Source organism: Schistocerca gregaria, chromosome 1, assembly GCF_023897955.1.
Source record: "Schistocerca gregaria isolate iqSchGreg1 chromosome 1, iqSchGreg1.2, whole genome shotgun sequence".
Taxonomy (NCBI): domain Eukaryota; kingdom Metazoa; phylum Arthropoda; class Insecta; order Orthoptera; family Acrididae; genus Schistocerca; species Schistocerca gregaria.
The window spans coordinates 1,076,914,446-1,077,164,812 of record NC_064920.1 but is presented as its reverse complement, the minus strand read 5'-3'; the positions used below and the strand labels follow the sequence as shown (position 1 = coordinate 1,077,164,812).

General features: G+C 43.6%; 2 protein-coding genes across 2 annotated transcripts; both read left to right on the top strand.

The window, feature by feature from the left end:
* Window positions 1-367: 367 nt before the first annotated feature.
* LOC126289098 (26S proteasome non-ATPase regulatory subunit 10-like) lies at window positions 368-76,696 on the top strand. The gene is made up of 5 exons (XM_049984900.1): window positions 368-480; window positions 588-658; window positions 28,446-28,491; window positions 59,491-59,670; window positions 73,615-76,696. Exons 1-5 carry the CDS (start codon window positions 368-370, stop codon window positions 74,198-74,200), a joined length of 996 nt encoding a protein of 331 aa, XP_049840857.1. The 3' UTR covers window positions 74,201-76,696.
* A 20,281-nt stretch (window positions 76,697-96,977) lies between these two features.
* Window positions 96,978-245,970, top strand: LOC126281786 (caspase-1-like; the record flags this gene model as incomplete). Its single annotated transcript, XM_049980996.1, has 4 exons — window positions 96,978-97,005; window positions 195,444-195,622; window positions 224,626-224,743; window positions 243,910-245,970. Coding segments are annotated over 4 exons (555 nt in total), but the record flags the coding sequence as incomplete, so codon positions are not given.
* Window positions 245,971-250,367: the final 4,397 nt, after the last annotated feature.

Here is a 250,367-nt window from a genome sequence, read left to right as displayed (position 1 = left end):
CGAAGAATCAAGCAGTATATTGCTCCCTCCTACGTATATCTCGCGAAGAGACCATGAGGATAAAATCAGAGAGACTAGAGCCACACAGAAGCATACCGACAATCCTTCTTTCCACGAACAATACGAGACTGGAATAGAAAGAAGAACCGATAGAGGCACTCAGGTTACCCTCCGCCAGACACCGTCCGGTGGCTTGCGGAGTATGGATGTACATGTAGATGTAATGTTGGTCGATTTTGCACACATTTAGTTTGGACCGTTCACCTGTTTCTATTTTTTTTCCACAGTTTGGTAAAGTATATTGTTTGATCTTTGTTCAGTTTTTGATCCGATGGGCCATCGTAGCAGTAAATCCGACGAGGGTGCGATGGGGGGTTTCCCTTGTCAGCTGAACACCTCGCGGTGGGCGAGAGGTAGGCCGGTGTGGCCGCTGTGGGGGCGGGTCGGCAGAGGCCGCGGGCTGAGAGAGGACGTAGCTGCGTGTGCGGAGAGAGGCGCAGCGCCGGAGGTCTGGGAACGCTGCGCACACGCGGAGAGGTTATCGTCGGACCTGCGGCGCCGCCGCCGGGGCGAGTGTCGGCATAAAGAGGAGGCGGCCGGCGCCGACCGCCACTGCCGGCGCAGCCGCCGCGGCGCGGGACCCGCTGCGACGCCTCCCGTAAGTCTGCGTGCATCAGCGAGCGCCGCGCGCTGCGCCAGTCGCTTTTCTCGGCTTGACAGCGTCCTGCTATGAGTGCTGCTCAGTTTTAAAAGTGGCGGTTACGATAACGAGCGAAACTAAAGAGAGGACAGAGCTTTCATTCTTCTCATTCTGTTAGTAATTCTCGACGACCTTAGCACAACTCTTCTGATGCGATTCTGTTACGAGGCCTACTTTATTGCACAGTCTAGTTGCAGAAATACACTACTCGCCATTAAAATAGCTACACCACGAAGACGATATAATTCAGACGCGAAATTTAACCGACAGGAATAAGATGCTGTGAAACGCAAATGATCAGCTTTTCAGAGCATTCACACAAGGTTTGTGCCGGTGGCGGCACCTACAACGTGCTGACATCAGGAAAGTTTCCAACCGATTTCTCATACACAAACAGCAATTCACCGGCGTTGCCTGGTGAAACGTTGTTGTCATGCCTCGTGTAAGGAGCAGAAATGTGCACCATCACGTTTCCGACTTTGATAAATATCGGATTGTAGCCTATCGCGATTGCGGTTTATCGTATCGCTACATTGCTGCTCGCGTTGATCGAGATCCAATGACTGTTTGCAGAATATGGAATGGGTGGGTTCTGGAGGGTAATGCGGAACGCCGTGCTGCGTCCCAACGGCCTCGTATCACTAGCAGTCGAGATAACAGACATCTTATCCGCATGGCTGTAACGGATCGTGCAGACACGTCTCGATCCCTGGGTCAACAGATGGGGATGTCTGCAAGACAACAACCATCTACAGGAACAGTTAGACGACGTTTGCAGCAGCATCGACTATCAGCTCGGAGACCATGGCTGCGGTTACCCTTGACGCTGCATAACAGACAGGAGCGCCTTCGACGGTGTACGCAACGGCGAACCTGAGTGCACGAATGGCAAAACGTCAGCTTTTCGGATGAATCCAGGTTCTGTTTAGAGCATCATGATTGTCGCATCCGTGTTTGGTGACATCGCGATGAATGCACATTGGCAGCGTGTATCCGTCATCGCTATAGTGGCGTATCACCCTATGTGATGGCATGGGGTGCCATTGGTGACACGCCTCTGTCACCTCTTGTTTGCATTGACGGCACTTTAAACAGTGGACGTTGCGTTTAAAATGTGTTACGACTCGTGGCTCTACCCCTCATTCGATCCTTGCGAAACCCTACATTTCAGCAGGATAATGCACGACCGCATGTGCAGGTCCTGTTCCTGCCTTTCTGGATACAGAAAATGTTAGACTGCTTCCCTGGCAGCACATTCTCCAGATCTCTTATCAACTGAAAACGTCTGGTCAATGGTGGCAGACCAACTGGCTCGTCACAATACGCCAGTCACTACTCTTGATGACCTGTGGTATCTGCACGGGCAGCTGTACCTGTACACGCCATCCAAGCTCTGTTTGACTCAATGCCCAGGCGTATCAAGGTCGTTATTACGGTCACAGATGGTTGTTCTGGGTACTGATTTCTCAGGATCTAAGCACCCAAATAGCGTGAAAATTTAATCACACGTCAGTTCTAGTATAATATATTTGTCCAATGAATCTCCGTTTATCATCTGAATTTCATCTTGATGTAGCAATTTTAATGGCCAGTAGTGTATTTTCTTCTAGCAGCTATTACACTACTCGTGATTTTCTTTGTACATACCACAATATAAACATCCTGCGGAGGTGTGTGACGTGCGATTGTCGAGCAACTGACCGTCCCGTTCGGCGAACGTTGCTGCGTGTGGGCTTCCGCAGCTGGTGTCCCGTTTGTGCACCGAGGCTGAGTGCGGCTCATCGGCGACAGAGGCTGGGATTTTCACGCCAATACCGTAACTGGACGTGACAGGTGGTCTTTCCTGGTGCTACAATCGTGGGAAGGGTGAAGGCGACAGGAGAGACCTCTACGGGTTGGAGAAACTTTCCGTGGCTTAACCTAGGGGATCTCGCCATTCTGGAAGGCACGAGGTTCAAAAATGGCTCCCAGCACTATGGGACTTAACATCTAAGTTCATCAGTCCCCTAGAACCTGTTCTTGTTGTGGCCTTCAGTCCTGAAACTGGTTTGATGCAGCTCTCCACGCTACTCTATCATGTGCAAGCTTCTTCATCTCCCAGTACCTACAGCAGGCTACATTCTTCTGAATCTGTTTAGTGTACTCATCCCTTGGTCTTCCTCTACGATTTTTACCCTCCACGCTGCCCACCAATACTAAACTGGTGATCCCATGATGCCTGAGAACATGTCCTACCAACCGGTCCCTTCTGCTTGTCAAGTTGTGCCACAAACTCCTCCCCAATTCTATTCAATACCTCCTCATTAGTTATGTGATCTACCCATCTAATCTTCAGCATTCTTCTGTAGCACCACATTTCGAAAGCTTCTATTCTCTTCTTGTCCAAACTAGTTATCGTCCATGTTTCACTTCCATACATGGCTACACTCCAAACAAATACTTTCAGAAACAACTTCCTGATACTTAAATCTATATTCGATGTTAACAAATTTCTCTTCTTCAGAAACGCTTTCCTTGCCATTGCCAGTCTACATTTTATATCCTCTCTACTTCGACCATCATAAGTTATTTTACTTCGTAAATAGCAAAACTCCTTTAGTACTTTAAGTGTCTCATTTCCTAATCTAATTCCCTCAGCATCACCCGATTTAATTTGACTACATTCCATTATCCTCGTTTCGCTTTTGTTGATGTTCATCTTATACCCTCCTTCCAAGACACTGTCCATTCTGTTCAACTGCTCTTCCAAGTCCTTTGCTGTCTCTGACAGAATTACGATGTCATCGGCGAACCTCAGAGTTTTTATTTCTTCTCCATGGATTTTAATACATACTCCGAACTTTTCTTTTGTTTCCTTTACTGCTTGCTCAATATACAGATTGAATAACATCGGGGAGAGGCTACAACCCTGTCTTACTCCCTTCCCAACCACTTCTTCCCTGTCATGCCCCTCGACTCTTATAACTGCCATCTGGTTTCTGTACAAATTGTAAATAGCCTTCCGCTCCCTGTATTTTACCCCTGCCACCTTAAGAATTGGAAAGAGAGTATTCCAGTCAACATTGTCAAAGGCTTTCTCTAAGTCTACAAATGCTAGAAATGTAGGTTTGCCATTCCTTAATCTTTCTTCTAAGATAGGTCGTAGGGTCAGTATTGCCTCACGTGTTCCAACATTTCTACGGAATCCAAACTGATCTTCCCCGAGGTCGGCATCTACCAGTTTTTCCATTCGTCTGTAAAGATTTCGCGTTGGTATTTTGCAGCTTAGAACTACTTAAACCTATCCAACCTGAGGACATCACACACATCCATGCCCGAGGCAGGATTCAAAGCTATGATAGTAGCGGTTCCAGACTGAAGCGCCTAGAACAGCTCGGCCACACAGACCGGCGAAGGCTGAAGGGATCAACACAAATACGTGTCTATCGCCGGGGAACCTATCCACCCCTGTCTGCAGTGTGTTTCTCCTCGGCACCGTGGCACCTACCAGCAGGACAATGCCACGTGTCACGCAGCTCGCAGTGTACGTGCGCGGCTGGAAGGGCGCTAGCACTAGTTAAGACACACTCCCCTACCCAGCAGACACCGCTGATTTAAGCCAATTCGAAAATTTGTGCGGCAGCCTCGATCGGGCTGTTTGCGGCACGGCTCGGCATCCTTCGAGAACCTCAGCGACTCTCTCCCTGGACATGTCCGCGCCGATAGTTGAGAGGTCAACGTGAAGGATTTCCGTCTCCCGGGTCGGAGTGCGGGTCCCGGCTGGGTCCGCGATTTTCTCCGCTTAGTGAGTGGGTGTTGATTTGTCTTCACCATCATTTCATCCCCATCCGGCGTGCAGTTCGCCCAATTTGGCGACGAATGTAAGAAGACCCGCCCCAAGGCGGTTGGACCCCCCCCCCCCCCCCCCCCCCCGTAAGGGGCCTCCAGGCCAATGACGCCAAACGCTCTCATTTCCATGTTCCCTGCTTGTATCGCAGTGATCCGCGCTGCAAAAGGTGGCGATTCTGGCTTTTTACGAGTCCTCACATTAATGTGACTGGACACAATATATTACACTACTAGCCATTTAAATTGCTACACCAAGAAGAAATGCAGATGATAAACGGAGATTCATTGGACAAATATATTATACTAGAACTGACGTGTGATTAAATTTTCACGCTATTTGGGTGCTTAGATCCTGAGAAATCAGTACCCAGAACAACCACCTGTGACCGTAATAACGACCTTGATACGCCTGGGCATTGAGTCAGACAGAGCTTGTATGGCGTGTACAGGTACAGCTGCCCATGCAGATACCACAGGTCATCAAGAGTAGTGACTGACGTATTGTGACGAGCCAGTTGGTCTGCCATCATTGACCAGACGTTTTCAGTTGATGAGAGATCTGGAGAATGTGCTGGCCAGGGCAGCAGCCGAACATTTTCTGTATCCAGAAAGGCCTGTACAGGACCCGCAACATGCGGTCATGCATTTTCCTGCTGAAATGTAGGGTTTCGCAGGAATCGAATGAAGGGTGGAGCCACGAGTCGTGACACATCTGAAGTGTAACGTCCACTGTTCAAAGTGCCGTCAATGCGAACAAGAGGTGACCGAGACGTGTAATCAATGGCACCCCATACCATCACGCTGGGTGATACGCCAGTATGGCGATGACGAATACACGCTTCCAATGTGCGTCGACCACGATGTCACCAAACACAGATGTGACCATCATGATGCTCTAATCAGAACCTGGATTCATCCGAAAAGCTGACGTTTTGCCATTCGTGCACCCAGGTTCGTCGTTGCGTACACCGTCGAAGGCGCTCCTGTCTGTTATGCAGCGTCAAGGGTAACCGCAGCCATGGTCTCCGAGCTGATAGTCGATGCAGCTGCAAACGTCGTCGAACTGTTCGTACAGATGGTTGTTGTCTTGCTAACGTCTCCATCTGTTGTCTCAGGGATCGAGACGTGTGTCCACGATCCGTTACAGCCATGCGGATAAGATGTATGTCATCTCGACTGCTAGTGATACGAGGCCGTTGTGATCCAACATGGCGTTCCGTATTACCCTCCTGAACCCACCTATTCTATATTCTGCTAACAGTCAATGTCGCGATACGATTAACAGCAATCGCGATAGGCTACAATCCGACCTTTATCAACGTAGGAAACGTGATGGTGCGCATTTCTGCTCCTTACACGAGGCATCACAACAACGTTTCACCAGGCAACGCCGGTCAACTGCTGTTGGTGTATGAGAAATCGGTTGGAAACTTTCCTCCTGTTAACAAGTTGTAGGTGTCGCCACCGGCGCCAACCTTGCGTAAATTCTCCGAAAAGCTAATCTTTTGTTTATCACAGCATCTTCTTCCAGTCGATTAAATATCGCGTCTTTAGCACGTCATCTTAATGGTGTAGTAATTTTAATGGCCGGTAGTGTACATTAAAACGTTATGCTTGATGATAAATAACGGCGAAAAAGCAGTAAGCGATATTATTTTCTTTCTTTTCTTTATGTTTTGGTGCGTGTCAGCGAGAAAAAAGTTATGTGTAAAGTTTGTAGGAACTCGCTTACATGTTCTCAGTGCCAAGTAGCGGGTAACTTTAATCGGGGTTATTTGCACATAGTGAACTACGCTGCCGCATGATATTTACTGTAATAGTTCTCTTAAAGTGTTAAACCTTTAACGTGTGATTATGCTTCCTAGTAGGAAGATTATGAGAGCATTTTCAGTTTTTAAATTCAGCTAATACACTCCTGGAAATTGATATAAGAACACCGTGAATTCATTGTCCCAGGATGGGGAAACTTTATTGACACATTCCTGGGGTCAGATACATCACATGATCACACTGACATAACCACAGGCACATAGACACAGGCAACAGAGCATGTACAATGTCGGCACTAGTACAGTGTATATCCACCTTTCGCAGCAATGCAGGCTGCTATTCTCCCATGGAGACGATCGTAGAGATGCTGGATGTAGTCCTGTGGAACGGCTTGCCATGCCATTTCCACCTCGCGCCTCAGTTGGACCAGCGTTCGTGCTGGACGTGCAGACCGCGCGAGACGACGCTTCATCCAGTCCCAAAAATGCTCAATGGGGGACAGATCCGGAGATCTTGCTGGCCATACCCTGGCTTACACCTGATTTACACCTTCTAGAGCACGTTGGGTGGCACGGGATACATGCGGACGTGCATTGTCCTGTTGGAACAGCAAGTTCCCTTGCCGGTCTAGGAATGGTAGAACGATGGGTTCGATGACGGTTTGGATGTACCGTGCACTATTCAGTGTCCCCTCGACGATCACCAGAGGTGTACGGCCAGTGTATGAGATCGCTCCCCACACCATGATGTCGGGTGTTGGCCCTGTGTGCCTCGGTCGTATGCAGTCCTGATTGTGGCGCTCACCTGCACGGCGCCAAACACGCATACGACCATCATTGGCACCAAGGCAGGAGGCGGGCTGCACCATGTTGGGGCGTGAGCGGAAGACGGCCTAACGGTGTGCGGGACCGTAGCCCAGCTTCATGGAGTCGGTTGCGAATGGTCCTCGCCGATACCCCAGGAGCAACAGTGTCCCTAATTTGCTGGGAAGTGGCGGTGCGGTCCCCTACGGCACTGCGTAGGATCCTATGGTCTTGGCGTGCATCCGTGCGTCGCTGCGGTCCGGTCCCAGGTCGACGGGCACGTGCACCTTCCGCCGACCACTGGCGACAACATCGATGTACTGTGGAGACCTCACGCCCCACGTGTTGAGCAATTCGGCGGTAAGTCCACCCGGCCTCCCACATGCCCACTATACGCCCTCGCTCAAAGTCCGTCAACTGCACATACGGTTCACGTCCACGCTGTCGCGGCATGCTACCAGTGTTAAAGACTGCGATGGAGCTCCGTATGCCACGGCAAACTGGCTGACACTGACGGCGGCGGTGCACAAATGCTGCGCAGCTAGCGCCATTCGACGGCCAACACCGCGGTTCCTGGTGTGTCCGCTGTGCCGTGCGTGTGATCATTGCTTGTACAGCCCTCTCGCAGTGTCCGGAGCAAGTATGGTGGGTCTGACACACCGGTGTCAATGTGTTCTTTTTTCCATTTCCAGGAGTGTAATTATAAGAAACACAGGAAATGAATTTTTTGCTACTCCTCCATAGGCAACTTGCATCTCGTATTGAAAGAAATTATACGATGAAACGGTTTAGTCGGTGTCAACGTAAGATAGATGTGTTGACTCCATTTTAATATGTAATTCGGTTCAACAACGAGGAATCTGACGTACTGTTTTTGACTTACGTTACAACCATTAACGCCCTCCCCTGTTGACAACACCTTGCTACTCATTGGTTTTCAGCACATTCCACATAATGATCTCGCAAAAGTTTGAGGTTTCTAGAGATATAATTTCCAGTCTTCATCTTCGGATTTGTACTGTGCAGGAGATCAGTAACATACCGCTATATGATACATATCGAGAATAGTTACCAAAATGGTATGATGTTTTGGCAAACCATATGAAAGTACATTAAATTCCGGAAATTGTCATATGCTACTCGATGATTTCGGCATAAAAGAGTCATAAATACGTCGTTTATTGGTGTGTAAAATCGGATATTGCAGCTAATATCGGTTTCGAGATCAGGAACTTAATTCACGATTGACGAAGCATTTGTCATCGACAGAGCTCAAATGTTCTTATAACCGCATAATCTGGAGATGATTGCAACACTTTGCAGAAACCACGGCACCAAGGCAGGCCCCCCGGACGCCTTTGTGTCGGGGCGAAATAGCCCAACCTTCGTACACCAGATGGAGAACGGGCGCTGTCCGTAGAGGGCGCATCAGGTCAGCGTGTGTGCGGTGAGGGGCAGCTGCCTCGTGACGGGTGGCCGCTGTGGATGACCGAAAGACCTCGATGGGAGTATCTACACTCCTGGAAATTGAAAAAAGAACACATTGACACCGGTATGTCAGACCTACCATACTTGCTCCGGACACTGCAATGATCACACGCACGGCACAGCGGACACACCAGGAACCGCGGTGTTGGCCGTCGAATGGCGCTAGATGCGCAGCATTTGTGCACCGCCGCCGTCAGTGTCAGCCAGTTTGCCGTGGCATACGGAGCTCCATCGCAGTCTTTAACACTGGTAGCATGCCGCGACAGCGTGGACGTGAACCGTATGTGCAGTTGACGGACTTTGAGCGAGGGCGTATAGTGGGCATGCGGGAGGCCGGGTGGACGTACCGCCGAATTGCTCAACACGTGGGGCGTGAGGTCTCCACAGTACATCGATGTTGTCGCCAGTGGTCGGCGGAAGGTGCACGTGCCCGTCGACCTGGGACCGGACCGAAGCGACGCACGGATGCACGCCAAGACCGTAGGATCCTACGCAGTGCCGTAGGAGACCGCACCGCCACTTCCCAGCAAATTAGGGACACTGTTGCTCCTGGGGTATCGGCGAGGACCATTCGCAACCGACTCCATGAAGCTGGGCTACGGTCTCGCACACCATTAGGCCGTCTTCCGCTCACGCCCCAACATGGTGCAGCCCGCCTCCAGTGGTGTCGCGACAGGCGTGAATGGAGGGACGAATGGAGACGTGTCGTCTTCAGCGATGAGAGTCGCTTCTGCCTTGGTGCGAATGATGGTCGTATGCGTGTTTGGCGCCGTGCAGGTGATCGCCGCAATCAGGACTCCATACGACCGAGGCACACAGGGCCAACACCCGGCATCATGGTGTGGGGAGCGATCTCCTACACTGGCCGTACACCTCTGGTGATCGTCGAGGGGACACTGAATAGTGCACGGTACATCCAAACCGTCATCGAACCCATCATTCCACCATTCCTAGACCGGCAAGGGAACTTGCTGTTCCAACAGGACAATGCACGTCCGCATGTATCCCGTGCCACCCAACGTGCTTTAGAAGGTGTAAGTCAACTACCCTGGCCAGCAAGATCTCCGGATCTGTCCCCCATTGAGCATGTTTGGGACTGGAAGAAGCGTCGTCTCACTTGGTCTGCACGTCCAGCACGAACGCTGGTCCAACTGAGGCGCCAGGTGGAAATGGCATGGCAAGCCGTTCCACAGGACTACATCCAGCATCTCTATGATCGTCTCCATGGGAGAATAGCAGCCTGCATTGCTGCGAAAGGTGGATATACACTGTACTAGTGCCGACATTGTGCATGCTCTGTTGCCTGTGTCTATGTGCCTGTGGTTCTGTCAGTGTGATCATGTGATGTGTCTGACCCCAGGACTGTGTCAATAAAGTTTCCCCTTCCTGGGACAATGAATTCACGGTGTTCTTATTTCAATTTCCAGGAGTGTATATACGGTGCATGTGGTCATGTTTTCTGGGCTCTGTCTCCCTTCGTGGTATGAGTGTCTGGTGGTCGACAACTAAACGCAGGATGCAGAAGCGATGATTTTCTATGCTGCAGGACACGAATTGTGTTTACTTCAATGATACGGCGTGGTGGTGCAAACGTTTGTGGTCGTATAGCCTGGTTGGAGATCGGTTTCACGCCGAAAAATTAGCGTTTCACTCGACAACAGCAGAGCACTGTAAAGCGTATTTGGCGATAGTTTCCGTATTTCATGATCGGTAGACAACTTTTGCAAGGTATAACTGTCAGTGCAATATGACTGGTGTATGTTCGATCTAAGAAAAATAGTTTGCCACTGAAATTCTCGTGATTTGTCCGTCTAAATAAAGTGTCGGACAGTGCTCCCACTCCAGCAGGAACAATTTGGCGGGTAAATTCAGTGGGAACCAATCAGAACGCTCCATTCACAGGAAGTTCCATGACGTCAGAGAGCCACAAGACATCCTTTGTGCGGGCTGCAGGAGCCTCTACAGACTGGTTCGAACAAGACCGGGGGTGGAGCAAGGTATCTACGGAAAGTTCTGTGACGTCAGAGACTCACTTGATATCTTCTTCGTTCGAGCATTCAGAGACAAGTTGCGGCAGACCAGCCTCCTCTGGTTCGGACAGGTGGGTTGCTGTCTTCCGCCCGCCACTGTGGCCTTAGAACGTCTCCAGACCAGCAGTTGTAGGACATCGAAAATTCAAGCCTTTTTTTTCGTCTGTAGGACAGCACTTTGAATTCTAGGAGAATCTTTTAGACATTCGATCTGCTGTCTGTCTGTGTTTCTTTCTTTTTACTCGCTCTGTTGTGGGTTTCGAAATATGTCTTGTACCTTTTGGCATGTAATTGTACTGATTTTCCCGTCTGTGCTTCGAAAACTGAGGAAATAACATCCCTGGATCCATCATTAAATATAAACTAAGCCCACTCAGCGTTTCAGAAAACTGAGGAACACTAGAGCAGCTGTAGGATTCAGAATATTTTCTCTCTGGCAGTGTCTTTAAACACAGCTGCTAAAACCCGAAAATTGGTGACCATCCTATTTAGCGTTACAGAGGTATTTATTTATCTATTTCTAGTTGTAGGTGAAAGGAGGCATTCTATCTACATCTACATTTATAATCCGCAAGCCACCCAACGGTGTGTGGCGGAGGGCACTTTACGTGCCACTGTCATTATCTCCCTTTCCTGTTCCAGTCGCGTATGGTTCGCGGGAAGAACGACTGCCGGAAAGCCTCCGTGCGAGCTCGAATCTCTGTAATTTTACATTCGTGATCTCCTCGGCATTCTATGTAGAGTGCGAGTCTGCCTGCTACTAGTTTCGAATGGTACTGTGAATTTTTTTAACCCCAGTTGTGTGGCATCGTCAATATGGAGCTGTATTGTGACTTTAAAAATAAATAAGTAAGCTGTGTGAAATTCATGCTTTCATACTGGTTAAATAAACAATATTCTGCACTGCCTTATATCTTACAAATTGTTTAAATAATATTTCAACGCCTTAAATTGTTTAACGCAATGGGATTGGCTGCATATTACCCTACGGTAGTGACATTCTCCCAGTCCAACACACAGCGACTTTACCCGCCATTTTTTCTCTCGGAAGGATGGGATGTCCTCTAGTGGTGGCAATCTTAATTGTTTCTAATAAGGTGAAATTGTTTCAATAAATTTTATATCGGTCGTCCTAGTCCAGCAGCTTAAACGCAGACTGAACTAGTTTCCCGCCCTTCCCGTGGATTGGTGGGGGGGGGGGGGGAGGGGAAGGGATAGGTGAAGGGTGGTGAGGGAAGAGACGCACATGCTGGCTGGGAGAAATCCATGGCGTCATCAGGGGTGGGTGGTAATTAAATGATCAATTAATTTGAATAATTGATTTCATCATCATCATTTCCTTTTGTCCCACTCCAACGCGGCGTCGGCCGTGTTACTATGGATCTGGAAAATGTTAGTGTCAGACGGTGGCCAGATACCCTTCCTGTCGCTGGGGACAGAATTAATGTAGCCCAGCTGTCTGCATCTAGTGTAAGTCATGAAATAGTGCCAACGGTTTTCAAATGCCTGCACGTCGTGTAACTGAGGCGGGACATGGGGACCAGCCCAGTATTCACCTAATGGGATGTGGAAAACGGCCTAAAAACCACATTCAAGCTGGCCCGCACACTTGCCCTTTCGTCCGCCTGGCGGATCGGATCTGGGGCTGGCATGTCAACCCGAGTCCAGGAAGCAGCGCATTAGCGCTCTCGGCTAAACTGGCACGTTGAATAATTAGTCTCATATCAACTGTATATCAAAAGTGCTCCATAACGTAGTCCATCCGCCTTCTACAGTGACCCATTACATCGGGTTACGATGTCTAAACGCATGCAATAATAAGGGGATAAGACTTTAAAAACAAATATCGTGTGCCGATATCTCAGACGACAAAAGACTACGCGTCATTTACTGAGCACTTTCTTACAAGTAACCAGACGTAAACGAAATTAGAATACGAGAAACGGTTTCGGAAATATTTGTGGTAAAGAGCTAGTATATTTCTCACAGAATGAAGTATACTCAGCCTTTAAACTGATGTAATACAAGATAGATTTATATATTAGTTTACAATAGTTAATTCGCAACATAGCATGTACAAAGGAAATTAATTTTTAACTACATTTATTCATAAAATTGCAGGTTGTTGACAGTGTGCAAATCTGAAGAAGATATTTTGAGGGAAAAGTTCTTCATTTGGCCTGACGCCTTTGTCCTTGCATTATGTTCAGGAGACGCGTCAGAGAGTTCACCTACATTTTCGTGGCAGTTGTCATGGCTACTGCCGACACTGACACACTTTCCACTACAGGTAAAAAACAATTTTTTTTCCAGTTGTTCCTAGACATATCATGGTTCAAAAAATTCACTTAGTGGTAACTTATCTCGCTGTGGTACTCTTATTTCGTGATTTAATAATTTCTTTGCGTTACAGTGTAATTATGTGATTATAAAGAATGAACTCTGTCCATCAATGAGTTTCAGTATATCATTGCTTTTGGTACAGTAGAGTATGCTAGTTGCAATAGCATTGATTTATATGTTGCATACTTATTCTGCAGATGCTTACGGCGACAATCGTAGCCTCATTTTGGAAAGTATCACTACCATTTTTTGCAAAGATTTACTTATACAGTGTAGATGAATATAAGAGAGTGGGTTCAAGCTTACGACACCATTGTTTCTGAGACCTCCTTTCACAACGGCAACAATTTGCAGCAAGAGTTTTTCTCAGCATGAACAGGGCACAATTCAACGACCTAGTTTTACAAACACAGTTCTGCTATAAATGCACTTGTAAACCCTTCCAGCCTGACAGTATAACACACACAACCGTATACAATGACTACATAATACGCTTCTTTTCATACACTACACTTGCTAACGTCATTTCGTACTCGAGTTTAGAGAGGTATGGACCGAGTAAACGCACCTATCAAAAAGGTTCTGCAGGGGTTGCGTTTAGGAAATGGCATTCCCGTTTCTTCCACATTTATGTTCAGTTGAGAGTGGGTTCAAGCTTACGTCATCATTGTTTCTGAGACCTCCTTTCACAACGACAACAATTTGCAGCAAGAGTTTTTCTTTTTTTTTGACATTATTTTGCAAATGATGCTAATCACATTTGTCTCGATAAAAGAGATTATTTGAGAAGGAAAAAAGTTCCCTTAAAAATTAGTCACACATCACACACTGGAATTATGCAGTTGAAATAGGCAGCTTCATGACTGTCTCCTCAGTAACGAAAGAAAACCAGTAATAAACCACAACCTGTGGACACTGAATTTATACTCATGTCCTGTGAGTAGACTGTTACTATAAAATGAAAACAAAAGGGGACACAAACGGAACCGAAAAAATATGCAGATGCTTAACCCGATGCCACAGACATTTGCTTTCACTTAGACAACGGTTTAGCTGGTTAACTGAAGAGCCACTGACGCTGGAGTGCCAACAGCTGAAAATAAGAGACTGTGATCAACACAAAGGATTTAGTAAAAACACTGACCAATACTTACTGTTTATTCATCTTGAGGATGAAGCTATTTTTTGCTCTTTGTTATAAATAAATTTGTTTTTTGTTTTTGGCGCCCTCGAGCGAACCACTGAAGAGTAGAATAATTTTTTTTCCAAGGCGTAATCCCGCCCAAAAACAAATTATGCACTCTAAATATAACGAGTGGAAAATTCTTCTGGAGCCTATTTATTTTCTACTAATAATTTCAAAACAGTCGACATACTTGCTTCTGGTTGTATGAGTTAATAATCATAATTATTTTGAAAAGATAGGAAGAAATTAGGTGAGTCTGTAACTGAACACATTTGTGACATCCAATTAGAGTTCCTCAGGGTTTTGTGTGGGGTGCCTCTTTTGGAAGCGGTCATGTAATGCCGTATGCTGGTGAGCTGGTGCATGAAAGACCTCTGATGCGACCTACCACGAATCCCTCTCTTGTGCCAACTTCTTTGTCTCAGAGTCCACGGCCTCAATTATTTGTTAGAAATATTCCGATGTCTGACTTGCCCCTGATTTGCGTGCTATACTACGTGGCTATGATAAATAAGTCCAGGGCACACAGACGCTTTGCACGTATTAGTGGACACAGCATCTCTGCAGTAGCCCGCTATGGGCACCTGTCCGTCGGGTTGCCTAACTGCAGGCGCCAGCTAATTCGATGCGGCAGTACAGAGCAGGAGATTTATCTCTACCACAAACGTCCTGACACACCTGCGAATCGAGACTTATACATATGCTCTGTCCAGCGTGTGTCGTTTTTCTCTGTGTCTTGTAGTGTTCACGCAATCGTCATCTGAAACTGCAGTGGTACTTATGAATAACACTGTATTTAGCCGCGCGGGATTAGCCGAGCGGTCTCAGGCGCTGCTATCGTGGACTGTGCGGCTGGTCCCGGCGGAGGTTCGAGCCCTCCCTCGGGCATGGGTGTGTGTGTTTGTCTTTAGGTTAATTTAGGTTAAGCAGTGTGTAAGCTTAGGGACTGATGACCTTAGCAGTTAAATACTATAAGATTTCACACACATTTGAACATTTTGAACACTGTATTTATTAACACACGATCTACAGTCTCAGAGGAGTTCAAATCCACATTCCCATGTATCATCATCTCAATATACCAGTTCTGTACATATTGAACCTTGCTAAATATTTTGTTAAACTTCAACTTAATCTTCACAATTACTAAAATGTGATCTGAGTCTACCTTCTCCTGGGTAAGCCTTACAGTCCAGTACCTGGTCTCGTAGAGATAATAATCCAGATGGTATTTCTCACACCTTTACAATACTCCTTGATTATAAGAGGTTCACCGCCACTGAAATATTGTGTTACCTGTTCAACATCTTCATATAGCTTGGGTATTAGCAACCGCTTCAGCTGTATTTAGCCCTTTATTATTGGATCACTATCGGTTCTGTGGCACTAAAAGCCACATCTTCATTTGTACATTTGTATAACAATAAATTCAGAAGGAATAACAACCTGAGGTATGCACTGGTATGGTAAATTATTAAGCTCTTAAATTAAAAAAAAAATTCAGATGGCTCGAAGCACTATGGGACTTAACATCTGAGGTCATCAGTACCCTAGACTTACAACTACTTAAACCTAACTAACCTATGACATCACACACCTCCATGCCCGGAGCAGGATTCTAACCTGCGACCGTAGCAGCAGCGCGACTGAAGCGCCTAGAACCGCCCGGCCACAGCGGTCAGCCATTTTTTTAATATTAAAAAACTTTACACGAGAATATCAAAATCTTAGTACTCTCATGACTAAGACACGAGAGCGCGGAAGCTCGGAACCATTCTACCTAACGTTCGTTGTCTGTCAGAACGAAAAACCGCTGAGACGCGATATGTCATAGAATAAAACAGCCGGATTCCCATATACTGGATGGGTCCTAAACAAAGCGTACCGTAGTGATCCATACCTAAGGATAAAATAGATGAAAACTATTGAGACGTAATTTTTGGATCAGAATGAAAAACCAAGAAGTGGTTGCCACAAAATAGAGAGATGTTCTACCTGGGCAGAATCGTCAAGTAAATAAGTATTGGCGGAAAAGTAGAACCTAAAATACCGCACTTACCTCTTCACCAATCTACAGGGTGAGTCACTAACTATTGCCACCAAGAATAACTCCAGAAGTATGATAGTAGCTGAAAAGTTTGTCGAAAAATGTTGCATGGGACAACGTGGGTCATAATATGACATTAGTTTTTCGTTGCTAGGTGGGGTCGCTCCAGAGATATGAAGGTCAACTTTGTTTCTTTAAATGGGATTCTATAGTTTGGTATTTATTTTCTGATAGCGGCTATCGATACGAATCCAATGATGTGTAACAGTAAGGTCTTCCAAGGTCAACGAAGGTCACAAAGGTGACATGGACTTCCATTTACAGAAGGTGTTCGAAGTGATGACAATTGGTATCAATGCAGTGCTGCAATATTCTTATCATGGACTGAGTGGTATTCCTTATCACGTCGGCACTTATTGAAGCACATGCTCTCTCGTATATCGAGCAAACAGTAAATATTCGCCGAATACGACGTATCCATCTAACGTATAATTGACATGTAAATTCCATTCGACTGTTTCGCGATACAACACTGATAGGAACTGTTAGACTAGTATCGTCGAATCAAGCGAATGTGAATGATGTATTCCTTCGAAGATCAAGTCGATATGCTTCTCATTTGGAGAGAATGCCAACGAAATTCAGTGAGAGCTAGAGACTTACGCGCCGAAAGATATCCTTGACATACTCACACCACACGTCGCACATTTAAATATGTGTAGGATAAACTGAGAACAACTGGATCTTTAACGCAGCGGAAGCAAGGGTAAGTTACGAACGAGGAAACAGAAATTGGTACTCTTGCCACCGTGGTTCAAGATCTTTGTGTTAGTTCGTGTCAAATCGCAGGGGAACCTGGCATGAGCCAGAGTAGTGTTGTTCGTGTCAGCATCTCCATAAATATCATCCGTACCATATCAGTCTCCAGCAAGAATTAACTGGAACGGATTGTACGCGTCGCATTGAATTCTGCCGATGGGCTCAACTTCAGATTCAGAGAGATGACACATTTATTAATTTGATTTTATTTGCTGACGAGGCTACATTCACAAACCATGGGAATGTTAATTTGCATGACGTGCATTATTGGGCAACTGAAAATCCATGTCGTCTGCCGCAAGTTGCACACCAAAAACCGTGGTCTGGGAATGTATGGTGTGGGATTCTGGAGGACAGTATTATAGGCTCCTATTTCATCGAAGGAAATCTTAATACCAGGAAGTACACAACATCCGCTCAAGAGCCATTAGGTCCGTTGTTGGAAGAAATACCTTTAGGAACAAGGAACAGAATTTGGTACCATCACGATGGTTGCCCGGCACAGAGTTGCAGAGACAATTCCCAAATCGTTGGATCGGGCGCGGAGGAGATGCGTCGTGGCCGGTTCGTTCGCTAGACTTGACACCTCTGCAGTTTTTATTGTGGGAATTCGTAAACGACATTATTTATGAAGACGTTCCAGTTATAACTGAAGATATGCGAAACAGAATTGTCAGAGCATGTGCTTCTATAAGTACTGATGTGATAAGCAGTAGCACTCAGTCCATGGTAAGAAGATTGGAGCACTGCATTGATACCAATGGTCACCACTTCGAACACGTTCTGTAAATGGACGTCCATGTCACCTTTGTGACCTTCGTTGACCCTCGAAAACCTCACTGTTAGCCATCATTGGATTCGTCTCGATAGCCTACATCAGAAAATAAGTACCGAAGTATAGCATCGCACTTGACCTCCATATCTCTGAAGCGATCCCACCTAGCAACAAAAAACCAACGTCATATTATGGAAACTTTTGTCCCACGAACTATTCATCTCCTATAATAGTTTAGGAGTTATTATTGGTGGCAATAGCTAGTGATCCACCCTGTATACGGAATCGCAACCAGCGCACGCGGCCGCGTGCTCTGTCATACTGACGGCAAGAAAGTTAACACCTTGAAACTTGAAACTTCCTGGCAGATAAAAACTGTGTGACGACCGAGACTCGAAGTAGGACTTTTGCCTTTCGCGGGCAAGTGCTCTACCATGTGAGCTACCGAAGCACGACTCACACCCGGTACTCACAGCTTTACTTCTGCCAGTATCTCGTCTCCCACCTTCCAAACTTTACAGAAGCTCTCCTGTGAACACCTTGCCTGTAGACGGCATGAGCATGCGCGGGTTCGACGGAATGATTGGTGGTCTTTCGGCGGGATATACGAGTGGTGAATTAGGAGAAGGAATATTGGGATAAAAAGTAGAAAAACTCTGTTGTAAATGGTCTGTAGAATAACAATATGATAGTGACAGTTGACATACGTTTCGTTAATAAAAGCCGTAAGCTATGCTAAAGATAGAGCGTAAAAGAGGAAGATCACATGTATATATTACGGCAACAAAACAGATCTGCCGGCAAAGTCCACTGAATAAATCTTAAAACCTTAAAAAACTGTAAGTACATTAAAATTCTAAAAATTGTTTCGTAAAAATGTTTCAAACAATTCTTCCCTTTGGGAGTTAAAAGAATCCAAGACTGTAGTGAATTTTGATGCTTATTAAGAGTAGAGAAAACTTGAGAAAATTTACGAGTATAAAGATTTTAAAACATGCTTGAAAGGAAGAAGTGGAAACCTAAGATAATAAGGCGAACGCATAGGAGGTGCAAAGGTGAAGTAAGGATGGAGAGGGGGGGGGGGGTGCAGGGGAGGGGATGTAAAGGCCTGGAGAGGGGGGGGGGGGTGCAGGGGAGGGGATGTAAAGGCCAAGAAGAAAAAAAGATGGACTATGTAAAGAAAGTACAGAGAATTTTTGTCAGCTAACTTAGACGGTCGAAATTTGCCAGTATGCTACGGTGTTTCAACTCCGTTTTTCCACTCAGGAGGAAAGGTGTGGCTGTTATTGCAACGAGACCGGTAGTGATTCAATAAGAAAGGCCTAAATACAGCTGAAGCGGTTATTAATACCCAAGAGGACTAAACATAGGTGTAGCTGCCCCACCTAAAAGGTTGTCTGCATCTTCATCTTCTGCCTACCACGTCGGCATTTATACCTGAAAAGTTGTTAGCGTCAGTTCGCCGTCGAATCTGATAATCGTATGTCCTTTCATCAACTGTTCGCAGTAACCCACTCTCTGCCCTACCATCCTACTCCTAACACATCCTACTACCATTATACCATATCACGCTGCTGCTGATATTCTTGTATATAATCTGGCCAGAAGTCCTTATCTTCCTTCCATTGCACTTGCTGGCCCCCACTGTACCTGGACTGAGCCTTTGAATGTTCCTTTTTAGATTTTATATCTTACCTACCACATCCAATTTCTGAAATTCTACACTGAGAGTTGTAGAATGTTGGAAACAGCACTCAATCTTCTTCTCTTTGTCAATTCCACTTCCGCAGTCCCCTCTCAAAAACAGAAATGGCAGTCCAGTCCGAATTATTTTTATAATGGACATATCATCATGATGTCTTCGTCAAATGACCTATGGAAACATATCATGTGAAACACATTATGCGAACTTAAGCTTGTCCTGGCGTCTAAAATGTTGAAATAACGTACGAAAATGTAGCCGGAGGGCGCCTACGACAACCGCCGGTATTTCGACAGCTGTCCTAGGTGACCACCTCTCATTTTCAATCCACAAAAGCTACGAGAGATCACTGTGGAGGAAAATTTAAAATCTTGGAATGCAGAGCACGTGTCAAGGGATACGTTCAGACCATAAACGATAGCTCCACCGCACAGCGAATGATGAGAAAGAAGTTACCGAGAGTGAATATTAATAATCAGTGGCTGAGGTATCATTAACTCCATCCCTCTGTTGTTTGACCAGGGAGAGAGCAAGACTCCGAACACAATTTGAGCAAAAGCCTTCATCGCTATGTATGAAGCAACTAGTCAATTTAATCTCAACTGCTTCCTTATAACTCTCTCCAGTACCTGAAACTGCTTGCCTGAATCTCCATGTTTTAGTGTTCCAACGGCATATTTGCTCAGCTGTTGTGGGCGTCTGTGACGCTTGTGATCTGTACAGAGGCGCTCAGAAGTCTCACCAGTGTATGCCATGACGCTACTGCAAGGGAAACGACAGACACCCGGCTTCGGCAAAAGGACCTAATCTTAAGTGGTGGTCGAAAACCAGACTTCAGTTCATTTTTACGCAGAATGCGATCAATCCTATTGGAAATGCGACCTGCGTAAGACAAAAAGGCCGTATTGTTTCGTGTCACTTCGCTATTATCATCACTCACCAAATTCACGGTTGGTCGATCGCATAGCGCTTCTATGATCCGTCTTCACTTTCACTCTACTGACAAACTGTCGGTGTCTGAGACGACGTGGGCCGTACGAACCAAAGTAAGAAACACCCCTTCGCGTTGAATCAGATGGTCACAAATTTCAGCCCGTAGATGCAAGTCAGTGTATGTTAGATTTCTAGAGGTGGCATGTCCCAACATACCACAAACGTCCGTTCTGACTCATCCAGGAAGGGAAGGAATCCATTGAGATCTTCTTAAATCCGTTTAATTCTCATCTCCATGAGGCCAACAACAGTGGTGTCATCTACATATCTTAAATGAAACTCGCAGGTTTCAGTGCTGGCGAATCCCGGGCACGTTCCTTGAAGTCTTCCACGAACGGATTGGCGATAACAGGTGGCAATGGGCTACCCGTCGCAACTCCGTTTGTCAGTTCACAGAATTGGCTGAAAAGTAAGTGGAAGACAACACATGTCGAAATAAGTTCGGTAACTGAACACCAAACCCCACTTCAGTTAACCATAATTACACAGAGGAATACGAGTCAAAGAGAGACCACATCAAGATGCACTGCAGATCACAGGCATTCAAACGCAACGCCTCTAATTCCCTGTCAGATTGAGAACAACAAGAAACACTGTCCAACCAATCAAAACAAAATATTAAATTTTCGAAGTTCTTAAAGGGGTGATAACATGCCGACCTAACAGTGGGCTCAATAGAGTAGATGGATGGTTTGCTACACAGTAGGGCCGCCAATAGTACCAACAGAAGGCACAAGAGGAATCCCTGCCGTTGTGGATGAACGCACGACGTGCTTCTGATCACCTCAGTAGCATAAACAGGTAGTTTAAAAGCAGCCTGTTCAACAGGATATATAAAATAAACAACAGATAAACGCTTAGGTGTCAGAGCAAAATAAAAACTTGCCACATTACGGGTAAAGCTGCTTCATCTAGATTTTTCTACATGAGATTGATCACAGAACGTCGAGACGTAGTATTCGACTCTGAGACTAAGAAATGTTCAAACATCACTGGGCAGTTACAAAATGAAATTTCCAGACAGACCGCAACCAGAAAGCGCGGTACAGCCAGTCACAAGAAAATGTCGACGTTTTCGAAACCATTATTAAATGAGGCCGAAATACTTTCTGGGAAGCAAAATCCAGTTGTGATAAATTTCAGCCTGTAGATACAAGTCAGTGTGTGTTAGATTCCTAGAGGTGGCATGTCCCAACATACCACAAACGTCCGCCCTGACCCATCCGGGAAAGGAAGACATCCATTCAGATGTTCTTAAGTCCGTTTAATTCTCAACTCCACGAGGCCAACAACAGAGGTATCATCTAAATATCTGAACTGAAACCCGCAGGTTTCAGTGCTGACGAATCCCGGACACGTTCATTGAAGTCTTCCACGATTAGCGCGACTTTAGGATTTCAGCTTCCACTACATTTGTATTAACGGTGCTCCTTATTCCGAGGGGCGTATGAATGATGAATTTGTGACATGCAACTCCCTGTTTATTTGACAGCCGGTTGTGTTTATTGTGACCTTACAGCCAATCTGACATTTCTTAATCTTTGTTTTCTAATTTCGCGATGGAGAACTAAACCAGCGCGTCGCTTGGCACGATTAGTGGCTCACCCTAGAAGCACCGAAATCCATTTGCACGCATCAATAATCCAAGCAATAAATGGTTCAAATGGCACTGAGCACTATGGGACTTAATATCTGAGGTCATCAGTCCCATAGAACTTAGAACTACTTAAACCTAACATCACACACATCCATGCCCGAGGCAGGATTCGAACCTGCGACCGTAGCGGTCGCGCGGTTCCAGACTGTAGCGCCTACAACCGCTCGGCCACTCCGGCCGGCCGATATTCCAACACCCATGGAAAATAAAATAAAATAAAGTCAGTAGCTATACACTGAGGAATGAAAGAGGAATGAAAGATATTAAACTTTGGAATTACAAGAAATAGTCACAGCGATGAACTTTGCGGAAATTGTTCTACATACATTTTGGTATTCGATTGGTGACCTACGCCACACGATTAGCGTGACTTAAGGATTTCAACTTCCACTGCGATTGTATTAACGGTGCTCCTTATTCCGAGAGCGTATGAACGATGAATTTGTGACATGCAACTCTCTGTTTGCTTGACAGGGGGTTGTGTTTATTAGGACCTTACAACCAATCTGAAATTTCTTAATCTTTGTCTTCTAATTTATCTTTCCTTAATCCTTCGGCTTCCTTCTTAATGTGGTCGGGTGTTAGTGTGACAACTTCTCCGTGTCACAAGACACGTTTAGGAGGAAAACTGACTGACCACGTGCTGGCCCCAGGTGGTTCACTCTTAAGAACCGTGATTGGTGGCAGCGAAGATTAGTTGTGGGAATCACTCTTTTAAGACTTCCAGGGTAGCGTCTGACAGGAATACATTCCCCCAGCATGCCGCTTCGAGCAATACAGGGTAAACATCAGTAAGTCTGAGAAACTACAGGGAGGGATACCTGGCTGGGAAAGGAGAAAAAAAAAGGTTCTATGAACAATTGTCCGGAAATGGACGGTGTGCGTGAAACGACAACAAATCTTGCCGGAGCACAGCACAGAGCCGCGTGGCATCCACGTCAGAACAAATGTTCAAAGTGACCTCCATGGGATGCACTGCATGTGTTCACACTTGCCGGCCGGGGTGGCCGACCGGTTCTAGGCGCTACAGTCTGGAGCCGCGCGACCGCTACGGTCGCAGGTTCGAATCCTGCCTCGAACATGGATGTGTGTGATGTCCTTAGGTTAGTTAGGTTTAAGTAGTTCTAAGTTCTAGGGGACCGATGACCTTAGAAGTTAAGTCCCTTAGTGTTCAGAGCCATTTGAACTATTTTGTTCACACTTAGCATCATGAATTGCCAACTCATATTTGTACATTGGCTTGCACCATGTTGACAGGTCATTTGTCTTGAGCTTCTGCTAGCGTTCGTCTCGATTTCCTGTAAAATCCGGTCCTTCAGATCTGGTGCTCGCCAGTCCGTCGATTACCTGCACGTTCATCTGTCTGAAAGGAGCCACAATCACACAAACGCCCAAAGAAGACTTGAAATGTTGTGTGATGTTGTCGGTTTCTACGAGGGTATTTGTTTTGGAATAGTCGTGCTGTCTCTGGACCGTTTTCATCTGCTTGGCCGTACACAAACACCTCGGCTTGTTCCTGACACGAATACCGGACCATTCTGCTGCTTACAGTACATGGCGTCAATCAGATAGCCTGCAGCACACAAGGAACACATAAGGCACATGGTCAGAGGAACTTTCATTTGACAGCGTCACCTACCATGGCAACGATGCTTTTCTGGACGCATGTTCATAGGACATTTTTTTCTCTCCATTTGCAGTCATGAATCCGTTCCTGCAGTTTGTCGGTTTTATTAATGTTCGCCCTATAGAGTGTAACACAGTTTTCCAAGTTCATTCATCTCTCTCTTGATGGTGTCCAAAGACGGGTAATAGGCTGAGATGAAAGCAGGCTTGATCCGGTGTTTCTCCAGTAATACAAAACTTATCGACGACAATGAAACTGTAGTCCGCTCTCTGAAAATATTTTGTCCATGTGACCGATCTCCTACAGAAAATGTTTGAAAAAGGCCGCTGCCACTGATCTTGCAGTGGCCTTGCTCACTGGACTAGATACTTAGGGGTCGGTTCGCTGATGACAAGAGCCAATCAGAAACCACATCACGTGTGGGGATGAGGCTCAGAAAGATGTACTGCTGCTAACTCTGTCTGAGTTTGTGGCATGCTTTACAAGCAGAGAGCACCTTCCTGATGCCGTTGTCGTTGTTATGAAAGTGGAAGGTGGAGCACACTTTGTAGAGACACTTGTCGTGACCGTGATGAGCATAGCCCAGATAAGTGTACCACGTTGATTTGTTCACCGGTGCTTCAGGAGGTCACAATAACTACAAGAATTCGCCGCAGTTAGGAAGCCAAAACAGACAACGGCCTTGCAGCTGCGGGTACACCGGTTCCCGTCAGATCACCGAAGTTAAGCGCTGTCGGACGTGGCAGGCACTTGGATGGGTGACCATCGGAGGGACATGCGTGTTGCCATTTTTTGGGGTGCACTCAGCCTCGTGTTGCCAATTGAGGAGCTACTCGACCGAATAGTAGCGGCTCCGGTAAAAAAAAAAAAAAAAAAAAAAAAAAAAAAAAAAAAAAAAAACCGTAACGACCGCGAAAGCGGTGTGCTGACCACACGCCCCTCCTATCCACATCCTCATTGAGGATGACAAAGCGGTCGGATGGTCCCGATGGGCCACTTATGGCCTGAAGACGGAATGCTTTTTTTTACAGATTTCGCGTGAAATATCACTGTCCAACAGCTGTTTGGGATATAGCCTTACATTTTGTTTTCATGTCAGTGAGGGTATTCTCCTTGTGTTGTCTTGAACAATTTGCTTTGATGAAGTGGACAAAAAATTCTCAATCGCTGTTTTCTTCGTGTAAAAGAAACTGAAATAGTATCGAGAGAAGGCGAAAACACCGAAGTTTAGTAGGCCCTGACTTTCATTTTCACTCATGTTTATAACTGCACTAGCGTTCGCCGTATATCATTGTCGATTTCCACACTTAAACCTTATCTGCTCAGCTGCGAACAAATATCGGAACCATCTGGTCGGTTATGTGAACTGTTAGAGCCCCATTCTGGCTCAGTACAGAGCTTAAGGCAGTTGGATTCAGACCCCTCCCAAAAGACCTGCTCCTCGTACTTTAGACCAGACACAGTGTCTACAGCCCCTTTTCTGCAGTTAATCGCCGCTTCTTTGGCGTATCGTTGCAGGACGTGCCTGATTGGCCTCTCTCCCATGTGAATTATTCAGCCTCACTGCAGAAATTGCAAGAAGCTATCGGAAATTCACCTCCTCGGCAAGAGTAGTTTCCACTGGGAATGAACTATTCGTGGTCCGAATGGTCTTCCTAATCTGAAGTCTGGCATCTGGTCTTTATCACTCGAATTCACTAACTGAGAGAGATCCGAGCACTCTTGTATCTATTACTCTGTCAACGTACAATATAAATGTAATCCACAAAAACACAAGACAGCGATAAAACCGAAAACAAAAAACAACACCAGAATACGTTTAACGATAGTATTGTAGTTCAGAAAGGCGAGAAGTGCATACAGTCATCAGAAACAAAATTCACACAACTTTTATAGCAGCAGGATATTCATCAGAAAAATGTGGACAAACCTTAAACGAAGAAATGAAAAATAATCCAGTGAACAAAACCATCATCATGAGCTCCCAACAGCTCCTATGAGACACATTTCATGCGTTTCCAACCAAGTTCCTAAACCAGTAAACCAAGTGTACACAATGAAGAATCATATGGGCCCAAAAAACCACAGATTTATTCCACAATACCGATGAATATTCTGAATTAGAAAGCTCTTTATAAATAGACAATGGGAAAACACTTGCTAGACAAATAAGCTCACGCTCTCACGCCAGTTGCCAGACAGGGTGTTCTCACATACTAATCATCTGAATTCAGTGATTCTTGATACACCCAGCAAACTAGAAAGTCACATCCAAAGGGGTGGGTGAATTTCAAGCAAAACCCTAAGACTTCTCCAATTCTTCGCCAAAACCACACCGTAGAGAAACGTGAAGAAACGGAAAAACAAAGTGGAATGAACATGTAACTACAATTTTGTTTCACTATAGGACGCAACCGATGTCAAAATCTGAATAGAAAAACAAATCAGATCGTAACCACAGCAGTGACGACAGGGACGGAGAAGCACCTTCAGGTGTACTGTATGAGACAGCGCGAAGACAACCTTCGTTTAACATCAATACAGATAACTGAAACGAAGTATGCACTGACGGTGCTGTGTGCAGCCTGTGGCTAGTTTGCGCTGTTGGAATATTTGCTATTGTAGTGGTGGGCAGTCGGATGTGAACAGCGCGTAGTGTTCCGCAGTTGGAGGTGAGCCGCCAGCAGTGGTGGATGTGGGGAGACAGAAGCCAGAGTTATGAGATGTTAATATGAGCGGACGATCTGGACGTGTGTCCGTCATAAAAAGGAAATTTGTAAAGATGGATGTGATGAATTGATATATATGATGCCTTTGGAGATTATTAAGGTAAATACATTGTTTGTTCGCTATCAAAACCTTTCATTTGCTAACTATGCCTATCAGTATTTAGTGTCTTCAGTAGTTAGAGTCTTTAATTTAGCTGGCAGTATTGGCGCTCGCTGTGTTGCAGTAGTTCGAGTAACGAAGATTTTTGTGGAGTAAGGGATTCATGAAAGGTATAGATTATTGTTAGTCAGGGCCATTATTTTGTGGGGATTATTGAAAGTCAGATTGCGCTGCGCCTAAAATTTTGTGTTTCAGTTTAGTATTGAGCAGAATAAGTAAAGAGAGAAATTGCTGAGTACGTTCAGTTCTGCTCAGTTGTTTGAAAATCAAATAACGTAAGAGGTTTACCAGGACTGTCATTTATAAAGTTTTTTTAAGGGGATGCTACAAAAGTAAGTCATACGGTTAGTACTGCACTGATGGTGGAGAACACACACTACCAACAACAGGGAACACGCGGATCAGTTACGGTGATATTATAGTCTGTTGCATTTCGTGATTACGCACACAGTTTGGAGATTTTACTACCAGTGTATTAGTGGAGGTGGAGAAGAACGCGAAACAAAATGTGTTGCACATATAGAAGTTACGAAAATCTTTACCCGTTGCACAGCACAACAAACTAACATACGGCCACGTGTCTCTACACGGAAACAAACTGGAATGGACTTCTAAAGTTAAACTGGTAATTTATAGAAAGACAATAAGCAAACGTATCCGCGACATTTTAAGCAGCGGGAGGAGAACTATGAAAACATTTAATCCTCTTATAGCACCACTGAACTGACTTACGCGCACATGTTCTAGTATACAAAGTGCAATGAAATCAGGCAATCGAACAGAGAAAATACAGAAAAAAATACAATGAGTTGCAATCGTGACCTTGCTTGACATCACGAAGTAATGTTTTGCGCAAAGGCACCCCAGACTCTAGTAGAATGCGGTTGGTGCTCTGTGACCAGTTACTGAGTGGCAATATGTAGTAATGGTAACACCACCAGCTGCGTTTTATGGTCTTGCCGGCCGCGTGGTTCTAGGCGGTTCAGTACGGAACTGCGCTGCTGCTATGGTCGCAGGTTCGAATCCTGCCTCGGGCATGGATGTGTGTGATGTCCTTAGGTTACTTAGGTTTAAGTAGTTCTAAGTGTAGGGGACTGATGACCTCAGATGTTAAGTCCCATAGTGCGCAGGGCCACATGAACCATTTTTATGGTCTTATTTATAAGCAACCCATTGCTGTGTTACAATACTCAGGTCTCTCGTCGACCCTGGCAGCTAGCCAGCTGACGCCATACGCATCACAGAGTTAAGAAGTTTTGTGGACGCCGTGGACCTCCTACAAAAGCTATGGTGATGATTCCCGATTTCATCGGGATCGAGTAGAGTCATAGCGGTGACCTGAAGATGGTTTATTGTAACACCAAAGCGAGGTGCTCATAAATAAAGGGAGTAAACGCAACTGATGGTGCCGCATTTATTGCATAAAAGCTATTACTTAGCTGCTGCATGGAGAATGCAGGACTATCAGTTCAGAGTACAGTAATACGGAATTCATCCACAAATATCATTGTTTGCTTATTTAACTGGAGAAATTACAAGGATTACTCGTTGAATACAGAACCACTAAAGTTACTTCTATCGTTATACTATTTTGGATAACTTCCTGAGGAATCGACTGTTAAAGGAAATTAAGGAAAGAACGTCTGATTCCCTTCTCAGGGTTTTTGAGCCAACAAATGGCAAATTCTTTAAGTGGTATTATTAAAGATTTGCTGCTGTTCATCTGTGATATCAGTTTGACACTGATGTAAACGTTCTGTGACGGACAAAACGCACCCTCTGTTGCAGCCGCAGCACGCAGCCGGCCGCTGCCTGATCAGCCAGAAGGAGACAGGTATGCACGAGGCGAGCTACCGTCGCCTGTTGCCCAGTTCTCCACGTCTGTGCCTGTTTCCAAGGCTGCAGTGTTTGCCTCTGCGTGCCTTTACGTGTGTCTGCGATTTAAAATAGCTATCATTCGTGGCCATTCTTTTGGAGTTATCACAAAGGGAGTCCCACGCGGTTCAAATTTGGGTCCTCTGCTGTTCCTTATTCATGTGAGTGACCTCTCACTTCACGTTCAGCAAGCAGAAGTAGTATTTTTTGCAGATGACACGAGTGTTATAATAAATCCCATTGCAGAAAAAAAAGCTGAATATATTGTTAAGGATGTCTTTCAAAGAATTATTAAGTGGTTCTCAGAAAATGGACTCTCACTTAATTTTGAAAAAACTCACTATATCCAAACTTCCTGGCAGATTAAAACTGTGTGCCTGACCGAGACTCGAACACGGGACCTTTGCCTTTCGCAGACAAGTGCTCTACCATCTGAGCTACCGAAGCACGACTCACGCCCGGTACTCACAGCTTTACTTCTGCCAGTATCTCGTCTCCTACTTTCCAAACTTTACAGAAGCTCTGTAAAGTTTGGAAAGTAGGAGACGAGATACTGGCAGAAGTAAAGCTGTGAGTACCGGGCGTGAGTCGTGCTTCGGTAGCTCAGATGGTAGAGCACTTGCCCGCGAAAGGCAAAGGTACCGTGTTCCAGTCTCGGTCGGGCACACAGTTTTAATCTGCCAGGAAGTTTTATATCAGCGCAAACTCAGCTGCAGAGTGAAAATCTCATTCTGGAATCACTATATCCAGTTCTATAAACCGAATAGGGTCATACCGACAAATGATGTAGCATATGAACAGGGCTCAGTTAACAGGGTAGATTTCTCCAAATTTTTAGGTGTTCACATTGATGACAACTTGAACTGGAAAAAGCATATCACTGAGCTTCTCAAACAATTAAGTTCAGTTTCTTTCGCTGTTCGTATAATCGCTAGTCTTGGTAAGAAACAGATGAGCCTCCTAACGTACTTTCCATATTTCCACTCAATAATGTCTTATGGAATAGCGTTCTGGGGTAACTCACCCCTGAGACAGAAACTGTTGATTGCACAAAGGAGAGCAGTGAGAATAATTAGTGGTGTTCACCCAAGGACGTCAAGTGGGCATCCATTCAAGGAGTTGGGTATTTTAACTGCCCCATCAGAGTACATATATTTGCTAATGAAATGGATTATAAATAATCCATCTCAATTCACAAAGAACAGTGATGTTCATGCGTACAACACTAGAGGGAAAAATGACCTTTCCTATACGTTGTTGAAGCTGTCAATTGCTCAAAAAGGAGTACACTATTCAGCAACAAAAATCTTTGAACATTTGCCTATCAACCTAAAGTGTATGGCACGTAACAGAAAAGTTTTAGATCTAGCTTAAAATCATATCTTTTAAACAACTGCTTCTGTTCCATGGACGATCTGCTGTTTCAGAACTGGTAAAAAAAGTTGTACCTCTAAACGTAGCTGCATGTGTAGAACTAAAAATTTCGGTGACATTAATATTAACACTTTTCATGACTGTATATACACTCCTGGAAATAGAAAAAAGAACACATTGAGACCGGTGTGTCAGACCCACCATACTTGCTCCGGACACTGCGAGAGGGCTGTACAAGCAATGATCACACGCACGGCACAGCGGACATACCAGGAACCTCCGTGTTGGCCGTCGAATGGCGCTAGCTGCGCAGCATTTGTGCACCGCCGCCGCCAGTGTCAGCCAGTTTGCCGTGGCATACGGAGCTCCATCGCAGTCTTTAACACTGGTAGCATGCCGCGACAGCGTGGACGTGAACCGTATGTGCAGTTGACGGACTTTGAGCGAGGGCGTATAGTGGGCATGCGGGAGGCCGGGTGGACGTACAGCCGAATTGCTCAACACGTGGGGCGTGAGGTCTCCACAGTACATCGATGTTGTCGCCAGTGGTCGGCGGAAGGTGCACGTGCCCGTCGACCTGGGACCGGACCGCAGCGACGCACAGATGCACGCCAAGACCGTAGGATCCTATGCAGTGCCGCAGGGGACCGCACCGCCACTTCCCAGCAAATTAGGGACACTGTTGCTCCTGGGGTATCGGCGAGGACCATTCGCAACCGTCTCCATGAAGCTGGGCTACGGTCCCGCACACCGTTAGGCCGTCTTCCGCTCACGCCCCAACATCGTGCAGCCCGCCTCCAGTGGTGTCGCGACAGGCGTGAATGGAGGGACGAATGGAGACGTGTCGTCTTCAGCGATGAGAGTCGCTTCTGCCTTGGTGCCAATGATGGTCGTATGCGTGTTTGGCGCCGTGCAGGTGAGCGTCACAATCAGGACTGCATACGACTGAGGCACACAGGGCCAACACCCGGCATCGTGGTGTGGGGAGCGATCTCCTACACTGGCCGTACACCTCTGGTGATCGTCGAGGGGACACTGAATAGTGCACGGTACATCCAAACCGTCATCGAACCCATCGTTCTACCATTCCTAGACCGGCAAGGGAACTTGCTGTTCCAACAGGACAATGCACGTCCGCATGTATCCCGTGCCACCCAACGTGCTCTAGAAGGTGTAAGTCAACTATCCTGGCCAGCAAGATCTCCAGATCTGTCCCTCATTGAGCATGTTTGGGACTGGATGAAGCGTCGTCTCACACGGTCTGCACGTCCAGCACGAACGCTGGTCCAACTGAGGCGCCAGGTGGAAATGGCATGGCAAGCCGTTCCACAGGACTGCATCCAGCATCTCTAAGATCGTCTCCATGGGAGAATAGCAGCCTGCATTGCTGCGAAAGGTGGATATACACTGTACTAGTGCCGACATTGTGCATGCTCTGTTGCCTGTGTCTATGTGCCTGTGGTTCTGTCAGTGTGATCATGTGATGTATCTGACCCCAGGAATGTGTCAATAAAGTTTCCCCTTCCTGGGACAATGAATTCACGGTGTTCTTATTTCAATTTCCAGGAGTGTATATATCTTGTAATCTGACTTGTTCCACATCATATCGGTAAAATAATTATGAAAATGATCCACGGAACATCACATAACTAAACTAAACTAAAAACATACCTTACAACAAGTTTGTTCACTTCTCATGAGGCTCAAGTAATCTCTAAATTGAATTGTGTTTATTAGCAAATCAGTTAGCTCTTAATAGTCATGGAAGAGCCAAGTTCTACGCAGTTTCATAAATTCTTTTGACTTTGCTTTCTCTAAGTCTACAAATGCTAGAAACGTAGGTTTGCCTTTCCTTAATCTTTCTTCTAAGATAAGTCGTAGGGTCAGTATTGCCTCACGTGCTCCAATATTTCTACGGATTCCAAACTGATCTTCCCCTAGGTCGGCTTCTACGAGTTTTTTCATTCGTCTGCAAAGAATTCGCGTTAGTATTTTGCAGCTGTGAATTATTAAAGTGATAGTTCGCTAATTTTCACGTCAACACCTGCTTTCTTTGGGATTAGAATTAATATATTCTTCTTGAAGTCTGAGGGTATTTCTCCGGTCTCATACATCTTGTTCACCAGATGGTAGAGTTTTGTCAGGGCTGCCTCTCCCAAGGCCTTGTTTCGACTCAGGTCTTTCAGTGCTCTGTCAAACTCTTCACACAGTATCATATCCCCCATTTCATCTTCGTTTACATCTTCTTTTATTTCCATAATATAGTCCTCAAGTACATCGCCCTTGTATAGACCCTCTATATACTCCTTCCACCTTTCTGCTTTCCTTCTTTGCTTAGAACTGGGTTTCCATCTGAGCTCTTGGTATTCATACAAGTGATTCTCTTTTGTCCAAAGGTCTCTTTAATTTTCCTGTAGGCGGTATCTGTCTTACCCATAGTGAGATAAGCCTCGTCATCCATACATTTGTCCTCTAGCCATCCCTGCTTAGCCATTTTGCACTTCATGTCGATCTCATTTTTGAGACGTTTGTATTTCTTTTTGCCTGCTTCATTTACTGCATTTTTATATTTTCTCCTTTCATCAATTAAATTCAATATCTCTTCTGTTACCCAAGGATTTCTACTAGCGCTCGTCTTTTTGCCTACTTGATCCTCTGCTGCCTTCACTACTTCATCGCTCAAAGCTACCCATTCTTCTTCTACTGTATTTCTTTCCCCCATTCCTGTCAATTGTTTGCTTATGCTGTCCCCGAAACTCTGTACAACCTCTGGTTTAGTCAATTTATCGAGGTTCCATCTCCTTAAATTGCCACCTTTTTTGCAGTTTCTTCAGTTTTAATCTACAGGTCATAACAATAGATTGTGGTCAGAGTCCACATCTGGCCCTGGAAATGTCTTACAATTTAAAACCTGGTTCCTAAATCTCTGTCTTACCATTATATAATCTATCTGATACCTTTTAGTATCTCCAGGGTTCTTCCATGTATACAACCTTCTTTTATGATTCTTAAACCAAGTGTTAGCTATGATTACGTTATGCTCTCTGCAAAATTCTACCAGGCGGCTTCGTATTACATTTCTTACTCCAATCCATATTCACCTACTACGTTTCCTTCTCTCCATTTTCCTACTATCGAAGTCCAGTCACCGACGACTATTAAATTTTCGTCTCCCTTCACTATCTGAATAATTTATTTTATCTCGTCATACATTTCATCAGTTTCTTAGTCATCTGCAGAGCTAGTTGGCATATAAACTTGTACTACTGTGGTAGGCGTGGGCTTCGTGTCTATCTTGACCTTAATAATGCGTTCACTATGTTGTTTGTAGTAGCTCCTGATAACGTCTGCAAAAGGATGTGCGACACAATATTGCGAGATATCCAACAACGTTTGTCACCTCAGTGGAAACCTGTTTGCTCAAACTAAGCTTTGTTTTTGTTGGCTGTTCTGCTACTACAGACAATGAGGTATCGGTAAACGAGGTCATGCAGCGTAAAGGGTGAATGGCGGTGAGCATCAATTCCGCAGTATACTGCAGCACAGTTAAAGGAGGCCGGCAAAGTATTTAAAATTTCCCACTTCTGATGCTGTCGTGCTGTAAATACTGGCACGTGGAAAGTTTAGACGGTCAGAGTAATTACTATTCCTACATCAATATAACACTTTGATGTGTTGCATATTTTTCTTTCATTTGTGAAATATGCCTACATTTTCCGTACCAAAATTCTCGTATGTTTATTCTCTCTAGGCTGTACAGTGTAATTATATATAACTTTTAAGAGGTGTACTAGGCTCCAAGAACAATGGGGTCTGTCTGTACTGGAGCATGTATGGAAGACACACATTGAAGAAGGAGACGTAAGCATGTATGCAGGAGTGTGCAGGTGCTCACTCCTCGAACATTCTGTGGTCACCTCTCAAGATGTAACCTGTCCTCACAACAACACAGTAGCTCTGGGCAGCTTTACACTTTGGTGGAACTTCCTTTCAAATTTTCTTTCCCTTCTTCTTCAGTTGTTCCGCAGGGTATGTGCCAGACTTTGGAACACTTCCTTCTAGACCACACTCAGGAAGAGGTTTATGGGTCAAAATACTGTACTAGGTTTCTGCAGGAACAGCCATCCAATTCCGGTCATTCTTGGCTCAGAGGTGACCAACGCATTATTGACACGCTCAATTTGTGAAGCTCTTTCCCTTCAATAAGTCACCCAGTTTGTAGGGTTTGTAATCATTTGTTTATCTGTGTATGTACTTCATAGCTACCAATTTCCGTCCCATTCGGATAACTCCTTCGTGGAGCATGGTGCCGGCCGGGGTGGCCGAGCGGTTCTAGGCGCTTCAGTCTGGAACCGCACGACCGCTACGGTCGCAGGTTCGAATCGTGCCTCGGGCATGGATGTGTGTGCTGTCCTTAGGTTAGTTAGGTTTAAGTAGTTCTAAGTTCTACGGGACTGATGACCTCAGATGTTAAGTCCCATAGTGCTCAGATCCATTGTTTTGAGCACGGTGGTTTTTGTTTTCTGTGTGTGTGTGTGTGTGTGTGTGTGTGTGTGTGTGTGTGTGTATTTATGCCGTACTTAACCATCTGGTTGACAAACCGTAATTCTTCTCTTGGAGACAATATTGCCTAGTCTGCATGACCTATTCCTTATTTAGTTGTCTCAAGGCAGAACAATTTTACATAATTACATATGATAATCAACTTTCATAACAAATAGCATATCACCATAGCTGTCTCTTTCAGAAATCCTCTTGCTGACGTGTTAACATTAAATATAATCCCATCTCCATTATTCAGAAGCTTCTGATCAGCTGTCAGGCACACATGTTGAGTTGTCTCTGCTTACTTTACTGATCTCACACACACGCACACACCCATACAGTTAGTAAATTTTGCAGTCAGATGATATTCAACATTCGTCACTTCAGTGAGGGCGCTTCTTGATCAGTGTGAAGTAAATACAGTGTATTTATGGCCAATGTTTCAGTTCCTTGATTTCTGCGTTTGAGACTACAGTTTAGCAAAAAGCGTATCCCTGAGACACAGTGAAGTCTGAACCCTGTTAACTACCACCAATGACATGGCATCATGTGTATATTAAAATAAGGTCACACAACGGAAACTATATTATGAATCTGAATTTATACTTTCGCGGCCTTTTAAAACATGAAATATGGTACCTTACCTCGCATTACTACTATGAGAGAGGTTCACATCTAATTACAAAAGGGAGCAAAAGTTCACTCACTATAAAGTCCAGTTTATTTCCAATAGCATGAGCGTCAATATTAATCAATGTATCAGTAAGCAATCATAAAGTTACGAGGGGTAAGTAAATGAACACAAAAGTATCTTGGCTAAGGTGGGTTAAACTTGGAATAAAAATAAAGTTCGTGTGAGAAACTAGCCACGTCCCCGTAAACTAGCAGTTTAATGTGCCAGAGCCTGAATTTAATTAAAATAAGTTGTTATATGACTCAGACAAATAAGCGACATGTGTTTATTAAAAGTTGAGGATTCAGAAAAATCCTTTATTACTCTTTATCAGAAGTATATATACCTATTGCGTATTATATTACTGATCACTAGTTTTCACTACATTAACTAGCCATCTACAAACCTGTAGTACATAGAAAATCACATCTACGAGGGTAATACTATATAAACAGTTAGTTTAAAACAGTTCTAACAGAAAGCACCTACCACAAAAAATCCTTTGTGTAGCGTACATCGTCAATTAGTTAGACATGTAATAATAATTTTGTTGAAGCTTCACTGATTATTACATAACTTAACTGAATGAATGATGTACAGTTACCTGTAAGACATTTAAATCGTGATGAGACATGTAATATAGTGCATGAATGCGATATAAAACGTGTAAGGTGACACTTCTATTCTTATCCAAGTATACGAAATAGTTGAGTTCCATGTATAACAAGAAAATGAAACGTTTTCCACGCGTCGTTGTTCCATCAGGTTATATAATAAGCAATGCAGATTAAACAGAACAGCTAAGATGAGAAACCTAGAAATAGATATCCTCGGTGTCGCAAAGCAGCTTAAATTACTTAATAAAAGCAAGGCTTCCGGTCGAGATTGTATACCAGACAGGTTACTCTCAGAGTAAATTGAGACAATAGCTCCATATTTAGCAATTATATACAACCGCTCGCTCACAGAAAGAGCCGTACCTAAAGACTGAAAATTGCTCAAGTCACAGCAATACCCAAAAAGGGAAGTAGGAGTTGTTGTTGTTGTTGTTGTTGTTGTGGTCTTCAGTCCTGAGACTGGTTTGATGCAGCTCTCCATGCTACTCTATCGTGTGCAAGCTTCTTCATTTCCCAGTACCTACTGCAACCTACATCCTTCTGAATCTGCTTAGTGTATTCATCTCTTGGTCTCCCCTCTACGATTTTTACCCTCCACGCTGCCCTCCGATACTAAAGTGGTGATCCCTTGATGCCTCAGAACATGTCCTACCAACCGATCCCTTCTTCTGGTGAAGTTGTGCCACAAACTTCTCTTCTCTCCAATCCTATTCAACACATCCTCATTAGTAATGTGATCTACCCATCTAATCTTCAGCATTTTTCCGTAGCACCACATATCGAAAGCTTCTATTCTCATCTTGCCCAAACTATTTATCGTCCATGTTTCACTTCCATACATGGCTACACTCCATACAAATACTTTCAGAAAAGACTTCCTGACACCTAAATCTATACTCGATGTTAACAAATTTCTCTTCTTCAGAAACTCTTCCCTTGCCATTGCCAGTCTACATTTTATGTCCTCTCTACTTTGACCATCATCAGTTATTTTGCTCCCCAAATACAAAACTCCTTTACTACTTTAAGTGTCTCATTTCCTAATCTAATTCCCTCAGCATCACCCGATTTAATTGGACTACATTCCATTATCCGCGTTTTGCTTTTGTTGATGTTCATCTTATATCCTCCTTTCAAGACACTGTCCATTCCGTTCAACTGCTCTTCCAAGTCCTTTGCTTTCTCTGACTGAATTACAATGTCATCGGCGAATTTCAAAGTTTTTATTCCTTCTCCATGGATTTTAATATCAACTCCGAATTTTTCTTTTGTTTCCTTTAGTGCTTGCTCAATATACAGATTGAATAACATCGGGGAGAGGCTACAACCCTGCCTTACTCCCTTCCCAACCACTTCTTCCCTTTCATGCCCCTCTACTGTTATAACTGCCATCTTGTTTCTGCACAAATTGTAAGTAGCCTTTCGCTCCCTGTATTTTACCCCTGCCACCTTTAGAATTTGAAAAAGAGTATTCCAGTCAACATTGTCAAAAGCTTTCTCTAAGTCTACAAATGCTAGAAACGTAGGTTTGTCTTTCCTTAATCTTTCTTCTAAGATAAGTCGTAGGGTCAGTATTGCCTCATGTGTTCCAACATTTCTACGGAATCCAAACTGATGTTCCACGAGGTCGGCTTCTATCAGTTTGTCCATTCGTTTGTAAAGAATTCGCGTTAGTATTTTGCATCCGTGACTTATTGAACCGATCGTTCGGTAATTTTCACATCTGTCGACACCTGCTTTCTTTGGGATTGGAATTATTATATTCTTCTTGAAGTCTGAGGGTATTTCGCCTGTCTCATACATCTTGCTCACCAGATGATAGAGTTTTGTCAGGATTGGCTCTCCCAAGGCAGTCAGTAGTTCCAATGGAATGTTGTCTATTCCGGGGCCCTTGTTTCGGCTTAGGTCTTTCAGTGCTCTGTCAAACTCTTCACGCAGTATCACATCTCCCATTTCATCTTCATCTACGTCCTCTTCCATTTCCATATATTGTCTTCAAGTACGTAGCCCTTGTATAAACCCTCTATATACTCCTTCCACCTTTCTGCTTTCCCTTCTTTGCTTAGAACTGGGTTTCCATCTGAGCTCTTGATATTCATACAAGTGGTTTTCTTATCTCCAAAGGTCTCTTTAATTTTTCTGTAGGCAGTATCTATCTTACCACTAGTGAGATAAGCATCTACATCCTTAGATTTGTCCTCTAACCGTCCCTGCTTAGCCATTTTGCACTTCCTGTCGATCTCATTTTTGAGACGTTTTTATTCCCGTTTGCCTGCTTCATTTACTGCATTTTTATATTTTCTCCTTTCATCAATTAAATTCAATATTTCTTCTGTTACCCAAGGATTTCTACTAGCCCTCGTCTTTTTACCTACTTGATCCTCTGGTGCCTTCAGTGCTTCATCCCTCAAAGCTACCCATTCTTCTTCTACTGTATTTCTTTCCCCCATTCCTGTCAATTGTTCCCTTACACTCTCCCTGAAACTCTGTACAACCTCTGGTTCTTTCAGTTTATCCAGGTCGTATCTCCTTAAGTTCCCTCCTTTTTGCAGTTTCTTTAGTTTTAATATACGGGTCATAATAAATAGATTGTGGTTAGAGTCCACATCTGCCCCTGGAAATGTCTTACAATTTAAAACCTGGTTCCTAAATCTCTGTCTTACCATTATACAGGGTGATTCAAAAAGAATACCACAACTTTAGGAATTTAAAACTCTGCAACGAGAAAAGGAAGAGCTAAGCACTATCTGTCGGCGAATTAAGGGAGCTATAAAGTTTCATTTAGTTGTACATTTGTTCGCTTGAGGCGCTGTTGACTAGGCGTCAACGTCAGTTGATGCTAAGATGGCGACCGCGCAACAGAAAGCTTTTTGTGTTATTGAGTACTGCAGAAGTGAATCGGCGACAGTTGTTCAGAGTGCATTTCGAACGAAGTATGGTGTTAAACCTCTTGATAGGTGGTATATTAAACGTTGGTATAAACAGTTTACAGAGAATGGGTGTTTGTGCAAAGGGAAATGTTCTGGACGGCCGAGAACGAGTGATGAAAATGTATCACACATCCAGCAAGCATTTGTTCGCAGCCCAGGAAAATCGACTCGCAGAGCTAGCAGAGAGCTGCAAATTCCACAATCAACTGTATGGAGAGTCCTACGAAAAAGGTTAGCTATGAAACCTTATCGTCTGAAATTGGTTCAAGCACTGTCTGCAGCTGATAAGATTAAAAGAATCGATTTCTGTGATGTTATCCTTGCTCAAATGGAAACAGATGAATCTTTCGTTTCAAAGATTGTGTTTAGTGATGAAGCAACTTTCCACACTAACGGGAAAGTCAACCGTCACAATGTCTGTATATGGGGCACTGAGAATCCGCGGGAAACAACTCAGTATGAACGTGACTCGCCTAAGGTGAACGTTTTCTGTGCCATTTCAGCCAATAAAGTTTTTGATCCCTTTTTCTTCGAAAGTACTAGTGTAACTGGACTACAGTATCTGGAGATGTTAGAGAATTGGCTGTTCCCTCAGCTCGAACAAGAAGCACAACAATTCATATTTTAGCAGGATGGAGCGCCACCACATTGGCACTTATCTGTCCGTAACTACCTGAATGTCAACTACCCGAGGCGATGGATCGGCCGCCAGGTAGCCCGTGACAGAGCACTTCATCACTGGCCTCCAAGAAGCCCTGATCTTACCCCCTGCGATTTTTTCTTATGGGGGTATGTTAAGGATATGGTGTTTCGGCTACCTCTCCCAGCCACCATTGATGGTTTGAAACGAGAAATAACAGCAGCTATCCAAACTGTTACACCTGATATGCTACAGAGAGTGTGGAACAAGTTGGAGTATCGGGTTGATATTGCTCTAGTGTCTGGAGGGGGCCATATTGAACATCTCTGAACTTGTTTTTGAGTGAAAAAAAAAACATTTTTAAATACTCTTTGTAACGATGTATAACAGAAGGTTATATTATGTTTCTTTCATTAAATACACATTTTTAAAGTTGTGGTATTCTTTTTGAATCACCCTGTATAATCTATCTGATACCTTTTAGTATCTCCAGGGTTCTTCCATGTATACAACCTTCTTTCATGATTCTTAAACCAAGTTTTAGGTATGATTAAGTTGTGCTCTGTGCAAAATTCTACCAGGCGGCTTCCTCTATCATTTCTTAGCCCCAATCCATATTCACCTACTACGTTTCTTTCTCTCCCTTTTCCTACTACCGAATTCCAGTCACCCATTACTATTAAATTTTCGTCACCCTTCAGTATCTGAATAATTTCTTTTATTTCATCATACATTTCTTCAATTTCTTCGTCATCTGCAGAGCTAGTTGGCATATAAACTTGTACTACTGTAGTAGGTGTGGGCTTCGTATCTATCTTTGCCACAATAATGCGTTCACTATGCTGTTTGTAGTAGCTTACCCGCATTCCTATTTTCCTGTTCATTATTAAACCTACTCTTGCATTACCCCGATTTGATTTTGTGTTTATAACCCTGTAGTCAACTGACCAGAAGTCTTGTTCCTCCTGCCACCGAATTTCACTAATTCCCACTATATCTAACGTTAACTTATCCATCCCCTTTTTAAATTTTCTAACCTACCTGCCCGATTAAGGGATCTGACATTCCACGTTCCGATCCTTAGAACGCCAGTTTTCTTTCTGCTGATAACGACATCCTCTTGAGTAGTCCCCGCCCGGAGATCCAAATGGGGGACTCTTTTATCTCCAGAATATTTTACCCAAGAGGACGCCATCATCATTTAATCATACAGTAAAGCTGCATGCCCTCGGGAAAAATTACGGCCGTAGTTTCCCCTTGCTTTCAGCCGTTCGCAGTACCAGCACAGCAAGGCCGTTTTGGTTATTGTTACAAGGCCAGATCAGTCAATCATCCAGACTGTTGCCTTTGCAACTACTGAAAAGGCTGCTGCCCCTCTTCAGGAACCACACGTTTGTCTGGCCTCTCAACAGATACCCCTCCGTTGTGGTTGTACCTACGGTACGGCTATCTGTGTCGCTGAGGCACGCAAGCCTCCCCACCAACGGCAAGGTCCATGGTTCATGTGTGTGTGTGGGGGGGGGGGGGGGGAAGTAGGAGTAATCCGTTGAAATACAGGCCCATATCACTAACCTCGATTTTCAGTAGGGTTTTGGAACATATATTGTATTTGAACATTATGAAGTACCTCGAAGAAAACGATTTTTTGACACGTAGTCAGCATCAGCACGGATTCAGAAAATATATTTCTTGCGAAACACAACTAGCTCTTTATACTCATGAAGAATGAGTGCTATCGACACGAGGTGTCAAATTGATTCCATATTTTTTAGATTTCCAGAAGGCTTTGGACACCGTTCCTCACAAGCGTCTTCTAACTTAACTGCGTGCCTATGGAATATCGCCTCAGTTGTGCGACTGGATTCGTGATTTCCTGTCAGAAAGGTCACAGTTCGTAGTAATAGACGGAAAGTCATTGAGTAAAACAGAAATAATATCCGACGTTCCACAAGAAAGTGTTATAGGCCCTCTATTGTTCCTGATCTATATTAACGACATAGGAGACAATCTCAGTAGCCTTCTTAGATTATTTGCAGATGATGCTGTCATTTGCCGTCTTGTAAAGTCATCAGATGACCAAAACGAATTGCAAAATGAATTAGATAAGATGTCTGTATGGCGCGAAAAGTGGCAAATGACCCTGAATAAAGAGAAGTATGAAGTTATTCACATGATTACTAAAAGTGATCCACTGAATTTCGATTACGCGATAAGTCACTCAAATCTGAAGGCTGTAAATTCAACTAAATACTTACGGATTACAATAACAAATCCCTAAATTGGAATGATCACATAGGTAATGTTGTGGGTAGAGCCAACCAAAGACAGCGATTCATTGGCAGAATAGGTCTCTTAAAGAGACAGATTGCACCATAGCGAAGTGGGGAGATAGTGTCAGAGACATGATACGTGAATTGGAGTGGCAATAATTAAAACAAAGGCTTTTTCATTGGGACGAGATCTTCTCTTGAAATTTCAATCACCAGTTTCCTCCTCCGGTCGCGAAAGCGTTCTGTTGTCACCTGCACAGGGAGAAATGATCGTCACAATGAAATAAGAGAAATCAGGGCTCGCACAGAAAAATGTAAGTGCTCGTTTTTCCGGCTCGCCGTTCAAGAGTGGAACGGTAGAGGGACAGCTTGAGGGTGGTTCATTGCACCCTCTGCCAGGGACTTTATTGTGAATAGCAGAGTAACCACGTAGATGTAGACGTAGCACAGAATTGTGACGAATAGTCTCGCTAATTGGTGATGTATACCAAACAAAATTTTTTGTGGTATGTACTTTGTGTTAGAACCGCTTCATATTTACTGTTCGTACTATAGTGTTCTCTAGATGGAATTTTCTTTGTGGTACTGATCTGAAGGAGGTTAATTAATGTAGCCAAAGGTAGTTTCCAATATAAAAAAAAACTATACATGTGATTTTGGCTAACAAAGGATTTTCCTGATTCCACAAATTTAATTAAAATACTACGCCTCGGAAAGTTAAAAGTAATCATCAAAGTTGTGCTTGCTTACCAGCCTCAGCTCAAAGAATTATTTGCAGTGACAGACGTTTGGTCTGAGCCTCTGTGACTGACATACAAACAGAATATGAAGACGGCCCTCATCTGGCAGACTTGTCTCTTGGAAGTGCTCGCCCTCTGTTGGTCTAAGATGAAGTCTTCTATGTGGTGATCTAAGACGAAGTGCTGTTTCTGAAAACTTAGGACGAAATGTCTCTAAAAATCGAGCTGGATCTCTAGCGTCGGAATTACTTTAGCCAATAGCTGTGGACATTTTGAGTTCCACCCAATGAAAATACTTAGCGCTCTCACTACTCTTCAGAAATCTACTTGAATTAACCAGTGGGGTAGTTGGTGGTCCGGGGATGGGGGGGGGGGGGGAATTGAAAGTTCTCTCCCACTATGATACGAATTTTGCATCTCGGTCAATGACAGAGACGCCATGCCGAATCTCGTCAGTTTCTGTCTCTGCTGAAAAATAACCCCTCTGAACCACTCCCGTCTGCCCATACCAAACAATTAACGCTGATATCCTTCGAGTCCAGCCGACTCCTCTCTCTATGCGTCTCCTCTTTTCCCCCATCCTTTACTCATTCGTTCATTGTGAGCTTCTTTCACAGCTTGTCGATTCCAGCCTAAGGTTCCCCACTGAGCCGTTTCTAGCTTCTCCAGTACTACATCTACATCATAGTCCGCAAGCCACCTAATGACGTGTGGCGGACGGTACTTTCGGTACCACTATCTGATCCCTCCAACCCTGGTCCAATGGCGAATAGTGCGTGGGAAGAATGGTTGTCGGTAAGCCTCTGTACTGGCTCTAATTTCTCGAATTTTCTCCTCGTTGTCAGTACGCGAGACGTATGTCGGGGGAAGTAATATGCCGTCCGGATCTTCCAGAAAGGTGCTCTCTCGAAATTTCATTAGTGAATCTCTCCGAATTGCACAACGCCTCACTTGTAACGTCTGCCAATGTAGTTTGTTGAGCATCTCCGTAACGCTCTCAAACCGACTAAACGATCCCGTGACGAAACGCGCCGCTCTTCGTTGGAACTTCTCTATCAGTTCCACCTGATAGTGTTCCCAGATGGATGAACAATGCTCAAGAATGTTACAATCAACATCGGCTTTCACCACGATTACCTGCCTGGGACTCAGATTTTCGTCAGGAAACAGTTTCGTGGCTCTCTCGTTGTGTTCCTCTGTATTTTGCATTCTCATTTACAGCAGTTAAACTCGACTCCAAGAAACATTTAAAATTCCTTCACTGCAGATTACGATAGGAATAAGAAATATTACTGGTATTTTATACAATCACTGTCAGTTAATTTAGTTGTTGCATAACATCATGCTAGAGTGGGGTTAAATGTGTCTTCTTAAATTATTTAAATACAGGGTGTTACAAAAAGGTACAGCCAGACTTTCAGGAAACATCTACATCTACATCTACATCCATACTCCGCAAGCCACCTGACGGTGTGTGGCGGAGGGTACCCTGAGTACCTCTATCGGTTCTCCCTTCTATTCCAGTCTCGTATTGTACGTGGAAAGAAGGATTGTCGGTATGCTTCTGTGTGGGCTCTAATCTCTCTGATTTTATCCTCATGGTCTCTTCGCGAGATATACGTAGGAGGGAGCAATATACTGCTTGACTCTTCGGTGAAGGTATGTTCTCGAAACTTTAACAAAAGCCCGTACCGAGCTACTGAGCGTCTCTCCTGCAGAGTCTTCCACTGGAGTTTATCTATCATCTCCGTAACGCTTTCGCAATTACTAAATGATCCTGTAACGAAGCGCGCTGCTCTCCGTTGGATCTTCTCTATCTCTTCTATCAACCCTACCTGGTGCGGATCCCACACTGCTGAGCAGTATTCAAGCATTGGACGAACAAATAAAGAAAAGATGGTATGTGGACATGTGTCCGGAAACGCTTAATTTCCATGTTAGAGTTCATTTTAGTTTCGTCAGTATGTACTGTACTTCTTCGATTCACCGCCAGTTGGCCAAATTGAAGGGAGGTAATGCTGACTTGGGTGCTTGTGTTGACATGCGACTCATTGCTCTACAGTACTAGCACATCAGTACGTAGCATCAACAGGTTAGTGTTCATGACGAACGTGGTTTGCAGTCAGTGCAATGTTTACAAATGCGGAGTTGGCAGATGCCCATTTGATGTATGGATTACCACGGGGCAATAGCCGAGGCGCGGTACGTTTGTATCGAGACAGGTTTCCAGAACGAAGGTGTCCCGACAGGAAGACGTACGAAGCAATTGATCGGCGTCTTAGGGAGCACGGAACATTCCAGCCTATGACTCGCGACTGGGGAAGACCTAGAACGACGAGGACACCTGCAATGGACGAGGTAATTCTTCGTGCAGTTGACGATAACCCTAATGTCAGCGTCAGATAAGTTGCTGCTGTACAAGGTAACGTTGACCACGTCACTGTATGGAGAATGCTACGGGAGAACCAGTTGTTTCCGTACCATGTACAGCGTGTGCAGGTACTGTCAGCAGCTGATTGGCCTCCACGGGTACACTTCTGCGAATGGTTTATCCAACAATGTATAAATCCTCATTTCAGTGCAAATGTTCTCTTTACGGATGAGTCTTCATTCCAATGTGATCAAATTGTAAATTTTCACAATCAACATGTGTGGGCTGACGAGAATCCGCACGCAGTTGTGCAATCACGTCATCAACACAGATTTTCTGTGAACGTTTCGGCAGCCATTGTTGTTGATGTCTTGGTGGTGGTGGGTGTGGTTAGTGTTTAACGTCCCGTCGACAACGAGGTCATTAGAGACGGAGCACAAGCTCGTGTTAGGGACGGATTGGGAAGAAAATCGACCGTGCCCTTTCAAAGGAACCATCCCGGCATTTGCCTGTAACGATTTAGGGAAATCACGGAAAACCTAAATCAGGATGGCTGGAGACGGGATTGAACCGTCGTCCTCCCGGTTGATGTCCTGATTGGGCCCCATGTTCTTCCACCTACGCTCAGCGGAGCACTTTATCATGATTTCATACGGGATACTCTACCTGTGCTGCTAGAACATGTGCCTTTACAAGTACGACACAACATGTCGTTCATGCTCTATGGAATTCGTGCACATTTCCGTGGAAGTGTTCGTACGCTTCTCAACAACAGATTCGGTGACCGATGGATTGGTAGAGGCGGACCAGTTCTGTGGCCTCCACGCTCTCCTGACCTCAACCCTCTTGACTTTCATTTATGGGGGCATTTGATAGCTCTTATCTACGCAACCCGGGTACCAAATATAGAGACTCTTCGTGCTCGTATTGTGGACGGCTGTGATACAATACGCCATTCTCCAGGGCTGCATCAGCGCATCATGGATTCTATGGGACGGAGGGTGGATACATGTATCCTCGCTAACGGAGGACATTTTGAACATTTCCTGTAGCAAAGTTTTGAAGTCTCTCTGGTACGTTCTGTTGCTGTGTGTTTCCATTCCATGATTGATTTGAAGAGAAGTAATAAAATGAGCTCTAACATGAAAAGTAAGCGTTTCTGGACACATGTCCACATAACATATTTTCTTTCATGTTTCCTGAAAGTTTGGCCGTACCTTTTTGTAACACCCTGTATATGGACTAATAATTAAGGTACATGGTGGTTTTGGATGAAACCGTCACCTATAATGTGATAGGTATTTTAATGGCACTTACATGTTTGTTTGGAACTGCTTCATAATATCACAAAGACAGTGTCCTTTACCGCTGTCCATTTCATTCTGTAGTCAGTTCGAAAGCTGCTGTCTCCTCGTCTAACATTCCATTTCCTAACACACAAACTACAATCACCATCTAATGAACAGGACACCACATTACATGCGTGTGAAGGTTACTTCCATTCTAATGACTGTGTGACTGTTGTTATTATCTATCCACATTGTGCTATCCAGTAGTTTTCGTATCACTCTGGTATAACTGTTGACTTCGTATGTACCTTTCATTTGTGCATTATTTGTACAAACTGTTGTTTGATATGAAAAACTGCTGGTTCAGGGAACTCAGGAGAAGGAGTGTGTAACTTTGTTAGGTCCAAGGTAAGTACAAAATTGTTAAGGCTTACGTGGCCACTTGTTGACAAACTGCCTACTTTCTTCTGTCTCGGGTTCTTCGGCCGACGTTCGTCTGATGGGTTCACTGACGTTTCTTCACCACGAGTGGCTGGCATTGTCAAAGCTTCAACCTTCACTGCCGGTGGTGAACTGCAGCCGAGCTCGCGGCCGCAGACTATACTTCACGTAATGCAGCCACAGACTAAATATCTCTGGAGTGAGCATTCACATGCGCAGAACAGATTTTGTATTGTCAACATACACTCCTGGAAATGGAAAAAAGAACACATTGACACCGGTGTGTCAGACCCACCATACTTGCTCCGGACACTGTGAGAGGGCTGTACAAGCAATGATCACACGCACGGCACAGCGGACACACCAGGAACCGCGGTGTTGGCCGTCGAATGGCGCTAGCTGTGCAGCATTTGTGCACCGCCACCGTCAGTGTCAGCCAGTTTGCCGTGGCATACGGAGCTCCATCGCAGTCTTTAACACTGGTAGCATGCCGCGACAGCGTGGACGTGAACCGTATGTGCAGTTGACGGACTTTGAGCGAGGGTGTATAGTGGGCATGCGGGAGGCCGGGTGGACGTACCGCCGAATTGCTCAACACGTGGGGCGTGAGGTCTCCACAGTACATCGATGTTGTCGCCAGTGGTCGGCGGAAGGTGCACGTGCCCGTCGACCTGGGACCGGACGGCAGCGACGCACGGATCCTCGCCAAGACCGTAGGATCCTATGCAGTGCCGTAGGGGACCGCACCGCCACTTCCCAGCAAATTAGGGACACTGTTGCTCCTGGTGTATCGGCGAGGACCATTCGCAACCGTCTCCATGAAGCTGGGCTACGGTCCCGCACACCGTTAGGCCGTCTTCCGCTCACGCCCCAACATCGTGCAGCCCGCCTCCAGTGGTGTCGCGACAGGCGTGAAGGGAGGGACGAATGGAGACGTGTCGTCTTCAGCGATGAGAGTCGCTTCTGCCTTGGTGCCAATGATGGTCGTATGCGTGTTTGGCGCCGTGGAGGTGAGCGGCACAATCAGGACTGCATACGACCGAGGCACACAGGGCCAACACCCGGCATCATGGTGTGGGGAGCGATCTCCTACACTGGCCGTACACCTCTGGTGATCGTCGAGGGGACACTGAATAGTGCACGGTACATCCAAACCGTCATCGAACCCATCGTTCTACCATTCCTAGACCGGCAAGGGAACTTGCTGTTCCAACATGATAATGCACGTCCGCACGTATCCCGTGCCACCCAACGTGCTCTAGAAGGTGTAAGTCAACTACCCTGGCCAGCAAGATGTCCCCCATTGAGCATGTTTGGGACTGGATGAAGCGTCGTCTCACGCGGTCTGCACGTCCAGCACGAACGCTGGTCCAACTGAGGCGCCAGGTGGAAATGGCCTGGCAAGCCGTTCAACAGGACTACATCCAGCATCTCTACGATCCTCTCCATGGGAGAATAGCAGCCTGCATTGCTGCGAAAGGTGGATATACACTGTACTAGTGTCGACATTGTGCATGCTCTGTTGCCTGTGTCTATGTGCCTGTGGTTCTGTCAGTGTGATCATGTGATGTATCTGACCCCAGGAATGTGTCAATAAAGTTTCCCCTTCCTGGGACAATGAATTCACGGTGTTCTTATTTCAATTTCCAGGAGTGTACATTGCCGGCCTGGTGACGTGATCTCGGGACTTCGTGTGTTTGTCCGTATACCGTCCCGTATATTTAGAATGTCACTACATCCCCAGTACAGACGGATTTTTTTCGAACGTATCGTGGATCATTTACATATGTTGCACAGACATTTTAACAGCATCCATTTGATACCGGGAATAAACTAGCCAGTTAACTTTTAAGGGCAAGTGATATTACATCCTGCTTCTTTGCGATAGGTGTCACAGTTCAGATACACTCGATTTTTAGTAGTTTTCGGTATGATACGGCACTTTATAGTATTACATAGCCTGTCGTACATTTTTGCAGTGATAGTCTTGTAAAACGACTTGACAGTGCGCTAGTATACTTTTACAAGTGTCCGAAAAACACCGAATTTGTCACACATTAGCGATTATATCCCTGCTAATTCGTCCTTTTTCTGCTATTTCTGCGTATTTATTTTCTCGTTTTTGCGACCTAAAGCGCAATATTTCTTACTGGTGACACTTTGAAGTATTTATTTAACGCATTTTACGTACTTGCTCCCAGTTTATTAAATAAATAGTAGACTGCGTGATCTATATACACAATTGACAAGTCACTGATAAATGCTTGGAGGATAGTATTTGCTGAAACAACTAACCATTCCCTTTCCTGTTCCACTAGCAAATTTACGAGAGGAAGCGATTGTTTGTAAGCTTTTGTATGAGCCGTAATATCTAGTATATAGTCATAACATTGTAAAAAATAGGTATACAGAATCAAGCCTTAATTATAATGCATCTCGAAATTTTTAAACATATACAGTGTCTCTTAATAATATGATAACTATAATTAGAGCTACATGGTATGTACCCATGAAAAGTTACTATCCCTCGTTTCAGATATTTTTATTTGCATCCGTAGCAACAACAGTAATTCACTATCGCTATTACACTATCAACAAACGGTGAAACACAACAAAAACTCTTGACATTATAAACTTCAAACGCTGCAGAAAGCGCACACACAGGGAAGCCCCGAAAACACTTGACAATCCTGGTTTAATGTTGACAACATGCGCAGAACGCAATGCTCACTCCAGAGATATTTACTCTACGAATGCAGCGAACGACCGTCGCAGGTAGCAAGAGGAGAACCGCACCGGAAATGACCGCGGAGAAGCCCTCGGACGTTGGCGCGCCAGGCTCATATAGTCTGCGACCGCGAGTTCGGCTCCAGTTCACCACGCACGCACTACGCTGCTCGACTCGCTGCGGCTCACACCGTTACCGTCGCTCGCGCACGCCAACGCCACTAGCCCAACGCCATGCCGAGAAGTAGGAATGGAGGAAGAGGCAAGATTGCTGCTGCTGTGGAGCTCCTGCTAAACGCAGTCGGGAGTAACGGTTGCGGCAACAAGAAGAAGAAGCGGAAGCCTGTGGCACAATTACAGTGCTGTAAGTGTCAAAAGCTTGGACACATGGCCAAAGAATGCGACGGTGTGGTTGCGTGTGTTAAGTGCGGGAAAACGCACGACACACGCAACTGCACAAAACCGAGGGGTACTGCAGCGCTGTGCGTAAACTGCGGTGGCTCGCACGCCGCAAACTCGCGCAGCTGCAGTTGCCTGATGACGTGGAAACAGCGGAAGCTGGCCACCACGCACGAAGAGGTGGCCCAACAAGAAGAAAAGGTGGTCACCCCGCCCTCTTACCTTAGTAGGGGAAGCGGGCTGCGCCACCAAGACGACGTGGACGCCTTTCGCCAAGCACTGAGGGAAGCCAACGAGGACGCAATCACCGCGCTCAAGTCCGCCGGGGCCGAGGAGAGAGCGGCGCTGAGGGCGGAACTCGAAGAGATTCGCGAGGAGGTGACTCAATTAAGGGTCGCCTTGTACCTCGCGTCCTGCACGAAGACGGACGTGGCACCGACCGCCACCTGTACGGGGGTATACGCGGCAACACAAACGACCGCCTCCCTGGGCGACGCGGAAACGCCGGTTGCTAGGGAGGTGGTCATACAGTCGGGAAAAACCACCGACAACAAGGAGACGACCTACTCGGAAGCAGTCGTCACTCCTGTCTCTGCGGAAACGCAGACGACACAGGAAGTGCCGATGGAGACCGAGGGAGAAGAAGAAGATGAGCCGTTCGAGTGCCTCCCCCTCCCCAACAAGAACTGTGTGAGGGAGGTGCTCACCGAGATCGCCTATTCCCTGCGAGACGGTAGCTACCCCCATCATGATCATCCTTACCCTTTCACGGTAGATAACAACCCTCCCCTTCCTCTCAAACCTTATCCTTTCCACTGGGGGTGCGAACCCTTGAACCAGAAGCTGCACGGGAGGGAACTCGTCAGGCGTGCAGATCTGGAGCTCATAAACGAGCACCCGATCTTCACGGACGAGGACTGGAAATACATGACTGAGGAATCAGTCAAGTACATCCGGACACAGACGCCGCCAGTGGACTACTCCCACCTGAAGAAAATAGAATTCGGGCAGCCAGGAAGCAGTAAGAAGAAGAAGAGCAAGAAGCCGCCGGAATCAGCCGGCAGATAAGCTGCTGCATCGACAGAAACCAGAGGACAGACCAACACGCGTAGGAAAACATTCCAAACAGAGAGGACTTCAGGGGGAACAGCCCAAACAGCTTAAACTCCGCTACCTCAGGCCAAGGCAGGCCCGTCAATACAGTGAGTGAGTGAGTGAGTCGGACCCACACACACGCAATCCGCTCACGCACGCACACAAAGCCATTAAGCTTTTAAGTACGGTGGATGCTGGATGCTGATGTAGAAAAATATGTATATATTACTTGATGCCTCACATGTTCTCATATGTGAGTCTGGAGGGGTAATATTGCAATAGATCACATCTGGCCGGCGGAACACAAGGAAAATTTTAAAAAGTTCCCCAAAATGGGAGTTTCCGATTCCACCTGCCCACGGTCGACTCGCTGCGGCTCACTTCGTTACCGTCGCTCGCGCACGCCAGCGCCACTAGCCCAACGCCAAGACCGGACGCGGAAAGGGAGGCAAACGTTGCTGCCTTGGCAAAGCTTCTGGCAGGAGACGGCCGCGGCAGCAACAAGAAGAAGCGCAGCCGACCGCAGCACAAGAGGCAGTGCTACCGCTGCCAGAAGATGGGTCGCGTCGCCAGGACGTGTAGGGACGCGGTCGCGTGTTTAAAATGTGCAAAGGCACTTGATGCACGCGACCGCGACAAGCCACAACACGTCGCGCCAACGTGCGTTAACTGCGGCGGCGCGCACGCCGCAAACGCACGCAGCTGCGCATATCTGAAGCGGGCGGACACCTACCGCCGAGAAAGCGGTCCATGAAGAAGGGGCAGCCGTCCCGCCACTCACTCCCAAAGGGGGAAACGGGGACGCCGCAATCCCACTCAGCGGCGCCACCGACGAGGCCGTGGCCTCCTTCAAAGCCGCGATGGCGGCAGAGAGAGCGGCAATGCAGAAGTAGGTCGTCGGTCTTCACCGGCAGCTGCAAGAGTTGCGGGAAGGAATAAGGATGCAAAAGGAGCCACCCGCCCCCGACGCCACCCCCACGGTGGTACGACAAGCTGGGGTGGGCGTGTCCACGCAAACGGACGTCGCCGCGGAACCTGTAGCAATACAGGAGGCCGGGGAGACGGCCATGGGCGTGGTGCAGCCTGTCCAGCCACAGCCGGTTGTGGAGAAGAAGCAGCAGCAGCAGGACAAACAAGAGGAGGGCGGGATGCACTCCGAAACCATCCCTTTCCCGGACGTCACCAACCTCCCAGTGGTCCTGAAGAAGATCGCGACCACGGTGACGGATGGGCGGTACGACGTCCAACGAAAACCGTACCTTTTCGCGCAAGCGGAAGGGAAACGGAAGCCACCGCTTCCACACCGGCCGTTCGAGCCTCGTGGCGGATATCCGGCAATTATGCTCGAATTCGTCACGAAGAAGGACCTCCACACCATAAACTCCAACCCGATCTTCACGCCGCGGGACTGGGGCTTCATTTCGGAGGACGCGGTCGCGCGGCTGAAGAAAGAAGTTGGAAATGGAGAGAAGAAGCTCACACCCGAGCTGGAGTCCGCGCTCAACAACATAGCGCGAGACGGGAAGAACACCTAATACCACAGGAGCATCCAACGTCACCGTCAGCGTGCCTGCATGCTGGCAACCAGGCAACACGCAAGGACCATCCAGAACGAGAGGAAACACCATTCCAACCCATAAGGATCTTGGAGGAACAGCTATACTAAGCTTAGACTCCATACCTCGGACCAAGGATCATGCCGGTATGTTTGGCGTCAGCGTCAGCGTCGGACCCATTCCCGCTCAGGCTGCGGAGGTGAGCTGATCGCTGCACGTTAAGCGCTCGCTCCCCAGCATGTATGAATGGCGCGGAAAGGGAGGCAAAGCCGCCGCCCTGCTGCAGTTGCTGGGCCTCGTGCTCGGCAGAAGACGGGGGATGCAAGAAGACGGCGGAGCGGAAGGAGCAGTGCAACCGCTGCCAAAAACTTGGCCATGTTGCCAAGTATTGTCGGATTCCAAGCACACGATTCGCGCCGCAGCACGAAGAAGGACGCCACACGGTGCTGCGCCAATTGTGGCGGCGCTCCCGCGGCGAATTACCGCGGCTGGAGCTTCATCAAGAACTGGAGTCGCGGTGATAAATCTAGACGGAGACACAAGACCGCCAAGAAGGTGGATACAGCTGTTGCGTCCTCGCCACCCCCCCCCCCCCCCCCCCCCTCGCCTTCGGCGGTTCCGTGGTGGTCGATGACGCGACTGTCCCACTGGACGCAGTCAGCGAGGCGTGCGCCAGGGTCCGCGCCGCCGCCGACGAAGAAATTGCTGCCCTCAAAGCCGCAATGGCGGAAGAGAGCGTATACCGATTAGGTTCCTTTCAGATTACGCTGATACAATAGCTCACTACTTAGCAATCATACACTCGTGGAAATTGAAATAAGAACATCGTGAATTCATTGTCCCAGGAAGGGGAAACTTTATTGACACATTCCTGGGGTCAGATACATCACATGATCACACTGACAGAACCACAGGCACTGAGACACAGGCAACAGAGCATGCACAATGTCGGCACTAGTAAAGTGTATATCCACCTTTCGCAGCAATGCAGGCTGCTATTCTCCCATGGAGACGATCGTAGAGATGCTGGATGTAGTCCTGTGGAACGGCTTGCCATGCCATTTGCACCTAGCGCCTCAGTTGGACCAGAGTTCGTGCTGGACGTGCAGACCGTGTGAGACGACGCTTCATCCAGTCCCAAACATGTTCCATGGGGGACAGATCCGGAGATCTTGCTGGCCAGGGTAGTTGACTTACACCTTCTAGAGCACGTTGAGTGGCACGGGATACATGCGGACGTGCATTGTCCTGTCGAAACAGCAAGTTCCCTTGCCGGTCTAGGAATGGTAGAACGATGGGTTCGATGACGGTTTGGATGTACCGTGCACTATTCAGTGTCCCCTCGATGATCACCAGAGGTGTACGGCCAGTGTAGGAGATCGCTCCCCACACCATGATGCCGGGTGTTGGCCCTGTGTGCCTTGGTCGTATGCAGTCCTGATTGTGGCGCTCACCTGCACGGCGCCAAACACGCATACGACCATCATTGGCACCAAGGCAGAAGCGACTCTCATCGCTGAAGGCGACACGTCTCCATTCGTCCCTCCATTCACGCCTGTCGCGACACCACTGGAGGCGGGCTGCACGATGTTGGGGCGTGAGCGGAAGACGGCCTAACGGTGTGCGGGACCGTAGCCCAGCTTCATGGAGACGGTTTCGAATGGTCTTTGCCGATACCCCAGGAGCAACAGTGTCCCTAATTTGCTGGGAAGTGGCGGTGCGGTCCCCTACGGCACTGCGTAGGATCCTACGGTCTTGGCGTGCATCCGTGCGTCGCTGCGGTCCGATCCCAGGTCGACGGGCACGTGCACCTTCCGCCGACCACTGGCGACAACATCGATGTACTGTGGAGACCTCACGCCCCACGTGTTGAGCAATTCGGCGGTACGTCCACCTGGCCTCCCGCATGCCCACTATACGCCCTCGCTCAAAGTCCGTCAACTGCACATACGGTTCACGTCCACGCTGTCGCGGCATGCTACCAGTGTTAAAGACTGCGATGGAGCTCCGTATGCCACGGCAAACTGGCTGACACTGACGGCGGCGGTGCACAAATGCTGCACAGCTAGCGCCATTCGACGGCCAACACCGCGGTTCCTGGTGTGTCCGCTGTGCCGTGCGTGTGATCATTGCTTGTACAGCCCTCTCGCAGTGTCCGGAGCAAGTATGGTGGGTCTGACACACCGGTGTCAATGTGTTCTTTTTTCCATTTCCAGGAGTGTACATAAGTCTGTCGGTAAACTGAAGAGCGAGCGGGTCCCCACTGTACCTACCCTGCTACGTCACAGGGCGCTTCTACAGGCTGTTTCACAACGTAGTACAGTCCCTGCCGCGGCGCGCGCTTTAAATCTGTGGCGACGCCGTCTACAGATACGTCTCGGCTGCGTTCATTTTTAGACAAATGCGTTAAGAGTATAAGGAAAACAAAAGGCGAGTATTATAGAGTAAATAATATTAATATAAGAACGGAAGTCAGGATTCTCCTACAAACATAGAACTGAATGCCTATTCATGCGAATGTATGTTCCTCTATTACTATTCGTAAAACGAACACTATGTAATGCAATCAATCTGTAGAATTTAAGGCTTGTTCTTATTTCGTGTTTCTATTAAAAGCTAGAAGTTTTCTTTGAAGGACTGTATTGAAACTTAACAATTCTTGCAACACGAAGAGTGTTTAAAAAGTAAACAGAAATTTATAATTTCGTGTGTTTTAGTAGTCCGATTCGCACTACTTTTTGTCACTGTCTTCGTAAACATGTCTCAAAAGTATGTGCAGAATGTTATGCATATTGCGTATTCACTATGTTGTGAGATCTCAAAAAGGTTACCTGTGTTTTGCTAGCATCAACGATTATTTGTTTTCTATAAAATTAGATTAGAGAATCTGTATTAAATTTTGTTGTAAGAATGAAATAAAGTGTATGAAATTTTTAGAAATGTTAAATATTGCTTTTGGTGAGCCTGTTATGTGTAAACCAACGGCATACAAGTGATATAAACGTTTCAAAGCAAATCTTAAAGGGCAGCGGTTTTACAAGTATGGATGAGATTAAAAATGCACAGTTAAAAGACCTATAAACTATCCCAAAGAAACAGTTCCTAAAGTGTTTCGGGAACTGGGAAAAGCACTGGTGTAATAGTATGTAATAGAAGTCCAGAATCGGGGTACGTCTTTCGAAGGAAATTTCAGCAATATTTAGAATAGCTATTGCGCACATGTTTTAAGCAATGTGTCTTATGATCAGGTGAATACTGGCCGAGATAGAGATTTAGTGTTCCATAAGAATCAAAGGTTTTACGTGATTTTGAAACTGTCTATAACGATGGGTTTCCTCCCAAAATTATTAGATATTCTTCGTGGCGATACCAGTAAACCATACGGCTTATTTTCGCGTCCCTTCCTTATGCGTCTTATTGGGCGAGGCTGACGTTTGCATAAATTGCCACCCTTTGATTGGGACTGGTAATATTAGTCAACAGTTCTGTTTGTGTTGCCTCTTTAATGCACGCTGTAATAACATTAGAGACGATCGAACGCTCGTTACTCCGCAAATACCTCCTCTTCTTCGTAATCTGCACATTTTCTTGCAATGCTAGACGATTATCCATCACTTCTGGATATCGAAATATATCAGTAAGTATATAAAGTTAACTGACACTGGCAACTAAGATAGCACGAACAGAAGCGACATATATCACTGCACGCCCATCTACACCCCTAGACAGGTAACGGGCTACAGATTTTGGGTGCGCCTGTAGTCCGGTGGCAGCCGGCCACTTCCCCCACCAAAAGCGCTGCTCGGTCTTGAGTTTACAGACAGACTATACAACCGCTCGCTCACCGACAGATCTGTACCTACAGATTAAAAAATTGCGCTGGTCGCACCAGTGTTTAAGAAGGGTAGTAGTTTTTTGATTTTATAAATATTTTAGGTTTTTTATTAAGATCATTGATTTAATTTTAAAATTTTTGTAATAATGATAGAATTAGCATTTTTATTTGTATAAAATTTTTACCTTGTAAACTTATTATAAGGAACTAGGCAAAATTGATTTCCGCCTGTAGATCAAAAACATGTCCTCTTGAAAATATTTTGAGGTCTGGCCTGCTCACTGAGCGGATTTTTAAAGAGCCGTGGTATTTTGACCGTGCAAAGGTAGCATAATCATTAGTCTCTTAATTAGTGGCTGGAATAAATGGCTTGACGAGAAATCAACTGTCTCTTAACAAATTTTTGAATTTAACTTTTGAGTCAAAGGGCTTAAATTCTTCTTTAGGACGAGAAGACGCTATGGATCTTAAAATTTTACTTTTATATAGTTTTTTTTGTTTGTCTTTCTATATTTAATGATGATGTTTTGTTGGGGTGACATGAAGAATAAATAAACTCTTCATTATTATATCATTGATTTATGTTTGTTATTTTGATCCATAATTTATGATCATAAGATTAAGTTACCTTAGGGATAACAGCGTAATTGTTTTGCAGTAGGGTTTTGGAGCATATACTGTACTCAAACATTATGAATCACCTCGAAGGGAACAATCTATTGATACGTAATCATCATGGTTTCAGAAAACATCGTTCTTGTTCAACGCAGCTAGGTCTTTATTCGCACGAAGTAATGGCTGTTATCGACAGGGGATCTCAAGTTAATTCCGTATTTCTATATTTCCGGAAAGCTTTTGACACCGTTCCTCACAAGCGACTTCTAATCAAGCTGCGGGCCTATGGGGTATCGTCTCAGTTGTGCGACTGGATTCGTGATTTCCTGTCAGGAAGGTCGCAGTTCGTAGTAATAGACAGCAAATCATCGAGTAAAACTAAAGTGATATCAGGTGTTCCCCAGGGAAGCGTCCTGGGACCTCTGCTGTTCCTGATCTATATAAATGACCTGGCTGACAATCTGAGTAGTTCTCTTAGGTTGTTCGCAGATGGTGCTGTAATTTACCGTCTAGTAAGGTCATCCGAAGACCAGTGTCAGTTGCAAAGCGACTTAGAAAAGATTGCTGTATGGTGTGGCAGGTGGCAGTTGACCTAAATAACGAAAAGTGTGAGGTGATCCACATGAGTTCCAAAAGAAATCCGTTGGAATTCGATTACTCGATAAATAGTGCAATTCTCAAGGCTGTCAATTCAACTAAGTACCTGGGTGTTAAAATTACGATCAACTTCAGTTGGAAAGACCACATAGATAATACTGTGGGGAAGGCGAGCCAAAGGTTGCGTTTCATTGGCAGGACACTTGGAAGATGCAACAAGTCCACTAAAGAGACAGCTTACACTACACTCGTTCGTCCTCTGTTAGAATATTGCTGCACGGTGTGGGATCCTTACCAGGTGGGATTGAGGGAGGACATCGAAAGGGTGCAAAAAAGGGCAGAGAGTGCGGCAGATATGATACGCGAGTTGGGATGGAAGTCACTAAAGCAAAGACTTTTTCGTCGCGGCGAGATCTATTTACGAAATTTCAGTCACCAACTTTCTCTTCCGAATACGAAAATATTTTGTTGAGCCCAACCTACATAGGTAGGAATGATCATCAAAATAAAATAAGAGAAATCAGAGCTCGAACAGAAAGGTTTAGGTGTTCGTTTTTCCCGCGCGCTGTTAGGGAGTGGAATGGTGGAGAGATAGTATGATTGCGGTTCGATGAACCCTCTGCCAAGCACTTAAATGTGAATTGCAGAGTAATCATGTAGATGTAGAACACTTCAAGCCGAACTGGCGGAGGTTCAGCAGCTGGTGCACAGTCTCCGTGATGCACTGGCCAACCAGCGCCACCCGGCGCAGAAGAAGGATGCTGACACGCAGACTGCCGCCCCCGTGGAACCTGTAGTAATACAGGAAGCCACGAGGGTGGAAACATGAGACGCAGCCACACGGACAATCGTCGCGGCGAAGAACAAGGCAACCCAGGTCATCACGGAGGAGGCCCCTTGCCCCCTCTCCAAGACGCACTTGCAGAAGATAGTGCCCGTTCATTTGGACACTCTCAGATCCTATCGCGCCCGCCCTCCTCTCGCCGCTGCAGAGAGGGAAGTTCTCGTCGCCACGACAGAAAAAGCCGAGAACGCAACCAAAGAAGAAGGGTCTAGGACAAGACGCCGAAGCCGCCGGCTTTGAGGCTGCGATAGACCCTGTAGTGTCACAAGCAGAGACATACAAGAAGAAGAAGAAGGACGAGAAGAAGTACCTTGACGCCAGGAGACCTTAGAAGACCGTCCTCATCACCGCGCTGGACGCCCATCATCACCACCATCAACCATTCGCCCTGACAGTCATCGATTGACAGTCTTTGGCGTCAACCGGGCCAGTCTAGTCAAGACCCCTGCCAGACGCATGGTCATCGTCCGATTCGTAGGCTACAGTACGCTTGTTCGCCGACTGCAGGAATACTGCTCAGCAGTGAGGGATCCATACCAGATAGGGTTGATAGAAGAGATAGAGAAGATCCAACGGAGAGCAGCGTGCTTCGTTACAGGATCATTTAGTAACCGCGAAAGCGTTACGGAGATGATAGATAAACTCCAGTGGCAGACTCTGCAGGAGAGGCGCTCAGTAGCTCGGTACGGGCTTTTGTTGAAGTTTCCAGAACATACCTTCACGGAGGAGTCAAGCAGTATATTGCTCTCTCCTACGTATATCTCGCGAAGAGACCATAAGGATAAAATCATAGAGGTTAGAGCCCACACAGAGGCATACCGACAATCCTTCTTTCCACGAACAATACGAGACCGGAATAGAAGGGAGAACCGATAGAGGTACTCATGGTACCCTCAGCCACACACCGTCAGGTGGCTTGCGGAGTATGGATGTAGATGCAGATGTAGATGGAGATGTAGATGTCCCTGACCGGCAGTATCAGTATTCCATAACTATGCACACCATCCCAGTAAACCCCAAACGTCCCAGCTTTCAACCCGTCATTGTGGAGCAAATGTCTCACGACAACAGACTCCTCCTTACCTCCTCAAGAAGAGGAATCTTTAATGCAAAGAGAGAGAGAGAGAGCTCGGCTCCAGTTCACCACCGACAGTGGAGGGTGAAGCTTTGACAATGCCAGCCAGTCGTGCTGGCGAAACTTCAGTGAAATCATCAGACGAACGTCGGCCGAGTAACCCGAGACAGAAGCAAAAAGGCAGTTTGTCAAAGGTGAGTCATTCACCTTTCTGTTGGTAACTGGCAGCGCGTACCTAGTTATTAGTGTGTACACACTGTCTGTAGTAAGTTGCCATCTGGCCTGCGAATGAGTACGCTTTCCCGAGCAGTGCCTCCCTGTGCAGCACGCCGGCCGCTGGAGGCGGTGGGACGGCCGCCCCCGGCGCCGCCCCCAGCGCCGCCCCCGACGCCGCCCCCGCCACTCGCCCGCACGCAGGCCCCGGCCAGACCACCGTCACAGCTGCGCAGCCGACGCCTGACTGCCCCACTTCGCCCCTCGACGAAGCTGCCGTCTCCCTCTTGCGGTGAGTTCCGTCACCACGTGTCGTCCACATTCTAGTGTGATTTATGGGGGCATTAGCGAAAATTTATGCTAAAAAGCAGAATGTAGCTTTATTTTTTCATAAATCAGAGCTTATAGTTGTCTATTCTTTCATTTTACGAGGGTCGCACAATAATTAATGTCCCACATTAAAAACAAGCCATTAATATACATAGACAGACGTCCTTGTTGGTGCTTCACATTTGATGTTTGTTCCGTGCGCCGGTGAAGTTTCGAACCGTTCTGGCAGATGGCAGAGCCGTAGTACAGCGTCAAAATGGCGTCTATACAGGGTGTTACAAAAAGGTACGGCCAAACTTTCAGGAAACATTCCTCACACACAAAGAAAGAAAATATGCTATGTGGACATGTGTCCTGAAACTCTCACTTTCCATGTTAGAGCTCATTTTATTACTTCTCTTCAAATCACATTAATCATGGAATGGAAACACACAGCAACAGAACATACCAGAGTGACTTCAAAACTTTGTTGCAGGAAATGTTCAAAATATCCTCCGTTAGCGAAGATACCTGCATCCACCCTCCGTCGCATGGAATCCCCTATGCGCTGATGCAGCCCTGGAGAATGGCGTATTGTATCACAGCCGCCCACAATACGAACACGAAGAGTCTCTACATTTGGTATCGGGGTTGCGTAGATAAGAGCTATCAAATGCCCCCATAAATGAAAGTCAAGAGGGTTGAGATCAGGAGAGCGTGGAGGCCACAGAATTGGTCCGTCTCTACCAATCCATCGGTCACCGAATCTGTTGTTGAGAAGCGTACGAACACTTGGACTGAAATGTGCAGGAGCTCCCTCGTGCATGAACCACATGTTGTGTCGTACTTGTAAAGGCACATGTTCTAGCGGCACAAGTAGAGTATCCCGTATGAAACCATGATGGAAGGACATGGGGGCCAATCAAGACATCACCAACAAGGCCTGCCCAAACGTTCACAGAAAATCTGTGTTGATGACGTGATTGCACAATTGCGTACTGATTCTCGTCAGCCCACACATGTTGATTGTGAAAATTTACAATTTGATCACGTTGGAATGAAGACTCATCCGTAAAGAGAACATTTGCACTGAAATGAGGATTGACACATTGTTGGATGAACCATTCACAGAAGTGTACCCATGGAGGCCAATCAGCTGCTGATAGTGCTTGCACACACTGTACATGGTACTGAAACAACTGGTTCTCCCGTAGCACTCCCCATACACTGATGTGGTCAAAGTTACCTGTACAGCAGCAACATCTCTGACGCTGACATTAGGGTTATCGTCAACTGCACGAAGAATTACCTCGTCCATTGCAGGTGTCCTCGTCGTTCTAGGTCTTCCCCAGTCGCGAGTCATAGGAATGTTCCGTGCTCCCTAAGACGCCGATCGATTGCTTCGAACGTCTTCCTGTCGGGACACCTTCGTTCTGGAAATCTGTCACGATACAAACGTACCGCGCCACGGCTATTGCCCCGTGCTAATCCATACATCAAATGAGTCAACATTACCTTCCTTCAATTGGGCCAACTGGCGGTGAATCGAGGAAGTACAGTACATACTGACGAAACTAAAATGAGCTCTAACATGGAAATTAACCGTTTCCGGACGCATGTCCACATAACATATTTTATTTCTTTGTGTGTGAGGAATGTTTCCTGAAAGTTGGGCCGTACCTTTTTGTAACACCCTGTATAAGAATCACGTTACAAGCAGCGTGCTCTTATTAATTCTTGTGTGCAGAAAAAGAAACCGTGGTGAACATGCATGAACGTTTGTGTGCAGTGTTTGGCGACGCTGCAGTTAATAGGAGTACAGTTGAGAGATGGGCAAAGAAAGTTACATCCTCAGGAAATGCAGAAACAGAACTCCATGATCAGCCACGCTAGAGATGTCTGGCGCTTCAGTCCGGAACCGCGCGACTGCTACGGTCGCAAGTTCGAATCCTGCTTCGGGCATGGATGTGTGTGATGTCCTTAGACTAGTTAGATTTAAGTAGTTCTAACTTCTAGGGGACTGATGACCTCAGATGTTAAGTCCCATAGTTCTATGAGCCATTTGAACCATTTCGGGATGTCCTGCCACAGCCACTGCTCCAGATATGCTGAATCGTGCAGATGTCATTATTCTTGACGACCGGTTCATCACAACTCGACAATTGGCTGTACAGTTGTCGGTCACCATTGGAAGTGCGTCTGCAATGATTGAGACTCTCGGATATTCAAATAGGTGCTCCCGATGGGTTCCACGAGTGCTAACAGCGGACTACAAAATTCAGAGAAAGGCTATTTCATCAGAATTTTTGGAGCGTTTTGAGACCGACGGAGAGGCCTTTCTATCACGGATCGTTACGGGGGAGGAAGCTGGGTTCACCACTTTGCGCCGGAAACAAAAAGGCAGTCCGTGGAGTGGCATCATCCTCATACACCACAAGAGAAGGATTTCGAGACAACCCCCTCTGCCAGAGAAGTCATGGTGACAGTCTTCTGGGATTCTGATAGCGTCATTTTCGTGGATGTCATGTCAAGGGGATCAACCATCAATTCAGAGGCATACGTGAAGACCCTGAATAAATTCAAGAACCGTTGCCGACCATTTCGATAGGACAAGAGTCCAGCAGAAATCTTCCTCCAACACGATAACGCACGCCCATACATAAGTCTGCGAACCCAGGAACACATCGTCATATTGGGTTGGACATCATTGCCTCATCCACCTTACATCCCAGACCTGGCACCCTCGGCCTTCATCTCTTTGGGCCACTTAAAAATTCTCTACAGGGAACACCCTTTGACGATGACGAGAGTGTCAGTCATGCAGTGAAAACATAGCTACGCCTACAGGACAAGAGCTTGTACCAGCAGGGAATACATGCTCTATTATTACGTTGGCGTAAGGCCATAGAAAGTGATGGAGATTACGTAGAAAAATAGGACATGGACAAGACATGTTTATGTGTATTGCCACCAAATTCTGACTCTTAACAATAAATATGTGTTCAGAAAAAATGTGGGAAATTACTTATTGAACGACCCTCACATAAATTTTGACATCTGAGTTGACATAGATCAAATGGATTCTCTACAACAATTTCCATTGTCAATTATATTCAATTCAGAACTCAACTGAGATACTAAATGCTATAAAACTAAATTCCTCTCCAAAGATAATGAATAATGAAATATTTGTATGGCGTTGATGGACGGGAATCCTCACCGGGGGAAATTCGGCCACTCGGTTACAAGTCTTTTCACTTGGGGCGACTTGCGTGGCGAGGACGATGAAATGATTATAAGGACAACATGACGCCCAGCCTCCGAGCGAAGAAACTATCCGACTCGGCCGGGAATCGGACCTGGGCTCACAGGAGAGCAGTCAGACATGCTGACTACTCAGCTGAGGGGGCTCACGAGATAATGAACATACTGGCGTGTTGGATGCAGTTTCTGTTTTCAGTTGTAGTTTACTGTCTTCAAATTGCATTCTGGACGGAATGGATCTGGAAAAGGGTTTTGATGCATTGAAACTCCAGACGACCTAGTGGTTACAGAATACATAATTGTGAATCTAAGCAGTCCAAAAATAGAGATGATGGGGAACTCATAAGGGAGGAAAGACGAACTAAGCAGTATACAGCAGTGGAACAAGTCCATGAGAAGTTTTAGAGTTTGTTTAAATATTTAAATATAGTGAAAGAACATTAAAATGAAAGTTAAAAATCTTTGTCTCAGAGAGCTCGAATGTGGAATGAGCAGTCGCCTTGATCATTGGGTTGCTTTACCACATGTCCACGTCTAGCTGAAGCTTATATTTTCACCTTTGTTTTTCAAACACTAGAATCGATGGCTCTCATACAGGGTATGTCGGAACACCATCACCGGGGGAACACAATCGTTGAAGACAAATAGCAACAACAGTTAGCATGCCTTTTGTAATTAATCAGAGCGGAACACAACTTGCTATTGCACAACGTGGAAATTTCTTTAAACGTTCAGGTGGAAACACGGCAGTAAAACACGTATTTTGACAATGACAAAGGGGTAAGAAATGTTTGAATGGACATAAGGCAAAACGGAATGCCCTGTGATTACAATGTTAAATTGAGTCAAAGTTAAGGAACATTTTCTCATGAATTGTTGGGACTATACTTCCATTTTCTGACAGAAAACAGACATATGTTCTGGTTTTCTATTGAAAGAATCACTTTGCAAAAAGAATGTTTCGTTTCACTGATAGTTTATATCTGCCAAATGTATTTTAAAAAAACAAATCCCTTAATACAAAATAATGTCATGTTGTTGTTGTTGTGGTCTTCAGTCCTGAGACTGGTTTGATGCAGCTCTCCATGCTACTCTATCCTGTACAAGCTTCTTCATCTCCCAGTACCTACTGCAACCTACATCCTTCTGAATCTGCTTAGTGTATTCATCTCTTGGTCTCCCTCTACAATTTTTACCCTCCACACTGCCCTCCAATACTATATTGGTGATCCCTTGATGCCTCAGAACATGTCCTACCAACCGATCCCTTCTTCTGGTCAAGTTGTGCCACAAACTTCTCTTCTCTCCAATCCTATTCAATACTTCCTCATTAGTTATGTGATCTACCCATCTAATCTTCAGCATTCTTCTGTAGCACCACATTTGAAAGCTTCTATTCTCTTCTTGTCTAAACTATTTATCGTCCATGTTTCACTTCCATACATGGCTACACTCCATACAAATACTTTCAGAAAAGACTTCCTGACACTTAAAACTATACTCGATGTTAACAAATTTCTCTTCTTCAGAAACGCTTTCCTTGCCATTGCCAGTCTACATTTTATATTCTCTCTACTTCCACCATCATCAGTTATTTTGCTCCCCAAATAGCACAACTCCTTTGCTACTTTAAGTGTCTCGTTTCCTAATCTAATTCCCTCCGTCCCACCCGACTTAATTCGACTACATTCCATTATCCTCGTTTTGCTTTTGTTGATGTTCATCTTATACCCTCCTTCCAAGACACCGTCCATTCCGTTCAACTGCTCTTCCAAGTCCTTTGCTGTGTCTGACAGAATTACGATGTCATCGGCGAATCTCAAAGTTTTTATTTCTTCTCCATGGATTTTAATACCTACCCCGAATTTTTCTTTTGTTTCCTTTACTGCTTGCTCTATATACAGATTGAATAACATCGGGGAAGTGAAAAATGAAAGAGACAGATTCAGAAACAAAATTGTGAACACGAAATTTGAACTGAAAAAAGAAGAGAACAGGGGAAAATATGAACAAACAAAGTAAACAGCAACACTGTCAAAGAATGAAGAGATTTTGGTAAGAGGAAAAGAAAAGGAAACAGGAAAAAATTGAATAATCATATAAGATTTAAGTGTAAACACTGTCTCAAAGTAAAAATTTGTAACATAAAGCAGCGACGCATACATCCCAGCCACAAGAATTTACGTTGAAAGCGTATGTGAGTGTTGACATAAGAGTTTTCTGAGTATCTTACCGTGTCATAATGTAATAACCTATATTAAAGGAACCAGCGTTTCGGTCACGGTTACGGTGGCATTCTTCTGGGTCCACTGATGTGCTTTAGTAGTGAGGGGTCGCTTATATTTTATCATTGCCGATGAATAAGCATGACGTTAAATCATAATTTTATAAGGTCGTTGTTATGGTTGGTGACTTGAGACGGAAGGGGAGGTAACTTTATTATAATAGGTTGCTGCGGTGGATGGAGTGGGGACCAGCTGTTGTCTATTGCTTCTTGCATTGTTTGCTACGGTTGGTGCTCATCGGCGAATGAGACTTGGTCTCCTGTTTACCTCCTGCCGGACCCAGGCTGCCTGGTAATGCTCGCGTCACACGCTGTTTGTGCAGCCCGTTGGACTCTGAGACTGAGAGACAGGAGTTGGCAAGCTTTTATACGCCTTCTTTGTTCATGTTGTTGTAGTGGCTGCAGCCATAAGTCAACTCAAAGAGCCATGGCAACAGACGGATTGAGACTAGATGGGCAAGAAATCGACAAACTGCAGCAGCGACGCGCCTACCTTACGTGAAAAATATCACTGACTGGATTGATAAACTCCTCCGTCAGGTTGGTTTCCAGCCTGCCCACCAGTAAAAAAAGGAAATGATCGTGTGACATTGTTGAGTGGGAGCCCCCATCATGGGGAAGTTCGGCCGCTGGGTTGCAAATCTTATTTCAGGTGGTGGGTGACGCCACATTGGGCGACTTGCGCGTCGATGACACCCAGCCCACAGACGGAGTAAAATCTCCAACCTGTCCGGGAATCGCACCCGGACCCAGTTTGTTGCCGGCAAAAGCATTAGGCGAACGCCGTAGCACTCAGCTAAGAAGGCAGACCGTCTTCCCTGGCAACCACAAGGTTCAGGATGTGCTAGGATCCACATAGGAGAAGACAGATGTTTTGCACACCGCAGGTGTGTACAAGGTGGAATGTCAGTATGCAGAAGTGTACATCGTCGAGACCGACCGGCCGATAGCAGCGCACATACCAGAACGTGAGGACTACATTCGCCTGGGCAGCACAGGAAGTCTGTAGCGGGCCGAACAGCGACAAGACTTTGGAAGCAAATCAAGTTTAATGAAAGCTGTGTACCAGCTAAGCAGCCGGCTTTGACGAAACATAAGACAAGAGAAGCCACAGAAATGATAAAAAAACCTTACAGCATGAACAAGGACGGGTATAAGCTTGCCCTATCCTGTCTGCCAGCTCACAGAGTCCAACAGGCCACACCAGTAACGCGATAGATGTAGTCCTTCACCAGGGAAGACGAATGGAATATTCCAGAATTTGAAACGCGAACAGCTGCCAACATGAGTTTCTTAGATGTAGATACCTTATGGGTTGCAAAGCAACTCATAGAGCTGGATATTGGCAAGTCTCCAGGTCCAGATTGTATACCGATTACGTTCCTTTCAGATTATGCTGATACAATAGCTCCCTACTTAGCAATAATATACAACCACTCGCTCACCGACAGATCTGTACCTACAGATTGGAAAATTGCGCAGGTCGCACCGGTGTTTAAGAAGGGTAGTAGGAGTAATCCATCGAACTACAGACCTATATCATTGACGTTGTTTGCAGTATGGGTTTGAAGCATATACTGTATTCAAACATTATGAATCACCTCGAAGGGAACGATCTATTGATACGTAATCATCATGGTTTCAGAAAACATCGTTCTTGTGCAACGCAGCTAGCTATTTATTTGCACGAAGTAATGGCCGCTATCGACAGGGGATCTCAAGTTGATTCCGTATTTCTATATTTCCGGAAAGCTTTTGACACTGTTCCTCACAAGCGACTTCTAATCAAGCTGCAGGCCTATGGGGTGTTGTCTCAGTTGTGCGACTGGATTCGTGATCTCCTGTCAGGAAGGTCGCAGTTCGTAGTAATAGACAGCAAATCATCGAGTAAAATTGAAGTAATATCAGGTGTTCCCCAGGGAAGCGTCCTGGGACCTCTGCTGTTCCTGATCTATGTAAATGACCTGGGTGACAATCTGAGCAGTTCTCTTAGGTTGTTCGCAGATGATGCTGTAATTTACCATCTAGTAAGGTCATCCGAAGACCAGTATCAGTTGCAAAGCGATTTAGAAAAGATTGCTGTATGGTGTGGCAGGTGGCAGTTGACCTAAATAACGAAAAGTGTGAGGTGATCCACATGAGTTCCAAACGAAATCCGTTGGAATTCGATTACTCGATAAATAGTGCAATTCTCAAGGCTGTCAATTCAACTAAGTACCTGGGTGTTAAAATAACGAACAACTTCAGTTGGAAAGATCACATAGATAATATTGTGGGGAAGGCGAGCCAAAGGTTGAGTTCCATTGGCAGGACACTTAGAAGATGCAACAAGTCCACTAAAGAGACAGCTTACACTACACTCGTTCGTCCTCTGTTAGATTATTGCTGTGCGGTGAGAGATCCTTACCAGGTGGGATTGACGAAGGAAATCGAAAGGGTGCAAAAAAGAGCAGCTCGTTTTGTATTATCACGTAATAGGGGAGAGAGTGTGACAGATATGATGCGCGAGTTGGGATGGAAGTCATTAAAGGAAAGGCGTTTTTCGTCGCGGCGAGATCTATTTACGAAATTTCAGTCACCAACTTTCTCTTCCGAGTGCGAAAATATTTTGTTGAGCCCAACATACATAGGTAGGAATGATCATCAAAATAAAATAAGAGAAATCAGAGCTCGAACAGAAAGGTTTAGGTGTCCGGGAGTGGAATGGTAGAGAGATAATATGGTTGTGGTTCGATGAACCCTCTGCTAAGCACTTAAATGTGAATTGCAGAGTAATCATGTTGATGTAGATGTTGATGACACGAGTGCTATCGTCGAGTAGATGCCACCTTGTTGTCTGCATCCAGTAGGAGGAAAACAGTAGCCCATGTCTCATTCTCCAACGAGCACCAATCGTAGCAAATAACGCAAATGGAATAGACAACAGAGGATCCCCACTCCCCCCACCATAGCAACCTTCCATAGTAAAGTTCCATCTCCTTCCACCTCAAATGACCAATCATAACTACGACCTTATAAAATTATGACGTAACGTCATGCTTATCGATCGCCAGTGACATAATATAATCGCATTCTCACAGCTGAGGAACATCAGTAGACCCAAAACAATTCCACTGTAACCGTGGCCCTAACGTTGGTTTCTCCAGTGTAGTTTTTTACATTATGACGCGGTAAGATACTCAGAAAACTTCTATGACAACTGGATACGACAGTGGAGGCCTACACAGTTATATGTATGTGTATGTGTCTGTGTGGTTTTTTTTCTACAACGCCTACAGCTACTAGAGAGCACCATTAAGAGGTCAAAAACTCACTGTTAGCAATCAATGTGACAAAATGTGAGAAGTGAATTTCTTGAGAGACGGAATGTAATACTTTTTGATGCAGAGTGCATGCAGTAAGTAGTGTGTTTGTGTGTAGCGGTACGGGATTCTCTTTATATCTGAACTACTTCGACTAACAGGATTCCTAGTAAAAAGTATCTGAGAACTTTTAACATAGCAGTGCGTCAGCAATCGTGAGTAATTTAATGATTACAAAGAGTCCGCCTCGGTTGCAAATAGAAACCAGATGTTGACCTAGGTTTCGGTGCGGATAACCACGCATTCTTCGGAACACACTAAAACTACAAACTGCCTAAAGAGACACGGTCCAACATTCATACAGAAAGCCCAAAAGTGCAAAAGACTCGCATAAAATGTAAAATAAACGGAACGTGTGTACCATGTCAACCGGCCGATGTGGCCGAGCGGCTGTAGGCGTTCAGTCTGCACCCGCGCGACCGCTACGGTCGCACGTTCGAAGCCTGCCTCGGGCATGGATGTGTGTGATGTCTTTAGATTAGTTTTGTTTAAGTAGTTCTAAGTTCTAGGGGACTGATGACCTCAGATGTTAAATCCCATAGTGCTCACAGCCATTTGAACCATTTTTGTGCCATGGCAATAGCTGTACTTAGCTCTGAAACGTCCCCTGCGAAAAATTATACAAGACTGGTCTATGTGAACCGCCCTCTTTGAAAAATTATACACGACTGTGCTTAAACTGACACACAATTTTTTTTAGCGCAACGCAATCTGACTTCCAAAAATCCCTACGAAAGAATGGCCCTGACTAACATTAACCTGTACGTTTCACAAATCACTTACCTCACAAAAATCTTCGTTACTCAAGCTACTGCCATACAGCGAGCGCCACTACTGCCAGCTAAATAAAAGATTCAAACTACTGAAGGCACTAACTAGTGATACGCATAGTTAGCAAATGAAAGAGTTTAATACAGAACAAACAGTGTATTTACCTTAATAGTCAAAATATATATGATAGTTCATGACATCCAGTCTTACAAATTACAAAACTCCGCCATCTCTCTCCCCACGTCCACCACTGCTGGCTGCTCACCTCCAACTGCGCAACGCTACGCGCTGTTAGCATCCAGCTGCCGCTGCCCGACACTACAATGGCAGACAACAATGCAAACCAGCCACAGACTGCACACGGCACAGCCAGTGATTTTTATACAGAGCACTACGTGGCGGCGGCGTTACCAATAAAAAAACCTAACCAGCCTACTTACATAGCCCCCTGCTCCCCACAAAAAATTTACAAATTGTTTTGGGCACTGGCCAATATAGATTTGAAATTTTTTTTCATAATTACAATGACAAAGAAATGAAATAAACACACTTATCGATACAATGTTGGTCAGAAGCTAAAATTCTCTCACAGTCTATAAAGACAGTCCTGATCGTTCATCACAGTAAAATTGCAGTGTTTTTTTTTCAAAGTCTGAGCAATAAAAGAAATTGGACTTGGAAGTAGTAGATTTCTAAGCAGTCTTGAAGAAGTAGTCTTGTCCTTCCAACGAAAGACAGTGCTGACTCTTGACATGCAGACAGATAATGGGCCACAGCAGAGTCAGTCGATGTTGAAGACTATCGGTAGGTAGGTCATCACAGAGCAGACCCACTGTAGTCCTGGTAGATATTACCATTGGTGGGCCACCAGAGGTGCAGACCCATTGCAGTCCTTGTAGAAATAATGGTATTGGTGGCGGCGTTACCAATAAAAAAACCTAAACAGCCTACTTACAGCTCAAACGTCAGAAGCGTGCTTCCTCAACCCATCCAACCTTCGGTGGGCCGCGGGCTGTCAGTTTATCTTAGAGCTAGCATTTGCTAGCAACTGAACGTTGGATGGGGTGAGGAAGCACGCTTCTGACGTTTGAGCTAAGTACAGCTATTGCCATGGTACACACGTACCGTTTATTTTACATTTTATGCGAGTTTTTTGCACTTTTGGGCTTTCTGTATCACTGTTGGACCGTGCCTCTTAAGGCAGTTTGTAGTTTTAGCGTGTTCCGAAGAAGGCGTGGTTATCCGCACCGAAACCTAGGTCAACATCCGGTTTCTGTTTGCAGCCGAGGCGGATTCTTTATAATCACTAAAAAGTATGTATTTCTGACAAGTGTGTTTCAAGATATCTGCACAATAGTCAGAAGGGACTGCAGCTCACACGACTAGTATTGACAAAATGAGGCATCTCTTTCAGTGGAGGGCAACAGTTACTTGAGAACAGCATTATGAGGTCAAAAACCTCACTGTTAGCAATCAATGTGACAAAATGTGAGAAGAGAATTTCTTGAGAGAGTGAATGTAATACTTTTTGATAGAGAGTGCGTGTACACTTACAGAGGGTAATGCAGCTATAAACCTGTACCTTAATATAATGGGTGATCAAAAAAGTCAGTATAAATTTGAAAACTGAATAAATCACGGAATTATGTAGATAGAGAGGTACAAATTGACACACTTGCTTGGAATGACATGGGGTTTTATTAGAACCAAAAAAATACAAAAGTTCAAAAAATGTCCGACAGATGGCGCTTCGTCTGATCAGAATAGCAATAATTAGCATAACAAAGTAAGACAAAGCAAAGATGATGTTCTTTACAGGAAATGCTCAATATGTCCACCATCATTCCTCAACAAGAGCTGTAGTCGAGGAATAATGTTGTGAACAGCACTGTAAAGCATGTCCGGAGTTATGGTGAGGCATTGGCGTTGGATGTTGTCTTTCAGCATCCCTAGAGATGTCTGTCGATCACGATACACTTGCGACTTCAGGTAACCCCAAAGCCAATAATCGCATGGACTGAGGTCTGGGGACCTGGGAGGTCAATCACTACGAAAGTGGCGGCTGAGCACACGATCATCACCAAACGACGTGCGCAAGAGATCTTTCACGCGTCTAGCAATATGGGGTGGAGCGCCATCCTGCATAAACATCGTACGTTCCAGCAGGTGTCGATCAGCCAGGTTGGGGATGATGCGATTCTGTAACATACCGGCGTGCCTCTCACCCGTCACGGTAGCAGTGACAAAACCAGAATCACGCATTTCCTCGAAGAAAAAAGGCCCTATAACGGTAGATGTGGTAAAACCAACCCATACCGTGACTTTCTCCTAGTTCAATGGAGTTCCCACGACAGTTCTAGGATTTTCGGTACCCCAAATTCTGCAGTTGTGGGCGTTGACAGACCCACGGAGCGTGAAATGAGCTTCGTCTGTCCACAACACATTACTCAACCTATCGTCATCTTCCGCCATCTTTTGAAACGCCCACAATGCAAATGCCCTCCGCTTCACTAAATCGCCAGGTAACAGTTCATGATGCCAATAGATTTTGTACGGATAGCATCGGAGGGTATGCCCAAGTGCCAACCAAACAGTAGTGTAAGGAATGTTGGTGCAACGTGCGACTGCACAAGCTCTGACTTCCCCGTGCGTAGACAAACACGCTACAGTCTCCATTTCTTCATGAACTGTCTCCGCAGCATTATGCCTTGTGCTCGTTTGGCCACTATCGTATAAACAACCTGTGAATTCGAACTTCGAAATCATTCTCGCCACAGCTGCATTTGTCAACAGACCTTTACCCATTTGTGTCCCCTTCCTATGGCGATAGGACCGTAACGCTGAGCTAGCACATTCCCCATTCTGATAATACAGCTTCACTAAAAGTGCCTTTTCAGGTAACATCAACATGCTGCGACTGCTGGCGCATCTGATTCTCTCTCTCTTTTTTTTTCTTTATTGTGATTTCATTCCCCTGCCCCATATGGGCAGGGGAGGGCTGTCAGCGGCACAATCCGCCGCTCTTCAGCAGAGTCACATGCCAACTTAAAGTAAGAATAAAATGTTACATACATGCGGCGATAAAAAGGGGAACTTAAAACGGAATAATGGGAGAAAATAGAGGTAAAAATAGACTGATATGAAGACGTTCATGGAGACAGTTGAAAAAGTCATCAGAAAGTTAAAAAACACAGTTGGCGATTCTTAAAACACAGAGAAGACACTGAATGGACATGCACAGGTTAAAAGTCGGCGACAGTATTAAAAACACTCCAGAACAACACACTTAAAACCCACTTGTAGCACACATGACGAAGAATAAAACTGCCAGGTGGGATCTGCCGTGGGAAAGGTCAGAGAGGTTGGAAAAGGAGGGGAGAGCAAGGAACAGCAGGGGAAGCGGCGGGATGAAGAGAGGAGGGGCGTCAGTGGGTACACAGAGAGGCAGGAGACAGGTGGGGTGGGAGATGAAGAGGGAAAATAGGGCATGAGAGAGTGCAGAGACACTGAAAGGGGGCACAAGAGAGGTAGGGGGAGTCGGAGGGGGAAGACGCTCAGGAGGAGAGAGGGGGAAGAGAGGGAGCCCTGAGGAGGAGGCAGGAAGATGGGGTTACAGTTGGTAGAAAGGGTAGATGTCAGGGCGAAGCTCATCATCCGGGAGGGGTAGACGGTGGAAGTTGTGTTGGGAAAGGAGATGGAGGGTGTGGAGATGGAGAGAGGATGGGACACAACGGTAAAGGCTAGGCAACTGGGTGGGGGTGGAGAGGAAGGGAGACACCAGGGGGTGAGGGGGATCAAGGTGGCCGACAATATATAGTGTGCAGTTGTGTTCAAGGAAAAGGAGAAGGTGGGGGAAGGGGATGAGGTCGTAGATTCTCTCTCTCATTACAGCACCTTTTATACACGATTGTCATGGGCAGTCACTGACGTTTTGCTGTACAGCGCCATCTGTCGGACATTTTGTTAACTTTGTTTTTTTTTTTGTTCTAATGAAACCCCATGTCACTCCAAGCATGCATGCCAATTTTTTACGTCTCTATCTACATTTATACTGACTTTTTGATCACCCGGTACATAGACTTTCCGACCGTTTTGCATCATAGAAGGGACAGGACTGAGAGTGGTCATTTTTGTCTCTCTGGACAGATGAATTTTTAGAGCTGTGCATAATTGTGCTTCTAGGATATTTTTCTTCGACAGGTTGCATGTATGTAGTAAAGTGTAAGAATTTCTTTGTTCTGTGCAGGAACCTTTCTGGAGAGGAGAAAGCTGATAGGCTGACAGCAGCGGCTTTTGATGGGCAAGTGGCCGAGCTGCGTGCTCTGCTCGCAGCAGGGGCGGACATCGAAGCACTGGACAGTTCAGGATGGACTGCTCTGCACGCTGCAGCGAGGGCGGGACACGTACAGGCCTTGAAGTGTCTGTTGGCGGCGGGGGCAGACGTGGGAGGGAGAATCGACGGTGGGTTCAGCGCCCTGCATTGGGCAGCAACATTGGGATACTCGGACGTGGCGAGGTGCCTGCTGGAGGCACGGGCAGATGTGGGCGCCAGGGATGGCTACCAGAAGACGCCCCTGCACTGGGCTGCAGCGAAAGGCCATTTGGCTGTGGTGCAGCTGCTCTGTGCAGCCTCAGCAGAAGTCAACGCCAGGGATCAGTGGGGGTCTACTCCGCTGCACTACGCTGCATCCTATGACTACACAGAGGTGGCAGCTGCGCTGTTGGAGGCAGGAGCGGACAGGACGGTCAGGGATGAGGATGAGCTCACGCCGCTGGACATCGCCACTGACAAGCAAAACCAGCAGCTCATAGACGTACTAAGAAGAACCTAGCAGTCCAACAAACATCTCTGGACAAAAAAAAAACATGAATTTTCGTTGTTTTTAGTATACTACTACTACTACTACTACTACTACGTGATCAGGCCCAGTGGACTGCACGCATCTACCAGTTTCCTCCTCCACTGTATTCTGTCCATTGCTGCTATCCGCCATCCGTTCACATCTATTGACACTTGGTTTAAATCTTCATGGAATCCATCCCTCCAACGCATCTTAGGTCTCCCTGGCGATCTCCTTTCTGTAGGTGTGAACTCCAGGAGTTTCCAAGGCCATCTGTGATCCTCCATTCCGGCCACACGGCCAGCCCACTGCATTCGCTTGGCTTTGACAGTTCCTACTATGTTGGGCTGCTGGTATAGTTCCTCAAGCTCTTGGTTGTATCTGATCCTCCATTCTCCTGTATCTGCGTCCAGAACCGGACTGAAGATCTACCGAAGCACTTTTCTCTCAAAAACAAGGAGCTTATGGAAGTCCTGTTTCCGGATTCTCCATGTCTCACAGCCATATAGAACAACAGGCTGGATCAGGGTTTTGTACAGTCGAATCTTGAGCTGCCTGGAGAGATATTTGGACCGAAGCAGTTGTGCTAGGCTGTGGTAAGATCGGTTTCCTGCTTGTATTCTGGCATTGATCTCTGCTTCACATGAAGAGTTCTCAGTGAAAAGTGCATCTAAGTATTTGAATTCTTGCACTCTCTTGTAGGAATGGTCCCCAACCTGCAGTGATTGTAGATGATCAGCAGTCTGACAATGACCATGCGTCATAATGAGGTACTCTGTCTTGGCTTCGTTTATGTTTAGCCCAAATTTGCTGGCAGCCTCCTTTAGTGCTTTCGTCATTTGCTCCAACTCCTCTCCCGACCTAGGGAGTAAACAGATGTCGTCTGCATAGGCTAAGTATGCCAGTCTCTTTCATTCAATTTCAATCCCTTCGTTGTCTTGGAAGGTCTCGCGTACGATCTTCCGAGGGCAAAGTTGAACAGGATAGGGGACAACCCATCTCCTTGCCTGAGTCCTGTCACAATCTCAGACTTTTCAGATTGATGAGTTCTCTGCTATGCCAGACTCCCTTAAACAGTTGAGCAGGCTCTTGCGATGTATGCAATCATTGACCTTCTTAAAATCAAAGAAAAAAATATGCAAATCTTTATCATATTCAAACAGTTTCTCAGTGAGCTGCCGGAGACTGAAAATGTGATCTACTGTTGACCGTCCTGGCCGGAAACCTCCCTGGTACTAATCAATCAACAATTCTGCAAGTGGCTGAATTCTATGTATGAGGCAATTAGACAGGATCTTTTAGTATATTGGATCTTTTAGTATAAAGAATAGAAAAAATTCTAATTCTTTGTACCCTTATAAACTAATGAAAGCAACATTAGGCAAGCTTCCTTTTGTGAAAACTCAACAAAAATCTATGAAAACTCCATTACAAATAGTCGATTATTGAAAAGTATGTTGTAGGAGCATGATTTGTGCTCCATAAAACTGCTGCAAATTTCAACAGGAATCAATTACAGGTGTCTAATCTGTATGCTTGGAATGCACCTTCATTTTAGATATAGGACTAAACTTACTTCTGTGTCTGCCGAGTGGACCACACAGTAATTTATGTTTACTAGGAATATGCACACCATATCAGTTCTGTCCCCAGACTGAATCTACCGATGTCTCTACTGTATATACTGTAGACACATCAGGATATTAATAGTTAGTGTGTTAGATTACAATGTGTGACGCTTGTACCTATATGCATTCCATGTCCTATCATCTGAAATCGAATTATCCATTTAGTTTCAATTTTTTAAAAAAAGTGATAGAACAACCTGTAAAAATTCTTTTCCCACGCAGCTGTAATGCTCTAGTTACATGACATACTTCCAAGTGGTGGGTAAAATGGATCTTTACTCTCACATTACAGACTCCTAATAAAGATCTTCCCTTTTCACATTGTGCTTCTCCACATCGTCACTGCATTTGGTTCAGCTCAGTGTCACATCAGCAAACCACATTCTGGGGCCACAATACTGCAATTCTGGCCTGACAGGTGCCACCGCTGATAGCGCCCTCACTGCATGAGCTGGAAATCTGACAAACTACAACTTGTGGAAACTGTAAAACTGAATTTGGAAATTTTTGCAGGAATCCAGTCACACAACACATGAATGCTGCTCTGATGCGAAGGAGTTAATAAAATGGCTACACAGATATAAATAAACTTCACACTTCGCCAAAACAAATAATATAACTTTGTGGTCAGCAGTCTCGGCAACCAGCTAGTAGCTGCAATCTATCTTACAGGCTGTGAAGCAATGATAACGTAATGTAACTACGTTTAAGGCAGGTTCTCAGAAAACAAGTGATCTCAAATTAAATATGTTCTAGATCCATTTTACTTACAGTAAAAAGAGAAAGGCTGAAACAGTAATCAGATGCAGTAACATAGAAAAAAGGTAGCAATTATAAAAAATAAAATTATTCTGTCTTATATGTCTAGTTTTCCTCATCATGTCTACTTTTCCTCATCAAACAAAAACCATCAGAACAACTGATGTTGCATTTTAGGCAGAAGTCAGATTCACATCTATGAACACTAGACTGTAACACATGTTTCACAACATGAAATGTGGCACACCTGAGGCAGAATGGAACAGTTGAGGTGCTGATTAAAAAGGCAAAAGTTCAACAAATAAAATTATTTACTTGGGCCCATAAATCAAGTTATTTATTCTGCTTAAATTAATGTTACAGTAATTAACTGAATTGTTGATATACGTATTTATTAATGGAAATTGTAAAGTTTCTCTCAGAGAACCCTACATACACACATGGAAAGTTAGTGTGCAGTTTCTGGGATTTGGGGAGGTGTGCCAGCCCTAGATCGAATCCACCTGGTGGACTAACGACGAGTGAGGGATTGCTGGCTACCCTAGAGGGGCTTTGGGTTTTAGGTAATTTATCATGTCTGACTAGGTGAATACTGGGTTGGTACCCATGTATCACCTAAGTTACATGATTTGCAAACACCAGTCTCTGACACTTTTCTTTCTTTCTTTTGCTACCGCCTTTATCCCACATTGTGGGCAGGGTCAGTAGGGTTAAGTGCGGGTTTGGCATGGTTAACTGGAAGAAGGGGTGGCCGGATCCCCTTCCTGCTGCCACCCCATACCCCCCAGGACGGAATTAGTGTACGCCAGCTGTCTGCATCTAGTGTAAATCGTGAAATACTGTGTATGTGTTTCAAATGTCTGCGAGTCGTGTAACTGAGGCGGGACGTGGGGACCAGCCCGGTATTCACCTAGTAGGATGTAGAAAACCGCCTAAAAACCACATCCAGGCTGGCTGACACACCGGCGGTCGTCGTTAATCCGCCGGGCGGATACGATCCGGGGCTGGCGCGCCCACCCGAGTCCAGGAAGCAGCGCGTTAGCGTTCTCGGCTACCCTTTGAAGTCTGGCCACTCTCTCACACTAACATTACCAAATTCAGATTAACATGCCAGTCACACGAAGGTATGGGATAAGGGCAGTCAGAAGACAAAAAAGACACAACTTTTTTAAAAGTTAAGCTACTCCCTTTCGATGCAGTAACTTGGTGCAATCATACCACTAATCTCCTTCACATACAATGTGTACAAGAACCAATAGGGAACCATAAGAGTAGGAGATAAAGAATGAAGTGCTCAGATTAAAAAGGGTGTTCAATTTACACCCCGATGAAGCAATGCAGGAAAGAAAAGAAAGGTTCAAGATCGAAATTAAAATTCACAGTGAAAGGTTATGAAAGATAAGATTCGTTAATAACATTGCTATCCTCAGCGAAAATGAAGAAGAATTACAGAATCTGCTGAGTGGAATGAACAGTCTAATCAGTACAGAATAAGGATTAACAGTAAATCGAAGAAAGACGAAAGTAATAAGAAGCAGCAGAAATGAGAACAGCGAGAAACTTAACATCAGGATTCGTGATCATGAAGTAGACGAAGTTAAGGAATTCTGCTATCTAGGCAGGAAAATAACCTATGACAGTGGGAGTAAGGATACAGACTAGAACCGGCAAAAGGGCATTCCTGACCAAGAGAAGCTCACTAGTATCATATTTTCACTGGCTCTATTTGCTTTGTTTTGTTGCTCGCGTAACAACTAATATATGAAATAAAATATGTTGCTACGAAAAGAGCCCTGAAATACTTTTTAGGGATACTCTGCTGTGACTTTCTTTGGATCATTAATTTTCAACAAAACAAAATATATTATGTCCTTATTATTCTGGATCTGGCTTTCTATTAAAGGAACAATTTTTCGTTACTGTAACTCGTCATAAAGTTCAACATATCTTCCTTACATTACAGTTATTGAAAAGGTTACTGAAAATTATTTCGTTATCAATACTGATGTTACAGTACGCAATGTTTGTTCAACGTGAAAATTTTGCAGTGGATTTTTGTTAACAGTAAAACACCAATAAGTACCACGACTAACACGAGAACATGAGACTATTATCAGAGAAAAGGATGTTTTTACTATAAAGTTTGGCAGACCAGAACTATGCACACAAAGATTTTGTTTATGTTATGAAGGTAAATTATCTTTTTGCACTGTTAATAATATATCATCGGCAGCCCGCGTCAACCTGTAAAACACATCATAAAATCTGGTGCTCTGCTCTGCAATTCCGAAAGCTGAAAGAAACAATTTTAGGTCACTATTACCCGTCCGCTTCTTTGCGGTGTGATTGGTTTCATTTAATGCAGTTTGAATGCGCCGCGGCAGCGGCTCGTTCGTTCGTAGCGCAGTTCTGCACCACGAATAATATTTAAATAGCTTAAATATGTCTTAAAGGGATGGGATAAAATACCAGGCAAGCTTATTACAATTCATAATGCAAGTTTTCACGAAGTAGCTCTATTCAAAATATTTAAACAGATTAAATTATTACACACCTTTACAATGAGTATGTAATGGCGTACGTCTCTCAATCTTGACAAAAGAATTCTACGCAAGCGTACAATATAACGTCACAGGATCTTCCTACTCACGTAACTCCAAGATGACGACAGAGAAATTAATGTTCGGTCACTACTATTTATGACTGTTGTAACATATTCTCATCTTTGTTTGATATTTAATAAGTATCGTCTGTGGCGATTTCAGTACTCGCCGACACAGATATTATCTTTAAAAAAATCGGTACATAATTCTATACAAGAACAAAACATGACACATAATGCTTTCTCTTTATTACATAAAGTTTACACAATCGTTGTCCACACAATTACAATCATCCAGTTAAATTATTCTTTTCTCTTTTCTTTTCACCACATATAATATGTGTTTTGCTAAGAGACGTTACAAAATACAGACCTTAATTTGAGGAAGAAGTTTCTGAGAATGTACGTTTGGAGCACAGCATTGTATGGTAGTGAAATGTGGACTGTGGGCAAATCAGAAAAGATAAGAATCGGAGAATTTGAGATGTGGTGTTACAGAAGAATGCTACAAATTGGATGGACTTACATGGTAAGGAATGACGAGGTTCTCCAAGGAATAGGAGAGGAAGGGAACGTATGGTAAGTACTGACAAGAAGAATGGACAGGATAGTAGGACGCCTGTTAAGACATCATGGAATAACTTCCATTTCACTATGGGGAACTGTAGAGGTTAAAAACTGTAGAGGAACATAGAGATTAGAATACATCCAGCAAATAATTGAGGACGTAGGTTACAACTGCTACTCTGCGATTAAGAGGTTGCCACAGGAGAGGAATTCATGGTGGGCCGCATCAAACCAGTCAGAAGGTATCGTTTAAGAATGTATTATTCGAAAATCCCCTCCTAAGGGGGTGAAATAGAAGATGAAAGGCTTCTTTAAAATGTGTCACTGTTAAGGCAATTTTGAAGCTATCTCTACGTACACTGGTATTTGATTCCTCAGCCAGAAATAAAAAAAATACGTGTTCTAGCATTTTTGTAACTACAACGCCTAAGGGGGTAAAATAGCGCGCAAAAGAAGTTTTGAAAATAAATTGTTATTAAAGAACTACAAAACAATTTTAAATTTGGTTTTTCACTTCTTGCTCAGAAATAAAAAAAAATACATTTTGCGCTGTTTCTTGCCATTCAAGTCTCATGGGGTGAAATGTGGGTTGAAAATTTTTAAGAAAGCATTTCGTTATATTGAAAAATTTTAAATCTAAGTCAAAGAATATTCGTATTTCACTTCTCGGCTAGACATAAAGAAATATGTGTTAGGGATAAACGTTTCTGTGGGGATATCATTGAACGAATGTAAAGGGCATGATTAATAAAAACTTTGGCCTCCAGCTGTCAGAATGGCGTTTTGGTCAAGACAAGTGGAATATATGTTCATAGGAACGAGTCCGTTTGATACGTCTGATACGTGTGATATGTTTCCCAAAGTGGGCAGATTTGCCTGCTTCGAAACTCCTCTTTCAAGTCGCGGATCGTTTTACGAGGATATAATTATAGCTGGTGGTACAAACATAAACTTCCCACATGAAATTTTAGCTAATGCTTTATTCTTCAAACGTGTCGCTACTTCAACTTGCTCCTATACACGAATAGTAGTCACATTCTCATAGACATATTCGCAATGAAACCCCCAGAGTAATTTTTATCTCTCAGGTATCTGCAAATGGCTTGTCTGTCCACGACATAATTTGCATGACGTATTCGCTAGAAAATCCTAGAAATAAAGCGCAACTGATCATATACGTGGACTTCAAACACATTGATTCATCCGAATTTGCAACTGATTCGTAAGAAATAGTTTTGGAGACGTCTTCCATTCCCTTCTCGGACATAAAGAAAAAGCTTCAAGGATTTAGTAACGAACTTACTTCACTACATGCCAAATATGCTCCACTAAAGACCGGAAAAGTAAGAAGGAAATCTGCATGTTGGCTAACGGCTTACTGAAGAACTAAAAGAGCTCGTGAACCTCAGAAACTCTACATATCAGGCAAACCGACTACGTCCCATGCCTGAAAATCTATAGTACACTAGGAGACGCGGAAGGGAGTCAGTCAAGCTGTTAGAAGCGCAGGCATGCCCGCACATTAATCGACAATAGATATAGACCAGTAGTTCCATGTGATAATCTGCATGTTCTTGGTACAGTCAAAGTAAAAGCTACAGCTGATCCCGTCATCCCTACTCAAGAGTTCAACGGGAACTTTACAGTAGCTACAACCACAATTTGACCACTAACGAAACAGAGACTCTTTGATAACTTCATTGGCGTAAATGGCTTAGCCACAAAATATTCTATTTAAAGTACGTTACTTGCAATATCGCCAACAAAAGGCATCGTGCACATAGATTAGCATCTATTGGAGAGGTAGCATCACAGTCCAAATGATGAACCTTATTATTGATCCACTACTGTTCACTATAATGGATGTCTTCAGCCACTCGTTAATGATGAGTGTTTTCTTTCAGGTCTTGTAACAAGAAATAGTGAAGCCACTATCATAAAAAGGACGTTGACACAGCAACCTCTGATTAGCGACCTATTTGCTTTCTTCCTGTACTGTCCAAGACCTCAGAATTATAGTAAGCCTTTAGCTAAAAAACTAGCAACCAAGCTAATACCAGAATATCAGTCAGGTTTTCAGCACAACTTCTGCTTTAACAAAGGTAACAGACGACCTGAAGCTTGTCATGGGTGATTAAGAGTATCCTTTGACACTGTGGGCATCGACATTATACTTGCCAATATTAGCAGCCTAAATTTCTCGCCAAATGAAGTTGAATGGTTTCACTCATACCTGGAGTCCCGCGCGTAGTGCGTCATATCTGGCACCATAACGTCACAATGGAGGCAAGTAATATCAGGTGCCCCCCAGGGTTTAGTATTAGGTATTATACTCATTTCATTGTATGTCAACGATGTGTCATCAGTTTTGTCCTGCTGCAGACACCACATGTACACTGATGTCCTCCAGATCTAGCTGAGTGAAAAACCAATAACCTAATCGCAATTATCGACAATCTCAATACCTGACCTATGTGCACTGTCAGAATGGGCGCAGGACACATGGTCAAAGCTCAAGCCATCCAAACCCGAAGCGGCTGTGCAAGAAGGCATCAGCACCTCTCCATGCACTACAAAAATAAAATAGTTTCTTTCCCTTGATCTGAGTAAGAATCTTGTACAAACAATTATGCTTAAATTATTGATTAAATGATGTTTTCCTGCAAGATCTTTTTCAGGGAACTGGTATATGGTTTGTTATATCTGTGATGTTCGACTCGTTCATCGCATTTCACCATCATATGCACGGCTATACTAGCGGTGTGCAGACGAGCGCCATCAATGTCATCATTTACTATTGTATTTTAGGCATGAGCTTAAGTGCTATAGTACTGCCAGTTTAATCTTTAGAGCTGTCAGCCAACTTTAAATTGCATAAGCTGATGATGCTCTTGTTCATTTGAAGAGCGAAAACGATAAATAAAAAAATACTAAGTGCAATTTGCAGCTGTTTTCAAAAATTTAAATATTTTTATTTAACAAATAACAATCTTCATTCTGTTGGGGATTTACTATCTGCTAAATTCTCAGTTTCTTTCTTTTCAGTTAATACAAGAAGTAGGTGAGGTAGGAGGAAGTTACAAAAACAAAATTTGATGTTTATTAGATAACACTAATACCAAAATCCACACTACATACCATTCCACAATACCATCTACAGTTTTCATTACCTCTTCCACAAGACTTCTCTATCATTTTAAAATTCAGTTAAATATATTAAAAAATGTTGTGGGCTTTGTTGGGGTTTCACATTTCAATAAGCTTTTACACGTTTTTGTACTAATATTTGAAATGCATCGTCTGAGTGGAGGATTACATAAAATGAAACTAAAGTCTATGCCTCTTTGTGAAGTGTGTAACAATCGAGTCCATAGACTACACAATTGTTTAAAATGATGAGGCTCGAGTTTGGGATTGGAATCATGAGAAACAGAGAATAATAAACACTGTTTCCCTGTCAAATATTGACATTAGAGACAAGTTATACAAGAATTTTCCATCTAATTCGAAGAAGAATACCAAAAACGTAAAAAAAATTGCTCTAGGTACCATGAACAATTACAAATTGGAAAAATAAATCGTAATTTCAAGAACAATTTAGCTCTAGAAAAAGAATTTCAGTTGTTTAGAAGAGTGGGTAGTAACAGAATCAGAAGAAGGGTTCCAACCTTTCCAGCCAAGAACTTTTTTCTGTAATTTTGCGCAGTGTAGATGAGTCAGTAGAAAACCTTTCATTGAAATTCACTGCAGGTACTTTTCGTTTGAAGCAACACATTAAAGAAGAAAAATTTTTATTCGCAAGATTACATCAACAAGGTAGCCAAAGAAGGAAAATTTACTGAGGAGAAGGCAGGGCTATACAAATAGAAAAGTCAGTGTCACTTTACAAATCTAAATGTCCACAATTCAATCCAATGTTGGCTCTAGATTTGCTTCTGTCACTTGTCGATTCTTTATCTGTTGCTACCATTTGCATAAATGAAAAATGATAAATTGCACCAGAGTTCGAAGTACATACTAAAGTGTTGACCTCCCTAGAACTGGATGCTTAAGCCAGTTCAAAGACCTGAGGAAGGCAAGGGACATACCATCTCTCATACAATTATGCCTAGTAAAGCAATGCAGACCTACTGAAAAGAGCTTTAACTTTTAACTAAATCTAAACGCTTCCGGGAGGTCGTCAGATTATTAATAGTGGGTGAACAACTCCATCATATATCATGAAACGTCGTATTCCATTATTACTCTGTCAGAAGCCCATCAATTAGCCCACTGTAGTCTGATTCATTAGAAGTGATATGATATGTAGTCCAAATGATCTACTAACTGACTACCTAATATCTCTCAATATTTGTAACACAGAAAATTCTCTGTTCTTTAATATTTGCCTCTCTGTGCAATATTTTTCTTCCTATATAAGGTTTCTGAGAAACAGAGCATTTAACGCGGACCAGTGGAGTTGTGCGATCTCTCCGATAAAAAAACTGAATATCCACTTTAAGATAACATTATATCAGTCCCAGATACTGATAGACAATGTGTGCACTTTACAGTCTTATTTCCTACTGCGCAAAAAGAAAGGTTTTGAAAGCCATCGTATCATGAGTCAATTCTTTTATCATCTACGGTTGAAGGAAAAATGTGATTCCCCGAATCAAAGGCACTAAGAAAATATTATCGTGGGAAGTTCCAATCTCTGAGTCGTTTGCTGTAGTTAGTACGTTTCAGGTGCACTTATCAGTTTCTTTTTGGCATACCGAAACCAAGATATGTGGAGTGATAAGAAGCACACCGAAGCTATTTGGTCCAGTGTCAAATTACAGGAGCGCACTCTTCCATCTACCCTTTTCGCATTATTGTCTTCTGCTATATTATCTTTCAATGCTGATACTACACTCCTGGAAATGGAAAAAAGAACACATTGACACCGGTGTGTCAGACCCACCATACTCGCTCCGGACACTGCGAGAGGGCTGTACAAGCAATGATCACACGCACGGCACAGTGGACACACCAGGAACCGCGGTGTTGGCCGTCGAATGGCGCTAGCTGCTCAGCATTTGTGCACCGCCGCCGTCAGTGTCAGCCAGTTTGCCGTGGCATACGGAGCTCCATCGCAGTCTTTACCACTGGTAGCATGCCGCGACAGCGTGGACGTGAACCGTATGTGCAGTTGACGGACTTTGAGCGAGGGCGTATAGTGGGCATACGGGAGGCCGGGTGGACGTACCGCCGAATTGCTCAACACGTGGGGCGTGAGGTCTCCACAGTACATCGATGTTGTCGCCAGTGGTCGGCGGAAGGTGCACGTGCCCGTCGACCTGGGACCGGACCGCAGCGACGCACAGATGCACGCCAAGACCGTAGGATCCTACGCAGTGCCGTAGGGGACCGCACCGCCACTTCCCAGCAAATTAGGGACACTGTTGCTCCTGGAGTATCGGCGAGGACCATTCGCAACCGTCTCCATGAAGCTGGGCTATGGTCCCGCACACCGTTAGGCCGTCTTCCGCTCACGCCCCAACATGGTGCAGCCCGCCTCCAGTGGTGTCGCGACAGGCGTCAATGGAGGGATGAATGGAGACGTGTCGTCTTCAGCGATGAGAGTCGCTTCTGCCTTGGTGCCAATGATGGTCGTATGCGTGTTTGGCGCCGTGCAGGTGAGCGCCACAATCAGGACTGCATACGACCGAGGCACACAGGGCCAACACCCGGCATCATGGTGTGGGGAGCGATCTCCTACACTGGCCGTACACCTCTGGTGATCGTCGAGGGGACACTGAATAGTGCACGGTACATCCAAACCGTCATCGAACCCATCGTTCTACCATTCCTAGACCGGCAAGGGAACTTGCTGTTCCAACAGGACAATGCACGTCCGCATGTATCCCGTGCCACCCAACGTGCTCTAGAAGGTGTAAGTCAACTACCCTGGCCAGCAAGATCTCCGGATCTGTCCCCCATTGAGCATGTTTGGGACTGGATGAAGCGTCGTCTCACGCGGTCTGCACGTCCAGCACGAACGCTGGTCCAACTGAGGCGCCAGGTGGAAATGGCATGGCAAGCCGTTCCACAGGACTACATCCAGCATCTCTACGATCGTCTCCATGGGAGAATGTGGATATACACTGTACTAGTGCCGACATTGTGCATGCTCTCTTGCCTGTGTCTATGTGCCTGTCGTTCTATCTGTGTGATCATGTGATGTATCTGACCCCAGAAATGTGTCAATAAAGTTTCCCCTTCCTGGGACAAAGAATTCACGGTGTTCTTATTTCAATTTCCAGGAGTGTATAATAATAATACGAGCACCATTAAGAATTGTACCATTCTTGGTTTTCTCCACCTTCAAAATTATTGATCCAGAAATGTCTCTCAATCATCCAACGTTCCCTGTCCTCCGTTTCTTGTTGTAACTTAACTACGTCTTTCGAATTTTGGCTTCAGTTATTCTTGTCACGTATTATTTTCATTTCTTTAGTGTTTTATTGTCTCTGCGTTGATGTTAAACGTCTTTTGTTTTCCTATGATGTCTTCATTTATCTTCCTATGCAGTACGTAATAGATGGGCTCCTGAAAATCTAATTTCAGTAATTTCTGCTCTTTTCATTTGATACCTACTTAGTGTAAAACATTCACTTTCATATGCCAATGTTGACCCTGTCATTTTTTAGAGTTTCAGAAATGTTTCTTGCCTGTATTCCGATAGTTCCTCAACATTATACCTCATAGAATTTTTTGTAACTTTGAAGCGGTATCACAATGTGACTTTGTCGTGATCCAGTTACACCAACTTGTTGAACGGCTCTGTTATTTTGATCCGGGCTGTCTTACTTCAGTTCAGAACCATAACTTCGGTCATTGGTGTAGAGATATTAAAATTATTTTTCTATGCTAATAACATTATTTTGTGTAAGAGGATCGTTCTATCACCCGGCAGTAGCTTTGCGTTTGGAGTAATGTTGTTGCTTTCGACATTTGTAGGTATAACAATTATTGTAGAAAAAACTATAATAATTATTATTTCCAGTAGGATAGGGCAACTACCAAATTATCCAGCACCGATTGAAGAAAATCACCTTCCTTCCGCGTTGTAAAAAGTATTCACTTTCGGATTATTCCAGATGTTGTGTACTACACTTGGTACGTTTTCAGTTCGTAATACCTCTCGGTTGGTTTCCTAACGATTTTTGACCTGTAGTAGGGTCGACCCATTTGGCTTCCGCTACACCCATAAAATGGTTTTTATGTGGAAAACCAGCCACGATTTGATTCATGAAGAATGAAACTTAATTCCACCGAGATAGAAAGCTCGTGAAAGCCCGTTTTCAATACTACAGGCCCTACATAGTGCGCCTTTAGAGTCCGTGAAAAAAAAGATTAAATTGATTACAGTGAGCACAGAGGCATTTAAGCAATCAATCTTCCAGCGCTGAATAGTGATGTGGGATGGAAATTAACGGTGACACATGATAGAACGATAAATAGCCTCTGGCACATACTTCATAGTGGCTCACAAAGTATAGATGTAGATGTAGACGTAGATGTTAGCCCCTGTCCCTGCCCCTGTCTTGCTACACGCTTGTGCTCTGTCAATTCCCGATTCGACGACCTGATCGCACTCATCGGTCTACTGCTTCATCTACATCTACATGGATACTCTGTAAATCACTTTTAAGTATCTGGCAGAGGGTTCATTAAATCACCTTCACAATTCTCAATTGTTCCAATCTCGTATAGCGCGCAGAAAGAACGAACAGCTTTATCTTTCCGTACAAACTCTGATGTCCCTTATTTTTATCGTGGTGATCGTTTCTCCCTATGTAGGTAGGTGTCAACAAAATATTTTTGCATTCGGAGGAGAAAGTTGGTGATTGGAATTTCGTGAAAAGATTCCTCCGCAACGAAAAACGCCTTTCTTTTAATGATGTCCAGCCCAAATCCTGTATCATTTCTGTGACACTCTGTCCCATATTTCGCGATAATACAAAACGTGCTGCCCTTCTTTGAACTTTTTCGATGTTCTCCGTCAATCCTATCTGGTAAGGATCCCCCACCGCGCTGCAGTATTTTAAAAGAGGACGTACAAGCGTAGTGTAGGCAGTTTTCTCAATAGAACTGTTACATTTTCCAAGTGTCCTGCCAGTAAAACGCAGTCTTTGGTTAGTCTCCCCCACTATATTTTCTTTGTGTTCCTTCCAATTTAAGTTGTTCGTAATTGTAATTCCTAGGTATTTAGTTGAATTTACGGCTTTCAGATTAGACTGATTTATCGTGTAACCGAAGTTTAACGGATTCCTTTTAGCATTCATGTGCATCACCCCCACACTTTTCGTTATTTAGGGTCAACTGCCAACTTTAGCACCATACAGATATCTTTTCTAAATCGGCTCGCAATTTTTTTTAACTTCTGATGACTATTAGTCGATAAACGGCAGCGTCTTCTGCAAGCAACCTAAGCGGGCTGTTCAGATTGTCTGCCAAATCGTTTATATAGATAAGCAACAACAGACGGGTTTATAACACTACATTGGGAAACGCCAGAAGTCACTTCTGTTTTACTCGATGGCTTCCCGTCAACTACTACGAACTGTGACCTCTCTGACAGGAAATCACAAATCCAGTCACATAATTGAGACTTCATCGCTTCTGTTTTACTGGGTGACTTTCCGTTAGTTGCTACGAACTGTAACCTCTCTGACAGGAAATTATGAATCCAGTCACATAACTGAGACGATATTTCATAAGCACTCAATTTCACTACAAGATCCCTGTGTGGTACAGTGTCAAAAGACTTTTGAAAATATAGAAACACGGAATAAATTTGAAATCCCTTGTCAATAGCATTCAACAGTTGGGGTGAGTAAAGAGCTATTTGTGTTTCACAAGAACGGTGTTTTCTAAATCCGTGTTCGCTGTGTGTCAATAGATCGTTCTCTTCGAGGTAATTAACTCTTAAAATGTTCAAACACAGCGTATGTTCCAGACTCCTGCTGCATATCGACGTTACTGATAGGGGCCTGTGATTTAGTGGATTACTCCTACTATCTTTTTTTGCATATTGATGTGACCTGTGCAACTTTCCATATTTGGATGAGAATCTTTCATCGAAGGAGCGCTTGTATATGATTGTTAAGTATGGAAATATTGCATCTGTATACTCTGAAATGAACCTAGTTGATATACAGTCTGGAACGGAAGACTTGCTTTTATTGATTTAAATTGCTACGCTATTCGAGGATATCTACTCCTAAGTTACTCATGTTGGCAGCTTTTCTTGATTCGAATCCTGGAATATTTACTTCGTCTTCTTTGGTGAAGGAATTTCGGAAGACTGTGTTTAGTATCTCTGCTTTGGCAGCACTGTCGACGATAGTATTTCCATTGCTATCGGGCATAGAAGACGTGTCTCGCCGCTAGCATACTTTACAGACAACGAGACTCTCTTTGGATTTTCTGCCAGCTTTAGTTCGCGCTAAATTTGGAGATTCTGTAAAAGAACGCCAATTTTGGATATTTTGCGTTCCTTTAAATTTGGCATGCTTTTTTCGTTGTTTCTGCAATAGTGTTCTGACCCGTTTTGTGTACCAAGGGGGACGGGTTCCGTCGCTTGTTAATTTATTTGGTAGGAATATCTCAGTTGCTGCAGATACTATTTCTTTGAATTTAAGCCACATCTGGTCTAAACTTATATTATTAATTTGGAATGAGTGGAGATTGTCTCTCAGGAAGGCGTCAAGTGAATTTTTGTCTGCGTTTCTTAATAGGTATATTTTTCGCTTATTTTTGGAGGATTTTGGATTACATTATTCAATCTCGCTACGACAACCCTTTGTTCACTAATCCCTGTATCGGCTTTGATGCTCATTATTAACTCAAGATTATTTATTCCTAAGAGGTCAAGTGTGTTTCCACAACCGTTTACTATTCGCGTGGGGTCCTGAACTAACTGCTCGAAATAATTTTCAGAGAATGCGTTTAACACAATTTCGGATAATGTTTTAGGCGTACCTCCAGATTGAAACATGTATTTTCGCCAACATATCGAGGGTAAATTAAAATCACCACCATCAGTATTTGTACGAGTCGGGTACGTGTTTGAAATTAAACTGAAGTTTTCTTTGAATCTTTCAGCTATTGTATGAGGTGGGGGGGGGGGGGGGTCGGTGAAAGGATCGAGTTATTATTTTATTCTGGTTGCGAAGAATGACCTCTGCCAATATTAACTATCTATCTAGTTTCACTACAAGATAAACTAATTCTAACAGCAACAAACATGCCTCCGCCAGCCGTGTTTAGCCTGTCCTTCCTGAACACCGTTAGGTTCTTCATAAAAATTTCGGCTGAAGTTCTCTCTTAACGCAGCAAGCTTTCAGTGCCTGTAACGATTTGATCATATATACTTTCTGTTAGGGCTTGGGGCTTTGGTGCTTTCTCAACACAGCTACGAAAATTACTGAAGTTCCTCGATCTACGTTCTTACTGTGTTCGCCTGCACCATTTGGGACTGAATCCCTTCTTGTATTTTCCCGAGACCCTCTAACTCAAAAAACCGTCCACGCCACACAGTCCCTGCTACCCCTGTAGCTGCCTCCTGCGTGTAGTGGACTCCTGACCTATTGAGCGGAACTCGAAATACAACCACCGTGTGGCCCAAGTCGAGGAATCTGCAGCGTGCACGGTTGCAGAACCATCTCAGCCCCTGATTCACACCCTCCACTCTGCTCTGTACCAGAGCTCAGCAATCGGTCCCATCGACTATGCTGCAAACGGTGAGCTCTGCTTTCTTCTCGCAAGCGAAACTGACAGCCATTACCACTTCTGTTGGCCACTCGAAAGAAGAGAGAATCACCGAACGAGGTGGGTGCAGTGATTAGTAAACTGGACTCGCATTCGGGAGGACGACGGTTCAAACCATCTTTATTTAGGTTTTGCGTGATTTCCCTGAATCGCTTAAGGCAAATGGCGCCGTCGGCTTCCTTCCCCATCCGGCCCCAATCCGATGGGACCGACGACATGGCTGTTTCGTCCCTCCTTCCAAATAAACCAACCAACCAGAGAGAATCTCTTCCTATCCAAATCGAAACGTATCACCTGCATCGAAGTGAGCCACCACCTGCAGTAGGCTGCACAATGTGCTTTCATGGCATCTGGAATGACTCAAACCGGTATGCACACGGAGTGCACATTAGCTTTCTTCCACTCCTTGAAGCCATGTCCTTAAGGGGCCCCATAACTCTCGTGTTTACCCCATGCACCCTTACTACAAGTCTGTACATCAGTGTGGTGATTAGACCCTGCTGTTTCGCCATTCGTGAACAGCATTCCAGGGGGTATTTTCCAAAAAGTATAACGCTCGTCCACATACCGCTGTTGTAAGCCAACATGCTCTACAGAGCGTCGACGTGTTTGCCTTGACCTTCTCGATCATCATATCTGTCTCCAATCGAGCGGACATGGGACATTTTCAGCGTCATGCACAAACAGCATTATCCATCCCTGTATTGACCAACCAAGTGCAACAGGCAAGGAACTCCATCCCACAAACTGACATCCGGAGCCAGTACAACACAACACATCCATGTTTGCATGCTTGCATTGAATATTCTGGTGGTTAGACCGGTTATTAATGTACAAGCATTTCACATTTGTAATGGCTTATCTCGCGCTTAAATTAATTGTGATCTTGCAACGTTAATCACTTAAATATTTTACCTAGACAAATATATCCACGAAATTTCATTAGTCTACATTAATCATGTTTTGGTGTTGCGATTTTTCTCTGTCAGTATATTCTCTCCTATATCACCTAGCAATATGTAGCAGATACAAGTACATCACGAAGATAACGGCTTTAGATCTGGGGTTCTGGTGAAATGAACCAAATGTAATTTTCCAGATAGTCCGAGAAACCATCCTAGTTTGCCTTTCTAAAATTCCATCTAGGCCGTAGCACTGTTAATCAGTGTGATGGAAAGCCACTTTCGAGAAAAACATATCTATGATGTAGGAATTGGTTGGTCTTTACAATTACTGGATATAAAAACAGAAATCTGGGTTATAACCTCTCTGACATGCAGCTGATCTTATTGTATCTAAATCTGTTGTGTCTAAACCTAGGTAAAGGTTGTTATTTTCGCCCAGTCATCAGGTGCATTGCCGCAGACTTTGTTCAGTGCATACTTCTATTGCTCTTGGTGGCTGTTAAAATGACCAGCGTATATTGCTGGATGGACAGCAATTCATAGAACATTTCAAGCCCATTCTACATTAGGTGGTTTGTAGATATTATGGATAGAGAGGTCTGCAAGCTTTATTGAAACATTGTGAACTTGATCGGCTGTATTTGCTGATATTAGGCGTGCATTATCAATGATAGCTCTAACGTAAGTACAAATACCATAAAGATTGTGGTAAGTTGTGCGAATTATCTCATAGATATATATCCTTCCTCTGTACATTGTCTTTATAACATTAATGTATCCATCTTCTATACCTATCTTTTTCATTTCTTAGATGATTTTTTCGGATGATATGGTAATATGGGGCGATAATGAGGTGGGTGTACAGTTACAACTTGATGTGTGGAAGGCAATAATGAAAAGGCATGGATTGAAAATAAATAAAGATAAGAGTGAAGTAATGGTATTTCGAAGAGACAAAGGGATCAGCGGGAATATTACTTCGAATGGAGAACACCTCAAAGTGGTAGACAGTTCCACTTATTTAGGGAGTGAAATATCTAGTGAAGGAAGAAGAACCAACGAAATTAATAGGAAGTTACAGAAGGGAAGCAATTTCTACCAAACAATAAAATACCTGATTTGGCATAATGAAGTTTCCTAAAAAGCAAAACTCCTTATGTATAAGGGTTATTACTTCCCTATCGTCATTTATGGAGGAGAAACATGGACAATTACAGAAAGGGACTGGAGCAGACTGCAAGCTGGAGAAATGTAATTTCTCAGAGCAGTTAAGGGAAAAACAAGAATGGACAGAGTAAGGAATGTATATATTAGAAATGATCTTAAACGAGAAAGTATGAGAGAAGAAATCGAAAAACAGAGATTAAGATGGTACGGGCATGTTAAGAGGATGCGTGGACAGACACTTCCCAAAATTGTGGAAGAGCTAAAGACGGATGGAAAAAGAGCTAGAGGGCGCCCAAGAACACGGTGGAAAACGCGAGTGAGAATATCTGTGGAAAGGAGAGGTTTGACCTGGCAGCAAGTGGCGGGAGAAAAGTGGTGGGAGGACCGAGCCAAATGGAGAGGACTCGTCAGCACCCAGACCCGGCAGTAACTGGAGCGGGATCTGGATACAGAGAGACATATATCCTTCTTCCTTTAAGAAGATCTTCTACGGTTGAAGCATGGGTTTACTTAACTAAACGCACGTCAATATTATTACACTACTGGCCATTAAAATTGCTACACCAAGAAGAAATACAGATGATAAACGGGTATTTATAAGACAAATATATTATACTAGAACTGACATGTGATAACATTTTTACGCAGTTTGGGATGGTGATTAGTGTTTTAGGGCGCACAACAACAAGGTTATCAGCGCCCACGCAGTTTGGGTGCATAGATCCTGAGAAATCAGTACCCAGAACAACCACCTCTGACCTTACTGGTTCAAATGGCTCTGAGCACTATGCGACTTAACTTCTGAGGTCATCAGTCGCCTAGAACTTAGAACTAATTAAACCTAACTAACTTAAGGACATCAGACACATCCATGCCCGAGGCAGGATTCGAACCTGCGAACGTATCGGTCGCCCGGTTCCAGACTGCAGCGCCTAGAACCGCACGGCCACTTCGGCCGGCTCTGGCCTTAATAACGGCCTTGGTACACCTGGGAATTGAGTCAAACAGAGGTTGAATGGCGTGTACAGGTACAGTTGCCCATGCAGCTTCAACGCAATGCCACAGTTCATCAAGAGTAGTTACTGGCGTATTGTGACGAGCAAGTTGCTCGGCCATGTGACGGTACGTCACATGAATATTGACATTTTTAGCGGTTGTAAATCGTAGTTTACGAGTTTATGAATATAATTAGTGTAAAAGAAATAGTTAATGTTCTTGAAACAACTGATATGCAGCGATAGCATCCTTATTTAATGTCTTTGAAAATAAAAAAAGGATCGAGAGACGCGATTGTACGGACGAGGAGGAAGGACGCATTTTGTGGTACACACACTTTCTTGTTTCGCTATTCGGAAGGCAGCCATTGAGCGGCTAAACATATTTTATGTAAGTTATTCGTATTTATTGCTAAAATAAACTTGTTATTATTATTAAAAAATGAATTCCTTTTTAATAGTTGTCACCTCAAATGCTCGCAGTGGCTAATTATTTTCAATAAGCATTTTTTCAGTAATTTGCGCTGCGAGAAGCTCATCTTCCGATGCAGACTCTGGTCAGCCATTACGCGCCGAAGTATTAATTTAGTTTTTAGTGCTAACAGTAACTGTAAATGCTAGAGATTTCGTTATAATAACCTTTTTAAATTGCAACAGATAATTTACGTTAAAGTTCATGTTTCTAAACTATACAGATTCCATGAGTTCCGAAAGTTTTATCTTGGCCGCTCCACGGCAACAATCGAAATTCTCTGAGGCCTTGCTTTGCAATCAATAAATAGAAATTAACAAACTACATTCAATCCAGCTAACGGCAACTATGTTTTAGTCATCACGTTTAAAATCTAAAGTTGCTACATGAATAACTGAGGCCCTTCAAGAACCCGTTTCATATTTACTTATGCACGTAAGTAAAAGTGATAAGAAAAGACGATATCCCTGGGGGAAAGAAGCATGCTGATCAATTAAAAATAAAAATATATAAAATGTATATATGTAATTGTTTTGTATGTGACGTGACAAATGGCACCGGACATCACAGCCACCATTGACCAGACGTTTTTATTTGGTGAGAGATCTGGAGAATGTGCTGGCCAGGGCAGCAGTCGAACATTTTCTGTATCCAGAAAGGACCTGCAACATGTGGTCGTGCATTATCCTGCTGAAATGTAGGGTTTCGCAGGGATCGAAGAAGGGTAGAGCCACGGGTCGTAACACACCTGAAATGTAACGTCCACTGCTCAAAGTGCCGTCAGTGCGAGTAAGAGGTGACCGAGACGTGTAACCAATGGCACCCCATACCATCACGCCGGGTGATACGCCAGTATGGCGATGACGAATACACGCTTACAATGTGCGTTCACCACGATGTCGCCAAACACGGATGCGACCATCATGATGTTGTAAACAGAGCCTCGATTCATCCGAAAAAAATGACGTTTTGCCATTCGTGCTCCCAAGTTCGTCTTTGAGTACACCATCGCAGGCGCTCCTGTCTGTGATGCAGCGTCAAGGGTAACCGGAGCCATGGTCTCCGAGCTGATAGTCCATGGTGCTGCAAACGTCGTCGAACCGTTCGTGCAGATGGGTGTTGTCTTGCAAACGTCCCCATCTGTTGACTCAGGGATCGAGACGTGGCTGCACGATCCGTTACAGCCATGCGGATAAGATGCCTGTCATCTTGACTGCTAGTGATACGAGGCCGTTGGGATCCAGCACGGAGTTCCGTATTACGCTCCTGAACCCACTGATTCCATATTCTGCCAACAGTCATTGGGTCTAGACCAACTCGAGCAACAATGTCGCGATACGATAAACCGCAATCGCGATAGGCTGCAATCCGACCTTCATCAAAGTCGGAAACGTGATGGTACGCTTTCCACCTCCTTACACGAGGCATCACAACAACGTTTCACCAGGCAACGTCAGTCAACTGCTGTTTGTGTATGAGAAATCGGTTGGAAACGTTCCTCATGTCAGCACGTTTTAGCTGTCGCCACCGGCGCCAAAATTGTGTGTATGCTCTGAAAATTTAATCATTTGCATATCACAGCATCTTCTTCCTGTCGGTTAAATTTCTCTTCTGTAGCACGTCATCTTCATGGTGTAGCAATTTCAGTGGGCAGTAGTGTACTTAAAAGAAATTTTGACAAGTAGTCACTTTCAGTTCACCTAATCCATTCTATATTTAGTTGGCAAACAAGAACAGAAGATCCCACTTTTTTAGTCATTTTATACTGAGGAGGGCTCTTTGCTAGTGCCTGTTTGTCTAGGTTAGTCCGCATGCTCATAGCCTGGAAGTCTAATGAAGCTCTAACTGCCCAGACGCTGTAGCTCATTTAGCGTTACCCATGGTGCAAGTGCAGTATTCTACTGCGGAGGCGAGCTAGATTTACACCCCAATAACAAACCTAAAATATGCACTGAAAGAGCTGACGATTGGTGGTTTTTATTCCTTGAAGATCCTGCATCCACCTACTAATCTGCCTCCACCAATGGCCTTTTTGCGCGTTTTCCAACCATCTAACTTCGACTGTCAACTGATCGTACGTCTTCTCTTTCACTCGTTCCTTTCACGGTCCACCTCGTGGATGTGTTCCCTTGGGTTCTCTCATCAGGACAGGAATTTGTTCAATCATGCGAACCACGTACCTTGCACATCTAAGTCTTTCCGTTTTTATTTTCTGGGTAACGTCAACAGAAAAAGGTAAAACAGAAACTCTGAGGAAGATTACTATTACCTTTGGTCTCGTTTATCAGTGGATTAATATTATTTACGTTACAGGAAAATAAGAATTACATGGAAAATAATAGGTGAAAAGCTAACAAAAGTTGGGTAAAAACTAAGAAGTGTAAGGAAATGTACCGGTATATATTGAAACATGTAAAGTAATGGCATTAAAAATTAGGAGGGCAGATAAAATACGAACATTCTTCAGTATTGTGGGGGAAGGAATATGCAATGAGTAGCTTCGACTGTAAAAAAAAAAATCAGAACATCTCCGTTATTAATCGTAAATGACAAAGGAAAGCTGTCTTAAAAATTAAACCGAACTTTACAGGAAAAAAAATTAAAAATCGGGAGGAGGACAGACAGTGGAAAGAGAACGTAAACATGGAGAAAAAAAACGAAAGACTACTCAAAAGACAGAAAATAACGACAAAGTTGCCTAACGCTAAATGTGAAGAAAGTAGTTTCATCTTTACTGTTCGTCTCAAACTGCAAAGTTGTCAACGTCCTGATTGGCTATCTCCACTATGAGTGTACTGAGAGGGCAGTGGGATATATCAGATACGGTTATCACTCTCGCAAACAGTTTCGCAGAAACAGGTGAGACGCAGTGATCTGTTGGAGAGGACATCAGTGCTGTAGGTGAGTATGAGTACAGTCCAGTGTTCGATATTCGTTTCCAGCCCTCTCAAGACATGGTGCGGGGACTCTGGTACTAAATTGCAGCACCTTATAAAAATACACAGACAGTTTTAATCTGACTCACAAGAATTTATTTCGAAGTGGCAACCGTCTATGTGTGAACAGCAGCATAGTCCTAGAGCAATGACTTCTTTTTTTTGTATGTTAATGTTAGTCACTTCTGCCTCGCTACACTATGAAAACGGTTCAGTAGCTTAGACAAATAATAGTAAGCCATTGTTTTAGCCTTTTCTAAATAGTCTATCACAATACAGAATAAATCGATATCCGAAGATTAACATATACGAGTACTCAGAAAACAAAGTTTTGCAGAGTTCCAGTTTCTATAATCATGCAAGTTCACAACTTGGCTCACAGATTAAAACAGTGTGTTGCACCGGAACTCGGACGTACAACGAAACTTCCTGGCAGATTAAAATTGTTCGCGACTCGAACTCGAGACCTTCATCTTTAGGAAGCAAGCGCTCTCTACGGCCTGAGCTTCAGAAGCGCGACTGTACAGTCCTCCTAACAATTTCACTTCTGCAGTACCTCATCTCCTACTTTCCAAACTTCACAGAAGTTCTCCCGCGAAACTTGAATTTGGAACCTAGGAAATGAGGAACAGGTGGAAGTAAAACTGTGAGAACGGCGCGTGAGTGCTGCTTGGGTAGCTCGGGCGGTAGAGAATTTGCTCCTGAAGTCAAAGAACTTCCGTTCGAGTCTCTATCCAGCACATTGTTTTAATCTGATAAGAAATTTCATATCGGCGCCCGTTCCACTGCACAGTGAAAAATTCGTTCTGCGAAAGTAGAACGCTCCGTTCTGCAGCCCATTCGCTTACCGACTGGGCAATCCAGACACGACTGAAGATCTTCCTTCACGCCATCTATTCTGTTAGCAACCCTCTCCTGCTTTCTTACCGTTCAACTTGAAGTTAGCGAGACGGGTCTTGACTCAGACTGGAACAACACAGTCGGTAAGAGCATTGTCCGTGAGAAGAGAAGTTCTAGATTCGAGTCCCTGCGTGCCAAACAATCTAAATCTGACGGGAAGTTTCAAAGGAGTGCACCCTCAGCCGCAGAGTGGAAGATCCATTGAATACAGAAAATTCTTTTCTCCGTGAGTCAAATGTATTTTCATCAGACTAAGTATTGGCTAGCCAATAACAGTGCACAATCGTCGCTTTGGAGCGCTGTGGCTAAAGTAGAACTGGTGTACCAGGCGGTCATGCGACCAACCATAAATGACGTAACTGATGGCAGTGAAGTCTGGTGTATCTGCCAGTCGGATGTAAGAAATCTATTGGTGCATCAGCGAGGACTACCGAACGTTTGTACAATAAATGGTGTACTAGTCGCAGCCACGTCACACGACGTATGGACACTTGTTGTAAGGATATCCTAACGAACAAGACTTGGAGGTTATTGCCCTGAGCTTTTGACATGGGAAACAGACCACTAAGTGATTGGACGATGTATTAAAACTTAGCCCGAGGGGGAGATCTGGCGTCGGCTTTCGTAGGGGAGAAGCGCAAGTTCTCTCGCAATTAATCCGAGCTTCAATCGTTCTCGTACCAAACTGTTCTGAATTATTTCAACTGAAAAAGTAAAGTCATATGGCACGAATGGCTAAGATACCCCGAAGAGAAGGTTCAGCCGCCTAACTGGATGGATTTTCCCTGGACTCCACACCCCTCTGTTTGAAAGTATGAGAGCTAAGACTGTAACGGTATAGTGTCACGTTCGTGTTGGGGTGATGAGAAAAGGCAGAGGGTGAAACCCAGTGCCGGCACATGGCTTGCTCTTCTCGAGAAGCACCGTGAGACCTGCCAAGCTTAAGGTCCCCATCCGACGGGCGGGTCGCCATCGAATGTCACGTCTCCTCAATCCCTGAGACGACGCCAAGAGATTGGGAATTTAATACAGCACACTGGTGCAAACACTGGCGGTCAGAAACTTTATGCCACCAAATCTCTTCCTCGTGCCGGTCATGTACTGGCAGTGAAAATGTCATCCACCACCAGCATTCGAACTGGCTTACCCCCGAGTCGAGTGCCATTACACCGACTTAGGCTACGGAGGCGGGTATTGGCTCAAGTAAAAATAACTTTTCAGAAGAGAGAAGGAAATGTTTGGTACGTGGCCTCTCATTGGCGGCTTTTCTAATTCTGTCTGATTTGTCAACCAATAATTTTTGGTGGTATTCCGGCAGAGGGGTCAGAGGGGCGTCCTTCTTAAGGGACCCTTGGTCACACCATTAAGCAGAACGGTACTCTAGGTCAGGCGGTGGAATGGAATGGTACTCTTAAATGGGACGCGAAGCAGGGTCTTACACTTGGTCAGGACCAAGGCGTAGCAGTGCTTTTCGGCTAAACGGGGACCGAGTCCAGAGTGATTCAATGTCTGCATGGGCCGAGGGAAGCGCTAGTAGTTCAGAAAACTTTGCCAGTCACTGTGGTAAGTGATCATCTCCTAGCAACTCTCCACTACTGGCCATTAAAATTGATGATAAACAGGTATTCATTGGACAAATATATTATACTAGAACTGACATGTGATTACATTTTCACGCAATTTGGGTGCATAGGTCCTGAGAAATCAGTACCAAGAACAACCACCTCTGGCCGTAATAACGGCCTTGATACGCCAGTGCATTGAGTCAAACAGAGCTTGGATGGCGTGTACAGGTACAGCTGCCCATACACCTTCAACACGATACCACATTTCATCAAGAGTAGTGATTGCAGTATTGTGACAAGCCAGTTGCTCGGCCACCATTGTGCAGATGTTTTCAATTGGTGAGAGATCTGGAGAATGTGCTGACCAGGGCAGCAGTCGAACATTTTCTGTATCCAGAGAGGCCCGTATAGGACCTGAAACATGTGGTCGTGCATTATCCTGTTGAAATGTAGGTATTCGCAGGGATCGTATGAAGGTTAGAGCCACGGGTCGTAACACACCTGAAATGTAACGTCCACTGTTCAAAGTGCCGTCAATGCAAACAAGAGGTGACCGAGACTTGTAACTAACGGCACCCCACACCATCACGCCGGGTGATAAGCCAGTATGGCGATGACGAATACACGCTTCTAAAGTGCGTTCACCACGATGTCACCGAACACGGATACGACCATCGCGATGCTGTAAACAGAACCAGGATTCATGTGAAAAAATGACGTTCTGCCATTCGTGCACCCAGGTTCGTCGTTGAGTATATCTTCGCAGGCGCTCCTGTCTGTGATGCAGCGTCAAGGGTAAGCGCAGCCATGGTCTCTGAGCTGATCAGTCCACGCTGCTGCAAACGTCGTCTAACTGTTCGTGCAGATGGTTGTTGTCTTGCAAACGTCCCCATCTGTCGAGTCAGGGATCGAGGCGTGGCTGCACGTTCTGTTACAGCCATGCGGATAAGATGCCTGTCATCTCGACTGCTAGTGATACGAGGCCGTTGGGATCCAGCACGGTGTTCCGTATTACCTCCTGAACCCACCGATTCCATATTCTGCTAACAGTCATTGGATCTCGACCAACGCGAGCACCAATGTCGCGATACGATAAACGGCAATCGCGATAGGCTACAATCCAACCTTTATCAATATCGGAAACGTGATAGTACGCATTTCTCCTTCGTACAACGTGTCACCAGGCAACGCCGGTCAATTGCTGTTTGTGTATGAGGATTCGGTTGGAGACTTTGTTCATGTCAGCAAGTTGTAGTTGTTGCCACTGGGGCTCTGAAAAGCTAATCATTTGCATATCTTAGCATCTTTTTTCTCTCGGTTAAATTTCACGTCTGTAGCACGTCATCTTTGTGGTGTAGCAATTTTAATGGCGAGTAGTGTACATTGTTAAGTCCAGGCAGCAGCACGAGCTGAGATCTTACTAGAGACGCCCAGCAGGTTTGCAACACATCTTTTGTCTGAAAGCAGTTGATTTTATTCAGGATTATAATGCACTATATTATGCCCCACTCTTTTGGTAATAAAAGCCTACTTTTCAACATAATCTCTGTTCAATGCGAGGATCTTGCGCCACCTTACTGGGAGTACCTGTGTGCCAGAATGGTACCACTCTACTGGTCGACTTCCGAGCCGACGTCTTGCTGCACCAGTAACCTCCCCATCTTCCACGTACTGCTTTCCCTGCGCAGTACACCATACATTGAGAAAAACAGATGTAAATCGGAAGGTGCGAGATTCGAGCTGTAGGGTGGATGAGGAAGAACAGTCCAGTGAAATTCTGTGCAGGCCAGAGTGGCCTTGCGGTTCTAGGCGCTCCAGTCTGGAACCGCGTGACCGCTACGGTCGCAAGTTGGAATCCTGTCTCGGGCATGGATGTGTGTGTTGTCCTTAGGTTAGTAAGGTTTAAGTAGTTCTAAGTTCTAGGGAACTTATGACCTCACCAGTTAAGTCCCATAGTGTTCAGACCCATTTGAACCACTTTTGAAATTCTGTGAGGTCCTCTCGCTTGCACAGACGTGTGTGAGGCCTTTTTCTGTCGTGGAGAGGTTCGTATGCATTTCTACGGCAACGAATATCACGAAGTCTTTTCTTTCCTGAGAGTTGCACAATAGAACTTCGAGTTGATCGTTCCATCATGAGGTCGGTAAAGCGTCGGTAAAGCAGATGCCAGAGTGAGATTCATTGGAAGAATCCTAAGGAAATGCAATCCGAAAACAAAGGAAGAAGGTTACAGTACGCTTGTTCGCCCACTGCTTGAATACTGCTCAGCAGTGTGGGATCCGTACCAGATAGGGTTGATAGAAGAGATAGAGAAGATCCAACGGAGAGCAGCCGCTTCGTTACAGGATCATTTAGTAATCGCGAAAGCGTTATAGAGATGATAGATAAACTCCAATGGAAGACTCTGCATGAGAGACGTTCAGTAGCTCGGTACGGGCTTTTGTTGAAGTTTCGAGAACATACCTTCAACGAAGAGTCAAGCAGTATATTGCTCCCTCCTACGTATATCTCGCGAAGAGACAATGAGGATAAAATCAGAGAGGTTAGAGCCCACACAGAGGCATACCGATAATCTTTCTTTCCACGAACAATACGAGACTGGAATAGAAGGGAGAACCGATAGAGGTGCTCAGGGTACCCTCAGCCACACACCGTCAGGTGCCTTGCGGAGTATGGATGTAGATGTAGATGTAGATGTAGATGTAGAAAGAAATGTTTCTACTCTCTGTTTACCCAACAGCGTGAGGAACTATGATTCTAAATGTAAGTTTTATGCTCTAAATGGTCGATATATTTGGCAAACTTTCACTCGCATGACGTATGATGATGATGATGATGCTTATATTTCTATCAAAAACGGAACAATGAGCAGTTCCGAGACGAAATTGTTGCCATTAAATGGTCTTTCGCCCTGACTTCTGATAATCAAAGTTAATTGCTCGCCACAAGGGTAGAAAATAATGTTGCGACTTGCCACGCGGTTTTGTTAACATTCCGGGGCACACGAACAGTTACTTCCACGAAATCGAAGCGATCCAGGACGGTGTACAATCCTTGCGAGTTCACTTCCTGTTTGTGCCGAAAACATGCATTTAATTGCAGTATGGCTGTGACGTCACCCTAGATAGCGCGTAAGCCGGCGGGTTACTGATGCGGACCGTATGGTAGCTGGGCGCGAAGTGAAGTCACTGCCTCTCAGGCCGTATTTATAATTATATGGACGCAGCGGACGGCCACAGGAAACATCTGCCGTCATCCGCTCTATGCCCCAGCAGCATCATCTAAATGGCCGCTTTCTCGGACATGTATTAATTAATAATTCGGTCATTTAGAATCTACGTAATTTTTGTGTCAAAGGAGTTAATTTGTGTTTAATCACAGAAAAAGTTTTAGCTCGCCTATATATAAACTTTGTTGCCTAGAACTTTTTGAACTGAACTGACAAAAAATCGTGACCTCTGAACTACATCCTTAAGAGACTTTGTATTGACCTTATTTGCATCAAAGTCTTGAAACTTGTTATTAGTCTATCACTTGATGGGTTTCATCAGCTGCTGTGATCAAAACTATGATATTTAATCTATTACAAATAAGGAGGTTTTAGCTCCAAATTTAGCTTTCAGTAAATTAATTGAAACTATTAGAAGTAGCTTAATGGGATCGCGTAGTTATGGTTTTCATGTCAAACTGATGCTCCATACTAATTTTCATCTTTCCAAGTCTAATATTTAGCGCCTTCAAATTTTCTTAAAAACGTGGATTCTGACCAACATTTTGTTTCGATCAAGTTGCAACTTGTAACAGTTAGTTGTAAAATACATATGCACATTCTGACCGATTTTTGGCTTTATAGCTTTATTGTTTAGTGCCACATTTTTTTCTCTTAAAATGATCAATTTAGGGAAATATATTCATTTGATCACTCTGAGATTTAACAGTCCAAACATTAATACATTGAAGCATATTCTGACAAAGTTTGGAGAAGCAAGTTTAATTTTCAGTTTCATCCTTAGATTATGGTGCAATACTTGTATGCTACGCACAGGCGCATTATGACGACTTGACGCTAGTAGCAGTGAACTGGGGTACACCCCGGCACACCCGCTTGCTTCTGTATCTCTCAAATCATACAGTGCTTGTTTCGCCACAAGGTGTAATGTCACTCTATGGATTGCCATATTATCTCCAGTTGAAGTGATGAACCCATGTTTCATCGCCTGTGACTGTGTTCGACGAAGAGTTTTCACGATCAGCCTCGTACCGCGCAAGAAATTTCGCACGTATTGTCCTTCATTGTTCCTTAAGGTTGTCTGTTAAGCGGTGAGGAATCTAGCGGGCACATGTCTTTGAGTACCCCGAGTGATGGACGAGTGTGTCAGCAGTACCACCAGAGACGTCCAGTGGTGCAGGTTTGTTTTTGATTGTGATCTGTCTATCACCTCGAGTGAGAGTGTCCTCACGTTCCGACATTACACGAATTACAGCTGTGCGGGCCGACCGGCAGGTGCGAGATCGGGCAGGTTTGCGCTCAGACGCCTTGCTCAACGGCTCGCCGTGCTTTTGTTCACTGCTTCACTGCCAGCTCTCCGTAGATACTCTGCAAGCTCCTACGAATATCTGCGATGCTCTAGTTTTCCTTGACCAGAAACTCAATGGTATCTATCTGTTTGGACTGTACATCCGTTACAGACGACATTTTGAAGGCTACGATAACGCCGCCACCTATCGGAACTTAATGAAACTATAGGGGCTGAAGGGGGCAATATGCGAAGATGCGTAACATCAAATTCTGCTTTCTTTTTTTCAGCCGAAACTGGTCGAGAAAAAAATTGTTGAACTACGTATTGAACGCCATCGTATTAATATTGCAATTATCACTTGCATAAAACCATTCTCAAAAGGTTTTGAGAAAAGAGTGGTTGTAGAATTACGGGTCCGACTACATCTTTCAAAAAATGCAAAACACTTCAGCTGAATCGTTCTTAATAAAATTTGAAAAGGAAGTCAGTAAGGAAAAGTCAACGAACGCTTGGAACAAGACTATATGACTCGAATATTCGTTTTTCTTCAAAAGATAAAGTACTTTAAAAGGCTAACAACCTAGAGAGGGTTATAGGGAATTGGCCGAGGAAAAAATGTGTTGCATTTGATATTGAATGCCCCTCATGGTAATGATACAGGGGTAGGTAAGTTTTCATTTTCAGGTAACCTGTGGTCCTTCATGTCTCTTATGCTTTGGCAGTTGATAGCTTATCCATGACTCGGTTACTTGGATTTCCTGCATGTACACTCATGCTCATAAATTAAGGATAATGCTGATACATGGTGAAACAACACCCTGATGGGCGGTTTGCGGGTTTAAATCTCCTCGGTGTATGACCATGCAGTGGGTTTGACCTGCGGTCATCGCACGGTGGCGCTGGCAGCGGTCCACATACGCAGAGGTGTGTTGATGCATGTCAGAGTACGGTGCAGAGAGTGAGTGTGCGGACGTTTCCAGAAGTGCTAAAGGTGACTGTGTGTTGAAAATGGCTCAAAGAACACATATTGATGACGTTACGCGGGGTAGGATTCTAGGGCTACTGGAGGATGGTCAAACGTAGCAGGTTGCAGCACAGGCCCTCCGTGTGCCACAGAGTGTGATCTCAAGATTATGGAAACGATTCCAGTAGACGGGAAACGTGCCCAGGCGCTACAGTACGGGACGTCCACAGTGTAAAACACCACAAGAAGACTGATATCTCACTATCAGTGCCCGCAGACAGCCACGGAGTACTCAGGTAGCCTCACTCGAGACCTTACCAAAGCCACTGGAACAGTTGTCTCCAGACACACAATCTACAGATGACTGAACAGACATGGTTTATTCGCCCAGAGACCTGCAAGGTTCATTCCACTCACCCCTGGTCACATGAGAGCCCCTAAAACCTGATGTCAAGAACATGGTACATGGTTACTGGAACAGTGATCGCAGGCTATGTTCACAGACGAGTCCAGGTATAGTCTGAACAATGATTCTCGCCGGGTTTTCATCTGGCGTGATCCAGGAACCATATACCAACCCCTTAATGTCTTTTAAAGGGACCTGTATGGAGGTTGTGGCTTGATGGTGTGATGTGGGATTATGATTGGTGCACTTATACACGCCTGCATGTTTTTGACGGAGGAACTGTAACAGGTCAGGTGTATCGGGACGTCATTTTGCACCAACATGTCCTTCATGGCTGCAGTGGCTCCCACCTTCCTCCTAATGGATTATAACGCACGGTCCCACAGAGCTGCCATCGTGGTGGAGTACCTTGGAACAGAAGACATCAGGCGAATGCAGTGGCCTCCCTGTTCTCCAGACCTAAGCCCATCGAGCACGTCTGGGATGCTCTCGGTCGACATATCGCTGCACGTCTTCAAACCCCTACGACACTTCAGGAGCTCCGACAGGCACTGGTCCAAGAATGAGAGGCTTTACCCCAGCAGCTCCTCGACCACATGATGCAGAGTATGCCAACCCGTTGTGCGGCCTGTGTACGTGTGCATGGTGATCATATCTCATACTGATGTCGGGGTACATGCGCAGGAAACAGTGGCGTTTTGTAGCATATGTTTTTCTGGACGGTTTTCTCAACTTATCGCCAATACCGTGGACTTACAGATCTGTGTCGTGTGTGTTCCCCATGTGCCTATGCTATTAGCACCAGTTTTGTGTAGTGCCACGTCGTGTGGCATCACATTCTGAAATTATCCTTAATTTATGAACATGAGTGTATTTTCCTACACGCCGTCGTCATGGACATTGTAAAACAATGTACTTGATTCATTTAAATTATAGCGTGAGTTAGTTTGCAGGTTATTCTCTTCTCTTTACTTCGGACTTCACCACTAAGTTTCTGTCAACTGTTTAATAATACGGACTTTATGTTCTGACTTCACTCATCTGCAGCGCGCGAGAGAGTTAACTGTTGCGTCTGTTTATTGTGTGCTGTATCTCCTGTCTTGTGATAAACAGTGGTCTAAGTCATCGACCTTTCAGTTCAGAGCTGAACCTTTTGTAAACGTTATTGTTATTAATTTCAATAACAACCACACCAACGAGTCATTTATCAGGGTCAACACCTTTGAGTTCGTATCCATTGAGCTGAATTTATCAAATACATCTGAATCGATCTGCATACAGAGAGAGTTGAGATCGAAGACACTGTTTATGTTTAGCCGTAGCCCAGTGGCATCTTGGAAAAGAATATGTGGAAATAGTGAAATTGACAAATGTGACTATGGGAACAAGTTAATACACGGCTTAAAATTATACTATGCGGAGGTTAACATGACATTTCACTCTACTGTAAAGTAAGTGAGAGTTATATCACAACATCTCTTTGCCTTTGTGAAATGATGATACAGAACTTGATTTTATTATTAATATACATAGCAAAGGGAGCAGAATAGGAACCATAGACTTTGGTATCATTGCCATTTTGCAGCTGTTGTGTTTACTTCTGGTGTTTACGTTGAAAGCCGCAAACCAAGAACTTATCATGACCCTGTAGTTCTGAGTCGAGTGGAAGGACCGAACTGGAGACTTCGAAGCATCTATGACAAGCTAGGCTGCGACTTTCTGGACTTGCGCCACAGGGTCGAGAACTTAAGAGTCCCCCTAAATGGGTCAAGTCCGCGTTACACATCAGAGGCTGCTACGTAGGTAACTGACCGTGTGTGAGGTGCACGCAAGGGTTTTTTAAGATTAGACGACTCTCTATCCAATCCACATAACGACTGTTGTAGGACACACGGAGATATCTACATGACAATCTACTTCTACATCTACGTGATTACTGTGCTATTCACAATAAAGTGCCTGGCAGAGGGTTCAATGAACCACCCCTCTACCGTTCCACTCACGAACGGCACGCGGGAAAAACGAACACATAAACATTTCAGTGCAAGCACTGATTTATCTTATTTTATGGTAATGATCATTTCTCTCTATGTAGGTGGGTGCCAACAGAATGTTGTTGTAATCGGGCGAGAAAACTGGTGATTGAAATTTCATGAGAAGATCCCGTCGCAACGAAAAACGCCTTTGTTTTAATGATTGCCACTTCAATACACGTATCATGTCTGTGACACTATCTCCCCTGTTTCGCGATAATACGAAACGAGCTGCCCTTCTTTGTACTTTTCGATGTCATCCGTCAGTTCCACCTGATGCGGATCCCACACCGCACACCTATACTCCAGAATAGGGCGGACAAGCACAGTGTAAGCAGTCTCTTTGGTAGACCTTTTGCACCTTCTAAATGCTCTGAAAATGAATCGCAGTCTTTGGTTTGCTCTACCCACAATATTATCTATGTGATCTTTCCAGTTTAGGTTATTTGTAATTATAATCCCTAAGTACTTAGTTGAATTTGCAGCCCTCAGATTTGTGTGACTTATCGCATAATCGAAATTTAGCTGATGTCGTTTAGTACTCACGTGAATAGCTTCACACGTTTCTTTATTCAGGGTCAATTGCCACTTTTCACACCATACAGATATCTTATCTAAATCATTTTGCAAGTCGTTTTGATCATCTGATGACTTCACAAGACGGTAAATGACAGCATCATTTGCAAATAATCTAAGAAGGCTACTGAGATTGTCTCCTAAGTCGTTAATATAGATCAGGAACAATAGAGGGCCTATAACACTTTCTTGAGGAACGTCGGATATTATTTCTGTTTTACTCATTGACTTTCCGTCTATTATTACGAACTGTGACCTTTCCGACAGGAAATCATGAATCCAGTCGCACAACTGAGGCGATATTCCATAGGCACGCAGTTAAATTAGAAGACGCTTGTGAGGAACGGTGTCGAAAGCCTTCTGGAAATCTAAAAATATGGAATCAATTTGACATCCTCTGTCGATAGTACTTATTACTTCATGAGTATAAAGAGCTAGTTGTGTTTCACAAGGACGATATTTTCTGAATCTGTGCTGACTAAATGTCAGTAAATCGTTTCCTTCGAGGTACTTCATAATGTTCGAATACAATGTATGTTCCAAAACCCTACTGCAATTCGACGTTAGTTATATAGCCCTGTAATTCAGTGGATTACTCCAACTTCCCTTTTTGGGTATTGGCGTGACTTGAGCAATTTTCCAGTCTTTAGGTACGGATCTTTCTGTGAGCGAGTGGTTGTATATAATTGCTAAATATGGAGCTATTTTATCAGCATACTCTGAGAGGAACCTGACTGATATACAATCTGGACCGGAGGCTTGCCTTTATTAAGTGATTTAAGCTGCTTTGTTACAGCGAGGATATCTACTTCTATGTTTCTCATCTTGGCAATTGTTCTTGATTGGAATTCAGGAATATTTACTTCGTCTTCTTTGGTGACGGAGTTTCGGAAAACCGTGTTTAATAACTAGGCTTTAGTGGCATTGTCATCCGTGACTTCACCGTTGTTAACGCGCAGTGAAGGTATTGATTGCGTCTTGCCACTGGTGTGCTTTACGTATGACCTGAATCTCTTTGGGTTTTCTGTCAGATTTCGAGACAGAATTTCGTTGTGGAAATTATTAAAAGCATCTCGCATTGAAGTAGGCGCCATCTTTCGAACTTCTGCAAAACTTTGCCAATCTTGGAGATTTTGTGTTCTTTTAAACTTGGCATGCTTTTTCGTTGCTTCTGCAACAACGGTCTGACTAGTGTAAGATAGAAAGAATGTCCCCTACGGTTGAAAGTATTAAAACCCTAATAGTTAACTGGCGAAGCATTCACCACAAACTACCAGAGTTTGAAGTGCTCATGAAAAGTAGAGAAGCTCAGATAATACTAGGTACACAAAGAAGGTTGAAATCTGAAATTGATAGCACTGAGATTTTTGTGGAAAATTTGAGTGTGCATCGAAAGGATAGGCAAATGGGAAATGGATTGGTGTATTTGTCGCAGTCCACTAAGACAGAAACTAAAGTTGCATGTGAGATTGTTTGGACAAGACTCAGTATCAAGGGTGGTCACAAAATGATAAGTGGATTCTTCTATCGCTCACCAGACTCATTTCATGATGTAGCCGAAAACTTTAGAAGAAACCTGGAACCTTAGTTTACTTGTAAGCAAAGTTTCCGAATTACACTGTAATCGTCGGTGGAGACATTAGCCATCCAACAAGTATTTGGGAAAATTACAGTTTTGTAAGTGGTGGGCGTGATAAGACTTGCTGTGAAACATTACTAAACGCCTTCTATGGAAACAACCTAGAACAGACAGGAATTCCAATCATGATGGACATATATTGCACCTAATGTCAACAAATAGGCCTGTCCTCTGTAAGGATGTCTACATTATCCGTTGCCATTGTGGCTGCGTCATTAATGCGATTGTGGCAACATTGAGTACCGAAGTACAGACCACAAAACCAGCAGAAAGACATATGACCAGTAAACTAAATAAAAATGAGTAGTGTCATATCTCAACGAGGAAATTGAAATTTTCAGCACACGGCAGGATCGTCTAGAGGAACTATGGCTCGAATGTAAAAGAATAGTTGACCATGCACTGGATAGATACATATACCCCGCAGAGCAGTTCATAATGAGAGTGAATCTCCATGGTATACTGTCACTGTAAAGAAACTTCTAAAAGACAGAGATTACTGCATAATAGGTGTAAAACAAAGCGTAGGATTATAGATAGAGGGAAGCTGCATGAAATGGCTATCAAGAGGTCTATGGGTGATGTCTTCAACGACCACTTAGCAGATTATTGTCAAAAGGAATTTCACAGAACCCATAGAAATGTAAATACTGTTAGTGGCACGAAAGTTAGTGTCCAGCCCCTAGCGAATGAGACAGTAACTGAAAGTGAGGGTAGGAAAGCAAAAGCTGCAATGGTTAACTAAAATGTTTCCTGTGTTTTCCTTTACAATTGCCCTAATTCACTCCTCGTACCACTGAAAAGATGAATGAAAATATTAGTGTCAGTGGCGTTGCGAAACAGATGGAATAGTTAAAACTGAACCCCTTCCAGATTCTGTACTGAATCTGCGGCTGAGTTAGCCCCTCTTCTAACTAAAATCTATTGGAGATCCCTCGAACAAAAAACCGTACCCAGTTCTTGGAAAAAAATCACAGGTTACACCCGTCTACTAGAAGGGTAGCAGATGAGATTCAGGAAACTGTTGCAAAATCTAAGAACATATTCATGAGCTCAAACATAACGAGGCATCTTGAACAGCATGACCTTCTCAATTCCAACCAGCTTGGTTTCCGAAAACATCGATTATGTGAAACCCAACTCGCACTTTTCTCACATGACGTACTGAAAGACCTGGATTAAGGCAGTCAGATAGATGCAGTGTTTAATTATTTCCGAAAAGCATTTGACTCAGTACCACACCAAAAGTACGATCATATGGGGTATCAAGTGAAATTTGTGACTGGATTGAGGACTTTTTGGTAGGGCGGACACAGCATATAATCTTCGATGGAAAGTCATCGTTGGAAGTAGAAGTAACTTCAGGTGCGCCCCTGGTAAGTGTGTAGGCACCCTTGCTGTCCATATTGTATACTACTGACCTTGCAGACAATATTAATAGTATCCTCAGACATTTTGAGGAGGATGAGATTATCTGTAACGAAGTACTATCTGAAAGAAGCATCGTAAATATTCAGTCAGATCTTGATAAGATTTCAAAGATTACAAGATTGGCAACTTGCTTTAAATATTCGGAAATGTAAAATAGTGCATTTCACACAACGAAAAACTTAGTGCCCTATGATTATATCAATGAGTCACAACTGAAATTGAACAGCTCAGAAAAATATCTAGGAGTAACACTTCGGAAGGATATGAAATGGAATGAGCACATAGGCTGAGTCACGGATAAAGCAGGTGGTAGACATGAGTTCGTTGGTAGAAAGTTGGGGAAGTGAAATTAGTGTACAAAGGAGACTACTTACAAAATGGTTCAAATGGCTCTGAGCACTATGGGACTTAACTTCTGAGGTCATCAGTCCCCTGGAACTTAGAACTACTTAAACCTAACTAATCTAAGGACACCACACACATCCATGCCCGAGGCAGGACTCGAACCAGCGACCGTAGCGGTAGCGCGGCTCCAGACTGTAGCGCCTAGAACCGCTCGGCCACCCCGGCCGGCGACTATTTACAAATCTCTCGTATGACCGGTCCTACAATACTGCTCAAGTGTGTGAAACCCATACCAAGTAGGACTAACAGGGGATATTGAACGCGTACAGAGAATAGCAGCACGAATGGTAACAGGTTTGTTTGATCCGGAGTCTCACAGAGATACTGAAGGAGCTGAACTGGGAAACTCTTGAAGATAGACATAAATTATACCGAAAAAGACTTTTAACAGAGTTTCAAGAACCGGATTTAGAAGATGACTCTAGGAATGTACTAAAATGCACTAAGTATTTCTCACATAGGGATCGTCAGGACAAGATCAGAATAACTACTGCACGCAGAAGTATTCAAATAATGATTCTTTCCACGCTCCATACATGAACAGAAAGGGAAGAAACCCTAACAACTGGCATACCCTCTGTCATGCACCTCACGGTGGTTTGCAGTGTGTAGATGTAGATGTAGATGTAGAAGCAATAAAACTTCACAATTGTAATCAGTCGACCTGTACAAATACCTGAAGTCAACAATTTGTAGGACACATGAAGTGGAATGATAGATGATCGGTAAGACAGCCCAACTGCTAAGCTGCTTGATAACGTGCTTGCGTACCATGCAGAGGACCGGGTTCGATTCCTGAACTGGTGGGAGAATTTCTCCGCTCGTGGACTCAGTGTGGTCTTTCCTTATCATCCTTTCATCATCACCGGCACGCAAGTCGTCCAATGTGGCGTCACCTGAAATAACACTTGCTTCACGGCGCCCGAACTTCCCCTCATTGGGCCTCCCGACCATCAATGCCAAACGATCGTTTTTATTTTTTTATTTTTTATTTTTTTCTATAGGTAAGGCAGGGAAAGATTTCGGTGCGTTGGCGTCATACTGTGAAAATGCAGTCAATGTACAAAAGACACTACTTGCAAATCACTTGCGTGTCCCATATTAATACAAAATAGAACTAACAGGAAATACTTAAAATTATACAAAGAAGGGTGGCATGAGTGGCCACAGGTTTGTTTGCCTCATGAGAGAGTATCGCGGAAATGTTGAACAACTTGTATAGAGACGCCAGTTATTCCACGATAGTCTACTTACACAGCTTCAAAGAACGTTACTAAATGAAGAATCCCTTCTAACTCTACCACCCGTACGGACCGTTAAGACAATATTGGAATAGTTACAGCACGCGAAGACTCATTTAAAGCTGTTTCACAGAAGACCGCAGTGCAGTTCCTTCTCTAAATCCTCGCACGAACGAAAAAATGGCTGACATCGAAATAAGTTGTAATTATGTAATAGGCGTATTTAAACTGTTTTAGCATGTAATTATCTGAACTGTTTCTTATTTAAATTGTTTTGTTAATTAAATTGCATTGTGTATTATTGAGAAAGAGCGGGAAACCGCGCATAGATACATTTTGAGAAAGAGCGGGAAACAGCGCGCAGTAATACATCTGTAATGGTAGCAGGGATTGTCGGCACCAAAAACCATTGTTGGCGGCGAGACCGCACTTTTGTAGCATTGAGCGTTGGAAGCGAGCAGTTGCGAGTAAGATGTGAGACGAGGCAGTCGTAGCTAGCGAGACATGAGAGGAGGTCGCTGTAAGCGAGGTATGAATTAACACTTTGAAAGAAGCGGTGTGCTCGCCAGCCACTCGCTATATGTAGCGTGCTAGTTTTTAAGAATTTTTGTAAAGAACTATACCCCTTGTAATTGTTTGTCAAGATCGTTCTCAGAATATAGTTAACTTCTACCAGTTTAAATGCATTAAGAATTTTCTATCCCAAAATCATTCACGTAAATGCTTTACGGAATTTATTGTTATCTTAAAAGAAAAGTCTAAACTGAGCTTCAGCTTTTATCAAATCTAAATTAACTTCAACTTAAAGAATTCCAGTCACAAAGTATTATGAAACTCCACCAGCAGCTTATAATTATGTTAAAGAGAAGTAAGTATATTCATTCCACAGTTTGCTGTAGCAGTCAGATGGCGATCCAGTATAAATAATTAAAGGTAAGAATCAGTCTTAATAATTTCAGGTAACGACTGAGGGTCACGGCGACAACACATTTTATGTTTCGTCGTAATAATCAGCAGGTAGTCTTGACAGAGCAGCAGTTAAAAGATTTTAAGAGACGCAGCGTTCAGTCAGCAAGCAAACGTTCATCCAATATTAGACGGGAAGGTTTCAAAGTGTCCAAGGAACAGAAAAGCAACTCATATCACTCAACAGACGGAAGTCCACTGGACCTGACGGGATACCAATTCGATTCTACACAGAGTATAACTTGCCCCTCCCCCCCCCCCCCCCCCCTTCCAATAGTCGTATACCGCAAGTCTGTAGAGGAACGGAAGGTTCCAAAAGATTGGAAAAGAGCACAGGTAGTTCCAGTCTCCAAGAACGGTCGTCGAGCAGATGCGCAAAACTATAGGCCTATATCTCTGACATCGATCTGTTGTAGAATTTTAGAACATGTTTTCTGCTCGCGTATCATGTCATTTCTGGAAACCCAGAATCTACTCTGTAGGAAAAAAACATGGATTCCGGAAATAGCGATCGTGTGAGACCCAACTCGCTTTATTTGTTCATGAGACCCACAAAATATTAGATACGGGCTCCCAGGTAGATGCCATTTTCCTTGACTTCCGGAAGGCGTTAGATACAGTTCCGCACTGTCGCCTGACAAACAAAGTAAGAACCTACGGAATATCAGACCAGCTGTGTGGGTGGATTGAAGAGTTTTTAGCAAACAGATCACAGCATGTTGTTCTCAATGGAGAGACGTCTACAGACGTTAAAGTAACCTCTGTCGTGCCACAGGGGAGTGTTATTGGACCATTGCTTTTCACAATGTATACAGGGTGTTACAAAAAGGTACGGCCAAACTTTCAGGAAACATTCCTCACACACAAAGAAAGAAAATATGTTATGTGGACATGTGTCCGGAAACGCTTAATTTCCATGTTAGAGCTCATTTTAGTTTCGTCAGTATGTACTGTACTTCTTCGATTCACCTCCAGTTGGTCCTATTGAAGGAAGGTAATGTTGACTTCGGTGCTTGTGTTAACATGCGACACATTGCTCTACAGTACTAGCATCAAGCACATCAGTACGTAGCATCAACAGGTTAGTTTTCATCACGAACGTGGTTTTGCAGTTAGTGCAATGTTTACAAATGCGGAGTTGGCAGATTCCCATTTGATGTATGGATTAGCACGGGGCAATAGTCGTGGCGCGGTACGTTTGTTTCGAGACATATTTCCAGAACGAAGGTGTCCCGACAGGAAGATGTTTGAAGCAATTGATCGGCGTCTTAGGGAGCACGGAACATTCCAGCCTCTGACTCGCGACTGGGGAAGACCTAGAACGACGAGGACACCTGCAATGGACGCGGCAATTCTTCGTGCAGTTGACGATAACCCTAATGTCAGCGTAAGAGAAGTTGCTGCTGTACAAGGTAACGTTGACCACGTCACTGTATGGAGAGTGCTACGGGAGAACCAGTTCTTTCCGTACAATGTACAGCGTGTGCAGGTACTGTCAGCAGCTGATTGGCCTCCACGGGTACACTTCTGCAAATCGTTTATCCAACAATGTGTCAATCCTCATTTCAGTGCAAATGTTCTCTTTACGGATGAAGCTTATTCCAACGTGATCAAATTGTAAATTTTCACAATCAACATGTATGGGCTGACGAGAATCCGCACGCAATTGTGCAATCACATCATCAGCACAGATTTTCTGTGAACGTTCGGGTAGGCATCGTTGGTGATGTCTTGATTCGGTTCCATGTTCTTCCACCTACGCTCAATGCAGCACGTTATCATGATTTCATACGGGATACTCTACCTGTGCTGCTAGAAAATGTGCCTTTACAAGGACGACACAACATGTCGTTCATGCACGATGGAGCCCCTGTACATTTCCGTCGAAGTGTTCGTACGCTTCTCAACAACAGATTCGGTGACCGATGGATTGGTAGAGGCGGACCAATTCCATGGCCTCCAGGCTCTCCTGACCTCAACCCTCTTGACTTTCATTTATGGGGGCATTTCAAAGCTCTTGTCTACGCAACCCCGGTACCAAATGTAGAGAGACTTCGTGCTCGTATTGTGGATGGCTGTGATACAATACGCCATTCTCCAGGACTACATCAGTGCATCAGGGCATCAGGGATTCCATGCGACGGAGGTGGATACATGTATCCTCGCTAACTGAGGACATTTTGAACATTTCCTGTAACAAAGTGTTTGAAGTCACGCTGGTACGATCTGTTGCTGTGTGTTTCCATTCAATGATTAATGTGATTTGAAGAGAAGTAATAAAATGAGCTCTAACGTGGAAAGTAAGCGTTTCCGGACACATGTCCACATAGCATATTTTCTTTCTTTGTGTGTGAGGAATGTTTCCTGAATGTTTGGCCGTACCTTTTTGCAACACTCTGTATAAATGATCTAGTAGATAGTGTCGGAAGTTCCATGCGGCTTTTCGCGGATGACGCTGTAGTATACAGAGACGTTACAGCATTAGAAAAATGCAGGAAGATCTGCAGCGGATAGGCACTTGGTGCAGGGAATGGCAACTGACACTTAACATAGACAAATGTAATGTATTGCGAATACATAGGAAGAAGGATCCTTTATTGTATGATTATATGATAGCGGAACGAACACTGGTAGCAGTTACTTCTGTAAAATATCTGGGAGTATGCGTACGGAACTATTTGAAGTGGAATGATAATAAAAAATTAATTGTTGGTAAGGCGGGTGCCAGGTTAAGATTCATTGGGAGGGTCCTTAGAAAATGTAGTCCATTAACAAAGGAGGTGGCTTACAATACACTCGTTCGACATATACTTGAGTATTGCTCATCAGTGTGGGATCCGTACCAGATCGGGTTGACGGAGGAGATAGAGAAGATCCAAAGAATAGCGGCGCATTTCGTCACAGGGTTATTTGGTAAGCTTTACGGAGATGTTTAGCAAACTCCAAGTGGCAGAGTCTGTAAGAGAGGCGCTCTGCATCGCGGTGTAGCTTGCTGTCCAGGTTTCGAGAGGGTGCGTTTTTAGATGAGGAACCGAATATTTTGCTTCCCTCTACTTATACCTCCCGAGGATATCACGAATGTGAAATCAGAGAGATTAGAGCGCGCACGGAGGCTTTCCGGCATTCGTTCTTCCCGCGAACCATACGCGACTGGAAAAGGAAAGGGAGGTAAGGACAGTGGCACGTAAAGTGCCCTCCGCCACACACCGTTAGCTTGCGAAGTAGAAATGTAGATGTAGATGTAAACTGTCATTTTCCTCGCACTCATTACTTGACTGGAACGGGACCCTAAAGTGTGGCATAATGGTAAGTAGTTTCTATTACACACTTCACTGGTTTGCTGAGTATGAACGTAGACGTCGTTTTTATAGACCTGTATTTATAGAAAATCAAAAATCAGTGTGTGACCACGTTTGTCAAACACAGACTAAGTAATAATTCGCAGGAAAGAACACAGTACGTCAAAACTACAAGCACAAATTTTATTTCTCAGCAAAAGCGAAAAGGAGTTAAGGACCGTGTTGAAAAGTTTCGTGCGAAAGCTTTTAAAGTTTTTAAAATAAAACAAACTTAATTAACATTCTACATTATTGTTTTTCAAGTCTACATAGTTATTCTTCAACGTAGTCAGTCTGGCAATAAACTCATTTCTCACAACGAGGCACCAGTTTGTTGATACCATCACTGAAGAAAGTGAAGTCCTCAAAGAAGTTCTTTATGTTTAGGAAGCTGATGAGACTCAGATGGGGCAAAATGGGGTCTGTACGGAGAGTGATCAATGGCAGTGAAGTAAGAGGCCAGAGTGTTGCAGATGTTGCAACACTTGTGTGTGGTCTGTCTTAGTTATGCTATAGGAGAGGGTGATCCATGGGTGGGCGACGCTTCGAATCCAAAACTCGATTACAGCATGCTGTTTCTAACGCACAGAAATAGCTGCGTTGCACAATGCCATGTTACACGCTACAATTTGGAGCCCTCTAGGGTCAGAGGATGGAGCTTGGGTCAGCGAAGCGAGACAGTCGACCGAGAAATATTAGTGACATTCAATGCCTTACCCGGTATTGAGGACAGAATACACTACTGGCCATTAAAATTGCTACACCAAGTAGAAATGCAGATGATAAACGGGTATTCACTGGACAAATATATTATACTAGAACTGACATGTGATTACATTTTCACGCAATTTGGGTTCATAGATCCTGAGAAATCAGTACCCAGAACAACCACCTCCGGCCGTAATAACAGCCTTGATACGCCTGGGCATGAAGTCAACAGAGCTTGGATGGTGTGTTCAGGTACAGCTGTCAATGCAGGTTCAACACGATATCACTGTTTACCAAGAGTAGTGACTGCAGTAATGTGACGAGCCAGTTGCTCGGCCACCATTGACCAGACGTTTTCAGTTGGTGAGAGATCTGGAAAATGTGCTGGCCAGGGTAGCAGTCGAACATTTTCTGAATCCAGAAACACCCGTACAGGACCTGCAACATGCGGTCGTGCATTGTCCTGCGGAAATGTAGGGTTTCGCAGGGATCGAATAAAGGGTAGAGCCACGGGTCGTAACACATCTGAAATATGACGCCCACTGTCCAAAGTGCCGTCAATGCGAACAAGAGGTGACGGAGACGTGTAACCTATGGCACCCCATACCATCACGCCGGGTGATACGCCTGTATGGCGATGACGAATACACGCTTCCAATGAGCGTTCACCACGATGTCGTCAAACACGGATGCGACCATCATGATGCAGTAAATAGAACCTCGATTCATCCGAGAAAATGGCGTTTTGCCTTTCGTGCACCTAGGTTCGCCGTCGAGTACACCATCGCAGGCTATCCTGTCTGTGATGCAGCGACAAGGGTAACCGCAGCCGTGGTCTCCGAGCTGATAGTCAATCCTGCTGCGAACGTCGTCTAACTGTTCGGTGCAGATGGTTGTTGTCTTGCAAACGTCCCCATCTGTTGACTCAGGGATCGAGACGTGGCTCCACGATCCGTTACAGCCATGCGGATACGATGCCTGTCATCTCGACTGCTAGTGATACGAGGCCGTTGGGATCCAGCACGGCGTTCCGTATTACGCTCCTGAACACACCGATTCCCTTTTCTGCTAACAGTCATTGGTTCTCAACCAACGCGAGCAGCAATGTCATGATACGGAAGTCCACAATTGCGTCAGGCTACAATCCGACCTTTATCAAAGACGGAAACGTGATGGTACGCATTTCTCCTCCTTACACGAGGCATCACAACAACGTTTCATCCGGCAATGCAGGGCAACTGTTGTTTGTGTATGAGAAATCGGTTGGAAAGTTTCCTCATGTCAGCGCGTTGTATGAGTGGCTACCGGCGCCAACCTTGTGTGAGTGCTCTGAAAAGCTAATAATTTGCATATGATAGCATTTTCTTCCTGTCGGTTAAATTTCGCGTCTGGAGCTCGTCATCTTCGTGGTGTAGCAATTTTAGTGGCCAGTAGTGTAGAAAACTCGGAGTCATTACTCTTGAGCACGTTCACGTACTAGTGCTGATGCAGAGTACCCCAGGAGGAGTGCCAGTATTTAGATACACGACACGACAAAACGTGGGCTCCAAAGGACGTATCTCAAGAGCTGTGAACGCTTGTTCAGCAGAAGAGTCGTGTTTGACAGTACGAAGATGATAAGGTGCTCACAGCTTTTAAGATATGCACTTGAGAGCCCATGTTTATAGGATATTTTTTCGTTGATTTGGTCACCTCTCAAATATGAAAAGCAAGGAGATTGGAGTAGAAGAGATTTATTTCACATTGTCGAAGACGGAGAAGTGCTCATAACTCATCAGGTATGGAATTTTTAGAGCCCCTGTTTCTAAACTTTTTTTATTTTGGTCATCAGTCTACTCACTAGTTTGATGCGGCCCGCCACGAATTCCTTTCCTGTGCTAACCTCTTCATCTCAGAGTAGCACTTGCAACCTACGTCCTCAATTGTTTGCTTGACGTATTCCAATCTCTGTTTTCCTCTACAGTTTTTGCCCTCTACAGTTCCCTCTAGTACCATGGAAGTCATTCCCTCATGTCTTAGCAGATGTCCTATCATCCTGTCTCTTCTCCTTATCAGTGTTTTCCACATATTCCTTTCCTCTCCGATTCTGCGTAGAACCTCCTCATTCCTTACCTTATCAGTCCACCTAATTTTCAACATTCGTCTATAGCACCACATCTCAAATGCTTCGATTCTCTTCTGCTCCGGTTTTCCCACAGTCCATGTTTCACTACCATACAATGCTGTACTCCAGACGTACATCTTCAGAAATTTCTTCCTCAAATTAAGGCCGGTATTTGATATTAGTAGACTTCTCCTGGCCAGAAATGCCTTTTTTTGCCATAGCGAGTCTGCTTTTGATATCTTCCTTGCTCCGTCCGTCACTGGTTATTTTACTGCCTAGGTAGCAGAATTCCTTAACTTTATTGACTTCGTGACCATCAATCCTGATGTTAAGTTTCTCGCTGTTCTCATTTCTACTACTTCTCATTACCTTCGTCTTTCTCCGATTTACTCTCGAACCATACTGTGTACTCATTAGACTGTTCATTCCGTTCAGCAGATAATTTAATTCTTCTTCACTTTCACTCAGGATAGAAATGTCATCAGCGAACCGTATCATTGATATCCTTTCACCTTGTATTTTAATTCCACTCCTGAACCTTTCTTTTATTTCCATCATTGCTTCCTCGATGTACAGATTGAAGAGTAGGGGCGAAAGACTACAGCCTTGTCTTACTCCCTTCTTAAAACGAGCACTTCGGTCTTGATCTCCACTCTTATTATTCCCTCTTGGTTGTTGTACATATTGTATATGACCCGTCTCTCCCTATAGCTTACCCCTACTTTTTTCAGAATCTTGAAAAGCTTGCATCATTTTATATTGTCGAACGCTTTTTCCAGGTCGACAAATCCTATGAACGTGTCTTGATCTTTCTTTAGACTTGCTTCCATTATTAGCCGTAACGTCAGAATTGCTTCTCTCGTGCCTTTACTTTTCCTAAGCCAAACTGATCGTCACCTAGCGCATTCTCAATTTTCTTTTCCATTCTTCTGTATATTATTCTTGTAAGCAGCTTCGATAAATGAGCTGTTAAGCTGATTGTGCGATAATTCTCGCATTTGTCAGCTCTTGCCGTCTTCGGAATTGTGTGGATGATGCTTTTCCGAAAGTAAGATGGTATGTCGCCAGACTCATATATTCTACACAGCAACGTGAATAGTCGTTTTGTTGCCACTTCCCCTAATGATTTTAGAAATTCTGATGGAATGTTATCTATCCCTTCTGCATTATTTGACCGTAAGTCCTCCAAAGCTCTTTTAAATTCTGATTCTAATACTGGATCCCCTATCTCTTATAAATCGACTCTTGTTTCTTCTTCTATCACATCAGACAAATCTTCACCCTCGTAGAGGCTTTCAATGTATTCTTTCCACCTATCTGCTCTCTCCTCTGCATTTAACAGTGGAATTCCCGTTGCACTCTTAATGTTACCACCGTTGCTTTTAATGTCACCAAAGGTTGTTTTGACTTTCCTGTATGCTGAGTCTGTCCTTCCGACAATCATATCTTTTTCGATGTCTTCACATTTTCCTGCAGCCATTTCGTCTTAGCTTCCCTGCACTTCCTATTTATTTCATTCCTCAGCGACTTGTATTTCTGTATTCCTGATTTTCCCGGAACATGTTTGTACTTCCTCCTTTCATCAATCAACTGAAGTATTTCTTCTGTTACCCATGGTTTCTTCTCAGCTACCTTCTTTGTACCTATGTTTTCCTTCCCAACTTCTGTGATGGCACTTTTTAGAGATGTCCATTCCTCTTCGACTGTGTTGCATACTGCGCTATTTCTTATTGCTGTATCTATAGAGTTAGAGAACTTCAAACGTATCTCGTCATTCCTTAGAACTTCCGTATCCCACTTCTTAGCGTATTGATTCTTCTTGAGTAATGTCTTGAACTTCAGCCTACCCTTCATCACTACTGTATTGTGATCTGAGTCTATATCTGCTCCTGGGTACGCCTTACAATCCAGTATCTGATTTCGGAATCTATGTCTGACCATGATGTAATCTAATTGAAATCTTCCCGCATCTCCCGGCCTTTTACAAGTATACCTCCTCCTCTTGTGATTCTTGAACAAGGTATTCGCTATTACTAGCTGAAACGTGTTACAGAACTCAATTACTCTTTCTCCTCTTTCAATCCTTTTCCCAAGCCCATATTCTCCTGTAACTTTTGCTCTATTCCTTCCCCTACAACTGCATTCCAGTCGCCCATGACTATTAGATTTTCGTCCCCCTTTACATACTGCATACCCTTTCAATATCCTCATACACTTTCTCTATCTGTTCATCTTCAGCTTACGACGTCGGCATGTATATCTGAACTATCGTTGTCGGTGTTGGTCTGCTGTCGATTCTGATTAGAACAACCCGGTCACTGAACTGTTCATAGTAACACACCCTCTGCCCTACCTTCCTATTCATAACGAATCCTAAACCTGTTATACCATTTTCTGCTGCTGTTGATATTACCCGATACTCATCTGACCAGAAATCCTTGTCTTCCTTCCACTTCACTTCACTGACCCATACTATATTTAGATTGAGCCTTTGCATTTCCCTTTTCAGATTTTCTAGTTTCCCTACCACGTTCAAGCTTCTGACATTCCACGCCCCGAATTATTGTTTGTGTCATTCTCCTGCATACTGACCAGTTCTCCTGGGACACACAGCATAGGAGCAGTCATCTACTTCGCTAGTTTCGCCGGCTGAGGTGGCCGAGCGGTTTTAGGCGCTACAGTCTGGAACCGCGCGACCGCTACTGTCGCAGGTTCGAATCCTGCCTCGGGCGTGGATGTGTGTGATGTCCTTAGGTTAGTTAGGTTTAAGTAGTTCTACGTTCTAGGGGACTGATGACCTCAGCAGTTAAGTCCCATAGGGCTCAGAGCCATTTTTTAGCTAGTTTCCTACTACGAATAACAAAAAAAGACAGAAATGTTATATTAAGCGAGATTTCAAAATTGTTTCGGTATAAATTGCTACTTTTGCAGTTTTAAGTTTCTTGATAACAAGAGAAAATATAATTCTTCAAAATCATTTTTATCACTCAATTTCTATTATTCCTCAACGCTTTATTATCAGAGGTTACGTTTAAAAAAATTATATTTTTCCCAACTTCTATGGGCTCTGACGATGGCAGGGCGAGTATGATATTTGAAAATGTCCTTCCCGCCTCCAACTTCAGGTGCTCAGGCAGCGAACATAGGCAGTAGTATAATGTTATTTTTGAAAATATGCCTAATGCTACTTATACAGGGTGGTCCATTGATAGTGACAGGGCCAAATATCTCACGAAATAAGCATGAAACGAAAAAACTACAAAGAACGAAACTGGTCTAGCTTGAAGGGAGAAACCAAATGGCGCTATGGTTGGTCCGCTAGATGGCGCTGCCATAGATGAAACGGATATCAACTGCGTTTTTTAAAAATAGGAACCCCCAATTTTTATTACATATTCGTGTAGAACGTAAGGAAATATGTACGTTTTAGTTAGACCACTTTTTCGCTTTGTGATAGATGGCGCAGTAATAGTCACAAACGTATAAGTACGTGGTATTACGTAATATTTGGACAGTGCGGACGGTATCTGCTTCGTGATATATTACCCGCTTATCAGTTGAGGAAAAGGTCGATATCATGTTGATGTATGGCTATTGTGATCAAAATGCGCAACGGGCGTGTGCTATGTATGCTGCTCGGTATCCTGGATGACATCATCCAAGTGTCCGGACCGTTCGCCGATAGTTACGTTATTTAAGTTACCAACTGTTCGTCTAAAATTGTGAGGCATATGGTTTTGACTATTACATCGCCATCTGTCACAAAGCGAAAAACGTGGTCCAACTAAAACATTCATATTTCTTTACGCACTACACGAATATATAATAAAAAGAGGGGGTTGCTATTTTAAAACCAAACGCAGTTAATATCCGTTTGACCTATGGCAGCGCCATCTAGCGGGCCAACCATAGCGCAATCTGGTTTCCCCTTCAAGCTAGACAAGTTTAGTTGTTTGTAGTTTTTTCGTTTGACGCTTATTTCGTGAGATATTTGGCCCGGTCACGATGAATGGACCACCCTGTATAATGGAACTGGATCGTATGTTCATCATATGCATACAAGTCTACAATTTTTTAAAAAAATTACACTTGCTGAAGCACTAAATTTGAACTGTCTAGAACTTGAAACAGCGTTACTGGCTTTTATAGACTCATAACTTTAAAAAAGGCGACAATGGTGACCTTGAATGATCACCACTTAGGCAACGTATTAGTAGTCACTAAAGTGCGTCACAACAAAATAGGAAAAAAAACCCTAACGTTCTGCAAAGTTTTCTGTGAGTTAGCTCTTTCATCTGGTTGGATAGCCCGGTTTCTTCTTTGGTCACTTTCATGTCACATTCGTTGTGTATGAAAAATAAGTTTTCTTGTTTTTCTCTTCGTACAATACACAAATAGATCTTGCTTCTGCCCCCGGTTTCCTCTAATACTTCGTCGTTGTCCTATGTGGTGTCTTCTTCCTCCAGTTCATTCGCTATCTAACATTTTCTGACATTATCGTTGTTGTCTCTCCTACATTTTTCCTCATGTCTTCTCTTTGCTGTGGTGTATGTATGAAGAATGGTTTGGTTCAGCTCCCCACTCTAGTCTATTCTTTGAAAGCCTTTCCATCTCTGAATAACTACTTCAGTTTGCTCCCATTTGAAACTTTTTATTCTATCCAGGCCTTGGTCTCACTATACAAATTTTTCAAACCAAGTAACTCCATTCCCAAACTTATAATTCGTTGATGCTTCAGTATGTGTCCCACCAATCGATACTTTATTTTATTCCAATTGTAATATAAACTCCTTTTTTCTCCATTTGAGTTCAGTATCTCTTCATTAGTTGTTTGATCCACCCATCTAATCTTCATCATTCTGCTGCAGCACCACGTTTGAAAACTTCTATTCTCTTCGGCTCTAATTTATTTGTGGTCGGCGTTTCACTTCCATATGAGGCTACATTACAGACAAATATCTTCAGAAAAGACCCGCTAACAATTAAAGCTATATTTAATGTTAACAAATTAGCCTTTTTCGGAAATGGTTGCTTTTCTTGCTATAGCTGTCTTGCATTTTATATCCTCTCTAATTCGACCATGATCAGTTATTTTTCTATCCCAACAACAATACATGTCATCCACTTTTAATATCTTGTCTTCTAATTTAATATGCTGAGTATCACTCGATTTATTTCGACTACATTTCATTTTGGATGGTTTTTGTCTTATAACCGCTATACTAAACACTGTCCATCCCGTTCAGCTCTTCTTTCAATTCCTTTGCCGTTTCTGACAGAAATATAATGTTAACGGTTAACCTCAATAGTGTTATATTTTGTTCTAAACTTTGATTTCCTTTCTAAATTTCTCCTTGGTTCCCTGCACAGTTTCTTCATCATCAAGACTGAAAGGCTGACTAAAATCGAAGGGGGGGGGGGATTCTACAACTCTGTCTCATTCCCATCTCATTAGTGCTTCTCTTTCGTGTTCTTCGACCTGTTATCGCGGCTCTACATTTTGCTCCCTCTCTGCTGTCTTGTAAGATAAGTCGCAGTCACTATGATATTGCGTGCACCAACATTTTTCCAGAAGCCAAACTGATCTTCCTCCGTCCGCTTCTACTAGTTTTCCCGTTGTCCTGTAAATAATTCGTGTCCTTATTTTGCAGCTATGGCTTTTTAAACTGATGATTCAATAGTATTCATACCTGATAGCGCATTCTTCCATTGGAATCGTAATTATTGAGTTCTTCGTCAAACCTGACGGTATTCCGCATTTCTCATCTACATTCCTTACCTGACGGAATAATTTCGTCGTGGTTGTCTCCCCCAAAGATCTCAGTAATGTCGTCTACTCCAAACGCCATGTTCTGGCACGTCTTCAGGGCTCTATTAAATTCTTCTCATAGTATCGTATCTCTCATTTTCATCTAGTTCCTCTTATTTTCATACAATGTTATATCGTATATGTTATACCATTCAGTTTCTGCGTATTTGAGTGCTTGGGCTCTTAGGGGTTCTTTCTTACCTCACTGTCACATTTCCTGGACTCCACGCACAGCTTGAGCAGAAGAGATTTCTGATTTCTTACAGTATCGGATGCGCTAATTAACTGAACTGCATGTTTTCAGTATCTGCCTTTCTGGTTTACACTCGCACCACGTTATTTATCTTTTCCTCCCTTGTTTTGTTTCCATTGCGAGTATTTCTTCTGATTTGTGTCTTAAGATTGCCGGCCGGTGTGGCCGAGCGGTTCTAGGAGCTTCAGTCTGGAACCACGCGACCACTACGGTCGCAGTTTCGAATCCCGCCTGGGGCATGGATGTGTGTGATGTCCTTAGGTTAGTTAGGTTTAAGTAGTTCTAAGTTCTAGGAGAATGATGACCTCAGATGTTAAGTCTCATAGTGCTCACAGCCATTTGAACCATTTTTCTTAAGATTGCCTCGTTCTCACTGAAATGAAATTTCTACGGCTGTAGACCTATTCGAATCATATGGAATTTTATTTAGTATGCATTTGAATGGGCTTGCTAAGCGTCTCCATCTGCCTTTGGAGTAGGTATTAAAATCCGGGAGAAGAAATAAAAACTTTGAGGTTCTCCGATGACATTGTAATTCTGTCAGAGACAACAAGGGACTTGGAAGAGCAGTTGAACGTAATGGACAGTGTCTTGAAAGGAGGGTATAAGATGTACATCAACAAAAGCAAAACGATGATAATGGAATGTAGTCGAATTAAGTCGGGTGATGCTGAGGGAATTAGATTAGGAATTGAGACACTTAAAGTAGTAAAGGGGTTTTGCTATTTGGGGAGCAAAATAACTGATGATGGTCCAAGTAGAGAGGATATAAAATGTAGACTGGCAATGGCAAGGAAAGTGTTTCTGAAGAAGAGAAATTTGTTAACATCGAGTATAGATTTAAGTGTTAGGAAGTCGTTTCTGAAAGTATTTGTATGGAGTGTAGCGATGTATGGAGGCGAAACATGGACAATAAATAGTTTGGACAAGAAGGGAATAGAAGCTTTCGAAATGTGGTGCTTCAGAAGAATGCTGAAGATTAGATGGGTAGATCACGTAACTAATGAGGAGGTATTGAATAGGATTGGGGAGAAGAGGAGTTTGAGGCACAACTTGACTAGAAGAAGGGATCAACTGGTAGCACATGTCCTGAGGCATCAAGGGATCACAAATTTAGCATTGGGGGGCAGCGTGAGGGGTAAAAATCGTAGAGGGAGACCAAGAGATGAATACACTAAGCAGATTCAGAAGGATGTAGGTTGCAGTAGGTACTGGGAGATGAAGGAGCTTGCACAGGATAGATTAGCATGGATAGCTGCATCAAACCAGTCTCAGGACTGAAGACCGCAACAACAACGTGCCTGCCAGCGTCGTTGATGGAGCCTAGAGGAGAAAATGTATTTACCAAATACTCTTTTCCCGATCTGTCTCTCACTTTGCTACCTGTGGATTTCTTTAGTAGGTAAACGCTTACGCATTTCGAGAAACGTTTGGTCACTACTAGAACCTGGGTCACTCGACTTATAGATCTTCCCAACAAAACAATTCTAGTAGATCAATGGCCTCCGTTTTTTTTTTCCACCAGACCTTCAGCAGTACACTGTGTTTCACAATGGTTGATTTAGTTTGCCGATATTTTGGTCGTTGAAAGATATGCAGTCCTGCCTCGGCTTCTCTGAATATTATTGTGGTGTAAACTCCTAAAACCGTGCAGAGCTGTGTATACGAGGTCTTCTATGACATGTTCGAATGTACACAATTTCAACTATGATTTATGTTTGTTAATTCTTATCTTCAGTACTCAGGTGTGTGTCACGTATTATGTTCTGATTTCCTGCTCTCCAGCGCAACCCTTACTGCCTCTTTAGTAACGGCGCACGCTCGACTTCCTTCCTCTGTCACCGTATATTTCTTGGAATCTTCCATCAAAATGTTGCTTTCTAATACTGACAGTTGCACCTTCTATTGTTCATGTTTCAGTGGCAAGCTTGAGAGCACAAGACTGTATTCGCCTGGTATGCACTTCATCCCGAAATCGAACACTTGCTGACCATGTAGCCAATCCCCCGTGCCACAATCTACTTGTTAACAAGAAAGAAAAAAACAATATTGCAGTGCCTGTATTGTTAAGACGAACAATGGAATGATCCTTCGGGCATATATGCATGTTCAAAGGATTAGGCACTGCGGCGGCTACACGCTTTATGAAATAAATGAAATGTATTCGCAGTTGCTAATACGAACAACGATCAGCTGAATAAGTGAATGACGAAAGAGAAAGAGATTTTCACTCTGCAGCGGACTGTGCGCTGATATGAAACTTCCTAGCAGATTAAAACTGTGTGCCGAACCGAGACTCGAACTCGGGACCTTTGCCTTTCGCGGGCAAGGGCTCTACCATCCTTCAGTCTGTGGATAAGCCATGGTTCCGCAATATCCTTTCTTTCAGGAGTGCTAGTTCTGCAAGGTTCGCAGGAGAGGTTCTGTAAAGTTTGGAAGGTAGGAGACGATGTACTGGGAGAAGTAAAGCTGTGAGGACGGGGCGTGTGTCTTGCTTGGGTAGCTCATTTGGTACAGCACTTGCCCGACATAGGCAAAGGTCCCGAGTTCGACACAGTTAATCTGCCGGGAAGTTTTCGACGACAGAGAAAATTTGTGCCCGACCGGTACTGGAACTGGATTTCCCCTGTTTACGTGAGTAGTCGCTTCAACAGCTTTCTTTTCCACGCGTTTTACCGTTTTCCTTTTTGTTTTGTTTTGGTGCTCTACCAACTTTTTTAAAGCAAATAAAAATCTACATTGCTCTTCGTAAAATAAAATATTCCTGAAAACGCAAATAAGTATACTTTCTGAATGTCACTTTGTAATCCCATAAGCGGTGTAATACGTAGTAGACGTAAAACAGTATCGGATCATAATGAGATTTTCACTCTGCAGCGGAGTGTGCGCTGATATGAAACTTCCTGGCAGATTAAAACTGTGTGCCCGACCGAGACTCGATCTCGGGACCTTTGCCTTTCGCGGGCAAGTGGTCTACCAGCTTTTTTTTTTTTTTTAACTCATTTTGTTCGCTTGTGTTCGTTGCATCTGCTCGGGGCGGACGTCGTAAGACATCCATTTATGTTCGTTGTTGATCGATTGACTCAATTTTTTTATTACAGAGGGCGGCTAACCCTCTGACCGAACACGCTGAGCTACCGTGCCGGCTAACGACCGGTGCTCACAGCTTTACTTCTGCCAGTATCTCGTCTCCTACCTTCCAAACATTACAGAAGCTCTCCTGCGAAGCTTGCACAACTGGCACTCCTGAAAGAGAGCACTTGCCCGCGAAAGGCAAAGGTCCCGAGTTCGAGTCTCCGTCGGGCACACAGTTTTAATCTGCCAGGAAGTTTTTAGTAACGGATCATGTTCCTCTTCGTGGACGCATTCCTCGCCGATCCCGCTTTATCTCATGTTGGACCCGGGCATGTCTTCGCGTGTGACAGTGGACCCTCTCCACTCCCCTGGTCCTTTCTTGTTCAGAATCATCGTATTTGCTAATTACATTCTCTTACCCGGTACTCCCCAAGCGGGTGGGGGATCAGACAAGGCACTGACTAAAAGATTTGCGTCATATGTTCGATATCTCGGATTTTGCAAATTCGATAAGTGACGTTGTTGTAGTAAGGCCCAAAAATCTAGCACATTCTAACCGCCCTCTCGGAAAAAGTAAAGTACATTCCGCCCCCCATTCCAAGTCCGTGCATTGATCTTCGTTCAGGGAAAATATGTTGTCTTCGGGAGAAGTAGCATCCGTCGTTTAATTTCTTGGGGCAACACCCGAAGGAGGAAAGTGACTTTTTGACCAAAATCCACACTGCCGCTGAAGGCCCTCATGTCATGCGGTGGTCGTCTGTATTAATAACGTTGCACTGCCTGCATAGTGGCGTATCCGTCATGTGAATTGTATTTAACCTAGAATGTGTCACGTATTTCTCATTTACAATCTGATACAACAGTGCATGCATATCTGTATCAAGGTATACATGGTGTACTGTGCGCCATACCACTGACCATGTCACTGTTGGTTGCCGCCTCTCTATGGCCCTGATTGGCCTTACTCGAGTTCATATGCGATATACACACATCATCACTCCGGTTCCCAGAACTCCTGAAGATAGACGTTGACTGTAGATATTGTATCACAGACACAGTCCCTTTGACTGTACAGAGATGTCACTAAACCCGCCCAAAGATGTAAACAACCATGCATGAGCAGCGCCTATTACACGGAGGGGGTCCGACAGCCGATCAGTTCCATTCATTCCAGCAGGAAGGAGGTACACGGTTCATGTTGTCTGTAGTTCAACCATGCCTAGACGACCAATACCGCGGTTCGATCGTGTCCGCATTGTTACTTTGAGCCAGAAAGACCTCTTAACTAGGGAAGTGTCCAGGCGTCTCGGAGTGAACCAAAGCGATGTTGTTCGAACACGGAGGAAATACAGAGAGACAGGAACTGTCATTGACATACTTCACTCAGGCCGCCCAAGGTTACTACTGCAGTGGATGACGGCTACCTACGGGTTATGGCTCGGAGGAACCCTGACAGCAACGCCACCATGTTGAATAATGCTCTTCGTGCAGCCACAGGACGTCGTGTTATGACTCAAACTGTGCGAAGTAAGCTGCATGATGCGCAACTTCACTTTCGACGTCTATGGCGAGGTCTATCTTTGCAACCACGACATCATGAAGCGCGGTACAGATGGGCCCAACAACATGCCGAATGGACCTCTCAGGATTGTCATCACGTTCTCTTCACCGATGAGTGTCGCATATGCCTTCAACCAGACAATCGTCGGAGCCGTGTTTGGAGGCAACCCGGTCAGGCTGAACGCCAAAGACACACTGTCCAGCGAGTGTAGCAAGGTGGAGGTTCCCTACTGTTTTCTGGTGACATTATGTGGGGCCGACGTACGCTGCTGGATGTCATGGAAGACTCCGTAACAGCTGTACGATACGTGAATTCCATCCTCCGACCGATAGTGCTACCATATTGGCAGCATATTGGCGAGGCATTCGTCTTCACGGACGACAATTCGCGCCCCCATCGTGTACATTTTGTGAATTTTCTTCATGATAACGACATAACTCGGCTAGAGTGGCGAGCATGTTCTCCAGACATGAACCCTATCGAACGTGCCCGGGATAGATTGAAAAGGGTTGTTTTTGGACGATGTGACCTACGAACTACTCTGAGGTATGTACGCCGAATCGCCGTTGGCGAGTGGGACAATCTGGACCAACAGTGCCTTGATGAACTTGTGGATAGTATGCCACGACGAATACAAGCATGCTCAATGCAATATGGCGTGGTTCTGGGTATTAGAGGTACCGGTGTGCACAACAACCTGGACCACCACCTCTGAAGGTGTGGCTGTATGGTGGTACAAAATGTAATGTGTGGTTTTCATGAGCGATAAAACGGGCGGAAATGATGTTTATGTTGTTCTCTATTCCAATTTTCTGTACAGATTCCGGAACTCTCGAAACCGAGGTGATGTCAAACTTTATTTGATGTGTGAATATCACGTGCCGTTGCTGTCCTGGTAGTCGGTAGTTCTGTATGTAAATAGCAGCGCTCCACAGTAACGGTTTGCATGCAGGCATGCGACGGTGAGATGTGAGCTATCGTTACCGCCACCACACGAGAGAAAGGTACCGGTCAGACTTTCTTGATGTGTCCACATCTTGATTATTGTGCTTACATCGATCGCCACTGCTCAATCGCGGACTTGGACTAGCCCTAAAAAGCCGGCCTGTGCCCACAAAGTATCCTAATGTGGCCAAGTTTCGGAGCCCCAACATCCCTTACATTGAAAGAATCAAACAAATTTGGCTATCCGTCCACCACTGATGGCCAGGCACAAGCTTTGTATGTCGTCATTCCTGCGGCACAGCCCTCACTCCTACAAACATTATGCAATCGCCGTACAGGGGAGTACATTTAAATTGAAAGTCGCTGAAGGTATTGGCGGATAAATATGGTACTGAAGTGCCTATGCTGTTAATAAGATCGGTGTAATATTCCTTCAGGCAATACCTGGTTCGTGTAGCGGTCTGGCATTCGAGTAGCAGAAATTTTCATTGTTGTCCTTCCCTTATACAGCTTATAGTTGTTCGTATTCGCAACTGGGAATGCATTTCATGTACGAATGAAAATTTTTATGATTAAAACATTCTCTGCAATTGCACTGGTGCTCAACTGTAGCGGATGTTTTAATCATGAAGATTATATATAACAGTTTTGGATGTCACCCCCACTAAAATGTAATAAATGAAAGGTCCAGTGGTAGTTTACTACTACTAATCTTCGTCCTGCTAGATAACAGTAGAACTTCGTGAACTTCGGTATTACAGGTAGAACTTCTTTCTCTGTTGCTTAATACTTTTGCTTTTAGCGTGTTCTCTTATCACTCCCAAAGGTAATCGCTTTCATATTATCAGTTGAGATAAATACACCCACAAGCTGTAATTTGTTCCACACAAGCTACAAAGAACCTCTTGTTTGCAATTGTAGTGTGAAAATATTTGAAAATTACTTCTCTTTTAATTTCTCGCAAGTCTGCTTCCCAGACTTCTGTCCATGATCATCCACAGTTTTTCCTCAACAAGCTGTGCAGAGCTTTATGGTGCATCACTTGTTTGTCTGCAAGACGATGTCAGAACATCGACGGACCAAACGATGTTCTTAGCTGTTTCTTTCGACCAGATTTCTGTAACCTTCATACTGTTAGAAACAAAAACAGATCGTGAGAAATAACTATCAGAGTAATTACGTACACCAAAAATTTCGATTCTAGGGATTCCTATTCTGATCTTCTTAAGTTTAATTCTTTCTGTTGTTTCAAGTTCCTTAATGATCTCTTCAGATGTAGCCAAATTTTGTTCCCAGTAGTGATCATGGTAAGGTCATCGAATCGGGCATGGATGTTTGTGATGTCCTTAGGTTAGTTAGGTTTAAGTAGTTCTCAGTTCTCGGGGACTGATGACCTCAGATGTTAAGTCCCATAGTGCTCAGAGCCATTTGAACCATTTTTTTTGGTACATTATAACAGATTTTTCCCTTCGCAATTTCCAAAGCTCTGGTAAATGCTGAATCTTCGAATACAGTCATCTCTGTGCACAGTAGCTTTCACAGAGTCTGTCAGGATAAAAGGTAGAGCAAGCAGCTGTTCCAGTTGCGATTGGAACGCGAGAGAATCTTAATAAATGACAGTGACTGCCGTTTGTTTTAGGCTTTGTCCACGTGCAAAATTCCCTCTTCGTGATTTCATCCCCAGAAAACTAAAAGTGGGCCGGACACTTCTCTAAGATCTACCCTATGACTTTACGTGTGCAAAGTTTTAGGTGGATAACGAGATAGTAGGCGTTAGGCGTGGATCCAAAAGTGCATATTAATTAATGTGACAGGATGGTGTCCGGCAAAAACAGTCTTTCGTTTTAACATGGTAATTTACTTCATAAAATTCAAATGGCTCTGAGCACTATGTCTTAACATCTGAGGTCATCAGTCCCCTAGAACTTAGAACTACTTACACCTAACTAATCTAAGGACATCACAAACATCCATGCCCAAGGCAGGATTCGAACCTGCGTCCGTCGCGGGCGCGCGGTTCCAGACTGAAGCGCCTAGAACCGCTCAGCCACACCGGCCGGCATTTCATAAAAACACTGGTAATGATACTCATGAGAATGGGACAGTGAAAGTGTTAATAATTTGTATCTGTACGAACTTTCCGATATATCATTATGGACAACATTGTTACTACGCTACCTGACAAAATTGCACCCAGTTAACACAAATCCAGATCAAGGACTTAAATTTAACCCCACAAACTGGTGACTAAGCTGGGCACTAGTATGAGATTCCATAATCGCGGAACAGAATTAACTGACTCGCCAATGCTGCTTTTTAACTGTCATTATAACTCGAGATTAAAACCGCTGGCGTGGAGGTGGCTCTCCAGAGAAGACGCGGGCATGTCGCGATATCTGCAACACCGTCTCCTGGTCGTCTTCTAAGATGCTATCCTCTGCACCGATTGAATTCTCCCTGTCAAACTCACCACCGACTGGAGTTAGCCCACTAACCTCCATGGACTGCCCACCGGTACTCTATGGACCACAAATGATGGAGGTCAAGACGTGAATCTCCAAGGAGCGCCGGTGAATGATGAACATTTTGGCCTTCGTTTTTGATCTGCGCTCGGCATCTATTGCCAACAGCAAAGGTTCAAACCACTGCGGCCCAATAGCGAGGTTTCCCTCCAACATAGAGAGAATCGTCCAGACAGCGTGTCACCTTCAGATCCTTGTCACATTGCAAAACTCTTACCTACTGCTTGAGAACGTCTGCACCAGGTCTGTGTTCGTGACGACACACACCAACAGACCAACTTCGCGTCTTCACACCTGTGGACTTAGCCTCGACTCAGAGGGTCTGTGCAATTGGGAAGTACTGCTGTCGAGGCTAGCACATTATTTTGTGCACCTCATGTTTTCAAATGTGGACACTGGCTGTCTACAAAGCTGGCCTGCAAAACATGAGAAAGCACCGCTTACCAGCAACTTGTGGTACTTGTCCCTCCCATGTCTCCCCACTCATCTGTCTAAAGTTGTAACCCAGACAACGCATATTGGCCCCCTGGGACCTTATTGCAGTCCTAATTACTTGAAGTCAATGCGCTTTCCTTTGCCCTCCTGTTGAGCGTCACCATGACATTTTCAGTTCACTCGTCTCTGCTCCAGCGCACTGTGTCTTCCCACACATGCAAAAGGATTCAAAAAACAGCTAGTCCTTCAGTACATTAAAGAAAGGAAATGACATGGGTCTCTGTATCACCGGTCGATGCGGTCTAAGATCTCTAACAAATATTTTCTTACTGTAATCCTCATCTCATTCTCTAAATACCTAAACTGACATCAAAGTTAATTAAAAAGGCATTCAGTTTCTTTGCCACATTTCATAACACTCTGCTATGGTAAGACAGAGATTCAGGAACCAGGCTTTAAATTGTAAGACATTTCCAGGGGCAGATGTGAACTCTGACCACAATTATTGGTTATGAACTGTAGATTAAAACTGCAAAAAGGTGGGAATTTGAGAAGATGGGACCTGAATAAATTGAAAGAACCAGAGGTTGTAGAGAGCTTCAGGGAGAGCATTAAGGAACGATTGGCAAGAATGGGGGAAAGAAATAGCGTAGAAGAAGAATGGGTAGCTTTGAGAAATGAAATAGTGAAGGTAGCACACGATCATCATCATCATAATCATCATCATTTAAAACTGGTTATGCCTTTCAGCGTTCAGTCTGGAGCATAGTCCCCCTTATAAAATTCCTCCATGATCCACTATTCAGTGCTAACATTGGTGCCTCTTCAGATGTTAAGCCTATTACTTCAAAATCATTCTAAACCGAATCCAGGTACCTTCTCCTTGGTCTGCCCCGACACCTCCTACCCTCTACTGCTGAACCCATGAGTCTCTTGGGTAACCTTGCTTCTCCCATGCGTGTAACATGACCCCACCATCTAAGCCTGTTCGCCCTGATTGCTACATCTATGGAGTTCATTCCCAGTTTTTCTTTGATTTCCTCATTGTGACACCCTTCTGCCATTGTTCCCACCTACTAGTACCTGCAATCATCCTAGCTACTTTCATATCCGCAACCTTAACCTTATTGATACGGTAAGCTGAATCCACCCAGCTTTTCGCTCCCATACAACAAAGTTGGTCGAAAGATTGAAAGGTGCACGGATAACTTAGTCTTGGTACTGAATTCCTTCTTTCAGAAGAGAGTATGTCGTAGCTGAGCGCTCACTGCATTAGCTTTGTTACACCTCGCTTCCAGTTCTTCCACTAAGCTGCCATCCTGTGAGAATATGCATCCTAAGTACTTGAAACCGTCCACCTGTTCTAACTTTGTTCCTCCTATTTGGCACTCAGCCGTTTATATCTCTTTCCCACTGACATTACTTTCGTTTTGGAGATGCTAATCTTCATACCATAGTCCTTACATTTCTGATCTAGCTCTGAAATATTACTTTGCAAACTTTCAATCGAATGTGCCATCACAACTAAGTCATCCGCGTATGTGAGACTGCTTATTTTGTGATCACATATCTTAATCTCACCCAGTCAGTCTATAGTTTTCAACATATGATCCATAAATAATATGAACAACAGTGGAGACAGGTTCCAGCCTTGTCTTACCCCTGAAACTACTCTGAACCATGAACTCAATCTACTGTCAACTCTAACTGCTGCCTGACTATCTATGTAAAGACCTTTAATGGCTTGCAAAAGTTTGCCTCCTATTCCATAATGCCATAGAACAGACAATAACTTCCTCCTAGGAACCCGGTCATATGCCTTTTCTAGATCTGTAAAGCATAGATACAATTCCCTGTTCCACTCATAACACTTCTCCATTATTTGCCGTAAGCTAAAGATCTGATCCTGACAACTTCTAAGAGGCCTAAACCCACATTGATTTTCATCCAATTGGCCCTCAACTAATACTCGCACTTCCCTTTCAACAATACCTGAGAAGATTTCACCCGCAACGCTGATTAAAGAGATACCTCTGTAGTTGTTACAAACTTTCCTGTTTCCATGTTTAAAGATTGGTGTGATTACTGCTTTCGTCCAGTCTGATGGAACCTGTCCCGACTCCCACGCCATTTCAATTACCCTGTGTAACCACTTAAGACCTGACATTCCACTGTATTTGATGAGTTCCGACTTAATTTCATCCACCCCAGCCGCTTTATTGCACTGCAATCTATTGACCATTTTCTCCACTTCCTCAAATGTGATCCTAATTCTATCATCATTCCTATCCCATTCTACATCGAAATCTGAAACATTACTGATCATATTTTCACCTGCATTGAGCAACTCTTCAAAATATTCCCTCCATCTGCCCAAGGCATCAACAGGGTTCACCAGCAGTTTTCCTGACCTCTCCATAATACTTGTCATTTCCTTCTTACCTCCCTTTCGAAGACTGCTAATCACACTCCAGAATGGTTTCCAGCAGCTTGACCCAAAGTCTCCAACCTGTTTCCTAAGTCTTCCCAAGATTTCTTCTTGGATGCTGCAGTTATCTGTTTGGCTTTGCTTCTTTCTTCAACATAACTGTCTCTGTCTACCTGAGTTCTAGTATGTAGCCATTTTTAATACGCCATCATTTTCTTTTTACAGGCTGCCTTGACTGTGTCATTCCACCAAGCTGTTTGCTTCATCCTACCTTTACGCACTACTGTTCCAAGACATTCTTTAGCCATTTCTACTACTGTGTCCCTGTACCTTCTCCATTCCTTTTCCAATGACTATAATTGACTACATTCAACTAACTGGTACCTTTCTGAGATCACTGTTATGTACTTGTGCCTGATTTCCTTATCCTGAAGTTTCTCCACTCTCATCCTCCTACATATGGACCTGACCTCCTGCACTTTCGGCCTCACAATACCAATTACACAGCAGATTAAATAGTGATCAGTGTCATCAAAGAATCCCCTGAATACACGTGTGTCCTTCACAGCCTTCCTGAATTCCTGATCTATTACTCTATAGTCAATGACAGATCTGGTTCCCCTGCCTTCCTAAGTATACCGGTGAATGATCTTATGTTTAAAAAGGAGTTTGTGATTACTAAGCCCATACTGGCACAGAAATCCAAGGGTTGTTTCCCGTTCCTATTGGCCTCCATATCCTCTCCAAATTTACCCATAACCTTTTCATACCCTTCTGTTCCATTTCCAATTCTGGCATTAAAATCAACCATGAGAAGAAAACTGTCCTTGTCCTTTACTCTAACAATTACATCACTGAGTGCATCATAAATCTATCTTATCTTCATCTGTCCCTTCACAATGCGAATACACTGCCACAATCCTAATTTCCTTGCTAGACACTGTCAAATCTATCCACATCAGTCGTTCGTTTACATACCTTATTGCAACTACGCTGGGTTCCATTTCTTTCCTGATGTAAAGCCCTACACCCCATTGTGCTATTCCTGCTGTGACTCCTGACAGGTAGACCTTGTATCTCCCACTTCCTCTTCTTTCTCACCCCTTACCCGAATGACACTAACAGCTGAAACTTCCAACCCCATCTTACTTGCAGCCTCTGCCAGCTCTACCTTCTTCCTAGAGTAGCCCCCATTGATATTAATAGCTCCCCATCTCGTTAGCATTCGTTTGCCGAATCGTATCTTAGGAGTCTCTGGTTTGTCACTTAGAGGTGGGATTCCGTCACCTCCAAAGGTCCGAGGCATTTTGCTCTGATTGTTGCCAGCATCATATTTAAAGTAACAGGGCAGAAGGTTGCTAGCCTTACTTGCACCGGGTCCCATTGGGTTTTACCCCTAACGGTTGAGAGACTAACAGGTGGACTGGTAGTCTTTGCCGTATGAGCACAAAGGTGACCACGACTCAGAATATGTCCGAGATGCCCAGCCTTATTTCAAAGTAACTGGTATCCCGACTGTCAGGACCACTTACTTGGCCACTCATGGTTCATGAACTAGGACATGACAACAGGAACCCACACCAAGAACCACCAGCAGAGGATCAAATAGGTAAAAAGACGAGGACTAATAGAAATCCTTGGGTAACAGAAGAGATACTGAATTTAATTGATGGAAGTAGAAAATATAAAAATGCAGTAAATGAAGCAGGCAAAAAGGAATACAAACTTCTCAAAAATGAGATCGACAGGAAGTGCAAAATGGCTAAGCAGGGATGGCTACATGGCAAATGTAAGTAGTAGAGGCGCATATTAATAGGGATAATCTTTTGACAATGTTGACTGGAAGACTCTCTTTCAAATTCTGAAGGTGGCAGGGGTAAAATACAGAGAGCGAAAAGCTATTTACAATTTGTACAGAAACCAGATGGCAGTTATAAGAGTCGATGGCATGAAAGGGAAGCAATGGTTGGGAAAGGAGTGAGACAGGGTTGTAGCCTATCCCCGATGTTATTCAATCTGTATATTGAACAAGCACTAAAGCAAACAAAATAAAATTTCGGAGTTGGAATTAAAATCCATGGAGAAGAAATAAAAACTTTGAGGTTCGCCGATGACATTGTAATTCTGTCAGAGACAGCAAAGGACTTTGAAGAGCAGGTGAACGGAATAGATAATGTCTTGAAACGAGGATATGAGCTGAACATCAACAAAATGGACAGTGTCTTGAAAGTAGGATATAAGAAGAACATCAACAAAAGCAAAACGAGAATAAGGGAATGTAGTTAAATTAAATCGGGTGATGCCGAGGGAATTAGATTAGAAAATGAGACAGTTAAAGGAATTAATGAGTTTTGCTGTTTGGGGAGCAAAATAATTGATGATGGTCGACGTAGAGAGGATATAAAATGTAGACTGGCAATGGCCAGGAAAGCGTTTCTGAAGAAGAGAAATTTGTTAACATCAAGTATAGATTTGGGTGTCAGAAAGTCGTTTCCGAAAATATTTGTATGGAGTGTATGGAAGTGAAACATGGACGATAAATAGTTTAGACAAGAAGAGATTAGAAGCTTTCGAAATGTGCGCGAGATTGGAATAGAGTTTTGTTGTTACGATTTTTTCCATCAGTATAGCAATCGTGTTTCGTTTGTAGCCAGAAAATCTACAGAAATTTTTCTCGGAATCCCATAAATGACGAGCACTTCTTTATGGCTCGTAGCAGCCCATTCAGTGTCTCCACGTCGAGGTATGTCATTATGTGCTCGAGGCATTCCCATTCTATTTTCTTGAGAAGCATTTATTAAACCGCCGTACCCGAGACCGGATGAATTGAAGTCCCATCGACCTTATACATTTACGGTAACGTCTACTGAACGCAGTTTTACACTTCTAGCTCTTTCGTCGTCAGTTCACCACCTGCTCAGCCACGGATTGAACCAGCAAAAGCATCACATAAAAGTGTTCTCGATTTGATTTGGCCAAATTTAGAGATAACACTAGCCAAGTCATTGCTGAGAAAATAACATTCTGTGTTCATTAAGGTGAGGCTGATCAAACGTTCTTATCCCATTTTTAATACGCTTTGCCGCGCGGAGTGGCCCTGTGGTTTGAGGCGACATGTCACGGATTGCGCGGTCCCTCCTGCCCGAGGTTCGAGTCCTCCCTCGAGCACGGGTGTGTGTGTTGTTCTTAGCTAAGTTAGTTAAAGTAGCGTGTAAGTCTAGGGACCGATGACCTCAGCAGTTGGCTGCCTCAGGAATTCACACACATCTGAGCATCTAATACGCTTTAATGTTAAAAAAAAGTTCTACACTGCAACTGTCAATCATAAAAGACGGGTAAAAGACTGTTTCTACATTGGGGAAACACGATTATAATGAATTCTCAATTAAAAGTTTGTAAAATTGCAGTTCAGTGGCTCGTGATTTTGCTGTCAATAGTAGCAGTCACATTTAGAGCAGCTCAGCGAACTACACAAGTTCGTCATCTAGGTTTTCTTCCAAATCGTCTGGGTAAGCACTCATGTTAACTGGAGTTCTTTCAGCATCTCCTCCGCTGTTGCTGTTGTGGTCTTCAGTCCAAAGACTTGTCTGACGCAGCTCTCCATGTTGCTCTATTCTGTGCAAGCCTCTTCATCTCCGAATAACTACTGCAACCTATATCCTTCCGAATCTGCTTACTGTACCCATCTCTTGGTCTTACTCTACGATTTTTACCTGCCATACTTCCCTCCAGTAGTACTACAGTAGTGCAAGTTTATATGCCAACTAGCTCTGCAGATGAAGAAGAAATTGATGGAATGTATGATGAGCTAAAAGAAATTATTCAGGTAGTGACAGGAGACGAATATTTAATAGTCATGGGTGACTGGAGTAGTGCAAGTTTATATGCCAACCAGCTATGCAGATGAAGAAGAAATTGATGGAATGTATGATGAGCTAAAAGAAATTATTCAGGTAGTGAAAGGAGACGAATATTTAATAGTCATGAGTGACTGGAATTCGAGAATAGGAAAAGGGAGAGAAGGAAAAATAGTAGGTGAATATGGATTGGGGCTATGAAATGAAAGAGGAAGTCGCCTGGTAGAATTTTACGCAGAGCTTAACTTAATCATAGCTAACACTTGGTTCAAGAATCATGAAAGAAGGTTGTATACATGGAAGAACCCTGGAGATACTAGAAGGTATCAGATAGATCATATAATGGTGTTGTTGTTGTTGTCTTCAGTCCTGAGACTGGTTTGATGCAGCTCTCCATGCTACTCTATCCTGTGCAAGCTTCTTCATCTCCCAGTACCTACTGCAACCTACATCCTTCTGAATCTGCTTAGTGTATTCCTCTCTTGGTCTCCCTCTACGATTTTTACCCTCTACGCTGCCCTCCAATGCTAAATTTGTGATCCCTTGATGCCTCAAAACATGTCCTACCAACCGATCCCTTCTTCTATTCAAGTTGTGCCACAAACTTCTCTTCTCCCCAATCCTATTCAATACCTCCTCATTAGTTACGTGATCTATCCACCTTATCTTCAGCATTCTTCTGTAGCACCACATTTCGAAAGCTTCTATTCTCTTCTTGTCCAAACTAGTTATCGTCCATGTTTCACTTCCATACATGGCTACACTCCAAACAAATACTTTCAGAAACGACTTCCTGATACATAAATCTATATTCGATGTTAACAAATTTCCCTTCTTCAGAAACGCTTTCCTTGCCATTGCCAGTCTACATTTTATATTCTCTCTGCTTCGACCATCACCAGTTATTTTACTTCCTAAATAGCAAAACTCCTTTACTACTTTAAGTGTCTCATTTCCTAATCTAATTCCCTCAGCATCACCCGATTTAATTCGACTACATTCCATTATGCTCTTTTTGCTTCTGTTGATGTTCATCTTATATTCTCCTTTCAAGACACTGTCCATTCCGTTCAACTGCTCTTCCAAGTCCTTTGCCGTCTCTGACAGAATTACAATGTCATCGAACCTCAAAGTTTTTACTTCCTCTCCATGAATTTTAATACCTACTCCTGATTTTTCTTTTGTTTCCTTTACTGCTTGCTCAATATACAGATTGAATAACATCGGGGAGAGGCTACAACCCTGTCTCACTCCTTTCCCAACCACTGCTTCCCTTTCATGCCCCTCGACTCTAATAACGGCCATCTGGTTTCTGTACAAATTGTAAATAGCCTTTCGCTCCCTGTATTTTACCCCTGCCACCTTCAGAATTTGAAAGAGAGTATTCCAGTCAACATTGTCAAAAGCTTACTCTAAGTCTACAAATGCTAGATACGTAGGTTTGTCTTTTCTTAATCTTTCTTCTATGATAAGTCGTAAGGTCAGTATTGCCTCACGTGTTCCAACATTTCTACAGAATCCATATAATGGTAAGACAGGGAATTAGGAACCAGGTTTTATATTGTAAGACATTTCCAGGGGATGATGTGGACTCTGATTACAATCTATTGGTTATGAACTGTAGATTAAAACTGAAGAAACTGCAAAAAGGTGGGAATTTAAGGAGATGGGACCTGGATAAACTGAAAGAACCAGAGGTTGTACAGAGTTTCAGGGAGAGCATACGGGACAAATTGGCAGGAATGGGGGAAAGAAATACAGTAGAAGAAGAATGGGTAGCTTTGAAGGATGAAATAGTGATGGCAGCAGAGAATCAAATAGGTAAAAAGGCGAGGGCTAGTAGAAATCCTTGGGTAACAGAAGAAATATTGAATTTAATTGATGAAAGGAGAAAATATAAAAATGCAGTAAAAGAAGCAGGCAAAAACGAATACAAACGTCTCAAAAGTGATATTGACAGGAAGTGCAAAATGGCTAAGCAGGGATGGTTAGAGGACAAATGTAAGGCTGTAGACGCTTATCTCACTAGGGGTAAGATAGATACTGCCTAAAGGAGAATTAAAGAGACCTTTGGAGAAAGGAGAACCACTTGCATGAATGTCAAGAGCTTTGATGGAAACCCAATTCTAGGCAAAGAAGGGAAAGCAGAAAGGTGGAAGGAGTATATAGGGGGTCTACACAAGGGCGATGTACTTGAGGACAATATTATGGAAATGGAAGAGGACGTAGATGAAGATGAAATGGCAGATATGATACTGCGTGAAGAGTTTGACAGAGCACTGAAAGACCTAAGTCGAAACAAGGCCCCCGGAGTATACAACATTCCATTAGAACTACTGACAGCCTTGGGAGTGCCAGTCCTGACAAAACTCTACCATCTGGTGAGCAAGATGTATGAGACAGGCGAAATTCCCTCAGACTTCAAGAAGAATATAATAATTCCAATCACAAAGAAAGCAGGTGTCGACAGATGTGAAAATTACCGAACCATCAGTGTAATGAGTCACAGCTGCAAAATACTAACGCGAATTCCTTACAGACGAATGGATAGGCTGATAGAAGCTGACCTCGGGGAAGATCAGTTTGGTTCCGTACAAATGTTGGAACATGTGAGGCAATACTGACCCTACGACTTATCTTAGAATAAAGAATAAGGTAAGGCAAAACTACGTTTCTAGTATTTGTAGACTTAGAGAAAGCTTTTGACAATGTTGATTGGAATACTCTCTTTCAAATTCTGAAGGTGGCAGGGGTAAAATACTGGAAGCGAAAGGCTATTTACAATTTGTACAGAAACCAGATGGCAGTTATGAGTCGAGGGACATGAAAGGGAAACAGTGGTTGGGAAGGGAGTGAGACAGGGTTGTAGCCTCTCCCCGATGTTATTCAATCTGTATATTGAGCAAGCAAGAAAGGAAACACAAGAAAAGTTCGGAGTAGGTATTAATATCCATGGAGAAGAAATAAAAACTTTGAGGTTCGCCGATGACATTGTAATTCTGTCAAAGACAGCAAAGGACTTGGAAGTGCAGTAGAACGGAAAGAACAGTATCTTTAAGGGAGGATATAAGATGAACATCAACAAAAGCAAAACGAGGATTATGGAATATAGTCGAATTAAGTCGGATGATGCTGAGGGAATTAGATTAGGAAATGAGATACTTAAAGTAGTAAAGAAGTTTTGCTATTTCTGGAGCAAAATAACTGATGATGGTCGAAGTAGAGAGGATATAAAATGTAGACTGGCAATGGAAAAGAAAGCGTTTCTGAAGAAGAAAAATTTGTTAACATCGAGTATAGATTTAAATGTCAGGACGTCGTGTCTGAAAGTATTTGTATGGAGTGTAGCCATGTATGGAAGTGAAACGTGGTCCATAAATAGTTTAGACAAGAAGAGAATAGAAGCTTTCGAAATGTGGTGCTTCAGAAGAATGGTGAAGAGTAAGTGGGTAGATCACATAACTAATGAGGAGGTATTGAACAGAACTGCTGAGAAGAGGAGCTTGGGGCACAACTTGACTAGAAGAATAGATCGGTTGGTAGGACATGTTCTGAGACATCGAGGGATCACCAATTTAGTATTGGAGGGACAGCGTGGAGGGTAAAAATCGTAGAGATTCAGAAGGATGTAGGCTGGAGTAGGTTCTGGGAGATGAAGAAGCTTGCACAGGATAAATTAGCATGGAGAGCTGCATCCATCCAGTGTCAGGACGGAAGACCACAACAACAACAACTTCCCTCTAGTACTAAATCGGTGATTCATTGGAGTCTAAGAATGTATCCTATAAACCGATAGCTTCTTTTAGTAAAGTTGTGCTACAAATTTCTTGCATCTCCAGCTCTCCTCTTTACCTCCTCATTATTTACGTCATCAACCCACTTGATTTTCCACATTCTTCCGTAGTACCACATTTGGAAAGCTTCTATTCTATTGTTGTGTAAACCGTTTATTGTCCATGTTTCATTTCCATTCATGGCTACACTGTGGATTTACTAACACTTAAGTCTATATTCGATGTTAACAAATTTCTCTTCTTCAAAGACGCTCTTCTTCTTCTGGTGATTACCTTAATTGCCGAAGTATCCCAAATACATTAGTTACCTGATAATACACTCCCATGTGTGTTGCTAATAAGAACATCACGTTTCAGTTATGACAATAAACATTTGAGTTTCATAATTTGGTCCAGTTGTTTGAGTTTCTCCAACTCCATAGAGTGTGTAGAGCAGCCGAAATGGTCGAACTTTGTAATTTGTGTACGTCGTATTGAAGTCTCTTGCTTATAGTCTTCACAGCTGGTCAGCGCTTTGAGTCATGCATCAACAACTGAAAATATAGACTCCACAGCTTGGACGTACCCGTGTCGCGATTTATAAAATGAATAAGCTTACCTTATTCTTCAGCGCTTCTCGCTTTCTTATCGGCATATTTCCCAAACAATAGATAAAATTATATAGTAACGGAAAAAATCGTAATACTACCAAGGAGTTGTACGACATAAACGGAAACTGGTAGGCGTGATTTACCTCTGACGGATGATGTCTATTCCATTTTCACGCCATTCCCTAAGAGCGGCGCTGCTAGGACGCAAATCAGGCTTGCTTTAAATACGCGCATTAACGGTTGTGAACGTTACTTGCCTTTGCGACTGGGCTTGGCGAGTTGACGTTAGTCAAAAATGCCTCTAAGGCGCCAAGATGTGACGAAATAAATCTCGGGTGAATAGCCTGGTATGAGTGTGGGCCGGCGCCATGTATATATAGGACAATCCCCCTCCCGCTCCTCCCTCAGGCGCTTCCTATGAGCTGGTGCAGTCCGCGCCCCGCGCGGTACAGCGTCCGATCTCTCGCCGTCTGGGCGCTGCGTTCTAGGAAGGTCTGCCGGCACCGCTCTCGCTATTCTTCCCTCCTCCCCCGAAGTCGGTACACTCTTGGAAACATCCTTTTTCTTCTTACTCCGGGTTGTAGCGGGTTCCCACGCCTTGCTAAGTGTGTAACCGCTGTCACGATTTAGTTGTGGCTTCCTTACACTGATCTCTATGGCTTCTTTGATGACACAGTCCCGGTATTTGGAACTCTGTGTCATGACTTTGATTTGGTCATAATCCATGCTGTGGAGTTCCGACAGGCAATGCTCAGCGATTGCCGACTTACTGGGCTGTTGCAGTCTAGTGTGCCGTTGATGTTCTCGGCATCGGTCCTCAATGGTACGAATGGTCTGCCCTATATATACACTACCGCATTGGCAAGGTATCTGATAAACCCCTCATTTACGTAGACCAAGGTTATCCTTGACACTACCAAGAAGGCTCTTGGTTTTGCTTGGAGGACGGAAGATGGTTTTCACTTGGTGTTTGCGTAAAATACGTCCAAGTTTTGCTGATAAGGCCCCACAAAACGGAATATTAGCCAAGGCCGCCTCCTCCTGAGGTTCATCCTCAGTTTTCGCTGGTGGTGCAGGTGTGGAATGTAGAGCCTTCCCATTTTGCCCCTCCTTGTAACCGTGGTCGACTGCCAAAATATTGTTCTAACAATCTGTATGGTGGCTGTTTGTTCTATATCGTGTCTCCCTACCACTTTCGCGCAACCACGCTCTGAGCGTGTTTTTTAGGGAATTGACTAGTTTGAACCTGGGACCTGTTGCTGGTAAGGAGACGCCAGACCACGCATTACATGTAGAATTCAGAAGAGTTCAGTGAGACTAGCGATGTTATAACCAAATACTTAATGATTTCAGCGTCAGCTCCAGTGCACTCCCTGTAAAAGATGCTTAATACTAACTAAATTTAGTGGAAGGGGTTCAAGGCTTTCCTATTTTTAGTTATCTGGTAAAATAACGTCGAAAAAGCAGTTAAGTTTACCATTGGAAATTTTATTCTACTCACAAAACATTGTTTATAAATTGCACTATTGATAAAAGGAAGTGTTGTAATACAGGATGGTAAAAACCAACTGCGTTCAACAAAAATGTGAACGAATATTCCCTGAATGGGTTTCCAAGTTCTACAATGGATCGAAGAATGACCTATGCCATATCACATCTATAATCTAGGTTTAAATTAAGTTTCACAAAAGAGAAAACTATAAAAATGGTCTACAGTGACCCTCAAATATCTTTAATTACTTATCTAACTTGTCGTAAATTACAGTGGCTGATGTGGCTTCTCAATAACTATATAACAGAAAAATCATCGCGTATCAGATTTTTTCTTCAAGTGGCAAATGTTAACACCATGAGCTTTAATTGACGATCGACACTAGTATTACGCAAAAAGGGGGTGTAACAGATGAGACTTCTGCAGTTCTGAGTGAAGCCTTATGCGCTCAAAAATGCGGCATCACGTGCGTTCATTACCTTGTCGGTGTTTAGGCAGTGTCAGGGCGTCGGTGGGCAGCACAGTTCCGCTCACCTCGCCATCTCGGAAGCAACTCTCCTCCTAACTTCTCCTTACTACCATTTACCGAAGTTGGTTTAAAAAAAAACTATCTGGCTGTGTTTTCATCTGACCAATCAGGATCTCAATGTTAACATTAAGCTCAGCCTACAAAAATTCTGTCTATCCAATGAGAAACGCTATACTTTTCATGGTGAGGCAATGTTTTTAAAGTTTGCAACGTAACAGAGACGCGAAAAAGTCTCACGCTAAAACTTGCAGCTGGTGTGGTCCTTTTAGCGTTATCGTGAGATCTATACTGTTCTTCTGGAGGGTTCTATCTTTTAACATGGGCTCGGGGGTGGTCCTAACGTAACAGAGACGCGAAAAAGTCTCACGCTGAAACTTGCGGGTGGTGTGGCCCTTTTTGTGTTATCGTAAGTTTTATAGTGTTTTTCTCGAGGGCTCTAGCTTTTAACATGGGCTGGGGGGTGGTCCTTGACATAACAAACGTTAAAACTTGCAGCTGGCGTTGTCATAGTGGTTAGCTGGCGACGTGGGTGTCCAGTCCGTCCCTTACCGTAGGGCCTTCTAGCTTAACACGGTTCTGCTCTCGGCTTCTGTTCTCGTTTCTCCCATCGGAACTGCATCTGTCTCACGGTGGGAAGGTATGACATGCATTTAGGCATTCTTGTGTTAGTCTGTGGTATTGCATTTGCTCACTCGTTACTCGTATTACTTTGGTTAATTTAATGTCACGATTTATTCGGAGCTATGTGACATACTACTGGATTTGCTTATCATGTCAGGGTTTTGATGGAAGGTGTTGGATTTGCCTGACACCTTACATATCGCCACCCTTCGAACTTAGTTTTTGTACTGCATTTTGACAATGATTGAATTGTTGTCTAACTCACTCAAAAATTTTCTAATTTATCTACATTTTGTTGCATACTGTTGAGCCACGTAATTCTGTTCTATGCTAGTTTGTATTACTAATTTATATTTTTATATTCTTCCACATTATAATTAAAAATGACAAAAGAAAAATATTTTTGTGCTATTATTAATTTTTAATTATTTTCGTTCTTTATTTAAGTGTGAAGTTTGTTTCTTAAGAAGTTTGTTATCGAAAGTGAGGAGTCTCTCACATCGATTTTCTTAGAAATATTGTTTTTGTAAATGTAGTAATTATGTAAAATCTATTCCTAACACATTTTCTAAATTTCATGGCAAGTAAAATGTTTTTGTTTCTAGACACTCATTTCAACATTGTTACACTAACAAATAAGAACTATTTCCAGGAATTGCTTTGACAAAGAAATATACATACACAGGTATTGAGGTATTATCCTAACAAATGGTACAAATGTTAAAAAAAGGGAAAACATCCAACAAGATAATTTTTTATTCTTTGTTTTTCTAAGGAGAAAATAAGTTAAATATAGTTATTCTTTTATTTTTATGAGGAGAAAATAAGTGGCATATTGTTTCTTTATATACTGTCCATTTCAGAACTAATGACTTATTTTTATCGATAGTCTATTTTTTACTTAAGTCCATAGTCAATGACTGTTATTTTGTAGTTTATTAGCTGTCTGGTGTGCTTAACGTATTTAGTTTTTCACACGTTTCTTTTGCACAATTCCTACATCACATAATTTGATTTCACACACTCACACAATCCTATGAATGCTTAAGCATGAGATTGGCGAATGTTTTTGCACAAAGGTGATGGACTTGAGCGAGATGGATGTGGGCAAGTATTTGATGTACAGCTTTGTTTGTCGTACCTTATTGGCTTTGCAAGTGTGTGTTGCTATTGTGGAGGTCTCATAATGGAATGGAGCTGTGAGTGCAGAATCTCGTGGTTAACTGGCTTTGTATGCGTGAAAGTCATCGTTATGTGTCGCTGAATGCGGTCGTTTTTCGTTGTAACACTTCACATACAACTAGTTTACAATAGGATAGGGATTTTGGAAGGTATGTCGTCTATTCTTCACCCTTCTTCTTTCTTGGTCTCAATCTTGCGAATCTTCAACTTCTATTATTCCTGCTTTTTCTCTGTTTCTTACTTGCTTCTTGGTTCTTCTCTGGGTAGGATATGGAAATATTTATCGATAACTAGTCGCTTTGAAGTTCTGTTCCTAGTAACAGTTTGATAAATTGTTTGGGCGTGTCATTTTTACTTTGTGGAAGTTCTTCTTCAGTTTCGTGCATCAGCGTGCTGTTTAATAGCAGTAGTGTGACTTTTACACATATTTTTTGCACCGGTGGCTTGCCCAAGCGGTCTTCTCGTCGGCCCGTTTTTTGCTTGCTCCGTTCATTTGGGGCTCGGAGACCCTTCCGGCGTTCGGCGTCCTGTCCGCGTCTCTGCAGGGCTCTGTCACTGTGCGCCTCTGTGTTCCATCCCAGCAGGGTTCTGCCTAGGGGGAAAATTTATTGCCCACTTTCTATACAAGGGCCTTCTGTTGGTCTCGCTGTTCTTTCCTTTCTCTCGACGCTCCTGTTATGTAGGAATCGTGTCTTGCTAATTACGTCCTTTTCTTTCTTGATACATTTCGCGTTGCAACTTGTGGGTCGTTGCATCTCTTCCTTGCTGGAGTTTTTACAATGGTTCTTACAAACGTTTTACTTATAATCATCTAACATATGTCTAGTACGTACATTGTTTTGCGCCTTCTTAAAAAGCTTTACAAATTTTGGCGCCCTTTCCATGTTACAATTCTAAGATATTTGGAGTCTTAACGTCTACTCAAGAATCCTCAAATTCGTTTTTTATTTTTGTGTAGTGTCGTGGTGTATAGTATTTTAGTATTTCATGCTCTTAGACTATCTACGCTTTATCCCTTCACCTTAATCTATGATACTATTGGTGTTATTATTGAAACTACTTTCTTTTTCCACCTTCCTCTCTCTTCATTCTTCTTTCTCATGACGATCTTATCTGCAACATAATCTTGAAATATTGTGCTGATTATTTACCAGTAATAAAATTAATCTTCAAACTGGTACTGAAAGTGTTTAATACTGACAGTCTTAGGTAAAAATACCTCTGCCTTATCTCGTAAAATACCCTCTAATTCTCTTTTACTGTGTTCCGAAATATCTTGAACTTCTTGCAATTTTTAGTCGATTTCTTCATGGACTTGTAACATGAGTTGAGGCAATTCCTTCTTTTGTGCATACCATTCTAACTCTTCATCCTCTTTATCTCGCATCATTCTTAATTGTTTGTTTATAACTGGTATTTCTTCTAATTTTAGGTTTTGGTCAAAGAGAAATGTGACATTCCCAAATGTTACGCTACCTTTCTCCATATATATTATCTCTCGTCTGTCATTTAAAAAATCTGCGCCTATAATAAAATCTACATTTAGTTTAGGTATAATCACGATGTTGGCTTCGATCTTTTGACCTTGGCACCAAAGAGTTAACCTTGTTTGTCTCGTAGCTTCCGCAGCATTGTTTCTACTAGGACCTCTTACTTTAATCTTACGTGTTTTCAGAACTGGCAATTCTCCATTGGCATTACACTGCATGAATAAATTTTCTGAGATCGCAGTCAGTTCACTTCCGCTATCAATTACAATATTGACTGGGATATGCTTTACCATGGCCTTCACAACTGGTTGAATTTGAAAGGGTTGGTTCTGTTCTTCTTCTTCTTCTTCTTCTTGCATCACTGAATCACACATGAGTCTTTTTAGGAATTTCCCTTATGAATTCGAACTTTCTGTAGGATGAGCTTCGACTGCTACTTCTCTCTCTCTTTTATTTCCTCTTCTCTATTTCTTCCTTCATTTATGGTTTCTTCTGCATCCTCTACTTTTTCCTCATCCTCGTCTATCTTCTCCTTCTTCGTCGCTACTTCCACATAATCGCATCTAAATGCTCTAATTATCGCTTCATAACTTCCTTCATTATATACGTTGGGTTGTGTGCCCACTCGAGACTTATTTTCAACTTCTGTCGACTGTGCATTATCCTCATTGAATTCGCTTTCCCTGGTTTCCATCTCAAATAGCTCTGCAATACTCATTACTTCGTCCTTTCCTCCTACATTCATTGTGCATGCCTCTGGTAATTCATCTTCCTCGTCAGTATTCTCCCAATTAATGTCGTCCCAACACAATAATGTTATTTTCTTGTCTTCGTTTTCATCTGGTCCCTGCGGATTTTTTTCTTCCTTCTTCTCTTCTCGTGATAAGATTTTTACTTCTCTGTTCAAGGTGCTGCAATTGTCCTGGGTCGGTGTGTCATTCTCTTTGGCATGGGCTCTTAGCTGTCAATTCGAACGTTTATTGGGGTTTGGTGGTCTTACCTCCACCTCTTCCAGCTGTATTCGCTTTTCTTGTTCATATAGTTGATAGTGGTTTGTTTGTTGATAATTTGTCGGTCTATTGGTTCTCCAGTACCAGTTCCAGTTGTCGTTATTCCCTCTGTAACAGTTGTTGCTGTTCCTGGGTGAATTATAGTTATTGCCATATTCTCTTCTAAATCTATAACCAGTTCTTTGTTGAAATCTATTGTTGTTTCTTGGTGCGAAGTTATCACGTGGTTCGTAATTACTGTGTCTTCGTACTGTGTCTTGTGGATTCCACTGCTTTTTGCTTTCGTTATCACGTGCGCTTCGTCTTTTTCTTGCGTCATCTTCCGAAAATATGAACTCTAGTTCCCTTAGAATACCTTTAAATGCTTCGGCGTCATTGCCTCCGCGACCTACTAATGATTGCTGGTATTTCAATGGTAGCTTCATCTCTCATAATTTAATCAACTCTCCGTCACTGTATGGTACATCTAAGCATTGATTTTTCTTTGCCATTAATTCGAAAAATTTCACGGGACTCTTCTCTCCTGAATTTTCAAAACATGGGTTGTGTAATAATTCGTACTTCACTCTGTTCTGTGCTTCGCTGGACCAATACCGTGAGAGAAACTTCTCTCTGAAATCTTCGTACGATCGGCATATCGCTGCAACATTCTGCATGGTTTCTGCGACTGTTCCTGACATGTGTGCGCATATAAAGTCTGCTTTGTGTGCTAGCGTCCAGTGTTCTGGTAATCCTACTCGGAATTGATCAATAAAAGTTGGTGGATGTAATGAGTTTCCTTCTCGAAAATGTTGAATTTTTCTGACTCCGAGGAAATGATCGTTGTCGTACTTCGTCATTGTTCCATGTGAAATTCGCGATTCTTCGCCTCTTTTGTTTCTGATCATTTCTCCCGTCGTTCTTTCCGGTTGTGGTAGATCCATTCTATATTGTCCACTGTAACTTTCGCGTACCCTTGCGTAGTAACGTTGGAGTGGTACGCAATAATATTCTTCCATTGGTTGTGAACGTGTAGCTGAATGCATTGCACTGTACTCTTCGCGACCTGGCTTTCCATTGTCACGTACTGGTTGGGTATCTTGTCTGGCTAACCTTGCCGCTTCATTGCACGATCCAAACTGTCTTGAAACATACATTTGTGGTTCCGCATGTGTTTGTGATGACGTTTGTTCATCAAGAATTTCGAAACGTGTTTGTTGCTGTGCAGGCTGTCTGATTTCACGTATGTTACTTTCCGCCTGTGATTGGAATCGCAAATGCGTAATATCTTCGTTAATTGTTTATTTTTCCGGTGCTGTTACAGATACGGATGTGGTTGCAGACTCAGTGCTTGTTCGATCCTGTACACTACGCTCTTCAATGGTTTGCAACAACTCTGTTCCAAATTTCTGAAATTTTCTCTTCGTTTGCACTTGTATTTTGAGAATGCGGTTATCATATCTTTTCAGCGCTGCTTTTGTGATACGTTTGTGTAACAAACTGTTTTCAACAATTTCACGCGCTGTACCTGCTGCTTGTCTAGTAATTACGTTTATCTGTTTCTCTACTTTCTTGACTTCTCGGTGGGTGTTGTTACGTAATGTTTTGATCTCGTCCTGAATGTCATTACGCAGTGTTTGTACGTCCGCTTGTACCTTGTCAGTGTCTGTTCTCAATTGATTGTGACCTGTTATTAAGTTTCCTATCACTTCTCGAGATTCTTTTGCCTTGTCTCCAATACGTCTTACGTGTAACTGAATTTTTTTGTTTTGTTCATTAATATCACGCATTTGTCTCGTGGTTTCTGCATTCTGAATTTGAATTTGGTTCGCTATGTCTTTATTTTGCCTTGTCATGGTTTCCGTAATTTGTTGTAATAATTCTGCCACATTGGTGGGCCCTATTGCTTTTTGTTCCGACGTCCTACGCTCTGTGTTTTCGCCCAAGTGTTGGTTCGCAACCGATTGCATTGAACTGTGCTGCGCCAGGTTTCTGCTCGCATTCCTTGTACTCTGTGGTGAGGGGGTTCTGATTACTTGTACTATGGGTTGTACGTATTCAAGACGCAAGTTAGAATCTTCATCGACTGTCTCACTACTTTCCTGCTCCTCTGTCGTATGCTGACCTAGGTTTTCTGTGCCTTGGCGTACAGTATCCTCGTTATGGTTCGTTATCTGTCCTACTTCTCGCGATACTGCATCGTCTGTTGTACTGTCCTCTATTCTCTGTCGATTTTCATGCGGGGTCTCTACCTCAATTCGGTCAAGGTCTCGATTTGCCATTGCTAATCTTTCCGAATCCCTTATTTTCTGTTTTAAAAGCAATTCACGCGCCCTACTTCGCGTCAACATGCGCTCATACGATCTCACGCGTTTTATAAACTTTCTGTTCACACGGTTTGATAAATCATTCACTTACTTGTTGGGTCAGAACCAAGTTGTCAACGATGTATCCGCCACCTGTGTGCTAGCATTGGGGAGAAAACTTAATTCTAACAATATTAAAATTCATAACTTAATTATGCTATTGTCTCTGCTACAATGTCTCACTAATTATTGAATACTTTCTTACTATCTATCGCTGCAGCTACTGTTTGACCATGTATAACTTTGTTAATACGAAACTTTTTCAGTAGGTATTTTTCTGACCTAGTTAGGCATGTGGTAGACCTTCAATCATGGTAATTTACCTTCCTGGCAGGGTCAACACTTTCTAACATTCTGTATGGTGGCTGTTTGTTCTATATCGTGTCCCCCTACCACTTTCGCGCAACCATGCTCTGGGCGTGTTTTTTAGGGAATTGACTAGTTTGAACCTGGGACCTGTTGCTGGTAAGGAGACGCCAGACCACGCATTACATGTAGAATTCAGAAGAGTTCAGTGAGACTAGCGATGTTATAACCAAATACTTAATGATTTCAGCGTCAGCTCCAGTGCACTCCCTGTAAAAGATGCTTAATACTAACTAAATTTAGTGGAAGGGGTTCAAGGCTTTCCTATTTTTAGTTAGCTGTTAAAATAACGTCGTAACAGCAGTTAAGTTTACCACTGGAAATTTTATTCTACTCACAAAACATTGTTTATAAATTGCACTATTGATAAAAGGAAGTGTTTTAATACAGGATGGTAAAAACCAACTGCGTTCAACAAAAATGTGAACGAATATTCCCTAAATGGGTTTCCAAGTTCTACAATGGATCGAAGGATGACCTATGCCATATCACATCTATAATCTAGGTTTAAATTAAGTTTCACAAAAGAGAAAACTATAAAAATGGTCTACAGTGACCCTCAAATATCTTTAATTACTTATCTAACTTGTCGTAAATTCCAGTGGCTGATGTGGCTTCTCAATAACTATATAACAGAAAAATCATGCGCTCAAAAATGCGGCATCACGTGCGTTCATTACCTTGTCGGTGTTTAGGCAGCGCTAGGGCGTCGGTGGGCAGCACAGCTCCGCTCACCTCGCCATCTCGGAAGCAACTCTCCTCCTAACTTCTCCTTACTACCATTTACCGAAGTTGGTTTAAAAAAAAACTATCTGGCTGTGTTTTCATCTGACCAATCAGGATCTCAATGTTAACATTAAGCTCAGCCTACAAAAATTCTGTCTATCCAATGAGAAACGCTATACTTTTCATGGTGAGGCAATGTTTTTAAAGTTTGCAACGTAACAGAGACGCGAAAAAGTCTCACGCTAAAACTTGCAGCTGGTGTGGTCCTTTTAGCGTTATCGTGAGATCTATACTGTTCTTCGGAGGGCTCTATCTTTTGACTTTGGAGGGGGGGTGGGGGGTGGGGGGCGGTGGTCCTAACGTAACAGAGACGCGAAAAAGTCTCACGCTGAAACTTGAGGGTGGTGTGGCCCTTTTTGTGCTATCGTAAGATCTATACTGTTTTTATGGAGGGCTCTAGCTTTTAACATGGGCTGGGGGGTGGACCTTGACGTAACAAAGACGTGAAAAAGTCTTACGCTAAAACTTGCAGTTGGCGTTGTCCTAGTAGTTAGCTGGCGACGTGGGTGTCCAGCCCCTCTCTTATCGTAGGGCCTTCTAGCTTAACACGGTTCTGCTCTCGGCCTCTGTTCTTGTTTCTCCCCTCGGAACTGCGTCTGTCTCACGGTGGGAAGGTATGACATGCATTTAGACATTCTTGTGCTAGTCTGTGGTATTCCATTTGCTCATTCGTTACTCGTATTATTTTAGTTAATTTAATGTCACGATTTATTCGGAGCTATGTGACATACTACTGGCTTTGCTTATCATGTCAGGGTTTTGATGGAAGGTGTTGGATTTGCCTGACACCTTACATTGTGTCCTATGCACACTCATACCAGGCTGTAATCACGCCAAGATGTCATTATCAACACCTCACTGAGTTTGATCGAGGTCTTGTAATACGGCTACGGGAAGTTGGATGTTCCTTCTGCGATTCTGCAGAAAGGCTTGGCAGGAATGTAGCCACTGTCCACAGTTGCTTGCAGCAGTGGTCACGGTAATGTACGGTCGCAAGAAGACCAAGGTCCGGAAGGCGACGCGACGCTACCGAGAGGGAAGACAATCATGTTTCTCGTACGACTCTGACACATCATACTGTATCTACGTCAGCAGTCTGAGCAGCAGTAGGCACCACAGCGACACAACGAACTGTTACAAATCGGTTACTTCAAGGGCAGCTCCGAGTCAGACGCCCTGTAGCGTGCATTCCACTGATTCCAAACCACCGACATTCGCGACTTTAATGGTGTCAGGCGAGAGCTTATTGGACGACAGGTTGGAGGCCTCCTGTATTTTCTGGTGAAAGCTGTTCTGCCTCGGTGCAGGTGATGGCCATGCGATGGTTAGAATGAGGTTGGTTAAGGCCTGCTACCAACCTCTCATGTATCTGCGTGATAGAAACACTGCACCTACACCTGAACTTACGGTCTGGGGTGGAATTTCATACGACAGCAGGAGCATTCTCGTGATAATTATACGCTCCCTGACTGCAAATTTGTACGTCGGTCTGGTGATTCGTCCTACTGAGCTGCCTATCATGAACAGCATTACAAGAGGTGTTTTCCAACAGGATAATGCTCGCTCACATACCACTGCCGTAACCCAACACGCTCTAAAGAGTGTCGACATGTTGCCTTGGCTAGGTCGGTCACCACATCTCGGTCCAATCCAGCACATATGGAACATCATCGGACGACAACTCGAGCGTCATCCACAAACACCGTTAACCGGCTCCGTATTGACTCATCAAGTGCAACACGTATAGAATTCCGTCCCAAAGACTGACCTCCGGCTATGTAAAACATAATACATTCAACTTTCGGGAGGTTACACTGGTTATTAATGTACCAGCAATTTCACATGGCTGGTCTCGCACTTACATTATCCCGGTATCTTGCAATGTTAATCACCAAAATAGACAAATATATTCCTGAAATACCATACTCTACACTCATTACTGCTTGGTGCTGCTATTTTGTTTCCGTCAGTGTATTTCTCTCTCTTCATACGACAATGTTAAACGGTAGAGATGTATCCTACTGGTCCAGAGTGATCAGAAAAGAAATAACGACACAAAAGCAGCTCAGGAATCGCGAAACAACAGCTCATTATACAATAATAGTCCATCAACAAGACAACTTTCACTTCAGACGGCTCGTATCATAAGTACTGTAAAGAAAATAAATACACTGTAAAAGAATGAACGATTGTATAGGAGACTTAGAAAAATGAGTACGGAAACCAGTAATTACTCTCTGGTTGGTAATCAATAGAACTATATTCAAATTGGTCCGGTCATTACGACTCTACCTCGGACAACGTTAGGAAATTAGCCCCTAAGTTTTACGATGTTGTCAACTTACGGCGAATAGTGTATTCTGTGGTCAGCGCTCAATTTTACAAAGGAGCTAAAACTGTTATAACTCGTTCTGGATATGACCATCACCATCTTCCTATTGGACTGTAGCTAGTGTACCATTCTTACCTAACCTGATGGGTATTTTAACACCCAAAACCGGGCCCCCCATATGCGCGGGGCTCGTGGTATTTGCTAATACTTACTACGTCTCTAATCCGGCACTGCACCTGCTTCACTGATCCAGTACGTATTGACCTCTTCTGCATTCTCGAGGCTCGCACTCAGTGTCTGTTTTTGCGTTCCTAATTTTGGGCGCTTATTATGATCTGGTATGTTCCGCAATCTACTTATCTTATGATGTTTGTTCAGTACCCTTCGTCGCACGTTTCCCTTATCTCAAGATCCCCTGTATTCACCTGCTACGTCTCTTCTCTTCACTCTTGTTCTAACGACATTTTCCCTCCGATCCTTCCAACTGCGGCAGCAGCCAGCCGGTGTCGTCCTTGTTCTGCTCGTCGCAGTTCCGTGCTCGTGGTCCTTCATGTGGCGCAAATTTGCTATGGCCACAAGACTAGATACCTCTGCTGTCTTGAACTCTTCCTTTGCCTCTGTCGCTTCCCTCTGAGCCTCTTGCGCCTCACACCGCGCCTCTTGTCAAATTTTGTCAGCTCTGCCAGTTCCGTAATCCTTTTCGTCTCTTATTTTATCTCCCTATTTCATTCTGTACTCTTTTGCCCATGCCGTTACTTTTTTGTGTTTACTTCCCGCCCAATGTCCTTACTTCTTGTCTTGTCTTGTTTCCCATGTCCTTACCATCTTAACCTAGCAAGGTGGCGCAGTGGTTCGCACACTGGACTCGCATTCGGGAGGACGACGGTTCAATCCCGCGTCCGGCCATCCTGATCTAGGTCTTCCGTGATTTCCCAAAATCGCTCCAGGCAGATGCCTGGATGGATCCTTTGAAAGGGCACGGCCGACTTCCTTCCCCATCCTTCCCGATGACCTCGCTGCTTTCTCTCCTCCCCCAAACAACTCCCCAACCTTTACTTTCTTGTCTGATTGTTTCCAGTATCTTCTCTCCCATGTGTCTGTCTTCCTGTCTGATTTTTTAATTAGGCTGTCATGTTTCCTATGACTTCCATTCCTTCTTCAGTCCCTTTGAAAATATGTGTTATATTGTAGTCGTCATTTCCCGGTCCGGTTCAGTTGCTTTAGAGCAGGTGTCTCCAAACTTTTTAGTCCGCTGACCACATTGACTCCTCCACGAAGTCATAAGGGCCAAGATCTACCAAGTGGGATTAAAGGACCCTAACAGTCCATGATCACCGTAATGCAAGGCTAAAGGAAAGACGAAATCGAAAAAATCCAAGGTTGTGGAAACAGCTAAAAAATATTTTATACGATTTACTTGCTACGTGTGATTTAAAACGTAATCTAAAGAAAGTGAAACCTCGCTTAAGAATCATCTTCCATAATGATTGATTACTAAGGCTAGTCGCCGATGTGGCGTCCATTTGAAACACTTGTACCAGAATCGTGAGTAGAATAAAATGCAAAGAATTTTTTTACTTAAAATGTTTTCGCCTAACTAGCCTGTTAACCGTTCTTTCTTTTTTCACTATCGCACGGAGAATGGTCTGTCTGTTTATTGTGGATAGCCACAAGTTTAACCATGATCTTCCGCGTCGTAAAGATAGAGCTCCGACAATGTCGCGGTGTATTGGTCGCGATAGGCCTCAAAACTCAATTGTTGGCAGTATAGGTACGACCTCAAATATTTGGAGGGCCGGATACCGGGCATGTCCGGCCAGCTAACGTGGGCCGGTTTGCTGGCCCTCGCGGGCCGGTTTCGGCCCGCGGGCCGTAATTTGGAGACCACTGCTTTTTGAGATTATCTGAGTGGTATCTATCACTTCTTAGTTCGATCTTCTGTTGTCGTCCTCCTCGGGGTTATGAACTACCACTGCCGCTTCTACATGTTGTAGTCTGCTCCCTTGTATTTCCTCTCGAATACTGTCGTTAGTTGTTGGCTTCAAATGGCTCTGAGCACTGTGGGACTTAACTTCTGAGATCATCAGTCCCCTATAACGTAGAACTACTTAAACCTAACTAACCTAAGAACATCACACACGTCCATGTCCGAGGCAGGATTCGAACCTGCTCGTAGCGGTCGCGCGGTTCCAGACGGTAGCGCCTAGAATCGCTCGACCAGCCCCACCGGCTGTCGTTAGTTGTGTTGGTTTCGCTCTCTGTCCGTTGCAGTGTCGTATCTGTCGTATCTGGCGTGACTGTCCCGAGGGACGAGCAACGTGATCCTCTTTTGAGTCGAAACTGTGTGTGTCTGTGTGTGTTGGGGCTTATGGACACTCAACGTCGAGGTCGTCAGCGTCCTGACACTCAGTAAAAGAAACGAATGTGGACAAACATAGTAAAATGGAAGCATAAACGCAAAGAAAGCGGGAAAAGTTGCAAAATGCTGTATAGGAAAATAAAACGTAAGGAAAACGAGAAAGGAGTGTCAATAATGCCACAGGTAATTGTCACTGGCTGGCCATTTACGTAAAATATGGGCGAGCCAGTCATCCTGTGAACAAATTAAGACCCTATCCCTAAAATCTTGGTACAAACATTGGACAAGCCACAGAATTCTAAAACTTTAACCACATTTGTTTGAGTATTTCCTAAAAGAAGTGGCAGATCAGCCGGCAAGTCAGCCGCGGCCCGCTGGCCACAAAATGAAACGCAATCCAATAAAACGTGGCGCACAGTGACCCGGCCACCACAAGCACCACACATTGGAGGGTCCTCTCGCCGGAGCAGGAAGCCATGCGTCGTAGGGCTGTGGCCTATCCGAAACAGAGTGAGGAGAACCTCGTCCCGTCTACGGGGCTGGAAGGAAGTACACCACACACGTGTTGTGGGCTTGACTAAGCAGAGCTTATTGTCAGCCATTTCCAGCCATTCATCCTCCAACCGACGCTTGACTCGTGAGGTCAATAGCGAGGTGAGTGCGTGCAGGGGGATGGCACACTTAAATACTTGCGGATCGGCACATTACTCCTTGGCTGCGACATCTGCCCTTTCGTTCCCAGCAATGCCGACGTGCCGTGGAACCCAGCAAAAACCACCTCCTTCCCCAGCCGTTGTAGTTTAAGGAGCCCATCCTGGATGTTCTGGACTATTTTATCTGCTGCAGACTAACGTTGCAATGAGTGGAGGGTTCTTAGTGAAACGGACCAGACAAGAAACTTAGGACGGAAAGAGCATCTCATCTGCTCCAGTGCCCGCAAGGTCGCAGACAATTCTGCATCAAGGGCGGTAAGTGCTTGAGGCAGTCGGACCTTGAGGACACGATCTGGAAAAACAACAGAGCAATCAACAGAATCCTCCTGTTTCGACCCATCCATAAAAACAGCCACGTAGTCGTGATGCTCAGATAAAATGGCACAAAATGTTGAATTAACTAATCCCAAGATCCTTTCTCTCTTCTTTACAGTCCAAAATGTCCTCCTTTTCATCAGCACTAACCTCATGCCTGAATATCCCTTCCTGCTCCTTGTTTTCACTGTCTATCTTGTCGTACATTGTCTGACCTTCTCCACTGTCGGTAACGTTTCTCGCCTACTGGTTAATACTTTGAGCACATCCCTTCTCAGAGCAGTACGCGTTCGGTAACATCTGTATCTCCAGCCTCGTCAGAAAGTTGCACTGCATGGCGTATGCGCAAAACTCACTCTGAGTATGAGGATTGCAAATTCAGTTGCTAATACGCTCAGTACTCTGTTAGCGCTACAGTACGATATGCACGATGTCAGAGATTCACTGCATTTATTCCTTGAAATGTAATTGATCAAATGTTTCCCGTTAAATTAAAAGTGACACAAGAAATAAAAGTTGAGTCCTTCAGTAGCTACCGACTGATTGCCAGTGTATAAGTATTCAAACCTATTACTTCTTCAGCAACCCCTTATGACATTGGATAAATTTTCACACACTATGGCCGAGCTGAAGATAATTTTTTTCCAATTTATCACAAATACAATACCCCTTATTCCTTCTGATCGCAAAAATTCCTCTGTAAAATATTCTTACGCCAACCACAGCCATCGTCTGTCTCTAACTCGTTGCTTCTCTCACAACACTCCTTACTTCATTCTCCCCGTGTAGAACCATGCACAGCTTCGCATTCTTGTGTTGTGTGTACGTGCTATTTACACGTTGGACAGATTTGCTGTTTTATTTGAAAACAAGGCGCTCCGTGTCCAGTCAGACTGCACTAGTTACGTTTCGTGGGTCACAAATATTCTACTCACCATGAGCTTCCTCCGAACTGATGCAAATCCGGTTGCGTACTTTCACGAAACAAACTAACCTAGAATACGGGATGTTGTGACATCCTATTAACGCTCCCGAAAAATCTTACGCTGCCGAAACAACAAAACAATAATTTTCTACGTTCCCCATTCAACAGAAAAACAAAAACTTTTCTCGTGAGGGTTTCCATTTACACAATAAATTATTCACAAAATTCGCATATGCAACACATACAAAATTTCCGCAACGCTGGTGTTCAACTATGATGTATCATCAGATATGGAACAGAATCCATAAAGCTATGAATTAGAAGCTGTAGGAAGGAATGTACAAAAATTAATAATATGCTCAGTCAGGTGTTAAAACGACTGTGATACAATGTTTCCTCTTACTTAGCCATCAATGATCAATAACAACTGAAATTAAAAATTCTAACTGAGCAGGCTCCCCGGTTTATGCAAATCCTACTATTATTTCTTCTGATAGTGTACCAGGAGATTCTGGATTCTAATCCTGGTATAGAGTTCGGCAATTAATGCAAAATCCCTACTTTGTGGCTTTGTCTTCCCAATACACATAAGTAATTGTGGGATGACCACTTCTCTAATATCCACCCTAAGAATTTACATGTTCAAAGTCTTAAGTGGACAATGCGATATTAACCCCTAAGCATAGGGCGTAAAGTGGGAGATCTGCATAGTAATTAGTGTGTTTATGTCCAACATAAACAATCTTTCATTTAAAAACTATTTGAAACCTTAAAATAAAAAGTAACGAATTTCAGGAACATGAGTCTTAAGTATACTATGTAATTAATGCTCATAATTGCACTATTAAATTACTATGTTTTACAGTAGAGAATAGTATGGATCTAGCTTTCAAAGGAACTTACAAATATTGTACTTCAATAATATGAAAATCTTACTGAAAGTGGAAATGCAGTGAAAACCTCTAAGTGCGATAGTTCCTACTCAATAAAAAGGAAAATATAGGTGATGTGTGTTCTTTCGGACATGATGGGAAGCGTGCTAGGGTTGTCTGTGCAGTTGCGGTGACCACTGCGACTGTATGGCGTAATAGTGAGTGTATCTGCCAAGTACGCATGACACCCCAGTTCGAATCCCAGAGCGGTACAAATTTCCAATTTGCCACATTGATTTAAATCAGTGCCCACTGGCAGGTAATGTCTTTAATTCCTCTGTGTCAAAGTAATGAAAGGTCATTCTGCTTTAGTAAAACTGTATGTGGTCGTTATTTGTCTGGCACTGCATCATTTCTGTCAAACCTTTCTTCTCTTCTTGACATGTGTGACTTGAACCATCCAGGGCTAATAGCTGGCATTTTCTTGACGACTTCTACTCTTACAACTTTTTTAGAAATATAGATTCCTTCTCAGGCCCCCTGATCTCAAACACATGTGGCTTATGTTTGTCTAACCACAGCCACTGTGCTTTGAATATGTTTAGATCTGCTGTGTTTATATTACAATCTCCTGGATTCTCGAATTCCAAGAGTCACGTGCATTCGTGTTCTGACGATAAATGGTTTTATTTGTCTTCATTGCTTTAATAAATCAGTTACATCTTTTCAAATAATACATTTGGTACCTCAAAAACAAACATTCTGTCCAATTACGGTGTAGGTTAGCGATAAGTCATGAGACTGCCTCCTGCGTTGGAGCTTTTGCAGGAATACATATATTACTTGAAGTTATGTATTTTTTCCTTTCATGTTTCAGCTTTTTCCTCATTGCTGCCACACTACTTCGTCGTTTCTTTCCACTCAAATTGTTACAAACACCTGCATTATGTAGTAATGAAGAGTACCCTTGCGTAATATAGAGCGTTTCACGTGTTAACAGCAGTGGCTATTAAATCGCATACCATCTGTTGATTATATCAGATGCTACATTTCATTCGTTGTAGTTATTGGATTTGCCATGTAGATACCACTTCACACAGAACTTCAAAATTCCCTATTGTGGCACTTAGAGCTTTTTAATTTTAAGTCTTCGATTTATTTCATAAAAACATTAATTATAATATTCACAAGAAAGACACAGTTAAATGTTGATAACTTGTATCTGTAAGAACTTTCTGATTATAGACTGTAATGGACATAAATATTACTCCACTACCTGCCAAAACTGGGCCCATTTACCTCATATCCCGGTCTGAGACTCAAATTTAACCACACAAATTCCGTCCGATAAACCTAGTGACTTGAAGCTTGGTGACTGAGTAGGTCAATCATGTGCTCAACACAGGAATGGTCAACGGGAGACCTGAAATTCTACAAGTCCCGAACAGAATGCAGTAGGTATCCGGTGCCACCTTTTAATGATAATCATAACTTTGCTGTGCGCCGAGATGAATGCCGCTGGCGTGGAGGTAGCTCTCCAGAGAAGAAGAGAGCGTGTCACGAAATATGCAACACCGTCTCCTGGTCATCTGCTAAGATGACCAGGAGACCTAGTAGATAGTGTCGGAAGTTCTATGAGGCTTTACGCGGATGATGCTGTTGTATACAGAGAAGTTGCAGCATTAGAAAATTGTAGCGAAATGCAGGAAGATCTGCAGCGGATAGACACTTGGTGCAGGGAGTGGCAACTGACCCTTAACACAGACAAATGTAATGTATTGCGAATACACAGAAAGAAGGATCCTTTATTGTATGAGTATATGATAGCGGAACAAACACTGGTAGCCGTTACTTCTGTAAAATATCTGGGAGTATGCGTGCCGAGCGATTTCAAGTAGAATGATCATATAAAATTAATTGTTGGTAAGGCGGGTTCCAGGTTGAGATTCATTGGGAGGGTCCTTAGAAAATGTAGTCCATCAACAAAGGAGGTGTCTTACAAAACACTCGTTCGGCCTATACTTGAGTATTACTCATCAGTGTGGGATCCGTACCAGGTCGGGTTGACGGAGGAGATAGAGAAGATCCAAAGAAGAGCGGCGCGTTTCGTCACAGGGTTATTTGGTAACCGTGATAGCGTTACGGACATGTTTAACAAACTCAAGTGGCAGACTCTGCAAGAGAGGCGCTCTGCATCGCGGTGTAGTTTGCTCGCCAGGTTTCGAGAGGGTGCGTTTCTGGATGAGGTATCGAAATATATTGCTTCCCCCTACTTATACCTCCCGAGGAGATCACGAATTTAAAATTAGAGAGATTAGAGGGCGCACGGAGGCTTTCAGACAGTCGTTCTTCCCGCGAACCATACGCGACTGGAACAGGAAAGGGAGGTAACGACTGTGGCACGTAAAGTGCCCTCCGCCACACACCGTTGGGTGGCTTGCGGAGTATAAATGTAGATGTAGATGTAGATGATTTCCACTGACCGACTTCCGCCCTTGAAACTCTACAGACTACTGTTCTTTTTCTACCACCTTTATCCCGCTTTTTGCGCAGGTTCGGCAGGGTTAAATACGGATTTGGCATGGTTAATTGGAAGAGGTGGCCAGATGCCCTTTCTGTCGCCACCCAATACCCCCCGGAACGGAATTAGTGTACCCCAGCTGTCTGTGTCTAGTGCAAATCGTGAAACAGTGTGAATGGGTTTCAAATGTCTGCGAGTCGTGTAATTGAGGCGGGAGGTGAGTACCACTCCGGTATTCACTTAGGAGGATGTGGAAAACCGCCTAAAAACCACATCCAGGCTGGCCAGCACACCTGCCGTCGTCGTAAATCCGCCGGGCGGATTCGATCTGGGGCCGGCGCGCCTACCAGAGTCCAGGAAGCAGCGCGTTAGCGCTCTCGGCTACCCTGGCGGGTAAAAACTCTATAGACTACCACCGACCGAAATCAGCCTGCTAATCTCCACAGACTGCCCGTGAATAGGGATTGTTACTGATGGAGGTCCAGCCACAAATCTCCATGGATCGCCCGTGAATGATAAAAATTTTAGTTTCCCTTTCTGCTCTGAACTCTTTTTTTTTCTTTTTTTTTTCAACGAATAATGTCTGATGCAAAATTACAAAACACTGTGGCCGAGTATCGAGGTTTCCCTCCAACATAGAGAGTCACTCCAAATCAGTGCATCATCTTCAGATGCCAATCATCTCACACAAAGCTCCCCTCCTGCTAATAAAACTACGCTCCAGCTCTGTGCTTGTAACGTCACACTCTCAAAGGCCAATCTCGCGTCTTTGCCCTGGTGGAGTTAGTCTCTCATCAGAGGGCCCCTGGGATTAGGAAACACTGTTGGCAAGGATAGTGCATTATTTTGGGCACCTCGTGTTTTCTAAAGCGGCCAGTCGCTATCTACAAAGCCACTCCGCGAAACATGAGAAAGTATCCCTGAGCAGCGGCTCACGGTACCTCTCTCCCTCTGATAGCCCACTCACCTGCCTGAAGTTGTAAAGCAGGCAGTGCTTAGCGACCCCCTAGGATTCTGCCACAGTCCCATTTCCAGTTCGGTTAGTTGGTTGATGCGGGGGAGGGAACCAAACAGCGAGGTCATCGGTTCCATCGGATTAGGGAAGGATGGGGAAGGAAGTCGGCCCTGCCCTTTCGCAGAATCCATCCCGCCATTTACCTGAAGCGATTTAAGGAAATTATGGAAAACTTAAACCAGGATGGATGGACGCGAATTTGAACCGTCGTCCTCCCGAATGCGAGTCCACTGTGCTAACCACTGGGTCACCTCTCTCGGTCCCATTTCCAGAAAGTCAATGCTTGTTTCTTCGGAAAGCCTGCAAAGTGCCGTTCTCCAAAACATCTCTACTCCATCACTTTGTGTCTTCCCACATACGCAAAAGCATTTAGAAAATAGTGAAACCTTCACCATGTTAAAGAAAGGAATTTACATATTTACATATGGTGCAATACTGGCGGTCACTCTGGTCCAAGATCATTAATAAATATTTTCTTATTGCAATCTCCACCATTTTGTTCTCTAAATTACTAAGACGATGTCGAAGTTAATGAAAAAGACATGCAAATTTGCCTGCTGTGTTTGAAAAGTCTTACAGTGATGGGGTGTAGATTTGTAGCATTTATGTTTATGTTTCTCACTTGTTGCAGAGCAGACCAGTGAACACAGAAGAAACTAGTCTCGGAACCGATACAGATGGCAGATGAGCACTTTCTTGGAGGCCTCTCTGCGCCTAGAGTCGTGGTGACCAGACTAAATGCTTTGCCCGCAGAGTTAGTTAATTAATCTCTCTTATGATGAGGCAGCAGCTAGATTGTCTGGTGCTTTTATGGTGTCCATTGTGTGTTAACACTAGTTAATACTATATGTTCAATGAATCAAGTTCGAAAACTTCTAATATGGCACTGGTCACTCATTTATATGATTACTAAAATTTTCTCTCTCAGGATGGGCCACAGAAAAAATGTTCAGAAAAAATAGAACATCTTCAACAACTAGAGATAGGACGTTCATATTCACAGGGCATGTACACTAGTATGTCCTACAGAAGTGTTTAGCATTTCAGTCACCTCGGTTCAGCATGTGTGCTGTTGCCTACCAGGCACAGCGTCCGCAATGGGGCTTGGTAACTTATTCCATGTGTGATAGCATCGATGCGCGTAAGACGCGAATGGTGTGCTGTGGCACAGCCATCCATGCTGCATTGGCCTGGTTCCAAAGTTCTTCTGTGGTAGTTGGCATTGGGTCACAGCACTGCACCCATCGTTCCACCATATCTCACACATTTTCGATTGGCGACAAGTCTGGTGATCTGGCGAGTCAGGGCAAAAGGCTGACTTCCTGTGACACCAAGAAGGCACGTGTTCGTGCAGCAACACGTAGTCGTGCATTGTCTTGTTGAAAAATGTCGTCTGTTGTGTTGCATATTTAGGGGAATGGCAACAGTTCGCAGGATCATTCACGTAGGCCACATTGTCCACAGTGCCCTGGACGTGCGCCAACTGTGATTTGTAGTGTACCCCATAGCACTGCATTTGGCGCTGTATGTCTGGTGCAGTTGCAGTCGCTGTGACACCGCTTCTGCTGTCTGCAGTGAACCAAAATGTGGCCATCATTATCGAACAAACAGAACCTCGATTCGTCCAGAAACACCATGTGAAATCATTCTTGTCCCCAGTGACGTTGTTCCCTACACCATTGCTGTCAAGGATGTTTCTGCACATTCGTCAAATGTAAGCTCAGAAGTGGACGACACAACATAACCGACGCCCTAATAAACGGCGACGGAGAGTCATCCCAGATCGTGTATGATGTCTTCCACTGTTTGTGAGGTAACGGGCGAGTTGCGGCGCCCTGGAAGTTCTCAGTTCGGAGTTGGCGTGGCCGCACAGCGGCTGGACCATGTGGTCCATCAGCCGCGTGGCTGGAATTCCATGGTGACGCCGTGTCGAAGAAGGTGACATGCCGGGAGTGCCAAAGATGGCCGACTTCGTGAAACAATCATAGCAGTCATTTCGCAGTTCATATAGAAATTAATAGTAGCCAGATATATCACGATACCCCAAAAATAAACATGTACATTACCATTGTTTGCACGACGATTCTGATGGTCTAATCAGATTTTCAATATCTTTATTAATTTAAAGTTTAGTATCTTACTGTAAATTATACAAGTAACACCCAGCAACGAATTTTCAAAATATAAACGGTTCATCCGATTTTGTCGATCGACGTCTCTTTAGAAAGCTATTAGTGTAAACCTAAATTGGTGTGAATTACAGGCATGTAACGTGAATAGTACATGAGTTATTGGAGGTCAAAGTGGCCGATTACTATCGATAGGCCATAAGTACTCCACAGTTACACGAAAAAACGGTAACAGCATGCTTATAAATATATTTGTTCATCTATGTCTTTGACTATATCCGGTATATACTGTTCATGAAGAAAGTGGTTAAATCTTTACTGTGTTTTAGAAACCACAGAGACATTAGGCTATTGGCCTACCTTCTGTTCTGTTCCTTTGATACGTTTATTTAATTTGTTTATGTATTTAATAAGGTGTGTTAGAGCGAGTTTATGGTCCACCCGTATGAATATTTATTTAATTTTAAGTTATTTAAATGTAAATCCAATATTTCGAATGTGTTTCATTATGTTTGCGATTGTGCGTTGGCTTGAAGACACGGTAGGAGCGCTCTAGCCAATCACAGCGTTCGTGAATGGGAAGACAGGATGGAAGTGGGAGAAGAGTACGGCACAGGAAACGGAGAGGTCTAGGAGAGCATGGCACAGGACACGGGAGTTGCTGGACAGCACGGTACTGGACGGAGAGTCGTGGAATAGACGGAGTGAGGAGCAGTTTGCGCGTGGCCGCGGGAGATAGAAATATTTCGTAGTGCCGACATGTGCACATGTGAGATTTCCGTGGCTTATGCAGTGAAGACGTAGTATGCGTTTGGCAGTGAATATCTCGCGAGCTATGTTGTTGCTCATAACTAATTACGTGAAGTAGGAAGGAATCTATTGTTTCCCTGTTATTCAACTTATATTTTATTTAATTGCTGGACCATCGACACCAATAAGTACTGCCATTTGCAGTAGCTGAGACATCATATTTCCCCCCCCCCCCCCGCCCCCCCCCCCCCAATTACATTAATTCCTCTTGCCTGAATGCCTGCTAGGTACACTTTTGCGCTCTGATTTCGAATTAACCGGCTCACTTCCGTTTCCAGTATTACACATACTAGGTGACTGTTTTATACTTGCGAGATCTAGCAATGGAGCTTGAGCTTCAGGGCCAAACACTATCTCGCTATTTGCGCAGGCACTTATGTGATCTGAGATGGTTCCCTCTGCCATGGTGATGCCGTCGTTTGTAGTCGAAATCGACACTGAGGACTTATAACACCATAGCTTAGACATTACATACCTTTTACTGATTCATTTAGCTTTAAATTTTGTTCAACATCCCATCGTTGAACGTTGGTAATTAGTGTACGATTAATTCGATACTGTAATGAAGTATAATCTCCGTAATGATCTTTTGTCTTCATCATATAATATCTTTGGTTATCATTAAAATTAAATAATTCTATTTAAATAATTTTGTGTAGAACTACCAATATTTGCAAATGTTCTGTTTTATTTAAAATGTTTCTTTGCTGTTATGTAAACTGCTGACCTTCACTTAGCGTTGTTTTGTATGTAAAAGGTGTTGCGATTCCCTTCGGAACGGAACTGTGTAGCGCGCGTAAAATGTGCTTTGGCCTAGGTAGAAAAGGTGGAACCAAAAGTCAGTCGGGGATGAGCTACCAAACTATCAACTGCTCATTTAAAAGTTGTGTATTGTCCTGGTTCCAAGAGAGGCTTTTCCTGACGCTTTCCAATGCCTCGGATGGATGGATCAAGAGCTGGAACTACTCTGGAATTGGTATCTATCATCGCCACAAAGAAATGACAGAGTCCAGCAGTTCTACCTGCAAATTCACCTACCAACATGCAATCGCCACCATATTGCGGAATCACTGTAATGGAACACTATAGTAATGTACAATGAAGAATCAGCTCATTAGATGTTTTAGTGTGCACAAATATAAGGTAACTTATACTCGAACTCTTATACCTACCAGGATTTTTTATCCCTAGTGCCACAACCACTTAGGGCCCTTATCATGCTAAAGCGGCAAATAATATCAGTACAATTCGACCAGATATGAGTAAAATTAGAACTGAAACAGGTTCCGATGTGCAAGAGGAAGTTTAAAAAATTATGGGTAAACTTGAAAAAGCAGTTGAAGATAAATTAAAATGTGTCCGAGTGGATACAAGGATAATTGCAAATGAAGTTGTAATAGTAAAATCGAAAATCGAAACAGTGGAAAAAGATCTTGGGAAAAAATGGATAAGATACAGATTGAGCGTGGGGGCAAGGGCTTAAGCGACTGTACAAAAGCGCCTCAACAGGCCACACCGGTTATAAATAGTCCTTAGCAAATACCGGACCTATAAAATGTTACACAGATGACGGAAGATATCAACCAGTAAATTTCTTGACTGCGTGTCGGGAAGCTTTTGGTCACGGCATGTCGGATGAAGTGAGAGAATGTGACTGTTGATGATGATCCGTCCATCGGGTGGGGACGATAAGCTCTGCGGACTCTTTGATGCTTTTCGAGAGGAGGAGGCCATGTGCCGGCACCAGATGTCATCCTCTCTATCTTCTCATCACCTGAACAAGACACTACGCTACACACACACCCCTTACAGTCCCTGGTTTAAATACCAAACCTCTTGGCTGTGTCTCATGAAGTGAAAGCTTGTGACTGTTGATGGTGATCCATCCATCAGGTGGGGACGATAAGCTCTGCGGCCTCTTTGATGCTCTTCGAGAGGGAGGCAATGTGCTGGCACCAGATCTCATCTCCTCTATTCTCTCATCATCTGAACAAACACAACAAAACACACACATCCCTTCCAATCCCTCGTTGAAACACCAAACCTCTCCACTGTGTCTCATGAAGTGAGAGCATGTGACTGTTCATGGTGATCCATCCATCAGGTGGAAGTGAGAAGCTCTGCAGCATTATTGATGCACTTCGAGAGGAGTAGACCATGTGCCGGCATCAGATCACATCCTCTCTACTCTCTCATCATCTGAACAAGACACTACACTACACACACACTCCTTATAATCCCTGATTTAAATACCAAACCCCTCCGCTGTGTCTCATGAAGTGACTGCATTTAACTGTTGATGGTGATCCATACATCGGGTGGCGACGTTAAACTCTGCGGCATCTCTGATGCTCTTCAAGAGGAATAGGCCATGTGTCGGCACCAGATTTCATCCTCTCTATTCTCTCATCATCTGAACAAGACACTATGCTACACACACACCCCTCACAGTCCCTGGTTTAATACCAAACCTCTCCGCTGTGTCTCATGAAGTGAGAGCATGTGACTGTTGATGGTGATCCGTCCATCGGATGGAGACGATAAGTTCTGCGATTTGTTTGATGCTTTTCGAGAGGAATAGTCCATGTACTTCACCATATCTCATGCCCTCTACTCTCTCATTATATGAACAAGACCCTATGCTACACAGACCCATTACAGTCCCTGGCATAAGTACCAAACCTCTCCGCTGTGTCTCATGAAGTGCGAGCATGTGACAGTTGATGGTGCTTCGTCCATTTGGTGGAGACGATAAGCTCTGAGACTGTGGTGTCACCGCCAGACACCACACTTGCTAGGTGGTAGCCTTTCAATCGGCCGCGGTCCGGTAGTATACGTCGGACCCGCGTTTCTCCACTATCAGTGATTGCAGACCGAGCGCCGCCACACGGCATGTCTAGAGAGACTTCCTAGCACTCTCCCCAGTTGTACAGCCGACTTTGCTAGCGATGGTTCACTGACAAATTACGCTCTCATTTGCCGACGAGACGATAGTTAGCATAGCCTTCAGCTACGTTATTTGCTACGACCTAGCAAGGCGCCATGATCAGTTTCTATTGATATTGTAAATCATGTACCGTCAAGAGCGACGTTCGTTATTAATGGATTAAAGTTAAGTATTCCACCAGCTACGTCCGTTTTTCTCAATTCTAATTCCCTTGTCATGTTCCAGACCTCACGCCAGCCTGCGTGAGCTAAAACGTGTGCATTTCGGCCTCCTTTAGTAACCCTGTGTTGGCTCTCCTGCCAACCACAACATTGGCGACGAGAGTAAAAGTGTTCTTATCTAAATTGCCCTGATTTAGTTGTGTAGTGGCTTCGCCACAATCTCCAGATGTACTGTCCGAATTTTATCGCTTACAGAATCAGCAGAAGCAGGTCTTACTGGATGCACTTGGACAGCTTATCCAGGGTCAACGTGCAATGCAAAACGATGCGGCAGCCGCCGCTGTACCGCTAACGCAGCCACAACACGCTGTTGCACCAACTTTTCGACCTTCTGATGCTGCACTGGAAAGCTGGACGGAGTGGTCACGCCAATTTGGATTTCATCTCGCCGCCTACAGAATTCAAGGCAACGAGCGGCAGCCTTTTTTCCTTTCCTCCATGAGGGTACAAACGTACCGTGTGATAGTCAAATTATTTCCCCGACGCGACGTAGCAACTCTGTCCTACGAAGAAATTTTGTCTGCATTAGATGCATATTTCAAAGAATCAGTCAATGTAGTTGCGAAAAGGTATACCTTCTTTCGTACAAAACGCACGGCAGGTCAGACTAATCGGGAATGGGTTGCAACCTTGCAAGGCCTGACTAGGGATTGTGCTTTTGAGTGTCAATGTGGACTTCCTTATTCAGATACTATGGTACGTGATGCAATTGCACAGAACGTTTCTGATGTTCGTGTAAGGGAACAGATTTTGAAACTAGTCAGTCCCTCCCTTCAACAAGTGATGGACATATTGGATCGGCAGGGCGCACTTGACTTTGCTCAGGAATCATTTGAAACTTCGCCAGCAGTGTGTCAGATTAACCGGCCCGCCGGGCGAGCTGCACGGAGCCGTAAACAGCCCTCGCGCCCGGCCGCGCCGCTGTCTCCAGGCTCTCAGCCACGTATGTCGCGCCGGCAAGCAAATGCAGTGATCAAATCATGCCCGCGGTGTGCTACTAAACATTCGCGTGAGAATTGCCCGTCACGCCAAGCTATTTGCTTTTATTGTAATAAAAAACGACATATTCAGAGTGTTTGCCAGAAAAAGCTCAGATCGGAAGCTCTAAACCGTTCCAGGCCCTTTTCTTCGCGCCAGAATCGGAATCGAACCACGGATACTCAGGCTCGCGAAACTTCACCCATGGAAATTCATGTAGTTCATTCCACTCCACCCAGTGCCACTCTCTCTAACAGTAACTGTGTTCGTCCCAAAAATAAGGTGCGTCGACATCGCCGGAACTCCCGTCAAGTCGCAAGTGATTATGTACCAGTGTCAGTTCACGTTGCACTAGACAGTCGCTCTTGTCAGCAGGACGATAAACTTTTTGTAGTCTTGGACATTAACGGCAAAGTGATACCATTCCAGCCCGATACAGGAGCTGCAGTTTCACTGATCAATCAAGACACTTACAAACTGCTGGGCACTCCTCCGTTGCGTGCCGCAAATGTTAAGTTAAGTAGTTATTTAGGACAAGAGATCCCTGTGTTAGGACAGTGCAGCCTTCTTGCAACACACAAAGGACAAACAAAACTTGTGTCATTTTACGTCCTTCGTTCTTCTTCTGCAGTGAACTTGTTTGGTTTCGATTTATTTCAGTTGTTTAACTTGTCTATAGTAAATCAGTTCCTATCAGTGAACCAGACTGTGCCTTCAGACAGTGTTTCTTGTCTATGTGAAGAATTTGCAGACATTTTTGCACCGGGCCTCGGTTGCGCTAAGAACTATAAAGCACATTTGAAACTGATAGTAAACACGCAACCGACATTTTTCAGAGCGCGCAATGTTCCCCACGCATTGCGTGATGAGGTTGCAAAAACATTACACGATTTGGAATCACAAGGTGTAATTGAACGTGTGCAAGCTTCTCTCTGGGAGTCACCCTTAGTAATTTCGCCAAAACCTTCCGGAAAATTGAGACTTTGTGTGGGCTTCAAGGCAACAGTGAATCCACAACTAGTGATTGCAACTTTTCCTTTACCCCGCCCGGAAGATCTTTTTGACAAATTGTGCCCGGGTAACTATTTTTCAAAGTTGGACCTCGCAGATGCGTACTTGCAAATACCGGTGGACGAAGAAGCCCAGCGTGTTTTGGTGGTTAACACACATCTTGGTTTGCATCGATTCAAACGACTGCCATTCGGGTGTGCATCCGCCCCTGCATTGTTTCAGCAATATCTGCAAACTGTTTGTGCGTCGGTCCCTACTGCAGAAAATTATCTGGACGATATTGTGATCTCTGGAAAGACGGAAGAAGAACATTTGGCCAATCTCAGAACATTGTTTCAGGTCTTGCGACAAAATGGTCTTCGCTTGCGGAAGGGCAAATGTGTGTTTTTTGCTCGGGACTTGCCATATTTGGGACATGTACTCAATGCCCAAGGCATACATCCCAGTCCCATGCACCTTCGTGCCATACAAGACTTGCCTTCGCCGCAGAATTTGAAGCAGCTACAGAGTGTGCTGGGAAAAATAAATTACTACCATCGCTATGTGCCGCATTACTCTTTTATTTCAGCTCCGCTTCATCGCTTACGCCGTAAGGGTGTTCCGTTCGAATGGGCGACGGAATGCGAACGCGCCTTTCGCCAGTTGAAATAGGCGTTGCTTTCCAATACTTGCCTTACGCCATTCGATCCCCAGAAGCCCATTTTGTTGATGGTGGATGCATCGGATTTCGGGATCGGTGCTGTGCTTGCGCACGAAGATGGATCGCACGATCGCCCTATTGCCTTTGCGTCCAAATTGCTCTCGTCTGCTCAAAGAAATTATTCCAAGATCGAGAAAGAAGCATTGGCTCTCGTATTTGGTGTTACAAAGTTTCTTGATTTCTTGTATGGTCGTCACATTCCCATAATCACAGACCACAAACCTTTGAGATCGCTTTTTCATCCGACCAAGCCTGTACCTCCACGTACAGCGGAGAAATTCATTCGCTGGTCTATTTTCCTCTCGCAGTACAGCTACGATATCTTGTATCGGTCCACTGCTAAGCACGGTAACGCCGATGCCTCGTCCCGCTTGCCTGTTGCTGAGGATATGGCTTTCGATTCCTCCGAACTTGCTTGCATGTTCATTGATGCGGAAACCGATGACGTGGTCGAATCGTTTCCGATTGATTTTCGTCGTGTAGCTACAGCCACAGCTGCCGACCCTGTCCTTGCTCCCGTTCTGCGTTTTGTTGCTACCCAATGGCCCTTGTCGAAGTCACGGATCGGGGACACGTTGGTTCGCCGATTTTTTGCTCACAAGGAGAGACTTTTTGTACGACGTGGTGTTTTGCTGTTGCGTTCTGATAATGATCAGTCCCGGGTCGTGGTACCACGTTCGTTACAGTCCTCTGTCTTACAGCATCTCCACCAAGGCCATTGGGGTATAGTGAGAACGAAACAACTTGCTCGTCAGCACTGTACTTGGTTCGGAATCGAGGCCGCGATTACGAATATGTGCTCTTCTTGCATGGTGTGTGCCGAACAACAATCAGCACCACCGCGGAAATTCTTTGCATCGCCAAAAGCCACTTGCCCTTGGCAACTCTTACACATCGATTTTGCTGGTCCATTCTGGAATGCTCGATGGTTGGTTGTGGTAGCTTCATTCAGTAATTATCCTTTTGTTGTCCGGATGTCTTCCATGACGTCATCTGCCACCATCCAAGCGTTATCCGCTATCTTTTGCATTGAAGGTCTGCCACTGACTATTGTTTCCGACAATGGCCCACAATTCACGTCCGCAGAATTTCAGTCATTCTGCAAGGCCAATGGTATTCAACATCTGACGTCCGCCCGTTTTCGCCACAGTCAAACGGTGCCGCTGAACGATTGGTCAGGACTTTCAAGTCACAGATGTTGAAGTTGAAAGAGCCACATTCTCGGGAGGACGCGTTATTGCTCTTTTTGTCCTCGTATCGCTCTCAGGCCCGAGATGGTCGCTCGCCGGCTGAGTTGCTCCACGGTCATCATCATCGAACCTTGATGTCTTTGCTACATCCGCCGCATCAGGTTCCTGTGCAGCGGCAGTCACCTGCTTTGGCTCCAGGCGACGTTGTCTACTATCGCCACTATCGAGGTTCACGGCGTTGGCTCGAAGGGCGCATTCTTCGCTGCCTCGGCCGCGCTATGTATCTGGTTTTGGGGGCCTCTGGTGACGTGCGTCGGCATCTCAATCAGCTGCGCCTCTGTCGTCGCACGGGATCTGCCGCTCGCCGTCTGCTTTCAGCGACGGTGCCGTCCGGTCAGCGCCCCAGGGACCCATCTACTGGTTCGCCTCAGCCCAGGTGTTACCGACGCTGCCTTGCATTTTGCCCCATGGCGACTCGCCGCCGCCGCTGCCGCCGCCGTCGCCGCCTCCTGTTCTCCCGCAGGCGACGCCCGCAGTGGACGCGTCGCTGCAACCGCCGGGCGCCTCCCTGGGTCACGCGCCGCCGATCGCTTCCCGTGACCAGTTGTCCTCCGACATGGAACTCTTGTCCGCTCCGGACCATATGTCGTCTTCGCCCGTCGGGTGCCCCGGCCCGCTGGAGGTCGACTCTTCAGCCCCTCCTGTCTCTCTACGGGCGCATACACCGCATGTTGTCGTGCACCCTGGAGCAGGTTTTCAGGCGTTTCCTAGTTCCCCGCGGTCCGAATGGCAGGGTGCGGGTGGCACAGCCTCGCCTGTTGTTAAGCTCCCCACCTCGTCGCATTCGTCAACATGGGGTCCTCCCCACGGGAGGCGGAAGCCTTATGCCACAACCGTACGCCGATTTGCGGGGGAGGAATGTGATGTAACCGCCAGACACTACACTTGCTAGGTGGTAGCCTTTAAATCGGCCGCGGTCCGGTAGTATAAGTCGGACCCGCGTGTTGCCACTACCAGTGATTGCAGACCGAGCGCCGCCACACGGCAGGTCTAGAGAGACTTCCTAGCACTCGCCCCAGTTGTGCAGCCGACTTTGCTAGCGATGGTTCACTGACAAATTACGCTCTCATTTGCCGAGACGATAGTTAGTATAGCCTTCAGCTACGTTATTTGCTTCGACCAAGCAAGGCGCCATTATCAGTTTCTATTGATATTGTAAATCAGGTACCGTCAAGAGCGACGTTCTCCATTAATGGATTAAAGTTAAGTATTCCACCAGCTACGTCCGTTTTTCTCAATTCTAATTCCCTTGTCATGTTCCAAACCTCACGCCAGCCTGCGTGAGCTAAAACGCGTGCATTTCGGCCTCCTTTAGTAACCTTGTGTTGGCTCTCCTGCCAACCACAACCGAGACTCTTTGATGCTCTTCGAGAGGAACAGGCCATGTGCCAGCACCAGATCTCATCCTCTCTATTCTCTCACCATCTGAACAAAACACTACGCTACACACACACCCTTACAGTCCTTGGTTTAAATACCAAGCCTCTTGGCTGTGTCTCATGAATGAGAGCATGTTACTGTTGATGGTGATCCGTCCATCGGGTGGGGACGATAATCTCTGCGGCCTCTTCGATGCTCTTCGAGAGGGAGTAGGCAATGTACCATCACCAGATCTAGTTCTTTCTATTCTCTCATCATTTGAACATGACACAACACTGCACACACTACGATTTATAGTTCATGGTATAAATACTAAACCTCACCGCTGGGTCTCATGAAGCGAAAGCATGTGACTGTTGATGGTGATCCGTTGATCGAGTGGGGTCCATAAGCTCTGCGGCTTCCTTGATGCTCTTCGAGAGGAGGAGGCTGTGTTCTGGCACCAAATCTCATCCTCTCTATTCTCTCATCATCTGAACATGTCACTACGCTACATACACACCCCTTACAGTCCCTGGTTTAAATACCAAACCGCTCCGCTGTGTCTTAAGAAGTGAGAGCTTGTGACTGTTGATGGCTATCTGTCCATCTGGTGCGGACGATAAGCTCTGCAGGCTCTTTGATTATCTTCGAGAGGAGGAGGCCATGTGCTGGCACAAGATTTCATCCTCTCTATTCTCTCATCATCTGAACAAGACACTACGCTACACAAACAGTCCTAATAATCCCTGGTTTAAATACCAAACCTCTCCGCTGCGTCTTATGAAGTGAGAACATGCTAGTGTTGATGGTGAGCCGTTGATCGGGTGGGGATGATAAGCTCTGCGGCCGCTTCGATGCTCTTCGAGAGGAGTAGGCAATGTGCCAGCGCCAGATCTCATCCTCTCTATTCTCTCATCATCTCCAACACGAACAAGACACTACGCTATACACACAAACCCCTTACAGTCACCTACACTTAACAGATACACGTATGCACACAGATCTCTTATTTCGCGAAGGTGAAGTGCCTGTGGATTCGAAGGATAGGGAAACGCTTTCCAGTTAGCGTGCTGAACCTACCCTTCTGGGTCTCCCAGCCATTCGTGCCATTCAATTTAGTTTATAAGCTCTATTCCTCAGTTCGGCAATTCCTGAATAACAATGGATACTAACTTTTATTTCTATTTTTCATTAAAAAATTTTACAGGGAAAATATTTATATGGACATACCTTTGACATTGATTTCTCAGACTCTTTAGTATAAATTAATGAAAACGTTATACATATTAATATTCCTTAATACCCTCCATCAAACAGAGCTGAAATAGAAATTTGAGCAAAATGTTACACCAACTTCGACTGACGCTGATGCCACATATGTGGCGTCTCAGATATCAAAGATATCCCACTTTCATTTTGGAGTAACATGCAGCTCCTCTACATGATATTCGATTAAAATTGATACACCACGAAGATGACGTTCGACAGACGCGAAAATTAACCGACAGGAAGAAAATGCTGTGATATACAAATGACTATCTTTTCAGAGCATTCACCCAAGGTTGTCGCCGGTGGCGACACCTACAATGTTCTGACATGAGGAACGGTTCCAACCGATTTCTCATACACAGACAGCAGTTACCAGGGTTGCCTGGTGAAACATTGATGTGATGCCTCGTGTGAGGAGGAGAAATGCGTACCATCACGTTTCCGACTTTGATAAAGGTCGTATTGTAGCCTATCGCGATTGCGGTTTACCGTGTCGCGACATTGCTGCTCGCGTTGGTCGACATCCAATGACTGTTAGAGGAATATGGAATCGGCGAGTTCAGAAGGATAATACGGAACGCCGTGCTGGATCCCAACGGCCTCGTATCACTCGCAGTCGAGATGACAGGCATCTTATCCGCATGGCTGTAACGGATCGTTCGAACCACGTCTCGATCCCTGAGTCAACAGATGGGGACGTTTGCAAGACAGCAACCATCTGCACGAACAGTTTGACGATGTTTGCAGCAGCATGGATATCAGCTCCGAGACCATGGCTGCGGTTACCCTTGACGCTGCATCATAGACAGGGGCGCCTGCTATGGTGTACTGAATGACGAACCTGGGTGCACGAATGGCAAAACCTCATTTTTTTCAGATGAATCCAGGTTCTGTTTACAGCATCATGATGGTCGCATCTGTGTCTGGTGTCATCGCGGTGAACGCAAGTTGGAAGCGTGTATATGTCATCGCCATACTGGCGTATCACCCAGCTTGACCGTATGGGTTACACGTCTCGGTCATCTGTTCCTCTCGTTGACGCCACTTTGAACAGTGGACGTCACATTTCAGACGTGTTACGACCCGTGGCTCTACCCATCCTTCGATCCATTCAAAACCCTACATTTCAGTAGGATAATGCACGACCGCATGTTGCAGGTCCTGTACGGGCTTTCTTGATACGGAAAATGCTCAACTGCTGCCCTGGCCAGCACATTCTCCAGATCTCTCACCAATTGAAAACGTCTGGCCAGTGGTGGCCGACGAACTGGCTCGTCACAGTACGCCACTCACTACTCTTGATAAACTGTGGTATCGTGTTGGAGCTGAATGGGCAGCGTACCTGTACACTCCATCCAAGCTGTGTTTGACTCAATGCCCAGGCGTATCAAAGCCGTTATTACGGCCAAAGGTGGTTGTTCTGGGTACTGATTTGTCAGGATCTATGCACCCAAAATGCGTGAAAGTGTAATCACATGTCAGTGCTAGTATATTATATTTGTCCAAAAAATACTCTTTTATCATCTACATTTCTTCTTGGTGTTGCAATTTTCATGGCCAGTAGTGTAGTAGTAAACTTGTTGGATTATTATTATTTTTTTTTGTTTTTGACCACTTTCCTTTAGACCCCTTATTCCGGAGGCTGCATCGTTTCCGACATCTACTCTCTATGACCTGCTAAGTTCTAACGATGTGGAGTACTTCATGGGACACCGAGAGCGCGGTGTGGCACTCGTCTTCAGCCACAAGAACTTCGATGTCCGCGACACGTGGACGGAGACTACCAGCCTCCCGTGAGAGACGGCACGGAAGGCGACAGAGACGCACTCCGCAACACATTCACAACGCTCGGCTTTGAAGTTCTGTGTTTCGACGATCCGTGTCATGAGGAAATATTCAGCGAACTCAGGCATGGTATGTGAAAAACACATTTGTTCTCAAGCAAGGAATTTACAGCTATGTCTGTGCTTGGTAAGCCACCGCGTGGTTATGATACTATACCGGGCAGTTCACAGGATGGAACCATCCTCCTATAACAAAAACGGTGGATAAACACAGATTTAATGTAAAGTAGTATGAGATGGGGGAGGGGAAAACCTGTGAGGCTATGTTACCAACATGATGACCATTTTGGAAACGGCCAACTTCGATGGAACTCATGATTTACAAAATACGTTCTGTAAACATTGTTACACAGCTTCATTGTTCGTGAAGAACGGCATCACAAAACCACCAAAACCTGCTGTATTGTGCATTTCATTACAACCAGCTTCAGTCAAGTGACAATTTGCAAGTCCCCTACATATTTTCAAATTCTGTAAACCGCCATCCTGCAGTCAACAACTAATTTTCTACTGCAAAAGGGCTCGTGTGACACACAGAGAATTACACAAGAGAAACAATAGCTTGTTTCGTTTAAGTTAGCTTAATTCACTGTAGAGTTACGTCTCATTTGCAAAGAGCAACGCTGGTGACAATACATAAAAGCTACTGGGTGTACTCCACTGTTGTCCAGCACGTTATAAGGTTTTTGCTATTCGTTTCACCCATTCTTCATGAACTTCAACTAACATGGTACCGGAAAGGTAGTACAAGCATGAGCAACTCACTCTCTCAGATGAACAAGATCTATGAACACAATTGCTTCCACATATCCTCACAGATAGAAATCTAACAGACTTAAATCAGGGAATATGGCGATCACACTATTGGACCTCTGTGACCTATCCATATCCAGGTATGCTCAGAGAAATAGCCCGTAATGAGGTGGTGCGCCGTCATGACGAAAGAAAGATGCAAATATTCCACCTGCAGATAGCGGCGACCGCATCACATCTTCGTCTAATACCTGCATATAACCCCAGATCACGTAAGAAACAGATTGCCCGATCGCATGGTCTAGCAGGCAACCCTTGTCAGGGAACGACCACCAGGCGGCAACAGTGTCACACCCTTACTTGTGAAATCAACCACTAGATGGCACTACGTTCTGTGTAATATGTGGCAACATCGACCGAACGCGTGCAGCTTTCCACTATTTGGCGTCAGTGAATTACAAATGTTTCTGACGTACCGGTGGTAGTGGATCGAGTCGTCATGCCGAGGGCCTGCGAGTATATCAACTGTGGAAGGAGTAGACGAACAAATCCTGAACAAAAAATGTTCAGATTTCCCATCAAAGATAAAGAAAGGTTACGCGAGTGGATTTTAAATTCAGGTAAATCAATAAATTAGTTACGAGTAAGTATTAATAAAGAGCAGTAAGCATTCGATCCTATCTAAATTTTATCGATCTTATATTCTGATACAACGTGGCAGCCCTTCCTGTACAAGAATCATATAATATAATTTTTAAATGAAATCTTTGCTGCGATTTGGACTTTTATAAACTGTTTATTCACTTCACTATCGTAATGTTGGCTGTAGAGGCATTTTTGTGTGCAATGTGACAACTGAAACCAATATAAGATATGTATAACAAAATGCAAAGCATAGTGTGGTAACATTTGGTAAACAATTGCAGAAGCATTAACTTACGAGAGCTTTCCCTTGGTACTTGAAAATAGCTCTAGAGCTGAAATCGCAACAGTGAAATAAATGATTAACAATCGGTCCCTCTAAATCCTGGTATATACTAGAGCGAAAGAAGTGAACGAGTGTAAAACCTCGTTTGCAATGCTGCAAATGAGTATTCATAGATAATTCGCCAAAGTTCACTGCCATTCGTTTATACCTGTGAACAAGCGTTTATACTGGAATGAAGGGAGGAGAATAGAAGAGAACGAGCGTAGCATGCAAACTACATACGCTGCCTATTTTAATTTTTTTTATCTGTGCGCTAATAATCCTCACACAGCTTTCACTCGAAAACAACACTACTTATAGTAACAGGTCTGCGCGAGCGCGGATATCCCCAGTAATAACTGTGTTGCAAATAAAAGCGTACGTTTGTTTCGAATATTTGCGGGTTATCTTTAAACTGTACAAAGCAAATTTTTAACATAATTATGGTTTGCCGTCTGTGGCTCTTCAAAGTTGACACCGCCAAAAAATGCTCGAAAAACACGCTTTCACTTGTATATTACCGCGTTTGCAGCCCCCTTTCAACAACAATCCAAAATTCATCGTTTTGTGCCACTCTTATATCATTTACAATAAGTTACATGCAAAGTAAAAGAATTTAAATTTGAAATGACTGTCCCTGAAATATGTCAAGCCTTAATTCGCATCATAACCGAGTGCGGACATCAGCAGACAAAAACTCAGGCCAGGCACAAGTCTCTTTTCATAGCAGTGGTGGGTTAAACTGCTTTACAAAATGTTAATATCTTAGAATGCGGATAAGCAACTTGGCAGATGCGGGATGTGGTGCACATGCGGACGGCGGCATTTTTCCTGTCCGCGCAGACTTCTAGTTACAGCTACGATGTAAATCTTTGATATTGAGGTAAGATTATTTTGCCCGCTGGTTTTGGTTTTGACAAGCAAAGCAAACAAAATGACGTAGGAAAATAAATATGTTGGCAGCTTAATTTGTTACGTAAATGTGAAACGCTTGGAAGTAGTGCCAGTGCACTTAAGACTGAATTGCAGCTCCAGCCTTCTTTAGATTTATTCCAGAATTTTGCACATATGTCGGTTGACGCCTACCGCTGGCTCCCCATTACACCTGACGAGGAAGTTCACTAGCAGCAACATAAAGCAGATCGCAAGAAGACGAGTACTCTCCGTGCTGGTAACGCCAAAGGGAAGACGAGGCAAAATTCTTTTGATGCTTTGCTCAAAAACCGACAGTCAGCTGAACACTAACGAACACTACCGAATGCGTACCGAAAAAGACTGCATCTTATTGTCTCGCAGTGGTGAATGGAATTGAACACTACAGAATCAGCATTTCATCACGCAAACACTTGCAAACATTGATGTTATGCTCTCGCTACTTAATTGTTTCTCACTGTGAAAAGCTAAGCACTGAAGGGGAAACAACATAATAGGCAATGTTTGTTTTAATAACGAAGCAAGTAATGTCACGCAGAAGAGATTAGAAACCACGTGTTTCTTAACTTTTGCAGCAACTTCAGAGGCGCTGTCGGCACCGAGTAAAGTTTACTAACCAAACACGATTGCATATCGTTTGCTCAAATTCGTCTACACATATGAGAATGCAGTTTTTCCTGTTTTAGTTCTCTCAGTATTGACCGGGCTTAAAACGCCGTAGGACCACATTCCCAGAATTAATCATAATATTTAAAGCCCAAGAAATGTTGCACACAAAGATCTCTCTTAGCAAAATAATGAAAGATTCCTTTCCATCATGCTAATGTAGACTGAGCTACTAAATGTGTTGATGGTGAAAACATGTATCATATTTTTCTGATAGACAGTTATTGTTACAGGCAATGTCAAACTGCTGGATATGGACCCAGAAAAACTGCACAATAGACTGCTGTGTGATGTCCATTTTGATGAAATCATAGAAATGCCTGCGAGACAAGTTAAAAGAAAACTATGTATGCTACGGCGTGATGATGCGGATACTCCTAGAAAGCAAAAACTGATACAGAAAATACATAATATGAACAGATCACTGAAAAACAAAACTTACTACGTGTCAGAAGTTAAGAGTAGATTATTGCATTGTAGGAGCTCTAATAATATTGCCCATGTGTTGAGCAGTTTCTCCCATCTGATTACTCGAGGGCACTGGCTGCAATGCAGTGCCAGAGCAAAAAACATCCGTGGTATTCTATCGAGAAAAATCTCTCTCTGATGTCTTACAAATCTTCTGCAGCATATAAATTATTGCGAAAATTTGGTATCGTATTACCTGGACTGTCCACAATTAGACGATGGATTGACGTCACAAAATTTCCGCCGGGGTTTAACAAAAACCTTTTAGTCAACTTAGCATGACATTTGAGGCACAAACTTGTTTAGAAAAGACATGTGTAGTATCTTTTGATGAGATGTCGATAATGCGTCATCTGGAATATGCAAAAGATCTCCATTTAGTAGAAGGTCTAGAAGATTTGGGTGATAGGAGAAGGAAACTACTTCCTGCAAATTATGCACTTGTTTTTATGATGGGGCATCTACAGTAACTGGAAATTGCCTGTTTCATATTTTTTGTCTAATTCAGGAGTAAAACATGCGGATTTATTGGGACTCTTACAGGAACTAATTATTTTATTGCAAAACGCAAACCTAGAGCCAAAATTAATCGTTTGTGATGAGGGAGCTAGTAATCGAAGTGTTGTCAAGTATTTACATGTTACGCCTGAAAAACGTTATTTTATTGTAAATGCACAGAAATTGTTTAATATTTTATGATGTCCCACATTTATTCAAAAGCATTCGAAACAATCTGCTTAGTGGCGACTTCATTTTCAGCAATGCTGTTGTTTCATTCGATGATGTCAGGAAAACATATGACATTGATAAGAAGAACAAAAAAAGCTGAACGTTGGTAAAACTCACTGACAGTCATTTGCAACCTGATTCATTCCAGATAATGAATGTAAAAATAGCACTCCAGGTTCTCAGCCACTCTTTTGCTGCAGCTATCAGAACTTGTATAGCGACTAAAGAATTGCAGAGTGATACAGCAGAGAGCACAGCTACTTTTATAGAATTTATGAACAATTTGTTTGACGTTTTGAACAGCAGGACAACATTTTCCTCTAATCCATAAAGGTGTGCATTACCAGAACAATGCCCAATAGTAATGTAAACGCTACAGAATGCAAAGGATGTCTTAAGTACCATAAATAAAATTGAAAAAAAGGGCATGTAAAATAACGACACCACCATGCATTACGGGTTTAATCCAGACTGTGAATGCTATTGCTCAGTTTTTTCTTGAGGAACAAACTGTCGGCATTAAATTTTTACTGACCAGCAGACTGAATCAAGGTGCTCTTGACATTTTATTTTCTGTGTACCGTCAGAAAGGAGGCTACAACCGTAATCCAAAAGTTAGAACACTAAGGTGCTTGTTACGAACAAGGACTATTAACTCACTAATGGAGCCTTCTGACGCTTCAAATTGTGAGAATGACACTGACAAGATGCTGTTACTGAACAACTGTGTGTTGCAAAAGCAAGGTGATGAATCTCAGCTGTTGGAGAGCTCTGGAAACGTCGGAATTCCGAGCACTACTGGTTCCTCTACGGATGAAGAAGGGAGCAGTACCGAGGCCGACGAGTATTTGCCTTCCTCACAGCAAGACCTTTCCTCTGAACAGTGATCAGTAGCATATTTTGCTGGCTACTTAGCACACACGTGCATCGAAAGGTATGGTTGTTTGAGATTTAAGGAGACACTTGCATGTAGCAGTGAGCTTCAAGAGAAGAGGGAATCTTTTATTCTCCATAAAAAGTACGCAACTGGGAATTTGTGTCATTCTTCAGTGGGACTCAGCGCTCCAACTGTTGAGTTTAGCAACATTATTGAAATGTCTTTACAGGCATATGAGTTCTGTTTTTTACAGTTTATTTATAAGAGAAATACAAAGTTTAGGATTGTTAGTTACAGCAAATCAAAACTTGAAAACTTTCACTTGTTGGACGATGAGGAATGTGGAGAACACAGACTTTTCATTTTGAATCATCTTGTGAAATGCAAATTGTATTACAATTGCAGACAAGTGTAGCAGAACTGTCTCAAAACCGAAAATTATAAAAAAATATGTAGTTTATTCATATTGTATTTAAGTACCAAATAAAGATTCTCCGTTAGGCTGCACAAATAAGTTTCGTTGCCTTTCCTTGATCACTCTACCGCGTTTTAACTAGAAAGAAGTAATGTGTTAAATCTGAGCAAATCAGTAGTGTTGGTGACTATAGTAGATGTGCTGACCGCAAAGTTAATATGTTTACCACCACAGAATTTTTTTTACTCACGATATTTAAAGTTTCATAATATGTTTTTTTTTTTCGAAGATATCATTGTTAAGTGCGTACATGGAATTATATTCGTTTACAACTAAGAGTAATCAAATGCAAAATGTGGTTATACTTAGGAACGCTTACAGAAATACTTAGAAAGGAAGCAAAATCTGTTTCTTAAACTTATTTACAGTCTCAATGCGAAAAATATATTGTTATAACTCACCCAATCCCTATACATACTCTATGCAAAATAAATAATTAATTATGTCAGTAATGTCAGTAATGAAACCGACTGCTCAGGACAATATTTGTCAGTAACTTGACGGATTATATTTCAAAGACGTTGACAAGATTTTGAAAACTTTCTAGTGTTAACCTGCACGTGGAGATCTTTTTTACCAACATAATCCGTGTCAGAAGAGCTGTATAACAAAGAGGAAATAGACGGCATGGAAGGCGAATGTAAAACCTATGCGACTGCAATACAGTCTGCATTTAAACACGAGAAATATTTGTGTGTTACTTTTCATTTATTTCATTTCGCATATAATTGTGAGAAGTATCCCTGCATTAGAAATAAACTTGGTTTGTAGAATTACAGGAGCTTATCTACATTCTTCGATTGAAAACTCGGGAAAAACCATAGCCGACCATGGTCTACAGTCAGCTGTGCGACGAATGCATTTCGCGCGCAGAGCTCTAGCCGAACACAAATCAGCGTCATTCACGTAACCGAAGATGCAGCGTTGCCAATTCCGCGACATGGACAGGTCAGGTAGCATTGTAGCATCGCCTGCGACATCTGTTGACCGACGGGAAAACTATTTTTACGGTTGCCTGTTCCGCCGTAAGGACGGTCAACCTGTTTCTTACGTGATCTGGGATATAACTGACTACTATTAGTGCACCCTGAAGGAAGGAGGATCACACAGTGTGAAAACCCTATCTTTCTCTCCACACCACCTCTTTTAGTGCGCCGTCCAGTGAAGTTCAACATATGACCAGTATCTATGGTTTTATTTATTTACCTATTTGCGTTTTGATATGTTGCCAGCTTATGTGGGGCCAATACTCCTATTGCTCAAACCTGGATCATCAGTGAACAGCCAGAAAAGCGGTTGACCTTGCTTCATCCATAGCACTTGATGATCGTCCAGTTTTTGGTTTGTCTGCGACAATCTCAGTTTCACTGAATGTCGCGGGAAATTTCACCACCACATTGTGGGTAATGGGTGTTCTTGCCGAGTGGTGTAATGGGTGTTCTTTTCGGATGGTGTCGGTTGAAATCCTCTGTGACAACACGGCGCTCCTTTCTCCTAATATCAGGACGAACTGATTCTGCTCGATTTCTGTGAACGACATCAGATTTAACGGCACCTGCAAGGAAGAAATATTACTCATACTCTGAGAATGAGTAAAGGTGATGTTACGTTAACATGATGACTAAAATATAGTTGCCGTTTACTGAACTGAATGTAATTTTGTTAATTTCTATTTGTTGATTGCAAAGCAAGGCTAGAGAGAATTTCGATTGCTGCCGTGGAACGGCTAAGATAAAACTTACTGAACTCATGGAATTTGTATAATTTAAAAAATGAACTGTAATGTTAATGTTCATTTTTGTTGCAACTTAGAAAGGCCAGCCGGAGTGGCCGTGCGGTTCTAGGCGCAGGAGACCATCGCTACGGTCGCAGGTTAGAATCCTGCCTCGGGCATGGATGTATGTGATGTCCTTAAGTTAGTTAGGTTTAATTAGTTCTAAGTCCTAGGCGACTGATGACCTCATAAGTTAAGTCGCATAGTGCTCAGAGCCATTTTGAATTTAGAAAGGTTCTTACAAGAAATCTCTCGCATTTACGATTACTGTTAACACTTTGAGAAATAAATTAATACTTCGCCGCATAATGGCCGACCTGAGGCTGCATCGGAAGATGAGCTTTCAGCAGCGCAGATTACTGAAAAAAAAATGCTTATTAAAAATAATTATCCGCTTCGACCATTTAAGGTGACAACTATTACAAAGAAATTTATTTTGAGATAACAATAATTAGTTTATTTTAGCAGAATACAGAATAACTTACATAAAATATGTGTAGCCGCTCAATGGCTGCCTTCCCTATCGCGAAACAAAACTGTGTGTATACCATAAAGTACGTCCGTCCTCCCCACCCATACAATCGCGTCTCTTAGCGACCCTTTTTTTATTTTCATAGACATGTTTTAGATAAATATACTACTTTTAAATTATCGCTGCATATCAGGATTTTTTTCAAGGACATTAACTATATCTTTTATACAAATTACATTCATAGAATACGTTAAGCATTTACAAATAATTTTTAGTTCACCCTTAACACCTCACAATATTATTCACTGCTTACAACCGATAAAAATGTCAATATTTATGTGACGTACCGTCACAGTGTGCTTAATGGAAAGGCGCTATCGTTTTCGCTCTTGACTTATTTTATATGCCAAATGACTCCGTTTCCATTTGAAAATGTGTAGGGATCTTGAAGATTGTCTCATGACTGAAACTATCGATTATATGCACAGCAATTTCTGGTGGTGTTGTGACGGCGGTCTTTAAGTACAGTAAACTGAAGCTGGGCAGTACCTTTGAAAGAAAATGTTTTTAAAATTATGAATTGCTTCTAACATGGCGGCTTCCAAAATAGCCATCACATTTCTAACAGCCTCACTGGTTTTCCCTCTCTCCCATCTCGTACCACGTGACTTTAAATTTCTTTTTATCTACCTGTTTTCGTTTTATAGTGGTGAGTCCACATGTATACACCACGCCTTACATCGATATCTGTCGTCATCAAGACACCTCGTGGTATATGGTAGAATATGGTGAAATATGACCATTACTTTCAACATATACTTTTCCATTCAACTTGAAAATGCTGCCCAAGATGAACAACTGTAGATGTGACTTCATAAAAGAAACAAAAATTGTAATTATTCTGTGGTTGTCATTATCTGAGAGGCGTTTGAGAGGAAGCAAATATGTTCACTGATTATCATTGAAAATCAGATGTCTGTAGTGTATGCGCACGGTGATCTATATTTGAAGTTCGAATGTCTTCGTTACACTGACATCGTAAAAGACGCCAAAACTTCACCATTACATAACACTCATAGGTTGCGATTATGAATTACGTATCACAACAGTCCACTTTAGACAAACATTCATCGTAGATAGAACCTATGCACCTTACATAATCTCAGCAGCAGATAACACATAATTTTAGAAATATGCGGCTATTAGTTTTATTTTTAATGTGACAGAAACTAAGTATGTCGCTGCGGTGAAGCAAACAGCACATAAAAGTTGTAGGGACATGCAAGAAGACCCGCAGAGAGTTGACCCTTAGTGCAGGGATTGGCAGATACCCCTCAGTATAAACAAATATATGATATTGTCTATAAATACGCAGAGGGAAATACTATCACATGATTACACGACTGACGAAGAACAACTGGAAGTAGCTAAATTCAATAAATATCTAGGAGTGTACGTAAGGGACGGTTTAAAGTGTAACGATCATATAAAATTAGTCGTAGGTGACGCTTACGTCTGACTTAGATTCACTGGCAGAACTCTCAGGAATTGTAGTCCATGCATAAAGGAGTTTGCTTACATAACCTTGGTTCTAATGCTTCTTGGGTATTGATCAATTTGAGACTCTTATTGTTTGTAGAGGAAATAGAGAAAATACAAAGAAGAACAGCGCGTTTCGCCACAGGTTCGTTTAATTAGTGCGAAAACGTCACGGAGATGCTAATCCAACTCGAGCAGCAGACGTTACAAGAGAAAAACTGCGCGTGACGTTGCGGCTTACCGTTGAAAATTCGAGAGGCTACATTCGTAGAAGAGTTACACAGTATATTGCTACCCCTAAGACTAAGAGGTAAAACTGGAGTGATTCGAGCTTACTTGGGGGTTTACCAACAATAGTTGTCCCGACGGACTATTCGCGACAGGAACAGGAAACGCGGGAAAGGGGGCAGTTACAATGCTATTGAAAGCCACACAGCATAAGGTGAATTGCACAGCACAGGTGTAGATGTCAATGTGGGGAGGCAGGACTGAATGTTGTGTAGTGTTTGTTTGCAACAGTAGATTTTATTATCTTGTGCCGCAATTGGTGAGTTTGCATCTGCCCAAGGCGTGAAGAAGTGGATGTCGGGAAGGAAGGAGAGAGGGGCATACGGAGCTATAGGGTGGCGCACGAAATGTGTTACCATTTTGTTTTTGAATATAAACTTAATTTCAATACAATCTGAAAGGAACATACACTACAATGAAGAGCCGTCCATGGAGATTTGTTCTAACTCAGCACATGCTCAATATGTCCACTATTTCGTTTCCTAACTTCCTTCCAACGAACACTGAAGTTAGTGATTACTCTACGGCACATGTCTTCCGTAATTTCACTGCAAGCTTGAAGAATAACTCTTCTGAGCTCCATTAAATCACGTGGACGTTTCGAGAAAATTTTTTCCTTCAGGTGCCCCCGAAGAAAAAAGTCACATGGCTTGAGGTCTGGACTATTGGGGGGCCAATTTTGTGCGTCATTGAAGCGACCTGGAAGCCTGAGCGAAATGATCCGCATGTCGAAATGCTCGTATAAAAACTCCAACACAGTGTTTGCAGTATGTGGCCCTGCTCCATCTTGCATGAACCACTGCGTTTTGAAGGGCAAGGTAGTAGCAAGAAGCTGTGGAATGAAGCTATTGCGAAGCATGCTCAAATAACGCTCGCTGTTCACAGTTTCTTCAAAGAAAAAGGTCCAGTAAGTCCGTGACTGGAAATTGCTGCCTAAGCTGTAATCATCAGAGCATAATGTTCTCGTTCATGAAGCACTTGTGGGTTTTCAGTGGCCCAAAAGCGTACATTTTGTTTGTTAACCACACCGTCTAAATGAAAATGCGCCTCGTCAGAAAACCAAACGTTGTTGAGAGTTTCTTCCCTATCCTCCGCCCACTGAGCAAACAGTAGTCTCTGCTGCTTGTATTCTTCAGTGAGCTTCTGTGCACAGGTCATCTTTTACATATACACTTATAAGAATGCGTTTAACGGAGCGTCTGGATATTCCCAGTTGCACTGCTGCCTTTCTATACGTTTTCCCGGGACTTCTCTGTACAGCAACTCGTAACACTTCAATGTTCTCCGGCGAACAAATAGGCTTATTCCGAGGTCGCTTCGCTTCCAATACTGTTCCTTCCTGTACAAATTTAAAGTACAATCTGTGAATGGTCTTCTTGCAAGGGACCCATCGTGTGTTAAACTGTTGTCGAAAACGCCTCCGAGTCACAACAAGGCTTTTCGTTTCATGAAAAAGTAACACAATTGCCGACCGTTGCTGTGTCGTCAGTCTTCCATTGTCAGCCATTGCTGCTTACTAGTCTACTAGCGGCAGTATCGTGAATTACACGTTATCTTGTAACTCATTTGTTTTTCCAAGCTCTACTGGTACTGCTGTAGGGGTCCCAGTGGGATATCTAATGTGCGTCGTAAATTGTGAAAGAAACAATTGGTAACACATTTCGTGCGCCACCCTGTGTAATGTGGTCAGAGTTGTCATTACCAGGGTTAGCAGGCGTGTCTTGGAGTAGGAAACGGAAAGATTGTCAGAAAGAGGTTATTTGCTTTGGAGGAGTCGATAGTGTGGAGTGAGTCTCTGGTATGTTAACTAGGTGGGAGGTCCACCGGTATTTACTTGAGTTTATTGTTCTTTTATTGTTAATGTACCATTGAGCTTGGTGCTTGTTTATCTCCTGTCTGAGAGTCAGTTTGCTCTGAGTAAACTCCTGATAAATGCCTGTAATAGCTGGCAGCGAGTTGGTGTGTTCTACTCGTGAGTGAAGGTGAAGGAACGGCAGAGATGGCAGTTATTTCAAGAGCTCGTGAAGAGAGAGGAAGTCGGATTGCATAAATGGAACCAATAGTAGTATCTTCAGTCAATGTTTATTGCAGGCAAATCAGTGTTTTTTATGTCTACAGGATTTTGGAAGATGATAGAGTGGCGTCAGTTCTGGTTATGGATATACTCCCGTTTGACATTATCGCAATCTTGGACAGGTAAGCTGTTTTTTATGTGCATCTTGGATTATAGCTGTGATGTGTGACGTAGGATTCAGATCTGGAGTGGGTCGTGACTTATTCCGATCGGTTGAAAGAGCTCTGCATTTACAGATGCAAGGACGCTGCCACATGTTATTAGTGTTATTCACGGGTAAATTCTTTATGCATCTGACTGGTAATATTATAAATACTATGTTCAAAATTTTCATTTTTTTCTGTTTTTTACATCATGTAAATTTAAATGTTATATTATCACATGATTTAGTTTTTGCTTTGCCGGACAGAAAAGGTGAAGCATCCAGATGGGGAGCAGGAAACGAAATGAAGGGTTGAGATGGTATGTGATGTTATTTCAGTGATTACAAATTCAAGTTTATGTGGACTTGACAGTATGAACTCACGTATCAGTATGACGTTGCATCCCATGTGGTGTTGATGCATGCACTGATTCGGTTCGGAAGGGTGTCAGAAATTCGTTGTATCTTGTCCTGAGGCAAGCTGGACAAAAACTGTTGAAACTAGTTCATGATATGTGAAGATGGTATCTATTCTTTCGGACATGCCAGAAAGAACAGATACCATCTCCATATAGTTTACACTAACCGGCCATTGACCTTTTTCTTCTGTGCTGGACGCACGTGCATTGCCCAAACTCTTACGGGACTCGGTAAGATTGTCTGCCGCGAGTAATGAGTGTAATGGGCAGAGGCACTACGAATGTGGTGTGTGGACATTAAGTTGGGAGTTGGGGTCTCACGGGGAGTGTGAAAGGGATAAATCCCTGCAGTCGTACTAGCCTCTGTGGTCTCGGTCGCCAGGTAAGCAGGAGATACCGGGTTCGAGTCCCGGTCAGGGCTTACATTTCCAACTGTCCCCGTTGATGTATATCAACGCCTGTCGACAACTTAGGGTCTTGATTTAATTATCAGTTCATGATATCGTGGATACTGGCGCTAGCACAGAGGCGCTGTCCCACCTGATCACACATATGATCTACCGGAGTCAGATCTGGGGATCACGGTGGCCACGGGTCTCAGCACCACGCAGACAGTTCATAGAGACGTGTCATATGTGCACGGGCATTGAAAAACGGCACCAACATACCGTTGCATCAGAGGTAATGTATGAAGCCGTAGGACGTCCGTGAGCTATTGCGGTGTTTCCTCTAGCACAATCGACCGTGACCTGAAATCATACTCGATCGCTCACCACACCCTAGCGCCAGGAGTAGCAGAGCTGTGCCTCTCCAGAGCACTGGAAGAATGGGACGTCTCGCCAAGTCGCGGTCACCCTCACCATCGATGGTAATGTGGGGTAGTGCAGAACCGTGATTCATCATATAACACGATGTGTCGTCATTTATTAGCAGACCATGTCTCCCGACCATGGTACCACTCGGAGCCCAGCTGTTTTTGGCAGCTGTTAATGGCAGCTTACTCCCAAGTCTCCAACCAATGGGGGGCCATGGTGCAGAATATTATGCAGAGGACAAGGGGTTATTTTTAGGAAATATGATGCGAAATTGTGATTTAGTGCGTTTCAGTGCGCGACGTGCCAGCCTCACGGCAGACGGCGGACGAAGGCTGGCCGGCGCGTTATGCAGGTGACACAGTTTTGCAACGATCGTCGGTATGTGTGTACGTGCGAGGCAGCCATCAACAGCCAGAACGCAGCATTAGCAGAATTACGCAGGCGCGGGCCGCGTGTGGCGAGGTTGTGTTAGGCAACTCATTGAGAACGTTCTAATAAACACGGCGCCGTGTAACCGGCGGATTCAGCAGCGGTCTGCACTATTTAAGGACATCGGAGGTGGGCGTCGGCATCGGTTCGACCGATTGGGCGTTCGGTCGCTGTTACGTCGTCGTCATCAGTGAAGCTGTCCCCGAGGACCGGCCGGCGGAGGGCGTTGCCCGCTGCTGCACCGGCGACTTCTGGCGTCCTCACGAGCCACAGCGCCTGCAAGAGACGGTCTAGGCCGCGCCTCTTGCTGCTAGCCTCCTACCGCCTGCGCAGCCGCTGACCGAGCACGACGTCGCGTTCCCCGGCTGCGCGCGTCAGCACGTCTCCACCACGACATGAGCGCTGGGACTGAGCTACCGTAAATTGCATTGGAAGAACCAACAATAAAGAGGGAGACTGCTAAAACCAGCCACCTTCTTCTACAACCCTGACCACGTCACCCGCTCTGATTACAGTGTTTCCAGTAGAGTCGAAAGACAGGGGCAGACGCGAAGGGGCTTACGATGGGCCTAGTGCACAAACGGTGTGCCTTCCTCGTAATGGTCTGGCATCCTTGAGTAAGTTGCTCTCAATTTCTGATGCAGTTCAACATCGGACTACTGTCACATCTGAATGCCCCACAAATCTGTATACTGCACAATTAGACCACCCAGCCAGAAGGAGACCCACAACGAGGTCCATTTCAAACACTACCAGATGCTGATAACGCTGTTTCACACGAGTATGCTGTATCTTTGTGCCCTTCACAGTGACCTTGCAAAATCTGACGCCTAATGTACCCCATCAGGCTTGGTAACAACACTGAAAACAAGCAACAACAATACACTCAGGTAGCCGTTCTACGTCGCAGACAACTGCAATTGTAATCAGCTACATATTCACGGTGTATCAGGTTACAATGACATCCAACTGTGTCTTCTGGCTGTTCCACTTACTTTTTCTGTGGCAGTGAATACTTAGCTGCATGGGAAATTTCCTCAATCGTCTTAAAAGGTTAATAAGTAAAGATGTGCATACAGTGAGGTGTTGCGAGCAATGCAAGCGAAAATCTTGTGTGGTTGCAGTGGCGGAGCAGGACCACGACAGTCGCGACTGCGTTGCAGTGGCAGTGCTGTCTCACTGCGGGAGGGACGGGCAGCTGAGCGCCAGAGACCGCGACTACCACGTCAGCGAACTGTGGCAGCCGTTCACACCCAGGCGCTGCCCGAGCCTCGGCGGTAAACCCAAGCTCTTCTTCATACAGGTACGTCGCCCGAACAAGTCTGGGGCATTCTGTCTATACACTTAGATTTTCGAGAGTTTTTCCGAAAGTAATATCCAATCGGTCGCGAAATGGAAACTATAGTGAAAATCAAAAATGTTTTATTTGCAACAGTTAGTGACACCTTCTAGCTATTTCTCTACATAGTCGGAGCTCCTTCTTAGACATACGTCGTAGCGTTGTGCCATCTTTTCCACACCCTAGTCATTGAAGGCGGCCGTCTGTGCTTTCTGCCAATTCTCTACGTTGGTCTATAGCTCGTTGTCTGTGCCATAATCTTGTCTCATAGCCAGCGGTCCATTTGACAAGAAATGAAACTCGGGGGGGGGGGGGGGGGGGCAATTTCATGCTGTATTATGGGTGATCAAACACTCCCCACCGAAAAGGCTGCAGGAGCATTCTCGTTGGCCCTGCTGCGTGCGACTGAGAATTGTTCAAAATGGCTCTGAGCACTATGGGACTTAACATCTTAGGTCATCATTCCCCTAGAACTTAGAACTACTTAAACCTAACTAACCTAAGGACATCACACACATCCATGTCCGAGGTAGGATTCGAACCTGCGATCGCAGCAGTCCCGCGGTTCCAGACTGCAGCGCTAGAACCGCACGACCACCGCGGCCGGCAGACTGAGAATTGTCATGATGAAGGAAAAGTAAGACTGCTGTGTTATGTGGGCTGTATGACATCAGGCGAAATCCCTCATCAGGACCTCTTACTTGGCGGGAGACGCTATTGTCTGGATGTCTATTCGTGCTCCTTGTCCGCCACATAGAATGTGCAACAGCTCTACTAAAGAGACTGCATACTCCAAGCTTGTCCGCCCTATTCTGGAGTACTGCTGTGCGGTGTGGGATCTGCATAAGGTGGGATTGACGGATGACATCGAAAAAGTACGAAGAAGGGCAGCTCGTTTTGTATTATCGCGAAATAGGGGAGATGGTGCCACAAACATGATACGTGAACTGGAGTGGCAATCATTAAACAAAAGGCGTTTTACGTTGTGATGGGATCTTCTCATGAAATTTCAATCTCCAGTTTTATCCGCCGATTGCAAAAACATCCGTTGGCACCCACCTACATAGGGAGAAACGGCCATCACGATAAAATAAGAGAAATCAGGGCCAGCACAGAAAAATTTAAGTGCTCAATTAACCGCCGCGGCGTTCGAGAGGAGAACGGTTGAGAGACAGCTTGAACGTGGTTCATTGAATCCCCTGCCAGGCACTCTACTGTTCAGATGTGTGTGATTTCCGAAGGGACCAAGCTGCTGAGGTGGCCGGTCCCTAGGCTTACACGATACTTAAACTAACTTATGCTGAGTACAACACACACACGCCCATGCCCGAAGGAAGGCTCGACCCTCCGGCGAGAGGGGCCGTGCAATCCCTGACACAGTGCGTCAAACCGCCTGGCCACTCCGCGTGATGCATTTTACTGTGAACAATAGAGTAGTCACGTAGATTTGGATGCAGATGCAGACACGATGCTGTCGACCGGCAGCCTATAGACTCTGCCCAACACATCTATGCAAAGCTTCATCGGATTTTCCGTGTCATTTCCATTTCGCGCCAGGTCGGACCTTATTTTCCAAATAGTACTCGACTGTTCTGCGAGACTTTTTGATTTAGGGCTTTGAATTCATTCATACTCATCACAGCTTGTTTCACGGCTAAGATATGACGTATTTAAAGTATTTGTGGGATACGTCATTAATATTTCAAGAGGGAATAAGCGGCAGTTCTGACAATTTTGAAAGCAAATAGTTATAAAATTGTGTTCTATTATTCAGTGTGAAATCCATAAAACATTAATTCCTTATTCGAGTACAAATATTCGGACGGATTTCTGTCGGTTTCAGTGCTGATTATTAAATATGCAAGACTGCGAGGGCGGCATGTACTCAACATCAAACCGACATGAAGTGTACCAGATGCTTCAAATAGGCTAATAATTCTCATTATAGCACAACGACACCACTTGTTTGCAGCTAAGCTATTCACCTCAGATAACTTATGAACTGTTTAAGGTATCATAATACTACTTGCATCTATGAACTGTGAAAAACTACTTAAATCATGAAGAGTAATTTTTCATAGCTTTATCAGTTCCAGCGATATTGGTATCATTTTTGCTTTTTCAAATGGAACCACGTAATTTCTGTTGCTCTTATTATAGTTTTGAAAGTGACGACATGAACGGCGTTTCACTCTCCAAAATTTGATTAGAAGGTCTTGGAAAATTGCAGTATTTAGAGGTAAGGGTATCTTTCACCCACCAAGACTTCCTCAGTGAAATAAAGATTCGCTCACTAAAACCCACTGTCTCCGGTGTTCCTTTGCAAACCTCTTGGTTAATATGCAGGTGAAGCTGCACATAATATGGATGGAAGCTGTCTGGGCGCAAAACGCGAACAACACTGGTCTAACGTATTCTAGAGAAATTGCAGAGGAAGACGCAATTCCTCTGGGGCTAACGCGTGGATTATGAGAAACAGCAGCAAGAACATGTATTTCCTTCGCTCCACTCTTAACGAGCTTGTTCTTCCCCAAAGCAGGGTATTCCGGTACTCTTCCAATAACAATTTTTTGCACCATCTAGGAACAGGTTATTATTGTTGGACATTGACTGTCAGGGCACGGCGTACTACTCAACTGTTGCTTTGCTTTTCTTCAGCATTCTCCATAAGATGCAGCGTGTCTTGATTCTCTTGCTTTGTGAAAACATTTATTTCTTCAAACTAACAAGGACACGATGAAGCCCGGATTAGTTGCTATTGGTACTGACTAGAAAAGCGATCCCCCCCATGAACCATGGATCTTGCTGTTGGCAGGGAGGCTTGCGTGCCTCAGCGATACAGATAGCCGTACCGTAGGTGCAACCACAACGGAAGGGTATCTGTTGAGAGGCCAGACAAACGTGTGGTTCCTGAAGAGGGGCAGCAGCTTCTTCAGTAGTTGCAGGGGCAACAGTCTGGGTGATGGACTGATCTGGCCTTGTAACAATAACCAAAACGGCCTTGCTGTGCTGGTACTGCGAACGGCTGAAAGCAAGGGGAAACTACAGCCGTAATTTTTCCCGAGGGCATGCGGCTTTACTGTATGATTAAATGATGATGGCGTCCTCTTGGGTAAAATATTCCGGAGGTAAAATAGTCCCCATTCTGATCTCAGGGCGGGGACTACTCAAGAGGATGTCGTTATCAGGAGAAAGAAAACTGGCGTTCTGCGGATCAGAGCGTGTAATGTCAGAACCCTTAATCGGGCAGGTAGGTAAAAATTTAAAAAGGGAAATGGGTAGGCTAAAATTAGATATAGTGGGAATTAGCGAAGTTCGGTGGCAGGAGGAACAAGACTTTTGGTCAGGTGATCAGAGGACACAGAACTCCACAGTAAACGTCATTGAGCTGGTGGAAGAGATGGAGCCCAGTAATAGGAGTCAAAAAACTACGTCCAGGCACATTGCACCCTCGAATGTTTGCCAAGCGCTGGGACAATACAGTACATTTATTACGTTACAGTGATGACGTGGACATCAGAGAGGAACTAACTAAAGACTATTTTAAATGCTGTGTCCAGAGCGAAAAACTGTACAAGCCACGATACATGTAGTAGTGTAAAAGATACTGACTGTGGCTGTATTAGAAACGGGTGCTATGATCAGCGTTATATCATTTAATTTGTTCAATGTAATTTGTGATGTCACAAAGGACCCACATATCCTGTAGAGAACTGTAGAATCGTCGGAGCAGTTGGTGTTAAATCACGTAATAGAAAGACGCAAACTTATGTAGAGGTTAAAGTAGTGAATGCGGTGACGTAATGTCCACTCGTAATTAGAAATGGATTGTTAGTTAGTGCATTATTGGCACTGACCACTTACAAGAGGGAGACGCAGTAACTGCTTCACGTCAGGTAAATGTTTTTTAAACGCCAATAGCTAGAAGGCTGTAGAAGATTTAATAAAAACAAAATTAGAGTATGATACTACGGCCAGAGCTGGAGAGTACAATTCTGAAGACAAGGACACCATAAGATTTACTATTAATAGGAGGACGTTGTTGTCAGGAGAAAGAAAACAGGCGTTCTACGGGTCGGAGCATCTAATGTCAGATCCCTTAATCGGGCATTTAGGATAAAAAATTTAAAAAGGGAAATAGATAAGTTAAAATTAGATACAGTGGAAATTAGTGAAGTCCGGTGGCAGGAAGAACAAGGCTTTTGGTCAGGTGAATACAGGGTTACAAATACAAAACCAAATGGGGAAATGCAGGAGTTGGTTAATAATGAATAAAAAAATACGAGTCCGGGTAAGCTACTACAAACAGCATAGTGAACACATTATTGTGGCCAAGATAGACACGAAGCCCACGCGTACTACAGTAGTACAAGTTTATATGCCAACTAGAAATTGATGAAACGTATGATGAGATACAAGAAATTATTTAGGTAGTGAACGGAGACGAAACTTTAGTAGTAATGGGTGACTGGAATTTGAGAGTAGGAAAAGGGAGACAAGGAAACGTAGTAGGTGAATATGGAATGGGGGTAAGAAATGAAAGAGGAAACCGGCTGGTAGAATTTTGCACAGAGCATAACTTAATATAACTAACACTTGGTTCAAGAATCATAAAAGAAGGTTGTATACATGGAAAATCATGGTGATACTGGAAGGTATCATATAGATTATATAATGGTAAGACAGAGATTTAGGAACCAGGTTTTAAATTGCAAGACATTTCCAGGGGCAGATGTGGACTCTGACCACAATCTGTCGGTTATAAACTGTAGAGTAAAACTGAAGAAACTGCAAAAACGTGGGAAGTTAAGGAGATCGGACCTGGATATACTGACTAAACCAAAGGTTGTACAGAGTTTCAGGGAGAGCATAAGAGAACAATTGACAGGAATGGGGGAACTATATACAGTAGAAGAAGAATGGGTAGCTTTGAGGAATGAAGTAGTGAAGGCAGCAGAGGGTCAAGTAGGTAAAAAGACAAGTGCTACTAGAAATCCTTGGGTAACAAAAGAAATATTGAATTTAATTGATGAAAGGAGAAAATATAAAAATGCAGTAAATGAAGCTGGCAAAAAGGAATACAAATGTTTCAAAAATGAGATCGACGGGAAGTGCAAAATGGTAAGCAGGGATGACTAGAGGATAAATGTTAGGATGTAGAGGCATATCTCACTAGGGGTAAGATAGATACTGCCTACACGAAAATTAAAGAGACCTTTGGAGAAAAGAAAACCACTTGCATGAATATCAAGACCTCAGATGGAAACCCAGTTCTAAGCAAAGAAGGGAAAGCAGAAAGGTGGGAGGAGTATATAGAGGGTCTATAAAGGGCGATGTACTGGAAATGGAAGAGGATGTAGATGAAGATGAAATGAGAGATATGATACTGCGTGAAGAGTTTGACAGAGTCAAATCAAGATTCTGGGAGTAGACAACATTCCATTAGAACTACAGACGGCCTTGGGACACCCAGTCCTGACAAAACTCTACCATCTGGTGAGCAAGATGTACAAGACAGGCGAAATACCCTCAGAATTCAAGAAAAATATGTTGTTGTTGTTGTGGTCTTCAGTCCTAAGACTGGTTTGATGCAGCTCTCCACGCTACACTGTCCTGTGCAAGTTTTTCATCTCCCGCTACGTACTGCAGCCTACATCCCTCTGAATCTGCTTAGTGTATTCATCTCTTGGTCTCCCTCTACGATTTGTAGCCTCCACGCTGAGCTCCAATGCTCAGTTGGTGAGCCGTTGATGTCTCAGAACATGTCCTACCGAACGATCTCTTCTTCTAGTCAAGTTGTGCCACAACTACTCTTCTCCCCAATCCTATTCAGTACCTCCTCATTCGTTATGTGATGTACCCATCTAATCCTTAGCATTCTTCTGTAGCACCACATTTCGAATGCTTCTATTCTCTTCTTGTCCAAACTAGTTATCGTCCATGTTTCACTTCCACGCTTCCACTACGCTCCATACATATACTTTCAAAAACGACTTCCTGACACTTAAATCTATACACGATGTTAACAAATTTCTCTTCTTTAGAAATGCTTTCCTTGCCATTGCCAGTCTACATTTTATATCCTCTCTACTTCGGCTATCATCAGTTATTTTGCTTCCAAAATAGCAAAACGCCTTTACTACTTTAAGCGTCTCATTTTCTAATCTAATTCCCTCAGCATCGCCCGACTTAATTCGACTACATTTCATTATCCTTGTTTTGCTTTTGTTGATGTTCATCTTATATCCTCCTTTCAAGACACTACCCATTCCGTTCAACTGCTCTTCCAATTCGTTTGCTGTCTCTGACAGAATTACTATATCATCGGTGAACCTCAAAGTTTTTATTTCTTCTCCATGGTTTTTAATACCTACTCCAAATTTTTCTTTTGTTTCCTTTACTGCTTGCTCAATATACAGATTGAACAACATCGGGGAGAGGTTACAACCCTGTCTCAATCGTAGGGTCAGTATTGCCTCACGTGGTCCCATATTTCTACGGAATCCAAACTGATCTTCCCCAAGGTCGGCTTCTACCTGTTTTTCCATTCGTCTGTAAAGAATTCGCCTTAGTATTTTGCAGCCGCAACTTATTAAACTGATAGTTCGGTAATTTTCACATCGGTCAACGCCTGCTTTATTTGGGATAGGAATTGCTTTATTCTTCTGGAAGTCTGAGGGTATTTCGCCTGTCTCATACATTTTCCTCACCAGATGGTAGAGTTTTGGCAGGACTGGCTCTCTCGAGGCTGTCAGTAGTTCTGATGGAATATTGTCTACTCCCAGGGTCTTGTTTCGACTTAGGTCTCTCATTGCTCTATGAAACTCTTCACGCAGTATCATATCTTCCATTTCATCTTCATCTACATGCTCTTCCATTTCTGTAACATTGCCCTCAAGTACATCGCCCTTGTAAACACCCTCTATATACTCCTTCCACCTTTTTGCTTTCCCTTCTTTAGTTAGAACTGGGTTTCCATCTGAGCCCTTGATGTTCATACAAGTGGTTCTCTTATCTCCAAATGTCTCTTTAATTTGCCTGTAGGCAGTATCTGTCTTACCCCTAGTGAGATAAGCCTCTACATCCTTACATTTGTCCTCTAGCCATGCCTGCTTAGCCATTTTCCACTTCCTGTCAATATCATTTTTGAGACGTTTGTATTCCTTTCTGCCTGCTTCATTTACTGCATTTTTATGTTTTCTTCTTTCGTCAATTAAATTCAATATTTCTTCTGTTACCCAAGGATTGGTAGTAGCCCTCGTCATTTTACCTACTTGATTCTCTTCTGCCTTCACTACTTCATCCCTCAAAGCTACCCATTCTTCTTCTACTGTATTTCTTTCGCCCATTTTTGTCAATTAATCTCTTATGCTCTCCCTGAAACTCTGTACAACCTCTGGTTTAGTCAGTTTATCAAGGTCCCATCTCCTTAAATTCCTACTTTAGGAGAAAGAATAAAGTAATGCAAACCTACGTTTCTAACAATTGTAGATTTAGAAAAAGCTTTTGTCAATGTTGACTGGAATACTCTCTTTCAAATTCTGAAGGTGTCAGGGGTAAAATACAGGGAACGAAAAGCTATTTACAATTTGTACAGAAACCAAATTGCAGTTACAAGACTCGAGGGACATGACAGGGAAGCAGTGGTTGGGAGTAGGTATTAAAAACCATGGAGAAGAAATAAAAACTTTGAGGTTCGCCGATGATATAGTAATTCTGTCAGAGACAGCAAACGAATTGGAAGAGCAGTTGAACGGAATGGGTAGTGTCTTGAAAGGAGGATATAAGATGAACATCAACAAAAGCAAAACGAGGATAATGGAATGTAGTCGAATTAAGTCAGTGATGCTGAGGACGGAGCGTGAGTCGTGCTTGGGTAGCTCAGTTGGTAGAACACTTACCAGTGAAAGGCAAGAAACATAAATTGTTGTTTCAATCTCGGTAGTCAAATATACTAGAAATATACAACTATATTTGTAACAAAAGCAAGCAAGAACTTACATTAGGTTACAAAATTTATACATACCGGTATGTGAGGTATTCATCGTCGTCACTCAGAAGATCGAATAACTCTTCTGTTTCATGCTCTGACACAACTGTAGTTGATACAGAGGGTTGAACAACGTTCAAAAGATGATATTGCAGTTCGACTGGTTTTGTCGCAAAATAGCAACTTTTGTTCGTTCCAATAAGCTCCAATTCATCTGACGGTATGTCAAAAGATGCACAACCTTTATTTTGTTTCTTCAGCTGGTCTCTCAATATGATCAAAGCATTAATTGTTCATAGAACTGAATATTCTTTCCACTTCTGCGTTAGAATGCGGTAGGAGTAGAACAATCATTGCTAGCTGTGAAATCAAAGAAAAAGGATTCTCCCCTGCGGCATTTTTATACTGCAAAACCTCTCTCCTAAGGTAGCTTGAGACCAATATGCTGAGAGGAAGGCATGATAAAATTCTCATTCACTGTGACAATCGTGAATGACCGATCGCATTCTTACAACTGGTTAATTCTCTAAATAGCCACACATACGTTCTAATCTGTGCGGTAATGACCAGTTGGGAGGAAAACAATGAGAGAATTGATGAAGACACGCTTGTGGATGAATGTCGTTGCCAGAATTCTTAAATGTTTTGAATTTACGTGTAGTAATGAACAGCTTACAGTCAAAGTCATCGTGTCAGCGAGTCGCATATCTGTCATTGTTACGTAGTGTCGGCGGTTCTATCGCAAAATTCTTGCACCTTGCCAATTTCTTTCATAACTTCCGAAATGCCCTGTGTTATTATTTTGTGGTTTTCCGTATTTCTAAGTCCCTCTTCGCGTGTTGGAGCGCGATTCTCCTCTGAAATATGTAATTTTTGTATTACTTGTGCCAACTGATCTTGTACTTCCCGGATTTCTCTTTTGTGTTGTGTATTAATTTGATTCTGATTTTGTTTGAATTTCTTAATTTGTTCATACTCTTCTGTGTCAGGGAAGGCTACGAGTCTTGTTTCATTCAAATTTTATCTACCTTTGTATATAAGTTAGTGAACTGATCCGAAAGTTCTGCTACTTTCTCCGATAATGAACTGCTTTCCTCAGTGTGTTTTTATGAACCAAATTTCAGAGTGTCTATTTGTGTTGCAAACGTATCTACTGTCTCCTTTAAGTTTTCCTGAGTTTTAGCAAGTTGCGTAACCGAATCGGTAGATGCAACTGAGTCAGTTTTAGCTTGCAAGGTGTCATGATTTTCATGAACAATAGTTTGTAGTTCCTTTATGGCTGCTTTGTGATTCTGTAATGCATTTTCATGACGCGAAAAAATAGGTTGGAAATGCTCACAAATTTGTGTTTCTACGTCTTGTTATTCAATCTGTATATTGAGCAAGCAGTAATGGAAACAAAAGAAAAATTCGGAGTGGGTATTAAAATCCATATTAAAATCCATGGAGAAGAAATAAAAACTTTGAGGTTCGGCGATGACATTGTAATTCTGTCAGAGACAGCAAAGGACTTGCAAGAGCAGTTGAACGGAATGGACAGTGTTATGAAAAGAAGGTATAAGATGAACATCAACAAAATCAAAACGAGGATAATGGAATGTAGTCGAATTAAATCGGGTGATGCTGAGGGAATTAGATTAGGAAATGAGACACTTAAAGTAGTAAAAGAGTTTTGCTATTTTGGGAGCAAAATAACTGATGATGGTCGAAGTAGAGAGGATATAAAATGTAGACTGGCAATGGCAAGGAAAGCGTTTCTGAAGAAGAGAAATTTGTTAACATCAAGTATAGATTTAAGTGTCAGGAAGTCGTTTCTGAAAGTGGTGCTACAAAAGAATGCTGAAGATTAGATGGGTACATCATATAACTAATGAGGAGGAATTGAGTAGGACTGGGGAGAAGAGGAGTTTGTGGGACAACTTGACTAGGAGAAGGGATCGGTTGGTAGGACATGTTCTGAGGCATCAAGGGATCACAAATTTAGCATTGGAGGGCAGCGTGGAGCGTAAAAATCGTAGAGGGAGACCAAGAGATGAATACACTAAGCAGATTCAGAATGATGTAGGCTGCAGTAGGTACTGGGAGATGAAGAAGTTTGCACAGGATAGAGTAGCATGGAGAGCTGAATCAAACCAGTCTCAGGACTGGAGACCACAAAACAACAATATAAAGAAATTTTAAATTACTGTAAATTTTTCATTTCATGGTCCACTAAAAAAAAGATTATTCATATGTTATTACCTTAAAAATTGTTTTATTAAAAATAATTTTCGCCATTGAGACAATCATGTCTAGTTTTGATAAATAATCGATTACCTAGGTTTATGTTTCACGGTATTGAGACATGGAGGACGGAATTATTTATGTATGCAACATTTGCCATGTCATTGTTCGCCATAGTCGTTAGGAGAAGGTTAGAACGACGACATAATGCCAAGAGTAGGGATTGGTTTCGACCCTGGCCGGGAAGAAGGAGTGGAGACAGGTACATAAACTTCCAGTTAATGATTTTGTTGAGGCCTGAAGATCCACAGGAATTTAGGAACCTGTCATAATGGATGTTCCTTGTTTTGACAAGGTGTTGGCGATTGAACGTGACGGGATCCACTCAAGTGGCACTACAATGAAGGAAGGTATTTCATAATAGTGCGATCGTAAAGATACAAACGGCTTGTAAAGTCCTCGCTGGCCGTGGCCAGCACAGTTGCTCTGACTTCTGTGCCTATCACGATCTTTCTAGCATCACTATCATTCCTTGCATGCTGAACCAAGGCAAAAAATGCAATCGAACTAAATATTTGCGGTACTTGTACTGATTAAGATGATGCGTACACATATGGAAAGTAAAATTATGTGAACATTTATGTAAAACATACAGACCCAGAATTAAACATTTTAGATGTACTTTATTATGGTACAGCGTATGTAGAAGATCATATAGACACCTTTCTGCCTTTTTTCCTTTATTGAATTTCGATTCCCCCCCCTCCCTCACCCCCCCCCGCCCCCCCTCCCCCCGAAGGGGGGCGGGCTGGCAGCAGCTTAGTACACCGCTCTTCAGAAGAAAAGAAACAACAAAAACAGGCGATAAAACGGTGACGTAAAATGTAAAACGGTGGAAAATTGTGGAAAGTTAAAACATGAAACAAATGGTGGGCGATGATAAATAAATACACAGGAAGCAGACAGGGAAAAACTGGACAGCCAATTAAAAAAAACACGGCGACCGTCTGGATTCTGTTCGCAAGAGATATAAAAAAATCACACCCTGCGACAGCATGATGTCCGTTAGCAACACTTCGGAAAAGACTCACAACACTTAACAATCACTGGGAACACTGCACTAAAAAGTTCGCACGAAGATGGCACACCACAGGCAAGGGCAGATTGGAGGGGGAACCTGGACAGATGAGGGGGAAGAGAAAAGGGGGGAGGAGAGAAAAAACGAAGGGCGGAGGGGAGGGGGGGGGGGTTGAGCGGGGCAGCGTCAGGGGGAATGGGGAAAGGCAGAGGAAGGAAAGCGCAAGGGGACTCGGGGGAGAGAAGGGAGGCAGAGGGACGGCAGGCGGGGAAAAAGGGAATGGTGGTGAAGGAGGGGGGGTTTCTGTCCTAAATGCCAGAATAAGTACGTTTATAGGCCTACTTTTATCGTTTTATTCCATTTCTGCAATAAGAAGCTATGATTAGATATACAACTTTCCTCAGTGGCAGTACAAAAAGAGAATTATCATTCGTTTTATTGCTGAATTTACAAAAAGTTAATCGCTGAAATATGTGCAGAATAACTCGCGCAACAGCCAAAAAATTCCTCAACAGTGCACATCTTTCTCATCTTCGCAGCTTCATCCGTTCTGCCGCTAAATGGCTGGCCTTGCGTGCCTGGCTTGTACACGTTAGATGCTGTGCTGTTGTAGAGATGTATTCTTCACTGTCCATATTTTTGCGAGATACACTAACAGAGTAACCTCGCCTTTGTAAACCGAGTCCACGTTATCACACTTCATTTGTCTAGTATTCACTGCTCATACTGCTGTGTCTCCCGCCGCTGATCCCAAGAGGTCATAGTAACACATAATGAGCTAAAATATGTATAAAACAAGTGCGTATATCTATGCATAGAAATCATCATCATATGCTATGACAAAAGTAGGTTTACAATCATTGAATAGTGTCTTATATACGACTGTGTTTTGACCGTATGTACTCCTGCTTTAAATAAGCACCACATTTCGTACAGGTTAGAACGTTGTCTACTTACACAACAAAAATCTAACCGTTACACAGGGTGTTAGATCATAGCAACATGTGGAACTCAGAAAAGGAAAGTGACACAAAAAAGAAAACTAGGATCAAAGCTGAGCGGAACATATTCTTAGAACTCGTGAGAAGATAGAAAAACTGTCCTAGTTTCAGAAGTAGCTTGCTTTACTAAAGTTAATATTTGCATTATTTTGAAGAGTACTAAAACTATATCATTTTCTTAAGGCTATCTTATCATAAAATTAAAGTGGAGAAACGGTGCTGGGGCACAAATTTTTTTTTCTAAGTCAGTGGATGTGAGGTTTAGTTTACATTTATCAAAAGAAAAACTGAAAAGGTTACAAAAAACGCAGGAGTAGCATAGTGAAGATGACTAATATAGAAAAAAGTAAATATGGCACATTTGCAGAGTATATGAAGAACACATACCAATGCTGGGAGAAGAACTTCAAACAGAGAGTATGGGGTCATGTTAATGTGACGCATTCCAAAATGCTACTGAATGGTATAACACACTAGTGGCGCTAGTGGTAACATGTTGTGGCGTTAAACTCGAGAAAAAAATACGAGTTATAATACTAGGACACCATAAAAATGGTTGTATATACAATATACCACATCTTAAAAATAAAATGTAAAAGTCTGCTATCAAATACATAGTTCATATAACGTTGCGAAAATAACAAGGTATGTAACTAGAAGTGTGGGTAGAAAAGGGAGAGGGGGAAGATGGGGAGGCGCCGAAGGTAAGTGAAGAGGGCCGAGTTTATTTGATTACAAAGTAAGTAGAAACTAAAGAAAGAAATACATAGTGTATTTGACAATAAAGTTATGTTCGAATGGAGTATGCAGTCGTGGTAAGACTAAAGATGTAACATCATCAAAAACATAGCCCGAATATGTTTCTTATATTTCATTTTATCTGTTTCTACTATCGTGTTATAATTTTATGTATTGACTCGTTCCATGACCATGGAGACTTCTCCTTAATTTGACCCCACGGAACAATAAATAAATAAATAAATAAAATAAAAACTACATAGAAGTAACAACATAGGTTTCACATGGGTGCCTGTACAGAAATAGCAGGCTTACATAAAAATGCTAAAATTTATAATATTTTATGTCGATAAGAGTACAGCATGGGGCCAATCAAGCCAATAATCCTACACTGTAACATACAGAGAAGTACATAGGCAAAGCTTAAAACTTTCTACTGTGTAGAAATATGGGAAATACGCAAATCCTGATGGACAGGTGCCGACTAGGATCAAAACACGTAGCAACAGGAAAAGAAAATTAAAACTAGAAATTCGGTGCGTTTGCACAAGTGGCAATAGTAGTGAGAGTATGCAGTAATTTACATGCCAAACCAGACAAGCGTAACACAACGACTATGAAACCACTAAAATAGACATTTAACAAATAACGAAAATAAGGACCAACGCTTCAAATGCTACTTAAAAGAACTTTCCCCACGTCGGTAAATAATTGAGGATAGCTGAGAGGAGGAGGGGGAACGGAGGGGGAGAGAATATAAGGAATTTGAGAGAATAGCGGTATGTTCCAGAAAGCGTGCTTGGACGTCATGGGCTACGCATTGATGGAGTTCAAAAAGAGTCTGAGGTTAATTTAATCCATCAGAGTTTGTCAAATATTTCAAAGAGCCACTGGCACGCCACACCTGTTTGCTTGTTAATCAATTTAGATGGGCTTTTAGAAGGATGAATATGGATCGCAGTTGCTCAAGGACGTTCAGGTTTTGCCCCTTATGTTCTATATAGAAGATTGCCATTGTATCGGAGGTGGCTGAAATTATATGGCCTTCGTTTTTAAGATGTGTGCCAAGGGCGGTATTATTTTTGTAACTACACTCCTGGAAATGGAAAAAAGAACACATTGACACCGGTGTGTCAGACCCACCATACTTGCTCCGGACACTGCGAGAGGGCTGTACAAGCAATGATCACACGCATTGCACAGCGGACACACCAGGAACCGCGGTGTTGGCCGTCGAATGGCGCTAGCTGCGCAGCATTTGTGCACCGCCGCCGTCAGTGTCAGCCAGTTTGCCGTGGCATACGGAGCTCCATCGCAGTCTTTAACACTGTTAGCATGCCGCGACAGCGTGGACGTGAACCGTATGTGCAGTTGACGGACTTTGAGCGAGGGCGTATAGTGGGCATGCGGGAGGCCGGATGGACGTACCGCCGAATTGCTCAACACGTGGGGCGTGAGGTCTCCACAGTACATCGATGTTGTCGCCAGTGGTCGGCGGAAGGTGCACGTGCCCCTCGACCTGGGACCGGACCGCAGCGACGCACGGATGCACGCCAAGACCGTAGGATCCCACGCAGTGCCGTAGGGGACCGCACCGCCACTTCCCAGCAAATTAGGGACACTGTTGCTCCTGGGGTATCGGCGAGGACCATTCGCAACCGTCTCCATGAAGCTGGGCTACGGTCCCGCACACCGTTAGACCGTCTTCCATTCACTCCCCAACATCGTGCAGCCCGCCTCCAGTGGTGTAGCGACAGGCGTGAATGGAGGGACGAATGGAGACGTGTCGTCTTCAGAGATGAGAGTCGCTTCTGCCTTGGTGCAAATGATGGTCGTATGCGTGTTTGGCGCCGTGCAGGTGAGCGCCACAATCAGGACTGCATACGACCAAGGCACACAGGGCCAACTTCAGGCATCATGGTGTGGGGAGCCATCTCCTACACTGGCCGTACACATCTGGTGATCGTCGAGGGGACACTGAATAGTGCATGGTACATCCAAACCGTCATCGAACCCATCGTTCTACCATTCCTAGACCGGCAAGGGAACTTGCTGTTCCAACAGGACAATGCACGTCCGCATGTATCCCGTGCCACCCAACGTGCTCTAGAAGGTGTAAGTCAACTACCCTGGCCAACAAGATCTCCGGATCTGTCCCCAATTGAGCATGTTTGGGACTGGATGAAGCGTCGTCTCACGCGGTCTGCACGTCCAGCACGAACGCTGGTCCAACTGAGGCGCCAGGTGAAAATGGCATGGCAAGCCGTTCCACAGGACTACATCCAGCATCTCTACGATCGTCTCCATGGGAGAATAGCAGCCTGCATTGCTGCGAAAGGTGGATATACACTGTACTAGTGCCGAAATTGTGCATGCTCTGTTGCCTGTGTCTATGTGCCTGTGGTTCTGTCAGTGTGATCATGTGATGTATCTGACCCCAGGAATGTGTCAATAAAGTTTCCCCTTCCTGGGACAATGAATTCACGGTGTTCTTATTTCAATTTCCAGGAGTGTATTTTATGTCGATAAGAGTACAGCATGGGGCCAGGTGTACAATCAAGCCAATAATCCTACACTGTAACATACAGAGAAGTACATAGGCACAGCTTAAAACTTTCTACTGTGTAGAAATATGGGAAATACGCAAATCCTGATGGACAGGCGCCGACTAGGATCAAAACACGTAGCAACAGGAAAAGAAAATTAAAACTAGAAATTCAGTGCGTTTGCACAAGTGGCAATAGTAGTGAGAGAATGTAGTAATTTACATGCCAAACCAGACAAGCATAACACAACGACTATGAAACCACTAAAATAGACATTTAACAAATAACGAAAATAAGGACCAACGCTTCAAATGCTACTTAAAAGAACTTTCCCCACGTCGGTAAATAATTGAGGATAGTGGAGAGGGGGAGGGGGAACGGAGGGGGAGAGAATATAAGGAATTTGAGAGAATAGCGGTATGTTCCAGAAAGCGTGCTTGGACGTCATGGGCTACGCATTGATGGAGTTCAAAAAGAGTCTGAGGTTAATTTAATCCATCAGAGTTTGTCAAATATTTCAAAGAGCCACTGGCACGCCACACCTGTTTGCTTGTTAATCAGTTTAGATGGGCTTTTAGAAGGATGAATATGGATCGCAGTTGCTCAAGAACGTTCAGGTTTTGCCCCTTATGTTCTATATAGAAGATTGCCATTGTATCGGAGGTGGCTGAAATTATATGGCCTTCGTTTTTAAGATGTGTGCCAAGGGCGGTATTATTTTTGTAACTACACTCCTGGAAATGGAAAAAAGAACACATTGACACCGGTGTGTCAGACCCACCATACTTGCTCCGGACACTGCGAGAGGGCTGTACAAGCAATGATCACACGCATTGCACAGCGGACACACCAGGAACCGCGGTGTTGGCCGTCGAATGGCGCTAGCTGCGCAGCATTTGTGCACCGCCGCCGTCAGTGTCAGCCAGTTTGCCGTGGCATACGGAGCTCCATCGCAGTCTTTAACACTGTTAGCATGCCGCGACAGCGTGGACGTGAACCGTATGTGCAGTTGACGGACTTTGAGCGAGGGCGTATAGTGGGCATGCGGGAGGCCGGATGGACGTACCGCCGAATTGCTCAACACGTGGGGCGTGAGGTCTCCACAGTACATCGATGTTGTCGCCAGTGGTCGGCGGAAGGTGCACGTGCCCCTCGACCTGGGACCGGACCGCAGCGACGCACGGATGCACGCCAAGACCGTAGGATCCCACGCAGTGCCGTAGGGGACCGCACCGCCACTTCCCAGCAAATTAGGGACACTGTTGCTCCTGGGGTATCGGCGAGGACCATTCGCAACCGTCTCCATGAAGCTGGGCTACGGTCCCGCACACCGTTAGACCGTCTTCCATTCACTCCCCAACATCGTGCAGCCCGCCTCCAGTGGTGTAGTGACAGGCGTGAATGGAGGGACGAATGGAGACGTGTCGTCTTCAGAGATGAGAGTCGCTTCTGCCTTGGTGCAAATGATGGTCGTATGCGTGTTTGGCGCCGTGCAGGTGAGCGCCACAATCAGGACTGCATACGACCGAGGCACACAGGGCCAACTTCAGGCATCATGGTGTGGGGAGCCATCTCCTACACTGGCCGTACACATCTGGTGATCGTCGAGGGGACACTGAATAGTGCATGGTACATCCAAACCGTCATCGAACCCATCGTTCTACCATTCCTAGACCGGCAAGGGAACTTGCTGTTCCAACAGGACAATGCACGTCCGCATGTATCCCGTGCCACCCAACGTGCTCTAGGTGTAAGTCAACTACCCTGGCCAACAAGATCTCCGGATCTGTCCCCAATTGAGCATGTTTGGGACTGGATGAAGCGTCGTCTCACGCGGTCTGCACGTCCAGCACGAACGCTGGTCCAACTGAGGCGCCAGGTGAAAATGGCATGGCAAGCCGTTCCACAGGACTACATCCAGCATCTCTACGATCGACTCCATGGGAGAATAGCAGCCTGCATTGCTGCGAAAGGTGGATATACACTGTACTAGTGCCGAAATTGTGCATGCTCTGTTGCCTGTGTCTATGTGCCTGTGGTTCTGTCAGTGTGATCATGTGATGTATCTGACCCCAGGAATGTGTCAATAAAGTTTCCCCTTCCTGGGACAATGAATTCACGGTGTTCTTATTTCAATTTCCAGGAGTGTATTTTATGTCGATAAGAGTACAGCATGGGGCCAGGTGTACAATCAAGCCAATAATCCTACACTGTAACATACAGAGAAGTACATAGGCACAGCTTAAAACTTTCTACTGTGTAGAAATATGGGAAATACGCAAATCCTGACGGACAGGCGCCGACTAGGATCAAAACACGTAGCAACAGGAAAAGAAAATTAAAACTAGAAATTCAGTGCGTTTGCACAAGTGGCAATAGTAGTGAGAGAATGTAGTAATTTACATGCCAAACCAGACAAGCATAACACAACGACTATGAAACCACTAAAATAGACATTTAACAAATAACGAAAATAAGGACCAACGCTTCAAATGCTACTTAAAAGAACTTTCCCCACGTCGGTAAATAATTGAGGATAGTGGAGAGGGGGAGGGGAACGGAGGGGGAGAGAATATAAGGAATTTGAGAGAATAGCGGTATGTTCCAGAAAGCGTGCTTGGACGTCATGGGCTACGCATTGATGGAGTTCAAAAAGAGTCTGAGGTTAATTTAATGCATCAGAGTTTGTCAAATATTTCAAAGAGCCACTGGCACGCCGCTCCTGTTTGCTTGTTAATCAATTTAGATGGGCTTTTAGAAGGATGAATATGGATCGCAGTTGTTCAAGGACGTTCAGGTTTTGCCCCTTATGTTCTATATAGAAGATTGCCATTGTATCGGATATGGCTGAAATTATATGGCCTTCGTTTTTAAGATGTGTGCCAAAGGCGATATTATTTTTGTACCTATGTTATCTGAACCTTGTTGCGAAGTCAAGTCTGCCCTAATCAGACTGAAACACATGATTCACAGTTAATTTTATAAACTCCTGGTTTTTTGAACAAGTTATTCTTATCTTTGGTGCGGTGGCGTGAGAATAATCCCATTTTATTCAGAGTATGAAAGCCTGTTTTGACATGTGTCTTCTAGTAAGCATGGCCAATTTATTCTTTAAAGGGCACGTTTTTGTTAACTTTCTTTTGCTAAGAGCTCTGTCATAAATTGCACGAATGGTGCTTTCAGAGTCAGCATTAGAGAGTGCAACTTGACTGGTGATGTCACTTACCTTCCTGACAGCAAGTCCTTAAGCTGTAACTTTGATAACTTACTAACATAGGTGAAAAGTAAGCGCTTTTGCGACCGCTAGAATGGTTTAAATCCACAGCAGTAATTACACCTGTTGTTGTGTAGGTTTTCGATAAATCTCCGTAGTCAGTTTAGAACCCTCTTTCGCAATTCTTAGAGCTAAGAAATTTAGTCGAGATTGGTCTTTCAGCTCAACTGTGAATTCAGCGTCCATATCAATACTGCTTCTCCTCTTTAATCATAAAATACACGCATGTCTCTTACATGACTATGTGTCACAATAAACTGTACACATTGTGAAGAGTCAACTCATACTAATATACTGGTGTCTTTGTTTTCTTTCCTCAACACAAATATGCCTGTGCTCCAGGGGAATAGTACAATTCACTTATTATCTAATGACTAGAAGCAGTGAATTTTCTCATTCAGTTACAAATTAAAACAGCTACATTATCAGTCATTACAGCACTTGGGCTCAGTGTTACAGTATACAGTTAAAACAGTGCTTAATTTAAAACCACAACGTTTCTGCTTTACTTTCCTTATACCTTCTAATTACGCATTTATGTACAGTAATAAATATTTGAACAGCCTGGGCGGTACAAGGTCTAGCAGGTAATGCTTTTAATTGATACGTATTCCTACACACTGCTGACTTAAAATTTCTTCTTCAAAATGAATCTACAATTACTCGCAACATCACCCTCTCAGTATTCCTCCAGTCCATACATGTCTTCCTCACATACAGCACTAATATTTCTTAGGGTAACGCTGGTTTTACCAGTGGCAGAATAGAAATATTAATTATTTCGTTTATAAATAAAACATCAGGTTGTTGCTTGCTGTTTTGGTCTTCAGTCCAGAGTTTTCTCTTCTTTTTTCTATTCGTCTGTGTAGAATTCGCGTTAGTATTTTGCAACTGTTGCTTATTAAACTGATAGCTCGGTAATTTTCACATCTGTCAACACCTACTTACTTAGGGATAGCAATTATAAAATTCTTTTTGAAGTGTGAAGGTATTTCGCCTGTCTCGTACATCTTGCTCACCAGATGGTAGAGTTTTGTCATGGTTGGCCCTCCCAAGGCTGTCAGTAGTTCTACTGGAATGTTGTCTACTCCGGGGGCCTTGTGTCGACTCAGGTCTTTCAGTGCTCTATCAAACTCTTCACGCAGTATCATATCTCCCATTTCATCTTCATCTACATCCTCTTCCATTTCCATAATATTGTCCTCAAGTACATCGCTCTTTATAGACCGTCTATATACTCCTCCCACCTTTCTGCTTTCCGTTCTTTGCTTAGAACTGGGTTTCCATCTGAGCCCTTGATATTCATACAAGTGGTTATCTTCTCCAAAGATCTGTTTGATTTTTCTGTAGGCAATATCTATTTTACCCCTAGTGATAAATGCCTCTACATCCTAACATTTGCCCTCTAGTCATCCCTGCTTAGCCATTTTGCACTTCCCGTTGATCTCATTTTTGAGACGTTTGTATTCCTTTTGGCCTGCTACATTTACTGCATTTTTGTATTTTCTCCTTTCATCAATTAAATTCAATATTTCTTCTGTTACCCAAGGATTTCTACTAGCCCTCATCTTTTTACGTACTTGCTCCTCTGCGGTTTTCACTGTTTCATCCCTCAAAGCTACCCATTCTACTCCTACTGTATTTCTTTCCCCCATTCCTGTCAATCGTTCCGTAATGCTCTCCCTGAAACCCTCTACAACCTCTGGTTCTTTCAGTTTATCCAGGTCCTATCTACTTAAATTCCCTCGTGTTTGCAGTTTCTTCAGTTTTAATCTACAGTTAATAAACAGTAGATTGTGGTCAGCGTCCACATCTGCTCTTGGAAATGTCTTACAATTTAAAACCTGGTTCCTAAATCTCTGTCTTACCATTATATAATCTATCTGAAACCTTCCAGTATCTCCAGGCCTTTTCCATGTATACAACCTTCTTTCATGAGTCTTGAACGAAGTGTTAGCTATGATTAAGTTACGCTCTGTACAAAATCCTACCAGGCGGCTTCCTCTTTCATTTCTTACCACAGTTCCATATTCACCTCTTACGTTTCCTTCTCTTCCTTTTATTACTGTCGAATTCCAGTCACCCACGACTATTAAATTATCGTCTCCCTTCACTATCTGATAATTTCTTTTATCTCATCATATATTTAATCAATCTCTTCGTCATCTGCGTGGCTACTTGGCATATAAACTTGTACTACTGTGGTAGCCGTGAGCCTCGTGTCTGTCTTGGCCGCAATAATGCGTTCACTATGCTGTTTGTAGTAGCTTACCCACACCGCTATTTTTGTATTCATTATTAAACCTACGTCTGCATTACGCCTATTTGATTTTGTATTTATGACCCTGTATGCAGTTGACCAGAAGTCTTGTTTCTCCTGCCACCAACTTCACTAGTTCCCACTATATCTAATTTTAACCTATCCATTTCCTTTTTTAAATTTTTTATCCTACCTGCCCAATTAAGGGATCTGATATTCCAAGCTCCGACCCGTAGAACGCCAGTTTTCTGTCTCTTGATAAGAACGTCCTCCTTTTAATAGTAAATCTTTTAACCCTGCTTATTGCAGTGCATCAATAGTAGTATAGCCGTCTACTGTATCCTACTTATCAGCAGATTTTCAGTACCTTCAAATTGACTACAGTGTGAGGGTGTGCTAATGGTATATGGTGTCCTTGTCTTCAGAATTGTGCTCTCAAGTTCTGGCAGTAGTATCATACTCTAATTTTGTTTTTATTAAATCTGCTACAGCCTTCTAGCTATTGGCGTTTAAAAAACATTTACCTGACGAGAAGCAGTTACTGCGTCATTCTCTTGTAAGTGATCAGTGCCAATAATGCACTAACTAACAATCCATTTCTAATTACGAGTGGACATTTCGTCACTGCATTCACTATTTTAACCTCTACATAAGTTTGCGTCTTTCTATTACGTGATTTAACACCAACTGCTCCGACGATTCTACAGTTCTCTACAGGATATATGGGTCCTTTGTGACATCACAAATTACATTGAACAAATTAAATGATATAACGCTGATCATAGCACCCGTTTCTAATACAGCCACAGTCAGTATCTTTCCCACTACTACATGTATTGTGGCTTGTACAGTTTTTTCGCTCTGAACACAGCATTTAAAATAGTCTTTAGCTAGTTCCTCTCTGATGTCCACGTCATCACTGTAACGTAATAAATGTACTGTATTGTCCCAGCCCTTGGCAAACATTCGGGAGTGCAATGTGCCTGGACGTAGTTTTTTGACTGCGATTAGTGTTCTGCATCTCTTCCACCAGCTCAATGACGTTTACTGTGTAGTTCTGTGTCCTCTGATGACGTTCAATTGTGTGGTTCTGTAGGGGAACCTTCTGCACATTATTACTGTTATGGGTGGGAGATGGTCCTGATTCACTCTCTGGGCAGTTCCATCTGTTGCTGGAGGTGGACCCGACATAATTCATGCAGTTCTCTCTTCTGTCACTGGGATTATACCACTGAGTGCGCTGCGGAGATGATTATGCCTACTGTTATTGTTATGATTATTTAATTTAGCATATTCTTGTATGAGATCAGGTGACTCCAGCACAGACATAAAGTGTTCCAGATCGTTTTCAGGCATGTGGACCGATTTTCCCTAAGATTCAACGGTTGTTTGGATTCTGATATTCTAAGGATGTTCTGATTAGATAGATTTTTCTTTTATTTCATTTTCAAAAGCGTTTATGTTATAAATTAATAAGTAAATGACTCACTGAACTGTTGAATTTCATATTCTCTTCGCATTTGCCTCTTATCAGCTGCCTCTGTTCGCTCACATGCTCTTCGATCTTTCTAAAGTAGTTGGTCATCGGTTGTAAAAAAGAATCTTTGCCGTCCCTTCAACTATTACTTATCTTCTTTGATGCAAAACACTATATTATTCGTTTATTTCTTTATGATCCCAAACTAGTTTCGGCGATAGATATCACCAGCATCACTGGGGTTTTTAAATGTAAAACATGCAGAAAATAGCGTGGTTATACAAACACAGTAAAACATTATTATATTTTTATTAATCGTCTTTTGAAATATAGTTTTGTATGGATATTTTCAAACTACCTTATTTATTGTATGTTACAGCATGTTTCAAGCAATTATTGGCGCTGTTTGCAAAATGTTTCCTGGGCTTTTTTTTTCTATTGCTTTTTTACTTTTTTACTTAGCAAACATCATGTCAGCAATATATACTTGGGGTTGTGGTAGTGTTGTGTAAACCAGTTATTTGGTGTGTACTGAGCTGTTACTTAGGTTTACTTGTACTCACGTTCGTTGGACGATATCTGGCTGCTTTTATACACAGAAAAACAAAACCTTCGCACTTTGTTTCTGATCCAGAATGTTACGCCATCTTGCTGTTTGCGTGTGCCGCGAGAGGTGTATCGCATGTGGCAAGAAAGGCTATGAAAACTGTAACGCGAATTACGACGAATTCTGTTCATTATTTATGTCTCTATGTGAGATGGGGAACTGGTTATTTTACGTGTATGCGCTTTCTGTTCAGTGTCCTTGGTCAGTTCTCTCAGAGCGGTAAAGAGTGTGTAGTTGCAAAGCGTTGTGTTTTCATTTATTACAGTATCCCTTCGACTATAGCCTTTTGTATGTAGTAATTTTCTTCTATTGTTAGTTGTCGGTATAGACTGTTGCTGTATCCAGAAATGTTCGTACAATACCTGCAACATGCGGTCGTGCATTATCCTGCTGAAATGTAGGGTTTTGAATGGATCGAATGAAGGGTAGAGCCGCGGGTCGTAACACATCTGAAATGTAACGTCCACTGTTCAAAGTGTCGTCAATGCGAACAAGAGGTGACCGAGACGTGTAACCAATGGCACCCCATACCATCACGCCGGCTGATACGCCAGTATGGCGATGACGAATACACACTTCCAATGTGCGTTCACCGCGATGTCGCTAAACGCGGCTGCGACCATCATGATGCTGTAAACAGAACCTGAATTCATTCGAAAAAATGACGTTTTGCCATTCGTGCGCCCAGGTTCGTCGTTGAGTACACCATCGCAGGCGCTCCTGTCTGTGATGCAGCGTCAAGGGTAACCGGAGTCATGGTCTCCGAGCTGATAGTCCATGCTGCTGCAAACGTCGTCGAACTGCTCGTGAAAATTGTTGTTGTCTTGCAAACGTCCCCATCTGTTGACTCAGGGATGGAGACGTGGCTGCACGATCCGTTACAGCCATGCGGATAAGATGCCTGTCATCTCGACTGCTAGTGATACGACGCCGTTGGGATCCAGAACGGCGTTGCGTATTACCCTCCTGAACCCACCGATTCCATACTCTGCTAACAGTCATTGGATCTCGACCAACGCGAGCTTCAGTGTCGCGATACGACAAACCGCAATCGCGATAGGCTACATTCCGACCTTTATCAAAGTCGGAAACGTGATGGTACGCTTTTCTACTCCTTACACGAGGCAGGACAACAACGTTTCACCAGGCAACGCCGGTCAACTGCTGTTTGTGTATGAGAAATCGGTTGGAAACTTTCCTCGTGTCAGCACGTTTTAGGTGTCGCCACAGGCGCCAACCTTGTGTGAATGCTCTGAAAAGCTAATAATTTGCATATGACAACATCATTTTCCTGTCGGCTAAATTTCGCGTCTGTAGCACGTCATCTTTGTGGTGTAGCAATTTTTATGGCCAGTAGTGTAGTTAAAGGATCCTAGAGATTCCGCCTGGTATAAATGGAGCCTGGTGTTCACTTTTATAGTTTTTATTTTACTGTATTTTTTTAGTAACGTGGTTACGTCAATACTTTCGCGGAACACATTAGCCACTTGCGAGTGGCACCCTGTGTCCATAGTGTTAGTAAGAATGTGCTCGCGAGACCTACTGTACACAGAGAGAGAGAGAGAGAGAGAGAGAGAGAGAGAGAGAGAGAGAGAGAGAGATAGACCTTTTCAGTGTTGCCAGCGTGCTCCTCTCTCTGCCTCTGTTGCATATTAGAGGCTCCAACCACTGGCTACCCTAGGAGTTCACTAGCGAGAGGCCCTTCCCAGAAAAAAAGTTATATGCTCGGCTGTCGCTTGTTAATATAATAATTGAAGTGTCTGCCTTACACCACTCATACAGAAACTCCACAATAGCAAAACAACCTACCCATACCTTAACCAAAAGTTAATTATAAAGATTATGCACTCACCCCAAAGCACAGGGTGTAATGAGACACCGCAGAATGGCGCTATTGGCTAGTAGATCACATTGCACTCTGTCTCTTGCTGCTGCGCATGGCTTCACTACCCAGTTTTATAGGTTCCAGAATTTAGTAGAAAGAGTACAGAATTGTGAACAAGAGAACAGAGTGTTAATGAAGAGTAAGCCAGGGGTGGATCGAAGCTTCGATTCTGAGGGAGCACAAATTGTTCGCGTTTTAGGCTGATTCTCAAAATGTTTTATAATCGACATCTCTGTTGAGGTTAGATGGTGGATGGGGGAGCGGAATGAAAGTAGTGCCTACACCTCCTTCAGTTCTTTTTTCCAGTATGTAGCTTAGTTTATTTCTAGAGCTCCTCCCCGAAGCTCTGCAAACTCGGTGGGTCGGAGAGTGCATCATGTCCTTATTTGACAACAAAAGAAAGAAAAACAGCTGTCCACACGTTGATGGTGTAGATAGCCACGCCCTTTTCTTTCTTTGCACGTGTCCTTTGTAAAGTTTCCAGATTTCATGAAGCACGGAAGGCAGTCTCAGTATTAGCCCATCTTTGAATCGGAATAAGAATCAATATAATGTATTAGTCTTTTTTTGAGTTATCAGTGTTCTGACTGGTATTATGTGCTACCAATTACTCTCCGGTGCCAACCTTTTCGTCTCACAGCAGCTCTTGCATCCTACGTCTTTAATTGTTAGCTGGGTGCATTCCATTCTCTGCCTTACTCTATAGTTTTTACCCTCCACAGCTCCGTCTAGTGCCGTGGAATTTATTCCCTGACGTCTTAACACATGTCCTATCATGCTGATCCCTCTCCTTGTCAGTGTTTCGCGTATATTCCTTTCCTCGCTGATTCTGCGGTGAACCTCCTCTTCAGTCCACCAAATTTTTAGCATTATTCTGTAGCACCACATCACAAATGCTGTTCACAGTCCACGTTTCACTGCGATACAATGCTGTGCTTTAAACATAAATTCTCAGACATTTGTTCCATCGTTGATCACTTGAAATAATAAATGAAGCTCGATTCTGTATTGGAGCTTATTAGTACAGCTGCAACGACAGATTTCTCGAGGTCAGGTATTGGGTAAAAGGAATTCTCCTGTCTTGATGTTTTGATCTCGAGTCGAAAGCCTGTCCCGAAAAAATTCTTCATCTCTGAATAGCTACTGCAAGCTGCATACATCTATGCAACCTTACTGTTGTCAGGCCATGGTTTCTCTCCTACAATTTTCTCCCACAGTTCCCTCCATTCGAAATTAACTGCTCCTTGATCTCAAAGAATATGCTCCGTTAACTTTTCAATTCCTTTAGAGAAGTTGTGCCTCATTTCTTTTCTTTCCAGTGCAGCTCAGTATCTGCTTATTAGTTATCAGACCTTCCATAGGAACTCCACCATCTTGACCGCTTATTACCGCCTAATGTTGAAGCAAACCAAGCGCTGTATCATGTGTGAGATGCAGAGGCGAGCGAGTGCGCTGCTAGTAGCGCCACGTCACTTTAACGCGTCTGCATGTAGCGCACAACAATTTAGTGTGAAATTAAAAATCAAATTTTATGTTTAAAACTTTGCTAAATTATAGTTTAGTGTAATAATGTTCCAAATACCAAGTCTTGATGTTCTAAACTTAATAGTTTACGGAAAAAAGCCGTTCTAAGAGAAAAATCAGAGGCGCTAAATAATGACGCAAGGAAGCGGTCAAAAAGTGCAGTTAGAAGTTATAAATAAGTGATGCTGTTTTCAAAAACCATAAAACAAAAATTAACGCCAGAATCCACGTCTTTCTGAAAAATCAGAGGCGCTAAAAATGCACTTAGAAACTTGAAAATTTGTTTTATGCTTCAGTACACCCCAAAAATAATAACAGAGTCCACGTTAATCTACCTCTTACAGTTTTTGAGTAATTAAATAAAAACTAATTTTGTAACTAAAATGTACCTAATTGTTGTAGATTAAGTATTTGAAATTTTAATGATAGAGGATTTTGGTTTAACCAGATGATCAAATATATTAAATAATAGAGCTACACCAAGTTTAAGACTTGTAACATAAATAGCAACTGATATAAGTCTTAGCAAAGGTATGGTTCAGACGTAACAATCTACCGTTAGTTCCACTAAATAAATTCTATTAAGCAAAGTTTTCATTCTAGCGAGCTGAAACTTTCTACGTGCTTTCAAACTGCTTATCTGCATACCAGCAAAAATTAAGAAGTTTCTGAAGTAATGGGTAACTATATTCTTGAAGATTATGTGCCGAGCTAGCGGTCGTTTTTAGACTGCCGCCGTATGCAAATAGACAGAGACAACAGATGTTTTCTCGGCAGTCCGCACCGGCTCCTTATAAATACAGCCCCTGAAGCAGTAGGAAGGTTCACTTCGCTCTCAGACACTGTGAGACCCACACCAATTTAACGTCTGGTCGCACTCTGCCTCGGATGACGTCAGAGCCAAGCGGTGACAAGCGCGTATTTGTCAGTGAAAACAGATAGTGAACTCGCGAGGACTGTACGCCGTCCTGGATCGTTTAGAATTCGGTAAAATAACTGTTAGTTTGGCGTCCGTGTGAAATTCAATTCCACGTGGTAAGTGGTGAATTTATTTCCACTTTTATGGCGAGCATGAATTTTTGAACATTTATTGCGAACTTCCAGTTGAGTGATGTTAGTCAGGACGAAAAATAATGTGGTATGAAGTTACCGTAGAGGTCGCCTCTGAACTGCTAAAGTTGATGTTATATTAGAAAGACTTGTTTTCACTGGAATATTACGCAATGTTAAGTGTTGTTTGTGAGAAACTTTAATTAAATTAAATCTAGATTGAAACTTTAAACTTTTACTGAAGCCATAGTCCTGATCCTGCAAAGACATGGGAAATATGCATTTTTCTTTCAGTGGGCTGGACCAGAATGTGGACGTGCAGACTGGAAAATAAGGTGACCAGTCCCACCCGGCTCCATCTTTCCACTCTCCTTACCCTCTCCCAAGGTGGCTTCCGCCAGCTCCCTCTCCCTGATGATGCCCTCCTCCCATCCATCTACCCCTCCTACCAACTTTGATCCTCCCTCCCTCTTCCTGTATTTGCTCCTTTGGTCACCTTCCCTCCCTTCTCTCCCTCTTCCCTCCCTCCTCCCTTTCTCCCCACTCCTCCCCTGGGCTTCCCCTCCCCTGTCCCTCCCCTCCTCCCCCCATTTCCTCAGCCATTGGCATCCTTGTTCTCCCCCACCTCACCCTTCTTCCCCTCTTGGCAGGTCCCCGGACTCGCACACGCTACGTGGACTTTCGCGCGCCGGAGATCATCGCCATCAGTGCCTCGTGTGTGCCGTCATGTGTAGTGTTCAGTGTTCACCGTTGCACTCCATCGTTCACCTGTGCACTCGCCATCTTCTGTGTGTGTGCGTCGTGTCAACAGTTTGTAGTGTGGTTTATCGTCGAGTGTGAATGGCTCCGTGTTTGTCTTTATGTGTCTACTGTTTTATCACCCACCGTTATGTCACTTATGAGTATTCTTTCTTTGTTTCTTGATCTATTCTCTGGCTGAAGAGCGGCGTAACATGCTGCTGACAGCCTGCCTGTTTGTACGGGTTTGAAAATAATAATAAAGAAAAAAAAATAAGGTGAGTGTTTCCCTTCACTTTCTGGCTGACCACCAAATTAGTTGCCAGTCTCACGTGATTAAAGACCCCATCAAAACTTTAAACCAGTGAAATAACGTACTCGCCACCCCACAATGTGACTGGACAGTATTCCATTACTTGTGATTTGCTTTTGTTGACGTTCATCTTGTAACCTCTTTCCAAGACGCTATCCACTCCATTCAAATGATCTTCCAAAACCTTCGCTGCCTCTGAAAGAGTTATAATATTATCTGTTTATGCTGTGAATCTTTCCAGGGGAATCATTTTTTGGTTGCAGGCAAGTAGAGGACGCGGATTCAATCTCGGCGTGAATGTCAGCAATATCGTCAGCGACACCTCGGACGAGGGGCGTGATTCCTACGCCGACATCCTAGTCTCGTATTCTGCATTCGAAGGTATGTATCTCATGAAGTGGACTGAAAAGCTATCTGCTAACTAGAGTGTTCATCTACATCTACATACATACTCCGCAATCCACCATACGGTGCGTGGCGGAGGGTACCTCGTACCACAACCAGTGTCTTCTCTCCCTGTTCCAATCCCAAACAGAACGAGGGAAAAATGACTGCCTATATGCCTCTGTACGAGCCCTGATCTCTCTCATCTTATCTTTGTGGCCTTCCCGCGAAATATAAGTTGGCGGCAGTAAAATTGTACTGCAGTCAGCCTCAAATGCTGGTTCTCTAAATTTCCTCAGTAGCGATTCACGAAAAGAACGCCTCCTTTCCTCCAGAGACTCCCACCCGAGTTCTTGAAACATTTTCGTAACACTCGTGTGATGATCAAACCTACCAGTAACAAATCTAGCACCCCACCTCTGAATTGCTTCTATGTCCTCCCTCAATCTGACCTCATAGGGATCCCAAACGCTCGAGCACTACTCAAGAATAGGTCGTATTAGTGTTTTATAAGAGGTCTCCTTTACAGATGAACCACATCTTCCCAAAATTCTACCAATGAACCGAAGACAACTATCTGCTTTCCCCAAAACTGCCATTACATGCTTGTCCCACTTCATAGGGCTCTGCAGTGTTACGCCCAAATATTTAATCGACGTGACTGTATCAAGCGCTACACTACTAATGGAGTATTCAAACATTACAGGATTCTTTTTCCTATTCATCTGCATTAATTTACATTTATCTATCTCTAGAGTCAGCTGCCTTTCTTTACACCAATCACAAATCCTGTCCAGGTCATCTTCTATCCTCCTACAGGCACTCAACGACGACACCTTCCCTTGCACCACAGCATCATCAGCAAACAGCCGCACATTGCTATCCACCCTATCCAAAAGACCATTTATGTAGATAGAAAACAAGAGCGGACCTACCACGCTTCCCTGGGGCACTCCAGATGATACCCTCAACTCCGATTAACACTTACCATCGAGGATAACGTACTGGGTTCTATTACTTAAGAAGTCTTCGAGCCACTCACATACTTGGGAACCAATCCCATATGCTTGTACCTTAGGAGTCTGCAGTGGGGTACCGAGTCAAACGCTTTCCGGAAGTCACGGAACATCACATCCGTCTGATACCCTTCAACCATGGTTCGCCAGATATCATGTGGAAAAAGGGCGAGTTGCGTTTCGCAGGAGCGATGCCTTCTAAAGCCGTGCTGATGCATGGACAGCAACTTCTCTGTCTCAAGGAAATTCATTATATTCGAACTGAGAATATGTTCGAGAATCCTGCAACTAACCGATGTTAGGGATATTGGTCTGTAATTTTAAGGATCCGTCCTTATACCCTTCTTATATACAGGCGTCACCCGCGCTTTTTCCAGTCGCTCGGGACTTTACGTTGGGCAAGAGATTCGCTATAAATGCAAGCTAAGTAAGGAGCCAGTGCAGTAGAGTACTCTCTGTAAAACCAAATTGGATCCCCATCGGGACCTGGCGATTTATTTATTTTCAACCCATTCAGCTGCTTCACAACTCCAGTGATGTCTATCACTATGTCCTCCATACGGGAATCTGTACGAGACCCAAACGGCGGTATGTTTGTACGATCCTCCTGCGTGAAAGATTTCTCAAATGCTAAATTTAAAATTTCAGCTTTCTTTTTGCTGTCTTTCGTTGCCAGGCCAAACTAATCAGTGGGTGACTGGATGGAAGCCTTCGACCCGCTTACCGATTTTACTTAAGACCAGAATTTCCTTGGGTTTTCAGCAAGATCTTTTGCTAATGTACGATGGTGGTAGTGGCTGTATGCTTCGCGCATCGCTCTTTTTACAGCAGCACGAATCTCTACTAACTTTTGCCTGTCCTCATTCTCCCGATCTTTCTTGTACCGCGAATGCAACTGTCTTTGCTTCCTGAGCATTCTCCGAATTGCGCTGTTAATCCACGGTGGGTCTTTTCTGTCCATAACCCACTTTTCCGGCACATACTTCTCCAATGCGTGATTTACAATGTGTTTAAAATTTGCCCATGATTATTCCACGTCCAACGTACCGGAAGTAAATGACGTCGATTCATTTACTAAGTGGGATGCTGACAACTGGTTATTTACTCTTTCAAGTAAGAATACTCTCCTGGCCATCTTGACCGTCTTTTAACGTTCGTAACCATAGTCGTAATGACAACATCGTGATCACTAACCCTTTCTCAACACTGACTGTGTCGTTGATTCTTAGCCACATGACAGATTAAAGTCGTGCACCTGTCTGGTAATGGGACACTCTCACCCCGACTGTGGTGTTCTCTGATGCTTTCCCAGCTACTCTAAGTGGATGGCGGATAGATATTTGAGGAGTCATTACGCCAACTAGGGTAGATATACTATAATAAACTTATGTACCCCAAACTATATACAAGAGAATACATAAATGATTGTAATTTCGGAACTATATTTTATGCTTCACACAAGTGAACACAGCACAGAGAGGCACTAAACATTCATGGTTCAATTACGATGTGCTTCACAGGCTTAGTTGTATGATCAGGTAACAGTTTTGGTGTTTAACTCAGCAGCAATATTCTCGAGAAAACAAGGGTGTACATTATGTCTGGATATAAGAGCTTAGTCTCGTATGAAGGCATCAGTCACAAAAATCAGGGTCTCTAAACGTCGTGGTATTAAATCAAAGACGATCCAGATATGTTCCTAGTTACCTCCTGACATTCGATATTCATTAGAGCCCGTAAAACACCAGTAATAAGAAAGAAAAAAAAATGCGTGTGAATTCAGAAGTGACCAAACTGCTGACGTCATCGGTCCCTGGAGTTACACACTACTTAAACTAACATAAGGGGGGATGTTGATGAATGACCAAAGATGTCAATTTTCGATTTAGTTTTTATTTGTTAGTACAACGGATGGACAATAACTTCCCAAAGTTTCAATGTTGAAATCGGATCCGAAGTGCCTGAAAATTAATTAAAAGTGTGACACGGCCTCCCTGCCACGGCAAGCTCAGAGGGATAACAACCCCTACATTCACAAGGAGAGACTTCCAAATTGTATTATGGATCTTGTTCAACCCACTTACAGGTTTTTTGGCCGATCCAGCACATCTCAAAAAGTGTGTTCATGGCAAAACCAAAAATCCAAATGAGTCTCTTAATTCACTCATATGGAAACGATGCCCTAAAAACACACTTGCATCTGCTACAGTTGTCAGAATTGGTACTTATAATGTAGTTATTGTATTTAATGATGGGAACGTCGGGAAGGATGAAGGTATTGGAAAGAATGGGCTTCAAAATACGAAATTTTACTCAATACATCCTGAGAAAAATAGATTTACAGCGTGTCTCTCCAGCTGAAAAGTCAGTTAAATAACTGGTAAAGGAAACAAGACAGACAACAAGAAAGCAGAAGAGAATGCTTGAAGGGAAAGACGACTCAGAGTACAAATGTAGTGCCTTCTAAAGAAGTGACATAAGGGAAAAAAGTTAGGTTGAACTTTAAATTGCGTTTGCTGAAAAGTTTGTTTTTAAAGTTTATGTACCTTTTCCTCAGATACTATGACCGCCAGAATTCTGAAGCTTCGGACACATATTTCTGTAAACCTAATAAAAGTATCCTCAAGAGCAAATTTTGAAATTCTTATTGCAAGCTGAGATATGGGGCAATATGCTTGGAATTTTGGATGAATTTAAAATTGTACTTGAAGAATTATAATTAAAAATTATGAAAGTTCTCCTATTTGACCTATTCTAAAAACCTCATGAGACAAACTTACGCTATAATGAGATGAAACAGAAATTTTTGTAGAAATCTCTTGATTACTTTCTGAGAAAAAGGAAAATACATTATTTTCTGAAAATAAAACTTCAAATTTCAGTAAAAAAAGGTTTAATATATATAATCAAAGGACTTTATATGTAAATGTGTTATTTTCATGTATATGTAAATGTGTTATTTTCATGTAAAGCGTGGTACAAAATTTCATTGCCATATCTCCAAAACTGTGGATTTGGTGCATTTTTGATACAGTGTGTGTTTTTAATCAACGTCCCCCCTTAAACTAAATTATGCTAAGAACACACACACACACACACACATACATACACACACATGGGCGAGAGAGGACTGGAACATCTGCGGGAGGGGCCGCTCAATCGGTGACATAGTGCCTTAAATATCACGGTTCGATGACCCCTCTGCCACGCACTTAAATGTGAATTGCAGAGTAGTGATGTAGATGTAGATGTACTGCGCGAGGCACCAGTATCAGCTGACGGAGTGAATTTGAGTTGCCGACCAGTCATATCAGAAACCCATTTTCTGGCTGCAATCCTAAGCCAATTTGAAAGGCAGGGACCCAATGGTATCATTTTTTTTTCAAAGGAAGGTTGCACATTCATTGTCAAGTGCGAAAGGGTGTTGCCCTATGCGACTGCAGTCTTTCTCGGCGTATTCCACTGATGAATTCTTCTCGGCTTATGGGCCGAGTGGTGACGTCGCCTTGTTGCAAAGTTTCAATGAGTTCCGTACCCGTCATCCTCTGGAGAAGTGTCGCGATGCTCTCTCTAACCTTATAACTTTCCCTTCCTTGGGGAAGTATGTAGAGGAGTTTGTAGCCTATTGGCCTTTACTCTACAATGTGCGTTGTGAGTGTGTGATTGTCTTTGACTGTTTTGGCTGCCTGTGTGTTGTGTTGGTGTTCTGGTGGTGTCTAGTGCTTGCCTGAGGTTGGCGAGAAGTTGGGTGTTTTAAGGATTAAGGATTAGTGTTAGGATTTGAGGAATTTTGGGATTTGTTTTCGACTTAGTCGTTGAAGATCCTCATGGGGCGTTCGTGCTTGTCGAAGGACATGACATATCGACCTAAGGTTTGAATAAGGTTATTTCCAGATCTGGAAGACCTCTCATAGAAAGCCCTTGCCAGTGGGATTTCAGCAGCGGTGTGCATATCGTCAGTGGGGAATCCCATGGGTAAATGCAGTGCCCTCCTGAGTGCGCGGTTCTGGAGTGTCTGGAGTTTGTCCAGGTGCTGCTTCACCGCGTATCCCCAGAGAGGGCACGCATACTCCATTATTGGCCGTATGAGGGCCTGATAGACGTTTAGTCATTAGGTCAGTATGACATGTCATGCGACAAGCACAAACGCCCCATGACGATCTTCGACGACTAAGTCGAAGCGAAAAATCCCAAAAATCTCCAAATCCTAACACCAATTCTTAATCCTTAAAATATCCAGCATCTCACCAACCTCAGGCAAGCACTAGACGCCACCAGAACACCAACACAACACACAGACAGCCAAAACAGTCGAAGACAATCACACACTCACAACACACATTGTAGAGTAAAGGCCAACAGGCTACAAACTCCTCTACACAGTTCCCCAAGGAAGGGAAAGTTAAAAGGTGAGAGAGACCATCCCGACACTTCACGGCGGTAGGCACGCACTCCGCTGCTCGACTCGCTGCGGCTCACTTCGTTACCGTCGCTCGTGTACGCCATGTCCGGACGCGGAAAGGGAGGCAAGCTGGCTGCTGTGGCCAAACTCGTGCTCACGCTGGTGGTAGATGGCCGGGCCAGCAAGAATGAGCGTAGCAGGCCGCTGCACGAGAGGCAGTGTTACCGCTGCCAGAAGCTCGGGCACGTCGCCGGGACGTGAAGCGGCACAGTCGCGTGTTTGAAGTGTGCCAAGGCGCATGACACACGAGACTTTGACAAACCGCGACACATCGCGCCCACGTGCGTGAACTGCGGTGGCGCGCACGCTGCAAACTCTCGGAGCTGCGCCTACTCGAAGCAGCAGACATCCACCGCCACAAGGGAGGAAGCGGTACACTCCATAGGGGGAAACGGACCGCGCCACCGAGGAGACGGCGAGGCTGGAGTTTCGCCCGTCGCCGCAGTGGCTGCCCTCAAAGCTGCAATGGAGGCAGAGAGGGCAGCCACGAAGAAGGAGCTCGTCGCTGTTGACCGGCAGCTGCAACAGCTGCAGGAAGCACTTAGGTCATTATGGTTTGAGTGGGCAGTGCGCAAATGGTTTAATTCATACTTAACTGGAAGAATGCGGGAAGTTGAAATAAGTGGTTCATGTAATGTTAAAACAACAGCTTGTTCCTCAAACTGGGGCGCTATCAAGTACGGGGTTCCACAGGGTTCGGTCTTAGGTCCTTTACTGTTCTTGATATACATTAATGACTTACCATTCCAAATTGATGAAGATACAAAGTTAGTTCGTTTTGCTGATGATACAAGTATAGTAATAACATCCAAAAAGAACTAAGTGGTGTAATTGTAAATGACGTTTTTCACAAAACTATTAAGTGTTTCTCAGCAAACGGACTCTCCTTAAATTTTGATAAAACACAGTATATACAGTTCCGTACAGTAAATTGCACAACTCCACTAATAAATATAGACTTTGAACAGAAGTCTGTAGCTAAGGTAGAAGTTTCAAATTTTTTAGGCGTGTCCATTGGTGAGAGGTTAAACTGGAAGCAACACATTGACGGTCTGCTGAAACGTCAAAGTTCAGCTACGTATGCTATTAGGGTTATTGCAAATTTTGGTGATAAGAATCTCAGTAAATTAGCTTACTATGCCTATTTTCATTCACTGCTTTCGTATGGCATCATATTCTGGGGTAATTCATCGTTGAGTAGAAAAGTATTCATTGCTCAAAAACGTGTAATCAGAATAATTGCTGGAGCCCACCCTCGATCATCCTGCAGACATCTATTTAAGGATCTAGGGATCCTCACAGTAACCTCACATTATATATATTCACTTATGAAATTTGTTGTTAATAATCCAACCCTGTTCAAAAGTAATAGCAGTGTGCATAGCTGTAACACCAGTAGAAAGGATGATCTTTACTATGCAGGGTTAAATCTGACTTTGGCACAGAAAGGGCTAAATTATGCTGCCACAAAAGTCTTTGGTGACCTACCAAACAGCATCAAAAGCCTGACGGACAGCCAACCAACATTTAAAAATAAATTAAAAGATCTTCTAGATGACAACTCCTTCTACTCACTGCCTGAATTTTTAGATATAAATTAAGGAAAAAAACTTGAACATTAGTGTCATGCAATATTTTGTGTGATGTAATATCTTGTACAGACATCTTTTATTAACCTGACACGTTCCACATCATTACGAAGTGTCGTATTCGTGATCTATGGAACAAGTATTAATCTAATCTAATTTGCACCCTCCCCGGCGCCATCTCTACAGTGGCACGACACGCAGGGGTGGATATGGCGACGCAAACGGACGTCACTCCGGAACCTGTAGCAGTACAGGAAACGAGGGAGACGCCCATGGACATAATGCCGTGTGCTCCTTCCCCACTGGGGAGATCAAGCTGCAAGGAAAACAAGAAGAAGAGACCGGCAAGCCATATGGGAAACAAGAAGTGGTCCATTCCGACACCATAGCGTTTCCAGACAGTACCAACATGCCGCAGGTACTGCAGTTCCTTCTCTAAATCCTCGAACAAACGAAAAAATGGCTGACATCGAAATAAGTGTCCAAGGAATAGAAAAGCAGCTGAAATCACTCAACAGAGGAAAGTCCACTGGAACTGACGAGATACCAATTCGATTCTACACTGAGTACGCGAAAGAATTTGCCACCCTTCTAACAGCTGTGTACCGCAAGTCTCTAGAGGAACGGAAGGTACCAAATGATTGGAAAAGAGCACACGTAGTTCCAGTTTTCAGCAAGAATCGTCGAGCAGATGCGCAAAACTATAGGCCTATATCTCCGACATCGATCTGTTGTAGAATTTTAGAACATGTTTTTTGTTCGCGTATCGTGTCATTTCTGGAAACCCAGAATCTACTCTGTAGGAATCAACATGGATTCCGGATTGTGTGAGACCCAACTCGCTTTATTTGTTCACGAGACCCAGAAAATATTAGATACAGGTTCCCAGGTAGATGCCATTTTCCTTGGCTTCCGGAAGACGTTCGATACAGTTCCGCACTGTCGCCTGATAAACAAATTAAGAGCCTACGGAATATCAGACCAGCTGTGTGGCTGGATTGAAGAGTTTTTAGCAAACAGAACACAGCATGTTGTTATCAATGGAGAGACGTCTACAGACATTAAAGTAACCTCTGGCGTGTCACAGGGTAGGGTTACGGGACCATTGCTTTTCACAATATATATAAATGACCTAGGAGATAGTGTCGGAAGTTCCATGCGGCTTTTCGCGGATGATGCTGTAGTATACAGAGAAGTTGCAGCATTAGAAAATTGTAGCGAAATGCAGGAAGATCTGCAGCGGATAGGCACTTGGTGCAGGGAGTGGCAACTGACCCTTAACATAGACAACTGTAATGTATTGCGAATACATAGAAAGAAGGATCCTTTATTGTATGATTATATGGTAGCGGAACAAACACTGGTAGCAGTTACTTCTGTAAAATATCTGGGAGTATGCGTGCGGAACGATTTGAAGTGGAATGATCATATAAAATTAATTGTTGGTAAGGCGGGTACCAGGTTGAGATTCATTGGGAGAGTCCTTAGGAAATGTAGTCCATCAACAAAGGAGGTGGCTTACAAAACACTCGTTCGACATGTACTTGAGCATTGCTCATCAGTGTGGGATCCGTACCAGGTCGGGTTGACAGAGGAGATAGAGAAGATTGGTGCGTTTCGTTACGGGTTTATTTGGTAAGCGTGATAGCGTTACGGATGTTTAGCAAACTCAAGTGGCAGACTCTGCAAGAGAGGCGCTCTGCATCGCGGTGTAGCTTGCTGTCCAGGTTTCGAGAGGGTGCGTTTCTGGATGAGGTATCGAATATATTGCTTCCCCCCACTTATACCTTCCGAGGAGATCACGAATGTAAAATTAGAGAGATTAGAGCGCGCACGGAGGCTTTCAGACAGTCGTTCTTCCCGCGAACCATACGCGACCGGAACAGGAAAGGGAGATAATGACAGTGGCACGTTAAGTGCCCTCCGCCACACACCGTTGGGTGGCTTGCGGAGTATAAATGTAGATGTAGATGTACGAAGAAGATTGCCGTCATGTTGCGGGAAGGGTGCTACAACGCCCGCAGGCACCCCTACCTCTTCGCGCTAGTCGAAGGGAAAAGGAAGCCAACAGTTGCGCACAGGCCGTACGAACTACGTGTCGGGTATCGAGCAATCGTGGTCGAATTCGTCAGCGAAAAGCACCTGCACACCATCAACAGAGCCCTGTCTTCAGGCGTGCGACTGGGACTTCATCCTGGAGGACGCAGTCGCCCGGTCACGGAATGAGGTCCGCGATGGAGAGCCGAAGCTGTGAGCGGAGTTGGAGACCGCGCTGAACTACGACATGCGCTACGGAAAGAAGAGTCAAAAGGCCACCTCGCACCGCTGGCATGCCTGCATGCTGGCAAATAAGAACGACCACCAGCACAAGCGGGGACTAACCACAACGAGAGGCATCATCAACTCAACCCGCAACGAACTAACAAGGGAACCTCCCCATCGCACCCCCCTCAGATTTAGTTATAAGTTGGCACAGTGGATACGCTTTGAAAAACTGAACACAGATCAATCGAGAAAACAGGAAGAAGTTGTGTGGAACTATGAAAAAAAAAGCAAAATTTACCAACTGAGTAGTCCATGCGTAAGATAGGCAACATCAAGGATAATGTGAGCTCAGAAGCGCCGTGGTCCCGTGGTTAGCGGGAGCAGCTGCAGAACGAGAGGTCCTTGGTCCAAGTCTTCCCTCCAGTGAAAAGTTTTTTTATTTTCAGACAATATTATGAAAGTTCAGGCACTCATTCATAATCAACTTCGCTCTCCAGAATTTGAAGACATCTTCAGATTTGCTTGTACATCTGCAAGATTTGACGGTCTACACACAGAAAAATTTGAAAACGTTAAAAACATATGTTTTGACAGAGCACAGGGAAAACTGTGCGACTGTGAAACTGTTGCGTTCATTTGTTGCAGTTTACGTGACAAACTCTTATGTTTTCATCACTTTTTTGGGAGTGATTATCACATCCACAAGAAAACCTAAATCGGGCAAGGTAGAAGAATCTTTTTACCCATTCGACAAGTGTACTAGTTAGGTGGGTCGACAACATATTCCCGTCATGTGACGCACATGCCGTCACCAGTGTTGTATAGAATATATCAGACGTGTTTTCCTGTGGAGGAAACGGTTGACCTATGAACTTGCGATCAAATGTTTTCGGTTCCCATTGGAGAGGCACGTCCTTTCGTGTACTAATCGCACGGTTTTGCGGTGCGCTCGCAAAACACATACACTAAACTTATTACAGTGAACAGAGACGTCAATGAACGAACGGACATATCATAACTTTGAAAAGATAAAGAAAGGAAACTTTTCACCCGAGGGAAGACTTCAACCAAGGACCTCGCGTTCCACAGCTGCTCGCGCTAACCACGGGACCACGGCGCTCCTGAGCTCACACTATCCCTGATGTTGCCTATCTTGCGCATGGACTACTCAGTTTGTATATTTTGCTTATTTTTGCATAGTTACACACAACTTCTTCCTGTTTTCTCGATTGATGTGTGTTCAATTTTTCAAGGCCTATCCATTGTGCCAACTTATAACTAAATCTGAGGGGGGTGCGATGGGGAGGTTCCCTTGTAAGGAGGAACAGCTGTTAAGCTTAAACACTCACACCTTGACCAAGGTAAAGGCCCATCCATTAGTGTCAGCGCCAGTATCATGCCGACACTTCGCCAGAAGATGATGGGTACGAAACTCATTGAAACGTTGCGCCAAGACGACGCCACCACTCGGCTGATAACCCGAGAAGAATTCAATAGGGTGTTTGTAAGGTGTCAGGCAAATCCAACACCTTCCATGAAAACCCTGACATGATAAGCAAATCCAGTAGTATGTCACAAAGCTCCGAATAAATCGTGACATTAAATTAACCAAAGTAATACGAGTTCTTTCCGGTTGTGGTATATCCATTGGATATTGTCCACTGTAACTTTCGCCTACCCTTGCGTAGTATCGTTGGAGTGGTACGCAATAATTTTCTTGCATGATCAGAAACAAAAGTGGTGAAGATTCGCGAATTTCATATGGAACTATGACGAAGTACGACAACGATCATTTCCTCACAGTCAGAAAACGCTAAAACTATATACCACTTATTTTCTCCTCATAAAAATAAAAGAATAACTATATTTTACTTATTTTCTCCTTATAAAAACAAAGAACAAAAATATCTTGTTGGATGTTTTCCCTTTTTTTTAACATTTGTACCATTTATTAGGATGATATCTCAATACTTGTGTATGTATATTTGTTTGTCAAAGCAATTCTTGGAAATAGTTCTTATTTGTTAGTGTAACAATGTTGAAATGCATGTCTAGAAACAAAAACATTTTTACTTGCACATGATATTTAGAAAATGTGTAAGGCATAGATTTTACTTAATTACTACATTTATAAAAAAAAATATTCCTAAGGAAATCGATGTGAAAGACTCCTCACTTTCGATTACAAACATCTTAAAAAAAACTTCACACTTAAATAAAGAAAGAAAATAATTAAAAATTAATAATAGCATAAAAATATTCTTCCTTGGCATTTTTAATTATAATGTGGAAGAATATAAAAATATAAATTAGTAATACAAACTAGCATAGAACAGAATAACGTGGCTGAACAGTAGGCAACAAAATTTAGACACCGGAATAATTTTTGACTGACTTAGACAACGATTCAATCATTGCCCAAATTCAGTGCAAAAATTAAGTTCGAAGCATGGTAATATATAAGGTGTCAGGCAAATCCAACACCTTCCATGAAAACCCTGGCATGATAAGCAAATCCAGTAGTATGACACAAAGCTCCGAATAAATCGTGACATTAAATTAACCAAAGTAATACGAGTAACGAGTGAGCAAATGGAATACCACAGACTAACACAAGAATGCCTAAATGCATGTTGTACCTTCCCACCGTGAGACCGACGCAGTTCCGAGGGGAGAAACCAGAACAGAAGGCGAGAGCAGAACCGTGTTAAGCTAGAAGGCCCTATGATAAGGGACGGACTGGACACCCACGTCGGCAGCCTTCCTCTAAGACTACCACCCGCACATTTTAGCGTGAGAATTTTTCGCGTCCCTGTTACGTCAAGGACCACCCCCCAAGCCCATGTTAAAAGCTAGAGCCCTCCAGAAGAACAGTATAGATCTTACGATAACGCTAAAAGGATCACATCAGCTGCAGGTTTTAGCGTGAGACTTTTTAGCGTCTCTGTTACGTTGCAAACTTTAAAAACATTGCCCCACCACGAAAAGTATAACGTTTCTCATTGGATAGACAGAATTTTTGTAGGCGGAGCTTAAGGTTAACATTGAGACCCTGATTGGTCAGATTAAAACACAGCCAGATACTTTTTTTTTTTTTTTAAACCAACTTCGATGAATTGTAGTAAGGAGAAGTTAGAGTAGAGTTAGTTCCTAGTCAGCGAGCTGGATGGCTGGTGCGCCGGCCGCTGTCGCCTGACGCTGCCTAAACAACGACAAGGTAATGAACGCACGCGATGCCGCTTTTCTGATCGCATAAGGCTTCACTCAGAACTGCAGAAGACTCATCTGTTACATCCCCTTTTTGCGTAATACTAGTGTCGATCGTTAATTAAAACTCATGGTGTTCACATTTGCCACTTGAAGAACAGATCTTAAACGCGATGTTTTTTTTTTTATATAGTTATTGAGAAGCCACATCAGCCACTGTAATTTACGACAAGTTATATAAGTTATTAAAGATAATGGAGGGTCACTGTAGACCATTTTGATAGTTTTTTCTTTTGTGAAACTTAAATTTAACCTAAATTATAGATGTGATATGGCATAGGTCATCCTTCGATCCATTGTAGAACATGGAAACACATTCAGGGTATATTCGTTCACATTTTTGTTGAAAGCAGTTGGTTTTTACCATCCTGTTTTTTTTTCGACGTTATTTTAACAGCTAACTATAAATAGGAAAGCCTTGAACCCTTTCCACTAAATTTAGTTAGTAATAAGATTCTTTTACAGGGAGTGCAGTGGAGCTGACGCTGAGATCATTAAGTATTTGGTTATAGCATCGCTAGTCTCACTGAACTCTTCTGAGTTCTACATGTCATGTGTGGTCCTTACCAGCAACAGGTCCCAGGTTCAAACTAGTTAATTCCCTAAAAAACACGCTCAGAGCGTCGTTGCGCGAAAGTGGTAGGGAGACACGATATAGAACAAACAGACACCACCATGAATGTTGAGATGTTGCCCTGCTGAAGAGCAGCAAGTTGTATAGCTGGAGGGGTAGTACCGCTCGCTCTAAAACCTCATCGTTTAAGTACTTTCTGTCCTTATCGCCGTCAGTGTACATGAGTCGAAATCGCATTTTGCATGCAGTGTGACACTCGAAGTAACCAGACATGGAGTAACCAAAAAGCCCCTGAGCATTTCAGGTGGCCAAATTCCGGTGACCGAGGCAGCCGTCAGCCATCACTGTAAAACAGGTTCTATTGTGCCTTGTCCAAAACCCTCTGGACGTTAGCAGACGCGCTCACGTGACAGTTGCGGTATGACGCATTTCGGCTTCCAGATTGTGGAAGCCAATATAATTAGCACTCTTATAGTCAGTTCAATCTGCATTTGACAGTGACGCACCATCCGTGCTGAACTGTCGACATTCGCTGTACGTCTCCAGACTTTTGTCGGCACTATGAACAAAACTGTGCCGCTTGTGATATTCATATAGGATTAGATGATGCTGTATTTTGGTCACATTGAGTGATCCAGTATCAACTCTTCATTGCATGTGAAGTTACAGATTCCACTCGTGCTTCGCTATTGGAACAGCTTGCTTCATGCACATGAAACATCACAGGATGACGAACAGATTTCCCACAGACTGTTCATTATGCTCCTTTTAGGTGCATTCGGATGCTGATACTGAGGTAGTCGTTCTTGACATCGTCCAGGCATATTGATTGAAGCTGGCTGTTCAATTTTCACTTGGTCTGAAGTCTCGTTTTTTCTGAATGAGACGACGATAGCCACTGCAGTCAAACAAGATGTGCATTGCTAGACCGATCACGAAGCGGATATTCACAGCAATAACTACTTTACAGATAAACATCGCGGACATATCTTCATTTATGCGCGATAATAATTATGTTGTTACTAAAATTTAAGGGATGGTGTCAGTATTATGATTTTCGTCTGTTTCTGTTACACGACACAGATTGAAAGGATTGTTTAAGTTTTCAGTCACTATTATTACCCATTTGGGACAGAGTCGCACTGTACTGGTTTCGATTCCTAGTGTCCTGGTAACGATAGATTCGTCGTTAACTTTTGGAAGAGCTAACGATGGCGACGTGCAGTTCTTCCTGGTGTTGCGCAACTTTTAGACGCGCATCCTATTTTCATCGTACCAGCAGCTGCCTTATGTCTCTGCCATTCCTGCTTTGTTTGCAGTAAGAGATATTACTCATGAAACTACCGAAAGCAGTAAAAAGGCGACATAAAGCTTGTCCTACGATATTCTATCCACTGGATTTCACGTCTCATTACATGATTCCTTTTTCTGCATACATAATGTATGGTATAAAATCAGCCAATCTGTCAACGTTCCTTTTAAATATATCTACAAGTACACAATGCAAAGCTCAATACATTGAGAAATGTGGCCTGTTAGCATTATTAAACATTATAGTAATAAAAAGTGTGTGCGGCTCAGTGGCTAAATGCACCTCTTTCGATTGGACGGCAGTTCGGTGACTTGTGTGACCTTTCGAGCATTTGTCCAACAGGGGAAAGGGGAGCTACAGTTTAACGTGGAATACCAACCAAGTGTCGTACCTGGTGACTCCTCACGTCGTTGGGAGGTGAAAGTTGGCTTACAAGCAGACTCAAAATTTCCGTGGTCCTGACGGTTTCCAGGAATACTCTTTACCGATAAAACATGAGTCCGAACAACACAGTGGTGAATTTTCGCATACTTCATAAACGAACAATACTATAAACTTTTAGCACTATGCAAATTGACAACTTGTAACACGACTTCGTAATACACTACTGGCCACTAAAATTGCTACACCACGAAGATGACGTGCTACAGACGCGGAATTTAACCGACAGGAAGAAGATGCTGTCATATGCAAATGATTAGCTTTTCAGAGCATTCACGCAAGGTTGGCGCCGGTGGCGACACCTACAACGTGCTCACATGAGGAAAGTTTCCAACCGATGTCTCATACACAAACAGCAGCTGACCGGCGTTGCCTGGTGAAACGTTGTTGTGATGCCTCGTGTAAGGAGGAGAAATGCGTACCACCACATTTCCGACTTTGATAGAGAACCGATTGTAGCCTATCGCGATTGCGGTTTATCGTGTAGCGACATTGTTGCTCGCGTTGGTCGAGATCCAATGACTGTTAGCAGAATATGGAATCGGTGGGTACAGGAGGGTAATACGGAACGCCGTGCTAGATCGCAACGGTCTCGTTTCACTAGCAGTCGATATGACAGGCATCTTATCTGCATGGCTGTAACGGATCGTGCACCCACGTCTCGATCCCTGAGTCAACAGATGGGGACGTTTGCAAAACAACCACCACCTGCACGAACAGTTCGACGACGTTTGCAGCAGCATGGACTATCAGCTCGGAGACCATGGCTGCGGATACCCTTGACGCTGCAACAGAGACAGGAGCGCCTGCGATGGTGTACGCAACGACGAACCTGGCGGCACGAATGGCAAAACGTCATTTTTTGGGATGCACCCAGGTTCTGTTTACAGCATCATGATGGTCGCATCCGTTCTAAACATTCATGGTGGTGTCTGTTTGTTCTATATCGTGTCTCCCTACCACTTTCGCGCAACCACGCTCTGAGCGTGTTTTGTAGGGATTTGACTAGTTTGAACCTGTGACCTGTTGCTGGTAAGGAGACGCCAGACCACACATGACATGTAGAATTCAGAAGAGTTCAGTGAGACTAACGATGATATAACCAAATACTTAATGATCTCAGCGTCAGCTCCACTGCACTCCCTGTAAAAGAATCTTAATACTAACTACATTTAGTGGAAAGGGTTCAAGGCTTTCCTATTTATAGTTAGCTGGTAAAATAACGTCGAAAAAGCAGTTAAGTTTACCATTGGAAATTTTATTCTACTCACAAAACATCGTTTATAAATTGCACTATTGATAAAAGGAAATGTTTTAATACAGGTTGGTAAAAACCAACTGCGTTCAACAAAAATGTGAACGAATATTCCCTGAATGGGTTTCCAAGTTCTACAATCGATCGAAGGATGACCTATGCAATATCACATCTATAATCTAGGTTTAATTTAAGTTTCACAAAAGAGAAAACTATCAAAATGGTCTACAGTGACCCTCAATTATCTTTAATTACTTATCTAACTCGTCGTAAATTACAGTGGCTGATGTGGCTTCTCAATAACTATGTAAAAGAAAAATCATCGCGTTTCAGATCTGTTCTTCAAGCGGCAAATGTGAACACCATGAGTTTTAAATAACGATCGACACTAGTATTACGCAAAAAAGGGGGTGCAACAGATGAGACTTCTGCAGTTCTGAGTGAAGCCTTATGCGCTCAAAAATGCGGCATCGCGTGCGTTAATTACCTTGTCGGTGTTTAGGCAGCGTCAGGGCAGCGGCGGGCAGCACAGCTCCGCTCACCTCGCCATCTCGGAAGCAACTATCACTCCAACTTCTCCTTACTGCATTTACCGAAGTTGGTTTAAAAAAAAAAAAAAAAACTATCTGGCTGTGTTTTCATCTGACCAATCAGGGTCTCAATGTTAACCTTAAGCTCCGCCTACAAAAATTCTGTCTATCCAATGAGAAACGTTATACTTTTCGTGGTGGGGCAATGTTTTTAAAGTTTGCAACGTACCAGAGACGCTAAAAAGTTTCACACTAAAACCTGCAGCTGGTGTGATCCTTTTAGCATTATCGTTAGATCTATACTGTTTTTCTGGAGGGCTCTAGCTTTTAACAATGGCTGGGGGGTGGTCCTTGACGTACCTGAGACACGAAAAAGTCTCACGCTAAAACGTGGGGGTGGTAGTCTTAGAGGTAGGCTAGCGACGTGGGTGTCCAGTCCGTCCCTTATCGTAGGGCCTTCTAGCTTAACACGATTCTACTCTTGGCTTCTGTTCTCGTTTCTCCCCTCGGAACTGCGTCGGTCTCATGGTGGGAAGGTATGCCATGCATTGAGGCATTCTTGTGTTAGTCTGTGGTATTCCATTTGCTCGCTCGTTACTCGTATTACTTTGGTTAATTTAATGTCACGATTTATTCTGAGCTATGTGGCATACTACTGGATTTGCTTATCATGTCAGGGTTTGCATGGAAGGTGTTGTATTTGCCTGACACCTTACACAGTGTTTGGCGACTTCGCGGTGAACGGACATTGACAGCGTGTATTCGTCATTGCCATACTGGCGTATCAGCTGGCGTGATGCTATGGGGTGCCATTGGTTACACATCCCGGTCACCTCTTGTTCGCACTGACGGCACTTTGAACAGTGGACGTTACATTTCAGATGTGTTACGACCCATGGCTCTACCCTTCATTCGATCCCTGCGAAACTGTACATTTCAGCAGGACAATGCATGACCGCATGTTCAGGTCCTGTATGGCCTTTCTGGATAGAGAAAATGTTCGACTGCTGCCCAGGCCAACACATTCTCCAGATCTCTCACCAATTGAAAACGTCTGGTCAATGGTGGCCTTGCAACTGGCTTGTCACAATGCACCAGTCACTACTCTTGGTGAACTGTGGTATCGTGTTGAAGCTGCACAGGCAGCTGTACCTGTACACACTATCCAAGCTCTGTCTGACTCAATGCCCAGGCGTATCAAAGCCATTATTACGGCCAGAGGTGGTGAAACGTCCCCTTTGAAAAATTTTACACGACTGTGCTTAAACTGCCACACAATAGTTTTTAGCGCAACGCAATCTGACTTTCAAAAATCCCTACGAAAGAATGGCCCTGACTAACATTAACCTATACGTTTCACAAATCACTTACCTCACAAAAATCTTCGTTACTCAAGCTACTGCAATACAGCGATCACCACTACTGCCAGCTAAATAAAATATTCAAACTACTGAAGGCACTAACTACTGACAGGCATAGTTAGCAAATGAAAGATTTTAATACAGAACAGACAATGTATTTACCTTAATAGTCATAATATATAAATCAGTTCGTGACACCAATTCTTACAAATTTCAAAACTCCGCCATCTCTCTACCCACGTCCACCACTGCTGGCGGCTCACCTCCAACTGCGCAACGCTACGCGCTGTTAGCATCCAGCTGCCGCTGCCCGACACTACAATGGCAGACAACAATGCAAACCAGCCACAGACTGCACACGGCACAGCCAGTGATTTTTATACAGAGCGCTATGTGGCGTTACCAATAAGAAAACCTAAACAGCCTACTTACAGTGGTTGTTCTGGGTACTCATTTCTCAGGATCTATGAACCCAAATTGCTTGAAAATGTAATCATGTGTCAGTTCGAGTATAATATATTTGTCCAATGAATACCCATTTATCATCTGCATTTCTTCCTTGTGTAGCAATTTTAATGGCCAATAGTGTACTTCCCAGTATTCTACAAACGTTCGCATTAAATAGGTTTCATTAATTATCAATGAGGTTTGTAACTTTACGAACTGTATTACGTAAATGAAAGGCTGTGTTGCATTAAAGTATGGTCGTGGTCAGCATCTATGTTCTTTATCGAATGGAATGCAGACGAAAATCCAGGAGAGGGTCAATGATACCTTCAGAGTTACGTTCTACCGAACACGTTAAAGTGGTTTGCAAAATTCCAGTATCCGTGATTGTGGATGCAGGTAAACGGACTTCTCGATCCGGATGTAAATCACATTTCTCTTACCCACGACAACTTCTACATATGACTATACGTTCTTAATATCTTACAAATACGTTTAGCTTAAATTGATTTGGGCCCAATGGCTCGAGACCTTCTTTTATTGAATTTTAGCAGTGAGCATATCCATGATATACAATGTGTTACTGTAGCAGCAGAGTCTATTGCCTTCCTGGAAATTTTCTGAGACTTTCAATTATGTTACAGGAGTCACACCCACCCGTGACACACAAAATGCCTCGCGGTTTGTGCAGACTCTGCACGACGAACTGGTAGCCCATAGGGGAGTCAAGGACCTGGTGTCGTCGCTCACAGACGTGAACCGCACCGTGGCTCAGCGAGTACGCTTACGCACCGACAGGGAGCATCTGTTACATGGCGGGCTGCTTCAGCCGTGCTTCTCCTCAACCTTGACGCGCCGTGTCTACTTCCGCTAGATCAATCCACTGCACTCACCAGGCCACCGGCAGTGACGCTTTCCTTGTCACTGCCGCGCGCCGGCAACAGCGCACCCACTGCAGCCCCAGAAACTTCGACTTCTGCAACCAGTCAAACGGCTGAAGTCTTCCTCCAGCCTATGTTGCTGCAATGAGACACATACTCGTTTTGATCATCACAGTTCAACTGGTTTACAGTAACTCATTTAGAAGATGTATCTTAATGCTGTATTACTAATTTGTGTATACTTATAAATTAGATATGGATGCATGCTCACTCGAGACAGATGTATAACAGAGATATCAAAGGAAGCACACTACAAAAATTGTTGATACTGAAGTGGAATGTTGGAAACCCATTGACTTCCTCTTGTCTATTACTCTCAGTAGGGGAGTAGAAACAAAATCACCAACACATCATCGAAATGAAGGAAACTTCCATATTATGGATTTGAATTATACATTCTACAAACGTTTCTTTTAAAAAACACTGTAAACTACAATGATGCAACCTTGTATAAATTCTGTGAGACATGAAACAGCCTCTTTTTCCTTTAATGTTCCCACAACTCTTTATAAATAATAATATGCACATTGTTTCTTTTAACACATGCTGTGTGGACTTATTCAGAGTAATGCAGTACGGTGATTTCTGATATTCATTGCAACACAGACCAACAGAGCCCTGTAGGCTTAGTGTAGGTTATAACACAGATATTATGATGTCCCTGTGTCTCCTGCAAGTGTCTCATTTTTGATTATTAATATTCCATTCTGTTCCACTGGAGATTTCTTACGCTATATGTAATATGAGTTTCTTGCAACCTCGAATACATTTAATCTTCGCATATCAGCAGTACTGGTAGTATGCTTTACTCTTGTGCTTATATTTACAATACTTTACAACTTCAGAAATTAAGTTAGTAAACTGTAATCTGAGAATCAGTTATGACTGAATGTTAAATTTTGAAAAACAGATTCACTGAGAAAAAAACATTAACCGACTCCATGTGATGCCTGGAACACAGATAGACAATACCTCTGAGACTTTCTTAATTCCATCTTTCCTTTCCCCCTAACAAATACTTGCCCTTCGTTCCAAATGTATAAAATAATGCAGGGGCTGTGGCACTAGATTAGCACTCAAAAGGTGCAGGGTTCAAAGCCCCATCTAGATTTAAATTTTCTGAGATTTTGGTAGAGTGTTTAAGGAAAATTATAAATAATTTTCTTTAGGTGTCACTGCTGTATTCTTTTCTCACCTTTGTCCAACTTAATCTTGTTCTCCGTCAAGAATCACAATTTTGATGCAATTGTTTTAGTATGAAAACATTCTTATTTTATTCTCTTATAAAATGTAAATTTATTCCTGTATCTTTACACATTTTAAATATCTGTTTATACTTTATTAAGAGCATCTCTAATGCTCATAAATATATATTTTCATTGTATATCTATCAAGGTTTATCTGTTAGTTTATTTTGAAATATGTCTGTTGCAATAACAATTTATTATCACATTCAGTTGCTGCTATTCTGTAAAACGTAAGTCAATCTTGTATTCATATATAGACACTAAAATTACTATATTTCATTCTTAAAAATTAGGAAAATTGTATATTAACCTTATACTTGTGTGTCTGTAGGCAATTTCGGTTTCCATTCAAATTTATTTTAGTTGTATTTTGTTAATATACTATTTTTCCTTCCTTTTCTAATGAAAGACGATTTGTTTTGCTAAAAAATGACATAGTGCTGCTAATATTTTAAATTTTTATTTCTGAGATCTGTTTCAGATTGGTGTAATCTTTTATGTCTTAATAAAGAATTTTGGTTCAGACCTCCTTATTACTACTTTTACATTCAAATATCACGGACGTACTTTTTATATGAAGTTGTGTTATTAGTCATATAGAAGAAACTTGCCCTCTCAGTTTCAAAAGTCATTTATTGGAATAGCCACCACAGAATGTACATATTATAAACAATTTATGGGTGGTATTAAAGTAATTTATTTCGGTTTTATTAACATCTGTCTCCCATCTTATTAGTAGAGTATGTAGTGCATCAGATGCATGTATATTACTGGAACAAATGTTGACCAAAATGCTTATACCCACCTTTTCTGTCCTCAGGAAAGAGTTTAAAACAAAACAATACTGATAAACAGAAACACTGAGTGGAATTTAGAGTTGTATCAAAAAGTATCAGTTCATAAGGCATAGTTGTCGATATCTCAGTCATTACAGATCTTCATCTACATCACATTCCGCAAGTCACCAAATGGTGTGTGGCGGAGAGTACTTTTTGTATCAATAACTGAGCCCTCCAACCCTGTTCCACTCGTGAGTAGCGAGTGGGAAGTATGATTGTCGGCAAGCCTCTGTTTTGGCTCAAATTTCTCGAATTTTCTACTCATAGTCATTACGCGAGACATATTAGGGGGAAGCAATATGTTGTCTGACTCTTCCCAGAAAGTGCTATCTCGAAATTTCAATAGCAAATCTCTCCGTGATGCACACCGACTCTCTTGTAACGTCTGCCAATAGGGTTTGTTGAGCATCTCTGCAACGCTCTCCTGCCTACTAAACGATCTCGTGACGAAACGTGCCGCTCTTCGTTGGATCTTCTCAATCACTTCCGTCAGTTATATCTGGTAGGGATCCCAGATGAACAAAGCTCTAGAATGGATCGAACAAGCGCCTTCCAGCCACTTCCTTCGTGGATGAGTTACATTTGCTTAAAATTATTCATACGACTCTGAGTCTGGCATCTGCTTTTCCCACTATTTGTTTTATATGGTCATTCCACTTAAGGTCGCTTCGAATAGTTACTCATAGATATTTTGCGGTAGATACTGTTTCCAGTAGTTTCTTATCAATAGTGTAGCTGTACCATAGTGGATTTCCTTTCCTATGTATGCACAATATGTTACATTTACTTACGTTCAAGGTCAACTGAGAGGACCTGCACTATTCAACAATTCTCTGGAGGTCATTCTGCAAATTGTTACTATCTTCTGGCGTAACTTCTTTGTTACAGACAACGGCATCATCTGCGAGCAGCCTTAGAGAGCACCCGACGCCTTCTACCTGATCATTCATATATATACTGTAAACGGTAACGGACCTATCACACTTCCTTGTGATACATTGGAAATTACCTTGACATCTGTCGATTTTGTTTCGTTAAGAGCGACATGTCGAGCTCTGTCTGCAAGGAAGTCTTGAATCGAGTCGCGAATCTGCTCAGATACTCGATACGTTCGCACTTTTTTCACTAAACGGCAGTGAGGGACGGTGTCAAATGCCTTCCTGGAGTCAAGAAACACGACATCAACCTGAGCGCCATTGTCTACGGCAGTGTGGTTCTCATGGAGGAACAGAGTGAAATGTTTTTCCCAGGAACTCTATTTGCGGAATCCATGTTGATTTTTATAGAGGAGACATTCCTTCTCCGAGAATGCCATAATTCTTCAGCATAAAATATGTTCCGTAATGCTACAACAGACTGACGTCAACGGTATAGTTCTATAATTGTGTGCATCTGTCCTACGGCAATTTTTAGAAACGGGAATGATCTGCGCTTTCTTCCAGTCGCTAGGTACCCTTCGTTGCTCAAGTTATCTATTATACATTACTGCTAGAAGGAGAGGAAGTTCTTTCGCATAATCTTTGTAGGATCTTATAGGTGTCTCATTTTATCCTGGCGCCTTTCCACGCCTTTCCACTACTAAGCGGTTGTAGTTGTTTTTCTATTCCGCTATCGGTTATCTCAATATCTACCATTTTGACGTCCGTACGGCGACCGAATGGAGGGGCACGATATTCCGCAGCGAAATAATTTTGGAAGACAGAATTTGGTTTCGGCTTTCTCTCTGTCATCTTCCGTATTGTCCAGTGTGGTCGCCGAGTTAATAAATAGCTGATTTTGACCCACTTACTGATTTTACATACGACCAAAATCTCTTACGGTTTTTACTCAGATCAGTTGAAGCTTTACTTTCGAAATCATAGAATATTGCCCTCTTTACGCTCATCTTCACATCGTTCAGCTTTTGTTTCTCAGCTAGATATGTACTTTTCTTGAATCTGAGGTGAAGTTCTCTTTGCTTACCTAGCAGTTTTCTAACACAGCTATTAGGCCATGGTGTTTCTTTCCCGCCCTTAAGATCTTACTCCGAACATACACTACTGGCTATTAAAATTGCTACACCACGAAGATGACGTGCTACAGACACGAAATTTAACCGACAGGAAGAAGATGCTGTCATATGCAAGTGAATAGCTTTTCAGAGCATTCACACAAGGTTGGCGCCGGTGGCAACACCTACAACATGCTGACGTGAGGAAAATTTCCAACCGATTTCTCATATACAGACAGCAGTTGACCGGCGTTGCCTGGTGAAACATCGTTGTGATGCCTCGCGTAAGGAGGAGAAATGCGTACCATCAAGTTTCCGACTTTGATAAAGGTCGGATTGTAGCCTATCGCGATTGCGGTTTCTCGTGTAGCGACATTGCTGCTCGCGTTGGTCGAGATCCAATGACTGTTAGCAGAATATGGAATCGGTGGGTTTAGGAGGGTAATACGGAACGCCGTGCTGGATCCCAGCGGCCTCGTATCAGCAGCAGTCGAGATGACAGGCATCTTATCCGCATGGCTGTAATGGATCGTGCAGCCACGTCTCGATTCCTGAGTCAACAGATGGGGACGTTTGCAAGACAACAACCATTTGCACGAACAGTTCGACGACGTTTGCAGCAGCATGGACTATCAGCTCGGAGACCATGGCTGCGGTTACCCTTGACACTGCAACAAACAGACAGGAGCGCCTGCGAAGGTGTAATCAACGACGAACCTGGGTGCACGAATGGCAACAGGTCATTTTTTCGAATGAATTCAGGTTCTGTTTACAGCATCATGATGGTCGCATCCGTGTTTAGCGACATCGCGGCGAACGCACATTGGAAGCGTGTATTCGTCATCCCCATACTGGCGTATCAGCCGGCTTGATGGTATGGCGTGCCATTGATTACACGTTTCGGTCACCTGTTGTTCGCATTTACGGCACTTTGAACAGTGGACGTTACATTTCAGATGTGTTACTACCCGTGGCTCTACCCTCCATTCGATCCCTGCGAAACCCTACATTTTAGCAGGATAATGCACGACCGCATGTTGCAGGTCCTGTACGGGTCTACCTGGATACAGAAAATGTTCGACTGCTGCCCTGGCCAGCACATTATCTAGATCTCTCACCAATTGAAAACGTCTGGTCAATGGTGGCCGAGCAACTGGCTCGTTACAATACGCCAGTCACTACTCTTGGTGAACTGTGGTATCGTGTTGAAGCTGCATGGGCAGCCGTACCTGTATACGCCATCCAAGCTCTGTTTGACTCAATGCCTAGGCATATCAAGGCCGTTATTATGGCCAGAGATGGTTGTTTTGGGTACTGATTTCGCAGGGTCTATGCACTGAAAATGCGCGAAAATGTAATCACATGTCAGTTCTAGTATAATATATTTGTCCAATGAATACCCATTTATCATCTGCATTTCTTCTCGGTGTAGCAATTTTAATGGCCAGTAGTGTATGTCAATGCAACCTGCCACTGATGACGTCTTTCAGAAAATAAAAGCGAAACGCGTATGGCACTAAAATTGTTTTTTATTCAGTTACTCTCAGACGCTCCATAAGTAAAAATTATCAATTTACTTTAATATTAAGGGAAAGCCTGCAATTCTGTATCCGATAGCAAAGGTCGAAAAATTAGCATCCGATACGGTCACAGAGTCGTCTGAGCCTCTGGTTTAGACCTTCCACTGTGCTCCAAACCAGAGGTCCTTGATCAAGCCTGTGGACGACGCTGCAAACAGGTAGCATAGCCTGCACCCCGTTTGCGATGCTAGTTGCCTTCACCAAATCAGCCAGCCGCCGAAAGGAACCGAGGATAGCCTCAGAGCCCGAGTTACAGGCGTCATTTGTGCCGAAATGTGCCACTACATGTGAAATGTCCCCTTAGAAAAATTATACATGACTGTGCTTAAACTGACACACAATATTTTTTAGCGCAACGCAGTCTGACTTTGAATAACCCCTACAAAAGAATGGCTCTGGCTAACATTAACCTATACCTTTCACAAATCAATTACTTCACAAAAATCTTCGTTCCTCGAACTACTGCAATACAGCGAGCGCCACTACTGCCAGCTAAATAAAAGAT

Bases quoted from the DNA above. Each gene is read 5' to 3' on its own strand.
- LOC126289098 (XM_049984900.1), top strand. From the start codon at position 368: ATGGGGGGTTTCCCTTGTCAGCTGAACACCTCGCGGTGGGCGAGAGGT. The intron at 659-28,445 runs GTAAGTCTGCGT...CCTCTGTTGCAG, and splicing joins GACCCGCTGCGACGCCTCCC to CCGCAGCACGCAGCCGGCCG. The intron at 28,492-59,490 runs GTATGCACGAGG...CTCCCTGTGCAG, and splicing joins GATCAGCCAGAAGGAGACAG to CACGCCGGCCGCTGGAGGCG.